The sequence below is a fragment of the Anomalospiza imberbis genome, chromosome Z (genome assembly GCF_031753505.1).
Source record: "Anomalospiza imberbis isolate Cuckoo-Finch-1a 21T00152 chromosome Z, ASM3175350v1, whole genome shotgun sequence".
Classification (NCBI taxonomy): domain Eukaryota; kingdom Metazoa; phylum Chordata; class Aves; order Passeriformes; family Viduidae; genus Anomalospiza; species Anomalospiza imberbis.
Genome location: NC_089721.1, coordinates 26,827,758 through 27,116,115, shown reverse-complemented (window position 1 = coordinate 27,116,115; position 288,358 = coordinate 26,827,758). Strand labels below are relative to the sequence as shown.

Genomic DNA, 288,358 nt, shown 5'->3' with positions numbered 1-288,358 from the left:
ATCATGGAGCAACCTCCACTTGTCCTTTCCTGGTTTCTTTATTACAAAGAATGGGAAATTCCAAGGGCTATCTGTCTCTTCTATGTGCCCTTGAGCCAATTGTTCTTCCACGAGCTCCTCAAGCGCCTTGAGCTTCTCTTTACTCAAAGGCCACTGTTCTACCCACCTTGGGGTGTTATCCAACCACTTTAACTTGTGGGTAGGGCGCTCCACAGCAGCTATTTCCAAAAATCCTGGGGTGTCTTAGCAATGACAAGTTTGACTCCCCACTGGGACATGGTGTCTCTCCCCAACAGGGGGGCCTTACAGTCTGCAACGAATGGATGGACACTTGCCAATTTTCCATTGAGTCCCTCAATTTGCCCAATGCTTTTTGAAATCTTTGCCAATGTGGTTCCTCCTATGCCCTGAAGTTTGCCTGCCACAGGTTGCAATTCCCACTTTGATGGCCACATGGTCTTAGGTATTACCGTGATGTCCGCGTCTGTGTCTAGAACCCCCTCCACGTGGAGGTGCTCTGACCCACAGGCTAGGTTGCATGCCATTGAGGGTTTATTCTCTCCCACCACCTCTGCTCAGTAGACTTCCGGTGATTTTCCTTCTGCTGTGATTTCTGCTGGAACAGGAATGGCCTGGGAAAGAATTTGCTCCTTCTCTAGGTAAAATGGTGGGTGCATGCAGCATGCCAACAACATAAGGCCTGTTATCTTTCCCTTAGTGGTCATGGGAGCTACCTCAATCTCAAACGGTGTGTGTGCTGTGTCCCCAGTAACAAGATACTCACTGTCCAGTCCCTTGTGATAAGCCATCAGGTCCTGTGAGGTGTTTGACCGGTCCACTATAATGACTTCCCAGTCAGTAGATCTGAAATGAAAACCTTTGGTAGTCACCAGCCGAAATTGGCCTAGCGGCTGCCAAACCCTATTAATTGAACATTTGACATTTTTATTTTTCCACCCCTCCCCACCGTGGGTCCCGTCCTCCCCCTTTTTTGTTGAGAGAAAGGCATTTGCCCATGTGGGTCCCGCTACATTTATATCTTTGCACATGGTTGTCTTAACAGCAGGCACACGCTGTAAATTCAGTTTTTTTGTTTGTTGAACCTTTTCTGTTTCTGATTTAGGGGGCAGGTTCTGGCGAAATGTCCTGGTTTCTTGCAATGGAGGCAGATGATGTGCTGCAGCTGGTCTGATGACATTGGTTGCCTCCTTGGACCTGGTGCCGCAGCTGCTGCAGGCTGTGGGTATGCTGGATCCTGTATTTCTGTCAGGAGTACTGAACAGTTCTGCTTTCCTGGTACACACTTCTATCATCTGTGAGAGACTAGGTGATGGGTCAAGGGGAAGACTGAGAATAATTCTACGACAGGTCTCATGAGCATTCCTCTGATCCATTTTTTTAATCAACTCTGCCTGCACCACTGGATCTTGTCTTGTCTCTCGACTTGTGTTCTCAGCCGGTCCACAAACTGCAAGAAATTCTCTGAAGGAAACTGTTTAATGTTAACATAACTGCCTTTAGCTTCAATTGTTGGTAGCTGATAAAATGTTTTTTCTGCAACATTACAGATCTTATCTAAAACTGACTTAGATAACACTCCAGTTTGTTTTTCTGGGCAATGCCAGTCACCTTCACCACACAGGTGGCCCTATGTAATAGGGTTACCATCACTGTCTTTTGCTTCATCAGGAGTTTGTTGAATCTCCTGTAACAGTGCTGTTAAAGCCCTCTTCCACCTGCCTTCCCACAGCTCATACTCTGAGGGAGTTAGCAGACATCTAAACAAATCTTTGATATCACTGGGTACCATCTCATTTGAATTAAAGGTTGCCTTCATCATTCCTTTGAAAATCTCACTTGATCTCCCAAATTCTCTCTGAATTTTGCAGATTTCTTTTTTAGCTTGATAGGATAATGGCTGGTAAGCCCTGATGCCGTTTCTCTTACCAAGATAAACGACAGGTGCTACAGATGGTATGCTGTCATCAACATTTGTCTGAGTTGTTAAAAGTTCTGCTGCTCTTCCAGTGCCCAGGGAGGCAGGGGGTATGATTTCCCCCACCCCCTGGGGTCTGGCAAGAGGCAGCTCTGGTCCATCCGGTTTAGAGGCTGCAAAGGGGCTTTCCCCTCCCCCGTTTCCATGGCAGCTCGGAGAAAGGCACAGGGAGGAAGGATGGGGTTGGGCTGCCGAAGTCACAAAGGGATTGGGTAAGGGGTATGGAGTGGGGGAAGGGATTGAGGGGAAGAAAGGATTGTGGGAAGAAGAAGGAAACACATGGTTCTCTCCAGTTCTCTCCAACACGTGCTCTGCATGTCGCAGGGACCCTGCCACATCGGCAGAGCTCTGGGAGGACAGCATTTCACCTTTGGAGCACTTAGAACTGTAGTGTGGTGGAACGGGGAATCAGGGAAAGGATTAGTTGGAAAGTTTATCTGTGGCTGTGTGCTTTTTTTCGCTTCTAAAAGCTGCTTTGGAGTTTGTAAAAATATTGGAATAAATAGAGAAGCTTTGTGATCACCATTTTCGACTTTTAAGGTTAGTAACTGTCCAATTTTGTCCCAAAATGAAGTGGAACTCATATCCTGAATGTTATAATTTGGTAATTCAGCTGTTAGCCAACAGACAAAGTGGACTAGTTGTTTATTTGGGAATGTAGCATTAATTAAAACACTGTGAAGGTGTTTTAATGTACTCTTTTGGTGACCTGACAGCCTCACGCCCATGATACTGCTGTTTTAAAAGCCGTTTGTCCACTATGTACCTCTAAACACAATGTAGCACGAATCCCCGCTTGCAAGAGAGCACAGGGAGCAGGATGGGGTTGGGTGTGGGGGAGAAGCCGCGGCGCTGGGAAGCGAAGCTCCCGCCGCTTTTTCTCGGCTCCCAGGGGCACGGGGCGATATCCCACCGCCTTCCTGGCATCAGGTACCTGTCCCATGCTGTCCCCACCCCCGAAACGTGGGCTCTGTCGGCTCGGGGCGGCTCCACCCGCCCCGGAGCCCCGACTGGCACTAAAAAAACACACAAGCCCGCTTGTAACACAAACTGTGCCGCTGGGTCCTAGCTTATCCGGCAGGAACAGTGTCCACGGTCACAATGGTAAAACTTTCCTCCCAGCTAGGAGTTTATCCCGGGATAACACGGAGGGGTCTTACCATTCCTATTGGATCGTGGTCGTCGTGTGTCGCTCTGTCAGGAATCCTTGCCCTGGGTGGCTTGCCCCAGGCGCTGGCAAGGTCCCGACCTCACCCCCGTCACTTACAGCCACTCAAAAGGCAGCTAATAAGTAGCAGGGTAGTTGAACTTCCCAAAGAGCTGTTGAGACCCTCAGTTAAGGGCTTCAGCTTCTGCGTGGGCTTTTAATATTTCATAAAACACGTTGGGAGCCAGCTGTTAATACTTTCCCCCGCAGCCCTCTGGAGTTACAAGGCTAGCCCAGATCTGAGAGAGCTTTGGGGGAAAATATTACAAGGTTAAGGCAAAAGATTCCAAAAGAGGCTCTTACCCTTGATGTGGTCCAAGACATTTATTCCATAGGAGGAAGAGGGAAAGAGGGGGAAAGAGAGAATGAGAGCGAGCAAGAGAGCGTACAATGGAGGAGCAGGGCATTATCTAGACTCCTGTCCAGGAAGAGATAATTGGCTTCCAGCCAATTGGGTCCAGAAAGGAAGGAAGGGTTAGACTAACATGGTTACAGCTACAGGGGTCTCTGGGTGGGGGGGAGGAGGAAACCATTCCACAGAGCAATGCAACATCTCTAGGCCTCCACTCATCTGCTTTGTGGTTTCTGTTCCCATCTCTCCCCAAGCCTCTGAGTCTATTCCCTTTCATTAATTATGAAATTATTTCATTCATTACACTGATTTTCTTCACACTCACCACAGCCTCATTGGTCTGCGACAGAGCAATGTTGTTTTCTCTTCTCCTACAGAAAGGCCCTCTACACACAATAAGGGAGAGAATTGGCTCAAAGAAATACAACCTGGGGCTTATCCCCAGCAGTAGTTATCAGTACCCACCACTTCACCACACTACTCAAGCCAGGGGACAATGTTTTATACTACCTGGGAGCATAGCCTCCCACCCTCCCACTCCCAATCTGCAGCCCCTCTTCTGAGAGGGAACTTAGGGTGAGCCCCCGGAGCCAATGGGGAGCCCTCTCTCTCCAGCCCCCAGGATCCTTAGCCCACCTTAGCCCACTAGCACTGGCCAGCACCAGCCAGCACCTTGCAGAGTTGGGACCTTATAGGTACCCTTATATATTAGTTTATACAGCATATGGACATTTTTAATTCAATGATACCATGATCCCACAGGGGCATCAAGCTCTCCACAGCCACAGGTAGTTAGCCACGACGTTATTGGCAGGGGCAGTGGTGGGCTAGTTCTCACCTCAGCCCACAGCCTCCACAGTAAAGGCAAAAACTCCTGTAAGCATCAGGTCAGTGTCTTTGTTACAGGGTCAGAGGTTCACCACTTAATAAGTAAGTTTTTTTTAATGTTTGTATTTTCCATTGCACACACTAAGGCTAGCATGGAGTTTATTTGTTTCCAACTGCAAACATTTGTTCATTACCTTAGGCTGATCAGCAGAGTAAAGAACTAAGATTTCTACATCGATGAAATGGAGCAATGAATAAGTAAATACCTTGGGACTAGCCAGTCTTAACATTTACAGCTGTTTTAGTTGAATTAAGTTAATTGTCAATTAATGCATGCCTCGACACTACCAAAAACTCTAATCAGGATAGTCACAAAGTGAATGTCTTCTACTTCTTACATTTTTATTATTTGCTTACTCAAAATTAACATAGGCTAGCAAGATACAAATATAAAGAGATTCTTAGAAGAATAATCTCTTAAGCCCACAAGATAGTCTAGGACACAAAACACAGCACGCATCCCTCATTCTCTAAAACATCAGTCAGAGGAGCTAGAATGGGGTTTTTTCCCTCCATTCAAAGATGTAATGAAATGCTTGTCACTACAGAAAATTCCCTAAGCGGTGTTTTTTTCATAATAATTGTAACCTAAAAGACAATTGAAAGAAATCAAAGAATGAAATTCATCCAACTATTTTTGCAAGGCAGCAGCTGACACCCATAGTCACAGAAGTATCTGCACAGATTCCAACAAGAGAACAGCCAAAGCAATCTATTGCAAAAGCCCAGTGTAGCGGGGCTGAGAGGGACAGTGAGAAGTTGGTGTAAGATTCTTGAATGTGAAGTTTTAGCCTTGGGGGAGTTTTCACAAGCAAGTAATACACTGCTCAGAAAGGCTGTTTTACTGAAAACAGAACTAAATTTAACTAACATAGGGCGAATGTTCTGCTATACAAACCCACGTCTGGACTGGATGCGTTTCTAAAATGAGGGGTTTGAGTCTTAGCTTTTGCAGCACGAGCCAATCCTGAGGGATAAAATAGTTTTATGTTGGACATTGCTGCCCTCCAGTGACAACACAGGACATGCAATTACAAAGAGAGCTTTTGCTGTAAAAGGTTTCTTTGCTCTCAAGGTAAATGATCTGATCATTGAACTATGACAGAATTTAATGAGAGTGAAATCTTAATTAACCTTAGCCTTAAAATATCGTTTGATTAAACAAACTATTTGAATGTAAATAAATACATACTTCTGCAAATATAATGTGTAGTGCTATACAGTTACAGTCAGCAATACTTCTGTGTTGCAGTAAAATTGTGCATGACAAGCATTTCAGAAAAGCTGAAAGCAAGAAAGCTGTATTACATGACAATTAGTTAAATAACAAATGGGTCTAATTTAGCTATGAAATTTCTTATGAATGTGACAGTGTTTACACTACTGGGGACTCTCATAATAAACACTGTCAGGCATTTCCACAAAAAGCAGTGTAAATCATAAAATGTGCATCATTGCCTTCATTCCACAAATTACCCAACATTTCAGTGGCAATAAATGACTGCTTTAATGTTTGCTAAAAATTAACCTTAATTCTTTTACAAGAAATGTGTTATATGGTACACAAGTTGTTTGATAGTCCTTAATATTGTAGCTCCATATTTTCAATCCTTTGTCTTTCAATCATTTTCCCTTTGTTTAGCTTATAGATTTGCATTTTGATGGGACCTTGTCCGTATTGCAAAAAATTGTGAAAATCATACCCTTTGATGCAGTGTCTTGATGCAAAATCTTAAACCTACATGCTTCACCAGGAAACAAGTGTGTTCCTTATGGGGAACATGATCAGAGTACACACCCAGTCCTTGCAGATCAGTCAGTCCTCAAGACACAACATTTTTGATTTTGCAAACTTGTCTTCAGTAAAATTCTCTTTTGAATCAGATTAATAATTAAAAAAAACATGCTTATGCACTTTTTATCTTTCAGTTTTCCAACAGCTTTTGGATTCTCATGCACTTGAGCTCTGACAAGCAGAACACATTCCTTTTTTTGTTAAACTCAGGACTACAATGCTTCAGATGAATGCAGCAAACTATTTCCTCTGTCATTAGTAAACCTTTTAGTTCTGCAGTGAACCTGGCAGAACAGAGTGTGCTAAATACTAAACACTTATCTAACTTACAATCAATCTCTGGGAGACATAAGCGCACTCCTCTAGGTTCCTGCACTGCACTTTTCTATTTCACCAATAAGTTGTGATCAGAAAAGAAGTAGCAATAAAAACACACTACCTGAAATATCCCTACCTGAAATAACTCAGAGGAAGTGTCTACGACCTAGGCCACTTTTTAGTAACATGGCAAAGAAACGATGATGATTATCTGAGAAAATTTTCTGTACCACAGTTTGGGAGTGTCCGGAGACAAAGTCCTTGCATTGTTAAACAGAAGGGATGGACATTTGCAAAAAAATAGCTATGGGTGAAAGAAAACCAGAAAATATTAGTAATGTAGTTGATGAATTGAAGGGCATGGAAAAGCATGGAAAAAGGATGGTTAGTATGGAATAGACAGACAAGTAGAGACACAGGACAAAGCAAAAGATAGAAATATGAAAATAAGAATGAGAAAACTTCAGAACTTGGGAGAACAAAAAGTCTTTTTCCATGCACTGTGCAAATAGACTTTTGATCTTCAAATAATTGCTTATATTTTTAAAATAAATTTCTTTCCTTCAAAAAGAAAATATTTAAAATTCTTGATATATAAAGTAGTCACTTGCCTAAATCCTGAATCTCAAATTTAAGATATAAGTAAGGAAAAGATGGAATTTAACAAAATATAATGACTTAACAAAATGTTTATAGAACTTGTTTTTAAAGAAAAAGATTTAGGTTAAACCTGCTTATACATCTTTCATTTAAAGTTATATAGGCATGTCTGTGCTTCACTGGTTGGGTTTTAAGGCTCCCCATCTAGCTTCAAATGTATTCTTTGGAAGTAAAATTTTACTACTTTTATTCAACAAAATCCTATCAGTAACTAATCACCAAAGATATTTCACACTCTAAAGTACGTATTTGTGTCATTCACTTTAAGTGTCATATTTATTTTGAACTCACTTAAAATCTTGATTTGTCATCATGCTCTCTGGGAAAGCAACTACACACAGGCTGCATGACTTTTACCCACCTTCGTACTTCATTATTTGTAAATACACTGAGAGAGAAAAGAAAAAGTGATAAAAAGACACAAGACTTTCCTTAGCAGGAAAAAAACTCCAAAACTATCCATTATGCACATAAAATGATCTGTGTATCTTCCCCACTTAAGAAGGACAGATTTCATGTCTATCACAGCACTTTGAGGTTACAATTATCCACATTCCTTTTCAAAAGCACAGCTACTCTGTGAGAACTGTAATGCTCAAATGGTCCATTAATTCTTTAGAAAAGACACTATTTGTTCCTTAGGACTACCTTGCAATGTAAATTATCCATGTAAATCTTGAGAGAAACTCATTCTGAGGCACTTCTAAACTCAAAAGTTGATACACATTCTCAGGTAAATACAGAATGGGATACAAAAATTGTTACAGTAGCCTTGCCAGGGACCTGGTTGAGTCACCAACCCTGAAAGGATTTAAAAGACAAGTAGATGTGGCACAGACATGTTTTAGTGATGCTACTGCTGAGTTAATGGTTGCACTGATGATCTTTAGGGGATTTTCCAACCTCAGTGATTCTGTGATTCTATAAACAAAGTAGCCCACTAAAATTTCTCTGGGTTTCAAAAGCAAAAGCAGTTGCCAGTACATGTTTAGCAAGATACAGCCTTTGGATATAGAGCAGACATACACTGAGAAAAAAACATGACAAGATGACTGATGACACCATTATCTTTTATGAAAACCACTACAGGAAGGCTCCTGTGATCCAGGATTTTAATTTTTTTAAGGGAAAGACAGTAGTCATTGTTTCACATGCATGTATAATGCAGTATATATACATATACATGTGTATGTTTGTATGTAAACAAAAAGAAGAAAGAGTATATATTCTAATGTTTATGTGTATAGAGGTAGGTATAAGTATATACATCCCTAAAACTGACTTTCCAGAATTGGAGCATTGATATATAAAGCAAGTTTACTAGTCACTGCTTAGCTTTACACTCTCACTCATGTTTGGTCACTTCTGATAACTTGGAAACAAATGGGGAAGAAGTGTATGTATTCTTGTGAATTTGCAGAAATCTCTTAGTAGAATTTACTTCCTCTATACAACTTTGGAACAGATTTCCACCAGTTTGATCAAGTATAATGAATATGAATTGCAAGAGTTGGCAAGGGCTGTGTATGGTTCAGTTAGGCTTCTTGTATCCCAGAACTCAGCTATGGAAAAGTTTCATATTACAGCTCTGATAGTGCCAGAATAATGTCTTCACTTTAGCATAAACACAAGCAGAAATATTTTGGAAAATATTAACTACTTTACAAACTGGCAGTATAATTCACTGTTTGGGGTTTAGATTGATCTAAACCATTTCACTCAATAAACAGCATCTATTTTTATTTTCATCACTTACAGATATAGTTGAATACAGTACCATCTGCTCTCACAGACCTGGTTTTAGTTTGACATCTTTCACAGTTAATTTGATTCCTTATTTTATCTTAGAATGTGCATCTATTCAGTATATAAATGTTAAGTGAGTTTGTTTTGTGGAACCATTGCAAATCTCAGGCACTTTGACTTACTCAACTGATAAAGAGAACTTTGATAAATTTACTGCAAAATTCCTGAAGATTTTTTTCAACTAATCCAATTACAGTTATCTCTCTAAAAATACGTTTGTGACATGAAAAGAACAATTCCCTAAAAACTACAAAAAGGAAACGCTCCATAGGAATAGATACCGACTGAAGTGGAAAGCTACTTTCCACTTTCAGGAAAAATAAACATGAGGCAGAGAGCATCGCGTACTAAATATAATTGCTGTCTTTTTTTCCTGTATCTTACATTTTGTCATTGATCTTTTATTCTGGTACAAACACCAAACATTTTTGTCCTTGTAGAAGTTCTCATTTGTTTCTGGGGAGTAAGAAAAATAAGCAAGTCATAGAGTTATTTTTTCTATTTTTTAAGGACTACATCCTTGATTCTGTCTTTGATTTGTTTCCTATTTTTAAGTAGGATTTTTTTTAAATACCTTTTTCAAAATGAAATTAGCAAGTTCTTAGCACATCTGTGATTATTGGCAGAAAGTAACAGAAAAGCGTAAACAGAAAACTACCAGGTGTGTATTTTTTGTTGCAGTAAGACCAGCTTTTGTTGCTGCACATCAGATTTTCCTTGGATTACACCACTAGCTTATGAACAAGAATACCCTGCTGACTATAATGTCAGTGAGATAATAGTCCCCAATGTAAGATTATAAAAATCATTTCTGATGATATGTTGATAACATCAGGTGTTAAATATGGCTAAATGTTTCAGTTTGAACAAAAATTTTTAATTTGTGCAAATAATAAAGAAAAAACATATTTTAATTCTTACAGATTTTGTGGCTGGTGAAGAAGAGGTTACAAAAATAAAAGGAAAAATACCTGAAGAGGAAAACAGGCATGAAAATTAATTTATGTCTTGCGTTTTAAAAGAAAGGGAATCAGGTTTAGAAAAGGGCATTTTGACAATGACACACTCCTCCATCCCATCCTTCCAGGGCTTATTGCTCTGCTTCAGAAAGCAGCACACATTCATGCTTTAGCTCCAAATCCAATCACTAGTGAAGTCACATGTGAACTTAGAAGAACAGGACTTGTTCTTACCCAATGGACTCAGTCTTGGAGGTTTTTTCTAACTTACATGATTCTTTGATTACATGGGAACATTTGAATGGGCCAATTTTACCTGATGCAGCTTTTAATTTGTATTTTGGGGCATTTTTTTGTCTTTGATGTATGTAGCCCTAAGTATTTTTTGCTTGATGCCTAGAGTCTTATATTAAGCATATTTGCAAGAGGCTTGTTATTTTGGTCTGCTTATCTTCTTTTCTTTTTTACTTTACCAAAACCACATTTAGTGGTTAGAGACAGCATGGCTAACGCATCTCTGTAAAGAAGTACAGCAAGATTTAGTCAAGAATCACAGCAAGAGACATCTCTCAGCTCAAAGCTGATGACTGTTCATTGAGGCTAAAAATTTTGGAGGTAGCCAGATACCAGTGTTTGGTTGCATCACTCTTGCACACAACTAGCTGCAGAAATTGGTGAATAACAACATTAAGCTCACGGGTCACAGATGTTATGCTGGACTGCTGTTCGTATGTACTGACAAGAAAATACACAGAAGAAAAATGGCTATTGGAGCGTATTTTATTATACAGTCATTTGTAATACAGGAAAGGTGTCAGTTTTGAACATATGTATACAAACTTACAGTAAATTAAGTGATTAGTTGTTTTAAAGAGAGACAAGCTGCACTAAATCCAGTTTTATTTGTATAAAATTTAAAAAAAAACTTTTCATAATTTAGATTTATAGAATATACAGACTTTTATTGAAAGATGAACACATAATGGGTACAATTTCTTCCTCATACTAGTTTGAAAATGGACTCACATTTTACATACCTCCTTTTATATTCAGTGGAAACCTCCACACCTTGGTTTTATTTGTTACTCAGCCGCTTAATGACTAATTTTGTATTAGTCCAGCTATCTGAAACCGTAACTCAAGGAGCAGAATTTCAGAGAAAGAACTTCTTTGTACAAACTCAGTAACACTTTACATATTGAGTCACATTTTCTTTTACAGGAAATTTCCTCAAAATAAGAAATAATTTTAAAAAATTAAGAATTACAAATATTAATATTACTAGTCCTAAGGATACCAGTAAGAAAGGATTAGGACTGATAGTAATACGGTGAAAGATAAATAATAAAATAACTGGCACTCTAAAAAGCTTCGCTAATCCACAAGTAGCCCAGACAGCATTAAAGAGAATTACACCCTATATCAAGTCCGGCAGAGGTAGTGGTAAAGGCCACTGTAACTGTACATGAGATATTGGTCCATTTTTATAATTATGTAACACAACTAGAAACATCTAGAAAATACGTTTCTTTATAATATAATGAAATACCATGAATATATTATTCCCTTTGGTTTATGAATCTGGGATCATTCACTGCAGTATTTTAACCAAAAATGCTACCCTACCATTGCTGTATAGCAGTTGATAGGGGAAAAAAATAGAAAACCTCTTTAAAAGGATATACATGTGGATTGCCTGCACTAGCACAGAACTTATTACTTTATTTGGAGATCTGCATGTATGCACAGCTGAATGATGTTCCTTGAAGGAACGGCCTATAGATATTTTCCTTGGACTACATTTTAGCATCTTATACAGATTTATAACTGTATTTTTTTTTTCCAGAGGATTTTCTAGTCAATACAAAAGTGGTTACACAGAAAAAGTACTTAAGCCATCTAAGGCCATAACAGAACTTAAAAGCTGAAGTTTGTTTTATTAAGCCAGTAATACATGCTAAACAGGCACAAAGTGGTTACAAGAACTTACATGATCAAAACATTTTTGGGGCATGTAATAGAAATTATAGCCTCAGAAATGTGTAATAAATTACAATTTAAAAGGGTCAAAAGTACAGGATAAAATAATGTTTCCATGTCAACTGAATAAAAATAATTTATTTACAGATCATGAGGAAAAAAATAAAAGACCTTTCCTTTTCAAATAAATACATGTATTAAGGGAACACTTTCACTGACTAAAAAAATAAATTTATGTGATTAAATGAACAGTTCTTATGTACTAAACAAAACCATAAAAACATTCAAAGGACAATAGTGCAACCATGTCAGAGCATAAAGCTGATGTTTGCCATTTTATCTTTTAGGCTGAAGACAAGGTAACCTTTTAAAGTAAAACAACAGAAAAAATTATGCATGCATTATTTCCACATATAAATACATGCTTTAATTTCTAGATTTAAATATTTTTCAAAGTTCTTTTGCTTTAACGTAAAAAATTCATATGGTATTATGTGAACATTCAAAACATGATTGAGCTGACCATCACAGGATTTCTAAAATGAGTTCCAACAGAGCTATAGCTATATCCCCATTTAATAGTGCTTTTTCAGTCCTCTAGACATTGATCATAAATTTACTCCAAAGTAAAACTTCGTTAACAGCTAACAACCTTCAACACTGAATCTTATTTAGAAAACAACACTATTTCAAATTAAAGTTGCTTTACATGACACAAAAAATTACAGAACTTAATAAATTAATTCAGGCTACATAATTTCACTAAATAACATAAGACAGATTTTGGTTATTAAAATAAATGAAAAACAAAAGTACCAAAAACATCAGTGGCCTGCAGAGAGGGAAAAACTGGTGTGAAGGTAGGTCCCTGAACTCACATCCTTCAACCAGGATGTGAAGGATGGATATAAACAAACATGGATATTCTCATGGCACCCTCTGTATGATAAAAATATTAGATATGAAAGCAATTACTACACATGCACATATGCTGCTAACTCTGAGATGTGGAACCCAGAGACACTTTGCAAGAGACACTTCTGATGTTGTGACACAGGTGGAGAGAAGGCCAAGGGATCCACAGATACTGAAAGAAGTCACCAAGATTATAGTCAAATTCTTGTTAGTAGCAGGAGATGACATAATGGGGGGAAACTGTTATAAATTTGTAGTCATTTGAGGAAATGAAGTTTGACATGCAGAGAAATGTTTATCCAGAAAAGGACGAAAAGTATGAGAACATGTTGCCCAGATGGTGGTAGTACCTCTGTCCTGGGGCATTTTCACAGGCTAGCTACCCAAATAACAGATAACCAAATCTAGGGCTGGTTAATACGTCCATCTCTGCTTGGGTCCTTGGAAGGCTGGACAAAACCACTTCCAGAAATTCTTCCTGCAAATCACTTTGCAGGAAGAATTTGATTCCCTGTATCCAGCCAAAACACTTTACTCATGCAGGTATGTCAATAATGTTTAGGCAAACATTGCACCTCATTTATTGCAGGCCAAGACCATAGAGCTGGTCAAACACAGTAGCTCAGGACACACATACAGAACACTGGTCCCCAGTCCAGGCTCACCAGCCTAACAACACTGAATGAGAAACATTTTTGGAATGTAAGTAACAACTTAAAATCATGATCTTATACCGAGAAAATGCAAATGCCTACATGTTGAAGGCTCACACTTCATAAACCAAGCACTGTATCATCTTCCTCTCTTCTCCCTACTGCAAATACATCCCAAATTGATTTTATTCCATTTCATTCACATGGACAAAGGGAAGGGTTCACACAAAGAACACAGAAGAGGCCCTCATCAATGCAGTCCGTTAAATTTGGCTTTTCTCCTCAAAGAAGCTAACGGAAGCTGTATTTTTCTTAAATAATATAGGGTTAACAGCAAACAATATGTATGTGATTAGGCATATTCCTGATACACTTGAGTGTCCCGCATTCTCTGCTACATGCTTCAGATAAGTCGCAGAACTACAGTGAGGTGTCCTGTATTGCTGTGTGGGAAGATGCTACAACCCTGAAATCTCCTGCATCGAATTAGATAGCATGTGAAGATTCTCCTAGTACTTCAAAAAACCCTCATCAAACATGTTTTGTCTTCTAGGGCTGAACTATTATACAGTGAAATAAAATGTCTTATTCATTCTGGCATTAGATTTCTCTCTCTTGGTAAAAAAAATTCTTATAATTACCCAAGGATTAGCTGCTCTGATTACAGATTTGAAAGGATGCCTAAAACCAATACTTTTCCTAGTTGAAACCTTTTTATTTTTTGTAAATTATGAACCATCCTGTTTCTCAGATCCCCACATTTTATACAAGAGATAACACAGTACAGGCCATACAGTGTTGACACACAGTGCTGACAAAATACAGCAAATAGCTGCTAGTCATATGGTTTTTCCATCAGTTGATAAAACTTTATCCAGGTTTGATTTACTGAACTAGGCTTCAGCCTGGAGATATTAATGGAAATAGAGGAGACAACAGTTTGCTGGCTCTGAAAAGGTCCTATCCTATTTTGATCAAAATCAGTGAACATTAAGAAGAACTGGATTTCAATCACTAACTGTATAAATGCCCATAATTTTTTCCTACACTATGGAACTCTTGGGAACTATTTTAAGCAAAATTCAGTGTTTAGAGATGCTGACACCTAAAGCTACCACCCACTGATAGGTTTCTCAGAACTTTTCTAAAATTAGGTGAAGGAACTCTCATTAAGGTGATTGCTGTTCATTCCAGGGTTCTCTCTTACTGAAAAATTTATACAAATGCTTGTGCATGTGCAGCAATTCTTTCACTTGCTGATTTAAAACTTATTAAAAATGCATTAAAAAATATCTATTAAATCAGACTCCTACTACAATTACAATCATCCTGCTTTTACAATCCTTCGATCACTGACTGAATAGAAGATATAGAAGACACAGAAAAAGCAAAGGAAAAATTACAACTTGTATCACTCTAGTAACAATAATGATCTAGCCTAAACAGGCAGATAGAGATTGGATCATAACTCATTTCAGCAATCCTACGTATAACAGGTGTAACATTCTCTCTAGAATGTTGAACTGTAATATTCCAGAAAAATGTTTATTTCACCTCTTAGCTGTGCAGAATCAGTTATGAAAGTCTACTTCTCACTTCTTAGTCAAGCCTCAATACTCTAAATGCATTCTAACTAGCCAACTTCTGAGGAACTACAACAGAACACCATGTACCTGCCACTGTCTTCTTCTGACAAAGACCATTCTGGTTGCCCTAAACTTAGGGATTACTTGGATTCCAAACCCTTAATGGTTTGGAGTTTTCTTAAGAAATGTTTAATCAAAATATACTTAAGGCTGTCAAAAACTAGATAAGCAGACATGATCAAAAAGAGACTAAATTAACTGAAGCTGTTATTTTTTCTTTATCTTTGACTGATATTGGATACTACTAAGGTCTGTATATAAGAAATACAAATGCCAAAATGCCATAAAGAACCATGCAGGTAGGGTCAATAATATATATTACAATATTGTATGCAGTGACTACTGTAGCATTGATTCTGAGCTCATTGCACTGAATAATATTACTTTTGTAAAGTGAAAAAAGAGTCTATAGGGTGAAGCAATTTCACAAATTTGAATAAGTAGAAAGTAGAGTCTGGATTTTGAACATTATGTGTCGCTTCTAAATATACAAATGTATAAATCCATAATAAAATGGAAACACTCCTGAAATATTTTGATTTGGTTGTTGGCTTTGGTTTTTTTAAATATACGAGTTATTTAGTTAAGGAAAATTGTCTGTCATTTAAACATTACAACAGTTTTTCGTGAGTGCTGACTTTTTGACAGGTGTCCCAGCCAGGCTGGTTATTGATCTTGTATCATCTTGATTATCACTTCTTTTTCGCACCTCGCTGTAAAAAAAAAAAAAAACAAAAGCAAAAAAACCCCGCACTCAATTAACATATTTTTATTCATGTTCAGTTTTCTATTTTTCCCCACTATATGCTGCAGAGTTCATCACCATCTATTGTATGGCTAATACAATGTAAATTAGTATGGAATCAACATGTCTCACAAGTTTCCAATTTGGTAATAATTTTGACATTTCTATGCAATTCATAGTGATAAAAATCTAATTTTTTTAATAGCTAGTAACTCCCCCAAGTTCTGACTTATCTTGCATTTTCTTTTGAGTAGTTTTTCTTATTTGCTTCTGTATTTTACCATAGAAAAATAGTATGTTCATAGCTCTAAGATTAAACCAAGTAACTTCAGTTTCAAGTGTAAATGTAATTTAATAGAAAAAATGCTTGTTGTTGGATGTTTTTTAGAAATGCAGACTTAAAAGCTGTGCACATATGATTGATTATGGGTTACAGACCATTAGCCTTTCAAAATTGTACTTTAACCAAAAATGGTTTGAAAAGGTAGTAGAATTATAATATTTGGCTCACACACTATCTTAGAAATACCAGGGTGCTAAATGTACATAAACAGAATATCTACCTTGTAAATAATTTAGAGAAGGGGACATCAAAGAAAATATATGTAATCAGAATATTCAGTAATAAAACTGAATACTTATTAATATGTGTAAAAGAAACAAAAAATAATTACACATAGAATTATTATATTTAAAAATAAATTATAGATGTGTCAAGAAAATGAATCCATGTACAATTCAATTTACAATTCATTCAGCAAATAGGTCTTAAAACTGTGGGCTCTGTAACTGAGTCCTGGTTTAAATGCTAATTATTGAGATAGCTTTGTAACATTTTCAAGCAAAAATGTTACTTCATTAAACTGAGAATGCATCCCATCTTGCATTTAGTTGTAATGATTTAACAGAATATTATTTTCAAATTTTTTTTTAGTACTGGTACAATTTTAAAACTGTATGTGTATCTTTCTACGTGCATTCACATACAATGTCCTTTTCATAAAATATAATCAGATGTGTTTAGGTGAAAATAGAAACAGTTACTTACCGAGCAAGATGAAGAACTGCTTCTACAATATTAGATCCATCTTTAGCACTTGTTTCACAGAATAGTGCATTGTAAGTCTGTGAGTAAAAATAAAATGTTAAGCTAACTGATCTGAGACACTTCCCATGTGTATGGGTACATTTAATTACAAATTGTTTCCTGAATAACACAAAGAGTGACAGTACATTTAAATGAACAGGATTTCTTCTAGTGCTCTTCATTGTCCAACACATTCTCTTGAGTACAGTGAAATAAAACGGTAATTGTTTTTTAATTCTTTCTGGTTTATAATCAGTATATTCTGAATAAATAAACTGACTAAAAGCCATATTATAAGCTTAATACTCAACCTCAATCTTCTTGTCCACATGACTGCAAAATAGTAAGAGAGTGGCCAGGATAGGTTACTAAATCTAACTTGCTAGCTACTGTAATTACAGAATCTGGTTATTTTAAGTTAACCAAAAAAACATCATTCCATAAGTAACAGACATGGTATCTGCCCCAGTATAATCAATCACTGAGTGCAAGCACTCAGCCACTCAAGACCCTTAAGATACTTCCTATTATTCTACAAAATACAGGATTTGTGCATCTCTTTCACCCATATAAATACATGCAAAAATAACTTGTTCACACTTCTATTTAAAGCAGAGAATTCCTTTTTTCTTTCTGCACATGTGGCAGGAATACAAGACAGTCTCTTGAAGATGAAAATACTCCACACAAAATCTGGACAGACACAAAACAGTCAATAGTGTGCTTCATATTTGAATTGGCAACTTCTATTCAGCAGCACAAAACCTCAGTCTTCCGTCCATCCACCTTTTTATAAGAAAGACTGAGAAGTCTTTCACAGCCAATAATGAAGTTCAGCTCAGCAGACACTGAGATGTGAACCAGAAACATTTAACCCAGAAAACATTCCTAAGACAATTTTATACTAATGAGGTACACTTGGACCTTACCATAGCCAGCTTTTCTCCATAGTTTATAGGCACACACTTTTGCCCTTGTTCTGTAACATCTTGACGGAGATCTGCCTTGTTTCCCACCATCATAATTGGAATATTCTCGTGAGTCGCATCCTGTGAGGAGAATTTTATTTCCTTATTGCTAGAACACTCAGAATACAAAGAAGTAACTAACATAATCATGTCAAATCAATTTCCTTTCCGCAAAGTCTTGCACACTAGTAGAAAAAATCTGACAAACTATGAAAGCTATGCTAAGAACTTCTATAAACCACTCAAAATGTAAGCAGTCAGCTTAACTATCAACCGGCAAAGATGTGTTTCCATTCCCATAAGCCTTGTTTATCAAAAGAATTTAATGTGTTAAGTTAATCTAATGGAATTGGTTACTGCATCTAAATGCTGTATGACAAAATTACTAAGGGAAAAGTAACCAATTCTTATACCATCACTAAAAGAAAATGCTTTCACAGAAGATGAAATAAGTATTTTGCTTACCACTTTCCCTCCTATTGAGCATACCCAGCACAAGAGAAAAACCCCTTGCACTAAATGCAAATTCATATTCAAATAAAAAAGCAAGAAGTACAAGTAGAAAGAAATACTGAAAATTTCACTTGAGCTATAGCTAATTTACAGAATCTAATATATTAGTTTAAAATGCAAAGACTCCAAGGAATACTCAAGCTATCCACAAGAAGGTATCTGAAATGTGCTGCCACATTCATTTTAAATGGAAGTGAATGGGAAGAGTGTCACTGCACAACATCCTTTAACACAAAAAGATGTAGCAGAATGAATCCTAACTGAGTATGTCAGGATACATTTAGGACTTCCATGTAGCTTTTGTTTCTATGACAGCCTCCAGTTTAGATAATTACAATTTACATCTAATATAATTTTATACATAAAAAACTAATAATGTAGTGAAACATAGCTTCTAAGTTCTAGCATATGTAAGGGTCTTACCTCAATCATATCCACCCATTCTCTCACATTAATAAAGCTTTTTTCACATGTTACATCATATAGTAGTAAGACACCATCTGCTCTTCTGAAGTATGATTTAGCAATACTTCGAAATCTTTCAGAAAAAAAGAAAAAGAAAATATTTGCGTAAGGCCATATTATCAAATAACAGTTCAGTTTAATATCATTAAGATATTAGGTCTTTTCCAACCTTAATGGTTCTATGATTTTACGATCCACCTACACATAACTTCCTAAACTGATTGGCCCACTTTACTTCCTTTGAAAAGGACAGAAATCCAGTAAAATTAATTGAAGACTTAATGATCAATTACAGTCATCTTTGTCACGAACATTATACAATCTACTCAACCAAGTACAGTAACTAGGTATTTACATTGGATATTAAAATATTCTTCAAAAATTTATTACATGAGAGAAGACTGATTGGATCCCTACCTACATACAGCCCAACACAAATCTTAGTCAATGAACATATTAAACTAACTTCCACAGCACTACATTAACCTCTTAATAAGCCCCTAAAAGCTGTCGGTAAAGAAGCAATGGCTCTCAAGTAAAGATGTCATAGGATTTTGAGGAAGCTTTACACAATATTTTGAAGAATCCTGGATATAAATTCAGCAATTTACAAAGATATTTTTGGCAAAATTCCAAAGTCTTTGGAAATAAGTTTTTATATACTAAATACAATAGAATCGGGACCATGATTTTCAAGGAAAGAACAGGAGATGGGTAGGAAGGGAAGGGAATCGCTAAGAAAAAGCCTGCTTAAAAATACATGTGTATAAGAACAAAGAAAGCTAATGACTAAAACCAGAAGAAACCATATGCATCTACTCCATCGTTTAGTATTGCCAAGGAGGGACATGCAGATTTAGTTAATTAGTCCTGCGGTGAACCTCAACTATTTCTCTCTATGGTGAGAAAAGATTACCTCAAGCATCACTGAAGCTAACACATAAACATTCCACCTCTCTTCAGGCCTCAGCAGAGGAAAATTGCATGTGTTTATAGATATTTACATATAGACCATACAATTAATTTTTTTTCAGCTATATGAAAAAAGGTAAATTACTTTTACAAACACAAGAATTCAAATAAGGTAAATGCAGAGGATCACTAACCTCTCCTGCCCAGCCGTGTCCCACAGCTGTAACACTGTAGGTTCTCCATCAACAATTAGTCTTTTCATTTGAAAATCCACACCTGAAAAGAATTAGGTGTATAGTCTTAAAAAAAACATCAGTACTCTTAAAGAAACCACAAAAAATTAAAAGGTAGGGGCTATATACAAGTTTATCCAAAATTCACCTCTTTTAATAGGTTATGAGATTTCAGTCAGTCATCCTTGCATACTTCTGAACTGCGATAATCCCCTGAATGTATTTGCCTTTTTGCAGAAGAATTAATACAAATTGCATTTTGAACAACAAGCAAGATCTCTCACTGCTTTATTTCGCTAAACAGTTTTATCAAAGAAGTGAAAATGTTTATAAAAAATTGATTTCAAATACCAAGGAAGAAAAAGATAAATTAGAATAAAAATCCTGACAAAGCAATAAAACAAACATGTAAGTATGATTTGATTGGAAGACAAAATTCAGTCTTTGGAATCCTTAAGATTTAAGTTTATATATATACAGATGAAGCCAGAAATCCTTCTAGCTGTATTTAAACCAAAGCTTCAATTACACTTTGAAGAAATTGCAACAAAAAATAGTAGGAAAGACATCAAAGGATAGTATGAAATACTAAGGAAAGAGGAAAGTGTTGAGAAAACAAGAAAGCAATGAAAAATGCAGAAAAGCTCATACACACACTGAAAGTTCCTTACACTGACATTCCTCCTCTGGTGCTTTGTGTTGTTCAGAAAGAGGCTTCATAAAGAAAAACTAGATTAGACCGGTACCCTGTTATCCACTACAAACAGCTGTTATTACTAAGCTTTACTTCTCAATTAGGTCTCACAGCCTGCATGAAAAACTGTGTATATCCCTACCAAGCAATCACAAAGGCAAAGCTTTTCATCCTCTTTGCTACAAAATAACAATGAAATTAATTTCAATATTTTAAGAACAACAACAACTATACCCAGAGTTGCACTGGTATTGCCTTGAAATTCATTCTTGCAAAGTCTCGTAAGAAAACTGGATTTTCCCACTGCTGCATCTCCAGCAAGAACAATCTTGTAAGCCTTTTCTGTACTGGGGTATTTTGGAGTGCATTCAGTTGCATCTGACTGAAAATAAAAATAATCCCTCTGTAACAACTCATAAAAAAACCCACCCCTTTGTATCATCCTTTTCCATTTTTCCCCTGAAGAACTTGTTACCTGAGGAGTGAGAGCAGATATGTGCTTTCTCGTTGAAGCAACTGAGCTGCTTCGACTAACTGGTCGCGAGGGCTTCCAGTCTAAAACTGCAGTGCTGTTAGCAGGACTGTAGGCTTCTTCATCTCTGATCTCTGGAACCTGAAAATATGAGTTAGTTCTCTGGTGCGAAAAGTATGTTTTTCTGGAAAGGCACAGCTAAGACTGATTAAAACATTTTAACAGTTTGGATTAAACAGAGATAAATGACGAGACACAGCTGTGCAATTCTAATCAAAACACTGTGATAATTCTGTACTCATTCATTTCTGCAGTTTAGTATAATCTACATTCTGTCTTTTAACATTTTTATTGTTTGGCATCCATTCTTTCAGTACTCTAATAGAGTAAACTAATTTCTATATGAAAATTTCAGCTTAAAACATAGTCACAATAAACAATTAAGACAATACTTTATTTCAAAGCTTATATTGCAAACATTAAGAATTTCCCCAAAGCCATTACTCTCTATGCTATCACTACTCAGCTAAATTAGGTAGAGCACAGCTGTAATCAACATTCATAGCCAAGTCTCCACAGAGATTAATGTCTACTAAACACACAGCAAACAATTTACCTTTAAAAAACCCCATATTCTACTGTGCCTGATGTTATTATTACGGTGCAGTCCTCAGAAACTCTTTCAATGTTACTAACAATAAAAGACACAGTAACACCTTCTTAGATTTTTTTAATTCTCCAAGACTTTAGCCTGTAAGTCAATGTGTGCATTAACAGTATTCCATCTCATACGTGCTTTTTTCTTCACTGCCACAGCACAGTAAGAGGAAGGGAATAGAAACCTCTTTTATTTCTATGCACTTTTTTATCATTAGATAATGAGCTCTTTTCTGCGTACAGTTTAACAACCTTCAAAAATCACATAAACTTCAAAAATGAAGTTATTACCTCAAAAATTTATCAAAAATGTAAAAATAAAAAGAAGACTATTTATACATTCTAAAAAAAGTTCACTAATTTATTTAAATATGTATGACCCAAATATTTCCTTTTAACTGGCCTGTGGGCAAAGATCCATTTTATTTTAAAAACAGAAAGCTAATTTTGTCTCCAATCAAAGTATTTTCTCAGAGAAAAAGTAAATCTGGCACTTACATCTGTATCAGAAGCATCCCCACCAAAGCCTTCTTGCATACACTGTGACCTTTGAAAAATCCTTTGATGCCTATATTCCACTTCTGAATCATACTCATTTGAATCTCTCAGGGTAGACAAACCACTGTCAAAACAGCTCTCAGGTAAGCTGTCAACTTCACAGTTTACCCTTTGCATCGGATCACAAAGAGCTAAAGAATCATAATCTTCATCAACACAAGATGAATGAGATGACCTAATAAAAAATATTGGAGGGGAAAAATAAATTATTCCATATAATAAATCTTAATAATAAATAATTGCTCTTCCCAACAAAATCTGAGCCCTTCTGGAACAGTCAATTCTTAGAAATGCTAATGTTAAGTTTAAGACATATGTCAATCCCTATCTTGCCTTTATAAAGAATTTCTTTCTCAATCATATGTCTTGGGATGCTCAGGTCAAATTATTTAATCTATGTTACTAATGATGACTTTCCAAGTCTCAGTAATTATGATGATCTGTTAATTTTAAAAAGCCTATTTAAAAAAACATTCAGAAAGTGATGTACTATGAAGACATGAGAAAAAGCAAAATACATATGATGTTTTAGCAAATTTTGGACATAAAATGACCTTGACATACTGTATCTCATTTAAATTAATGCATTTGCTCACAGAGGCAAACATGCCAATAAGAAGCAGCTATAAATATAGAAGATGGAGTAGCCAAGTTCAGGAGAAATGGTGGAAGAATTCACTGAATAATTTTCTTACAGTTTGACAGACTATGCAAAACCTAAACTTTTACGCAGATTTCCTCTGTTTTCCCTTATTTTTCCATTAAAAAAGTAATTTTTTTTTCATTCTGGATACTGTAATATATAAAAATATTTTAATGAATGCTGCAATGACAGTATGGCTTACAGAAAAAAAAAAGGTTTTATTGATGCAAATAAAACCACAGAAAAAGGAAGGTTAATAGAGTGAATCCTAAAAAAACCAATATTATAAAAAAGGTTACGATGGCTACAATCATTATCATGCCCCTTCAGCAAGACAGGGACAGGCATCAACTGAAGTGAGGCATTAAAGGTCTCCAAGTTGTAGCAGAGAAGAGAGGGTCTGGCTTAGCCCTGTTGGGAATGGATGTGATGCACTGACCTGCTAAATCAGACAAGGTCAGCATCAATCCTTGTAATAACAGCTTGCTCCCAGAGGGGTTCCTGTGTGATGGCACAACACAGGAGAATACACTGGTTAAAATCACCAAATCATGAAGTTTTTACTGAGTTGAATTCCTCTCTGCACCTGGCCAAATGGGGGTGGACAGTGGCATCATCATCCTATGCAGTAACATTCAGAACCATCTAATTTACACCCCCTAAGGCTAATGAATAATCACATGAATGCATGTGATCTTTGCTGTAGTATATCAACATGCACATGGTCTTTGTATTCATGCACCTACTAATCTATATCAAACCACTGAATTACTGAGGAAGAGTGCATGCTATAACAAAGTTAAGCTTGTCAGGCATTCCCTGAAATAAAACTCTTTAGTAGGGAATTCTCAACTATACTGAACTATGAATTCAATGGTGGGAATTTCATATATGCATAAAGCATATATTAGACCCAGAATCTTACAGACAAAAAAAAAAAATCATACATTTTAGAACAAATTGTTTAAAACATCTTAGTATACAAACCAGTATCTCTTAATGCTTATCTGATGTCAGGAGACAAAGCACTGAAAACAAACAGGTTTTGGGACATTCATATCTCTTTTTGTCTTTTGAAACTATCACGTCACACATGTTAAGATTAAGCTTTATTCTTACCACATAAACTTTCTTCTGAAGTGGCTTGTATTTCTCACTTTTGTGGAAATGCAAGGATTGCACCATGTGCTATGTTCTAATAAATATTCATAAAGAACAACATAACTAAGCCTGCAGAGAGGTTTTAGTTAATCCCTCAGAAAATTACTGAATGTAATATGAAAATTAGAGTGGATGCCTCTAAAAATTTGCAGATGGTCCAACATTAAGGAATTGGGTTTATGCGCATTCAGAAATAGGAAAGCGTTTCTGACAACCAAAACTTGACAATCAGCAAACACATCTCATGTGGAGACAGCAGAATAAGAATGACAATACTGAATGAATGGGGATATTGTAAGTGTGAAGCAGAAGTCAATTTAATTCTAATCCAAGATATTTTTCTTTTTGGCAGACTAGTAAGACCTCTATTAGAGACCTCTCTATGGTTTGGAATACCACTGAAAGAAAAAGAAGACAATCTATCAATTAAGTAAGGACACACATTTTTGCTGATGGATCTAACTGTTTAAATAAAACAAGTGTGAAAGCATAAACATGACTGACAGCACTCGGGGTTGCCTCCAGTACCCACTGTCTTCAGTGAGTCTCTGAAATGATGAGGAAGTTCTGATCAATGATCTGTATCCAGTACAAAAATAAATACCTCTGATCATCTAATTGCATTTAGATAACTTACTGGTTTTGTACTCTTATCCCATTATTATCCAAGTGCATTCCCTACTCTTGCATGTCAGTGCGAGATGAGGTGATTTGAAGAATCAGGCCCACATTTTAGTCATTATTATATGGGTAAAAAGGCACACAAGCTGAACATAAAACCAAAAATATTTCATTTCTCAAGTACTGAGTAAGGCTAACAAAGGTCCTCAAAAGAGTTTTATTGTTTCTTGGAGACAAAGAGACTGAGACTCAAACTAGGATCAAAAGAGGTCAAGACCAGACAACAGGCTGACCTCTCCATAAGTTTATGCCTTCCACTGAAAAGAGTTATCCTGAACTTTCTGAAGTAGTTGAGAAGATTGCTATTGACTTTAGTGTATTTTGGATCATATCCTATGGTCACACATTACTTCTAAATCAAACAGAACTATTCTCTCTTACTTAACAGTAATCTGCCCTTCTAAGACAAGTCATTCTCAAATTAACAAAAGCAAGCCTGGCTTACCTGTCATACCGTGAGTTTAAAGGAGAATGTTCACCATTAAATTTAGGACTGCTTCTAGAAATGGTACTTCCTGGTGAGGTATTTGCTAACCGCTGCAACAGATACATAATAAATGCTGAGAAAAAAGCTGGATGTATTTATTTTTTTTTCATATAAAGAAACATATATTTAGCTACTTACATTCAGTTAAACCTCGTACTTTATATATGACTGAGGGTCATAAGGCTTATTACCTATAGCATTTGGGCTTCACCACTGCCTTTAAACTGAACGTACTAGACATTTTCAACCACAGAAGACAACAGAATTTCCAAGAGGATGATTTTATTGACTACACCTCAAGACTCTGAAATGCTAAGCTTTGAAAAGCGCTATTTAGACCATGGCATGGTGACTACTCAAAAAAAAAAAAAAGAACTTGTCACTATCTGAGCTAGTTTCAGGAGAGCTACCTCCTAGTTCTTGAGAGATTTAGTGAAGGAAAGGTCTCAACTAATAGCACGTCGCAAAGTATTTTGTGCATTCTCCTGTGCCTCCATACATTTATTCACTGGAAACAGCTTCTTCTGTCTTCTCTGTAACATGCTCATGTACATGTCCAGGCATGACAGTAGGAAATGGTATCCATTGCTGCATCAGTAGCGAAGCTCTGGTAGCTTGTATTAGCAAAAAGCACTCATGTTCACTGGAATGGAATACTGGAAACAATCAGTGACCTGACTCCTATTTTCCTCTTTCCTGTCCAGTATTGTCTTTGTGGGCCCATTATTCTGGCCACATCCTTCTAAAAAGCTATCTGTTTTCCTCATGATGCCCAATCATTAGTTTTAAGAGTTTTAACAGGTTTCACAGGATTGCAAAATGACAGTGTAGAGTAGGTTTTATCTTACTTTCAAGCCTTCCTTTCTCTAGTTTGGAGAATGTCAGGTGACATCTACTACAAGAGACTCCAATGAAGTTCTGAGAGCCCAAAAGGGTCTGACTAAGGTCTCTATTAGTAGTCCATTCTATTCATTTTCCCAGTGACTTGCCTGGACAAAAGTTCAAGTTAGGTTAAGACCTTGCTACTAAAAAAGGGCATTTTTCTGAGAAAGTGTGTTGTCAATGGTAGGACACTCCCATACACAACACAAATACATTCCCTTTAGCACAAGAGAAACTGTTGATTTATTCACCTCATTAAATATCACAGAATATTAAAAAAATAGTCACATTCCAAAGCACCTCAGAAAGCAGCAATACTCTTAACAAAACTTCCATTAAACATAAGTAAAATCTAACAAAACTACATAGGAGTATTCCCACAGTGAATCCACTGAATAAAACTCAGAATTTTCTTAGTACCCACTGAGGTACCAGTTTAAATGTGCTGTGTTTATTCTTACACCTCCTATGACAATATAACAAAATGATAAATACATACCAATGATCTGCTGTACTTGCTGAAACTGTTTTCAAGTGCACTTCTTAAACCATCGTTGCTGTCATGTAATTTTCTATTAGCTGATCTAACAAGGAAATACAGTTTAACTTGCAGAACTCAAGAAAACACAAAAAACTATGTAACTACTCAAAAAGAAAAATTTTCAAAATACTTCTAAAAAAGCCCTTTCTTTCTTTAGCTAAACACTAAAGAGTAACATGAAACTAAGAAACACATTGACTGATACTCAAACAAATTATCTGAAAAAAAATCACTGTGAATTTTAGGTTTCAGTGGCAGCCCAAGAAGCCCATTTTCACTTGTACAGCATGGTCTCTGGTCAACTGAGTGGGAAAAAAGGCACTGTAGGAATGGTGACCAAAAAAAAAAAAAAAAAACACCCACACAATAAAACAACTAGTCCAGCCATTTCTATTTCTGTACAAAATGACTACTCTTTAAATATTGCTGAGGTGATTCTAAAGACAAATATAATAAATGTGCTTGAAATAAAGAATACATTTAGGATATAGATATTAAATAAAGATATAAAAAAATCTATCCATTGTGACCCTTCTTGTGCACCTACTGTATAATAATGCACACTCTCAGTACTTTCCAGACAACAAGATAGGGAGTTACTGGAGAAACAAAGCCAATAGAAAAAGGAACCAGGCAATAATTTTTATGACAGCATGGATAGACTCAAATTGCATTCAGCTTATTAGAAAGAAATGAAAGTTAGTGGGGCTAAGAAAAGAAATGGAAAGAAACAAACTGAAGTGTTAGTGGGTCGGTACCACAGTGGAGTTAATACCACGGTAACATTTACGACAGTCAAGAACAATACATTTTACAATAATTTAGGCCATTTCAGTATTTTCACTTGGAACCTTTTCCCAAATTTCAACCCAATCTTTTGCACACAAAAACACTTATCTCAAATATGGCAGGACAAAGTTTGATGATTAAAAACTGCATTTCTAAAAACTTACTGAAGTATTTCAATTTGTCTTTCCAGATTATCTCTGTCTTCAGTATACTCTCGGATAATTTCTAGATCCCTGGGGGAAAAAAAAAAAACAAACACCAAACCTAAATGAACTTATACTTAACAGGATATTCTTACATTTTCACCATATTGCCTTTGGCAGCGTTTACATTTATGCTGAAATATGCTGAGAGCAGTTTCACACAAAGTGACTTCATTAATCTCTGCCATTATAACTCAACAAAGAATGTAAATGAAAAATGAAAGTTGTACAAAATAACCAAATATAATTTGTATTATCTGATGATAACCATACAATGAAACTGCCTTTTATACTCCTTTAAAAGAGTAACTAGAAGTAGCATTCATTCACTTTAAGAAAAAAAATGGTTAAGATAGACATGAAAGGCTCCCTAAACTATTCTCCCCAATATTCATACAGATCCTCATGTGAGTGCAAGCCATGAAGAAAAAAAAATGCCTGATGCTGTACTGTTGTTTCATTCCTAATAAAGTTCTACTAAAATCAATGGATATTGTTGCAAGATTGTGAGAGTTTGCATCATATCCAGAACTTGCTCTTTCAGAAACCTAACAAGCAAAGTGAACAGCATTGATGACATGGTATCAAACATGTCCCTACCCTTTAAGGCAAATTTAGAAAATAACAGTTGCCAACTGCATACATAATAATTACATCAGAAAATAGATTTTGTTTTTTCCCTTGTGAAAATATTATCATGTAGAAGTAACTTACCTCTCAGTGTTCAAAGACTGATCTGCATATTCGCTTTTCAAGGTATCTAATTCACTCTGTAGAAAAGCTATATTTGTCTGAGCTTCTAAGAGATCTTTCTTAAGTCTCTGATTTTCCTTCAAAAAAGGAAGATATGTTAGCTGTCATAGTCACCTCCACAAAATGTTGATATATTGTAATAGTAGAATAAAAACCATCAAAGTTACAAAAAAATGAAACACTATAAGATTTGGCATAGAGAGGGAAAGAAAATGAAAGAAGGGTAAATCAACAGAGAAGTCAGTAAATTAACATGCAAGAACCACTTAACTTTTATTTTTCCATTCAGTTACAAAAAAACAGGACCACATAATCTCAAGCCATTTCTAAATGTCCTACATAGAATGTGTATACATTTAAACAGGCTCTTTTTCAACTTAAAATATCCACATACACTTACCCATGAATTTAAAAGTTTATTTTCAAGATTACCATTACTAAATGAAAAAAAAATCAAAACCCAAATCCCCACAAGAATCTGTATTGCAGACACTAAAACTGAGGCTAAATTAATATGTTAATAATAATAATATTCTCTTACCAGCAACATATCATGTATTCTTTTTTTCAGTTCAACTACATCTTCCCTGTGGTTGACATACTTGGATTGCTCCTCCAGCTTGAAGTATTAAAAAATGCACAATTAATGTATTTGATTGTTCTGATTTAAAAAAAAATCTTATGGAAATCACAATAAATAATCCTTAAAAGGTTTAACTAAGAGTTAAAAACTTAGTTAAAAACCAAGAGTTTTTCCAAATGTACTAGCAGACAGCATTATTTCAAAAATCACTGGCTTTCTAGAAAATTGATATGCATTTTTCACTCTTTAGGTATAAAATATTCCTAACTAGTGACACAGAAGACAGCTTTTAAGATAGAAACAGTAACTCTAAAAAAATTATAAAAAATTATTACTACTTCAGCTATTTAATACTTGGGCAAGAAGCTCTCATGTTTCTTGTAAGAAATTTCCATTGCTACAAACGTTCTTCTAAATTCAGTAAAATACAAAACCCAAAAAATATATCCACTTTGCTCGCTATAATTCTGGTAAAACTTACAGCAAAAACCAAGATCAAAATTAAACCCAAATTACAAAATATCATTCCTATCTGAGATTTCATTTTACTTTATTACTAGGTATCAAATTACAAGATCAGATTGCAGTTGAATTCTAAAAGGCACTACACATAAAGTTGGGTACTAAAAGGCATTATATATAAATTGCTATATCTGGGTTGCCAATTCCATCTTTATCTAAAAATTACAAATACTTAGTGGCAATATATTGGACTTTTTTAATGGACCAAACACAAGACTAGGTAAGTGCAATGTTAATAACCTGATGGACCTAGAAAATTGTTAAGTTACAGAATTTAGGTAATAGTTGCTGCTCTCTTTCCTAAGTATTTCAACTAATTACACAGCATGAATACAAAAGCACAGAATGACAACACAACCTAAAAATTTTCTGCAGTTGCCATTTACTAAACAAATTAAATTAGAAACCTACAATTATGATTATCTATCTTGAGGGAGGCATTTCATAAGGTCAAAATGTCTTAAAACACTTTAAAAAACTGACCAGACTTCAACTCACTTTTTTAAGTTTTTTTATTGTCACCTGAAGATCCCCAACTTCAGTGTCATACTGGCGCTTCAGCTCATTTAGTGCTTCTTCAGCTTTTTGCTTCTCCTGCAATATTTTCAATCTCATTAGATGTTGAGACAAGTTTCAAATGTTTATCAAAAAATTCATTCATTGGTTTGGAAAGCACATGCTTTTTGCTTAGACAAATGTGTCCTTCCATTCTGTCCCTTCCTTAAGATCCATAGGTTCTGATTCTGTAACTATAGTCCACTTCTAAAAGTCATAGAAATAAAATGGTGGCATAAAAGCAAAGATAGGGGTCCATTCAGTGTTTTTCATTCATGATTCCTGTGCTTAACATTCTCCATGTCAATTACTTTTTTACTTCTGTTTTTCTTTTTAATCTTTTTCTTGCAAGTCTTAGAACATTATAGGCCCATGTCAGTAAAAGGCAAGCAGACAACAGTAGCTCTAGTTTTAGATAAATTGTACCATCCCAGGAACAGAGACAAGGGAGTGGTTTCGCTGCTATCCATTCAATAACATCCACATCACCAGGATGGTCTCAGCAGATGGCAATGGAAGCAGTGCCATCTTTTACCAGGGCACATAGCAGGGTATGTGCCTGTGTTTAGAGACTGCACCAAGTACTGTCCACGGGGATGTTCAGGGGTGAATGCCCTTTTGCGGGTCAAATGTTCTCTTTCCCTTGTATACCCTACATTATTAATATTGCTGTGATTATTGCAGTCTTCCAGTAAAATGTAATTCTAGTTTGATTTCATCCAGTTTCCTCTATTAGTGGAAGGAGGAGAGGGGGTAACAGGTGATTACAGGAGTGGGTTTAATTTTCTCACTGTGTTTGAAACCAGTATAAGTGCTCAGTCTAAATACCAACTGAGTATATAGTACTCAGTCTGAGTATCAAACCAATTTGTGCATCAACCACAATGAGAAGAATAGTGTGTGTGGTGTGCTATTGACTGGTGTGTTTCACTCACTCCAGTCACTCCCCAGGGACTCCAGTTTCACAACACAGGAAGTCAGAATGCAGCAGTGAGAAGTGGAGCCAATGGGACAGGTTGAGTTTTCACATGGAAAAGGCAGGCATGGATTTTGCTTAGAATTCAGAATTAGAATTTTCCATAGGTGACACTGACATTCATGTGTTAAAACAATAATCAAAGTAATGAATTTAAGTTGGATTCCCCTACTGTTGCAAACATAGACTCAGACTCGTAAGTATTGTTGGGTAATTATGTGCTTCCCTTGAAGAAACAAAATACAGGATAGGCTTATGCAGAAGCAGGTGTCTCGGTGCCATGAGTGAGATCACTCTGACAAACAATAGCCTTGATTACAGACATTAAGATTAATGGCTTAGTACATTCCCACAAAGTAAATAACTTAACATTTACTCTCAGGGCGTTTTAGTAGGTGAGGTTTGTGGAGCTAGGAGCTACAAGGAACACTGGAGAGTGAAAATGAAAAAAGCCTTGTGAGATACAAGTTAACAGACTATCTTTCATACCTATGGCTAGATGAAAAGAGTGATTAAGAATACAGACTAGGTGTAGATAATACACAGAAGATTAACTTTTGCATAATGCCAGTACATAACTGTAGATGTTCTCAGAATAAGCAAGCACACACATCCCAGTCATCTTTTTAAAGCAGTGAAAAAGGGTATTCAGTGTTTTTTTCAGTGATTTATCACTTTTTGAGGACAGTAATTTTTCAGAGAAAATGTGTTTGTTTTCTAAACATTAACAACTTAGCTTCTCTGGAAATGAAAATTTATCTCTACTAAGAGCTGCATTACCACTAGTTAAAAATGGTAAACCACACTTTTCTTTGCAGGTGTGATATCTTTAAGACTTTTATGCCATTATATTTTGTTTCCAGGAACACAAGAGGCTTTTATGGTGTGGTAAGACTGTTTTCTCCTGTATAGGAAAAAAAGCTATTTGAAGTAAATCTATCAGAATACCATTTACCTTCAGATATCAATTAGTGTGAAGTACTTAAAATCAGCAAGTTGGCAGACGCACTTTGTTGCTTCTGGTTCTGCAAGTACTCTGGTGAAAGAACCCATAGCAATATATATATATGGATGTTCAGTATACCATGTGTCCGACCAAGCAATAATAATGCCCATAGTATATGTTTTAATTAATGCATTTCTTATGCCCTCATTAGAATACTTTCAAAAACTGTTATGCCCATATAAAGTTTGGCTTATCTTAAATTAATGTAGTAACAATTCAAAATGAAAGAGGGAGCTGGTCTTGCTCCTTTGAATAATGCAGTCATATGTGGCTCTAATATATCTTTCCCTGGGAAAGAGAAGAGGATTTTTACTCCTTTTCATATAGACTGCAAAGGGGTGGAAGCAACAGCTAAAACTGAGCCAATCAAAACAGAATTTCCCATTAAGTTTGAAGGGCCCAGGCCCTCACACACTGCTATGACAGTTACCCTCTCTTAAGTCTCTAAAATGTAGAGTTGCAGGAGAATTGAGGAAAGAAAGATCACTGCTCTAGGCAGCTATACAAAGCAGGACCAAATAATCAAAGCATTAAATTCTACATAAATTGTTTTACTAGGAGAACTAGATCGCATTCTTTAGTGCTGAAATATAATTTTTTCCAGTCTGTTTCCAATATTGGTCTCAGAAAGAAATTCTTCTTGGCCAGTATGTTCCCACAAAAGGGAAAGATGTTTTTTTTCTTGGTTTATTACACCTAAGCAGATACTCCTCTTTAGGAAAGCATTAAAATAATTCATTTTTCATCTCATGTATAGCATTTTTTCATCCAGGCCCTGCCTACAGCAGCTGTGAGTCAGTCCATCAGGATCACAACCACACATGGCCATCAATCCTGCTTAAGATCACCGAGAGTTCAGTAATTAGGAAATACTGTAAATATAAAATACTCACTTCCTTTTTAACTTTATGCTCTGCAGCTTGTATCCGTAGTTCCATCTCTTCCTCTAACTCACTGAGTTGAATTGCTGCTTTGTCCTGAGCTCTAAAGTTTAGAAGAAAATATTCTCTTAGGAATTGCCCTCCGGCTTGAAAGAAACCCTGTGTGAAACACATCTGCCTACCTCAACTGAAACAAATTAGACAGAAAGACAGAGAAACAGTTTAATATTGCCCAGACCTTGAAACTGGTGTGGCTGGGAACCTAAATCCCAAATTATTTTGAAGATACTGGGAAATTAAATTTTAAATAATAGCTGCAAGCTGATGATTAGCATGAAATACATCTGCATTTTAAAAATTAAGTTACAAAGATTAAAGGTGCCTCTCATTATCCTATGAAGAGACTTCAAAAGCAACTTGCATCACCCACACATGCAAGATCTCTGTTCTGAGCTAATCTGTTTAGTTTTGTCAGTTATGATGTGAGACTGACAGTGCCAAGTAGTTAAAACAGGTAAATACAGTCCTTGAAGCTCATGAAGCAAAAATATGATCTCTAAAATGAAAGTATAGTGGACACGCATGATAAAACTCAAAGTTACAGCCAAGGAAGAGGAGTCAAAATGTTTTAAGGCATTTAACTAACAATGGAGTCTGCAAAAATTTGGTCCAGAATTTATTAGAAGTTTGAACAGGCAATCATTTGCAGGTTGCTATATGTGCTTACGCACAAGGGCATGCACACAAACTAACTTCAGAACTCAGTTTACAGAAATACTTTGCATGGCATATTTTGGCATTAACTCTCAGTAGTCTAATCCAAAAAAGCATGAGAAGAGAAATAAAAAAGAAACTGCAGAACTGAACTAGAAATACAATTCACTATACCTTTTTACTGCTATGGCCAGAGTTTCCATCTCTGTGCTTTGAAGTTTGATCTCTTGGATGAAGTTCTTAATGACATGCTCATATGGCTGGATTAATCTTGGTTCTGCTATGTGTATGTTCTGATACAGAACACTGACCTGCTCTTGTCTGAAAAAGAGAGATATGCACATTTTAATGCACTTACTTGGAACAATGTTCTATTACAGGTTTGAAAAACTTACTACAAATTAAGATATTCCCCTCTTTGCCTACTTTAAAAATTTAGCAAGCTAGATACAGGCTTTCAACATTCCGTACACTATGTCTATATTCTTTAAATTCTACAATTGCCCCTTCTCCACTTTAATATAGTTACTGCAAAAAAACAAACAAACAAAAAAAAAAAACAAACTGCCTAATAAAGTAATTTTTTTACTTCTGTTCATAATGTAGTGAAGGGAATGCCACTGGAGTAACCCACAATGCATATCAAGTTTCTTGATTGCTCTAATATTAATCATAATCTGTGAAGAAACCTAAGATTTCAGGAGGTTGCATAAGAATTGAAAATGGGTATGAATGCAAACTACCTAAGTTAAAAGGGGAAGGAGATAGAGAGAGGTGAGCTGTAGGCAAAATAAGAATACAGCTCTTCAGTTCCACACAAATTATTCTGGTCTATACCTAAATAAATTTGTCATTATAAGAAATTAATTCTGTATATGACTGTGAAATTCTGTACATGTCAAGTGAAAAATGACAGATATATCTCATAAAGAAGAAAGCAAACATTTCTGTAGGTATTTTAGTTGTTAAAAGCTCTCTTGAAATTCACAGTGAAAAGCTGCTTCAATGCAGGAATAGTATATTCTGATTTCTATTTAATCTGGACTAATCTACATAGATTGCAAACTGTTCAGAACCAAACCACTATTACAAAGTCTACTACATAAATAGCACTGATTTCTGTTCATGCTACTGGTATGTCATGCAAACCTTTGTTTTACATGCTAGGTTCCAATTCCTGGATTACATTAGGCAACATACCAGAAAATATTCTGTAACAGAATTTAGCCGTCCTAAGGAAAACTCAATGTGATTGACATAGACTATATACTGGAACATGAACACGTATTCAACAACATAAAAACCAAATGGAAAAAAGGAACAGAGAAGATGAAGTCTAGAAGGGTGGAGAAAACAGGCCAATAATGACAAAACACACATTATCAGAAGCAGAAATATAACCAGAAACAATGTTTTGCAAGTTCAAGCCTAACACCATATCTAACATCACAAATACCCTCACAAATGCCCTCTTTTTGTTGCTAACGAAAGCTTGAACCCTAATTAAACAATCCTCCTTGTTAGACAGCTGAAGTTTTCCTATCTTCAGTGAAGGTAGTGCTATTTAATACATTCACCATACACATTATATCAACAATTGTGCAATTCAACAAGTGTATATTCTCTTCATTTTTCTCACTTCAAGCAATTCCACAGCTTTGATTATCAATGCTGCAGCACTCTGCTTCTTGTATGTGATTTCTCCACTGAAGGTCAAACTATTAAAACAGTATCAGAACCGTTAGTATAGCTCAAATAACTGTTAGTATAGCTCAAATTCCCTTTTAAACAATTTAATAACTTCAGGATACTGTAAAACTTGTTTCCAGCTGAAATGCTGACATTGATTTTGAGATAGAGAAACACAAACCCAGCACAGAGAGATAAAGATTTACTGATGCCTGAGAAATTTCTATGTACATACATGTTTTTGTCTTGCAAAGGATTTCCTTTAAAAAGACTAATGCTGTATTACCTGTATTAAGTAAGTTAAAAATCTTCCAATGCATGCACACAATTTATTTTTCAAAATGTATTCTAAAAAGAGTAATGTTGAAGTTCACAAACAGTAGCAATAATGAACAGATTTATCTGATCATCAGATGCTATAAACTCTGTATAAGTAATGTAACATTAAAGAACTCTTCAAATGTATATTTATTCAATTAATGATTTGCATTTAAAATCTATTTTAAGGATACTTCCAGAATCCACCTGGAGGCCTGTAGTCAGTGGCATTCTCTGGGATCAATACTGGAACCAGTCTTGTTCAACTTGTTTATCAATGACCCAGATGAAGGGACAGAATGTACCCTCAGCAAGTTTGCTGATGGCGCTAAACTGAAGGAGTGGCTGATCCACCTGAAGGCTCTGCTGCCGATCTGTGGGACCTTGATAGGCTAGAGAGTTGGGCAGAGAGAAACTTAAAGAGTTCAGCAAGGGCAGGTGTCATGTCCTGCAGCTGGGCAGGAACAGCCCCAAGTGCCAGCACAGGCCAGGGGTTGTTCCTACAGAGCAGCTCTGTGGAGAAGGACCTGGGACTCTTGGTGCATCACAAGCTGCCCATGAGCAGCTTGGGCCAGGAGGGCAAAGGGTATCGCGGGGTGAATCAGGAAGAGCATGGCCAGAAGGTCAAGGGAGTTGTGCCCCTACTTGGCCCTGGAGAGGCTGCATCTGGAGTGCAGTGTCCAGTTCTGCTCCTCAGTAAAAGAGAGACAAGGAGCTTCTGGAGAGGGTCCAGCAGAGGATCACAAAGATAATTTGGGGTCTGGAGCATCTCTCTTATGAGAACAGACTGACGGAACTGAGCCTGTTTAGTCTGGAGAAGACTGAGAGGGGATCTCATTAACACATATAAATATCTGAAAGGTGGGTGCCAAGAGGATGGTGTCAGATTCTTTTCAGTGGTGCCCATCAACAGGCCAAAGAGCAATGGCCCTAAACTAAAACAGAGGAAGTTTCACCTCAACATGAGGAAAAGTCTCTTTGACATTGAGGCTGGCAGAGCACTGGAAGAGGCTGCCCAAAGATATTGTGGAGTCTCCCTCTCTGGAGACATTCAAAACACACCTGGCAAGATTCCTGTGTAACCTGCTCTTAGCTGACCCTGCTTTGGCAGGGAGGTTGGACTGAAAGATCTCCAAAGGCTCCTTCCAACCATAACTATTCTGTGATTCTTTTCAGAGTATATGCAAACCTGAGATCAGTTAGTTAGAGCATGGTGATAATAACACCAGGTTGTGGGTCCAATACCTGTATGGGCCATTCACTTCAGAGTTGGCCTTCATGATCCTTGTTGGTATCTTCCATCTCAGAATATTCTGTGATCTGGAACTACACATGCCTGAACTGAAGCTAGAAATCAGTAGGTCTGTGATGCTGACCCTCTGCCACACAGCTAAGTCTGTTTTAAGATGCAGTAGTCAGAAACCCAAAGTAGTTACTGTGAAGTTTTATTCTCCCTCTGGGATTAAAAAAAAATTATATTTCATATCCTTTTTTAGCCCAATGACCAGCTACCACACAGCTGGATTCAAAATATTTCAGTAGCATAGTTTTAGGAAGCAGTACTTAGGCTTAAGAAGTCAACCAATACCCATACAACCACAACCATGCAGGAGTCCGGAAAGGGCCTGGAAAGATCATAGCTGGTCACTGAAAGTCTCAATGATACTTATATGAGTGCTTCTACAGCAACAATACAGGATGTCTTAATTAAAAAGTAGTCTCACAACTACTACATCAACCAAAAAAAAAAAAAAATCACAAAAAACCACCAAACACAACAGCAACAAAACAGATGAAAAATCAAAGTCATGCAACAAAATTAGCAGGATTACTTAATCACCTATGATTTCAGGAAGATGTAATACACTTTCATGAATTGGAAAGATTGTAAGTGATTTAGTCACTCCAAGTATCTATGAATCCATGATGAAGGCAGCAGCAATTATATGGACACTATCAACATGCAGTAAGTATCTGAAGACTATTTGTTCCAAATTGACATTTTTATATTTTTAATCATTCCTCTGTTTTCACATACTTTGGTGAATATCAATGATACTGCTGCAGCAGGGCAGATTAGCTGCAATGAATATTACCCAATTTGTTTGTCATCACTTCTTCTTGAATATATGCTATTTCTTTCTGCAAATTCATTAGTTATTCAAAATTAATTATCAAAGAAGATTTTACAAATGTATTTCACCAAGGTGACTTGAACTCTGAATAGTCTGTTCTTTTGCTAGACAAAATGTTTCAGCAAAATTAATCTCAAATGCTTGGACTTACTCTTTAAAACTGGTTTTCCTTGAAATCCTAAATTCATTTTTCAGTGTATTTAGCTCCACACCTGTAAGTTCCACACTAACACAGTTGTGTTAGTGTGGAACTTAAAGGTATTCATAAATACTAATGCATGGAAAGAGCATTCTTTAATATATGGCATGAAAGTTTTTCGCTTTGTTCATCTGGCACTATGGTTATACTACTCATCATGCATGCGTTTATTTCTGTTACTTCTGCAAAGTGCAGACACCCAACACTAATAATCCACAAAAAGTATAGCTCTGTGGCCAAGGACTACTTTGGCTTTACCTTACCTCATCTCAAAGGTTTTATAGCATAAACCATCTGTAAAATTAGTACTTAGTACAAGTAATTAGTCAATATTTGCACAGCTTCACATGAGTTAACTTAAGCAAAGTTACAGTATTCACATGATTTCAGAGAGTTCCTGCGAGAACTGCATAAAGAAAATGAAACTGCTCTGATTATAATGCAATTTCTAATATGATAGATTTAAAATACGACGGTTGAATAGAAGAGGAGCATAAGAGAGGCAGGGGGAGGACCCACACCCAAAAAACCCACAAACACTGATTTTGGGGATATCAGATATTTAGATTATATTGTGTTATAATTTCCTTTAATCCACACAGCTGTAATAATCCTTATCAATTCATAGGATTATTTCTGGTTTGCTGATTGTACAGTGACCATTTGCCTAACAATCCACACTCTGAATACTGTTCAGAGAAAGATGATGGAATTTTTCAAATAATAACAACTCCAGAGTTGCTCAGTATCTTACATGTGCTCCCTGTGTAGTCACCCATGACCCTAACGGCAGTATTTGGTTTTACAACACTATTTTAATGTTCCCTTTCTGCTGTAGGTCAAATTACTGGTAAAATTGCTCTGATCACTTGTAGAAGGTCTGTTCTGGTATGGACACGAAGAGATGAAGCATAATGTGGTCTGAGCTGGGTGGTCAGAACAAAACAAAGCTCAAGCACTATGCATCTGATAACTGTCCTTACACTGGAGACTAACAGCCTATGTGTGTGCCTCCAAGAGATCAAGAAGTACTTTTTTTCTGGAAAGCAGACACATTGGATATGCTGACTGGTAAGTCAGCAGAAAAGAACAACCAAATCCGATACAGACTGGAAAGGATCTAACTTTGTCACAGCTGAGTGCCTAACACTTCCTCTAGATTGAGTGCCTGAAGGAAAAATAGATTACACAGAATTTTAACATGGTGTAAAATTCAAAATATTTCTGAACTTGACGCACTATGGGTTTTTTAATACTACCTTTTCTTTTTCTGTATCTGCCCCTTCAGAAACAGGCTGCATTAAAAGAAAATGATAACTCAGTAACCCCCAGATGAGACAGCCCAGCCAAGGTCTGATTCCCAGAGGAAAGATTTTTAATGTTTCCAAAACATGAATGCTGTTCCCTTAGAGGTGTGATTTAGAGCCAGTGGAGCAGCAGTGGAAAAGTCTGTGGGACAGTCAGGGAAAGATTAAGTCTGTGGAAAAGGAGAACAACTCAAAGACTTTATGGCAAATGATCACATGATGATACCAGGAAAACAATCCAGGAAAATGAATGCTACAGTGCTTAAGTTAGTTGTTAGCTGTTTTGATTAAAGCAAAAATCAGAAGAGCAGTAAAACTTAAGGTAGCTCAGAAAGAGCTAGGAAGCTCACAGAATGCCATTCACCACATTTCCAGCAGAGCACATCTCTCAAACCCCTGTCATGATATGTATTAAAAGACAAGACAACATTCCCATAGAAGAGATCTCCTCTCCAGCACTGTGGCAAGAAAAATGACACAGCATTTGGTTTTCCTCAAGATTTGCCTTTATCCCATTTCCAGGGAACATGCTTCAGTTTCCAAGGAAACCTCTCCAGTTCTGACATCATGGTTCATCATCTCATGAAAGTAAACACAAATTGCTGACAAAAGTTAATACCGTGCTCTATATTGACTTCGGCAAAAATCCACCTAATTTATGACAGCAAGAGCAAGACACGTTTTGGATGGGGTTTTTATGCAGCAGAGCTTCTCTGCTTTGTATGCAGGAGAGCTTCTGTTCTTTGCTGCAGTACAGCGGTACATCCATGAGCATCGCCTGTTTTCAAAGTTTAAGTAGCTCACGTTAAGAACAGCATGCTTTTCTCATTTTATCACATCCCCAGATCCACAATTTCTATACAGCTCCAGATGACATGACTGGGGGCACACTGTTATCATAATCATATTAAGAGACTTTGGAATTGTCTGAGGCATAAAATCTCACAATCAGGCAGCCCTGAAATCTGAGTCTGATGAGTAGTCAGCTTGGCTGAAAGTACAAGGCACACAAATAAAACAGACCCAAAGACTGAAAAGCAAAGCAATGGAGTATGAGGCCTCTCAGTGACAGCAGATTTAACTAAAAATAGGGATACAAACTTTCTACTTCAGATTAATCCACCCATTCATGCTCTAATTAATTTAGTGAATTTTCCAATAAGATTATCCAATTTGCCAAATATTGCACAGAAGTTGCCTGGTAGGGCTTAGTCTTTTTGACAGCCCCCAAGCCTTTGTTCTTCCTGACTGAAGTCTTTGACATTGATATTTAAAAATCTGTTTTCTGGGAAGTTTTTTGCCTATAATTTATAGAGAGAGAAATGGCATAGCATTTGTAAGTACGGGATTTTTCTTGTAGTGTCAGAGGATGTTAGATTATTCCTTACTCAAGTTGAGGAACAGAAAAGGATTGCCATTACACAGGATTGATATTCCCACACAATTAAAGGAAAACATCTATTAGGAGCATGGAGGGAACCTTTTAGTGTTGCCACTGAGATTCAAACTGAAATTGGCCACAACAGAATGCAACATCCAGTTACACCATCAAGGGCTAAACACTTCCAGTGTGACAGTACATTGAAGCACTCACTGTCTGGAGCACCAAAAAGGTACATTTCTTATTTGTCCACTCCTGTACCACTGCAAATACTTCCTAGAAGAATAAACTAATGAACATGGCTGACTTCTCAATAAAACAAATCTCCAGCTGGCAATTCACTATAAATACATATAAACTAAAGGCACTGCATTATTCTATGTTTAATTACTCACTATTCCTAATTAAATGTAACAATAGAGAAGGGTAGCTGCATTTTAAATGAAACTAAAAACAAACTAATCAAAACATCAACAACAAGGAAAAAAAAAACAACAAACAACCCTCTGTACAATTCCACTAAAGTCTGACTTCACATATTAGGTTATCAGCCTGGAAAGGCCTTCCACAATTTTTTTTCCTAGAGGCAAATTGCCCACCAAGCACAAGTAAAGGCTAAGGCAAACAATACTTTGACTCACAGTAACCACCTTACCAAGAAATCTAACTTAATTTAGTCAAAAAAATATGTTCAAGTGAGAAGGAAAGGAGCAAGGCTGTAAAGAAATTCTTTAATGTAACTCTGCCTGTTTATCTGCAAACAATAAAACCACAGCTTCAGCACAGACTTGAATCTTTTGAAGTATAATCTAAAAGGACTGTGCAACCGATACACCAAACAGCAGAGGTATGATCCATCCCATAATAAAATTACCTTTTGCAAAAAAAATAACTAAATTCAAAATATACTTATTGTAATATATGCTTATTTTAGTATCTGGCAGTAAATAATTTTGCATTAAATGACGGCTACTACACTGAGGACTAGGGCAAGGTATAGACCTGTTACTGGGTTTCACACCTCGTTATGGAGGGTATTTATGCTTCTTAAAAGTTCAGTCACAGAAACTGAACTTTCAGTTTCTGAAACGGAGACAGAACCACGTGTATCAAACCACGCGTATCGTGGAACTTTTCCATTTGATTTCCATGGGTATTCACTCAAGTTGAGGAATGACAGAGAGCACAGGTGTTTACTGTGGCATTTTCTCCTGACTTCAACCCTTATCTCACTGTTTCCATTTGCCATGCCTTCTTTCTGTGTAAACCCCAATAGCATCAAGGCACATGTGCCAGTGTCTTGCTAGTCTGTGGCCACAAGGCAGAGCATTCTGAGGAACTGAACCCAAAAATGATCCAGATAAAAACTGCACAACTGAGATTAAAAATCACAGACTACCAGCTGCACTTATCTGGCTTTTAGAAGTTTCTCCTTTGTAATTACTTTTCTCACAGATGCAGATGTCACAACAAATATATGAAATCCCAGAACAAGGATGCCAACTCTTTTATAGCACTGAAGATGCAGGTGTGTTCCAAGCCAGTTCTAGTTTTCAAAGTACTGCCTTTTCCTGAATAAAAACTTGAAGTGACAAACAACTAAAACAAATTAAATAATTTAAACAAAAAAAGATAAATATCTTTTTTGAAGTCCAGCTTGTACTTTGCTTGATTTTGTTATATTTTTCTGCTTAAGATTCCTCAAAGAATTTCAATTTATTCATTACTCATATAAGTGGTCCTAATGATTTTAGTGGGACTACTCACATGGGAAAAAAACCTTACACATAGGTTTCAACAAAAAAAGACATGGGCTACAAATGGAAAAAAAAGTTGTGCTGTAGAACAGACCTGGTTCTAGCACTTCAGGATGGGAGAGAGAAAAAATAAAGGGCACACTGTGTTTCAGTTGACACTGACACACATTTAATGAATACAGTCAACTGTGAAGGATGTTCAAATCTGAACCTGAGTAAGAAACATTTACATCAAATTACTGCCTACCTGATAGCATTTAACTAACAAAACTTAGCTGTTTTCAGGTTTCATGTAAAAGAACCGTAACACAAATTACATTGTCGTGATGAATTTAGCAAAACTACCAGATGCATCTGTGTAGTGGAGCCAATTAAAGCTGTTCCCCTTCCTATTATCCTTTTAGACAATCAGACTATACTGAAAGTGCTGCTGCAAACAGTAACCAAGATACTGAAAAAGAACTATTACCAAGAGGAGACAGATGCTTTCACAAGTTACCACTGTTCATGAGTCAGATTTTTTTTCAGCTCCAATTGAGTTTCTGACTTCAGGTTATTAACTGTGTCTGCAAGCTTTCAAACTGTATTTTGTTCTTTAGAAAGCAAGTGTCTAACAGGAAAAGCACCATGAACAAATTAAGACTTGTACAGAATTACTGATCTGTCTGAAATGTCAAATAAGACTAAAGAGTAGTCCAGAAAGAAAAGAAAATTTAGTCCAAATTTACATATGAGTAGTAGGTTAAGTAACTGAAAAATTCTCTGAAGAAACTTTTTGCCTCATAACCGAAAATATTTTTAATGTGGCTGGAACCAAATTGGTATAGGTAGGAATTTAAGGAGCACTACATAGAAACAATATAGAGATATATTCATGTGCATGACTTTATTAAACTCTCTTGACTAGCTGCCAAGTCCTGAAACTCAGATTACTTGTTTTCCACCATAAATTACAATTTTAAAATGAAGCAGAATCACTCTGTACTTTCTATGGCCAACATTTTCATATTAATTTTGAGCACCTTAGCTTTCAGGCAGATTCCTAAGAGTCACCAAAATTCATCTCTGTACACTGGAACCAGTCCCGTACTAACAGAGCCGTGGTAAACAGTTTAATCTCCAACAAAGCTACCATCAGTTGTCTTCATTTCACTGAGACCGAGGACAAAGACTCTCACAAATTTCAGTGAGTTCACCAGACCGAGAACCATATTTACCAACACCGTTCATGGGGAGGCAACGATGTTGCTGGTCAGCCTTTACCAGAAAAAGACTTACTGGGCAGGAAGAAAAAATGCTGGGGGCTGGTCGGGGAACAGCACGAGGAGAAAGTTCTTGCGGAACCAGCAGAACTTTACATCTCGTGCGTTCCAGCAGCCAGACTTTCCCACGTGGGTCTCTGGCGTAACAGAGGAGAGGAAGCTAAAAGCGGCTGGACGCTGGAAGAACAGCGCTGGAAACCACCCCAGCCGGGAAGCAGGTGTGCAGAGGGCTCGCTACACCTGCAGGCACAGGGGGCGAGGGGTCAGGCTACTCGGCCGCTCCCCAGCTGGAATTGCATCAGCGCCGGCGGCGGCTCCGCCAGGAGGGCCGTTCCCGCCCCGCAGGACGGCGGGGCCGGTTCAGCAGCGGCGGGGCCAGGGTGCCCACGGCTCAGCCCGCCAACTCCCACCGCCGGGGTCGGGGTGGGACGGAGCGGGCGGGTCCGGACCTCACCTGGGGATGTACCTCGCCTCGTCCCCGAGCCGCACCTCGAAGTCCCTCCAGGGTTGTTCCAGTCCCGCGGCGACCCAAACCGCTGACGCCTCTTCCTCCTCCATGTCCTCGCCCCCCGGCTTGCTGCCAGCGGGCTGCGGCCGCGTGACGCCGCGGAAGCCACGGGCGAACTCCGGGAAGGTGATGGCCCCATCGCGGTCGCTGTCGAGGCGCTGGAAGATGGCCTCGGCCTCGGCCGGCTGCACTCGCAGCTCGGCGCAGAGAGCAGCGAAGTCCTCCCGCTCGATGCGGCCCGAGCCGCTGGCGTCGCACGCCAGGAAGAGGGCACGCAAGCGGGACAGCTCGTCCCCCGCCGCCTGGGGATCCATCGGCCAGCGCCGGGGGTGCGGAGATTCGGACCGCGGAGAGAACGCGATGGGATCGGGTGGGCGGCTGCCCTACCTGCGGCTCAGCGGGGAGGGCCGGCTCCTGCTCCGCCCCGGCGCCCCGCGGGGCCGGGCACGGCCGGGAGGCGGAACGTAGGTGGCGGCTCCTTCCCGGGGCAGGTCCCGGGCCGGGCTGCCGACACCCCCGGGACTGCAGGGCGGTCCCAAGCCCGCAGTGGCTCCGCTGGCCCACGGAGTTTAGGGGCACGGGGTTCCCCTCGGGCCCAGCTTGTTGCGAACGGCACAGGTAACTACAGACAGCAACGTAGGGTAAAAATTGTGTCTCACCTCCCTGCAGCACTCAAATGTGAGTCCTGATAACTATGCGGTCACCGTAAGGTGTTAAACCTAACTTCCATTTTCCACCATAATAAAAATACTCTCTCTTCACGTTCATGGAAGACTCAGAAGCCACATGATGACACAAAGTTTGAACAGATAAATTCTCGCTGGCACAAATGAATAGTCTTGGAGTTATACCTTGTGGGTATGTGCTCACAGATGTCTCACCGCTGGTGATTTAGAAATGTGGACTGTTAAAATACCATCTTAAACTGAAAATGCAAAAGATGCATCAAATCAATAAACTAGAGGAGACAGCTTTTTAGTGCTTTGTGAAGAACTAGAGTCTTTCTTGACAGACAAGAAGAAGACGAGTCTTGAAGACAGGAGTCAAGATCTCTTTCTTGTTGAAGTCAGACTCAAGACTCAGATCACATTTGAATCTAAGGGATATTTTAAAATTATTATTTATTTCCCTACACTTATTCTTGTTTATGTTTATCTGCAAATGTAAGTTGTGTTATACCACAGTTGTGATAAATAGACTACAAATCTAACGTCAAAACAGCATTTCCTTATTGACCAAAACATAGCCTGATTATGTAATCTAGCAAAGCACAAATAGTCCATCTTACCTCTACTCAGAATAAAGCACATACTGTAAATGGGAACAATCAAGTATTCTTTTGCCTAAGATGTGAAATGCCCTCAAAGGGCATTTTTACATTTTACCTTTATTTTTTTACAGCTTTTGATTATTAACCCATCAGGATTAGGCAGACAGCCAACAGTCTTCCTCTAGACAATAAAGAATTTTGTAAAATGTTCCCCACATTTTAAGGAAATAAAGCTGTTAAGCAATTTGAAATGTAAGTTTTAGCTTAAAAGTATGAGATAGCAGAAAGACTTAAATTTATGATTTTACACATTATTTTAATATATTTCCACCATATAATTGCAAAACTACTAATAACATTAAAGTGGTTCATCATCAGTTTCTTAGTGTTTTAGTAAAACAGAATTAATTTAACAAAAGTATTCTTCCTGTTCTAGGGTCTTTTATTTATCCATCAAATTTTTATAACTAAAGTGTGTCATGGAGGCCTTAAGGGTTGTTGAAGGGTGGTTCAGCCATCAAAAGAGAGAAACTTCTCTTGCAAATATAACCCAGTTCTGTTTATAGGAGCTGGGACATTTGGTTTTCAGACTGGACAAGATCATGAGGTGAACTGAAACAGCCTCATCCAGGTCTGAGTGTGTCTGACTAGCCAGACAGGGAGTTCCCGCTCAAATCAATGTGCTCACCTTATTTGCTTTTCTTTATGGCTTATTTGTTTTTTGGGTTTTTTTGGTTTTTTTTTTTTTTTTTTTTTGTTTGTTTTTTTTTTTTTTTTGTGGCTGCAGATTTATGAGTTGGCATTTGTCAGCTGTCCTACCCACTCTTTTACGTACTCTTGTGTGTATCTTTAGTGATAGTCACTACCTTGGGCTGCTAAGCAAAGGGCATAGACTTTGGACATGTAGTCCCTGTTAGGTTTTTTTAATTTTCTTTTTTCTGTTAGAGAAGTTTTGTCACACAAATCTCAGGCATTGGCATGAAGCACAGTGTATCATTTAGCACTGCGATGGCATAGGTATGTTGCACAAAACAGATCCTGCTTGCAATGGTTCATGATAAAACACAGCCCATGTTTGCTTGGCAGGCCATGGTTTAGTTGAATAGTTCTGACACAACTGCACAAAGATAATAAATGGTTTATTTGTTAACTCCAAAGAATGAGTGGTAAAACCAGGATTACCAGCAGGCAATGGCAAAACTGCGCTTTCTTCTGAAATCATGTCCCTGTTCTTAGAACGACCTGCTCTTCAAATTCAGCTAATTAAATAAATTAAATAAATTAAAGAAATATGCAAATACAAGGCACTGTTTATGTGGCATAGTAGTCTTAAATTCATAAGAGAAGTTTTGAATTTGTGCATAAGATACTGAAGATACAGATATACCATGCATTAAATTTTCAGTCTATCATTTGTTTTGCTTCACTGTGCCATGAAACTCACAAGCTAGCCCAAGCACCTATTTGGCTGAAGAGGCAGAAGAGAAAATTAAATCATTCTCAGGAACTTTAGAGAGACCTAAAGCAACAGACGAACAAGAAAGGATTTATTGTATCACTACTAAAGTGTACTATTGTACTGAGTGGAAAAAGGTGGATTTTGACGCTGTTATAGAGACAGAAGTTAAGTGTTACAGATTGGTAGAGACAGGTAAGCCAGAAAAGAAAGGTGTGGCGACACATGACATCAAGACTTATTGTCCCAGGAAGCAAAAGAGCAGAGGAGCTGAGGAGCTGAGCTGACCACTGGAACCTTGGAATGCTATTTGAACGCATGTGGTCTCTGAAGGTAACTATGCAGAGCTATGCAGAAGCCCAAAAAAGCTGGAGTGCTGTGCTCCAAGCAGATTCAATGCCTGAAATAGCAACCCTCTTCCCATCCCTCTCAATATGTTGTCTTAGGAACCTTACACATATTAAAGGAAGAATTTTAACTTGGAACATGAAGCATTTAAAAGTTAGGAAATAGGACATAAATTGGAACAACTATTCACTGATTTACTTTTTATCATTTTTGTTTGTGGACTTGGGCATTATCTACAATGTCATCTGTACTGTTCTGATCTTCTGCAGAGGACAGAATATATATTTTGGATGGTTTTGCATACTTTAACTAAATTTCCCAGTATTAGTGTTGGCTGAGAAAGAAAATGTATCCCTCTGTGGTTGCAATTACTCTCTTATTCACCTTATTCTGTTTTACATTAGGACAATTTAAGCAATTTAGCATAAACTGTGCAATCTACTTGGAAAGTACATGACATCAAGACAGCATAAATAAAATAGAATCAACCAGTGATATTGAAAACATTTCATATCACACACAGGTATCGTATTAACCACAACACCCTGAAAACTAATTATATAAACCTACTCCAGTTTCTCCCCCCCCTCCCCCCACCTCCAACACAAACTTTACCACCTCTAAAAGTCTATACATCTCAAAGTATCACTATCCCAGTGTGGCACTCCATCTGTACCTTTTGTACCTACTTGGCCAGGACCTCTTCATCAGGAAGGAAAACACAGTGTACACAGGCACATGAAGGACAAGGGGAGAGGATGGTGATGATGTGATGATGTGCAGAGCAGAGTCTGCTAGTTCTCCAGGAGATGGGCTGTGGTAGTGGTTCTTCCTACTGGTTTCCATTTTCTGCTATATTACATAGATGGCTTTTTTTTTTTTTTTTTTTTTTTTTTTTGGCTTTGATGCATTAAACTGTGCTTTGATGGCATTAAACTAACTGTTTACTTGGTTCTATCCTTGTGTGAAACACATAGGATGGGTGCACATATTAAATGCCAAGTGTGGACAGATTGCAGAACATTTCTGCATGCACTCATTCCCTGCTGCATAATTTTTAGTACTACTGAAAATGATTCACCCTCAAAAAGGCATAATCTGTCTTTAAAAACTTAGTCCAGGAAATTAAAAAATAATATTTTGAGAGAACACAATTTTATGCTTTAACTTAGTAAAAAAGGACACAAAAAGTGACAATAAAAGTTCTTTGTCTAAGAAGAGGTACATTTAAAAGCCAAAAATGTTTCTCAGGATATACAGATTTTTTTTGTTTTTATTCTCCTAAATATTTAGCAGTTCAGACAATGAAGTTGTAAAAGACCTTCATGGTATTATAACACTTTAACAAACTTCAGATCATTACTCCAGATCATGAAGTATAAATAAACCTTTCAGATGAAGCATCTTCAGCCTGAAAAAGACAAAAGAGACCTTTGATATTTAAATATTAAAGTACCCAAGGTACATTCACAGAAATTATTAATTATTGACAGTCGTTTTAAAAGCTTGTCTGTATAATCAACTCAATAACCAGAGAGATGCTGAAATGACTGATAATGACGGCTGGGACTAGTTTGGACATGTCAGCTGTCATCCTAATTCTGCTCTAATAAGTTCTCCAGCCCCCAAAAAATAACATTAAAAGATTGTTCTAAAGACATGCAATTACATGGCCAATTCTCAAAATCTCTAACGTTTTTGAATAGCATAAGCAGCTAGCAATAAATACTTATGAATTTCATCTTTTATGGGAAGCCTTCCTTGATTTGGGTAGTCTACTTAGTTTTTCAATTCTAAAAGTCAAAACCAAATCACATCTACTGATGAAACTTTTTTGTTCTTAAAGAAATGGACATCTTAAAATGCAATTCCCTATGTGCAAATCCTGTTAACAATGAGCACTGCTGAATACAGAGGATAGAAGTGTCCTTTTTAGGACAGAGATAAACAGTGTTAGGTCAAACAGACATGCCTCCTTCCAGTTAGGATTAGCTTTGACCTTTTTCTGCAAAATGATGCCAAAGCTCCTTCAAAAACACAGCAAGGTCCAGGTTTCCCTTGTAAACACAATAGTCACTGTTTCACCCTCTGCCTATCTCCCTTTCTTGCTCAATGTGCTGGAACATTTCCCCAGAAGCAGAAGATTCAATTTTAAATCACTACCTTGCCAGAAGGAAATTAAGGTTACCTTTCTTTTTCCTCATGTAAGTGTCCTAACCACAGAGATACTGGAGACTGTGATGGAATTGAGAAGCACACAGCTGCTCAAAGCCACTGTGCCAAGCATCTGTGTTTTATAGTGCATTATAACTAGACAAAAATAGACTTTGGTGAAAATGCTAGATGACAATTTTCGATATGCCAGTTGATCACTAATTCATCTTTTATTTCTCTCTGTCTGGTCCAAAAAAAAATCTTACATTATTTTCACAGATTCTGACTAGATGGTATCTATTCAATCACCTGAGCAGCTGTAAGACAGTCTGAAAGATATTTGCTTGCCTAGAGCAAGAAATACTTAAATCTGATCAGACAGAGAGAAAGGCTGAATTACTCTCCAGTCTTGTGTGTAATGCTCTTACCTTCAGGTTCCTCCTTAAAGATGACACACATATTCAGTACTTTTTCCTACTTTATTCTAGGCAAAAGTGGCTGCCACTGTTTCACATCATAAAACCTTCTACTATTCATGTAAGGCAAACTCTGTGTACCGTCAACAGGGCAGGCCTTAAAAGAATGAGGGAAGAATGTTTTACCTGTGGATCCTGTTGCATCCCAGGTTGGTTCAGTTAGGGAATTTAATAAATGTTAGTTAGATTGGTTCTATGTACCCCTGTTTCCCCCTCATAATGGTTTTCTCCAAGCTGTATCACAGGAGCTCGGTCATGTCGATCTTGTAACCACTCCCCTTCTCCTCAGAAAGTTCTGTATCAATCACCCCACCTCTGTAACCCCATTTGTCTTGGAATCCTGTACACACCCCTGTCATGTTCCCATAGGTTGTCGTGTTCCACGTCACTCCCCTGTCCTCTGTCCCCATTGGGCGAGGGGGGCTTCTGCCCCTGTCGGCCCACCCCCTATTTAATCCCCTGCTCCCGGTACCCCAGGACCATTTTTGCCCCGGCTGGCTTGGCAGCAGCTGCATTATCCACCGCTGCAGCCATGCGGGAATAAAGAGTTCTCAGCTACTTTGGCAGAGTGCGCCATTCTCTCACCCTTTGTCTTGCCTCAGCGTCTGGCTACAGCGTGGCAGACCCACACGGAGGCTCAGCCCTAGAGCTCCACACACACGCGGCGGCCCTCGTCTGGCCCAGAAGCAGCGTGCCTAGCCAGGCACCCCCGCTATCCGGGACCAGGGCGAAGAAAAGCGAAACGCCGCAGATCCCAAAGGGATGTTTGCTGTTGAGCTGCTCAGTGCCCACAGGGCTATTGGACATTCCTACAATTTGAGGCTTCTGGGCAATTTTCCTGTGGAAAACATCACTGGTCAATGCCCCATTGGCAGCAGTTTTGGATGGGAACAAGGTTTAACCCCAGCCAGCAGCCAATCTCCATGCAGCCACTCACTCACTCTTCCACCAGCAGGATCAGGGACAGAATTGGAAGCGTAAAAGTGAGAAAACTCAGGGGTTGAGATAAAGACAGTTTAATAGGGAAAGCAAAAGCCACACACACAAGCAAAGCAAAACAGAGAAATCATTCACTGCTTCCCAAGGGCAGGCAGGTGCTCAGCCATCTCCAGGAGAGCAGGGCCCCATCACACATAAAGTGACCTGGGAATATAAATACTATCACTCCAAACTCCCCTTCTTCTTCCTCACACTTTATATCTGAACACCTCATATGGTCTGGAATATCCCTTTGGTCAATTGGGGTCACCTGTCCTGGCTGTTTGCCCTCACAAGCTCCCAGACACCCCTGAAGATCACACCAGTGTGGCCATAAAAAAAAGGTCTTGGCTCTGTGTAAGCCCCGCTCAGGGTTAACAATTTTTATGTTATTAACCCTGTTTTCAGCACAAATGGAAAACACAGCTCTGTGCTAGCCACATGAAGAAAATTAACACTACCCCAGCCAAAACTAGATGGTTTCTGTCAGTCCCCTTGACTGCAACTAATGATTCTGTAATTCTGCCTGCTCCCAGACAAAGATACTGAAACACAACTACCTATGCTGTTTGATTGTTTAGAACAATCCCTGGCATTGGTTGCAGCACAGCTAGCATCTCCCCTGATTCTGTCTTAATGAACACTGTTTGGGAGATGAGATAATCCAGTTTTAATGTGGCCACCCTGTTTTGGAAGGTAGATCCAGTTCAATAATAAAGTAGACACTGTCATGTCCACTGACCTCAGTGCCAGAGAACAGTCCTTTTTTTGTTAATTTATAAGGGTAGGAGAATTACCTGTGTAGGCCTTTTTATTTATAAAAGGTCAGTATAACATTTGAGATTATAATCCTATTATAATTTACTTCCTGAATATATTGCGCTTTGACAATAGTTCAAATCTAAATGCTGAATAATTGTGAACATGGCCAATTTGACCTTTCTTTTTTTGTATCACAAGAGAAATAAAATAAGTGTATTAAAAAACCCTAAGTTATTACTTACTACAATGTATGACCAAAAAATATTGCCATAAAATATTGGAGAGGTGGACAAAAATGGAGATGTAGTAAAGCATTCCTAAAGAATCTTCTAAATAGGAAACATCAAACAAAATTAGTGTGGGATTTAAACCAAAAAATATTACAGATTATGTGACTCAGTGCAGAAAAGTAAAACAACCCATAAAATAATCACAAAGTTATAAATCTACACTAATTTTTCATTTCTACCAATTTAAGGAATCTTCTTTTCTCAGCATGGAAATTGCAGAAAAGACAATTCATCTCAGCAACACAGTATAAAATCAGACAGGAAAAAAGAGAATTAATTCTATTGAACTTTTCTTCCAATAAAGGGTTATTAAAAGGCCTTTTTTTAAAATAAAGGGTATAAAAAAGGTCTTTTGCCTGCCCCCAAAGCATAAAGAAAATTATTATGTTCTTATGAGCCTAAATCCTTTACCAGACTTGATATACACTTTCTTCAATACTAACACAACTGGAGATTACTACAAAAATAAGTATTCCAATGATTTTTTTTCCCTCCAGGTGAAATTCCCTCTTAGTAAATACTCAAGAACTCCTTTGAGAAGTTAATTCTGTGTTTGTAATATAAATGCTTTTGGTGACAGGGTGACCCTCCTCCTAAAGCACCTGATTTCTGAAACCCAAAAATAACAGCTGATGCGCGCTCAGCTGCACTGAATTAGGCTTTAGCCATGGTGATGTCTAAGTGCTTTATCTCACTATACTACAGGACTAAAAGCTGTGGGATATTGTATTTCATACTACTTTATAGCTGTATGACAGTTGAATGTGCTCTGCTGACTCCTGGGGTTTTTCTCAGAACAAAGAAGCCATTGTGTTCTCCCACCTGATACAGGAGGAAAAACATCTTATGTGACTCTTCAGTAGAAGTAAGGACAGGCCTAACTTCAAATAGTCATTGTGAACTGATAATTTTCAAACTAAAACTAAGGATGAACCAGTGGGTAACTTTTCCTTAAGGAAGGGTGGCATAAAAGAGAAGGTAAAAGACATTTTTTTAGTTTCAACTCTTCACTTGTTTCTCTAGTGGTTTACCATTAAAGCTACTGCTGTGCCAACAGGACCCACCAGAGATCTCACTAGCAACTCAAGCTTCATAGGGATCAACCTCCTTCAGTGAACACGTTCTGTATTCTGCAGCAAGCCAGACTGCAGCTTAAACTGTCCATTCATCCCAAAGGAGTCACACAGAACAAGGTGATAGGTTTTATAGCTGCTTTCAAATGGCAAATATACACCCAGATAAGAAAGTCCCTGTTTAAATTCCTCATCATAAGCTTGAACCTGCAGTGTGCTAGAAACTTGGTATGATTATTTCCAGAAACTAGGAGCATATAAAGGAGAAGAGCATTTCTCCTGAAGAGAATTATATATTACTTATACGTCTTATATTACTTCAAACTTTATTTTTTGTTCTTATTACCAGTTTCCATTAAAATATTTTCTTCTCTCTGATAAAAAAAAGCTTTTTTGAAATTATCATGTTTATTCTTTTTTGCCTCTTCCAAATATTTTCATTCCATTTGAAGAAGAAAAGAGACAAGTTTGTTACTTCATATTCTCTGCCTCTAATGCCATTTCTACTATGCCATTTCTACTATTTTAAGAACAGAAGGAACTCCCTTCTCCATGCATTGCATAACTACTTCCATCTGTCTTCATATTTTGCAACATTAGATTCACTTCTGTCTTACAAAATTCAAGGGACCAAAGTACGAGGGGATTCATATTTAATACAAGACCTACATGGAAGCAGAGGAGCAGGTATTTGAAAGTGATGAAAGAGAAGTTGGAGAAGAATTGTCAGGAGTGCCACTGAAACTTTAACTACAGGATATGGATCCTGTCAGGTTTGTTTATATTTGGTTGCACTTGGCAACCACCTGTTATGCAGCTATATGTAGACACATAGGAAATTGTAGGATTCAATAGTCAACTTGGCATATGAGCCCAGTGCTTAACCAAGCTAGTTTAAAGCCAGATATCCCTAAAGGACATGTTACCAGTCATGGTGAAGAATTTCCTGGGATAACTGTGACTGAGTTATCCAGCACAGGAAAGCAGAAGTTTCCCCTGTGCTGGCCTGTCTCAAAGCAGCTGGAGCACAGCCCTGCAGAGCTGCCTGCCGGGCCCCTGTGCTTCCCTTTCAATCCAGCCATCAGATTGCTGCAGGCACCTGCCAACGTCACTGTGGGCCACTCCAAAATCAACTCAGTACTTCTGTTTTCTTAAACTGTGAAATTCAGTTAGCCCTGTGAAACATACAGTGGCTACGCAGATTGTGTTTGCCAGCTGTGAAAATCAGGCCAATCTTAAAGTTGTCATGTAAGTAACTTATTTTAGATGCCTAACCTTGGAAGAGGAAACTCAGACTAAAGATTTTGTCATAATTACAAAGGAAGAAAATGTTTTCATTATGTTGTGTTTCCTACTGTTAAAACTAACTGAAGACTGCCATGAAGAAATGTAAAACCGCACACACAAAAAAATCAGATAGACTCCTGAGAGGCAGTCTGGCAAGTTAGATGCTCCTGTGGCAAGGAATTGTACCCTACTGGGTTTCCTTTAGACTGGTCAGGGCTCTAGTTCATCACGAACAAATCCAGTTGACTGTGGGGAGCAGAGTCCTGTCTTAAGCTTTGATATACATTAATTTATTATAATACCCAATACTGTGTGATATGAAATAGGAAGATCAGATAAAGGATCAGCAGTTCATCCTATAAAAACAATTTTATGTTATAGAATCAAAGAATCATGTCAGTCTAAATAAATAAATCAGTCAGATGCAACCTTAACAGAAAACATTTAAGCAACTTCAGAGCTTTTAAAACATGCATGATTTCTTTGTTGAAGAAAATCAGATCTATGGGCAATGATTTGTTTCCATCAGCCTAATTTATAACACACATTCTTTGCATGCTGAAGAACTGCTCTGAGGACAGTGCAGCTGATTATAGTACTCTCTTCTTGCTAGTGTAATTTTTTTAAGGAATGTACCATAGAAAAAAAAACCCTGTTGAATTATGAAAAACAAATCCTTCCCTGGAATGCACTGCCCAAGTGGTAATAGTTTTCACTGGATGATATTACTACAATATCTGAAGTATGTCATCCTTACCAACAAATAATACATAAACTGATTTCTCAGGTATGAATTGCTTCAAACAGATAAAAATTGGTTCCTATTGCTCAATATATATACAAATAGTTTAACTGAAAGCAACTGATACTGTCATGAAATTTCTAAAAACTTTTCCAAAATGTAGCCTTTAGGAACTATGAATTATCTACCCCTAAGACAGATCAGATTTTTCCCCCATTTTACAGAGAAAACTGCTTTTCAAATTTGTAAGACCTACAAGATACCACCCCCCTGTATGTTTCAAAGCATCAAGTCCTAAAGAGAAGGAGATGATGCTTAGCAGGGGGCTACCACATGAAATCTATATGCACCACCTTCCCCCAAGAGATCCTTTTTTTTCTTAGAAAGTTTGTACAAATTGAAATTACAGTTTGTCCATATGAACAGGATTTTACACGTGCCTGGCAGCCTGATCAAAGCAACTGCTTTCTGTGGTTACCAGACATTAGGACATCCCCGCCTCCTGCAAATATAGAGGCGGCATGTGCAGTGAGCCCACACCTCTTCCATGCATTGGATCCTTGTGTACTCAATCAGTACAGCTAACACGGTAGGTTCAGATCTTGTTCCACTTGCTACCTATGTGCTGACCACTACAGTGTCTGTGCTCACATGTTAATGTTTCACAACTGAAATTCATGTAGCTCACAGCCTCACACTATCAATTAACATACTTGGGTGATTAAAATGTACTAGTTATTAGCATTAGTTAAAAATAATAATTTTATTATGTGCATATTTTGGTCTTAAGTTAATGCAGTTCTTTTAATGTTCATTAATTTATATGTAAGTATATATATTTGTATATATTGATGTAAAAGGTTGTAATTTTAGATAAGATTAACAAAAGTGGATCCATTCACATGCTTATGAGAATAAGAAAGAAATTTCCTTACAGAACCACTGCTTAGAAACATCTATATTAGATGACCATTTGAGTACTACTTATCTTTTAAGTAGTTAGTAAGCATGGAACCACTCTGTATTTACTCTATCCACAAAAACTCACAAAAAAACCCCAAAATAACAAGAAAAGCAGTTCCCACAATCCTGGGAAGCAAAAGGGATTTTTTAAAAATCCTGCCAAGAAGATATGAACAGAAAAGACTTACACAACTAAGTCATATGGGACGGTATGCCCAGGGAAGAGGTGGATTCACTGTCCCTGGAGCTAAGAAAAGACTGGATGTGGTACTCAGTGCCATGGTCTAGGTGACAAGGTGGTGTCTGGTCAAAGGTTGAACACAATGATCTCAGAGGTCTTTTCTGACCTAACTGATTCTGTAATTCTCTAATATAGGGCAGCAGGCTGGCTAATGTATGAGGTTAGAAATGGGTAGCTGTCATCAGTTTGGACAGAAAAAGGCTGACGTGCCTCTTCAGGTGGAAGAGTTAGTCCAGACAAGGAGGTCTGATAGGCTCCATGCTCCTGTACAGATCTAAAGTGTGCAAAACAAGCAGAAATCATCAGTTTAGCCTGCACTGAGTTCAACAACTACATCAGGCGACTCACAAGACTGACATTCACTAGTATTTTCACCTACTGGCCAAACACCATCAGAGAAGTTTTCTGTCCCCTGAAGTCAGACAGGTGCTGAAGTCAAGACTGGATTTCATGACTGAATTTCAATTCATTTAAACTTGTTGCACACTGAAGATGTTCTGAACCAGCTGGATGAACTCTATGTTAGAATAAAGTCGGAGACCAGCATTTCCTCCCAACAAATCACAGTGAGAAATTTGCTACTGAATAAAATATATTGACTGTCTGAGCTATTAAATCATCTACCTCCTCTCACACCAAACAAGGCTTTTACCTAAAACTTAACTCCATTACATTTCAGAAGAAATCTATATTAACGTTTACATAACCCTTAACTTCATTCACATTATTTTTTATTTGCTGCTCTCCACCCTAAGCAAGCATCTGAGGAAAAGGACTGGCCACTGGCTGTAAACAAAAGACAAATAGGTCTCGTCTGGCTGAGCTTCTCTGTCCTCTGTGTCACACTTATTTGCAATAATGAATGGAATGTCAGAAACACACACACATACAAACCACAAATATAAATGTTTTCTGATTCCATATATTAGAAGAAAATTCAATGACAAGCCAGCAAGGCTGCTCTAGATTACTACTTTATCTAGATAGTTGAAAAAATGTCACAATTCATGCCTTTAATTTTTCTGTTTACTCTTTAGATGCCACACAGCCAAGATTCTTCTTATCACAGGGTGACACAGTCATTCTTATATCTTACTGTCAAAAATATTTTATGTAAAAAAATTATTTTTTTTTTAACCAGGAATATATGTGTAACACACATATGCACAGTGTAGTCCTGATTATTAGATTTGTGTATTTTGAAAAATATAAAACCACTAACTTATTGCAAAAATTAGCTAGTTTTCTCTCATTCTCATGCATCATGTTCCTTTATGTCTCCAAATATCATGTTAACATAGCTTTCACTGTTAACAAACCCTTAATGTTGCACAGTTTGATTGTTTTTCCTAGCAAATAATTTGCCTGTTATATATTCTGAAACATAAAATTCATGTAGGTTGATATCTGGGTTCTTACACAGCATATCAACCAATTGAAATTGTATAAAGCCAGGAAGCAAGCCAATCATACATTCAGTTCTTCTCCTTCATGTTTGATTAGCTCTGTTACAGCACAGAATCCTTTTAGAGAAGAATGCACAGTCTTAAATCTGAACAGTCAGATGGTGACATACTCAAGCAGTACTAATTCATATTATGACTCTTCTTGTTTAGTTTCAATGTATAACTCATAAATACATCTGGAATGAAACCTGATCTCTCAGAGGTGGATGTAAATACATGTAAGGGCAAAGGATATTAAGGAGTTGTTCTATACTGGTGAGTAGGGAAATTGATGGGGTTTTGCCTTGACTTGTCTCAAAGCTGTGGTCAGGTCACTTCTCAAAGCTAAATCGACAGTAAAAGCTCTGACATAGGTCTGTGTTTCTGGAGTGTGAAAAACACATCTCCAACCAGCTGTAATGATTAATGCCCTCAGGTAATCACAACCAAGCTGCTAAAACCACTAGGTAATCACCAGGTGTTATTCTGCATAGAATAAAGATTTAGAGTTCTGCAAAACAAGCACTGTTTTGCAGCAGCTACAACCCAATTTCAGGGAAAGTTAAGGAAATTTTTCCTTGGACATTATATTACTATCCACCTTCCAATGTAAACACAGTTGTGCACAACTTTACTGAGGTCAAAACAGATGATGAAACTTCAAAGCCAAAAACTTTTAAGCTTTTAAGATTAAATTTTTAAGCCAAAAAAAATCTGCATTGTCACAGTAAACTGATAATTTTACTACACATGGTCATTAGAACAGCAGTTATCTTTAACTGTGTTTTTCTACCAGGATATTTGAAGTATCATGAGTAATATGGCATTCAAGGGAAGAAGTACCTTGAAAACTGAAATGCAAAAATTGATGTCTATTTCTCCACTCCTGGAAGGAAAAAAAAAGAACAGAAAAGGAACCAGAAAAGCAAACACAAGACAACAACAAAAGGAACAACAACAAAACAACCCAAAGCCGACAATTTCAATGGCTTCAGATTTTTCTTTTTTTATAGAATTTTACTAGCACTTTTAAAAATACATAGGTATGCATATATATATATAAGCATACATGCTTCATGTACTACATAATTTTCATATACAAAGTGTAGACTTAGATGTGAAAAATTTGCTGTGTTTACAGTAACTTATGTGTGTTTAGTAACATATTTTATATGTTGCAAAACTAAATAAATATTTCTGTAGGTGTGAATAGGGTACACCTTTGCAAAACTCTAGCTGTTTATTGATGTGGCTGCGTGCTGCTGAATTTCACTTCAGTGAAATTTCAACCGATTGAGTTGAAGTTGTTATACCTCTGTAATATTATAGCCTTGTTCTTTACATCCTATTCCAATATAACTTGTTCATTAGTTAAAGTCACAGATGTTGACTAGAAAATAATGGACAGCAAAGGTAATTTTTGTTTCCTTGGTCTATTGTTAGATATAAAATGATAAACTGGAAGAAGCTGGGGCATTCATATTTTGTTCTATCCATTTTAAAAGTCAAAAACCCCAGCTACAAGTTTCAAGCTGTTTTAATTCAACTTAAAATAAAATAATTGGAGGAATACTCTACTCACAGGTGACCGGTAGCCACATACACCAGTTTAGAGTGTAAATTGAAGCATGTAGCTCCCAGGCTGCTCTCTGCTTAGCCTCAGGAGTTATGAAGCACAAGCTGTGGGCAGCAACAGCAAGCAATTACTCTCTCAGCCCACAGGCAGTTCATCTTTAGTTAGTTCTCAGTGTGACAGCACTCATCACACTCCCTCTTATGGACAACCAGTATGTGTTTACAGGGTGTGTGAAGACAGCGAGTGCCTGGATTTGTGTACTCCCTTCCCTCCTCTTCAGCCAGTTAAATCCCCTATCCCAACCCCAGTGGTGCAGTGAAGCCTTTGGGACCTGCGCTCCACTCTGTTCTCTGAACAGAAGGCAAGTTCACAGATGATAATCATATTACAAGGCTGCCCTTAATCACTCCTGACAAAGGAATCTAAAATTCTTTCTAAGTTCTTTTTTTTCCTCTTTGTTACATCCAACTGAATGCCAGTATCTGTGAACCAAAGTCAGGTATTATGGGCTGCCCCACTCAGATACCTCCTGTGGTTTTCCTCTGGCTGGCATTCTGTCCCCTTGGCAACTGAATTCTCTCTACCCCTGCTCTGAAACTTACTCACTCCAGTAGAATGAAACCAATTGTAAATTCCAGAAACTTTACTGTGGCACCACAAATTATTTCTCTGTAAGACAGGATACAAATATGAATTTCCAATGAACAAAAGAAAATATGTGTTAATCAGTGGAACACTTATTATTATTCTCCTATGGAATAAAGCACTGAAACAGGTTTCTATTGTATTTTAAATAATTTTTAAATCAATTGCCAATTAATGGTTCATCTATGCAATCTTCAAATCACTAGGTACTACAAACAAAATATTTCTATTGAATTGGGTCATGGGACTCCAGTTAATTATTGTTGTTTCTTTCCTTCTCTTGCTTTCATATTTGACATGATAGATATAATAACAAGATTGAAAATTATTTATAATTTTAATCCAATATTCTTCTCCTACTCATCTGCGAAGATAATTTTATATTTTCTAGGATTATGTTATCATCACACTTGACAGGTAAAGAACACATCTTTCCAGTGACCTCTGGGAATAAAAGTGTCATGATTGGTCCCATTAGCAGTTAATAAAAATATGAACTGAAGAGATGGATACGGGAATTCTTGAGTCACTACAGAACTGTGCAACCAGCCATATTTTTTCAGGTTTGCTAAAAAACACTGGGAAAAAGACCATATGTAAACAAAAGATGAACCTCCAAATCTGTGAACAAAGAGGAAAGAAAGAACCTATCTCTCACAGAAACCACTAGGATCCTTTCTATTTCCAGTAATGGAAGTTGTATTGGCTCTGAATTGTAGTTCTACTAAATGAGCTATGAGTAGAAAGAGTACTTAGTCCAAATTTCATAAAACATCAATTTCCCAGCACCAGAGCTAAGAATTAATATTGCTACCAAACAAAGTCCTACTAAATACTGGCAACTATATCCCATAACTCCTTTATCATAGTGTGTTGCATCACGGTTTGGTGTTTAGGTTAGGGGTTCTGATCTGTTAGCTAGCCGTGTTCTGTGTACCCCCGCACATCCCATGCTGTGTCTGTTCCCCTTCCCCCCGCCCCACGGCTGTTCACTCCGGGTCCCTGACTGTTGGAGCTTCCGCTGTCACTCCTGTGACCATTCCCCATCCTGCCCAGAGGGTTTGGTGCCCCTCACTCTGATCTCCCAACCCTGTCCGCCCCAGCGCTCGGGTTCTGCCCCAGTCTTGTCCCCATTGGTGCCATGGTCCATGTCATCGCCACGGCGCCTGCCCCCATTGGGCAGGAGGGCCCCTGCTCTCCTCACCCCGTCCCTGATATAATCCCGCACCTCGGAGTGCTCGTGGCCGATTTCCTCACGCGTGAGGTGGGAGCGGGTTGCAGTGCCTCAGCGCAGCTCCCCATGACAATAAAGGACTTTCAGCCTTCCATGCGTGGGGAATACGGATGTTCCTTCACTCTTTACTGGTGTCTCTCACTCGCAGTGGCGAGGAATCCGCTAGCACCCCCGCCCAGACAGCGGCACAGAGCCGAGTCTGGAAACATGCGGCGATCCCAGGTCCCGGAGAGAGGCGGTACTGCTCTAGGTGCCGGAACTGCCCAGGGACCGGGAAAACACAGAGAGACACTGCGCTAGTGGATTTTGGTTTTTTTTCAATTAAATCATCTGAAATGTACAGAAAAGAGTATATAATGAAATAGTTATTGCACAAAAATGAACTGCTGCAGAAATCAACTGAATTACTCTTAGTCTTAAAATATTATAAGAATTATTCTATGTCTTAAAATAATTTTACTGTGCAATCTAAGACTCTCATTAGGAGGCATGCAGCCACAGCTAATATTTGGAAGAAAAGTAGTAAATGCATGTAATTGACAATCTGTTTACAAGCTAATTTCTTTTACCAATAACTTCAGGTTTGCTACTAAAGGATTTGTTCACCTTACTTGGTTGTAACCCAGCTCAAACTACTGATTTGGGGTATAATAAATATATGAAATGTGTTAAAAAGTTTGTCTATACCTGTGTGTTTGCAGTTATGCACTTACCCATGCATAAGAAGTATCAGTCTCTAACAAGACTACTTGACTCCTGTTGTTGAGAGATTTTCCTCTACAATAATAAACAGTAGCAGTTCTGAGATTCCAACATTCGAAATGTCAAAAACTTTCTTATTTCTTCACTTCCTGCCTTTTGTGAAACAACATGACATTACTGATACATATTCAGATTTCTTACCTAATTCTGACTGGAAAAGCCTTGCCATATGCCCTCAGTTTGGTTTCAACTACAAAGCCAGAAACATCATAAGGACCACCACTGAAAACTCTAAACTATAGAGAACCAAGAGCAAAGACTGTGAAGAGCTCAAAACATTCTTTCTATACTAAAACAAATCACTGCCATCTACTCTTGAAATAGATTCAAAACATTTTTTCATTTATTTGTAAATATTTGCACATAGCATGTTTCCCTTGATTGCTTGTAAGAGCAACACAGAGAACAGTGCCAAAAACTTATATGATATCTACTCTTACTCTCTCTTCAAGGTCTGTTAGCATATTGCAGAGAAGGGTAAGATTGATTGAAAGAGAGTAGCTATTACTTTTTGTTTGGGTTTTTTTTTCCTTCACTATTAAGACTGAAATTTGATTATTTCTCTGAAATTTTGTCAAGGAATGGAAGTTAAGCGCTTGCTTCTCTTCCTTTTAAAAATAAGCACTGGTTAAGGCCTTTTAGTCTTCTGGGACCCCTGTCTTCACAATTATAACTTTATAGCTATGGCTGAGGTTTTGTCTGCTTGCACTTTAGGAGCAGTAGTCAGGAGGAAGCACAGAAGGCCCAATCAATTGCAAATATCTAAGTTATGCAGGTGTTACCTAACCTGTATTTCCCCTACAAAATGTTGAGTACTTATCCATTCATCTCTATTATCAATAATTTTATCCAAATGACTGTAGTTACCTTATGCAAAATTTGATGTAAATATTTTTCCCACATTGTCTGCCAATCATTTTCCTTGTCCAAATAATACAATTTTTTGTCTTCCTCTTATTGCCACTTTTGTAGAATGACTTCCTGTAACTACGGATAAAATGGTCTAGCTACATCTCCTCTGGAAATATGTGGCTATCTTGTTAATAAATAAACACAAATTGCATGTAACAGTTCCTAATAATATATGTTTCAAACACCAAATTCTCTGTGTCATCTTATAGTTATGAGACAATTCCGTGGGAATTATATCTCTAAGCTTTAGCTTAGAGATATAAGCATTTTACATCTAAGCTCCCCTGTCTTACACTATGCTCAATTTAATTAACAGAAAATGCAGTATATTTTCTTTGTAGCTGAGGCCTTGACAATGTATTTCTTCTGTTTCTCTGCATGTTCCTGTTCACCAAATATGTTGCGGATGTCCCACATCCCTGGAAGGCCAGGTTAGATGGGGCTTTGAGCAACCTGATCTAGTGAGTGACGTTCATGACTATGGCAGCTGGTTTGGAACAAGATGATCTTTAGGGTCCCTTCCAACTCAAGCCGTTCTATGACTGTATGTACGCAAAAGTACATCTATGACAATTGCTGCCTGTGAACATCTTCCTCTTCACCTCTTCAGTGCGGCAACACAGACAGCAAACTAAACTTAATGAAATTTGATAAAATTTTCTGAACTCAGTAGAGACCAGCTGAGTCAAATGAGCTTCAGGACCTTTTTTTTTTTTCTGGTTTTATACAAAATAAGGTTCTTACCTGTTTAATACATCCCCTATATAAAGGTAACATTCAGAAGTGCATTGTATCAGATGACTTTTCACCGGGTCCAGTTGAAAACAAGGCTGAAGACATGTAAATACTAAAGAAAAAACATCAGCTTAACTCTAAACCACAGAAGATTACTTGCTCAGTGTATTAAAAAAGAGGAAAAAAAAAAAAAACAAACAACGTGATGACATGGGCTCCCCCTCGTGGTTTTTGTTGTGAAAGATTTTAATTTTCCACACAAACCCCTTAAATTTATAAGGACTAGTAACAGACAGGCAAGGGAATGCTCTGAAAGAAAATGTGTTCCGTGTAATAACATTTTTCTAAGTAATCTGTAAATTATCAAAATCAAAGAGTTCTTGATTCATCATTTTTAGAATGGATAATTAATTAAGCATACTGACAGATCATGCAGCTAGACATCTGCATCCTGTTAAAGGCAGCCAAAGTTAATTCTGCTTATGGTTGCATTTGCTGGAGTAATAGTGAGTTTTTGAAACCACATGCCCAAGATTTATTAGAGGTTCTGCATTGCCCTTTCTCTTGCATTAATGTGGAGGTTTGTCAATCCCACTCCCTAACTCTGGGCTTCTTGGATGTTCTTCAAAAGACAAGGTAGTTTTATTAGCCTTAAACTTGCTGTGTTATCTTTTTTTTTTTTAACTGAATCTCCTTATATTTATAATACTGTGTATCAGAAACAGTCTCTGTTGGATGTAAAAAAGGCACAAGTAAGACAAAAATTGGCCACTAGTTAGCCTCATGAATGGAAGTTAATTGTTCTTTGCACCACCTGGAAAACCAAGACAAAAATTATGTACCTTAACAGCAGTGCTGCAGAGTTTAAATTTAGTCTCCATTTTAATCTGAAAACATAATTTATGGTACAAATGCAGGGAAATGTAACTGTTTCAGTTCAGTAAAACAGACCTTTAATTAACCAGCAGGTCCTTAGATGACTTAGGTTAAGAAATATCCAGTAATTATTGAAGATCAATAGCTCTGATCCAGGATTTTGCCTACAATTGCAAGACCTGTGCCACTGATTTCTCTAGCATGACAGTTCAGATTTTTTGCAGTCTGACTGCAAATGAAAATTGTTTTAATTACCCAAACTTTATTTCACTCCACTTAAAAGAGAATGATTTCTGATGTGCCAAAACTAGCATTACAAGATACTAATATTAGCAAGCAATGCTTCTCCCATTCGAATTCAGTATTAAATGTGCAGATTTCTTCACATACTTATTTACAGAATGCAACAATATACATTATACAAAAAACCCCAAAATTAAAAAAAATAACCACCACGTACACACAAAAACAAACAAACAAAAGAAAACCACAAAAAAATTGAAGATTGATAGCTTGATATCTCCAGATAAGACCAGACAAAAATTTCCTTCTTTAATATCTTTGTTTGTAATAGATAAAGATTAAACCTGAGGACTTTGAGTAGACTTCAAATTATTTGTTATACAACACTTTTATGCAATAAGCAGTAAATCATAATATTTATTAATAGTATAGAAGTTAATAGAAAAGCAAAGATTTTACACAAAACAGTAAAGAGATCTATTTTAATATCAATAGAATAAAAATTAATGAATTACTAGATTGCAAATTAGTGGTTGTTTAAAGTTCAGATTTTTAACACACATGTGTTTGTTATGGAAATACAACATACAGTTCCCACAAGTAATATGATGTTCAAAAGGACTAAATTTCCTATTTCAAAAAGCTGTAACAAAAACTACTGGGAAGAAGAATGTTCAGAGAAAACTGGGCTGTGAACTGTTTAGTTAAAATTTGAAGTTATGACAAATGCTGTGTTTGGCAGAACTCCTTAATTCTGGTAATCTTTGCCTAAATAACAGAGAACTTCATTTAGAAACAGCAATAAGGAGAAAACAAAACAAGACAAAAATAATTGAATTAATGTTAAATAGAAGAAAATAGATTGTAATGCAAATGAAATTATAAAGTGCAGGAAAAGGATTAGAGAACCTAAAGATTTCTGAAATAAAATATAGTCAGATGTAAGGACAGCAAGATAAACATGTTTCCTATAAATTAGCAACAAAGGAAATAATGCCAATGATATAATCCTACTTCGAGACAGTGGTGGAAAACTATTAATACTGCATGAAAGGAAGATCTGTGAGTACTCTGGACAAGTCAAAGCCAGCAGTTTCCCAAAAGAAGGCCACCAGTTGCCTGGGCAGCTTTAGGAAAGTATTACTGACAGACTGAGTGAGGTGATCCTTCCTCTCTAGTCAGCACTGGGGAGACATGCCCGGAAAGCTGGGTCCATCTCTGGGCTCCCTAGCACAGTACAGACATGGACATATGGGGCCAACACTAGCAAACAGCTATGAAGAATATTCCATGATTAGAGAACTTAGGCATCTGTCACAGAAGGAAATGCTGAGGGAGCAGGGAGAAGGGAAGGTTTAGTGCGCATAATTACCTGATCGTAAGTTATAATGAAGACAGTCAAACTTCTCTCGGTGGTATCTGATAGCAAGACAAGAGGCAATGAACACGAAATGCAAGAATTTACATTTAAATAGATGAAAAACTTTTTGACACGAAGAACTATTGAACACTAGAATATGTTGCCCATGTAGGCTGTGTAATCTCCCTGGTGAGTCTCCATCCTTGGAGATATTTAGCACCCAAATGGAGACAGCACTAAGCAACCTGGCCTAGCTGGCTGTCTTTGAGCTGGTGTATTGGACTAGCCAATACTTAGAGCTCTCTCCTACATCAGCCAGTTGTGATTCTGTGAAACAAAGAAGTCCAAAACTATTGATAGGTTATGCCAATTATCAAATCATTTTCTAAAAACTCTCTCCTCTCTTCATTTAAAGTCTAGTCTCAATGAGTATAGCTCAAAGTCTTTTACAAATCCACCTGTTTAGTTGAAGTCTTGCTAAGACAGGATTGAAGATCAGCAGCAGCAAAAGCTACCTGGCTTACCTCAAATGTCCAGGTGTTTCCAGCAGGATGTTAATCTTTATGGTAAATTTTCGGATATTGTCCCTTGTGCAAAGTCCTTATGAACATATCTACAGCAGGAAATGCAATGCCATACTAGGGAAAGAGCTGATCTAGTTATTAATGAACTGGAACACCACATTGCCATGCAACAATATTAGCTTATGTAACAAAAAGCTGTCTAATTGCATCAGCACAATGCTACATCCAGGCTAATTAGCTCTGCCAATCAAGCTAATTAGCACAGAGCAGAGTCATGCTGAATACCAATTCTAGCTTCTGAACTACTAATCAAAGCACTACTAGACAGTGAACCCCAAACAAAAGGTATAATCTGAGTATATTCAGCAGTGAAAAATTCTGTAATTCTACCCATTGTGTAACTATGTGTAAAACTTTTAGAAAAACCGTTTTCTTGCTTTTCAAAACACATATTTTTATCACATTTGAAGTTATTGCAAAAAATAATTCAAAGATTTTAAAAATGTGCTTTGCTGAATACTTGTTACTCTGCAAGATGATTAAGTCCTATAGCAGATTTCTGTAAGTTTATTTCTCTTAGAAGGTGAATCTATAGAAAGATATGGATTTCACAGATGAAATTTTGTTTCTTGACATAGTGTGTTCACAAAGGTCTGTTTCCTTTAACAGAAGTGGCATAAAAGCACAGTCATTTTTCTGGTTTTATACTACCACTTTCTTTGAAGGGTTACCCCTAATTTTCATCTTAATTAAAAAAAAAAAAAAAAAAAAAAAAAAGTGGTTTCTGGTGTATGGTGCATTTTTGTATTTGTTTCTAAATGTTCTGAAAAGTTTGGACTACCTGGTGCTTGCTCAAAACTGAAGGTGCATTAGCAATTTCATGTAGGAGGTCAGGCTTGCATAAAGAACAGCTCAGCCTTGGTCATGCTCTGTTTATTTCACAGAAAATGATCATCTTGTTCATGTGGGTCATGTTTACTTAATCCCCCTCCAAATAAGTAATTTCTTTGATGTCAGCTAATTAGTTCTGCACTGTTTGAGCCTGTTTAACAAAATTTGGGGTAACATAGGAAGCATAATAAAACCTTTCAAGAAAACTCATCTAAAGTACACTTCTCAGGTCATACTTGAGAGCAGATTTCACATATCACATTTACATTTTGAATTACCTCCTCAACATGGCCATGATTTGACAATGGCAGAGCCCTTCTGGACTTGATAAAACTTTTCTTAATCTTGGTCTGGAAAGGATCTTAATACCCAAGATTTTGCTGTATTTCTTTCCAGCTGTGACTCTTTTCTTTGAGCTGCTCATTTGTGAAAGTGCTTTAGCCTTGACTCCAGCTAACTGTCTTTGGACAAAATAACAGAGGCAAAATCTGAGCAGAAACTTGAGTTATTTCTGGCATGTATTTAACTAAAGTAACCAAAACACTTGTAATACATACTCAAATGCTAATGATTTGTTATTACAAATGTTAGTTTGACTGTTACTGCTGAAAATTTAACCTTAAAGGTTCAACATTTTCCAAATTGCTGAAACTTACTCAACAGAAGGGCCCTCTGGAAAATTCAGTCCTTTTCTGTTTGCAGCACGTTGTATACTAGTGTCTATAGCAACCCCATAAGTATGCAGACTTCCTGCTCTAAGCAGAGGGCAAGGCAAGGCACTAATAAATGCCACCTCAGTTACCTCCCTTTCTCTGTTTTAAATATTGTTACTTGGCTGATGATCCCACATCAGGAAGTACTCTATATAAATACCTGAAATACACTTTGAATTAGCTGCTTGATATCAAGAGTGCTAGACCGCAAGAAAAAAAAGGGAAAGCAAAACTCCTAAATCAATAAAGGATTGTGCACTTTACTAAGCTCAGTGCACAAGAAGAAGAAGAATCCAAATCTAGGACATGAAAAATAAGGAATATTTTAGTTGTGAAAGGGAAAATCTAACTAAGACTGCTTAGCAGCGCTAATTTGTGACAGAGTGGAGGCAAGGAGGCTTTTCTGCAAAAAGAGGTTAAGGTGGCTGGGAGCAGGAATGCCAAGGGCAGAAGATCTCCTTGACAGAGATTAGTTTCCTTTGGTGATGGGAAAAAAAAAAAAAAGAAAAAAGCCTCAGTATTGTCTTGTGGACCTTGGATTTGGAGAATGCAGGGTGAACCTTGAGGCAGCAGAGCTGCGCTGGGGAACGGACCCATGGCAAGGCTCAGGTGCCCCATGCAATTGCTCAAGGAATTGGTGCTGTTGATGGTTCAAGTGCCTATGAGGGATCTGCTTGTGAAGCATCTTTGCAGGCTCCATGTAGAACAATGGATTGCAGTGAAATTTGCCCCATACATTCTTCATTTATTTTTTCTATTTTTAGCACCAACATGTTGAATTCTCCTTGAAGGGTGCCTTAGAAATTCCCTAAAAGTTGTCAAAACTATCTTAAAGAACATGCAGTGGATTCAGGTGGTAGGACTGCTCTGATTATACACACCAATCTTTATGCTACTTCCAACCAAAGCAATACAGGTACATGGCTGTGTTGAAAAAGTGGACCGAACGTGATTTCGTGTCAGTTTGAAATGTCAGGGTGAAATAAAGGCCTGCTACACTATTTCATATGGCTTTTCACATTCTCATTATTGCATAGATATTCAATGTAAGAACAACCTGAATTTGCACTTTCATTTGAAAATATCCCAGGATCTGTTCTAGTAATGAGAAATATTTGAAGACATTTTAACAGCTGGTAGCTGACACTTATGAGTTACTAATTTTACCTCTTCTAAGTATCTATAGCTCAGGATTTCAGACTGTCACAAAAGTATATTAAGACTGTATTATCAATTACTCCCATTTATTCACTGTCCTTTGCTTCAAGTGTCATTAAGTTGATCTAGAACAAACCTAAAATACTTTGCTTACTTGTCAAAAACATACCAGATGCATGTCAGGTGTTGTATAAATAGGACAAAAGCAATAACAAACTTAATTCACAGAATGACTAGAATCTGCTGCTTCTCACAATATGTAATATATTACTTTAAAATAATCCCTAGTGTCTTTTTTTGTGTGCCAAAACACACTCTAGCATTTGACAACAAAACTTCAAGGGATTAAAAGTAGCTACTGTCATTAACTTAAATTACAGTTCAAAAAAGAAAGTACAAAACAGTTTCCATGTTAAATGAATTGACAAACCTTAGGCATTTCAATTAATTGATTTAATCTCTTTATTCTCATTCTGGGATGTACATCAGTTCAAACTATATGTATAAATGACCCTGTTGTATGTAGTATATTGACAAGCTGGGGCTTTGTTTGGAGATTATGATAAAATTCCCCAGACTTTATTCATCTACAGAAATTGCTGGTACTCCAAGACTGAGCCCAGAACACCTCTTTGCTTTCTGAAGATTGTGACTCAAATTTTTATTTCTTTTAAAATCATTGCCTCTATGGCAGTTACAAACGTGTTTGTATACATCCATCCACGCTTTGTATTCATGTAAAACTTACAAAAATGTCAGTAACTTTTGCTAGGACCTGTTTTCACCTGTTTCCTCAACAAGATAGAGGATACAATATACTTGTTATATGCAATATGCAATATACAGGATACAGGATACTTGTTTAGCTGAGCTAAACAAGCCAGGTATTTTAAACAGTCAAATACATTTTATTCACTCATGAAATTCCATTTGCTAAAGAGAACTGCTGATAACATGAGATTGTCCTATGCTCAGTCTCCAAATCGTTGCTTGAGAATCACTCCCTAAAATTACATTTGCCATTCCTACAGACAAGTAGTAATTATATCTAAACAACTGGTTGGGAAGAGAAATTAAAGAGTATGAGCTAAACATTAGAAGTAGAAAAAGACTGGATTTTCAGCAACATAAACACTGAAGAGCAGGAACTGTGCAGAGAGATGCCTCCCACTCCACTTTAGTTTCACGGGGGAGTATTTTAGAACCAGCTGAGAGGCTGCCAATGAACCCAAAACAGCTGTCTGCACTTACGACTACAGTGCAGCTAAACAACGTAATTATTTCTAGTTCAGCCTGATGAGATAATATATTTGTTTGCTTATAAAACACCCATGAAAAGCTAATATAGATATATCATTTTTCCTAAAGTAACCTAGTCTTAAATATTAAATAAATGCTAATAACACTAGTGGCTAGAATAACCTAAAGCAGCTGATTACAGGAGAAGCCAAGGATCTTCACGCCTTAGTTTACTCAGAATACTAGCTCTGCCATCCTGCCATTCTTTCTGTTCCAGCACTGGAATTCTTTCATGAATTTTTCCCTCAATACCACCTTGGTGCTAACATGCAGATTTTGTATAGCTGTCTTTGTATAGGCTCCACCTTTTTATTTCCCTGCTCTTAATTATGCTAATTAAGATACTGGTATGATTATAGGGGAAAGTAGCTACAGTTACCAAACATATGAATACAGGAATTTATGGAAGTTTTAAAAATAGACATATAAAGTACATGGTTTTGTTGAAAAGTGTACTGAACATGATTTCGTGTCAGTTTGAAATGTTAGGGTGAAATAAAGGCTGGCTATCTCTTGAAATTCCTTCAGCTCAGAAAAAAAATAGTTTCACTTGCTAGAGGCTTCCTAACCAGCTAAAGAATATCCACATTACCTTCGTATTTTCTAACTTTATGCATCATAAGTAGCAGAGTACTGATAGCATTTGGAAATGTAGATCCAGAAGTATCAGCTGTCAATCATAACAGTATACCTTAATCAGTCTTGGAAACTGAGTACATATCCTGTCTTTGGAAGTACTGCATAACTACCCTCACCAAGCAAAAGCTGACGGCTTTTCTTATACAGCTGAACATGTACAGCTGAAAAGACCTTGCTGAATTTTGAAGTTTTTGAAGTTTTTAAAGTTTTGGTTCATGACATGCAACAACCAAAGCAGACTAAAGCAAAAGAACCAAATGAAAAATCCTTCTGACTTGCATTTTTGCATGCCTGCCTGATGAGTGTCATTTACCTATATGTGTGTTAGTTATAATTGATAGCCTGTAACCAGACAAAATCCTGCACAGAGGGCTCCTGCCTTCCTCTGTCACCAGCTGCTGGTGTGATACCCGAGGGTGGGCTAGGCCTTGCCCCCGCCCGCAGGGACACTGTATCCGGCTGCTGCTCCTGAGGCTGCTGCTGTCACCTCTCCAAAGGAACAGCACGCTTCATTGCTGGAACATTTGTTCAGCGCTACTGAAATGCAACCTCTGATGTTTGTTTGTGCAAGGTGTATTTGCTCAGGAATTCACTGTGAGAATGTGACATAAGCCATGACAGAGCTACCCTACAGCAGGTGACCTACAGTTTTGTTTGCTTCTTTAGTCACAGCCTTGAGTTTCTTTTTTTAGAAACCACCTAACTTATTAACTATTCAGGTCGTCCAGTGCATGCAGATTTCTTTTGCTTTATTTCTGTTACCCTTTGGTCTTTGGATAAAATTTTGCTGATGTTTTTACTTTATTAGAATTGGACTTATATTCTTGAGAACAATTAAATAAATGTTCTTTACCAATGGAAAACATTTTCTTTTTTTTTTTTTCTTCAACAGTTTAACTGAACTGAAGAAACTTGGGTCCACTGAGCAATCCTAGTCATAGCTCATAGCAGAAATTTGTGGCAAAGATCTGAATGCAGATGTCCCTGATCACAAACCTACAATTCCCCTACATATATATGTGCATCTAGATGGTCAGAACCTCACTGAAGGAGGAGAGCAGAAAGCCTTTTTCATCACAGAAAACTTTCCCAAGTAACATCTGTCATAAGTAGCATACTGATTAGATCCAACAGGATGGCATATATTTATATGTCCTTCTTTATCAATAAAAGTATTTCTTTCACTCTTTCACACTTATGTGTACATCTAGTTGAGTAATAGCTGCTTGGTTAAGGAAAACAATTCATTAAAGGCTCAGTAAAAGCAGTTATCCTATGTGAAATATCAACAGACTTTTGCAGGGACAGTATTACCTTGCATTTTACATAGCATACATAATTTAAAATATGTATCTCAGTACTACCAAAACAATCCTGGTCTATCTGATTGGTACTCCAGTTGATTGTGTGTTGTCAGACAACTGGAGAAATGGGTAAATAGGAATTTTATTGAGCTCAGCACAGGGGAAGGAAAAACCCTTTCCTGGGGAGAAATACCGACATGCATCAGAACAAGCTGGGACACACAGCTGTGGAGAAACTTGATAGATAAAGACTCAGAGATTCTGTGGGCAATTGAGTATGAGTCATCACTATGCCTTTGCTGCAGAGATGGCCAACAACCACCTAGGCTGCATTAGGAGAAGTTACCAGCAAATTGAGTGAGGTGATAATTTCTCTCTACTCAGCAATGCTGAGACACACCTGGAAAACTGGGTCTATCTCTGGGTTCCCCAGTATAAGAGAAACATGGTCATACTGGACTGACTCCAGAAAATGGCCACAAAGGACACTGATGTAGAGTCTCTGTCCTTGGAGACATTCAGTACCAGCTGAAGATTGGCCTTGAGAAATCTGCTCAGTTGTCCCGATTTTGAGCGGGAACAGTGTATGAGGCAATCTCCAGCTGTTTCTTCTCCTTCAGTGACTCTGTTGTGGAGCCTTCCCATTCAGAGGAGGCTGTAATTGGATTTTAAGGTTCCTCCCATGTGACACCTGAAAAAACCCCACAGCTCTGGGTCTGATCTCTCTCCCTGCTCTCTCTCAGTTCTGGGCTCGGGGTTCTCTGGGCTTTGCTCAGGCTCCCAGGCCTCTGCTCCCCCCAGCACAGGGTGGGGGGCAGGGGGGAGAATAAAATGGACTTCCCTGCTAAACAACAGAGACTTGTCTCATCTGTTTTCCCTGTTGCCCTTGTGGCCTCCCTGGATTACCATCGTCACTGTAGCCACACGCTGCTACAAACGGTGGAGAATGCGGGCAACCAGTGAGGACCCCTGTGAGTCACCTGCAGATTGATACAGATTGATACACCCTGCGGAATGCCTGTCTTCCATGTAGGTAAAAATCTTACAGGGAGGGAATTCCCAGTAAGGACACCAGCATACTGGGACCAAGCAACGGGACTAACATCTACCATCACTCAGCGAGATGCTTATGAATGGTTTTCTCACAGGAGAGACTTTTTAAGAGCTACATGTGAAGTAAATAAACTGGCCCGGAGACCTTGTGCTCCTTTCTTGATAAGGCCTTTATTGAAAAGATAGCCTAAGGGGGTGGGGGTTCGGGGTTCTCCTTTCTTGATAAGGCCTTTATTGAAAAGATAGCCTAAGGGGGTGGGGGTTCGGGATTCGCGACGGCCACTGCTACTCCCAGGTGAGTCAACGTCCCAGAGGAGGAGTAGGCGATCCTGTCAGTTACTACGGCAGGATTGGAGTCTCCATCCTCGGGGGATACATCCAAAGACTCAGCTTATAGCTCGCTGTTCTAAGGGGTTACTTCATTCGGACCTCTCTTTTGTCAAGGCGACTGGCTCCAGAGGTGTTGAAGGCTATTTCTGGTTCTCTGAGACTTTCTTAGCAGGTAGGTGTGGGTTGTTGTGCAGTCTTTAGTTTGTTGTCTAAGTCCAGTTTAGGTCCACTGCTGAGGTCCAGTGATTAATATGCACTAGGCGCTAGGCCTTCTGGGAATGAGGAAGTCGTCTTGGGGAGCAGCGGCTGAACTACCCGACACCATGAAGGGGACAAAAAGGGTTTAGACTACTAGGTACAAAGGGTTCTAACAAAGGCGTTAACATCAGGGAGAAATACCGAAACTAGAGGAGTACAACTGGGGTGTGGACTGGGCATAGGAGCAAATACATTATGTAGGGAAGATACGAACAGGGGTAGAATTAGTGAATATACGCGCAAGCTAACTTTCAAACTGTAGAGTAAACAGACAAATGGTTAAACATACAAACAAATGGTCAAACCTCAGATTTATTCATAACACAAGCAGCTACTTTGCCTACAAAAGGACCATTAAACAGACTCTTGTCAACTTTCCTGACACGTCTGTTGCAGTTTATGGATGGTAAAGTCCCAGACAGTACTTATGGACAGTTATGGACGATTGCATGCAGCGTGTCAATGCCCGAGATCTGTGGTCCTGTGAACCCCACGGTTTTCAGTTTCTGTGAAGCTGCCTGTACCTTTCCTTACCCTTTGTTCCTAATAGCGTGGCAAACAGTGAAAATGCAAAATGGCTCAGAGTGCCTACCGTCTTCTCTGTCACTTTCTGCCCCTCTGCCAACCCTTCCCCCCTTTCCCTGAAGGAAGACAAGGTCGGAAATCGTCCAGAGCAGACGCAGGAGTGCTACCGTCCTCCTGCCACCCTGTGTCCTCTTTCGCCCCGTCTCTTTCCATATCCCCCGTTCCCTGCCTGGGAAGGCACTGGCCACCCCGTCCCAGGCACACCTTCTCAAAATACCACTGTCATGCGGTTTTGAGATCCCGTCTTTCCCGTCCCGTACCTGCCCTTCCTCCTCACCCACCGCCCCCTTCCTGCCGCGGCTGCAGCGGCTCCGCCCCCGGCCCGCGGGGCTGTGTGAGCCCAGGCGGGGCCGGTGAGCCCTGAGAGCGCTGGGCCGCGCTGTGCCTGCAGGAGACGCGAGGCAGAGGCGGCGGCGGAGCGGGGCAGCCTCGGAAAGGGCAGAGCCCTGCCGTGTGCTGCAAGCTGTCCCACGGCTGCTTTCACCCTTCCTTGCTTCACAGTCATCATCATCAGAATCCAACAGAGAAACACCTGCAACACCAGTACCAAAGCTGAGCTCAAACACGAATATTATAAATGAAAACTTGTCCAGCCAAATTAAAAATGAAATAAAAAGAATTTTATTTATTATTAAAATCTATCTCGCCAGCCACAAGTAAAAAGGCAGTGCCGAGCCCGGGATCGGCGCTGGGTGTGTGACAGACAGGACACCTCACAGCAGAGGTTCCTCTAGACACCCACACCACCCTCTCGGACCCCGCGGTTCTTATAGGAAATTTTCCGCCCGAGGCGAGGATCTCAGCCATCCACCTATTCTTTCCATTCAGAGTTCCCTATATTCATAAAGTTCTTTTCTCTAGGCCAAGACCAAACAATCCAAGTCCAGGTGTGGACGATCTTGCTGATGAAGTTACAGGAACTGTAGCTTTCAGATGTATCAGCCCGGAGGTTTCCAAAGATTTCAATCTCGAGTCGTTACCGGGATGATCAGCTTCCAGTCGTCCTGGTATCAGTTCCTGGAACAGCCCAGCTCCTGGCAGCCACACGTATTAGATTGTAAATGAGACATTGTTTGGCTTAGGTGGAACCCGAATATGGGGGGATGGCTGGCTGCGGCACTGGCGTGTGCTCTTACATTAAACTAAACATTTTAAATAGTGAAACATATTTAATATAACAATATTCCAGAGGCGCAAATTATAACCAACTATATCACTAAGAACTGTGCCCCTCGTGAAAGAAGAGACCAAAAACAGCACCCCTTCTGGTGAGAAGATCAAAAGCCAAAGGAGAACGAACTATTAACCCATTAAACAAAAATATATTAATTTAATTCAGTATCATCATTTCTGTTACTTTATTCTCTGTAATTAAGTCTCAAATACTTTTCTGTTACTGTTAATTCAGCTTAATAATGTTCATTTTAGTTTTGTAAACCATTAAGTTATATTCCCGAGAATCCCCTTGTTTTAACCAATTTATAAATGGATGAATTGTGGAGCCTTCCCGTTCTGAGGAGGCTGTAATCTGATCTCAAGACTCCTCCCATGGGACGCCTGATAAAGGCCCACAGCCCTGAGTCTGCTCCCTCTGCTCTCGGCTCGGGGCTTTCTGGGCTCTGCTCAGGCTCCCTAGGCTCTGCCCCCCTGCCCCCAACCCCGGCACAGGGTGGAATAAAATGGACTCCCCTGTTAAATCACAGAGACTTGTCTCGTCTGTTTTCCCTGCTGCTGGTAGCGGCCTCCCTGGATTACGATCGTTGCTGTAGCTACACGCTGCAACACTCTGTGATTCTACATTCAGCCAGGGGCCTACATACTCTCCCAATTTTTCACTAAGTCCTCTGATTTTTGCTCTTTATTAAGGCTTATCTCAGCCATATGAACAATAAAACGTGTAGTTGAAATAATCTCATTACAAATGGGGTGACATTACTTTGTATGTTTAAACCTACAAGCAAAGCACAACCCTTTGTGAACACTCTTCAGCAGGAGTAGAATGGAGGCAGTAGAAGGAGACCTCACCAAAAGTATGGAAAATACAAATGTAAGAATGCCAAAAGAATGAAGAAAATGAGCTCATAACTGACATGTAGAAATAATATACTTTTGAATTAATAATCTGAGTTACATTTTATAGGTGAGCATCATGGTCATCTTTCTCAGAGTCAATCTTTCAGTAACTTTGTGTACCACACAGCAGAGTTAATTGGAAATAAGGGAAGGTTAATAATCAACATAGATCCACAGGGTCCAGATTCTTTTTGGCAGGAAAGAAACACAGTGTGATTACCACGAAACTCTGGGATGCAACACTAATCTAGTTTTGTATTAGCCATGTTTTTCAAGGCATGTATAAAATCCAGTTCCACTTTCTAAGCTAATAAGAACACAATTCTATGCTTTTTTTCTCTAGTTCATATTGTCTATTTAGAAATGGGATGGAAGATACTACAACATCACATTTAATGAAACTGATTCAGAGAAGTGAAACAGGAAGGAATGAAGGAATATTGAGCAAGTCCAATACATCTCTTTCCCTTTCATTGAAAAGCCACGATGTATTTCTGTTGTTAATTAGTATATACAAAAAAAAAAATTGAAATCTATTTTCATTCCTTCATGCGGTTCAATAAGCAGTAGTGCACTTGGGTCACAACCTGATGCAGCGCTAAAGGCTGAAGGATGAGTGGGTCAGGAGCTGTTTGGTAGAAAGGGACCTGGGGGTGCTGGTTGAAGGTGACTCAGTATGAGCCAACAGTGTGCCCAGGTGGCCAAGAAGCCTTATGGCATCCTGGCCAGCATGATTAAGGAAGTGATTATCCTCTTGTACTCAGCACTGGTGAGGCCATACCTTGAATCCTGATCACTTCTGGGCCTCTTACTTCAAAACGAGCCTTTGAGATACTCTAGCATGTCCAGAGAAGGGCAATAAGGCTCCTGAAAGGACTAGAATACGTGTCTTATAAGGAATGGCTGAGGGATCTGGGTTTGTTTAGTCTGGAGGAGAGGAAGCTCAGGAAGGTCCTCATTGCTCTCCACAACTCCCTGAAAGGAGGGTGTAGTGAGGTGGGGGCCAGTCCCTCTACTGTGCCAGCAGTGAGAGGACCAGAGGAAATGGCCTGAAGATGAGACAGGTGAGATTCAGAGGGGTTTTTTTCACTTTGTGGGTCAAGAACTGGAATAGGTTGCCCAGCGAGGTGGTGGGACATCCCTGGAGTTCAAGGGAAGTATGGATCTGTCGTTGGGTGATGTGGCTTAGTGGTTAAGGGGTTGCTGGGTAGATGTTTGAACTGGATGACCTTGTAGGTCTCTTCCACAATGATTCTATGATTAAATTCACCTCATGTGTAAAGGCTCATCTGATCCATGCTAAACAATCTCCTCTACTTAAGAATACAAGTTTTCTATTTCTAGTATTTACTTTTCCATTGCTTGCCTTAAATATTCCTTTCTCTACTAAAAAGAAAAACAAAAAAAAAAAAAAAAGAAAAACAAAACAAAAAAAGAAGCTATGAAATTCTGAAGACTTTGAATAAAAAAATTACTACACAGACATTAAGGAGGTGTAAAGGATATCAAGACATTAAAACAACCAGAAAAATATTAAAGCTAAAAGTAAGAATTAAGGACGCTGTATTTTTAAAAATCAGAATTAAAGCACTTGGTAGAATATTCCTTAAAGATAAGAAATATCTTAAAATAAATGTAAGTTTAAAAAGTAAGCCAACTTTGATTTCAGCTGTCCATTTAGGTAAGGTGACTGTGCAACTCTGGACTTTTCTGAGTGCATCCTTTGATCATTCACTTTTGTTCCAAGGATTATCTGCTTCAGAAACTTTCCTGTCTGTACTATGTGACAACACTTAATGTTACCAAACACATTTATTTAATGCAAATCATGATGAATGTTGCTTTCAATAAGGAAAAAGCAAAACTTCTCTTCCACAGTAAGATAATTGCTATTTTAGCAGTTTCATAGTTTTTCATTACATTGTGCTGCATTAAAACCAACTTTTGATCTCATGTGAACACCCAAGAACAGCTTTATTTCAGATTATTTGTGTACAACCTGGCTATAGAAGTGCTAACATTAGAATTACACAAGCTACTTTTATGTATTGCTGGATAGCACTTTTTGAATACAGAAATTTATTGTGCTGGGATAGATCAATCTAGTAGGTATTTAATTTTTTTTTGAGTAATCCCTTTTCAGTACAATGCAATTCTTCCTACTACTACATTAAAAACAGCAATGAAGTGTATTTATGACATAATTAATAATAGCTGTATAAAAATGCATGACTTGTATCTAACAGTCATTACAGAATCCCACAGAATCACAGAATGAACCAGGCTGCAAAAGACCTTTGAGGTCATCAAGTCCAACCTGTGACCAAACATGTCATCATCAACTAAACCATGGCACTGAATGCCCATCTTGGGGAGGTATAATCTGTTTACTGTTCAGTACTGGCAATGACTGTAGATTTAATTCTGCCACCAGTAGAGGAAATTCTTTAATGGAGACCAAAAAGACCCTCAAGACTGAGAGCTCAGAGGATGCCAAATGAAGACATAAGAATTGTATTCCTTTATTGCAGTTAGACTATATGCCTAACATGAAATAAGTGAGAAGATTAAGATTTTTTCAATTACAACATTCAAGCAATTAAAATTGCGTATATGCACAACTGTATTATCTCCACTGCTTTTTTAAAAGTTACCAAAGTTTGAAGTATTCATAGCAAGTAAGACATCTCATTGAAACTTTACTGTCTTAAACATCTAGAACAATTTTTCTTTATTTACTTTTAATCCAGATAAATAGGCTCTGGTTGTATGAATGCATGAACATTAAAAACTAGGTGATATTTAATTTGATAGGTTACAAAGCAACAAGCCTTTTACACAGTATCCTATTGCCACATATTGCAAAATGTATTTATATATGATATTATATGATATTATAAGATATCATATTAATATATTCTATTTGCTATATATTGCAAATCAAACCATAACTATGTTGACAATTATGTTTAAGTGAGATACGATAATGCACAAAATTCCAGCTTGTATCAAAACTGTATGTTTTACACTGGTCAAACAATTACATTGCTTGATTTGAAAATCAAATCAAGAAATTTAAATGGTACAACAGAAACAAAATGATGAAACTATTTCCATAAACAATGTCTTGGAGTAGAAACACAGTATAGGGTATTAAATAAAATTGATATTTAGTCACTAAATCAGCAGTGGAGCTTAATAAAAACAATAAAATCTAATTTTAAAATAAAATTCTTAACCACAGTGTACTATTCCAAGGGTGCAGTGAGTGAAGTTCTCAGTCAAAAAAATAGGAAGAAAGTTTTTAAACTGTTAAATAGTCAACAAACTCTTTGATATAGACACATATACCTCTGCAAAATTCTTTTGATCTGCTAAAGCTACATGAAATCTCAACAATCTTGAAAGTGAAATGCTGACTTTATTGAGTTCAGTGAAAATATTTCTAGTAGTATGAATGCAAGATCTACAGTTTTGTTTGTTTCCCAGGTCCAGCTGAGTCTGGAAGGCTCAGAAATACTAAATTAGCTCAGCTTCCCTGAATGAGTACTGCAGTGCCTCAATTCACATGAAATACACAATTTCATGTCAGATGACATTTATGATCAAGGTGTCATTCAAAAAGGATTATCATATATTTGAATTTGATATTTCCATTTAAGATTAAAAGCCAAAATAAGGTTGATATTACACATATATTTTGTTGTGAATCTAGATTTGTATGGATCTTACTGAAAGAAAAGAAGTAGTAATAGAAATAGCAGGAAGTCTGGCTCATCCATTCTTCAGCTTTCAACTTCAAATGCATAAATAGCCTAGGTTAAACAAAAAACTGCCCTTTTCTCTCTTATACAACTTAATGCCAACAATTTTCTTCCCAAATGCAACCAAATAAGGAACTGTTGCTATCATTTTGCTGCATGAGACTGAATACAGAAGGCCTGGGTAAGGGTTAATATCAAAAAGTTTTCAGTGCTCACTTCTGTAATTATGAATTCCCCTTAAGATGAAGGAACTTCTGCAATGTCTCATTCAAGCTGAAGTGCATGTTTTGAAAGTAGATGCTTTCAAGTAGATACTATTTTAAAGTACTTTCCTTGAGTATTTGAGTCCTTGGAGTCCTATTGATACTTTTTATTTTAGGAAAAAAGGCAATAAAATATGTTACAAGTTAATCAATCTCAATTGTAATAATAGTAAGAAGAAGGGAAGAGTGAAAGGGGGGGTTGAACTGACATCTAAGACTGAATTTGTGTTTTCACAGATCAATTCTGCAAGTTAAAATAATCATTAAAATAAATTTATTCAGAAGCTGATTTGGGACAAATTCTCCCAATTCAAAACTGGCAGCAGATACTTTCAATGCAAGCCAGATTCCTTAAAATCTGAAGCTTCCACAGGGTTTAAAGCCACTAAGGTGAATTGATATAGATTATCAAGAATTATAGATGAAACAATGAATATTCTTGGACTTCTCTTCCCACCACGATGTTACTCTTTTGCCCAAGTGACTCACCTAAGCAGGCTGACTCATATAAAGCAAATAAGAAGTCAGAATTCACAAGTCATATGATATAATTTTTCAGGTTTAAGATATGTTAGACACACCTTATTACTGACAAAGGTCCTCCACCTCCTCCTTTGGCATTCTGCTCATGGGCCAGCAGACACATGGATCCGGGTATCAAAGGAATCAAGAAAAAAATTATAAATCTCATGATTCTCTGCTCTAACAAAGGGCTCTTGCCTATTTGCTGGTCTCAGGAACAACATCTACATCAACAAAGCCACTGGTGTGAATCCAAGCCTTCTGCACAGCCCATCTGGCTCCAGCAGTACAGGCAGCATGATCACCACAAGACTATCAGAAGGACAGCCAATAGTTCTGACAAATGACACCCAATAGTTAAACATGCAAGAATTCCTCTAATATTTATGGGAAAATAATGGCATCCATAACAAATTAGGACCCAAAAGAAATCTATAATAAATGAAATGTTAATAATATAATAATAATATGGTTTTTGCAGATCTGAGGATTGCTACCCACAACTATAAGTAAGCTGTGTAAGATAGAGCAGGAAATAAAAACAGGATTAGAGAAGAGATAGTGAGGAAAAGCAGGCTTTCTTGTTAGAAAACTTACTTGGAGGTCCTTTCAAAAAATTACTTACTCATTATTTCACAAACTAAGTTTTCTTTCTGCATTTTCCTTTGAAGACCCAAAGACTTGACATTCTTTACATATTAAGGTTTTTTCCAAACTATTTCTAAGTTTCTCAACTGATATCTATTCTCCACTTCCAATTTAGACAACAAGAATAATAACAATTTTGTGCATTTTTACCTTTTGAACATAATGTTTGGGGCTGATAAGAATTTTCTCAGTTGTAAGAGTTAAGAAAAATAAGAATATGCAGTTGACTCCAAATCTTAACCAGCACAGCAAGAAATGCAACCCAGCCCCATGGGTTTGATGAAAAGCAAGATAAAACAAATAATTTACAAATAATATGGGCACAGAAACAACACCCAAGAACACGGAAACTAGCTTCATGTTGCAAACACCATCTGAGCAGTCAAGAAAATTATACTAAGCTTATTTATAATAACTTTTCTTAGAAACCTGGTTTTCAGGTTGTCAGCTCACAATAATTTTTAAAGCAAGCCTCTCCCACATGCTTTTGCTTGCTTGCCTTCTCCAAGGGTAATTCTCAAATATCCTTGATTTTCTTTTTCTTGCTAAATAAAGTCTAAAACCAAAGCCTCTGTCTTGGATAATTTATTTTTTTGTGAGTACATCCTGTTCTCTACAAACTCAGTATTAGAAACTAATTTCTTTTGTATCACCACAAGGATTTTTCAGGGACTAACCAGACACCACAGCAATTTTATCAATGATAGTTCTTGGTTAAAATTCAAGTGAATGGCTTGATAAAATGATGCAGGTGATGATCTAATTTTTGACCATTTCATGAAATGCAGCAGAGGCCCTGGCGCTATTCATATGACCAGGAACTTTCCATACCAAACTTGTCAGTGAAAAACCCTGCTCCATGAAAGTACTCCAAGACCTTGTTCTTTCCTAAGTAATTGGCTGTTCATGAGAAAAAGCAATCCCTTATAAATTAAATATTTCATCCTGGCATTTCATGCCTTATCAACTACACAACTGTATTGGCTTCTTTCAGTACCCTTTTATCCGTGTTTACTTTCCAGCACTGTTTTAACCTATTTTCCAATTTTGTATCAGATTCTTGAGATCTTCCGTCCTCCTCCACAGTGCTTAGGAGCAGCTGCCTACACAGAAATGTAGCCACAGTCATTAGGACCTTTTAGAGCAATCAGTGAGGTGTATGCACATCAGAGGCCATCAGCCTGGATGGACAGATTTCCCTTCTGTGATCCTGCCCAATATCCCCATTAACTTCTGGGACACTTGAACTACAGCAGTCCTTCCACAAGTTAAAAATCACCTGTTATTACTTTGAGTTTGGTGAGAAAAGTAAGTTCAAAAGTACAGGACAAGCAGCAGAAAAAGTGACTAAAGGTATTCTATTTGACTAAACTGGAAATATATAATCTGTGGCTAGCCACATTAATCCATGATACCATCAGCTAAACATGATAGCATGATATAAACACTTTTTCAAGCAGGGTTGAGAGGCATGGCTGAAGGCAAGCTTGACCTGCAGAGCAATGCATAGTGCCCATGAGAGGGTCATTAAAACCACACCAACTTAATGCAGGTTGCTCTCACTACACCTTACAGACACAACTTTATTATATATCTACATATACTACACAGTGTAACTGCAGGGAGCTGCATATGTTCATGGACCTGCAGGGGAATCAACAACAGCAGAACTTTGACCAGGATGGCTGTGCATTTGCGGCTCCATCCAGCCCCCATCCCCTTGGGAGGGCAAGAAGTGACACTGCTGGAGACCTTTGGCATTGTGTCTTCCTGAACCCGTGTAAAAGCTTGTTCCCAGATCAACCAACCTTGAAACACTTATTCTTAAAATTATAAATATCTATTCAAGCATTTTTGCAAATATTTATTTGGTCTCATTTTGTAAAAAATCAACTAACCAAACAAAACCTGAGAAACCCCAACAGACTAACCAAACAAAAACATCTACCAGAATACCTCAACCAACTCCAGAATCCAGTTGTTAAGAAAAGTGTTTCTACACAACTTCGTATGGCTTATTCTGTAGTGCCACAAGAGGACACTCTTGAACAGTGTTGTTTTTTAAATGAGGGCATGTGCTCTACAAGTTATTTTGTACTTAGTGGTAAATACAGGTTTCTGATCCCCAGCAACCCAGGAGATAAGGACATCTCTTCATAGTCATTCAATCTTACTTAACTTCAAATTTCAGGCAGGAAATAATTAACATTTTGTTATTATATCTGCTTTAAAAGTTTAAGATAAACTAATAGCTGTAGCCCCTTATTTAAATTGCATTAGCCTTGGCTCATAGAGCTTTTTCTTATACTCTGCTCACAACTGTTCTCTGAAAATCCTATAATGTATTTTATACTTTAGTTACAACGTTTTTGGAAGTGTGATGTTTCCATATGTATAAAACTTTGGTACCAATACCCATGTACCTTGTCTTTTAATTGCTAGAAGCAACTAGGCATGTATGCTTTTTTAAAAAAATACAACTTAAGAAATACATTTTGAGAAAAGTAAAACTATGTTCTTAAATATAGTGATTGTATTAAAAGTATTGTATTAAATAACAATAGTGTCATTGCTTCATAATTATTTTAAAGATATCGGGTAAAAGTTTTTTAGATGGAACAAAGCAAGTGATTACAATATGTGAATAATGCATTAAACCATCTATGGTGATGCAAACAAATCACTTTGGGACAAATGGAAAAGAAAGAAATAAAATATCTTGCTTCTTTATAGTCAACTCAGTGGAACAATTGCTTACAACAACATGCAAAATCTACCTCAATTTTGGTCTTTATATTACCTGTAGTAAGTAATTTTGCCTCAACAGGAATAAAAAGAAAAAATAGTTGAATGATAATTTAGCATCTTCATACATACATATATACATACATACATCTTAACAATAAACTGATTAGAAACAATAGACTTCAAGACAACTGGTGATGCTGGTTATATTTGGGTTAAATGTGTTTCATATTTAACGTCATTTTAAAGTCATAATAAAATTGAATTATATAGTTATCCAAGCTGACTAGGACTTTAACACCTGTACCAAAATGGTTAGCTGTTTTGGGGGAGGAGAGAAACCTGAAGTTGTTATTCAGGGGTGCTAAATTACACATGTAACTTTTGACTTCCATCATGGCAGCAATTAAGTAGGTGCAGGAGATCCTGATTACCTGAGCCTTGACCAGTGTGTCTGGCTCAGGGATATTCTGCTAAGACTTACTTAGGTTCTCCAAATCTCTTCACTGATTTTAGTTCAGTCTGATGTGGCACTTACCTTTAAAACATCTTTTCCCAAATTACTAGCTCCTGTCTGATTCATTACTACATTTCCAATAGGCTAAATCCACCACACACTCACCATAAACAGGAAGGATTTGGAAAATGAAAACATGAAGAAACTCATAGTAAAACAATCTCTGAAGAACACCCAGTTTATAGCAATAATACCACTGTGTTTTTTGTTATTTCTACTTTTTGTTTTATAATCTATATGGGAGCCAAGACCTTGGATTAATACAGGTGCAAATAGGATTACACTCCTTACTTTGTATATCTTTGGAGAGAATATAAATACCATAATTATAAAGGCTTTCTAGTGCACATTCTAAGTTTTATAATGTTTAGCTAGATGTGAGCTCTACTTTATTAACACTCATAGTGATTACATAATTTTAGGTTTGCTATATTCTTTTTTCTAGGTTGCTACTTTATGATGCATTACTGGAGCTTCTTGGGGAGAATATCTTGTGATTTCAGAGTTTTGCTGATCAATTTTTACTAAATGCACTTATTTCTGCCCTGCCAAGAGAGTACTAATAACGCCAGAAGTCAATATGCAAAGTACAACATAAAGCCAGAGCTGTTACTTAGAGGCAGCAGTGACATCTGCAGAGCCAAAATCTTTGAAACAGATGTTTCATAAGGGTCCTGATGTTTTATAGTTTCTGAGAGTGCTATTATAGTATAATTGTCTATAATTGTGGGTTTTTAACAAATATACCAAATGCTGCAATGCAAGTCATAAAAATTTGCACATATTAAACACTATTACAGACTAAAAAATTGGTCACGCTGTCCAGCACACAATATTCAGGACTAAGTTGTACATGTTTTGTGGCCCAGGGGCTATGCTGAATTTCGGTACAATTCATATCCAGGGCATGTACTAAATTTGCACATGAGAGGTAAAAGCAGAAGAGAGGCTTTGGAACTGACATTTTGACAAGTGGAGCTTTGTGCTTTGTGGAGGATAATTGCCTAAATCAGAACAGCAAAGGAGACTTTGATCAGAAGAACTACATACAAGAAGGAGGAAGTCATGAGTACCTGGCTGGCACAGAGATTCTGTTTTCAGCTTTTGAGATTCCTTCCCACAGGAAACAGGGCTGCTGTGCTATTGTAAGGGCACTTAAAGTAGCACAGCTGTGGGGTACTATGACAAGGGCTGCTCACACATTAAAAGATGAGTCCTTTCTCTGAGCACCAATAGCACTTCAGCTCTTTAGATACGTGATGTTTTATCTTTTTTCTGAGGTTCCAAAACAACTTTTTGGGAAAACAATGTGTGTGGGAAAGGGCAGGGGCAACTGGTGAAGAGGATGTCCTATACATCTCTGACTGCAAAAGTTGTGGGGATGTAATAATGGTCTCAAATAAACAGTAAGTAACACTTCTGGTGAGCTGTCCAAAGAAAATACAAGTCAGCTACTCTGGCTTAACAGTACATTGAAATTTCAAGAGCAAGTTGGACAGCTATGAAGCAAAATTTGCACATGAGTGAAAATCTATTTTCACTACCAGTTGATATTTATTTTGGTTTTATGCCCATTAGTGCAGCAGAGTGCATTTTATGCCCATTATTGCAGTCCTTACATTGCCTTTGTTATTAGAGTTCCCTGTGGTTGTATCAGGATCTCAGGCAGAAATGGCTCATGCTATGAGTTAGGCAAAGCCAGTAAAGCAGTGGTGATGGTCACTGTGCTGCCGAGTTAGGTATATCTAGTGGTTATACACCTTCTGAGCAAGGATTACAGCTGTTGACTTAGCTCTCAAGAGGAAGATTTAATCAAACTTGGTGCTCAGAAGCTTTATTTTGGTTTTGGTTTTGCAGGAGTCCTTTTTTTCCCATACTCGAAGTGTATGTCATTGGGTGTATGCAGCCCTATCTCAGGGAAGAAGAACCTGAATATCTGAGAATCTGAAGATTTGAGAAAAACATATTAGGTGACATTTAAGTTTCTGTTGAGAGGTTCATTGCACTAGAAGTTAATTCAAAAGTACCTGCAGCTCTATCAAAACTTCTCTTTAGGGAATTACTTGTGTGCATAATACTGAAACACAGAAAATATTCTAAAATGTATATAGAACTAGGATTTTCAGAGGATATTATATGCAGTAGAGATTTTCATTATGAATTTGACATAAGATATGTAGTATTACAAATGAGAGGCTTTCCATATTCTTCCGTCGACAGTTTTTTCTGGAAATAGGTGCCCTATTCAGTCAACATATTTAATCATTCTTCTATCAAAGAAACACTTACTATATAATTATATACTTATTGTACATTTAAATATATATTTCAATCTTTGTATATAATTAAATAGATTCAAAGAATATACTTTATTAGTCTTCAGTCTATGAAATGTGACCTATTTCACCTGGATTTTTAGTTCATTTAAACCAATGATGTTTCTTCATGTTTTGCAACTAGCAATTAGTAGGTAAGATTTGTTCATCATGACGCTGATGAAGATTCTAGGGGGCCACTTTGCTTCTCCAAAGTATCTGGCATCTCTTGAGCTCAACAAACATTTCTTCAATGAAAATAAAAGTGAGCTAATATGGGAAAGGTCAGAATGAAATAAATAGAACAGGTAATTTTTCAAGCACATGTTGAATTTTTATTTTTTAACTACCTTTTTGTACTCCATCACTCTATGATGCTAAAGTAGAAATTCGTGCCTTATTGCTCTTCAATGTAACACACAAGCACTGAGCTGTGTTGGATTATAGCAGCTGACGTGTGTGTGATGGGCTGTGCCACAGCTATAAATTCATACTACACCCTTAAACATCACAGGGACAAATAGTGCCCATGTTTTTCTAGGGGTGAGCTATGAGACCTGTGGGCAAGCTGTGAACCTTTGTAAAATAGAATCTCTGCAGGGAATTCATATGGCTGAGATGAACATCAATCACCTGCCTTAAGAGAAAGAAACTCCAAGCAAGACAGCTTCTATATGTCACAGCAGCTCCCTCAGATTTCTGAGGATAAAGCTGATGAGGGAATCACCTTTGTAAAGAGGCAGAATGAAAGACATAACACTATGGCATCAGTCTTTAGTATGGCATTTAACAGCTGTGACAGCTGAAATCTTCACAGGGTGTCCCAGACATATGTCTTTTTCCATATTAAATGACAGCTTTAAGGAAATCCACAGTAAATCCATGAAAACAGAAGAGACAATTACTTCCTTTGGGATGTAAACACAACAAAAGCCTACACAACCAAACAAAAGGTTAAGAAATGTACCTTGGCTTCCAGGTGAAGTTTCTTGCCTTCCAGTTCCTATGATCTCCAGTTTGGTCAGCACATCTGTTGTCAAGGACCTACAGTGACTATTAGCACCAAAAAATGCAGCCTGATTTCTTCAAATGCACCTCTGGCATGACATTTCAATGAGTTGTAATTTCAGAGAAATATGTGAGATTATTCAGAAAGAAGTTATGGCAAATGCTGTGTTTCTACCTGAAGTAAAATTACTTTCTTTTACAAATGCTAGTTTCATAAGTTAAAGTAGGACTTCAGAATACAAACAATGTTGAGGAGGATATATTTTATTCTTATGTTAAAGCAGGAAGGCAACCTCTTTTGAAGGCTGTATTACAGCCTACATCCTTTTAACTGAATTAATAGGTCTACCTGTACTATATGGTCCTGGTTTTATACGTTTCAAATTGCCAGAATTTATTTAGATTTTGGCACTTTCTATACATTACAGTAATATCTTCATCTAAATGTTTTATGTGCTCAGGAAGCAGCTTCTATTTCTCTTAGCTCCCCAGAATTCTAAAATTGCTTCATTGCAGTGCATTTCTTACCAAATACTTTTGCTCTGTCAGAGCTCCAAACTAACTCAATGTAAGAAAGCACAGCTTTTCCTACATAACACTCTGGCCAAGAGTGTTATGCCTCTGCAAGATTGCAGCCGTATGTGCACTACCAGGGCCTGACTGTAAAACCAGCCTCTCAGTTTTTACTCTGTGTGCAGCAATTGTATCTCAGGACCCTAACTCACTCTTATGTGGCATCCAGGCAAACCAACACTCTTGGTAAATGAGCCTGAAGCCATGCTAATAACATCGTATTTTAAAGTACTTTTTAGTGTCTCACCAGCTGATGAATAAAGAAAATCATATTGAAAACATTGTAAAGAGTCGTAAGAGATCTCTACTATATTACATTCCAAGTACTTCATGACAAAAGGTATTATTTATAGAAAATCCTTCCCCATAAGAACTGTCAAAACTACAGAAAGCTTTTCTCCAGTGTAATTTTATTACGGATTCCTGCCATATCAACATACAAAACAATCAGGATGTTGACATATAGAAATGTGAAATTCACTGTACAAAGATAAGGCTCAAGTTACAGGTATATTTTCCCCTTACACTCCATAAAATAAAACCATTTTTAATACTTCCCAGAGTTGTGTTTATAAATGTTGGACAAACCACAAAATAGATTTCAAGTACATAACATTTTACAATATAATCCAAGCACAGACAGAAATACACAATACTGTACCTATAGACGCTCCATAGTCCAAGTCTGTCATCTTTACTAGTAAAAAGCTACTACTCTCTCTGAATGTGCCCAACCACATCCTTCTGTGTATGACATGGTCCTGGCCTTTAAGTTACAACACTTTCATGACTTTCAGTTAAATTACTGTGATAGACCAGGGAATATTAGGAAGGAAAGATGAGAATTTTTAAAAGGCCAGGTGTGAATGTATGCACGTGGTTAGTAAATGCAAGCACATGTGCACACACACTTGCATCTAACCCTACATAAAACTTCACTGCACTGCACAATTTTTGAGATTATGTTCTGATGCAACTGAGCTATTTTCTGACAAGATTTAAATCAAGCACTACAATACTCCTACTTCTGGGGTGCACAGGGACGAGACTATGGTAATCAACTTTTTTTAAAGTGATTATCAGACTTTCTAGGAGGTTGTATGGAACCATGTCTTCACAGTCCATCAGGATGTCTGCTACACAGCCTTTACCACTGAAAACACCTTTTCTGACCCCTTTGTTTAGCAACAATGCAAATGAATAATTTCCAGTTAAGACCAAATGTCTACATTTGTTCACTCTCCGTTTCTATTAGGCTGAATGATTAGTACCTCGTGGGAAAGGATTATTTAGCTGCAAGTAGCACAGGAAGAAATAGATATAAAATAACTAATCATGAATGATTTTTCTGGGAAACAGATTATCAAGGACAAACAAAGACAATAAAAAACCATAGTTGTTTAATTTAGCCTTTGTTGGAGAGAAGATGAATAGTAATCTAAAAGTTTTCAGCTGAGGAAAGGACCTCCTAAGCCCTGTAACTCTTCTGTCTTTTAAAAACTGGAGAAGATTAGAAGGGAAGGAAAAATCCTCTATGAAAATTTGCATTTTAAAACTAGACACTTGAAAAGGCTTACAAGAGAAAACCAAGCAAAAGAGATTCCCTGATACTGAAACTAAAGGAATTTATTTAGTAGGAATAAGACATGTGGTTACAATGTGTTAAATGCACATCTAATAAAATAGCCTCAAATATGTCTCCAATTCATAACTGTCTAAGCAGGAGAAAGAGTCTGAAGCCAAAATCCAAGTTCCTTATTTTAAATATGAAACAAGGCTGCACTAAGATTGTGGGAGAAGAGGAATAAAATCTTTCTTGCCTTAGATACAATTCTGTGGTATATTTGAGGGCCTTCAAATGTTCTCAGCATTGACAAGATTTTACGTAAGTATATTTTCTAAGCTATATTGGAATACTTTTAGATATACAAATCCATGTTACACAAAACAGCATTAGATCTTGTAACTGGCCTCACAATAACAAGGAATGAGGGTGACTATGGTGCTATATGTGAAAGGAAGTATATTAGTATGCACAGAAAATATGTCGTCTTAGAGATTAGTCATAAAGGGTATCAAGCATGAAGATTCATCTCTTAGTTTAAGCCTTTAACTGTGAGCCAGTAGATTATTTTTATATCAACTGTACAGCCTAATGCTTTGCTTTTTAAAAGAAGTATGAAAAATTTACTCCTTTTTCACCTTTTCATCTTCTTTATGATTTTTAAAAGTAGCTCACTCACCTACTGATTTATTTTTGGGTCCTTTTTTGTTTTGTTTTGTTTTTGTTTTTTTTTTTTTTTCTACTTACTATTATTGTCTTTTGTTATGTACAATAATCTACATATAGACTGAAGACTCAATCTTTCTCTAAACGTACTTGGACTATCTTGTAAAGACTTTCTACAGAACTGATAAAATGGAAGACAACCAGATAGGAGAAGGATCATTTCAGTTCTGCTCACTTCCCCAAGCTGTAGAACTGGGTCTTTCAGAAATTCTTTTGCATACTTGCTGTTATTTCACCTTGCCCAGGCAGCCCCTACAGAACTTGAGCGAACTTTCTGGGTGTTTCCCAAACACAGTCCCTTTGTATAGAGCTACATTAAATTCATTCATTCTCCAGCCATAGTTTAAAAACAAACAATTGGTAAAACACTAAAAACACCCTGCATGCCCCTCTGCCTTATTCTTACTAATGTGTACATTTAAATAATATAGTACGTTTTCTTTTACTAAAAATTTACCAAAATATCTTAAAGACATAAAAATGTAAAAAAAACAAACAAACAGAAAAAAAAACCCAAAAACCGAAAACCCAGCATAAACATTGCTTCTATAGGCATTGGTTAGAAGAGATTGTTGCACTAAGGAGTATATTCAAAAAGGTTTTCTTTCAATATTGTCAATTTTAGTGTCATGGATTGAAAGATTAAGGACATTGAAACTTATTGTGACCCTGTCTTATATGATGTAATAAATGATCTGGAAGTCTGAAATGTATTTAAAATAAAGCTTCTTTATGGTTATTGAGAGGTGACTGTATAAGCTGGTAATTAAAATAGCAATTTAAGTATATAAAGGGAACTTAAGGACATGAAGAGTCTGTAACAAAAACTGTAAGTGAGGATATGAAGGCAGCTGCCAACAGATGGGTCCAGGGGCATTATGGAAAGCTGTCACTAACTGAAATTTTGAATATAGCCCTTAGTTGTATTATATTCATGTAAAATTTAAAATCTGCCCAGAATATCACGGATGAAGTTTATTTTGCAAGCCATCCACTGCCTAAAGGGGCAGTAATATTCAATATGAAACTGCTGAAACTCCGGCGTCTGGCGAATTTCATGAAGGAAAGAGATTTGAAGGTCTGACTCCAGGAGAACAAGGAAAAGGGGGAACACAAACAACAGTAGTCCAAGGCCTACAAGAAAAAGTCTGGAGAAACTCTTCACAAAAGCATTAACCTCTATGTTGCCCATTAGAAAGTCATAGCTCCATCTCAGGGCTCTCCGAGCTTCTTTCAGTTCTTCCTCCTCTGCAATTAAAAATGCATTTTCATCTGCTTCAAGTTCCTCAAATGAATCAGTATCATCTTTCTCATTCTCTGCTCTTGGGCAGGTATCAAAAAGCATGTCAATCTCATCATCAACCGGTGTGGGCAGCAAGCTGGCACTTGGATTGTATACCAGCTCTGAGATGGTTAAGGGTTCCTCTTTCATCTTCTCTTCCTGTTCAATGGCAAGATCAACATCCTTCCCAGTATCCTTTACTGGAGAGCTTGAAGTCACAGGTACTGAAATCTCCTCTTCCTTTGGCAGTTGGATACCTGAAGAAATGAGATTAAAATAATGATACTAAATTTCTCACAGCCTGATGGCTAAAGTCAGCCTTCCAGTAGTGCTCTTTGGTGTATAATAATAACAACAACAAAAATTAATAACTCTCATTGCTCTGACATGAATGAGTGTGGTAAAATAATAGCTAAGGTTGAGAATAGAGCATGACATTAAAAAGAGACAACAGATTATCATGATAAATTCATGTTAACAGTAGAAAGGGCAAAAGGAGAGGAAGGTTAACATGATATAAGAATTAGGTATCATTGGAACAGCATTCTAACAGAGTCATCTGTTAAAAAAGCTCCTTCTCATGTAGCTTTTTTTTTCTGCTCATCTAGCTCTTTTCTCTCTTCTCTAAATTTCTCTCTCCCCTTTACAGAAGAGACTTTATTATGACATTATTCTCTGCTGTCTCAAAACTTACTCTCCTTTTTCCAGCCAATCTCTAACAGCAAGAAGTCTGCAAAGAAGTCTAGCTGTTTACAGCTACATCAGTACTTCAGTGACTGCTGTTAGTTGTCAATCACAGGAGTGGAGAGCACAGTTGGGCACTGACCTGCCTTGCAAAGTGACGTTAAGACACCTTTTCATGGAAATTTCACTTTTTAAGTATTCAAAATGGCCCAGACAAATCTCTTCCCATATAATTTGTTATCTTTTCCTTCTTCTCTAGACCTCACTAGCTATGCCACCAAGTAAGGTTTCTCATTTTGGCCAAATGACCAAAAACACTGAATTTCTACTTCATTTCATTTCATCACTGAGCAAAGCAGCTTGGGTTAGCATCTGATGTTTGTTTTTTTTCCTGAACTGGCTAGTCATGCATTCTTGTGGAAACAGCACATGACCAGGGACAGAGAAAGAGAGCAGGAGCGTTCCTTTCAGCAGCAAAAGTGCATAACTGAAATGAAACCTTGTCCTCAATAATTATTAGTTCAATAATTCAATTAGTTTAATTTTCCCTAAGTTTAATTTGACTTCCTACCTAATAATTCCTTGCATCAACTACTCTGTCCTCTCTTATCAAAGCCAATTTAGAAATTCATCACATTTCAGCATGAAACTTGTTTTGTGCTGGAATGTAATTGTCTACACCAGTCTTTACATTAAGAAATACACTTGCCACAGTCATCAAGAGGAGGATACAAACCAGCTGAAATGAGACAAAACAGTGTATGAACTCCAAGAAGTGAGAACAGATTTGGAGGATCTTTCTCCTAAGCATCTTTCTCCTAAGTAACAGAAGGTAATGCTGCATCATCAAACCATACTCAAGTTACTTGAGAGTACACCCATGATGCATTAACTTACAAAAGCCAAAATTGTTTAACTCTGGAAACCAGCATTAAGAATCTATACGTATCTTTAGATACACAAGTACTACCATTTGATTCTCAAATATGCTTTTCAAATATTCTTAATATGAGTAAAATTTAATTTGAGCCACTTACTTAGACATTTCAAAATGGTTGAATGTACCCAATTTTACTCTCCTAAATTTAGAATTCTGGCCATAAGCCTCTCTAAACCTGTTTAGGTGCAAGGTCAGTAATATATTTTCATCATGCTTCTCATCACAGAGGACAGCTACACCTACCACAAGGAAAGGTCACCCCGATTTATGATTCTTGAGACCCCTCTTCCCCCCCAGAGTAATTCCAGCTTGCATTAGATGCACAGTGAACATAAACAACATATATTAACTTTCATTACAACTGTATTTTTCTCAAATAACTGGCAAACGTCTGACTATGGGGTTAATCTGTTGATAGAAGGTGACAGAGAAACCTTTTCATGTCAGTGTTTTTGTTTCCTGAAGAGTTTGTATTGAAATGATAATGTGTTGCAGCTCTGAAGCACACATCAAATTTACATTCCACTATTTAATTTCAACTGCTAGGAAGAATTTTCCACTCCTTTATTTGTTATTTAAACTCATTAAATCAATGTAGTTGCATTTTATATCAGTCAAATACTAGTGTAAGTCAATATATGAAAATTTAGAATGGGCATTAAATGCTGCTGCTGCAAGTTTATTTGATATTTTAAAAAATTAAAGATACAAAGTTGTTATTTTTGCTCCTTCATATTCTCTGTAGCACCACAACATGTTTTAAATCAAGGAATGAGGAAAGAACAGGCTATTAACCAGAGTCAACATGACTGATTCCAGCAAAGTTTCAGTAATGTTGCAATGTATAGATAAGTATGTTGGGCCATTCATATTTTGATGGTTTCAAAAGACATAACTGTAAAATCATTATGGCAAATATAATTTACAAAGCTTATGCAGGCCTAAGAATATCACATTAAAGTACCAGAATTCCACAGTACAATGAATATTCCAGTAAGACAAATTTAAGAGAGAAGAAAGTTTTTTGGATTTTTTATTTTTCAGATAGCCCTCAAGAGAGCCACTTATCTGAAGTAATAAAATCAAGCTAAAAGGAAAAAAAATCCTCAAAATGCTCCAATGGAAAAATAGATTATAAAAGTTAAAGCAAGCCCAACTCCTAATACTCTTTAATTATTTTATGAGTCTACTGCAAATCCTTTGCTCCTATTCAGACATAACAATTATTTTGGTACTACCTTTATAAGACTATCATTTTATGTAATTTGTTGGCAAGATTTTGAAAAGTCTACTATCTCTTTAACAATAGTTAAAATTTATGTGGTGTTCAGATTTAAAGGATTTTGACTTGAGAATTAATTTATATTTGAGAACCTCTTCTTTCCATTCTTTACTTTGAATTCTTAATGGCAGATTCCATAAATCAGAAAATTCTAATACAGATTACTTAAATATCAGGTAAATAAACTCAGGTTTATTTCTTATATTTCCACAGAAAATTTTGCTACACTTTTCTGGCAACTGAATAAATTTTACAAAGCCAGAGATCTCATTATCCTAGGTGAAACTCAGTATTCCTCTTCCACCAAATACTGTGATTGCTTCAAGCCAGGAACATGAACAGCTGAATAAGACATGACATTATTTTGGTCATCTGCTGTGAACATGAACATGCAAGAGGTCTGAGAGGTCTGACATAAAAGTTGTCAGCTGCTAGTATTTCTACAGGGGCCAAAAACAGCAGCTGAGGATTAACAAAATGAAGAGCAGCTCTAGCTCCACCATTCTTAAGAAGCTGCAGTTGCTGGAAGTACAGCGCCCCAGAAGAATGTATCCTCTGCTTATTAAAAAATTCAGTTCACACATTGTCTGTTGGCCGGATATCCTGCACAGGGCTTTTCTCACCAGAAACACAATTACACACCTACAACAGCCTTTAATATTGGAGAAAGGAACAAGTGTGAATGTACACTAATTTTAAAGAAACAAATGGAAAATTAGATATGGTCCAGAGAGAAAAGTGCTAGGAACATTTCACATACACATGTAAACAAAAAAGGCCAGCCAGGCTGCAGTTAGGAGAAATCCTTCCTGTCCTTTTTACTTCTTCCTCTGGAAATATCATGTATCCTTTGCTTATTTTCCATGTGGACAAAATTAATCTGTACTATGAATACAATGACCTTTCAGAGGGAAGGAGAAGGTGATCTTCTCACATGAGCAAAGTGCATGAATGTCACAAAGAAAATGTAGAAAAATGAGACAGACTCTACAATTGCATTGAATTTAAATATTTCCCTACACAGGATCTATATCAAGCAGGATTTGCATCACAGCCAGACCTGCCCTCAGAAACAGAAGGTCACAGATTTGTACTGTACCCACATCCCGTGCCCATAAAAGACACCTGTTATAGCTTTGCAAGGAGAGTTAATCAATGACAGTTTATAGTAACTCCTTTTTAGGCAGTGATCTGACTTTCCTGCTGGCCATTACTGTTTGCTTTAGTCTAATGGAAACTTCTAGAAGGGAGCAAAGCCCTGTCCCAGCTGAATGTTTTGTGGCACAGCTCGCCTCCTAGCTGTGTTGTGTCCAATGTCACAGCTAGTACAGCCACTGAAGGCCACTGCTCTGCTTTCCACACCCCACAAAGGGCACCCAAAGCACAGAAGCAGAAGCAAAGCACAGCATACTGCATGGAGGCCTTCTGGGATGCCTGTCTTCCATCTCTCTTTGGCCTAGAAGGAGTGCAATCCAGAGTTGTTGATCCCCTTCCAGAAACAGGATTAAGCAGCAATAGGACTGAAGGAAGCATCAGGGAGAGCACTGTGTATCATGAGAGCAGAAATGAGAAGGCAAGATACATCTATCAGCAGCTCGGAGAAAGAAGGACCTGGTGATGGAACTGCATTGACTCAGTGTTCAGCACCACGCCAAGGACAGTGAGGCTGAAAAGTGCCAAGTACTGATGTGAAAGCTTAGCACCCCAGCAAAAGGGCAAGTGGGACATTTCAGCATTCCCGCTCAGCTTGGGTGATCCCTCCCGGCACAAGTCAGCATTGATCTGAAAGGGTCAAAGGGTTGCAATGGGGCTCTCCTGAGGAGTTATGTCCCATGTTAGAAGTTTTGCACAAGCTACCTCCTGTGCTTTGGTGCTGCTACATATGTGTTATATGCTGATATATATATATATAAAATATATATATTATATATATATCTCATATATATATATATATATATATATGTATGTATGTATACTTTTTGCATGTTTACTTCAAAAGGAATAACATAGTATGAACAGTACTACAAAATCAAGGTGTTTAATAACTAAGTTGTCCCGCCATACAAATCTCTTATGATTGCTGTCATTATATTAAACCAACAAGATGTCTTGCATCTATTTGAAGCCAGTATTTAACCTTGGAGATGTAAAAATACAAAACATATGTCAATAACAATGCTTTTGCAATTTTGCTATTATGTTTAAATCAAGGGAATTAGGTGTATTCTCATAGATGCTATTGTTTTCACTGAGTGGTGAACTCAAAAAGCAAAGACAACCAGGAGCTGTTGGTACTCAGAGACAAATCACTACCATAAGTAGTTTCTCATGTATCTACTGCACTCACTGCTTTCTAAATTTCAGATATCAAAAGAGTAAAAATATTCTAATCTTTGCCAGAACGCTTGCAGTTAATTCTTTGATTAAAAACTAATTTCTGAAATGAATATTTAATACAAAGATTTAATATAGGTTAGTAAAAACTGAAATAATTCAACCTATAGGTGCCCAAATATCAAAAACAATAAATACTACAAAAGCATGGAAAAACAAATTTAAACATTTCTTATGACATTAAAGAAATGGACATATTTGCTGACGGGGGGCAATGGATCTCTGGCAAAGGCATTTCCTAAAAAAAACCCCATCACTTTGCTGTTCAAAGCAATACTGAATGCTTTTTGTTCCTTGGGTTGTACTCCTCTTGCGTGTAGTGAAAAAAGAGATAAATCAGACTCTGCCCAAGCCCCACCTTCGTCCACCAGCCTTAGTACTATTATTCAGTATATGAAATTATTCAGTATCTAGAAAAATAAACCAAAGAAGGTTACAAACTGGAAAACTCAACTACTGCATTCAGCTCACATTCAAAATCTATTACCTTCTAGTTTAACAACTATTTAGTTTTGTCATAAATTACTACAAAGTATTTCCCCCCACCTCTGTCCCAGAAAAATACAAAGGCAAAATTCCAGTCCCTCATTTGTTACCAAATAAATCCACAGTTTTCTGTAAGTTAATAAATTTATGTTTTGTCTCATTCTTTCTCCATTTGCAACTTTTTTCTTGTCAGTAATTATTCTCTGCTGTACATGTCATTTACAGTACAGTTCCTTTCCATGTCACAACTATTAACTTACATCGGGGTAAGAGGGTTTAAAAAGGGGGTTTGAGTAAAATAAATGTAAATTTACCAGCCCTTCTGGCTGTGATCTTGGAGCCATGCCGCAGTAAACGAATGCACACTTCCTTGTTGCAGTGGTTAACCATCCGCAAATGAATGCTTCTCTTGGTTTGGATTTTTACAAGACATTTCACCATGTTGACTATTAATTCCTCTTCTCAAAGTCTTGTAAAAGCTCTATCCATACCAGCTTTGACCTTTTATTAAGTTCCCACTGAGTTTTAAGAGACTAACACACAAGTTGCTCTCAATGAATCAAATTACAAGCTTCTAACATGGCCAACAAAAATATCCCAGCAGGAACAGAACCAGAGGTTATTTTTAAACATTTTCAAATGCCTCATAATGTACAATACAAACTTTCACAGTACCCATCTCAGTTAGCAGTTGCTAGCATAACAGCTGAACCACACACAGAGGCATAAAAATATCTAAGGCACCAAAACATAGTGCAGTTAAAAAAGAGGCCAGCATTTATAGTCCCATTATTTTTCTAAAATGTTTTAATATGCCAGTAATGTCAGTTCCCCATCACTGCCTGGAAATTATTTGTGAAACATGTAAATACAATGGAAAAATCCCATGCTCTGCTTACAAATCTTACAAAGTGAACCAGTGAGACCAAAACACCTTAATTTCTAGTCTAGAATAAAAACCTGACCTGCCCATGTAAACACATGAACAAAAAATTTCTATGTCTGAAAAATAAAGTTCTCTCTTTACGTATGAGCTCCAGTTCCCACTTGAGGACAATTGTTGGACAGATTCTTGTTGGACAGAAAGAAGTGTTGTTTCAGAAAGCTGGGCACTTTCCTGTTCCTGCCCAGCTAAGTTATATAGATTCCCAAAAAAGCATGATGCACCTATGCTGGCTGCTGATAACTTTCTCCAGCTGGGAGCTGGAAGGCACCCATATGCATAACATCACACTATCCTAGTGGGAAAGAAACTCTTTCCTAGTGGGAAAGAGACAAACTGGAAGGAGTGTACTGGAGGGGATGTAGTTTCTCACTTCCCAGAATACTCATCTGTAATGTTTGTGACATTGTGCTATCTGAATCCTCATTATCTGACGTCCTTGTTCTCTTTGTACCAAAAAATCAGTGATGTGCTTACAAATATGTGGGAAAGAGAGAAGTAGGGGAGGGAGTCCTGCAAATGTCTATTTTACACACAGATATTTATCTCCTAAAAGACAGCTGCTTCAGAGAAGCTTTTTGGAAAGATGGTTCTCTTTCCTACATAGCCTGTATAGTACAAATATCCAGCAGAGGTCCTGTTTACTCCTTCCTCTGCCAGAGCAAAGTTGTCTCTCTTCCTTTCCTTCTCTGCAAGCACTTTTTTGTGGTTATGAGGAAAGATCAAGTACCCCTTTGCTTCCTATGTCCATTTTGCCAGCCCTTTAAAAGAAAGATTCTGTCTTCTTTTATCCTTTTTATTCTCATTACTGTTGTAACAGCCAAAAAGGATGATTAAATTCTAAGTAAAAGTGGTTGACTCTTCATTGTGTACACGGCTACAAAAACAGGAAAGCATGAATTCTTACAAAAATCTAACCACCAATGTGTTCAATAGATAAAGGAAGGCCTATACAAGGACTCAAGTGTCAGCCAGACAAGGTTGTGTCTGAAAGATTTCCAACATTTGAAACATTTCCAAATGCCTCATAACATTGCAAACTTCCTCAGCATCCATCTCAGCTAGCAGTTGCTAGCATAACAGCTGAACCACACAGAAGCATAAAAATATCCAAGGCATCAAATCTTAGTGCAAGGGCAAAAAAAGGCCAGTGTGTTCCTACATACTGATGTCAAGAAGTAAAATCTATCATTTATGTTTCATATGACCATGCTTATGCAAAAGAGAAATGACCGTGTTCATTTCAAATTGCTCCCCATAGTTTTATCTACACATAAGTAAGGGAGAAATCTTAAAATCTTACTGCTGACTCAGAAACTCCTGAACTATACTAACTCTCAGCAAGAGACTGTTTAAAACAATAAAATAGTTGTACCTACAAAGTACCACATGCTTCTCCTCTACAAACAAATCTAACACAGCTGAGCACCCTCACAGAGACAGACAATTAGTCTGACGGTAGCAGGTGTGTGCTCATTCCTATACATAAAATCATTAAGGTTGGAAAGATCATCAAGTCTGTTAACCCAGCACTGCTCTGTTCACCACTGAACCATGTCTCCAGACACCATACCCACATGCCTTTTCAACGCTTCCATGGAGGTTGCTGATTCAACGATGTCCCTGGACAGTTTGTTCCAATGTCTGACCATCCTTTAGGTAAGGAAATTTTTTTTATATCCAAACTAAACCTTCTCAGATGTAATGTGAGACCACTTTCTCTTGTTTGTTATTTACTGCCTGGGAGACAAGACCAATCCCCACCTGGCTGCACACTCTTTTCAGGGAGTTGTAGAGACTGATAAGGTCACCCCAAGCCTCCTAAAGACTAAACAACCCCAGATCCCTCAAATGCTCCTCAGAGGACTTGTGCTCCAGACCCTTCACTCACACCAGTGCTCTGGACATTGTCCAGCCCCTCAATGTCATTCTTGCAAGAAGGGACACAGAACTGAATGCAGTATTCGAGGTGCAGCCTCATCGGCACTGAGCATAGCCCAGTTCTTGCTCCACACATAGTTGAACACATGTTTCTTGTAGTGCTGCTATACAGATTCTGTGGCTGCCTTCTTTTACAGTCTGATTTTGGTGAGGCAGATTACTGCCCTTGCAGATGGCAGTCCATTGTCTCTGGATTTTCTAGCCCTGGATGCTATCACAGCTTTACTTATTTGAGTAGACTATATTTTTTTTTAAAAAAAGGCAATACCATACCTCTCCAGTCACAGGATATTAATGTGGTTTTGACAAAGTGATGAAAGTTTCTTTTAAATCACTTGATACTTCTGTGCTGAGATCTCATATACGAATTATTGATCTGATAACTCTGACTTTTGCCTTTCAAACAACAAAAATGAAAGTATGTTTCACTGGGCTGAGACATATACAGAGATACCAAGGCTGTTTCATGTCTGTAGCACACAAAAGCAGTTTCGCAAGGCAGTGGTGTCAGTCTCAGAGGTGGACAGCTTCCCTCTCCCCACCTCCTGCTCATGCCCTTACCCCAACACAGGACCTTGGATGACCCTCTTGATGACCCAGTCAATAGTTGAGTCAGACAATAATAGGAGACTGCACAGTTAAGGAGTTTTTGTTTGGTTTTGTTTTTTTTTGTTTTAATTTGGTTAGCTGTTGTTATTGGGTTTGGTTTTGTTGTTTTGAATTTATTTTACTTACTTTTTCTTTGGGTTTTTTTTGTTTGTTTTTTGGGGTTATTTTATGGGGTTTTGTTTGTTTGTTGGGTTTTTTTTTTTTTTGTTGTTGGGTTTTTTTTAACTCCTTCTCCTAGTTCACACTGTTGTGATTAGTGCTGGTGCAAGGGAGAAGGTGGGAATCCACAGAAGTGGATGTTGGGAAGAGAGCCAGCATCACTGCCGAAGAGCTGTGAGATCACTTCAAGTTGCAATTTGATAATATAGCCAAGTTTTCTGCAGGAGAAGACTGTAAAAGTCTAAATGCTGTTAACTTAGCATCTAGTAATATTTAACAACATATAAATTATGCAGTTAAATACCACCATCAAATACGTCTATTAGCTCACTATAGTAAGCTCATTATAGTAACGACAATCTGTCTGACTGAAAGGAAATGTAATTTTCAAACTTACGTAGCACAAACATTTAAAACAAGCACTGTCTGGTGAGCATATACCAATAAGTCACCAGTTTCCAAAAATGGATTTCATTGTCTAGAGTTGTAAGTGTGGTTACAGGACGCAAGCAAGGACATATGGATGCACACAGCAAGCTGTTGTTACTCTGCAGTGGTGACAACTGCCCAGAGGAAGCACAGCGGTGGTACTTGGCTGCTAGAAGGCAAATTCTTATATGCATGTATTTCACTGCAGAGGTAAACAAGTAACTGTTAAAACAGCTGTTACTACTAATTATAATAAGGTATGCACACAGGCAATATAATTCACCCTGTGCTTGCTACATTCAGTGTCCAAACTCTGAAGAATGAACAAAATATGTTCATACGACTCCTATAAAATCAAATTAGGACATACTCCTATGAAAAGGAAGATAGAAGATACTCACTCATCTATTTTCTGTTTTCCATTTACCAGAACAAAGCAACAACAAAGACTGTATTTTTCAGACAGCCTCTGAAACAATTACCTCACTACATCTCAAGCAAGAACCAGTGTCAGATTTTGTTTGGTTGGCTTCATTTTTATTAGGACAAAGGCAATTGCCAGCAATTCAAGCTGGCAATGGCGTTCATGTCATTGTTTGTAGTGACTGTATCTCAAAAAGAAAGGTGTTCAATGTGATATTAAAAATATCAAGAAATAAATAAATATATGCAAAACATTGTTATACAGAATAAATTCAGACTGATGTTCCAATAATGTCCCATTTTGTCAAGGAAGATAAACTAAAGAAGATCTTTCCTAGTTGATCTACAAATAATGTCTTTTTTTGTCAAGGAAATTAAATTAGCAGACTAAAGCAGAAAGAAGGAAATATAAAAGTAAAGAGAATCAAGAAAAACAAAATATCCAGCAGTAAACAGCCAGTTATCCCTCCTGAATGACTGCTGACAATATTCAGAAAAAGGTGCCATCTTGAGACTACAAAAGATCCTTTAGTCTGACAATTTAAAGGATTTTTTGAAACAGAAATCAAATAGCAGTAACTTTCCTCACAATATATCTCTCATAAGGCTAATGTACAGTTTCCTGAGATAGCGATCATTACTGGGTATAACATACAGAGGTTTAATGATCAGGAATACCTAATGAAAAATATTAGATTTTCTCCATATCCCTGAGTCAATATCACACCTTTTCCCATATGCTTTGCAATAAATATCAGCAGGAACTGGCTGAGTGACTCACCTGCCTCTAAAGGAACTTCTTCCTCCTCAAAGGGAGAAGGAAGGAGAGGCTGCAGAGGTTCCATGTTGATTATGAGTTGCTTGTTCAACGAGGGAGAGCTGCGACTCTGTGTAATGGTGGTTCTAAAAGAATGGGGAAAACAGGTTTGTTCAAAACAAAATAATAACAAACAGTTATTTCAGTTTGCTTACTGGAAATAACTACAGTCCAGTAGGTCTCATCTCAGAATCATTTTGCATACATTACTAGGCTTTGAGCTGTTGTAAAAAGCTCTACACATTGAATTCTGCTTTCAGCTGTGTTATATTGCACTCTCCGCAGATGTAAACATTTCAACATGTGAAGCGTGAGAGAGGTTTTGTGCTGATTTAGCTCCTTTACACTGCCTGACTTCCTTTCCTCTTAGGATGTCAGTGTGTTGCTCCCCTCCACACAGCACAGCAAACATTAATATTTGGATTATTAGGAAGGGACGAGTTGTTCCATTGCCTCCAGAACTGGATAAAGAATTTGCTACAGTTTGAGCACTGAGGATCAAAGACTAAAGCAGGAACAACTGTATCCCTGTGCTTTACAGATACAGAGTGCTCTCACTCATGCCCACGCACCCCAGATGCTGCCTCTACACCATGCCTCCCAGCACTCAGGCTGTTTTTCTTTCTTGTCTTACTTCACTCTGAGAGGCTTTCCTGGTAGCAGGTGTTAAATATGCTCTGGAAAGTTTTAGGAATGCTGCTGATTTTCTTCAGTCATTATGCTTATTAGCCTAAAAATGTATTACTGAGAATACAGTATGGCTCTTTTGAATATGTTATCTAGGATTTACACAATACAGGCCTTACGCAAGAGTCCTGCAGTAAATCTTAAACATTATATTATAAAACATTTACTTTGACAAAAGCAAAGATGAAATGGAAGAGTATTCTACTTGACTTGAAATGGTATATTGATACAGTGCTGAAGTTTCACAAAATGCATTTCAAGTCTGCACAAAAATCTCAACTTAAAATTCCAAATAAACAAACTGAACCAAGAACCTATTGCAAGTCAGAAGATGGAACTGTGTGTTGCTGAAGGTTTAGGTAAACTTGGGACACAGGTGTCCAACTCTTAACCCACACCACCTGTCAGTAAATATTCTGTGGGAATAAACAAGCTTTCTTGCTCAATTGACATGATTTCTTGTGCCGTAACACATGCCCAAAATATTTATATCCTCATTTGCATTTTCTGATAACTATTTAGTTTAAATTTTCACTATCCATGGAGTGTTTTCACTCAGGTTATTATAATTATTGTCACTCCAACCCAATGGTAAATCCCTAGGCTTCTTATGCAATCCCTGAACTTTTGTGCTTATTGTAAAAAGCTCACAAACAACTCCCAAAATACAAGTTGTGCCTGGGAGCACCCATAGGCTTCTGCTTCATACTTATTTACAAAGATGCCTCATTCAGGCATGCCCTGGAAGCAAAACATGAAATCATTCATTTTGTGTTTGGCAGAAGAACTTGCCACTGCATTAATCCTGCGTGACAACACACTCCAGCAGATTTGCAGTATACAGTGCTTTAAGTGTAATATCCAAACACAGAGCTACTGAGCAATACCCTCCTCTCAACTGCATGTTTCTTTCTTAATGCAACCATGGTACAACTGAATTGACTTTGAGGGTGAGAGCACAGGAAGGAAAAACTTTATACAGATATATGTTTATGTTCAATCAAATATTTTTTTCTGAACATTTCGCTTCTGAAAAGCCATCATTTCCTATCCCCAAATTCTCTTTCACAGAGTAACTTTTTTTAAAACATGCCTCTTTTTTTGAGCTGAAAATTTTCCATACTTTTTGCCTTCTTGTGCTTTTAGAAGTATCAGATACCTCTGTCTCCCATTTCACCACCTGAGCTATAAAAGCACCTGAAATCATTAAATTCCTTAGTCTTTCTAAGAAATTGAACTTGGAGCTTCCGTGATATCATAAATGCAAGCTTTGTAAGAAGGTTAATGATAAAAGAGATACATTGCTATTTATGGATGTTAAATCCATTTGATGTTGCTTTATAAACTTATTTGTTCTCTGATCTGTTTCTTTATGTACACTAAGTTTTAAACTATGTGTTTAAAATACTTCTAAATAGAGAAATCAAAGAAAAGCAAAATTCAAGATAAAAAATAAATGTATGAAAATCTTTTCTTATCCTGGAACAAAGAAACTTCTTGGATAGTAGGCAATAATCTATTTCCTAAACTGAGCAACTAGTCTCATTTAAAATGCATTTGTGTGCTCAAGTACATTATACTGCCTCAATGATGCATCTATATTCTGCCTTCTGTTTTATCATTTAACACATTCTAGACCTTCAATTACCTCATTTTAAAATGTAATCTGGACAAACATATTTGAAAGCATGCCTGCATGGCCTAACTATTAATTACACAGTAGGGCTGGATAACATATTATAAATATTTACTGCAGATATATTCCCATCTTTTAGTAAAGACAATCCACTTTTATCTAAAATGTAGACAGAATAGCAATACTCAATTAAAAATAAAAAAAGCATATTCCCCCCAAACATGAAATCACAACAAAAAAGGAATATGGCTGTAGAATGTTCAGACTGTTAAGTAACCTGTTTTTAAAAAAGGTTTCAAGTAGTTTTCCCTGAAGGCTTCTTTCTTTTCTGAAGAGCTTTGTTCAGATTCTTAGGAATTTTTACTCACACTGCAATGAGTGATAAGGACCTGAAAGCATTAGTTTGCTTGCAAAGTCTAGCAGCTTATTTCTTACAAGACAAATTTTCCTCTAAAAAAAAGATTCTCTAATATTTTTTCTTCTTTACTGCATGAAACTCGTGCTTTTTTTTTTTTTTTCCATATGACTGCATTATAGAAAAACAATGAAGTATACTTTGAAACATACCCATAAACATATACAAACCAAGAACTTTCAAAATCAAAATCTAGGAATGAAATTAGAGTGTACTTTTCTGTCAGGGTAGTACAATAAGACCTTATGACATAACAGAAAAAATAATAAAAGTTATCAATCTCATTAGTAAAACTCAGCTTCAAAACAGCACAATTAGGTTCTCCTTTATAGGAGACATTTGTCTGAATTTTGTAGCATTGTCAGACATATATTTCTTAAGGCTTGCATGCGTAATTGTGGAAGCTCAGAATGACAGCCATTGCAACTGATAGAAAAGGAAGGAGAATATTTCTGTAGAAAGCAATAATCCTCCCTAGTCCTTAAATTTTAATACTGAATGTGCAGACATACCTGTGAACTTCAGGAGGTTCCCTCTGGATTTTAGAGCTTGCTTCCATAACCTCTTTGGCTACTTTTCCACTGCATTAAAAGATGAAATGAATATTCAAATAAATACTAAAATACATACCAAGAACTACATAAAGGTAGACAATTAAGTTACATTAAAAAAATAAAATAAAGGGGAAAAAATTGCAATAAAGTATATACATAATGTCCCAGAATAAAATTGTGCTGACTACTTGCCCACAAAGCTACTAAAGAAAAAACAACTTTTTGTAGTAGAATACCACGGGTTGAACTGGACTGCCTCTTTATCTCACACATGGTTCAGAGCTGCCCAGCTGCAGGGGGCATAAGAACTCTGCACTAGTCACACATCCTAATTTTTACAGAAGCTACACCAAAAGTGAAGCTATCTGTTGGTGGAACTACTCTTGACAGAAAAGTCTGTGTGAAAACTCCTACTTATTTTTTAAGTGACACTAGAAAAGGCAACGGGAAGACTTACAAATTTTTATGTCAGCTAGGCATGAACAACCCTTCAGCAGTAACAGCTCTGAATTTGCCATGAGTAATTACTTCCATTTTCTTACTTCCTGAAATGATTTACCATGAATGAGAAACAGCAAACACCCACCTATATCGAAATCTACTGCCTTTAAAAAATATCTTGCTGCTGGACATTGTCTTGATCTGACTGGACTTTGCATATCTTGAAAAAAAATAACAGAGGCTGTTACCTTTTCAAGGACATAATAAGCAAAAATGAGCAAGGCAAACTACAAGCTTTGTTATTTTTATACCATAAAGTAATATTCAAAAAATGAGCTTTTCAACTTTTTTAAGGCCTTTATACAAACTAGACAATGAAGCACACATAAAATTATTCAGACAACACAGAACAAATGATTTTCATGAAAACAAGAAAGTTAAACGCAGACACTTGCTGCATCACTATGAATTTTCATTCCCAGGATGAAGGAAAAAGCATGGTATACCAAAGGCTCTGGGATGTGTGCCCTAACACCAGCTTGTTTGTGGGAAAATATGGCTATTTTTGCCTTTCCATTAGGAAAACAAAGAAATAATAAAGATAACAACTTGTCTCCTGAAGTAGGTGCTTCTCCAATATCTGTATTCAGTCAACTTCTTAGTAGCCTACATCATATCCTACTGCTTCTCTATAATCAACAAGTACACAGCAAACTTTTATCTTTACAAAAAAGACCACAGAAGAGTACCTCACGTGCCATTTCCTTGATGTTCTCTTGAAAAATGGTAAATTGATTTTGTACAGAGTCTCTAATCCCAGACCCTAGTAAACAACTGTCCATGATTAGTGTCTGCTTGAATAATTGCAAGTGACCCCTGAACCTGTATCAAGACAGGACTAAAGCTGTGTTTTTCAAAACATGTCACATCATCATGACATTCCCTTAAATTCCAAGTCTTAAACTCATCTAGGAAGAGGAGAGGACCAAATTTAATTAAGGCAAAGTGTCATTGCCCTGAATTATTTACACAATCTGACAATGTCTACTTTAATCTTATTAGAATATCTTGCTGGTATTATACAGAACTTAAACAAATGGGAATTATCTAATGCTGTTAAGTAACAGTCCCCACTGTACAACTCTATTTCTCTGAAATGTGCGGAAACATTTCCTCTTTCAAAACTACTATCTTAAGGCATTACTTGTAGATAGTTTTGGCTTCAGATTAATGTTTGAAGGATTATCGTTATTCTTCTGCATTCTGCATATTAAACATTACAATTTTCCAATCTACTGTTCATCTCCCTATCCATTAAGTAACATTACCAATCTTCATTTTAGTAAAGAAGTCCTCTTGAAAGACCCACCAAAATTGAAACAGGTGGGCATATCTTTAAGCAATCATTATTAAGGAAAAATCCCACTCCATAAAGTAATTTGGAAAGTAGAAAAATAGATGAGAGAAACAGCACTGAACACACCAAGGACAGAGAAGAACAAGGGGGAGGAGGTGCTCCAGGTGTCAGAGCAGATTCTACCAATGGAGAAAACTGTGGAGAAGGAGTCTGTCCCTCTGTAGCCAAATACAGAACAGATATCCTCACTGCAGCCCATGGAAGACCCTGCAACAAGCCAACATGCTCTGAAGAAAGCTGCAGTCCATGAAGAGCTCATACATGACCTGGCTCCAGGCAGGCATTGTGGCCCATGGAGAGGAACACAAGATGCAGCAGGTATATCCTGAAGGACTGCAAGCCCATGGGAAGGACCCATGCTTGAGGAGTTCATGAAGGAGACTGGAGTACAGGAAGAGTGTAAGAAGGAAGGAGCAGCAGAGAGGAACTGCCATCTCCATTCCCCATCTCCCTGAGCTGCTCAGGACAAGGAGGACATAAAGGAGTCAGAAATGAAGGAGTAAAGGTGATCCTGGACTGAAACAGGGGAAGGGTGGTTTTAGTTCTGTCTGTTGACAAATTGAAATAGAGTGAAAACGTTAAAAAGAAATTAAATTAAACTTCTGCAAGTCAAGTCTATTTTGCTTGTGACAGTAATTGGTAAGCAATCTTATCCTAAACTATAGGCTATTTTTCATACCTTTTCCTCTTGACCTGCTGAGTAGAGGGAGTGAAAGAGCAGTTGGGTAGGCATCTGGCATTTAGCCAAGATCAAACCCCCTAAACAATGTATTTGTGACCAAAACCCAAATAGTTAATATTACAGCCATTTCACAACAAGAGCAGAGAGGTGATATTCCTGTGAGTCTCCCTGAGACATTTTTACATGGAGCTAATTTCTACGCAAAGAAAGTAATTTGTCTTCTTTAGGGGGAAATCATCTCCCGTTCCCTATTTATTTCTTGTAACATGAAATGAAACTACTCAAATACCGTGCAGTATTTTCCTGCTTAAATCTACTTACAACAGAAAATTCTTCCAGATAAACTTCAAATTAGTCTTTAATTATAGACTATATTTAGGCTTGATATAGTCTCAAGCACAGTAAATGTTGACATAGAGAATTAACAAATTAATTTCACCAGCTCTTACTTCCTGTTTCTTTTTTCTATCCAACTGAATATATCAGTTGGATAGAGTATATATTATTGTATCACTGTTAAAACTAAAGAGAGTCTCTTCTCCAAATTAAAGCAAGTCATTAACATTCAGGTTAGAAGATACATTTTTCCTACTTCATTTTTATTTACCCTTACAGCAGCCCCCTGTTGTGGCTATGTACCAACACAGAAACAGTAATATTTATAAAATACATGAGAGACTGTAAGGAAACCCCAAGTAGCAAGAATAAACGCTACATGCCTAGAGGGAAGCATCAATAAACAGATCTAACAAAGTCAATGGAGGGCAGAAAGAATGCAGAGACGTTATTAATGAGGAATTACTATTAGGTTCTCTTTCAGGAAATAGGGAGGTAGATAGTATTCTTTTTTTTGTCACTTTACAGGCTTTTTATGTATAACAAGATCACAGGTATCTTTCAAAAAAGAACATTTTCTTTTCTTCCTTAAATCATTAAAGAGAACTGTTTATTTTTCAATCAACTCTTACTAAACCTTGGATTTCAAGTGGAAGAACAATTACCTCCTGTCAGAATAGCCCAGAGAATCAAGCATGACAGATTTTTTCCTTCATTCTCAATATATTCCACAGCAGGGCTAAGATTAACAGCTGTGTTCCCAGATGCAAGTGCAGTACTCTGTCCATCCAGTATCTCACTACAGAGCAGCAAAATCATTGTGCTGGAGCCAAAACCCTACTGTCTCATTTAGATTTTAAACAATTTCTAATACTGGCTTGAAGTGAAATAATATTCCCCATTAACTGTGTATTTTTTATTTACATTTTGCCTGCTGTTAGTTAAATGAAACATTTCACAATGAACAATCTTCCACTCACATGCACTTGTTTTTTTGCTTTTAATATAGATAATGACTTCAGGCATACATACTTGTAAAAAGCCTGGTTCTCCACCCCACACTTCCAAAGATGCTTGCAGGCTGCTGGTGTAGAGGTATGGAATGACAGCACAGCCTTCTTCTAAGTGTAAGGAAAAGAAACCAAATGAAAGCAGTGAAAATATTGAATTCTCAGCGATTGAAATAGCATCACCTTTAACCAGATACACTGAAGACCAAGTTTTCCTGTGTAGTGTAAATCTGTGGCTCACCTACAGATGTACAATCCATACATAGATGATACTTAAACTACCCAAGCAATTTTTCCAGAAATAAAAACAGATGCTTCAAGGGGGGAAGAAAGAGCATATGTACAAGTGGCCTTTAAAACAACCATATAACTGGTCAAAATCAAATGAGGGAAATCTCTGTGTTCAGTATTCTACATCACACAGATGCTGCACTACTTACCACCCACCTCTTGCTCCTCCCTACTATGTGACGTCCTGCCATCAAAATTTCCTTGCAACCACACAAATAATCCTGATACCTCTGGCATTATTTCCTTCCTTCACCTCCATTCAAAACCATAACCTTAGACTCTATCACTCTGATCTAGGGAAAGAACTGATCATAACATGCTGTAGGCAAAAGTCTCTAGGATTTCAATGACAACAGCCCAGTGATATGACCCCTAATTACATGAGACACACTCTAACATTTTCAGCTCACCAAGATTTGAGGATGGGATTGTAATTATCAAAAAAATACCTCACATCGATCCAGGTATCAAAGCTTACTTGAATTTGCAATCATACACAGACATCTTCTATACTTTAGAGTGGGTGAGTAAAGCTTTAGCACTTAAAAATAAATTAAAGCTTGACTCCAAAGGCGTCCAAAACCACGAACAATCCACATAGCACAGCGTGACTATTAAGCAAGAAATGTCTCAACCCCTTGCAAATTAGACATTTTCAAAAATTACTCACATTCATTCATATTTTATATTTTAGTTACAATATTAAGTACAATTATTGATTATTTAGTGGTTTGTTTATTAAAAAAATATGTCATGTCTTATACAAATACAGAATCTTAATCAAATACAGAAGTTCTGTAAAAATATTAAACACAACCTCTTTCTGAGCTCCAAACACATAAAATGTCTTCCCTTCAAATTTTTGTTTATAGACATCACACCTAGAAAGAGAAAAAATATTTAAGTATAGGAAAAAAAATGATAGATCTACAAGTAAGAATAGTAACTACCATGTACATTTTCCTGATTACCAAAGTCAAGCAGGCAATCAAATGACAAAAGCCCTCTACAGGCCTTACAAGATTTATGGTAAAATTATTTATTAGTTTAATTTTTTAAAAGAACACAAGCCCAGAGTATTTCTTTTACATCCTTATGTACCTTTAAAGAATTAACTTTGTCTGCTGGAAAGTGAAGAGGAAATTAAACGTAGACAGAGGCTTATGTTTATATTATATTTATGGCACAGTTTGTAATTCTTCTTACATCTAAAAATCTTACAATGTCTATTGTAATTAAATTGAGGGAAAGATAATGTTCTTTTCTCTATACTTATTTATCTGAGTCTTCATATCACACATTGTAGTAACAGACTACTTATTACAGAACACAACAAGAAGAAAGTGTTTAGCAGCATTTGTTATAGATAGGCTTTTTGAATTGCAAAATCTGTATCAAAAATTTAATTTAATCAAGGTTCAGTGCTCAATCTTCATATGGCATAACAGTGCACCATAAAAATGCAATGTCATGTAATGGAAATTTTGTCATTACCAGAGTTAAAATGGAGCCAATACTGTTTTTGATAAATTTTGAAAATTTTTGATAAATTTTGGATGTCAGAGTTGAAACAGGAATAATATTGGAGGTAAGGACAATACTATACCTGAAACTTTATAACAAGAGTTTTCCTTTTACATGAGAAAACCAAAAATCATTAAGAAAGCTTTTACATTGAAAAGAAAATCTCAGATACAAATTTGGGTTTTTATTGCGTAGTGCAAATTTCAGCTAAAATTAGTTACAGCTACTAGCTCTCATTTCTAGGCCTCTGAAATGGATGAAGCAGTACATAGTGTTCAGATAAAACTCACCAGACTGACCTTTCAGCCTCTACTGTGACTCTGAAAGTTTATTGGCTTCTCCTCCATCACTGCATTATTTTTTAGCTGGTTTACATATTAATGCACTTAATAAGTATGCCTAGATCACCAAGAGGACGCATTATCCTCAAGTAACATGAGAAGCTAAATGCTGTGAGATTCATTTCCCACAGTATGGTGGGCACATGCTTGGCAAGTGCTACTCTCTCCTCAGTGTGCCATGGACTGACATTGCTGTTAGGTTTTCCTTGTGCCAAAACCACAAACCATTGAAATACTGTGACCGCAACTACCTGCAATTAACCCTGGGGAAACTGTACTGTAAATCCACTATTGCAAATGGATGGCTTTTGATAGGCATGTCCCCAGAGCTCCACAGGGAACTCAATTGTATGGACAGGACTATGCTAATTTTACACTCTGAGGATTTCAGGTTATTCAACACTCAGGGAAGTTTCTACAGTTTCTTGATCCCACAAGACAGGCTGAGAGCTCAGAGATGGAACAGTCATACCTAAGTAACTGTTGCTGGCATGCATATAGCAGTGGGCTAAAATGAGATTATCAATGTCTAAGCATGACTGGTCACTTTGCACCGCACTGCTGAGAGTGTGGCAAGCTGCTCTTAACATCATCTGCAGGAGCTCAGTTTTACCTCTTCATCAAATGTGGCTGACTGAAGCTAGCAAATTAAGTCCAGGAGTTCAAATAAAAGCAAAACCAGACAAAACCAGGACAACTGCACAAGTGCCCATTTCTTAAAAAAAGAGACTAAAAAAAAAAAAATTCAAAGGCATTCTCACCTCCATCTCCTCTGCTTACCAAATAAGTTGTTTTATAGTTTTCAAATTGAGAGTAATTAAATGAGGAAACTGCAAAATTTCCAAAAGTCAAATAAAGATTAAGGTAGACTCTCTGCCAATAAACCTCACTGGAGATTTATAGCATAGCTGAAAAATCAACTTAGTTTCAGCATTTGTAAATTATGTAGACTAATGAACCCTGTGGAATAATTTTCACTGGGAGTTGAATGAGACCAAATTGTTGTTGTTAATGTTATTGTTATTGTTATTGTTGTAGTTGTAGTTGTTGTTATCTAAAATCCTTTAAAACAGAAATATAATGGGGCAGGAGAGCTAATATTCACATGGTTCTCCTCAAAGACAACAAATGCAGGTGAAGATTGTAGGAAGAGAAGACACAGGAGAACATAAGCTTATTTATTAAAATATTCTTACATCTTATGCTTACCATTTTAATAAATGAATTCTTTTATTCCCCTGGAAAACTACAAATCCTGCAGCTGTGAATCCTAAAAATGTAGTTGTACCAAATGAGTCCTTGAAAGAGAAAAAGAAACATAACAACATAACTTTCCCCTCATCCAATGAGATATTTCTTACTGAGATATTTCTTACTGATTTCTTACCAATAGCATAAATTGTTACTGCATTCTAGATTACCTTTATTTTGTTTTCCTCTTCAAAAAAAATTTTGCCTTCAAAATGTACACTTCTAAAGGAAAGGACAGCCCTTCCAATAAAGACCTCATTTTTTTTTCTAGGCATTTGAGTAACAGTATCTTATGCTTTGTTTACAATTACCTATAGTTGATAACAACAGGGACTCCTTTGGTAGACTTACCAAATTAATTGAAAATGTATTTCTATGTATATCCTCTTACTATAAGGAGTAACTATAAAGCAGGGATTCATATCTGCTTCAACTATGATATTTTTTAGGATTTCACAATACATTCTTCCTCTGCAAGGTGTTGTGTTGGAAATACTGCTGACAGTAAACTTTATTATGCCTTATGTCTTACCAACAAAGTAAAGGGGAACAGAAACAGGGATGGCTCTGGAGCAGCAGCCACAGCACTGAAAGAAACATGTCATAAGGAATCTGCAAAGAACCTTGTTTTGAGGTTCACTTCCAGAAGACAGACAAATCTTCCTTAGGCATGGGTGATGAACCTCTGATTGCCCCCACACTACAAGCCCTGCCACACAGGTAAAGAAGTAATTCTGAGCCAGTTATGCCTCAGTTTCTGAGATGCCTTTTGAAAATCTGCAGTATAGTTTCAAAGTAAAGTTTACTACATCACTGACTTCACTAAACTCTGAACCAGACCCTGTCTTTCACACAGGAAAGTGTGAAACTGACAAAGTATATACAAAATCTATGTATCTATACAAAAATCTATATATCTATACAAAAATCTACCTATACAAAATCTATCTATACATATATATGTATATACAGTTTTGTGTTAGAGCTGACTACTTAAGGATGATCACCACCAGAACAAGTAACTAAATAGTACTGTGGTCCCAGCAGAAGAGAATACATGAGCCAAAGCAAAAGCAGCAGTTAAAACACACAGCAAGTCAGTCTAAAAATAAACACCGCAGAAGATACAGATACAACCAAATAATTAAAAATGCACGCATACAAGATATCAGAACTGGTAGTTAAAATCACCTTCTTACAGAGGACCATAAAATAAAAAAGTGGAAAGTGAGAATGGGAGGTGAGTTTTCGTCCTTGTACATTTGGCTTGCTGTTCTTCCTAAGATTTCCATATTTTGATGGTGTTTGAAAAACTGATCTGGCATGGACTGTCAATGTTTTGCATTTTCTTGTCAAAATAATGGTGAATCCTGAAAATCTTGGCAAATAAAAAGTATTTTATACCTGGAGTAATTAAAAGAAACCTTTGCACTAAATGCAAAGAACTTATGGACTATTATCAGAGCTTATGTCATTGCAATCTACTAGATTCTCCTGTGATGTTCTTCTGCTTCCTCTGGAGAGACACTTTTTTTGACTGATGCAGAAATGTTAACCAGTCAGTGTTCTTCCAAGGCTTAAGCACAATATGTAGTTCCAGGGCAGCTTTTTTAGAAATAGCTCCCTATTTGTGCCTGGATAAAAAACAGAGCTAAATCAATTCCATTACTAGCTTTTAACTAAATGTTAGTAAAAAGAACATTTTATTAAAAGTTAGTAAAAAGAACTGTTACCTTGCAAGGATGAGGATCAACACCATAAGTTTCCAAAGAATTTGCTTTAAGAAGCAAGTTAAATTCAGCAACAGCTGGGCTCTGACCTCTGAAATTACAAAAGAAAGAGGAGTTTGACAGCAAAAAGAAATAGGAGAAAAAGACTTATTGGCTGGAGAATTTAAATACCTAAAGACAGAGGAAAGGAAAGTTTCAAACTTTCAAACATTCTAACTATTTCAACCATGTTTTGTTTGTAATAAAAAGACAGAAAACTTTTCACATCTTTTCTTCTGCTGAATTGTACATTGCCTAATGTTTTCATGTAAATTTTGATTTTTTTTTATAAATCCTGAGATAACAACAACAGAATTATCTCATATTTTGAAAATAATTCTTGTCTTTTGATATACCCTCACGTCAGCCTGATTCTGAAATAAACCTCAGCATCTTTTTTCCACAAACTCTTGCTCCCTATTTCATTTAAAAGGACTGTGAAGATTAACAAACATTCCTTCCAGTGCAGGGTATAAACACGGCAATCATATTACACTGCCTACTCAGATGTATGTCTAATTATAGCCATGCCTCCTACCAACATGACAGCTCAGAATCTGTCAGCATTTCCATTTATACACCCCTATTTTTAGGGTGTCTATAATCAACAGCGAATATACACTAAAGCCTGAAATGTGGCATGAAGACTTGGGGTCTAGAGTAAGTTTTATCTGATATTTGATAACTACTGCCATTACAACAAGATCTAACACAGATTTACAATGCCCATTTGAAAGTGAACTGTTTAAAGTATTATTTCATTTCTGTATCTGTATGACTAGAGTACATGATTTTGAAAGATAATACGGTTTTATGATAATGAACAGTGCCTAGGACCTTTAGAAAGCCAGACCTCATAAATACTTTCCATGCAAATAATTTTTTAAAAAATCTAAAAAAAATAATAAGAGCCTTAAACAAATTTTCAAGGAGCACAGTGATACTCATACTTTATTCTGCCCCTGAATTTTTTGTGAGTCTAGCCTCACACTGTGAATTGTACATAGGAATTAACAGTTAATACTTCATTGTATATTGTTGTAGCATAATTTCCCTGAAAGCCTGTTACTCTCCATCAGGTAGAAACCAAAAAGCATTGACATATGATATCCAGCATCTGACCCAAAGTTTAGTTTAACAATTAAAACAACATCTAGCATGCTTGTGGACATCAAATCCTATTTTGAACATAACAGGATGATGACCTGTGGCAATGTAAGTGTCAATAACCATTTCTGTTACAAAGTTCTAAAATTGCTTATTTTTACTTTACTGTAGTCAATCCCATAATATTTCTTCGGTTTCTTCAGTATTTATTTGACTCTACACAACATTCACTGTATTTTAGACCACATTTTTGTGAATCTTTTATTTCTAAATTGCAAAAAAACTATTAGAGAGGAAGTGGCCATCTTTGTCTTTCCTGTTTCAGCCTCTTTCTCACTACTTGCCAGTGGGGAAGAGCATGTATTAAGTGGAACACCAGAAATTACAAATGCATATTTACACAGCTCATAGTTAAGGAGAAAGCAGCACAAAAGCAGCAATCAAAACAAAAATGCTTATTTTTTCACTAAGTTTTTTGGTAGCTCTAATAAGCTTTTACTCAATTTTAAATACTACTAAATCACAACTTTATATGTCATCACAACTGTAAGACCATAAATTACTCCTAAAAAACCAACAATTTTATTTCATGTACCAGTCAATTGCATTTGACAGAAATAATTAACTAGTTTGACCTAAATTACTTTGAATAGTTATGCTGCATAATGAAAAGCCAAACAAATAGTTTGGTTGCTTATTAGATATTGGGCCTTAAAAAACTAAAGGATTAAAAACCACCTTTTTTAATCCACCTTTATTTGCTGGTAAAAAGGATAGTCAATCTTCTGGTTTCAATGGACCAACAAGTAGCAAGTAGTTTGCAACAATGCAGTTTGGGGAGTTGGCATATTGAAATGGGAAAAAAACCTCAACTTGCTACTACTGTTAAAGAGACATAAAAGAATTATCAGGCTCCCCTCCCATATAGCCTCTGCAACTATGATGATGTTGTGCACATCAAGTGAAACAAGCTGTAGTATTTGGGGGAAAAAAAGCAGAAGACATAGACAAATTTGATCCTATCTGATTAGAGACTAATCAAATGGCTATAGTGCAAAGCCTTGAAAGAACATCACAAAGCAAAAGAGTCAAGGACAATGTCAAATGGAAAAATCATCATTCATCTCTTATCAAAGGATTAACCTTTAAGCCTTGATAATATGCTTTTCATGTGTAACTTAATAATGAAATCTTTCTTACTAAATAAAAATATAACTGTAACAAATCCTATCAGCAAAGTCAACTTTTTTTTTATCAATCACTGTTCTCACACTAGATATGCCTTTGATTTGCTTTGTTAAAATGCCTTTAAGCTTTCTATATGCAACTAACAGCCTTCCACAAGAATTTATAGTGTACTTATTTAAGCAAGTGTTTTAAAGTGGAAAAATGGGGAATATTTAGGCAATATATATTTGCTTTTTTTGGAACTCAGTACTCTCAGGAAATCCAGGTCTCGGTGCATATATTGCTTTTGACTTCATTTTTCAGTATTAATTAATATATCATATATCTTAAGGGAAAGAGATATTATCTTTCTGTATGTTGCAGGCACTACAGCATCCATCTGTTGCATGGCAAAGATATTGAACAGGACCAAAAAAAGAAACTACTACTCAGAAAAGTTTCTGCATACCATACAAATTACAAAAAGTGGATCATTTGTGAAATTAGAGTTCCACAGCCATTAGCTATGAATTAATTATTCAACCTCTAAGAATCAATCAATCCAAAAGCTCCTAATAAAATTTTAATGAACCAAATACTTCAAAAGAACATTCGGAAGCATGCAACACACTCTGTTTTAACTTGAGGTTCATGAGAAGTATGCACTAGAGGATGTAAAAGCTTGATTCATTGTCCAAAGGGCAAGGAAGCTCAACAGGGAATAACTTCCAGGGTGTGTCACAGTGATGGTCTACTTGCTTCACTCACTGCCAATACCAATTCATTCTAGAAGTTTCTCCCCTTCATACCTTTCCTTTGATGTATCTGTTACATACTAAAGTCGTAAATCTTAGTGCAAGTTAAGGATGAAATAGCACATGATTGAGCATTAACTCCTTTTGACAAAGAAGACCATGTAGCAAAAACAGCAAAGAAAAAGAATTTTCAATGCTATTCTCGTCCCCTTGGTTCCTGAGTGCCATTAGTCATATAATTAGATTTGTCTTCTCTGGTTCTCTTACTGACTTATAAAGTGCTGTGAGATACTACTATTAACAAACTAGTAATAATAACAATTACAGTCCACCCTTTTGCCTCATCTCTATGTTAAGAAAATGTACTTGCTGCAGAATACAATCGCAATACTTTCCTAAAGTATGTCCTATCTATGTTTAATTTCTGGACATTTGGGGTTTGTAAGGTGTATGAATGTCTTTTAATAAACAACACATAAATATGTACCTAATGGTCTGGCCTCTAGAGACATTACATATTCACCTCCATGCAAACCAGGGACACCAGAAATATTTAAACACAGGCTCAGTCTCATCAGCCACTCTTTGCCCTGCCCTGCAATCTTGGACATATTTCACAGTGATCTCAGGAGAGACAACAGTAACAACTTCAAGAAATTCAATATGCTTGCTGTTACAACAGTAACAACTTCAAGAAATTCAATATGCTTGCTGTTATAACCCAGAGCTTGTAGAGAACATCTCCCAACAGAACTGAGATACCCAGGGTTCCTTTTAACCTAAAATTATGCCAGAATTCTGCTAAAGAATCAGTACACTTAGCTGCACTATACACTGAACACAAAATTGCTCACCACATGAATAATCTTTTGCTGTTGCATCTTTACATCATTTTACATGTATCTGAGACTCCAATTGTTATGAAATTACAGTGCTAATGGTCCTGATCAGCTTTTACTTTAAGGTCAGAATATTTTGGCAGATAGTGGATATGTTTTTAAATAAAGTCTTTTTGCTACTATTTTTAGTCACAATAATGGTGCTATGTGGCATTGAGATAAACCTGCTATGATTGCTAATGTTTTAGCTGTAGTGGAAAAAATAGCACAGTGGTGGTGATAATCTCAAAGAAAAGCAATAAATGATGACATTGGTAAATTAAATTGCATTGTAGGCTGTAGTTCAGCTTATCAGAATAATATGGCCAGCCTAAGCACATTGCTCAAGCAGCAGTGCAGCTCCCCAGGAAATGCCCAGTCTGGCACTGGCAGAGGAAAGCCTTTAAATGGACCTGTATATGGAAAGAAACATTATCATCTAGGAAGTAAATGAATTGCTGAAGATTGCTGAAATATACTAAACTTAGAAAGCTGCAGAACACTTAAATATAAATTTTAACTTTTACTGCAAAGTTGTTTTTCTCCCGGACAAACAGAATCCCAGTAAAACCCAAATAACCACTTTAAAACAATAATCAAACTCTTTTACCAAGTCTATCAAATACATGCATGCTGTGATGGTATGTGCCACTTACATAACTCCTTCTACCAGAACATTTCAAATTACTTGTGTGCCTTCAGAGATCAGACTGAGATGGTGTCTCTGAAGTCTGTGTTCAGACATTTGTATTTCATAAATTGATGCAGTGGCACAGACAGCTTTAAGTGCATTCAAAGACAGAACACATTTGCAGAAGAGATGCAGTTTTAATTAACCTAATATTAATTTAAAATATATTCCCATGATACAGAGAAATCTACTAAGCTTTCTAGTTTTATTATCAGAGTAGATCAATACTTCTGGTCCAGACACATCTAGCCTATAAAGCCTTCTCCAAACAGAGAAGAGGTGAGCAGGGAGGAGGGTGGCAGAGGAAAGAGTTCCTTCCAGCTGATGAAGAAATCTGTACATTTTAAAATTTCACATAGACATCTGAAGATATCAGTGTGTTAAGTATGCAGAACCTGAATCCAAACCTCACCATGAGACAGGTAACAACTATCATGATAAAAACAATGACGTTTGCAGATCATGATTATGACCACTCTTCCCAGGGAATACAGAAGTAAAAAAAAGCAGTGCATGCACGAGTGCACATATACACACAAAAAATCTCTCCTAAAGCTAAAAAATTATCAATGTTGTCATATATTTTACAGCCTTTTCATCTCAAGTAGATTATCATTTCTACTGAATACTCCCTGGAATTATATAATAAGAAAAATCCCATGTATTGATATATCTTTTCCATTTTTCAAAAGAGAATGGGAAAGACAACTCTTTTGTCTGTGAAGTTCCTTTCTCCAGATTACTGCTACAACTGCCTCTTCCATTAAACTTCCACTCAGGGAAAGCAGTGCCTCACCATAAAGCTTCTGGAAATATTCTCTGTACCATGCAAATATTAATCAAACAAAACAACATCTTGCTCTTACTATTTTCTAGTTAGTGAAACCAGAATTACAAGAATAGTTCTATGATTTGAATTCGTTTTAAGCTCACTTCTGTCAGAACAGATATGGTTCGGAAGAAAAAAGCTTTGAGAAAATCAGTGCACATGGAATGCTTCAGGGAAAGGACTAGGTGACTACATTCCAACCATCTCTCTGATTCATCCAGATTAAAACTGATACGAATTCTGGGAAAATGTAACAGAATAGAAACAAATTATTCACCTATTACACCACATACAATGATGTTTTGATACTTAGAGGATTAGTTCTTTTTCAAGCAGTGATAGTGGCCAACATATGGCCTGATAGATAAATCTAAATTACTTCACTGAGAAACTCAGGCAGGATGCGATACCAAAGCTGAAATGAAGAGGACACTGGACTCAGTCCTCCAAAGTCCTCAGTATATTTTGAATAACAGGAACTAAAAAGATTTTTGGTCCTGAGGCCTGGAAAGCACTTATCCCTGCAGTAGCCCAAGCCCTACTCTTTTCCAGACATCCCCCTCAGCTGCACACAAAACTCAACAGATCCTTGATCCCCAGATAAGTGGCTTCTGTTTCCTGTAACATGACTTGCAAGTTTTGGAGCATACTGTCTGTCCTTTCAATTGAATTCCCTTAGTGTATACGAGGCTGTTAGATACCAAAGTGATTAAGGTACTACTAGAAGCTCAATTTAAAGTGTACATGAGCGGGCCATGAGCATTACCCATAAAACTATATAATATGCACTTTTCATTGTAAGAAGCACTTAAATGAAGCAAATCCACCTTATTCTGGACTAGCTAAACTGAAATTTAGTTTTAGTGCCTTTTTTAATGTATTCAATGTATGCTGAATTTCAATGTATACAGCATGCAAGAAGTTGTTTAATATTGAATGAAATTATATTAACACCCACAAAGAAAAGCATTTTCTAGCAACCACTGCCAAGTCTTTTAGGACAGCCTTCCAGATTGTATTCAGACAGTAACATTTATAGTTATGCTTGCCAGTGGCTCCACTGATAGCTGCACAAGACCTGGAGAGCCGCACCGGTGGAGACTGGGATATCCTGTGCTCCTGCTGGCACCAGTGTAAAAGCCACATGGGAGCTGATGGGATGGCTAAGGGAACACACTAAGAGTCAAAAGAGACAGGAAATTGAAACACGCTTAAATCCTCACTGAGTAGTTAAAATGTAGATGATGCAGCAAAGGATAAAAATGTTATATGCATTTCAAAACAAATTCAAACAACACTTCTCATTTAGCTTGGATCAAAGACAAACATTAATTTGCTACTCTGGTTTTCAAGAAAATACTCCCTTTAATGGTTTCTGAGATAGTTATTATCGGAAAATGGCAGTGATTTCACACCCTCAGAGGAAAATTTTCTTCTCCCAAAAGACAGTCTTTCACATATGATTCCTGCAAAGCATTTGATATACAAAGTAGAGACAAAAGCCTATTCAGTAACACTCAGGTATCTTAAGTCTGCATCCACATTGGCCATTCAAGGGAATAAAAAAACCCTTGTATTTACCTATATGAGTTCATCACTGAAAACAGGCATTTGAATAGGTTATGTATCTTTGAAAAAGTAAATATTTGTAGGGGGCTTTCAGGTAAATTCAAGGCTTTTTACATAACATTTCCATAAATATGTGGTGCAATATTTCATATCAGAACTAAAAATGGAATACTGTTTTTCAGATGGCATAGAAAAATATTTGATTTTCAACCAGTGAGTTCTTTTTAAAAAATGAAAAAAACAAATACTCCCACTCCCACCCCACAACCAACCAAAAAAAAACAACAAAAAAAACCAAAAAACCAAAACCACACAAAAACAAAACAAAACAAAACCAAAAAAAAAAAAACCAGAAGAAAAACCCTACCAAAGCATTAGTACTATAAACAGAAATTCCTTTATTAGAGATGTATGTCAATATTTCCCTCTAGAAATCTCTGTATTTCCTGGTGCCTTGCCTCTTGGAGCTCTGGCTGAAAGGTATCTTTTCAAAATTAGGGAAATTTATCGGAGTAAAAGACTCTGTTAAAGGACATAAGACGTGTTAACTTCATTAGATATTAAGTTCATTAGAAGGTATTTTTTTCTTCTGCCTTTTATCTTGTTCTGTAGCTCCCCCTTCCTTAATGAGGAAAGAATAATTAATTAAAATTCACAAGACAATCACAACTCAACAAACCTGCCATGAATTTGTGTCTGTCACATTTATATTTCTGCAATTAAGTGCAACAGAAAGTCACATAATGGATTATATTTTGTTAAATCCAGTGATGATCTCATAACCAAAACCAATAAGAAATAATTACACCCTGTCATATATCTGCTTTAAGTAATTAAAAAAGGCTTCTAAATAACACCCAGTGAAGTCACTGGAAGCTGTCACAGTACCATACTGTTGCTTCTGAGACACTCCCCTCTTGATCTTCATGCTCCTTTCTAAAGCTAAATTCTTCCATCCTTCTGTAGAACAGAAGAAAAGGCGGGACCAATAAGCAGGTCTTAAGGATGTTGACACAGGATTCAGAGAAATGGCTTCTTCCAAGCCCCAAGGCTTTGGTGATATGGGAGCCTACCTCTGGAGAGAGATGTCATCATCTTTGCTTGTGAAAAAAACAAAGAATCTGGATCACAGAGCTGAAACAGAGGTCACAATTCTGGAGGCAGATGAATGGCAGCTGGATTAAAAAGGCTCTCAGTCTCATCTGTCCTTCTCACATGTTATTTGTCAGCTGTCAGCTGACATTTCACTTGAGTATCTTGTAAGAAAAGACCTGAGGAATCCCTTGCAACTCTTAAAAATACTCACTGAGCAGCACAATATTAATAGTTATCAGAAAATTTGACTTTCTGAAGAAAGCATTGAAACACATGTGCTAAGCAATGCCAGAGAGAAGCCCATTTTTTCCTGCAATTTTTTTCAGTTAGTTATACCAGTGATAATCTAGCACTGGAACCCTCTCTGTATAGTTCATTATATGTCAGATATGTTTTATTAATTTGTACTGCTAGAATAGAGATCCATGGAATTAAATATCCATAAAAAGGTAAAACTTCCATGACTGGCAAATGTAAGATGCAAAAAATGTTAGAGGATGATAATTTTGGGGAAGACAAAGAGCAGCAGTGGGAAATTACCAAATAGCAGCTACCCAGACAGCTCTGAAACTGCCTTTATTCTGTGATAAGAGACAAATAGGTAAGGCACACAAGATGCTGACATAAGGAAAGAAAACAGAAAACAAAGATAGCAGTTCTTGATGGCTGCAAAGAGCTACAAGCCACTGAGCCCAAAATTCATAATATACAAATTGGTAAAATATAGAATAGAAAGCAAATAAAGGAATATATAAGTGGAATATATGAGACGAATTCTGCTATAAATCATAGTTATGCCTCAAACACCTCCTGTTTGGTTTTTTGGGGTTTTTTTTGGTTTTGTTTTTTGTTTGTTTGTTTGTTTTTTGTAGGAACCAGCAGATCCACAAGCAAAAGAAGTCAGCTTGATACCACCTGATTTCCAAAATACAATAATGAATGGTGTCCCTTGACAAGACTACTGAAGAAATTCAGGGACATTCTCATGTGCTGAGCAACCACTGATGGGAGGAATTCAGGACCTGGAGAATCCCAGAGGGACCTGTGTGAATGTTTATAACATTTACTGTCACAGGATCAGACAGATTACACCAACAGGAAAGGGGATTTAAAAGATGAGCTAAAAATGTGTCTGGTTATTCAGAACAGGAGATGATTGCATTCACAAAGGATGTGCAGAATTATACATACATAAAAAAGCAAACCAACACAGAAAAATACATCTTCCTAGTGTTACCAAATATAAAACCCACCAGCACTGGCCCACCAGCTTTCCTTCTATTCTCCTAACTTTAAGTAAAGCACGAGCCTGTTCTTGAACGACTGAATTTATCAGACTTTTCAATAGCACCTTGGCTTAACTGATGAAATATCTCGTTTTTAAAGGTTGAATTTATCCTTTGGAATTCTGTAGACACTGTATGGAAAAATACTGACAGTAAAAGAAGTTATTCTTATTTTAAAATGTTGTTTCTATGTACAGTGCAGGCTGAACTGCTTTAAAAAATGTTAGATATAAACAATTTAAAACATCATTTCACTGAAAGAAATAAAAAGAAAGTATATAGGTTTCAGAAAAAAAAAAGAGAAGACATGTTAATACTGGCACACTTATTGTCATGAGTGTTGAACTTTACTTGAAAAATATATTTTACAGGCTTTTAGAAATAAAAAGCATTTTAAACTTTAACTCTCCTGAAAAGGAATTTTTCTCCTTTCTGTGCATATGTTGAAATATGAAAACAGAACACAGGGTAAGCAAGTGCAAAGGGCCTTGTAATATTTCAATTAAAAAGTTTTTCTAGTTTATGTAATTAATAACTTGATTTCATTTGATTTTCTGCACATCCTGTGCCTTCCCCCATATTCTGAGGACCATCCTCAACTAAGCAAGATGCCAAGGGCCTCTTATAATCTCCCTCTAGACACTCTGCATGTCATTCACTGACAACCCTGAAGAGGGTACAGTTGCACAGCTCACTGCTCCTTCTCTCCTGAAACTCATTTAACCTACTTCTCTCCTGAAACTCGTTTAACTTAAAAAACCAAACGATTGACTAATCCGTTTTCTCCTTTGCCTTCTGTTACAGTACTAAAAGTTCAGGACAGAAAAAAGAGCATGCAGAGAGTTTTGGATCTCACCTCCTTAGTCTTCCAAGGAAGTTACTTAAATACATTTCTGTGCAATTCACCACTATGTTAACCACCTACAGATAAAATAACCTAATTATAATTTCAGTCAGGTCAATATCTACCAGGAATTTTAGAATCACACTACAGACAGAAATTTCTGAGCAAAAAATGTGTGCTACCTAAATGAAAGATGTTATTCCACTAATCAACTAGAGCAGCTCTAATCAACTAGAGCTGTTCCCAATAACCAGACCTACATTTCAAGCAAATGAAGTCTAAATTACCAGCAGTCATGCAGGAATCAACTATGATTAATGAAGGTTAACAGGCAAAGAAAACCCCCTAAGCTGAAACCACATTTTCAAATACAGACTATCATACAGCATGTTGGTAGAGCTTCTATTATAATTCATGGAACAAACCTTCCTAAGTTAACATGTGCTACTTGGAAACAGATAAAAGTATTTCTTAGCTGTCTCTTTACCAAACAGAATTATAAATTACCTGAATTCATTTTTATGCATTTCAGCTATTTTCTTGTCAAGCTTTTGTGACTGCTTGGGAAAAATCTTAAAGTCGCTGATGTAATTCTCTGGGTGTTCATCAGGATCATAATCACCAAGCTCAGCTGAACATATCCAAAACACAAAACAAAACAGAAAAATTGAATTGCAACATTAATTAACAGGGAAAGAAGTCAGTAAATGTACTGTAATTCAAGGTACTTCCACACTCAGTAAAAATCCAGTATATCTCAAGAAAGGCTTCTTTGAGGAATTTATAGTTAACTGAAAGAAGAAAAACCTTATACCTGTCATTTCAATCAATGAGTTTCAAGAGAAGTTCAATGCCTTATTAACTACTGCATTAATTAGCAATACTGAACTATTTTCTGTGGCAGAAAATGCTCTGTAAAACAGAAGTATCGGCAATGTTCCTCTTTGAGTATACATTTTTCTGGTACCAGGCAGATCTAAAATAATGGATTCCTGATTCTCCCCCTTTTTCACATTATTTATCTACACTGGCATGGACTGGTCCTAATTCTGTTCTGGCAAAGAAACACAGGCCACAATGTTAATCAAGGTACCAGGCAGAACTTGATTCCTCTTCTAAAAGATGTGTCACTTAGGGACACAAACCTGACATTTGGTGTTCTAATTTCTGAATGAGACACATTTAATTAGTGCTGGGCTCATTTTTGGTTTGTGTGGTGTCATATTTTAGTTAAATGGTATGCTCTGTCTCAACCCTGGAAAATGTACGGTTTATTCCAAGCCTGTGATCCTCCCCTGCAGTATCCTGTGTCTGTAATCCCATTGGCTCAATCTGTTCTGCGCCCACTTTGAATCTCCCTGTTCAGTGTGCTGGGGGGACGGTTCGCTCTCTCTCTTCGCCGGCTCTCCTGGCCGCTGCCCTCTCAGCCCCTCTCTCCCCCTCCCCTTTTCCCCCCTTTCCCCCCCTCTCCCTCAGAAACCATGCTGCCTCCCGGGGGTAGGACCCCCAATAACCCCTCATCTAATGAGCACCCTCAGAAGCCGTGTGGAGTCTCCTTGCCTGCCTGCTGCTACCAGCGAACTCACTGCCTAGGGGGCTCCCCGGGGACACCCCCGGGTGGTTCCCCCCCCCCCCCGAAATGTGCCGCTCCAGGTTTGGATACACTGCCTTCTAATGCATTAAGAGCTTCGTTCACCTTACGGCAGAATAAAGGGAACTTTCACACACATGGTTTCCCTAATCAGACATAGATAGATGATTATTCCTTTCTGTAGAATTCAAGACATCTATCTGAATTTGGTCCTAAGGAAATGATGGAGAGAGAGAGAGGGAAAATAAAAAAAAAAAAAAATTAGGGAAAATTAACTGAAATTTCTTTCCCCTTGAATTACATCCTCTATTTTTGTCAGAGATTCCATCATCATACAGGTCTTCTTTAACATAACAAAGGGCATCAAATTACACTTTTTCATGCTTACTTTGAATGGAACAGGCTGCATTTCCATTCAGGATTCAGAAAGGACTTTTTCTCTTTTGGTTAAGTGGAATCTAACAATGATGCCATACTTCTTTACTAAAATACCAAGATAACGTATTTGGTTTAATTTTTTTAAGCTCCACTTCATTGGTTAACTGGCTGAATTATTTACAATGCTTCACAGTGCAAGTCAATACAGGGAAACAGTACAACAACAACAACAACAACAACAAGTTACTGCTATCTGTAGTCACACAAGTTTTGCATTGCTTATTTGATAGAACCAACATATGAGTGAAGTATTTAAAGAAGCTTGCTGTTCATACTTACCTTGGACTATACAGGCACCCAAGTAGGCAGCATCAGAAAAGGAACACAGCAAACGGCCATGGAAAATATCCCTTTTTATTTGTAGATATAAGAGGTATCTGAAATATAATTTAAAAAATTAAGAAACAATGTTCTATGTTTTTGTAACAGATGTAACATATCAGTGTGAAACCAGCTGTGGAACTATTTTGTATCTTCTTGTTATTTCAAATGGCAGGAAAAGGAGGCAAAACACAACCACAAGAAAAAAATAGAGGTAAATAGATTTTTTTTTCAATAACACTGAAATAATAAGAGCAAAAATAACAAAACCTCACATTAAATGTCATAGAACATGTTTTATTTAAAATATATCTACTACAATGCTCATTAATAATGTGAAATAAATTCTGGCAATGTAAGCTTGTTTGAGCACCCCTGATCTCATTATATACAAGTTTACACAAGGAAATCTTTCTCTTTGTGTAGGCAAAATAGTGGAGATTTTTTCTTCTTCTGGTTTTGGGGTTTTTTTGGTTTTTTGGGGGTGTTATGTGTAATAGGCATAATTTGCACCTATAAAGTGATATATGAGTAGGAGTTTTTATATAAAATATGGACACAAAGCAAACGGACCAGGGCAAGGGGGGCTGCCTCATGTATGTCGAAACCATTGTAGACAAGGCTTCATTTACCAGTTAATACATGTGGCTCGCTCGGAGATGGGCTGTTTCTTGAGATAATCTAGGAACTCCCAGGCGATGATTGTACCCATCATTGATGTGCATTGCTTCCCAGACCTTAGATTGTTCAACCCGGCACAGAGAAAAGAGACTTTATGAATATGTCGGACTTTGAATGGATATAAAAGGCTGATCACCAAAATCCCGGGCTCAATCAAAATAAACTGTATAAAAACTGCTCGTGGAGAACGGATGGGGTGAAGCATAGGAGACCCTCTGCTAGAGTGGTTAGACCTGTGTCTCACCCAGCATCAGTCCTGGGTTTGGCACTGTCCTTTGTGGGTGGCTCAGATAGAATTTGATCTTTATAATAAAAATTAATTTTTTTTCTTTTTTTAATTTGGCTGGGTCAATTTTTACCTATAACAATCTTGGTGACCCTGATGTGATCTGATTTAGGCCATCCAAGGGTTCCCTACCCTCGGTCCGGGCAGCGCCCTTCTGATTTCAGCAGCCAGACAGGATCGGGGAAACCTGCGGAACCAATCAGATTCCGAACTAAAAGCCAAAAGGAAAGCCAGAATCAGAAAGGGATAAACGGGCCCAGAGCTCTTGGATATTCAGAGTCAGAACCTCCAAAGCTGCAGCAACAACTTTTTCACTCATAAAAATCTATGTGCACGAAGAATCCACACGGGAAAAAGGACCATAAGTATCGCGTGGTTGAGTGGGGTGTGACTTGACGTGTGTGTGAGACATGACACTGTCACGGGGCGAGAGCAGACCACAAAAATCGCAGTTCCACTATCCCACAAGGGACGTGGTCGATTATGGGGGAAGCGCGTGAAACTGGGTGAACTCACATCACATAATAAAGCCTGCAACTCAAAGGGGGATTCAGGGGTTCAGTCACGGGAGGACTGGAGGAGGAAGGAGCGTTCTCGGATACTCGAGAATAGGAAAACCCCTTCAACCTGAGACTTGGGAGTCTGGGAAAGAAAAGGTAAGAGAGATCATTTTTATCAGCCAAAAATCCACAGATCAGTTCACTGTGTGGCTAGTAGGCTGATAAGACTCAGTCAGGAGAAGACCAAGTCACACATGCAGCGATGGCCGGTTGGTTCTGGAGTCATTTTCGGAGTGCAACACAAAGGTACGGTAAGGAAACTTTAGAGATGGGATAAAAGAAAAGTAAGATTCAGGGAAAAACCCAAGAGAAACTGGGGAAGTTGAACAAGGGGAAAAGGGACGGGGTGCCTGAAATTCTGAGAGAAAGCCCCTTGGGATGGATGTTAGAACATTGGGAGGAATGTCCTGCAAGGCAGAGAAAGCTAAAGGAAAAGAAGATCTATTATTGTGTGGAAGTATTGTGGGGGGTGAGGCTGGAAATCGGTAAGTGCATGTTCTGGCCCATGTATGGCACGATTGATAGGAGAATGTGCCTAGCTTTATTTGACTATCTATACAGGGAAAGTGGGCTGGACAGTGAGGAAATGAAATACGCCAGGTTATGGGAATATGCCAGTACAAAGCTATTCCCAGTTAAGACCTCTGGCAACAAGGTAAGTCCTAGCAATGCCTGGGAACCCCTAGAGAATCTCCCACCACCATATCAGGTTCCTCCTCCTCAAGCACACGCCCCCATACCCACCTCCACAGCCCCCTCATCGCAACCCACATGGGCATCAGCACCGCCACTTAATTCACAGCCTTCGGCACTGGTGGTTTCGGATGTACCAGGACCTTCCCAATCCCATCTCCCCACAAAACACACGGGTGTCTTTAGCCACACACTTCACACTGGGGAATCCACATATCCTCCTGCCAGTAGAACCCTGTGGAAAACGAGGAGGGATAATACCGATGATAGTGAAGATGGCAGACTCAACTTCTACCCCCTAAGGGAAGTACCCACCGCTCCAGGAGTTATCGGATATGTAAACGTACCGATTAACACAGGGGATGTGAGAGCTTTTAAGAGGGAAATGGGAAAATTAATGGATGACCCTGTGGAAGTGGTGGAGAGGTTGGATGAGTTCTTGGGAAACAGCATTTATTCGTATGATGATATCACCGCTATACTAAGGTCTTTGTTCAATGCCGAAGAGCGGGATATGGTAAGACAGGCTGCTATAAAGGACTGGGAATTCAGGAACCCCCAGGATGGGAGTGGGCCCGCAAAATGGCCTGAACAGAGGCCACAGTGGAATGCCCAGGCGGAGGAGGACCGGCTTAAAATGATAGGACTGAGGAACATGGTAATACATGGTATCCGGGGGGCAGTGCCAAAAGGACAAAACATCCGTAAAGGATTGAGGGAGTGCCAAGGGAGGGACAAAATGCCCACCAAATGGCTAGAGAGGCTTAGAAAAAGCCTCCAAATGTATTCGGGGACGGATCTTAATTCTCCCGTTGGGGGAATTTTGTTAAAAACCCAATTTGTGGCCAAATCATGGGAGGATATTCGGAAGAAATTGGAGAAAATAGAAAATTGGCAAGAGAAAAGCCTGAAGGAGTTACTAAGGGAAGCCCAGGAGGTTTATATGAGATGAGAGGATGAGAAGCAAAAGGCACAGGCAAGGGTGTTGGTAGCGGCAGTCAGGGAGGCTCAAAAGCAGGAGCAAGTAAAAAACCCAGTGAAGGCAGCACAAGCTCATCGGGCCCAAGGAAAGCCAAAGAAGGACACAAGCAAACAGGTTAAGTGGCCCTGAGTGCTTCTTCTGCAAACAGAGGGGGCACTTTAAGAGAGAGTGCAAGAAAAGAATAAAGAATGAAACCATGTTTCAGGAGGATCAGAGGTGTCAGGGGCTCTATAATTTGGGGTCCAGAATACCCGGAGAGCCCTTGATAAAGTTAAAGGTAGGACCCCAGAAACAGGAGCTGGTTTTTTTTTGGTTGATTTGGGGACAGAAAGGACCACAGTCCAAAAACTGCCACCCGGGTGTACAAAAAGTAAAGATTCAATGGTAGTTATTGGGGCAAAAGGGGAACCCTTCAAGGTACCAGTGCTAAAGGATGTGGAAATAGCATCTGAAAATAAAATCTGTCTTGGGAATATTATTAGTAGAAGAAGCAGACTATAATTTATTGGGGCGGGACTTGATGGTAGTCCTAGGAATAAGTCTAATTGCACAGGATTCACAGCTCACAGTAAGTCTATATAAGTTAACTATTGAGGATGAAAAAGAAATAAATCCCAAGGTCTGGCACACCCAAGGGGAGGCGGGGAGGTTGGATATGGAACCCATACACATTGAAATTGAGAGGCTGGAGGATCCTAAATGGATCAAACAATATCCCATCCCCCTGAAAGGCAGAAGGGTATTAAAACCTATAATAGAAGACTTAATAAAGTAGGGCATGCTCGAGCCTTGTATGTCAAGGCATAATACCCCTATTCTGGTGGTGCAAAAATCAGATGGGAATTACCGGCTGGTGCAGGACCTGAGAGCAGTAAATCAGAGAACAAAAACTTTGTTCCCTGCAGTCTCAAACCCCTACACCTTGTTAAATAACATATCTCCAGAGGACACTTGGTATAGTGTCATAGATTTAAAGAATGCCTTCTGGACTTGTCCTTTAGCCAAGGAAAGTCAGGACTATTTTGCCTTCCATTGGGAAGATCCAGAGACAAAAAGAAAACAGCAGCTAAGGTGGACGACCCTGCCACAAGGGTTTGTGGATTCACCAAGTCTTTTTGGTCAGGCCCTTGAGAAACTATTAAGTGAATTTGTGTCAGTACAGGGGACAAAATTACTGCAATATGTGGATGACCTGCTGGTAGCCGGTCCCAAAGAGGATGATATAAGGGCTGTCACTATAGCTTTGTTAAATTTTCTGGGAGAGAAGGGGTTGAAGGTCTCAAAATCTAAACTAGAGTTCACAGAGCCTGAGGTGAAATACCTCAGACACTGGCTGACAAAAGGTAAAAAGAAATTAGACCCAGACAGGGTAGCAGGGATCCTCACCTTATCTCCACCACAAATGAAGAGGTAAGTCAGACAGCTACTGGGGCTCCTGGTTACTGCAGGCAATGGATTGAAGGTTACAGCGAGAAGGTAAGATTTCTTTATGAGAAGCTTACCACAGACAGGCTTAAGTGGACAAAACAGGATGAGGAGGGCTTCAAGGAATTAAAAGAAACCCTTATGGCAGCCAGTCGTGGTTTGACATGGAAGTGAATTCTTCCAGGAAGTTGGGTCAAACCAATCAGTAGTCAAATTTGGATATTGGCACCTAAAGTGGCCACTAAAGGTGTGGATACACCTCTGAGAACACAGGGGGTTAAAAGCAGGAACTCCCAAGAGCTTGCTCTTCTTTGGTTCCGGTCAGGGTGCTGTGCAGATCTCCCCTGCCCAGCCATGGGGCTGGGTGGGGGAGGGGAAGCCATGCGGCCTGGTCGAGGTGAGCCGAGGGGTAGAAGGACTGGAACCGAGCCAGCTCCTGTGGACGGAAGGGTGGAGAGAAGCGGAGATGTCTTTGTCATCCCCCCCCCAGGGGGAAGAGACAGAGAGTCTGGACGGCACCTGTAACTTTGCCGGCGCGGAGGAGAAGGAGGCAGGCGGGAAGGTGCCCAGCCTTGGCCTTGAGAATTGGCTGCTGGGCAGGGATATCAGCCGTCCAGGGAGTCTGAACTTTTAACCCTTTCCTGAGAAATGAAGGCTTTGTAAAATATTACTCCTCCTTGATTTGAAGTAGAAGAGAGACAGTCTGGGATCCGAGATGATGGAAGAAGAAATTCTTGAGTTGGAAGGAGATGATGGAGTGGCTTGTGGCTGGACTTTTCTTGTTAGCCATAGACTGAACCAAATTCTCCTGACAGAAGCTGCACTTAGCGGGGTGCGTTGGTGAGCCAAGAGACTTGTTTCAGTGATTACCAGCAGAAGAGTAGAGAGAACAGAGGAGAGTTGAAGAAGGTGGGGAGGAGCCCTCTGTCTTCGAGGAAGAAGAGGAGAAGAAGACCTCTGTTCTTGGACCCTCAGCCCCAGGGGAAAATGGGGGGGACTGTCGTCCAAAGATGAGAAACTGAACTGTTGTCTCTTTTGGTCCAAGGCAAAGCATCCTTAAAGGAGCCCTATGAGCAGTCTGTCCATGCACGGTGGTGAGAGCACTGTGACATGGAAAGGAGAGTGTCACCATGTCAGATTTTCTCCGGGTGGTTGCCATGTGTGACATGGAAACACAAAGGTGGCAGTTGTGTTTCCTGGGGGGTCTGTGGCACAGGAGAGACTCCTGTCTCCCTTGAAAGATTGAGTATTTGATTATCTGAAGGGTGGCAACTTGATCAGGATCCCGGGTGGTGTCTCACTGTTGAGTTTGTTTGGAAATTAGGTGGAAGGAGGAGGGGTGTTTCAGAAGGTCTTCATCCAGGATTTAGTGTTTGTAGTTTTTATAGTAGTAGTAGTTTAATAAAGTTCTTTTCTTTGTTATTAAGCTTGGGCCTGCTCTGCTCTGTTCCTGATCACATCTCACAGCAATTATTTAGAAAAGTACATTTTCATGGGGGCATTCGCATCGCGCCAGTGTCAAACCATGACACAGCCCCAGTATTGAGTCTCCCAGATGTAAAAAGGCCCTTCCAATTATTTGTGGATGTTAGCAATCACACTGCCGATAGAGTCCTAACTCAGGACTGGGTGGGGGCCAAAAAGCCAGTCAGCTTTGTGTCAAAACTCCTGGACCCTGTGAGCAGAGGGTGGCCCACTTGCCTGCAAGCAATTGTGGCAGTGGCAATGTTGGTAGAGGAGGACAAGAAAGTAACCTTCAAGGCTTCATTAGTAGTCTACATCCCCCACAATGTAAGGAGCATTTTACAGCAGAAGGCGGATAAGTGGCTGACAGACACTAGGCTCCTGAAATATGAAGCCATCCTCATTCACTCTCATGATTTAGAACTATGGACTACTTCAGCACAAAACCCTGCCCAGTTCATGCTTGGGGAAGCCACAGGAGTTCTTTCTCATGATTGTGCTGAGTTGGTGGAATTACAAACCAAAATAAGACCTGATTTAGAAGAGGAGGACCTAGAACATGAGGGAAAATGGTTTGTGGATGGGTCAGCAAGGGTCGTAGATGGGAAAAGAAAATCTGGGTATGCTGTGATAAATGGGAAAACTGGGGAGGTGGTAGAATCAGGATCCCTGAGTGCCAGCTGGTCAGCCCAAGCTTGCGAGCTCTATGCAGTATATAGGGCTTTACAGAAACTAAAAGGGAGAAGGGGAACAATCTTTACATATTCAAAATATGCATTTGGGGTAGTACACATCTTTGGGAAAATTTGGGAGGAAAGGGGACTATTCAATGCCCATGGGCGAGGGCTGGTGCATGAGGAAATAATCAGGAAGATCTTGGAGGCCATCAGAGGGCTGGAGGCAATTGCTATAGTCCATGTAAAGGGACATCAGACTGGGATACAGTTCAGGACTTGAGGAAATAACCTAGCAGATAAGGAGGCAAAGAGCGCAGCTTTACTGAAGGTGAGCACTCCAGAGATCGGGAAGGGGAAGTCCAAAAATACCCCCCCCCATCCTTCTCAAAAGGAGATTGAAGGATACCAGAAGATCGGGGGTCAGCTGAAAGAAGGTAAGTGGCTATTACCAGACAGGAGGGAGTTACTGTTCAAAATTATACCAGAAAAATTCTGGGGAGGTTGCACCAACAGACACATTGTGGGGCCCAGGCACTCGCAGAACAATTCTTAAGATTCTTCGGGTGTAAAGGAATCTATGAATTGGCAAAGCAAGAGGTACAGGAGTGTCTGATCAGTCAAAAAGTTTATTGGGCAAAAACCCAGCAGGTGGCATTAGGAAGCCTCCTGAAACATAAACTTTAAGGGATTTAGAGATTTTAGAGAAGCTAAGATTTTAGTTAGAGATAAGCCTTACTAGAGTTAGTTAAAATAAATGAGTAGGCCTTGATGAAGTTAAGAGTTAGTAGTTAACTAATAATTGATTGCTTGTCAACACTATGTTTAGTTAGCTGGGTTTATAATGAAGAGTACAGAAACTGACAAATAGCTTTTAGGAACATAAGACAATTGTGGGCCTCCTCTGTTCTGAAACCAATTGAAGACAGGGAATGGGAGTTCTACCAAGGTTCATTTGTCATATTTGCGTTGAAAAGGTAGAAAGGTCAGAATGAAGAACACTTCATTTACTTCCTCATTTTGGGACGCTTCCCCATGAAAGGGACCACCGACCCATTTCAAGGAACAAACTACGCATGCTTAATAGCTTTTGAAATGATTAGCATACAAAGTGAGGAATGGGATGTACCAAAATTATGAATATATATTTGCATTTTGGGTATTCAATACTTGTATGGATAAAAGGACTCTGTAATCATTTGAAAGGTGCAGTGTGTATTTGGGAGCTATCTTGCACACTGCCTGGCATCGTAATAAACATACACTTTCTAACTTTAAACTGCTAGAGAGTTTTTGTTCGTCACAGTTGGATATCTTTACTAGATCAATATCCATATTTCTTTAATAAATCATGCCCTGTGGCATACCAGTCTTTTGAAAGGATTCAGGTTGATTTTACTGATCTACCTAAAGTGGGGAGATATAAATTCTTATTGGTTATAGTGGATAAGCTGGCCCATTGGGTAGAGGCTTTTCCATGCCCCCAGGCTACAGCCCAAATGGTATCAAGGTTCCTATTGGAGGAAATCATACCTCGATATGGGGTAGTAAATTGTATAGACTCAGATAAAAGGACACACTTCACTTCAAAGGTCATCAAGCAAATGGCCAAGGTTCTGGGAATCCACTGGGAATATCACACCCCATGGCACCCCCAGAGCTCCAGACAAGCTGAAAGAATGAACCAAACATTAAAATCCCAATTGGCAAGATTAATTATGGAAACTAAAATGTCCTGGGTAAAATGCCTCCCTTAGCTCTGTTAAACATTCGAATTATGCCACATTCTGAGACTGGGCTCTCCCCCTTTGAAATGTTATATGGGATGCCATATGAACATGGCATGCCACTGGGACATCCAAAAACAGAGAATGGGCAGCTACAGCCCTACCTTATAGCCATAAGCAAGAACTTCCAGGAATTACGGAGACAAGGAATAATAATGCAAAACACCCCCTTAGGCTTCTCCATACACAAAACACAGTCTGGGGACAAGGTACTCATAAAAACCTGGAGGGAGGCTACGTTAGTACCTCACTGGGAAGGCCCCTTTCTTGTCCTCCTGACCACAGATACAGCAGTACAGACTGCAGAAAAGGGGTGGACACACACATCACGAGTAAAGAAGATTGAACTCCGGGAAGGGACACCAGAGTGGAGAATCACCTACCCCCCCCGGGAGACCTGAAATTAACCCTGTGTCGGCCAAGTAAATGACTGATATGGACCTGATAAGGTGCTCTCTACCAGACTGTATGTTACCCATTTGTGCATTTTATTTGTGAATATTGTGGTGGGGTTTGGGTAAAGCACTGCGGAAGGGGAAACTGGCTGGGAGGGTTGTGTGATAAGTGTCACGAACAGGAACAGTACTTGACTAGCCGTGTTTTAGGGCTCGCTACGAGACTGGGGATAATTGAGTGTTATATGTAAAAGGTATAATTCACGCCACTTTTTTGCATGGTATATATATAATATTAAATAATTGTTAGGATCTACCCTTTGGCATTAGAAGCCCCCCCTTCTCAGGCAAAACTGAGTGTGTGTTGAAACCTGATTTACAAGCAAGGGGATGTGGCTCGCCAGGAGATGGGCCTTATCTGAGGCGATATGGAGACACCCAGGCGCTGATCATCATCAGGAACATCCCCCCCCGGCCAATACATGTGAATACTCTGTTCCCGTAAATTTCATCAAGAGTTTCCACGACACCAGACTTTGAATTTCTCTACCTTGTCGCCGAGAAGGAAATCTCATCAACTTATGGGACTTTGAATGAAACAAAGGACTGAATGCCGAAATCCTGGCTTCAGGCAAAATTTTCCCTATAAAAATCGCTTGTACCAGGATGGTGGTGTGGGGGCATAGAGTGAAATCTCTGCTGAGGCTGATCTCTGTGTCTTGCACCCAGCGCCGATCCCAGGCTCGGCACTGTCCTTTTCCTTGTGGCTGGCTAAGTTAGATCTCTATTGCTAAAATAAATTCTTTTTATTTTTTTAATTTGGCTGGATCATTTTTCATTTATAACAATCTTGGTGACCCCGACGTGGTCTGGTTTGGGGTATCCAGGGGGTTCCCTATCCTCGATCCAGGTGGCGCCTCGCTGAGTTCAGCGGCCGGACTGGGAGGAGGAATCCCACAGAACCAACCAGATTACGAAAAGCCGCAAAAGCCACGGAAAGGAAAAAAAAAAGGTGGGCCCAGAGTTCTCAGAATTCGGAGCTTAAGTCTCCAAGGCTGCAGCAGAAATTTTTTCACTCATAAAATCAACGTGCACGAAGAATCCACGCGGGAAAAGGAGCCATAAGTATCGTGTGGTTGAGTGAGGCGTGAGTGGGTGTGTGTGTGAGACGTGACCTCGTCACGGGGCGAGAGCTGACCCCAATAAACCGCAGTTTCACTATCCCGCGAGGGAAGTGGTCGGCTACGGGGGAAGCAAAAGAACTCGGGTACACTCACAACATGCATACGACCTGGAACTCGGGGGAGTTACGGGGATCCACTCACGGACAGGTCGGGGGAGGGAAGGTACGTTCTCGTGGATTCGAGAAATTGGTAAACCTCACCGACTTCTGGACACGGGGAGTCCAAGGAAACAGGTAAAAGAGAGCTCACCCTTCTTCCAACTGAAAACCCACAGAGCGGTTCACTGTGCGGCTACTAAGTTGGCAAGGCTCGGTCGGGGACAGACTGGTTTAAAACATTTTGTAAGACTCGGTCCGGGACAGGACTGGAGTATATATTTAGCACGTGAGTTACTGACTTCTTGGAACGGCTTGCGGACACCAACTCGGAAACACGGTAAGGAAAAACTTCAAACATGGGACAAAGGAACAGTAAAGTCCAGGGGAGAGCTCAAGAGAAGAGTTCTAAATCCAGAAAAGGTAAGAACTTAAAATCAGGGAAAAATAAATCGGGAGGAGGGAGGACGGGTTGCCCGAGGTTCCGAGGGAGGGTCCCCTGGGCTGGATGTTGGAGCGCTGGGAGGGCTGCTCCTTGGGGCGGGGGAGGTCCGGAGAGGAGATGATGCACTACTGTGTGGAGGTATGGGGAAACAGGGAAGTTGGAGGATTCCTATACTGGCCCATTTTTGGTACCTTTGAGGGTGGGTTTTGCCAAGCACTCTCTGAGCACTTGTACGAAGAAGGGGAGTGGGATGATGAGGGGATGGGGTATGCCAGGCTGTGGGAATATGCTAGCGCGCGGCTGTTCCCTATTAAGACCTCCGGCAGCAAGGTAAGTTCAGGTAAAACTTGGGAACCCCTGGAAAACCTACCACCCCCATACCAAGTTCCTCCATCACAAGCACAGGTCCCGGCCACCCCACCAACAGCACCTCCAGCTCAGTCTGCATCGCCACCTAATGCCCAAATACTGGCTACAGACGCACCGGGACCTTCTCAACACCACCCCCCTCCCCTCCCCTCCCCCCCCGCCCCACAACACAGGGACACACACACACACAGCCGCTTCACACTGGGGAAAACTCATCTCCTCCCACCAGTAGAACTTGGCGTAAAGCAAGGAGAGAAAATACGGAGGATAGTAATGATGAAAGGGACAGACCTAATCTACACCCTTTAAGGGATGTCCCAACCGCCCCCGGAGTCACTGGATTTGTAAACGTTCCCATCAATACGGGGGATGTAAGGGCTTTTAAAAAGGAGATGGGGAAACTAATAGATGACCCGTTGGGGGTGGCAGAGAAGTTGGATGAATTCTTGTGAAATAGTATATACTCATACGATGATATCTCAGCCATATTAAGATCCTCGTTTAATGCAGAGGAATGAGATATGGTAAGGCAGGCTGCCATCAAGAACTGGGAATTCAGAAACCCCCAGGGAGGGAGCGGGGCAGAGAAGTGGCCAGAACAAAGACCATCATGAAACGCTCAGGCAGAGGAGGATCGGGCCAAAATGATCGGACTAAGAAACATGGTAATACAAGGTATCCGGGAAGCAGTCCCCAAAAGACAAAATATTAGTAAAGCACTAGGGGACCTACACAAAAGAAGGACAAACAAGTAAGTGCCCCTGAATGCTTTTACTGTAAAAAAAAAAAAAAAAAAAAAAAAAAAAAAAAAAAAAAAAAGTAAAAAAAAAGAAAAAAAAAAAAGAAAAAAAAAAAAGAAAAAAAAAAAAAGAGGACACCTCAAGAGGGACTGTAAAAAAAGGATGAAAGATGAAATGATTTTTCAGGAAGATTAGAGGTGTCAGGGGCTCTATAATTTGGGGTTGCGAACATCTGGAGAGCCCTTGATAAAATTAAAGGTTGGACCCCAAAAGCAGGAGTTGATTTTTTAGTTGATTCAAGAGCAGAAAGAACCACAGTCCGGCAACTACCTCCCAGGTGCACAAAACGTAAGGATTCTATGACTGTAACTGGGGCAAAAGAAGAACCCTTTCAAGTCCCTGTCTTGAGAGATGTAGAAATAGAATCTGAGAATAAAATCTGTGTGGGGGAACAACTTAGCCGACAAAGAGGCAAAAAGTGCAGCTTTGTTAAAAGTAAGTATCCCGGAGGTTGAAAGGGAGGAAACCCAGGAACCGCCCCCCCAACCCTCCAAAAAGGAGATAGAAGATTATCAGAAGATTGGTGAGCGTCTGGAAAGAGGTAAGGGGAAGTTACCAGATGGGAGGGAATTATTATCGAAAGAATACACTGGGAAGAGTCTAAGGAGATTGCACCAACAAACACACTGGGGGGCCCAAGCACTAGCCGAGCAATTCCTGAGATTCTTTGGCTGTAAAGGGATATATGAACTGGCTAAGCAAGAGGTACAGGGGTGCATAAGCTGCAAATAAATAAATAGGTCAAACTCCCAGAAACTAACACTGGGGAGTTGCCCAGCAGCTTACCGACCTTTTGAAAGAATCCAGGTAGATTTCACTGATCTGCCTAAGGTCGGGAGATACAAATTTTTACTAGTCATAGTTGACAAACTAACCCACTGGGTGGAGGCTTTTCCAAGGTCCAGGGCTACAGCCCAGACAGTATCAAGGTTCTTATTGGAGGAAATTATACCTCGATACGGGCTAGCAAGCTACATTGACTCGGACCAAGGAACACATTTTACTTCAAAAATTATTAAACAATTGGCAGATACCTTAGGTATCAGATGGGATTATCCCACCCCGTGGCACCCTCAGAGTTCTGGGCAAGTGGAAAGGATGAATCAAACATTAAAGGCCTAACTAGCCAAACTAATGTTAGAAACAAAAATGTCATGGATAAAATGTCTCCCATTGGCCTTATTAAACATAAGAACTATGCCTCATTCCGAAACGGGGCTTTCACCTTTTGAAATGTTATATGGGATGCCTTATACTCATGGTATGCCTGTAGGGCATCCGAAATTAGAGGATGGGCAAATACAACCATACCTGATAACATTAAATAAGAATCTTGAGGAATTGCGAAAGCAGAGTGTAATCACGCAGCACAGCCCTCCTGGCTTCTCAATACATAAGATACAGCCTGGGGACAGGGTTCTCATAAAAACATGGAAGGAAGTTCCACTATCCTCTCATTGGGAGGGACCCTATATCGTTCCTTCTAACTACAGACACTGCTATATGCACTGCAGAGAAGGCGTGGACACACGCGTCAAAGGTGAAGAAAATTGACCTTCAGGACCGAGCCCCGGAGTGGAAAGTCACCTCCTCCCCTGGAGATTTGAAGATAACTTTGCGCCGGCCTAGTAAATGACCGAGAGTAACTTGGTCAGATGCTCTGTACCAGATTGTAACTGTTACCCCTTTGCATATTTCATTCACGAATACTGTTATAAGAAGTGGGTTGTTCACTGTCGGAGAGGAATAAGACGTAGTGGGCTGTGTGCAAAGTGCTTTAAACAAGAACAAAACCTGACTAGCCATTTTCTGGTATTGGTCACCAGGCTGAGACTGATTCAATTGGATTTAATAATTTGGTTTCGTCTATATCCGAACGGATTGAGGGGGAAATTACAAACAAAAGCTAAAATCATTACTGTTGAGTGCCGTAGGTTGAACAAGGTACCCTGCAGTGCAGATCCTGTTGAATTACGCTGGTGGGGCACCTTTAAGCGAAGGTATGCAGCTCGGTCTTAGTACGAAACCACTGACGAAGATTCCTGCTGCCAAGAAGATGGTCTACCCCGCCGCTGGAGGCACCCCAGTGGGCACAGGGAATGGCAGAGGAATCCTAGCAGTGGGAGTAATCCTGGTGAGCCTGAGTCTAGCCACATGCCTCAGTAACCTACCTAACCCTGAAGCAGGGGAATCCAGTGGCAAGTACCCAGGAGGCCCAGTGCCCCTGACCCCATGGAACTGCAGTAAGGGTAAGCCTAATAAACCTTGTTCTAAAATTGACACTCAGCAGGGGGCATATAAATTCAAAGAAAAATTAAAATACCTCAAAAATGGACAGTCAGCACATAAATTGCATCAAAAGAGCCCAGGGGAAATTTCCATCCCAGCCTGTAGCAAATGTAATCGTACTGTATGGATTGGTGGGTGTTGGATAAACGGGTAATTGGAACTTTCTGTCTCAGCAGAGAAGGTAGAGAATACTCAGAAGTTGTAGGCTCTGTAACCGTAAGATAAAAGAAAAACTATAGAAACTAGTAGAAATAATAAGTAGGGCGCGAATTAATGGGTTAATATAAAAGGTGGGGGATTGTTATATGTAACAGGTATAATTCGCGCCATTTTTTTGCATGGTATATATATAATATTAAATAATTGTTAGGATGTACCCTTTGGCATTAGAAGCCCCCCTTCTCAGGCAAAACTGAGTGTGTGTTGAAACCTGATTTACAAGCAAGGGGATGTGGCTCGCCAGGAGATGGGCCTTATCTGAGGCGATATGGAGACACCCAGGCGCTGATCATCATCAGGAACATCCCCCCCAGGCCAATACATGTGAATACTCTGTTCCCGTAAATTTCATCAAGAGTTTCCACGACACCAGACTTTGAATTTCTCTACCTTGTCGCCGAGAAGGAAATCTCATCAACTTATGGGACTTTGAATGAAACAAAGGACTGAATGCCGAAATCCTGGCTTCAGGCAAAATTTTCCCTATAAAAATCACTTGTACCAGGATGGTGGTGTGGGGGCATAGAGTGAAACCTCTGCTGAGGCTGATCTCTGTGTCTTGCACCCAGCGCCGATCCCGGGCTCGGCACTGTCCTTTTCCTTGTGGCTGGCTAAGTTAGATCTCTATTGCTAAAATAAATTCTTTTTATTTTTTTAATTTGGCTGGATCATTTTTCATTTGTAACACTGAGCAAGGGTCTGCAATTTGGTTTCGCTTATTTCAAGATGGGCTAAGGGGTAAACTACGGTCAAAGGCCTGAATCATTGCTGTTGAGTGCTGATGGTTAAACAAGGTACCCTGCAGCACAGACACTGTTAAGTTACACCGGTGAGGCATTTTCAAATGGAGGTATGCAGCTTGGTCCTGGCATGAAACCACAGGAAACTATTCCTACTGCCAAGAAGATGGTTTGCCCTGCTGCTGGTTGCCACCCAGTGGGCGTTGGTATAGGCAGAGGAATGTTAATGGTGGGAGTAATCCTGATGTACCAGAGTCTAGCAACATGCCTCAACATTAGTACGATGATAAGTAACACGTCTGACCTGGAGGGGCAGTGCCCCGAAGGTGGGTGCGGACAAAGCGTACTGACTGTCCGGGAAGGACAGGGGGAGTCGGGCGGTCTGACACCCCCAGCCCCGAGAAACTGCAGCAGGGGTGGAGCAAAGGAACTTTGTTCCAAGAACGGCACTCAACAGGGGGAATACAAAATAAAAAGAACCAAATTCTACTTGCAAGGAGCGACCCCTAAGGACGGGCAGTCAATACATAAAATGCATAAGAGGAATGCCGAACCTGTGTCCCTCTCAGCCTGTGATAAGTGTAACCGTACTGTATGGGTTGTGGGGAAAACGGAATCCGTGTTTGTAGCTTATTTTCAGGCAAATCCCCTGTGCTATGACAACAACCAGTTGGGAATGTGTGTAATGGGAGGTAAAACATACTGTGTGGGGAAGAATTTGAACTATGAAAGTAAGAAGTCCCTCAAAAATGAACCTGTTATCCTTGATCTTTTAGAAGATAGGGATGACAGAACTTGCTTCCAGTATGACAGAATATTTTGTTTTTCAAAGAATAGGGAAGGGGTGGACCCAGAAAGCAAAACAAATTAGGTCACACAGGAGTTAAAAAGACAGGAGGCAAAGGTGAGAAGAAGAAGAATGGAGCAGGAAAGGTTAAAAACCTTAAGTGAACAATATGATCAGCTGAAGAAACAATACACTAATGGGGGCTTACCTGCATCAGATCAAAATTTATTTGTAGATCTAATGCAAATAATTGCCACGGAATTAGGTCTGACTAATTGTTGAATCTGCGGAGGGCTCAAGTCCGCAGAGAAGTGGCCATGGAAAGGTGAGGGTTTAGCACCAGAGCAATTGTTAAAATGGGAAGATACCAAAACCCCAAGAATAATTCAGAGGCCTGAGGGATGGATCTTAGACAAAAGAGTAATTGGAACATTCTGCCTTCACCCAGAAGGGAAAGAATACACTGAAGTGGTGGGATACACCCCGTGTATATCCACTTTAACTATTAATTCTTTTAACAAAAGCCGGATCTGGCAGCCAGAAAGCCTGACAGGGTACTGGAGTCGAGAAAAAGGGGGTCAGTGTGAATGGAGTGATAAGATCGGACTCTGTTGGAACAAAAGCCCTGGAGCTAACCCTTACCAGTTCTTAAATGAGTTAAGTCAACCCTGGAAAGAGCCTGAAAGCACAAAAGTTAAGTGGAAAGCCCCGAATGGTTTGTATTGGATTTGTGGAGAGAAGGCATATAGTGAGCTACCTCAGCGATGAAAGGGATCATGTACGGTAGGATTATTAAGACCTGTTTTCTTTACCCTACCTTGCTCTGAGCGCAGTTCATTAGGGGCTCCCTTATACGAGACCTTAAGCAGGGAAAAGAGGAGCTGGAAAAAGAAGTTCCCTATCTTTGGTGGGGGTCAGACCTGGAGTGAGGAATAGTGGCCCGCAGAAAGGATAATAGAATACTATGGTCCTGCTATGTGGGCCCAGGATGGGACCAGGGGGTACAGGACCCCAATCTACTTATTAAACCGCCTAATAAGACTACAGGCTGTGGTAGAAATTGTATCCAACCACACCTCGGATGCCCTTGAACTGCTATCTAAGCAGCATTCCCAAACGAGAGCTTTTGTATATTGAAATAGAATAGCTCTCGACTATTTGCTGGCCGAGGAAGGAGGAGTTTGTGGGAAATTTAATGAGTCGGAATGTTGCATAGAAATTGATGATTACGGGGAAACTATTAGAGACCTAGCAACTGAGATCAAACGTGTAGCACATGTTCCTGTACAGAAATGGAATTCAATACTCCAAGCATCCTGGTGGGACCACTTGTTTAATGGGGCCAGGTGGAAAAAAATAATATTTTTTATTGTATGTTCTGTGGCTGGAATCATATTCCTGCCCTGCCTAATACCCTGTTTATCAGACTAATCCACTCGGTGGTACAGGTGGCGGCCTGCCCACGGATCCAGAATGTGCTACAGGAAAATTCAATCAGGTATCAAAAATCATGAAATTAGAAGAAGAAAACCCACACAGCAGAGCAGCTGAGGCCTTGGCCAGGTTTGAAGGACAAATAAAGGGGAGGGGGGGAGACACTTACAAACTTTACCAAGAAATTCCCAGGAAGGAATGAGGCGATGGCATCACAAGGAACTAGGGAAGTTTGAGTATTAGAAGATGACCAAAATGGATCAAACAAGGGATCACGAAATGTAGAGTTTTTAGAAAAGCACAAATTAAGGTGTTAATATAGAAGGGGAGGGATTGTTATGTGTAATAGGCATAATTCACACCTATAAAGTGATATATGGGTAGGAGTTTTTATATGATTAAAATATAGACACAAAGCAAGTGGACCAGGGCAAGGGGGGCTGCCTCATGTATGTCGAAACTATGGTAGACAAGGCTTCATTTACAAGTTAATATACATGGCTCGCTTGGAGATGGGCTGTTTCTTGAGATAATCCAGGAACTCCCAGGTGATGATTGTCCCGACAACTATGGGATCGCTGGAACCTCTGGAGGATGCATCTCAATGCCGGGTTCCTGTAACTCCATCATTGATGTGTATCACTTCTCGGACCTCGGATTGTTCAACCCGGCACAGAGAAAAGTGACTTTATGAATATGTGGGACTTTGAATGGAAAGAAAAGGCTGATCGCCGAAATCCCATCCTCAAGCAAAATAAACTGTATAAAAACTGCTGGCGCAGGACGGATGGGGTGAAGCATAGGAGACCCTCCGCTAGAGCAGTCGGACCTGTGTGTCACCCAGTGCCGATCCCGGGCTCGGCACTGTCCTCTTCTTTGTGGCTGGCTGAAAGAATTTGATTTCTATAATAATTTTTTTTCCTTTTTTAATTTGGCTGGGTCAATTTTTACCTATAACAGGGTTTCTTTCAGTTTGATTTAGTTTGGTTTGGTTTTGATTTTTTTGGTTTTTCCTTTTTAAACTGTAAGGAATCCCAGATGATGTTTGAAGTGAGCAGTAACTTCATGAGGCCTAAAGTGCCATAGGCGTGGGGCACCTGCCTAGCATGAGGGGGTCACCTCTCCCACTCATCTCTTTCTCTAAAGAAATGGGGAGAAGAAAACAAAAGGTTCTTTCTACCTGTCCTCTGCCTTCTACCACAGAGAGCTTCTATCACTCACAGATTCTTTCCCAGCACCTAACAGGTTACAGCCACACCATTCAGCCACTTCACCCCTCTGGGAAAATAATCCATTCAAACATGCTTCATCTAGACAAAATCTACCATCTAGAGGGCTATATCAAGACTCAGTGGCTTCTGCAGACTGTCAGGACATTTCTTGATACTGCCAGTCATCTCCAACCTTGAGCAACATACAGCATAGCCAATAAAAATGTAGTTTATGAAGTTTAACAGTAATGTCAGATATATTTCGTCCAAGTTGCCTGTTTCTGTTACCTGGTCATATCATGAGCTTCTGCATCAAAAGCAAGCCTGGAAATACTATCTGAAGGGCAAGAGAAACTTTTCTCCTTTCCTTGAATTTTTACTGAATACAATAAATGGGATACAGTTATCAATGAGAAAAGCAATCTTCTCTCATTGTAAACACATCCCTTCACTGCATTGCAAAATCTACAGGATCTTTACACTTCAAGGGTTGTTTTTGGTTTTGGTTTTGGTTTTTTTTTCTTTTCAGCACCTTTTTTCCCCCCTGTAATCAATGTCCAGTAACAGCTCACAAATTCACTTCTGTATGTTGGTCACTGCTATTCTACAGGTAGATCCCGAGGAACTACCTGTAACAGAGTGCACCAGAGGACTCACTGCGATGAAGTAAAAATTCTTAATTTGCAATGAAAGTGCACCAGAAAAGGTTCAGTATATTGATGTAAATACCATATATAACTTGGGCAACTGAGCAGTCCCTACACAAAAATTTTGGTAAGATTTCCAGGGTGAAAAAATGGGATGCCATTCTCCAGAATGACTATTAGCTTGAGGCCAAACTGTGTGAACACAGTACTTTTAAGCAGTGCCCAAAAAACCCACCCAAGATTTCAGAACATGGATTGTTATCCAAGCTGTGAGGTCAACAGATCAACATATGTAATTTCTAAGCAAATATTTTGTTGCTGACCACAATCAAAGATCCTCAGTGTCATTTGCCAACAAAACCAAGCCGTGTGGGGGTCTGTCAACATAGCTGGAGGGAAGTGATGCCATCCAGGGGGACCTTAACAGTATTGAGAAACAAGCCTGTTTCCACACACATCTGTGGAAACCTCATTAAGTTCAACAAGGCCAGCTGTATAGTCCTGCACATGGGTCAGAGCAATACAAAGCACATATACAGGCCAGATGGAGAATGACTTGAGAGCACCCCTGAAAAGAAGGACTTGGGGATGTTGGTGGATGAAAAGTTCAACATAACCCAAGAGGATGTAATGACTGCCCAGAAGGACAATCATATATTGGGCTGCATCAGAAGAGGTGTGAGCAGCAGGTCAACGGAGGGGATTCTGCCCCTCTACTCTGCTCTGGTGAGACCCCACCTGGAGACTGCATCCAGATCTGGGGTCTGCAATACAAGAAATAGGTGGACTTGTTGGAACAAATCTAAAGAGCCACCAAATTGATCAGAGGGACAGAGCACCTGTCCTATGAAGACAGGCTGAGATCTCCAAAGCAAGAAGGGCAGCCTGGAATAGGACTAAAACTTTTGAGCTCTTTCAAATGAAGAAGATAAATGTATTTTCAACTGAAAGGAATGTTTGTACATTTTGCCGAAGGCTAACTAAACTTCAGATACTTCCTGTAATCCTGATATAGTAATTTATGACCCAGGTTAGCAAAAACTTATGAATGTATACCTGACTCCTAAATTCACTAAGGTGTATGTATATACTTAAAACTGTATACACTTACAAAAATAACTTGCAAAATCAGATCTGATTTTGCTTCTTCACGTGTCCCTCCACCATAGCTGTTTTTTCCAAGCCCTGGCATATCCTTATAACCTGATTTACAGCTCTAAGTATTCAAGCTTAATAAGAAGCTAGTAAACTTATGCTTACATTCACAAATGTCTCTCATTGGAATAACCTCATTTCCATCTATTATCTGTTTGCAGTACAGATGACTCAACTTCAGGTCAGCCAAACCTTTCCTGCCATGCAGACTAAGGGTCAGCAATATCTATTCTTGTTTTTAAGCAGGCATCATGAGCCCCAGAGACCATGTGGCTAGCTGCTTAACAGACGATTTATCTATTTTAAGATGTTCAGCGAGGCAAGAAAGCTTTCCCACAGCCAAACATTGTGATTTAGCCACATAATGATTTTCTATTTTGTTCAAGTCACTTCATACAGTTTATTCCCATAGCAATGTATCTCCCAGTGCTGTTCAGTCTTTCCAGCTGACAGATATGGTCACCTCCAGAGATCTACCAATTCTTCAAAAATTGCTACCTCAGCATGGTGTCTGACTTTGACTCACTACTCTTTTCCATGGTACGGTGTGTACTTAGATACAGAGTGGCAGAAGGCAAATGAATGTGTTTACAATATTCCTGGATTGGGTGTCCTTCTACCCAGGAGAATTTTTGAGTTCTTTATGCATATTATTCTGAATACCAACTTTGCATTTTATCTTCCACAGTAGATATCATCAAATACACTACAGGAGCACCGGTTTCCTGCCAAAGCATGAATCTCCACTAAACACTAACTACAACGTAGAAGTATGTAATATCACAAATAAGAGAACACATTTTCTATGCTTTACAGAGCCATGAAAAGAAAGGGGCTGAACATGGGCCAGCAGCATGTCCAGGTGGCCAAGAAGACCAATGGCATCCCAGCCTTTATCAAAAACAGTGTCCAGAGGAACTAGGGAAGTCATTCTTCTTCTGTACTCAGCACAGGTGAGGCCATACCTATAGTCTTTTGTCAAGTTTTGGGGCCCTCACTTCAAGAAGGACAATGAGGTGCTGGAGCTAGTCCAGAGAAGGACAAAAAGGGGAAGGAACTGGAGCACAAGTGCTACAAGGAGGCAGCTGAGGGAGCTGGAGTTGTTTTGCCTGGAGAAAGGAGGCTCGGGGAAACCTTATTGTTCTCTAAAATTATTTGAAAGGAGGATGCAGCCAGGTGGGGCTTGGTCTCTTCTCCCAGGCAACCAGCGACAGTTCAAGAGCAAACAGTCTTAAACTGCACCAGGGGAGGTTTAGGTTGGACATTTGGAAGAAGTTCTTCACAGAAGGGGTGACTGGGCACTGGAATAGGCTGCCCAGGGAAGTGGTAGAGTTACCATCCCTGAAGGTGTTTAGGGAAAGACTGGATGTGGCACTTGGTGCTATGGTCTAGTTGACTGTAGGTTGTGTTAGGTCATAGGTTAGACTCTACGATCTCAGATGTTTTTTCCAACCTAGTTAATTCTGTGATGCCTGAGGAGGCTGTGAACTCATGGGAGGCCCGTGGAGAGAGAAGCCCCCACTGGAGCAGCCTGTCCTTGGAGGACTGCACCCTGTGGAAGAGTGACCTATGCTGCAGCAGTTTTGGGAGGGACTCACATTGAAGCAGGTCACTGAGAGCTGCTGCTCATGAGATGGGCTCACATCAGAGAAGTTAATGGAGAACTGTCTCCTACAGTGCAGGAGGGGAAGGTCCCCTCTCCCTGAGCAGTGGAAGAAACAACTTGTGATGAATAACCCATAACCCTTTTCCCATTTCTTGGTGCCACTGAAGGAGCAGGTAGAGTTGGGAAGGACAGAGGGGTGGGGGGGGAAGGCATTTTTAAGGTCTTATTTTACTTCTCATTATCCTGCTCTGATTTTTTAGTAAAATATTCAATTACTGTCTCAAATTGCACCCTATTTTCCCCATGATGGTATTTGGTGAGTGATCTCTCCTGCTCCTTATTTCAATTCATGGACCCTTCATTACATTTTCTCTCCCATGTGAGAGGTCTAGCTGTGTAGAAATGTGAGAGAAAGGCTTTGGCTGATGCCAGGCATCCAGTCAGAAGCTACAAGGAGCATCTTCTTTTAGCAGGTGCAAGAAGAGCACACTACAAGGAGCATCACTCTTCTACTAAAGCTGAGCATATTTATCCATTTAAAAGATTATACAAACCATTCTAAAGTATATATACACACTGCTTGTGTGGCAGTCTGCTGAGCCTCCAGTGCACATGCAAAGGCCAAATAATTTGAGAAAAATAAGTTAAATCCTTGCCACTTTCTCATTTCAATTTTTTAAAAGGCATTGGGAAAACTGCCTAATTAAAAAGTGTATCCTTAGTCTTTCTCAAACATGTTTCAAATGTGCAGCCTCAGTGCTCTGCTGTGGAAGCTATTTCTAAAAATAAGGACAGATCTTCTAAATCCATCTTGACATCCACTAAGATGATGAGCTGATGTGCATTAAGATTTGGACTTCAGCAACAAGTTGGGTTTCAGGTGGTCTATTACTACATAAGCAAGAGAGATCAAAGCAACAATTCTCATGGCCTTTGAAGATAACTTGTGAATTACGATCCTAACACCAGCTCACTCTAGAGAAAACAGTGACTAAGGACCACACAGACCCTCTCTTCCATAGTAAGAGGCAGAAATATTTTCCACAGAATTTCTCCTTTAGCAATAGTAATTCAGAGTGCCTTGACATCCAAAGGCAGACACTGAATTTATTTCAAAAGTATAGCTATGAAAATGGTTGTTAATTAAAACAAGAGAAGATGAAAGTAAGTGGCTGGAAAGGTACAATATGACTGGCAATTTTCTTAGTTGTCCTTAGTAGTGTAATAAAATGCAGTGACAGGAAAGAATGCAGCATCATCTGTTGCTCAAGGCACTCCTGACCTCTGAACACACAGTGTACACATGTTTTCAGACTACTGCAGGGGCTTTTTTCTGTGATATCATAGATGTAGTGATGACTTCAGATAGGTCATTCTCCACCTTCATTTTCTGAAAATAGTTTCACATGTTAAACCACAGAGCAAGTCAATTATTACAGTCAAGCCCAACCTATAGGTTGGGCTCTTAAATTTTCTTCCTGCAAGTGATGTCTAAATTCTGAATAGTGTCTATACCCATGTTATACTGCTTTCACAGAAATCAAACCTTTACTCTGTAGACACAAAGCTTCATGTATTGAGCAGGTAATTTTTTCACATCAGCTTTTTCTATGGAAGAGTAGGAAAACCAGTTCTTTTTAAGACTTGTAAGTCTCTCTGATGTCTCTAAGATGCTTCATTAAAGATTTATTCCTATAAAGCTTTTAAAAAGAATGCATCAACAATAATCCATATGAGGGATTAACCACAGGGTTAATTAATGTTCTGAAACAGAGTGGTAAGCAATGTGATAGAATGTGCTACTGTAACTTAATTTCATTATTTAAATGGGGACCACAGACATCCATCAGATTTCCACCAGCTGAAGAAGTGGGAGAGCAGGTATGACATCCATAGGCACGGAGAGTAACAGAAATGCAAAACACTATTACTTTCACTCAGTTGACTGTACATACAGCTGCAAAGTACAGATGGTTTTTAAGTCAAAGAGTGACAATATTATTAATTTATTTTCAAAACATCTTAAGAACACTCAGCAAAAAATATGACTGTCAAGTGAACACAGCAGCACTAAAAAAAAAGGCAAAGCAAAAGTCTACCAAGGAGCCAACTAGTCCTCAAGGTTTCATGGCTGTCCTCTGTAAAATGCTAACGAACATTTTCTGCTTGAATTTCACCAATCACTGCAATTCAAGGGAAAAAAAATAACTCCAGCCAATCTAGAGCATCACCTAGAATCTGACCCTCTGCTTTGGTCATGAAGCAAATTCTCAGAGATGTGTAACATGATGGCAATTCACTTGCTCATTTCAGGAGCATTTTCTGTATTTTGTTATTATGTAAGATATATGGCAGAGATGAAGCAAAGCTTCCCAAATAACAACATTGGGAAACTATTAAAATGATCAGATACAAAAACATGTTGAATTAATGATGTCTCAAATTATTTCTTCTTTTTAAGTTCTTATTGGTATTAATTTTTATAAAATACTGTAACCCATTTTTCATACAACAAATTTGACTTTAAAATTTATTTAAAATATCCCAGCAAAGACTAAAACATACTCACAGCATAATAAACATCAGTGAACCAATTCTTGGTGCTTTGTATTTCAGAAACTTATCCTGGGAGGATATCCAAGTTTTTAAAAAGTCAATTAATTTAGACTCTTGAATGAGAAAGGTCTATACTATCATACTCTGGATCATAAAAGGTAAAATGTTCATCCAAGGACAAACAGTAGCAAATAATGGAAATCCATTGACTTCCTGGTTTACAACCTGTTCACTCAGCTGTACAGTTTTAATATCTCATCCAAGATAAATACCTATAAAATAACAGCATGCTCCAACTGTTCTATACAAACTACAAATGTACCATTCAGCAGAACACAAGCTGTTTCTGAAACTTTCAGTATGAGGCCAGTGACAGTGGGATCCCCTACATTCTTGAAGTGGCTTGTGAGCACAAGCACATGCAGTGCTTGAGGAAATAATCAACCAAGAACCCAAGGCAACAAGTGCTGAGGCACGCAGCCAGCAGTCAGCAGCATGGTCTGCTCACTAACAAGGTGGTAAAGCATACACACAGTCCTGCACAGCTGGCAAAGAGCTCAAAAGAGCTACTTTCCTACATTACCCCCCATTTACACTTCTTGGAAAAATACCCAGAGCAACAGAATATTCACAATGGCCAGTAGAAAGGACAAAGCTCCCATTCATTAAGCACAACTGAGCTGTTGTACAACTCTGTTTTCACAGCAAAAATTTCAAAATTCCAACATAAGCAGCAAGAATTCTTACCCTCCAAAGCAGCTGTACTGAAAAATATGAATATATTGCACCTCTGTATCAGTTTGTTTAAGGTTTGCCACTACTTTGAAAATATTATCTTATTTGTGATCCCAAAGACACACCCAAGAAAAAATTAAGTAAGATTATACATAAATGTCTTGAAATCGTTAGGGCTGAATTAAACTTTCCAGATTATTTCAGCGGAATTAAAAAAAAAAAGGAAGGAAAGAAAGAAAAAAGAAAGCAAAAGGAAGGAAAGAAAGAAAAAAGAAAGCAAAAGGAAGTTCCGGGAAGGGAAGGGAAGTTCCGGGAAGGGAAGTTCCAGGAAGGGAAGGGAAGTTCCGGGAAGGGAAGTTCCGGGAAGGGAAGTTCCGGGAAGGGAAGGGAAGTTCCGGGAAGGGAAGTTCCGGGAAGGGAAGTTCCGGGAAGGGAAGTTCCGGGAAGGGAAGGGAAGTTCCGGGAAGGGAAGTTCCGGGAAGGGAAGTTCCGGGAAGGGAAGGGAAGGGAAGTTCCGGGAAGGGAAGGGAAGTTCCGGGAAGGGAAGGGAAGTTCCGGGAAGGGAAGGGAAGTTCCGGGAAGGGAAGGGAAGGGAAGGGAAGGGAAGGGAAGGGAAGGGAAGGGAAGGGAAGGGAAGGGAAGGGAAGGGAAGGGAAGGGAAGGGAAGGGAAGGGAAGGGAAGGGAAGGGAAGGGAAGGGAAGGGAAGGGAAGGGAAGGGAAGGGAAGGGAAGGGAAGGGAAGGGAAGGGAAGGGAAGGGAAGGGAAGGGAAGGGAAGGGAAGGGAAGGGAAGGGAAGGGAAGGGAAGGGAAGGGAAGGGAAGGGAAGGGAAGGGAAGGGAAGGGAAGGGAAGGGAAGGGAAGGGAAGGGAAGGGAAGGGAAGGGAAGGGAAGGGAAGGGAAGGTTGGTGAGGAAGTGGTGGGCACCCGTCTCGGCCCCAGCTGGGCTGGGCAGTCCTGCCATGGGCCGGGCCCCTTCCCCCCTCCCTGGGCCGTCCGCCGGTCCCCCAAGTCGGCTCGGCTCTGGCCAGGCCGGGCCCCAGCAGCTGCTGGGCAGGAAGGTGAGGGAGGCTGCAGAGGCCTGGCCGGAGCAGGGCTAGCCAGGGCTGTAAAGATCTTCCGTCAGGTCCCCTCCCTCCAGCGCGGCTGAGACCAGAGACTCCTGCAGTCCGCCCAAAAAACCAAAAACCAACCATGAGGCTGATCCTGACACAGCCCAGACGCAGCTCCCCACCGCAAGTTACCAACAAGTCAAGTAAACCTCAACCATAATATTACCCCTTTCAGTACTTCAATACTCCTTCAAGTGAAAAAAAAATACACAAACACATAAAAAACCAGTATGAAAACAGCAAAGTCAATTTAAAAAAATTAAGTCCCAGATGGGAGGGAGGAAGAGATAACTTATTTTTAAAACTAAAATCCTCTTATAAACTACAAAAAGGGTCTCTTTTCTTATAACACATAAACTATAAAAATATAAAAAATATTCAAATTAATATAAAATAAAAGCACCCATATTAAAATAAATATTAAAATAACTATAATCTCATAAGAAATTTAAACAAGAAAAAAATTCCTATACTTCCAAAAAAAATTGTTCTCAAAACCAATTTTAAAAATAAATAATAAAAACTTTTACCTTTAAAAAACTCATCTTTAAAACAATACCCCATAAGTCAACATAACCTAACAACAAACTATAAAAAAACTTACAAAAATAAAAAAAAAAAATTCACAATAACAAAGTTCCCCAAACAGCTACTATTCATAACAAAATTAAAAAACATAACCTATTTTTTCCTCTTATAAAAAAATCTCCATAACCTTAAAAAAATTTCTCCCCCCAAGTAAACTAAAAGTATTTTAAAAATAGTAAACTAACTAAAAATCTTAAGTTCAGTTCCTTTACATTATCAATAAGATAAAAAACTTGTGAGATAAAAAAGTGTTTTAAAAAATTTATTTTAATTCTTTCTACTTTTTTTTCCTTCTGATTACTTCTAATAAATTTTTTTCATACCCTTTAAAAATTTTAAACCTGCTTTACCTTTCTCATAATTCTATCTCATAACAAAAAAGTATATTAATAATTGACCAACACCAAACCCACCACATTCTTTAATACATTAACCAAAAAATGTCAAAATTTAAAAAAATTTAAATTAACAAACCAAAACCACTGCACAAAATTAGTGTTTCCACCCAGCTGTAAACTAAAACTACCACATTAGCAAAGCACATTAAATGTACAGAATAAAAAAGAACCAAAAAAAAAACCACAAACCAAAAAGTACCTGGTGAGCTCTTCTTTAATCTTCAAGGGTTCGTGTGGGTAGAATTTCACTCTAAAGCACATGGTATATGGTGGATGAGCTGAAACATTATAAAGAAAAAGCATGAGAACCGTGGGAAACAAACATTGCTTAAGCCACTCTGAAGGAGTGACCTTAAAGTCACTTACTAATGATTCATTTAGGCAGAAATTCAAACAAGAGCATTATTATATATGCTTTATTTTGGGGTGGCCTTTTTTTGGCTAATGATAAGTGGTAAGCAATGATAATACTACAAAACTGAAGAAACAATTTAGTTAATGAAACTAAAGACAGTGGAAATATTTCTGTTCCTAGTATTTAATAAGTTTATAGTACCTAACTCTGAGCAATGGTACCAATACCAGCCCTGATGTACAATCTTTTCAATAGAAAAGAAGGAGGGGAAAAAGAAAGGGGAAAGGGGAAAGAGGAAAGGATCACAACAACATGAAATATTTCAATTTTGCAATCAATGCCTCTCAGGCAGTTTGATTCAGAGTAAAGTGCAGATCTACAATATTCTAGTTAGTTCTATTATATTTTGGTCTTGATATATTCTCAATGTACACAGACAATTTTAAATTTCCAAAACCTTGAAGAGTTTGTGCTTTTACAGCAGGAAAAGGGGAAAGCAGAAGAAAAGGGCAAGAAAAAAATACAGAAAAAAATGGAAGACAATACCAAGTGAAATCAATAACTTCTTTTTTAATTGCAAATTATAACAGCAATTAGTAAGCTACGAGGACATTTTACTGTACCATCTTCTTAAGCTTACCAGTTCATAGGCTTGTATAAACTTCTTATGGTGATTAGTTCAACAATAATGATACTCTTCAAGCTACTTTGACCACAGTACTTACATGCATACTGCAATGTTCCAGAAACACATCTCTAGATATCACACAGTTCTATGTGATGTACAACAGCAATAGAAAATAAAAATTAGTTAAGTCTTTTGTTATGTTTGGTATCTTTTGGAAGGCTCAACTCTTCTTGAGGATAAAGGAGTATTTTCCTCTTTCAAAATCTCATATTGTACTTATTTTAAGTACAGTCAGTCTCAACAAAAAATGGCTGGTTTCACTTTTTTCCTTTGTTTAAATGATTATTCCTTTAAGACACAACGAGGAATTTCAGAAGGGATGGGACTGGAAATATGAAAAATACAGGAAAAGAAAACAGCAAATAAAAGTTATATTAGAAGAGTCCCATTCTGGCAGTATGTGGTAAACACAAAAAAGTATCACCTGCCCTATATGGAAAGAGTATCACAGTGAGGAAATTATGGGATACACTGCAGCATAAAAATAGCCCACATTCAAAGCAAAGGTTAAAGTAGGAAATGCTTTACTTGAGCAGAAGAACAGTACTGACAGAAGTACATGCAAATGCACAGGACACGCAGGAGATTTTTCAAGGCAGCTTAAAACCCATTTCTCAAATCTTTTCCTAGACTTAAGCTCCTGTAACAATATTCCTCCTCATCAGTGCAGCAATACTATACAAGTCTGCTGCAGCCTGCTAAGCCAAGATCCCTTCTTTATTGCTGTGCAAGAATGGAACAAAAACAACTTGGATTTTGAAATGGTAAAAAGAATATCAACCTATCCATCCAATTCATCTCTGGAGATAAGAATGTTCCCTGCAATTACAGGAGATACTCTTTTTCTGTTTCTTATTCTCAGTTGGAAAACCAGCCACAATGAACATTTGAATGGGGAAGGAGGGAACTCCCAAAGATAGCCACTTTACGCTCCATCTTAATTTTAAGGTAGATCATAAGCCTAATGTTCTTCCAAAGAGACATTTGATGATACGTAATCTTTTAGCAAGGCCTTTTTCTCATAGATTTTAGCACACTGGAGAAACATGCATGAGGACTTCATGTTCTCTCTTTGGTCTCTCATAGTAGAAACCAAGACAGGCATTACATTTTATCAGCTCAAGAGATGTGATTGTCAAGCCAGCTAATTTCTCAATTCATTGAAAGTAAAATTACTTTTGACCACTTGCATATTAAAGTGGAAACATTAACATCAAACCTTCCCAAAATAGAGAAGAATTTCAAGAAGCACATTTCATCAACACAAAACTATCAAGTCACATAATAAGTTTTTTAGTAGCTATATCTTATAAGCCTTTTCTTTCAGAGGGTCCTTTACCTCTCAGATAAGAAGCAGCTGGCATTGCAAAATGCCTGAGGCTCTGTCAGAATCTTTTACCCTTTTTACCCTCACCTTCTCACTAAAAACAATTCACAATTACAATAATGTCAAAGGACTATAGTGTGGAGAACAGTATTGGCAGCAAACTCCATTGAAGCAGAATCATTAATTTGCCAGTTTATATGCTTACAGTATGTAAGAGGTGAAAGAAAAAGTACAAATAAAATCATTTAAGTTATGTTAAATGCTGAAACAAGTCATGATCTAAGCCCTCATGAAGGAGGTACACACAGAGCATGGTTTTCAAGGCAATGGGTTGTACGTTTTTAAAGTTTATTTCACTTACATTTAACAAAGATACAGTATTCTATGTACATCAAAGAGGAAAGATCTCCCTAAAGTAGGCCCAAACCTACAAAACCATGACAAGAACAAAGAGGGATATGGGAGATGCCTCCCTTGGTACAGAAATCAGTAAGTAAGGGACTGAGTCTTGCATTAACTATTTTTAAGCACTCTATAAAAAAGCCCACACAATTGTATTACCATTTTCTTCATAGAAAAAGAATCTGAAAAAAGAATAAAATATTTATGTGTGCTGGTTTTGGCTGGGGTAGAGTTAATTTTCTTTGCAGTGGCTGTCATGGGGCTGTGTTTTGGATTTGTGTTGAACACAGGGTTGATAATACAGAGAAATTTTTTTAATTGACACCCTGGTGAGGAGACTATGAGTGCATGGTAATTTGGAAGGAGACACAGGACAGATGACCCCAACTGACCAAATAAATATGCCAGATGACATGGCATCATGGTTCAGTATATAAAGTAGAAGGAAGAAAGAGGAAGGAAAAATTGTCTTCTCAAGTCACTGTTACATGTGGTGGGGCCCTACTGTCCTGGAGACGGCTGAACACCTGCCTGCCCATGGGAAGGGCTGAACAAATCCCTTGTTTTGCTTTGCTTGTGTGTGCCTTTCCTTTTCCTATTAAATTGTCTTTGTTTTAACCCAGCTTTTACCCTTCTCTCCCTGATCCTGATGGTGGGGGACTGAGCAAGTGGCTCTGCAGGGCCAGTTGCTGGCTGGGATAAAACCACAACACCATGAAAGATGAAAATAGTTTTTAAAAGCTGTTGAAAAACTTGATTGAAATTTTACAAGTGTCAACCAAATATAGAAATATGGAATATTTTCACAATCTCCTTTTCACCAAGCACAAATGCTTGCTTATAGAAGGTATTCTATAATGCACTGCACTGGCACTGTTAGGGTTTTTTATAATAAACATTAATTACAGATGGATACTGAAAGGCAAAAGCAGATCTTAAAATTATCTTCATAGTCCTGAGAATGCAACATTGCCGGATACTTCCTTTACCTCTCCTTGATGTTACATATTCTCTGAACTACAGATTCCTACACAAAGTTAGTGAAATTTAAGAACCAAACAAACAAGCAATAAAAAAATATTACACTCAGATAGTCTTCATGTTCACTATTTCTGTAGAAGCATCTCTGGGAAACCATTAAGACATACATAGTTCTTTCCATATACCTGTTTCCTTTCCAGATTAATCAGCTGTTAATCCATACTCCTTGATGAGCATTTTTAAGACAGGCAGAACATTACTCACTGCTTTTATGCACAAGGGATACTTGAGCTATCATAAATCTCAAATTAGGGCTCTTTCACATTGCACTCATTAGTTACAGAACAACACAGGTCAAGGTGGATTTTTGCCAGGTGTTTTTAATAAAGCTTAAAATGCTGTTATTAAATCTTCATGAGGATCATAGAATACACAGCATTCAGATTAGTGCCTGACAGATCACACAAAACTCACATTTTCATTTTATATGTATTTATGAATCTTATATTTGATTAAACTTTTTTTTACATTTGTACTAAGATTCCCTGGTTCATTCCACCTCCTTTCAGGTTTTAGGACAGCATTAGAAATCATGGAAATTAACTGAAAAATTCCAGTGACCTGACACAGGAGAACATCCTTGTAGCATTACTCTTCTGGATCACAGAATCATAGAGTGGTTTGGGTTTGAACAGATCATAAAGATCATCTAGTTCCAACCCCTGCTGCCATGGGCAGGAACAGCTTGCACTAGACCAGGTTCCAGCCTGGCTTTGAGCACCTCCAAGGACAGGACACCTATTACCTTTCTGGGCAACATGTTCCAGTGCCTCACCACCCTCACAGTAAAGAATTTTCCCCTAATATGTAATCTAAACCTACTCTCTTTCAGTTATGCAAGGCAACAAGAAAAACATGCACATTCAGAACTCCTGCACATCAGAGCAACAGAAATTATTCTGTCCCACTGTCATCAAGGAAAAAGCCCATATATTGGGATATTTCCCACCAAGCAGGTTACAAGAGAGATGCATATTACTAGACAGAATAATCTTTAAAAATAATCAAAAAAACCAGCAGGAGAAAAAGTGCATGGGGAAACTCTTCTTTACTTAAACATTAGTGTTGATGTGACTCAGGTTTTACACCATAAAATTCCCAGAGAGAAAATAAGCAATAAAAAAAAGTAAGACTGCCAAACAGAGAACTCTACTGTCAGCATCTGGGAGAGAATAACACTATACACAAGAACATGCAAAAGAACAGAAAAATTTCTTTTAGAAGTTCTGTATCCCGAACCACAAAGATACAGCTTTCTTCAGCAGCCTTTCAGAGAGTTTTCCATCACACTACTGGAAACACACTGCTTGCAGTTGCTGATCATTGGTCACCAATTGGCTTCAATCTGTACAAACAAGACTAGCAGTGGTTCAGGACATTTCTCAGAAACTGAATTTTTCCCTCTTCAGGCAAAATCAGTGGTAAAAATGACTGAGGCACAGATCTAGAATTTACACATCATGTTAAAATACAAACGTTACAATGACAATGGAAAATGCAAAGGTAGATGGTGAGACAAAAAAGATACTATGCCTTCATTCTGTTTATGTGGCACCAGAACACATATACATATAGTTTCATATGTGATAAGACAAAACAGAAAATTTTAGAAGATTCTTCCTGTCATATACCAATGTTACTAAATATGAACTTAAAGCAATTTTTCAAAAGCCAAAGAAATTAAATTTGTAGCACATCACACAAGATCCTATGAACACTTCAGAGCCTCAAAGATACAACATTCTAGTCCACAAACAGAAATTCATTGCTGCTATACTATGAGTTCTGTACAATCTGACTATAAAGGGAGTATGCCTGAATGATTCATGTACTACTGAGGCCCATGAAAGCTACTAATATGTATACTAGAATACTTCTACTAGTCAAACTTTTTGTCAATATTGCGCTGGATGAATAAACAGAGTGAAAAACTTGATGCTCTGATGGAAGATAAGGAAGGTTCCCACAAGTGGTAGCTGAGCTCAAGAACACAGCATTTTTGAAATTTCTTCTGCACTTTTGCAAGTGCTTCACAATTCTATGTAAATCTAAGCATTTGACTGAATTTAGAACTTTTTGAGTCATTAGAGATTATCAGAGAAAATTATTCATTTCCTGAATTCCTCAATGCAAAGAAATAAAAGAAAACATCAATTTAGTACAGTCACTGTGAATAGCTTTCTGGCACAATTTCTACCAGAACTCACGTATACATTATGTATGTTCTATTAACCAGTCACTTCATTCCTTTAGATTTTAGACTTTCTACCTTCTGCTAATTTCAGTTCTCACTTTTGCCACCTGACACTGGGAAGTTTGCAAGTGAGTATCAATAATTTCTTCTTCTGAGCTTAAACCTTTTCATAGTAAACTGAATATTTTTAGATCAAATACAAATTAGCCTTGTTCCTTTAGAAATTGTTTCATTTTCTACATTAACATAGCCTACTTTTAGAAGAATAAATCAAAAGGTTCTTGATGTCAAATTCATACCAAAATGTCCTTGAAACCTGTGGGAGCATAATCTTCATGGATTCTACACACGTACAAAATATTTTTTCCTTAAAGGGTTATTGTAGCAACTGAAATCTTTCTTCTGTGACATAAGAGAAAGTTAACTTACACTAGTATTTTTAAAAGTAAGTTGCCAATCCTACAGTTAATTCAACTTCTATGTCCTAAATCTAAGGCTGGTAACAAAAATCCTTTGTTAGCATCTCATTCTCTTTGGCTGTTGTTCTTAAGACTTTTTCACCATGTTAACAACCTCATGCTAGATGCATTTTATTTTGCTTTTTTCTCTGTATTCATTTGCTTTTTGAGTTTTGATTAGAATTCTATCACAAAAGCCACAGAAATCCTCTGACGACGCCGTCAAATCACTGCATCTATGGAATTCATGGACTATCATCTATCACATCTAGGCAGCATCTATATGCAGGAAAGGTTTTGAATACATTAACACATTCTCAGTACATCTGTTGGCAGAGCCCTTGCATGTGTTGCTATGCAAAGTGCACAAGATGAATGAGTCTATACTTTGTTGGATGAAAGCAGTAACAGAAATGCAGGCCAGAGGACATGCTCAGGAAGCTGTTCTACTTTTGATAACACATTGGAAGGAAGCAAGAGATTAAGATAATTTACAATCATTACAATTACTCTGTTCTTCCCACTTTTCTTTCTTTACTAGCATTGCTGAGGAGCACAACTTTGTTCTAATTTGACATTTTTGAACTTAATTATTACTGGATAGTACTCCAGCTAGCTAAACACTAGATATACAAGTTCATATTGAATATGCCAGATACATGTGTGTTGGCATATGTACGCATGTATGCATACATGGCATACATGCATACATATTGCATTAATGGAAGAATTCCTTGAAGTATTCCATATAGTGCAGTCAACATCCAGTATCAACTGTTTTTGCATATTAGACAATCTCTTGGGCCTCACCATATTTTCAAGCAAATACATTATCTCCCACACAAAAGGCTCTTTGTACTTATGCTTAAAAAAGAAAACTGTATACAAGCAATATGAGGATAAAATTCTCCTGCATTTCATAAGATAGATAGATAGATAGATAGATAACAGCTAAGACACAACTTCTAATGCACCATGTCAATTCTCCGGAATTGTCAAGTAAACTGTTTCTGCTGCTGGATATAAGCTTCTGAGTACAAAGCAGTTCTTTTTCCTGAAGAGGTCTTCATAGTTGGACTATTTAATGAAAACCCTAGGCCAGACAGTAACATTTCAAAAAGATAACTAAAATAATACATTCCTGTTTTAAAGATTCTTTTTGAAATACTGAACTTAAGTTCCCCCCACCTGTGGCAGAAAGCTCACCACTTAGCCCACAGTACCTGAATTTGCTGGACAGTAACAATGATCTCAAGCCAATGCTCTGCATTTTCAGGAAGCAAGGGGCAGCAGAAAGAAGGACAACCAGAAAAGACCCAGAAGCAATTGCCACATTCCATTTTTATTGCCATCTCCCAGTGGCTGATGGCATCTGACTGAAAATGAGAGCTGGAATATACAGGTCTTCCAACCAGATCTGCCATCCCAAGTCTGCTGGCACCTGGCTGTAGCCATAAGCAGTAAGGAAAAGCTTTTGATGTGCAGAACACTGTAAGATGGTAAGATCAGGGTAGCATGGAGTTTTTAGGACTCCTTCATGTGCTAACATGAAGGACCTGTTTACACTCAGAAACAAATGAAGCTTATTCTAAATTACTTCATGGAAGCACAAGAAAACCTTCAGTTATTTAAAAATCATTTAAAAACATGAGCTTTCACAACTTACATTTCATTTGCTTGAAGATGGACTTGTTGGGCTCAAGCCAGTGCTGGAAAGACAAAGCAGAGAGCAGAGGTTAATATGTACCACAATAGACAAAAATAGCCTTGTAAATGTATATGGTACCAAACATGAGAAGTAGGAATTTTGTTTCACTGAGACATACATAAATGAGAAAAGCACCTCCATACTGGAATTGTACTGTATAAGCATACTTGATATCACCAGTGCCTGTAAAATAGATGTAGTTGAGAAAGAAATAAGACAGATACTTCAAAGACACATTTAAAAGGGACAGACTGTAGTCCTCAGCTTGCAGTAGACATGTTAGTCTCATACTTTTAGCCGTTTTTTTCCAGAAGAATGATCATATCAGACAGCAGAAAAGAATATTCAGAAACTTTAGCACTGTCTCTTCATTAGTGTTGTTTTCTACATTTCTTAAAACTGAAGAATGCCTAAGTACTATGTCCTTAATCAAAACACATAGGACACAAGCTATTGTTCTCTTCTAGCAATAATTAAAAATCTCAAGGAAAAAAACTGCACTTTTCCATGAAATGTTCACAGTATGCTAATCATAGCTAATGAATAGCAGAGAGGTATGGATGCTTATCAGTAGGTGCATAAATTTACATGAAAATTTTTCTTTTTTTTTTTTTTTATTATTATTCTCTTAGAAAATAAACTCAGGCGCTTCTGTAACCAAAATTTAGGCTCACATTTTAGTTAAGAGCCTTAGCATATCCCCTGCTGGCACTAGCTGACCTGCTCAGGAGGATGTTTTGTCAGACAAAAGAACATGCTGATATTCAAGTGCCACTTCCAGCCAGCAGTTTTTGTATTAGTATTTTTCATTTAAGCAAAAATCTCCACAGTAAAATGAGATTTGTGCTGAGGAAGCAGCTGGTCAAAAAGCACAGCATTCAGTTTTAATAAGGATACTCATCACTGGAAGGCCTTGCACTAAGGGGTTTCATTTTTAACCCTTTCACTCTAGCTCTAAAACCCTTTGGTCAATTGCAAAAAGAAAACCTGGCATTTATTAAACCATATCCAATACTTAAAATATACTACATGGGCCACCATTTCTCCTCATAACCTTTAGTAATTCTACTACAGAGTAAGGCCAGGAGTGGGTATTTTGTAGGAGTTGTTAATAACTGACAGAAACTTATTACTTTAAAAATTATGACATCTCAATAATACAGATGAAGTCAGGATAACTGTGAATTAGTTTTCTGAAAGAGAACTTCTGAAAAAACAAATATGTTTGAAAGAGCATTTTCAAGTATCTCTGGTTTATGTGCTATGGTTGCTCAGAAACTCACACACATGTGGTGTCACAGTAGTAGTGGAGATAAGCTGTGCAGCATATTTCTATTTGAAGTTCACTTATCACTGAGAGACTGATATGGAACCCTGATACAAAGAAAACAAAAAGCCAGCAACCTCAAACTTCAAACAACAGCCACAACACAACAGCAACTCTCCAACATTTCTTTACCTAATCTGTTTTCCCAGTACCGTTCTTTTTAGAGGAAAAGATGAAAGAAAAAGAATTGAATCAGCAATGACAGTTTCACTGAGTTACCAGAAATATCTAGCTCATTTCATTCTTTTTTCAGATCATACATATAACTTGTTTATGTGTTTCAGTCTGTAGAATGGGGGCTGAGAGTTGCTCATAAAAAGATAAAGACAATCTGATTTAAGAATTCTTATACAGTCCACAATGGTTTATAGATACATAATCCAGAATGAATTCACAAATAGGAAACTAGACAAACAGATATGCAAGTCCACTTTCCACAGACCCACTCCACATCCACCAGGATCAGGCCAGCCCTAGATGAAGATTCAGACAGCAAAGGCGGACTTGGACAGTGAGCCATGCTGTACTGCTCCCAGGAAACTGAAAGTTAAGAGTATTCACGATTTTCATCTAGAAGAAACACAGCACAGTTTTCTTGATATTTATTTTTGAAATAACAAGCTGGAATATCAGCACAGACCAGATCAGCATTTAGAACTGTTTGGAAAAGTTAATTACCTATTATAACAAAGCAGTCAGAGATAAAAAAAGGCAAATTTGCAAATATGAAACCCTGATATCAACCACGTGAATAATGAAAGAGGGGAAACATGGATGAAATTCCTAAAACCCCCAGGAATGCAGATTTACCTAACACGTCTGAAATCAAACATGTTTCACTAAGACCTGACCATCACAGGTTAACAACAGATTGAAAAGACACCAAGCAATTAAGCAATCTAGGCTTTCACATGGAGGTCATGGAAGTGACAGGCAGTTTCTACAAGCTCAGATTTCTGCTGTGACCTTCTGTTGGTGGAAGATTGCAAACGTATACACAATTCAGCTGAATCTTCCAGAAAACGGAGGAGTTACTTTATAATTTGTGGAGACTTTCAAAGACACAGCAATTAGGTACTTAATGCTCTCTGACTGTCAGGGGAAGATAAACACCTAGTCATTGCTAATACTTCTGGAAATAGCTACCCCTATATTTGTTTGCATATTTCAATTTGAGTTTTAGGAAAGATTTTCCCCTGAGTACTTATCTTTCAGCCTTACAGCATCGACTATTAAAAATTAATACCTGTGCCTCATCTCTACTATACAGTATCCAAGCTATATTTATTCCAAGGTTAATTGGCTGTTATAGTTAGGAGGAGATTAAGGTTCCTATAAATTAATCAAACTCTTTCTACTGAAACTTTAAATTGAAAAGTATTTGGTTTTCCAAAATGCTTTTTCACGTAGCAATATTTTTTTAACAATTTTTCTGAAAAAAAAATTTAAGTGAATGAAAAGATAACACTTCAAGTTAGCTTGTCAAGATAAATTTTAAATGTTCAGCTGCAAAAAAAAGGTTATTAATACATCTGCCACATCTGCCACATTGCTACAACTTGCAAGAACAGGAACAGGCCACAGATGTTCTCAACTGTTCTTTGCAAGGAGTTATTGTAGCCTTTATTGTACTTGATAAAACTAAGAAAAAACCCAAACAAAATTAGTCAGATATAAAACTGTAACTAGAGACAATAATCTTTTATTTCCTTACTAACACTAAATTTTGGAAATCATGGAGAAAAAAAAAAAAACAAAACTCCAGCAATTTTAAGCAGTTTCATCTCTGTCTTATGTATTTGACATTTTAGTCCACAAAGGCTGCTTTAATTGAAGGATGGCCTACACCCTCAACCCAGCTTGGCTTTATGTGTGATAGTACTTAATGATCACCAGAAATCATTCCTGCAGGGGCTGAACGTCTTGTTTTATTGGAAGCATGTTAGCAACATGGTTGCTGCCCAATGGGGAAGAAAATACTTTGATGCTAATCCTGCTAACAGATTGCCAAGCATTCTGAGAGGAGATTCATGTTCACCACTACTAATTTCTAATCTCTTTGCCAAAAGAGTTTTCAGTAGCTGCTGTGTATCTCAGAGATCAGACAGGTGCCATCACAGAAAACAGAAGGATGAGAGAAAGATACATAGAAATCTTGAAGGTCAGTCATGGGATAGCTAATGAGTCTTGGTGCTTCAAGTGCCAGTGGTGCGTAAGCAAACTATCACAGATATCACTTTTGGTGCTGGGATCCTAAAATATACTGAGCATTGCCTTCTGACTAAGATTTCATTGGAAGTATATGCTATGTTTCAGACTAGTGCAATTTTTACTTTGTAAGTAGAGCCTTCACCTCTGATCAGCCCTTAAGTGGCGCTGAGTAGTCATTAGCGAGGCCAGGTGTGTTCTTGCTTACCCACAAAATGCTGAGCAGCTGATGTGCTATCAGCTTTCACAGCAAAAGCTCAGAGTGAACAAGGACACCCTGCAAGGGTAAAAGCACCATTCTGGAAAGTCAATTTAACTCTGCAAACACTGATATGCTTTTAGTAAAAAACACTTCAGCTTGTTTCAACCTGTTTCAAATTAAGCCATTCACTGAGAAGGTCTGAGAGGACTGAGCTTGGTCTTGATTCAGCACAGGGTTAAGGGTTTTAAGATAAGAAGCTGTGAGGAAAGAGGAAACAGTAAGAGAATCAAAGAATGGCCTGGTTGTAAAGGGACTTTAAAGACTATTTCGTTCCACCTCCCATTTCATTGACAGAGATATGTGTCATTAGACCACATTGCTCAGAGTTTCATCCATCCTGGCCTTGAACATTCCCAGGGATGGGCCATCCACAGGTTCTCTGGCCAACCTATTCCAGTGTCTCAAAGCACTGGAAGCAAAGCAAAGTCTCTTCCAAGACAAGAGGCTTTTGATTAAGTGTCTGTGTTTGGAAGAGGAGCAGTTAGGAAGGGGCAACTGAAAGTGGCCAAATACTATGAATACTTAAATTTCTCTTGGCAAGCAATACTTATCCAAGTGTCAGGATTTGCATACAGTAAAACAGAATCAAAAGAACCTGCAGGTTTTACAAAAATACTCCAGGCGAGGGCTGGATTGGAAAACTTCGTTTAATCGACAGAAGAGAGCAGGAGAATGGAGATATGAAACACTACTAGCAAATTAAAATAATAATTAATTTTATTGAAAACTCCACCCTATATTAATCTTGAAAAGGAATATCTAATATTTTCCTTGAATGAAGAGCAAAATCAAGGTAAATTTGCTTTAGCTTCAACTAAGTGACTTGTGTAGGGTTACCACCTGCCAAAAAAACCCCAAAATCATAAAACAAACAAACAAAAATCCAAAACCAAACAAACAAACAAATACATATCCAAAGCTCACAGAAGTTCAGACAGGGGAATTAATTGTCAGGCAACTCTATACAGGCACAAGAGATGCCAAAGGGCCTAGGGCATAATGTGTGTCTACTTCTTCATGCACTGAGGCCAATACTGTTTTTTCATTATTTCAAAAACTTTTATATCAAGAATATTGACATTGTTCTGCTGTAGCAAAAGAGGTGATCTTCTGTATTTTTTCCAAAATCAAAGCACTGATGCTATTTAGTGGCATGTTAATGAGGAAGAAACAAGGTACATCACTATCACAAACATTTATCTGGTCCAGAAAAGGTAGTCACATACACTGGAGCAGAATCACCATTCATATGATTCTGAATTGGCATTTATTAAACATATTTCCAAATTATCTGCTGTATGTTGGAGTAGCTGAACTTATCCGTAGTCTCTACATCAGTTGAACATCTGGCCATAAAATCTGCATATATTGTTGGATACATGAGCCACCACATTCTCACAGACAACAGGTTCACAACAAATGGGGAAAAAAATCTTTGTTTTTATCAATATATGATAATATAAAATTATTTAGCTTACAAGTTTACTAATTTTCACACAAGATATTTAGTAATATTTCTGCTGAATTAAGACTATATATATGTATACATACTCTCCACACTATTATTCATTTCTGTCAATTTTTTCTTTAGTGCATAAATGCAGCTCTACTAGAAAAAGCATGATGCCATTTAACTCAGCACTTAGTCTCTGGAAACAGTCTGAAGCAAGCACTTAGAAAAAGAACAGAAGCAGTAGCTCCCACTGTGCTCAATGGGCTTTTTCCACAAGCCTCCATTAAAATTTGTTTGTAAATCTTTGTAGGCTTTTACCAATTTGTCCAAACTCCAATTTTTAATACTTCTTTCAAATTCATGACAGCTACAATGAATTTTATTACTGCCTATGGTTTTCTAAAAACTATTTCTTAATACCAGTGACTTTATTCTTAGTTACTTTAGAGTGTTTCAGTTCTAGGAATTGCACGGCAACTTTTCCAAGCTATTTTACATCATATCTTTCTCTCTTATTCACTTTTGCTTACTCTCTGACTCTCTCTTATTCATTCTCTCTCACTCAACTCTTTTACTAGCCGTATTATTCTTGTCTAATCCAGCTTTGGATGAGATCCATTTCTATTAGATATAATTCTCACAACTTTCTTTGCTCCTTTTCCAGTTCTGTTATTTTGAACTAACATGACCTGAATGGCACACAGCAAGCAGTGTTGCAGCAAGAGTTCATGCAAATGCAATAACTTTTGTGATAACTCTGCCCTGGAGCAGAGGTTCATATGCATGGATAAGGATTAAGATTTTTATTAACTTTTAGGTCAGTCACTCTAGGGTTCTGCCCATAATACTTCTGTTCTGCCCCTTCACAGAGACTGGAGATCTCCCAGACTGATCTCTACTCCTAACTGTATGGAGTATTACACAAAAATATCACTTCATTAAACTAAGCTTGCAAGTTGTCTGATGTGTCTTTCTGCCAACCTCCACCACTCTCATGTGGGACTAGGTACATATTTTTAGAAACATGTATTAAATAGCTGCTCTTGTTAAAGCAGAGATCAACTGCACCCAAGATTTGATGACCCTGTCTGTAGCGAGCGCGGGTCTCCAGGACGGTTTGGATGGATGAGAGATCTCTGAAGTCAGGTCTTAGAAAATGTGGTTTATTAAAAGGGGGAAAGGCCCAGCTTGGAGTTGCCAGGCGCAACTCGTGGCAGGCCCAGGGGGAGAGGGAGAGAGAGAGAGCGAGGGTTCCAGGTGAGGGTCCCAGGGGAAGGTCCAAGAGAGCGTCGGGTCCCTCGGACACACCTTATCAGAGGGCTTCAAGGTGGGCTGGAACAGGACTTGGGCCAATGGGGTCACAGATACCTGATACTTCAGGGGAGGGTCACAGGTGTGGGATGAACCATGCATTGGGGGTGAGACAGAGCATTCCATTTGACCTTTGGACCTATCTGCAGGTAAAGGGCATTGTTTAATCAGAAAGGGGGATTGCTTTCAGCCTGGCTATATTATTGTTTTCTAGTTATTCAGTAGTCAAGGTTTGTTATTTCAAATCTAGTTCTCATCTCAATGTCTGTATTTTCCAAATCTTTTGCCAGGCAATCATATTTATAAGGTTTTCCTATTTCATCTTCCCCAACACCTTTCCAAATGTCTCTCTGATAAGGAACTGCTGTACATTTTGTCTATAGCTCCCATTAAAAACAGAGCCATTACTTCATGACAAAGAAATTAATTATCAATAAACCAGAAACTCTAATTTCCTTCCTTAGTAAATACTGGCACAATGCTGAACTACTTAGGTTGTAAGATTAAACAAATATTCTGCCCAGGTCAGTTTTAAGTGATACACTTTGGTATATAAATGGGTCTCCCCACCACCATTACTAGTGAAATAAATGACACAAATTGTAACCAAAAAAAAAAAAAAAAAACCCACAAAAAAACCCAAAGAACTGTATCTGTGTAGAATTGTCTCCCAATTTTCACCATATTTAAGCTTGAAAGTAAAGTAAGAATTTTATCTGCAATAGTTCTTTCGCAGGTATGCCAACAAAAACATAGCATCCAGTGTCATGCTCCTATCAAAAACAGCAAACCAGGCTCTGTACTCTGGGAAAGTCAGAAAATTCTAGTGTACTCAAAGCTACCATTCAGGATCAGGTACATAAAGGGCATTCCCTCTCCTACTCATAGAGTAGTTTGATTAATTTGTAATCTTTATTTTCATACAAACATAGAGCTAAAACCACTGCACTGCTCAGCTACTCCCAGACAGCCCTGCAGCATCTTAATATTTAAGGGTGATTATGATTTCAAATATCTCCACAGTGACAGGTGAGACTTCACAGTTGCATCAGGGTCCTACAAAGCCTTTTCATGACACTTCCAACCTACCCCATGGGTAGCTCCAAGGTATTTCTGTCTAACTACCACCACATACTCCCACATTCAAAAACAAAATCATAAGCATGTGCTCAGATTGATCCACTGGGAGTGAAAAAAAGAAGGAAAGAAGTCTTTCCAAGTTTAAATCATTGCTCAGGTGCTCTTCTGAAGGGACTTAAAGACTATACTTTATCACACTAACATTCTTCTGTTGAATCTCCCCTTGCACTCAAGAACTACAGCTTCTTTCAACAAGAAATCCACTCTAGAGATGATGCTGAACACTCTAGAGAAGATGCTGAACAGCAGTATTCTATTCTCATCTTGTACCAGTCCAAAAATAAAAAGATGCTGCTCAATAAACCCAGGGTATCTGGCACAGAATTAACCATTCTGCATTTCCACAAGTCTGAGAGTGTGACAATTGTCCTCAATATGGTATCTAGTATATGAAAAGGTGTCAAGAATAGTTCTTTGAGTAGGAGAATTATTAACAGCTCCTCCAGGCATGGTTCCTATTTGAAACTGTTAAAAAGTACAAGATCAAAATGATGGTTTCTGGGTTCTTACGATGTATCTTACAGTGGATCAATATACCTTTATTCTCTTGAGATTTCCTGGGCTGGGTTTGGCCTTCACTGTTTACCTCAGTAAGAAAAATAACAGGCTTCTATCCACCAATATGGCAGCTTATCTTCATGAGCCCATAGAGGAACTTAACACTTGAGAACTACATAGAATAATAAAACCATCAAAGTTGGAAGACATCTTTAATATCATCCAGTCCCATCCTTCACCCAACACTACCACTGTAACCCCTAAATCACTAAACCACACCCCTCAGCAACAGATCCAGACTCCTCTTAAGCACCTCCAGAGATGGTGACTCCACCACCTCCCAGGGAAACCTATTTCCTCATCACCCTAACAGTGAAAAAAATGTAATAATTTTTATTGTGTTCCTATAGTAACTAATCTGAATCTCCCCTACCTCATCTTCAGGCCATTTCCTCTGGTCCTCTCACTGCTGGCACAGTAGAGGAGACTGGCCCCCACCTCACTACACCCTCCTTTCAGGGAGTTGTGGAGAGCAACGAGGACCCCCCTGAGCCTCCTCTTCTCCAGACTAAACAAACCCAGATCCCTCAGCCATTCCTTATAAGACATGTATTCTAGTCCTTTCAGGAGCCTTATTGCCCTTCTCTGGACACTCTCCAGCACCTCAATGTCCTTTTTAAAGTGAGGGCCCCAGAACTGAACACAGAACCAGTGCTGAGTGTAGAGGGATGACCTCTGCCCTAGTCAAATTTGACCAAAAGTAGCTTCAAATGTTGCTACAGTTTAGAGTCAGGGAGAAAGGCAATGTGATCCTACATAATTGTCTCAGAAATATATATGAAAAGGTTAATAGTTAATATTTGAACACTAGGAACTCCTTTGTTCTCAGTATCATTAGACATAAAATGGCGTACTGCAATTTACTGCATACTATTAGTGCACCACTGACATTTTTTAATCTACACTAAGGCAAAGTTTCCCCAAAAGAACATCCAAATATGATGCTAAAAGATACAACATGATGGAGAACCTAGGGCTTTTAACTGCTAGTTCAATTTGATTTTATTGTCACTGTTACTCTCCCACAGACTCAAAGACATAAAAGAAAATACAATGCTGCCTTCTGTTAAGAATGTCATCCAGAGTTTGGGTTTTTTTTTTTTTTTTTGTCTGGAGTAGAATATGGAAAATTATAGAAATTTTTTAAAAGTTTAAGCATGCCCAAAAAGTTTAATTATGCCCAAAATATACACACATATTTATTTATGTAGGAAGAAAGGATTATTCTAAAAGTGGAGTTGGGGAGAGAAAGAAATATGTATTATTACCTACTTGAAAAATAACCTATAAAAACACCAGTTGTTTTCCCACATTTCACTTTTTTTTTTTAACATAAGACAATTAGCTCAATTTTCTATATTTTTTACACAGTCAGAAATTTTGAATGTTCTAAACAGAAATCTTGAAACATTTAATTTTAAACATCTGAAATATTGAAACAATTAATTTTTTTAAATTCCCAAACTCAGTCAAACATTTTGATACTCCTAAGTCAAAATGCTACATTTTAGTAGCATACTTTACATTTAGAAAACATTTTCGATTAATTAAAGCTGGTATTTTTGCCTGCTTGAGCTCCCTCATTACAAAACAAAAGGATTGCAAATTAGCTTTCAGAGTAACTATGGAACCTTTGCACAAAAAAAATGGATCTTAATAAAATGGAGGCAAGCATCACTGCTAGACTAAATGCCAGCAGGCATAAATCTGCATAATATTATATATATATGCATGTGTGTGTGTGTGTGTGTGCGCGCACGCCTCTGTGTGAGTGTGTACACCATATAATAATATACTAATATTTCATATGGTTTAACTATTCAAAGAATCAATCATGAATAATTCACTAAAAGCCAGAATTAAATGCATGATTATGGCAGTTTCATTTGGAACCATTGATATACCCCATTCTGTGCAAACCCAGAGACTATGCAGTTAAATATAAAATTCTACAACATATAAAATGCTACAACAAAGGCATTTAGCATTTCCAAGAAATTCAGCAAAGCAACATCCATTGTGTGCTATGCACATCAGAATCAATAATAACTCTCCTAAAAAGAGTTATGCTTTCTTGTTTCAGCTACTATTACATGCTCTTTGAAAGAACAGTCAGAAGATGGTGCCTAGTCTCTATCTTTGCCAATATTTAATATAAACTCCTTCCATAAAATTATAGAGAATTCTCCCAAAATTATTTACCAACCTGGTGAAAGATTTTTTTCCCCGCTGCCCCCATTAGGACTGTCTTAGACAGTGCAGCTCTCACTACTGTAAGAACCACCTCTCTTGATTAAACTTTTTTTTTCTTTCTATTTTACACTCTGATGCATGTATAACATTATCTTCCTAGCCTTTGATCCCTACACTAAAAGGGTGTGTCCTTCTTAGAATCATCTTGTAAACAAGCTCTCCACTCTCTATATGTTTCTAATACTCCTTCTTCTCTCTTTCCATCTTAAATTGATGTTTCTTGAATACAGATATCTAGATCAGAGCAGCTGAGGTCTCATTAGACACTAATGATATTAATACCTTCCCGCAAATACAGTCCTAAGAGGCAAAGTGTTATCTGTTACCATAGCCACGTCATGTACTAAAACCAGACTAGTCGATAGTCATTTTATTCATTTTCCCACATCCCTTTATTTGTCTCTGGGTCACTGAAGCACATTGTCACACACATTATCAAGCAGTATAGCATGAACTATCGCTTTCCTTCAAAGCAATTGTGCTTGGTCAAACCACAAGGTTTAAATTCGGAAAGCAGCTGTTGCTGAAACCCATCTACTGATCTTTACTGGGCTATTGTTTGTATTTTGTGACACACCTCACCAAGCCCTAATAAGGTACTGGGGAAAATATGTGTCCCTTTCTCTTTATTTGGACCTGTAAGAATTCCACTAAGTTTTGGAAATTTCTTCTACCAAATTACAAATACACTTATTTCATGGAGCTTTGAAGACTTCTTCTACAGAACTATAAGTACTCTTACCTGTACAGTGGCTACAATCAAATGACATTTCTCCTGTGACCCCACCACATCTTATACCTGCAACAGATTATCTCTTTAACCACATACCTAGGCAACTACTGATGGTTTTTTATTAGATGAATTCCAGGCACCTAAACTCACAGTTGCTAAAATAAAACAGTGAGGAAAACTGTCACATACCTCATAAATTCAAAACTGTAATTTCCTTAGTTTTTTGCTGAGCTGTCCTAGTTTTGGCATGGACAGAGTTAACTTTTTGCAGTAACTGTGACATGGCAAAGCCTGGAGCTGTGTGGGAGTGTCTGGGTTATTTTATAGTCACATCATTGCTGGGGTGCAGAAGTAAGTAATTCTTGGGCTTCCAGGAAAATGTTTGTGACAATATAAGATACTGAATATAAAAATAGCTTATTTTTATGAATTGTAACATAAGAGAAGAATGTACATTCCTTTCAACTCATCAACAAAGCATTTAAGTCTGTACAAAGGGTCCATTATAAATCATGTCCTAACTCATGACAGAATTAAAATGCAGAAATAACACCCAGTTAGAGGCGTTATCAATATGCTTGAAAATATGAGAGCATTGTAAATCAGCACTTAAAAACACATGTATGGAAATTCAAGTTTCATAAGTCTGTTTAGCAAAATCCACCTGAAGACTGGACCAGTTGATACAAGCCTCCATACTACACAGAATGGCAACAGTATTCTCTAGTTTTGGGATACAAAGGGAAATGAAAACATGAGATCTTTTAGGTAAGAATATATTTTTTTTCTCAATTTGTCTTGTGCTGCTAAGCAATAGAAAGTTTTAGCTTCTATATAATCTTCCATAAACTTAGCACTAAATTAGCTACGAAATGTAAAACAACAACTGTATAGCCAAGATGGATAAGACAATGCAGCAAATTTAGCTAACAATATAGCTAACAGCTCTTTGAAACATGGGAACCTCATATGGTGTGATATAATGGGCATCAATCAGTTTCAGGTTTTGGACTTTTTTTCTGAAATTTCACTATTTTAAAGTATTCTGACAAAAATTTGGGGTTTATTTAAAAGACCCTCTTTACTTCCATTAAGTAAAATAACTTTTCTGCAGCTTTTTTGAGTGACTGTCAGAGAAACATCCAACAGAATTGTTTATTAAGTCTTATTTAATTATAGCCCAATTATTAGCCCAACCTAATCTTCCTATCTATTCCAAACAGGTGAACATCTCTATAACTTTTATGATTGTGAAAAATTAAGAACACTGGTGAGACTAACTGCTGATTATTTTCACTTTAAAATGAGGATGCAGTGGAAGCTATATGGTGTAGCTTTGCAAAGCTTTTGCAACTCTATAAGGTTGAGCTGATGGTGATACCCCAATTCCTGTGATTTTTGACAAAACTAATTGAGGTGTAGCAAGAGGTATCCAGCCAAATTATTTTTTCCTCTTCAATCACAGCAGCTGCAAACTGGTGATTGTTTCCAGAGATTAAATGCCATTATATGTACCCAAGATATTTAAAGTCACATATCTATGTCTTATTACTGAGACCAGCAGGACAACATGGTGAAGAAGCAGTTGTGAATTTCAGTGTCTGAGGACTTCTGCTTTCTGTGTTCACCATTTGCTCCTACTCTCATACAATAAAAACCATGTGGGGGTAGCAGCAGACAAATCACCTATAAAGTACAACCTGAAGAACCACCTAACACCTAGTAAAGATGACTAATTACTGTACACAAAAATGTGTACAGCACAGGCCTGAGAATTTTATTGCAGAAATGCAAAGATGCTTATAGGGAGGACCAGCCTGAAGAATCCCCTAAAGCTTGACAAATCACATCTGTTTTCTGTATTACAGATTTTAAGACCAAGCACCCTGTGATGGGTGAAACAGAATGACTGTTTTTACCTGACAAACATAACAGGATTTCTTCTTACAACTCCCAAAAATCATTCGCTAAGAGAAAACTATAAGTCCCAAATTCCAGTGCACTGTCAGAGCCTAGAGCTGCTCTGTGCTGACTCTGAGTCATGCCTGTAGATTCTTTTCCAGTTTAAGTGCCCAGAACTACACAAATCAGAATATATAATAATATAATAATTTAATAATATAATAATAATAATATGATAATAAATGCATTAAGTGAGGGGAAAATTAATTTAATAATGCCACTTTAGGAACCTCTACAGATTACAGCCTGAGTACAAATCCTCAGAGATACACAACTTTGCATCAGAACATACATGCTTATTTTTAAAAAAAACAATTAACTTTAAAGCAAATTTAGTCAGAGATTAAATACATACCCTCTGCTTCTCAGGGTCAACGTATCGAATGCCAAAATAGTCTTTTTCCAGCAAGCTGTAATAGTTGCAGATGTGATCTATGAGAAACTGACCTTTGGTTTCCCTCTGTAAAAAGATAAAGAAATTATAAATAATATTGAGTATTGTGAATTTTCTGTCTACAAATCTATGTAAAATGTCAAGGAAAACGACACATTAAATTTGTTGCTATTCAGACAAGGACAAGGATTTAACTTCTTATCTACTCTAAGACTCAAGAGAGTAATGATCAATACACTCCCTGCACATTCACAGACTGGTTAAGAAAATATCATTACTACTCTTACCTCAGGAAAACTCATGCTGCTCTAATGGCTACAAATTTATGAGACTTAATATACTACTAGCAATCATATTTCCATGGATGCTATAATGGCATAACAGATACTCATTTACATATAGAATTTCAAAACACTCTGTGGTTTTTATCCCCCAAATTTGAAAGATCTGAATGTGAGCATTCTACTAGAACTTTACACAGTGTCCAACAGCAAGAGAGATCTGATCCCTAATTCCCTCCATTAAGTCAGAGCTACAGTACAAAGAACAAATGCCCAAACGACTGAAAGAGATGTTTTTATATTTGTGTTGTTACTGGGTAACTATGGCTTTATCAAATCTTCTTTCTTTCTGTTTTCTTCAATCTCAGAGCGTATGTCTATTCTCCTTTATCTGATGCCTAATATGATCCTGCATGAGTTTCCACATTTCTTCTGATCCAGCTAATGTGAAAGTTCATGTTAGTTTTTTTCTGAAATGTGATTTATGTCAATATTAGCATGGGACTAAAGCTGTTTTCCTAAAACAGTCCACTCTAAACAGACAAAGGTGTTTCACTACACAGTGGTGTCAGGTCTCTGCATTTTTTTCCCCTCTATGTGTCCACCCTGGTCCTGCACTGAGACGTCTCTGCTGCAGACCAGGAGTCTCTACCCTTTGCTGACATGAAACAATTTGAATTTAGCTCTTTAATGTCTACTGAATAGAAACTACACAGGACATTAAATCACTTCATATAAAAATAATACTTAATTGTTTTTCTCCAAACTACTTCCTGAGTAGTTTCAGTAGTTTCACTCCCTGAAAATTTTAATACCTTTTTCAAACTTTTTTTTAAAGAATTTAAGAGGCAATTTAAACTGTAAAGAGCATGGCAAGCAAAATTGAAGGGACAGCATCTATATATCTCATGGTACTTTACAAAGCTGGGTATTGCTAGCATCTTCATTTTGCACAGAAGTATCTGAGCCAAAATCAGCACCATGACCTGTCGGAGGTCATACTCTAAAGAGCAGAGGAAGCAATGGCCCAGGCACAACCACTGTCTCGTAGATCTACTGCTTCCCACAGGAAAAATGAGACATGCTTTGAGATTGGAGAGTTAGAAAATAATACAATCCATGAACTAAATTTTTGTTCTCTTATCTTTACAATTAATAAGGAATTCTCACATAGATACAGTTGCTTGGTTTTTGGTCTCTATCACTCAACAAACAGAAAACTAAATAAAAAACACCCTCAGTCTCTCTGTCACTCTGACAGAGAGATGCATTACCCTTCCGAATGCTGAGGCTCCTGCGATGTAATCTTGCCTGCCATAGAGACCTCCTCTCCTCCCAAATTAACTTCCAGCCACAATGGAATGGCTAATTTCTCTACAGAGTTCCTTTTCCTAGATATGGGCACCTCTGTTTCAAATGCTACTATGTAAGCCACCTGCTTCCCCTACTCCTCACATTCTATCTTCTATAAATTTTAGTCCTGTACTCTTCCATATTCTCCTACTTGCCTGGAGATATCTCTGCCTTGCTTGCACATGGTGCTTCCATAATTTGTTTTCCTATTTTTAAACAGCCTTTCTCAAAGGATGTTAACACAATTTTTCTGTTCAGTTTGTGCTCATGAAACCTTATGCTTTGCACCCTACATTGTTAACTTTTCCCATGTAACCTAAATGCAACAGGTTTCCTTCCGGCCTCAAGACATTTAAAAATCAACATTTTACTGTTAAGAGTGGTTGTATTCACTGACATTTTTTGTGATGTACTCAGTTACAAGTATGGGCATCCTGGAGACAACATAGAGAACACTTTCCTCAAAAGGAACAGTCCTATCAAAGTCTGAAAAATACAAAAGGAAAACTGTCACTCTCCCTGTGACTGACCAAAAAAAGAAGGTCTACATGTATGCAGTCATATTTCAATTTACTGCTTTCTAACTTAAAATCTTGTGTCTGGAAAGTTTTGTGACTATGAGAGACCATCAAAATATTGACACAATTGCATGGGGACATTTCATTACAAAGGTAGTAGGAAAAATTATAAACACAGATGTGACATTTAAGTTGCATACAGTTTTAAACTAATCTACAACAAATTAAACAGGACTGGGAAATAACAGCTGTTAGATGACTCAGGTACAATCAAACATAAAAACAGATTTTACCAGCAACAGTGTACAAATTAAACCCATATTTTAAAACACTGGAAATGGGGAAACAAGACAATCCATATTTTCATGTGACAGCATCAGAAGAACTGGAAGAACAGTCAATAATACAATCTTCTACAACAAACTACTAGGGGTTCATATTCTAATCTATGAATTTTAAAAGCCCTTTGCTTTAGTCACCTAAATAATCACAGATTCCTGAGTTCCTGAAGAAACCGATAAAAGTGTACAGCACACATCATGTTTATAAATCCAGTAACAACGTTCTGTTTCTAAAAGGAATTGATGCCCTAGTTTTCTTCCTTGGAAAATAAATGATGGAAACAAACAAAAAGATCAAAAAGCCTCCAAGCTAGATTCATGCTCTAGCAATCTTTAAGCCTTCCATCAATAAATAGAAGGAAATAGTTAATAACTTCACCCTTGGTTAATATATCCCCTTCAGCTCATTACATTTTAAAAAATATACAAGACGCGCAAAAGTGGGCTAATTCAGCACATGCATAATGTGGTGGGAGTCCTCATATGAAATTGTAAATGTTCCACTATTAAAGCCTTCTAGACACCTGAAAATTTGGGGAAAAGAAAAGAGATCTTAATTGATACACAGAGGAAAATACTTGATGTGGCACATTGCACATCAAGTCCTAATTCATAATAGATTGTATGGCAAGAAGGATGGGCAACGGTGGTTAATTTTATTTTCTGCAAACAGCATAAACATTTTCATTTCTCTAAAAATGCTTCAAATTCTTCTGAGCTTTAGAATCTAATGATCTTTTTCTATTTATTACATATTACTACATATTACCATGCTACAAAAGAATATATTACAACCAAGTTTCTTTCTGATTTGTGAAAGAATCTGGATAACGCAAATTAAGAACAGCTAGTCATCCACAACAGAGCAGAGGCATGGATTTGGGTCAGAGAATAATGAATATAAAACATTGCCTGAAATTTCAGATGATTGCTTTCAAATTAAGTGATCCTTAAAAAAAAAGAAAACAAACCAAAACAAACAAACAAACAAAAACAACCCTTAAGCCCTTCAACCCTTCTTCTATACAAAAAACACTTGACATCAATTCAGAAAAATAATTTTATATTACATTTTAGAATGTTTGTCAGAACATGAAAAAACTGCATAATAAAGAAAGCCATTATTTCAAATACCACTGAAGAATTTCAGCCACAAACAACAGGAGTCTGAAAGTAAAAATCAAGTCATACATTTAAAATTTTCACAGGTCAAATATTTTAGAATTATACCACAGTTCACTCAGAAGTCATCAACTATTGTCCACTGAAAAAGATATATGCAGCCAGAAACAAGATCAGAAAAGTCTGTGAGAGATACAAAATGTCCTGAATTGTAATCAATACATTGTTTTCAACAAAAGAATACCATTACATAAGTCACTTTTTTCTAAGTCTATTAATTCAAATATGTCTGTCTATCTCAAATAAGAAGTATTTTCTTTCATATTTTTGTAACCCATGCAATGGCTTTAAACAAAGTCCTATAATGCACATATTCCACACACTCAAAAATTTGGAGATTTCTGTAAATAATTTGAGGAATGACTGTTCAATTTATTTAGATAAATAGGCACGGACAAGATGAGTATGTTTTTCCTAAGGCTGTATTTGAATATCTGACCTTAATACCACTAAAATCCCACAACAAACCCCAACACATATGTGACAGATATAATGCCATGTAAATGACAAAATCCCTGAAAGCACAAGGTCAGTTTGCAAATAACAGTTCAACACTGCTTTTTAAGCAGGATCAAAAGTTTTCATTTCTATTGAAACTTACATGTATCAAACTAAAGTTGCAGTTGTGACAAAAGAATTAAGCAAAACAGGGGATGTTCTCTACTGCAACAACATATGAAAACATGATCACACAGAGTCTTCCATTGATAGACTCACAGGGCAACCTGAGTTTGTTCCTCAGCTCTAGGAACTGAGTAATAACCTGGAGAAATGCTTCATTTTCCCTACCAGACACTCTCATTACATTACACTCTTCCATTTCTGCAACTCTGCAAATTTATGACTGAGTAACCTAATTCCTTGGTAATTTCTCTAGAATACAGAAACTAACCCAGACAACAATCTTTGTCACTCTTGCGCAGTTTAAAACATTATACTCATCTCATGTTTGCTTTGGGGATTTCTTTTTTATTTCAACTATCTTGATGCAACTTAAAAAGCAAGGCAGAGTGTAACTTCTTCTACGAATTTTAACAATTCTCCAATGACGTAAAATGAGACCACAAAACCTTTCTGACTGCTTCACAAATCTGAAAATGGGAAGAAAATTACTTATGACAGCTTAAGATCTTACATTCAGTGAAATGTTTTGCCTATTTGAATTTGCTTCACCATGGAGTTGTGTGTCTATTTATCTGAATGTCATCACAAAGAAGAGCAAGAATCACAAGCAGATTAAACACAATGTTTCTGCTATGTTATCTAACCACTGATGTCCTGCCAGAGTCCTTATCTCTGTCAGGAAGGCACTGACATTACTAAGGAGTGTGCAGAGTCATAAACACAGTATTTATTTGTCCCGGAGATTTCAATCCTTATCCCATAAGTGTCTTTACTTGTTGAACAGCTCCCAACAGTGACCCTGTGTGTAAAGCTGGTCACATACTTAAGTGCTTACTTAAGTGTAAAGCCACATACAAAAAAAAAAAAATAAAACAAATACAACAAACCAACCAAAAAACCATCAACACAGCAAAGAAAGAATAAAGAAACCAACATTCTGCCTAAATTAATGGAAAGTCAGGCTCTCAGGGAAGGCAAGCATACTGTTTGATTTTGTATGCTCACTTTCTTTGGTGTGCAACATATTTTAAAGTTCTACGGATATAAAAGAATTAAATACATGTATTGAAGAATAGTCATGATAGAACCATAGAATGAAAACTAATCCAGTCATCCAGTCAGAAAAATGGACAAAACCATTGTGCCTTTAAAGCAAAAAAAAAAAAAAAAAAAGCATCTTAAGCATCTTTATCCACTGAAAACTGAAAAAGATAGTTCTGTTGAAAATATGTAACAATAATGATAAAAAGCAACAGAGCTAAACTACATCTTTGACTACCATGTCTCACATTTTTGACTTTTCTTTGGACATCCTCTACCAGTGATAAGACCATATTTCTTCTAGGCTTTTCATGAGAGAAATTACTTCAACGCCAAAAGGCACCTGTCTTCTATTTCATCAACAATTATTCCATAGTTCAGCATGGGGCCAGCTCTCCAACACTACAGTATGGTGGTGAAAGGACATCTGGGAGCAATTCTCTGCTTGTGCCCATTTTGATACAGCTATCATCACATTTTCATTTGTCTCCAGTGGCACAGCAAAAGAGTTCACTAAGCATCACTGGACTGGGATGTGCCCTGGAATGGGACTTACTTAATATCCACCCTTTGAAGCTGAATAGGGAGGAGAACTGAGGGCACAGAGAAGGAAGACAGCTAGGCATGCCCGAATTTCTCAGTATCTTATATATCAATTTTTAAGTCTTGCCTGAATAACATAATCTGGAACAGAACCTTCATTCTGCAGCAACCAAAGTCAGTGAGGTGGAACAGACTCCACTCTGAATGGAAAAACTGGGCCCTACCCCTGACAATATCCAATGCCCTCTGCAAATTTCTTATGGCTCTTTGGAATTATGGATTCACTGAGACTACTGATGACAGCAAGTACTCACAAGATAGATACACAGACAAGTCCTTTGCCATTTTTTGTTCCTTCTTTGGAAACAACAACAGGAATACATGAAAATGTTTCACAAGAACTCAATATTGAATAATGCCTTCGAAATATATAGAATAAAAGCATGCCTGTTTAAATCCTCAGCTAAAGTGGTATAACTCTTTAAAAGGAATTCCTTCCATACTCAGTATTGTACAGTATTTTATACTATTTGAAAATACACTGGAAGTCTAGTCTAGTCTAGAATATAACATTTAATGAGAAAATTTTCTCATTTGTAAGTGAAGCCAGTTATAATTTATTTCTTTTATTGTAGTTTAAGTCCCAAAATATAAAAGGCAACTTTTGCTGAAAGAAAACAAATTGGAAGTGGAAGATTTTATTTTAGAAACCAAGTATTTATCACAGATTTTTCTTCTGCTAACAATGAAGAATTCATTATATTTCTACAAGCCTAAAATGAAGCGAAAAAAAGGACCAATGATTTTTAATGAAAAGGACAAAACTGCTATAAAATAGCTGGCATTTACTTAATTATAACAGTCCTCTTCCACATTATTTTATTTTTGTTATCTCTTGCAAAGTATATATTTTGTTCTATATACTAGTTACTATTTATATATTAATTTAAAATAATTTATATCAACATCATCCAATTCTAGAACTCAGTAAAGGAACATTTTTTAAATCTGTCATTTAATACATTTTATTATGTATAAAAGTATGCAAATGGATGATAGAAAACATTAGAGTACTAATGCCCATTTTATTTATTAGGGAATTTAGCAGTCAGTAGTGAAAAAGAATGCTTCATGTCTGAGACACAAACACAAACTACTCCTCTGGTTTTAGAATTCATTTGGTAACCTGGAATGGGTTTTAAAGAACATCATTTTTACAAATATATCAGTCTTTAAACTCAGATTTCTAAGCTCTTAATTATCAGTTGAGCCCTAAGCTATAGATACTAATAAAGAGAACTAAAGGGAAACGAACCCCATAAACAAGCCTTGATTTGCGGTTTCTTTTGGGGAAGGAATATACAAATATATCTTAAAAAATAAAAGAGAAAGCAAAGAAAAAATAATAATTTCTATGTTGGGAAAAAGAAAATAAGGGAACAGCAATTTCAAGTCTGTATATGTGAATGTAGCTGAGGAAGTTCTATTAATCTTCAATGAAAGTGCATGGCTGTATGTACACAGCACTGAAAGTTTACCCAGAAATAACTGTTGCAGTGAGGTCAGAAACATACTTGTCAAATTCTTCTTATGTGCTATCTTGTTTGGAAAATGAAGATCATTTGAGGTTATTTATTTTTCTTTAATTTACACTATTCATTTGCAACAGATGGACAGATTTGTCCATATGACAGCATATTTTTATGCTCTCTTAAATTGGAGGTTATTGTATGAGGATAGTGATCAAATAGTAACAGGTGAAGAGGAAAAGGAGAAAATTAGATGACAGAAAAAAATCTCACAATGACAGTCCCATGCCATGAAAACTATTGTAAAAGCAAAATACTATAGAAAATGAAAAGTACAGCCTACTACACAGTGTAACCTGAACAGCAGCAGTGAAGACAGGTAACAGCTTTTACACAATCAGTTCTTGACCTCAGTGATAGTCTGTAAGTAAATTACTCTGACCCATGGGTAAGCTATAAATAATAAAAAGAAATATTTATAGTTCACGTACTGCAGCTCTCAAAAGTCTTCACCAGTCTGGCCAGCAAGCACTGAGGAAATGCAATATTCATTTAGAGGGCTCATGCTCATTTGCTGCTGAGCACATGGGCATCACTTAGCCATTTAGGCTTTGTGTCCCTGAAGTGTCAGCCTCACAGAAGGCTTGCAGCATTAACTGCTTACTTCTGATAACAGCTTCCATTAGTGCAGCATTTGTGATGCCATCTGAGACACTATTGATTTCTTAAAAGGAATTTAGTCCTTCTGTCAACTAATCTATAATTTTATTCAATATCCAATATTGTTAAGAAAACCTATCTGCTTTCCCTCTTTCATTCTTGACATCATACCTCATTTAGGAAAGTGGATTAGAGATTTCAAGAATGACTTTTCAGTCCCCACCTACAAAACAACATAAAAGCCAAACCAGGATTTTAATAAAAATACCTCATGTCCCCCAGTACAGGTGATGGTCAACAATGCTCCCTTGGCTTGAATCTTCTCAGTAGTTTCAAAATACACAGAAAAATCAGTACATATTCAAGTACAACTCCAAGTACCATTCTTTAAATAAGCCTCTCCCAACAGATGCATTGCAGTCTGCCCTTATTTTACTAGTGTTTTTAAAAAAGAAAAGCAACCAAAAATTCTTGTAGCCAAACAAGACACCTCCCTGAGCACAGGAAAAAGGGAGACACAGCAGTGTATGACACAGCTCACTTATGCTGCCCACATAAAAACAGTCAGCCGGGGTAGTTGCAAGAATGCCCCTGCAGGAGCACATTTCAGGACTCAGCTGAATGTATTGAACCCCAGACATGGTAAGGATCGTGTGGGAACAAACACACCTTTGCTTCCATACCAAGTGGGAGTGTAAGTAGAGCTGGGGAACCCCTACAAGCACTGAGAGTGGCACCTCAGCTGGTCCCCCTCGCGCCCCTCACAGCTTGGGGTTATCCCTGCATATTCATTGCCTCACATGAGGAAACACATCTTGAATGCCTGCAAGCATGACATGGAATGTGCATGCACTGGTGGGAGGAATGGAGGAAGAAATGTAAGACCATGGAACATAATCCCTAGAGGGGATGAAGTAATGCCCGTTTGAAAGGCTATTAGAGTGATGTGAAAGGCTAAGAGTTTACATAATGAACAGAATATACAACTAGAGATCACAGAAATTTGATCCATCACTCTGTGGATTATTCCAGAATCACAAACCCAGCTGTGCAGATCTGGCAGTATCGTCTCTGGAGCACACCCAATCACAACAAGTGCTACAGCTCACACATAATGTCTCCTGACAGACAAGACCCTCAATCACAGCGATGAAGTCACTAGCTCTTGGTGAACCAGCTGAAAGTGCAACTCATACACTAATCTCATGTGATAAAGGCCCAGATAAAAACTTTTGGTTAACTGATGAATCCTCACCATGCTATGCATTTGAACTGTGAGATAGACATACGATATAATTAATATCATTATGCCTCAGAGGACACTTGTCATAATACCTACTGTGCATCTTCACAAAATGCACATTAAAAAAAAGTTTTTATGGAAGATGGTGGAGATAAACACAAAGATCTCCCACTTTCTACTAATTTAGAATCCACCAACACACATTTTTTCAACTACTCATCCCACTTACCTGCCTTAGGTAAGTAACTCTTTTCCATCCATCTTTGGTAATATTACAGTATGCTTAATCACTTTTCCCATGTGCTTTGACTGCAGAAATTTTGTAACTTCAAGGATCATGTTGGCTCATTTCCCACTCAGCAGAGTGCTGCATTCCTGTACTTTTTTCAGCAGACTGTAGGAATAATTTTACCACAAAAAACTATTTCCAAGCTGCTCAACTAGTGCTTTATAGACACATATGGTTAAATATATTTTTCTGTCAGAAATAATTACACAGCAAAGAATCTTTCATCAGTACTTTCCCCCCTCATAATAATCCCAGTTGTTAAATGCTTGTTTTGAAGGAAAGCAAACATTAAATTTTAATATTTGACATTCGATCTTCAAAAGAGCAAATTATTGGTAGATTGAAAACACTGGAGAAGTCCTCCAGAAGCATCCCTTGGACATGGTGGCTACACCAATGCACCCCAATGGTATTTAATAAAAGCCAGCTATTGGCATCAGGGGGAAAACTCATTCTCTGTGTCATACAAGTTTCTGTCTCCTTGCCAAAGAAAAAATCCCCAGCTCACATTTTTTGGTAGTAGGGAAAGCTGGATTGATTGATTTTTTTTCTTTCTTTCTTTCTTTCTGGAGGTCATTCAGTCCTTGAAAGACATACAAACTGCCTCATTAGCACTACCTAAAATAAAACCTCCATTTGAAAGCATAGCCAGAACTACCCCTGCATTTGTAATCATCACATCACAAAATTACAATTATGTTCTTTTTTTTCCCCACTCTTTAAAAAACTATTTATAAGAATACAGATTGAAAACAACATGTCTTTCTGAATTTCTTTTAACTATCATCATAAAAAGCCAACACACAATAGAAATTCAAATAGAGGACTCTACAGACTTATTCCATTAACCACAGCTGCAAAAAAGAAGATAATAAAGCAATGTATTTTACAGACCCCATAATTGTTTCACCTTTACTAGACTTCACTTTCTCCCTTACTGTGTCAGATTCATCTTCATCTTTCTATCATGTGCTCAGACTTCCCACACACTCAGCAGAGATCAAAGGCAAGCTGACCTCACTTTTTACTGTTTCAGTAATTGGTCTATTTTCCACATTTTTTAGTTGAGGAACATACTGACACAGTATTAAAATGCATCCTTTTTCACTAAGTTGGGAACTCATCACACTTTTTTTCTTCTTAGCAGTAGTTACTCTTGTATCCCTTTTAAGATATCCTCCCCCAACATAAATCCTAGGATGCTGCAAATCTGACTTCCCATCTAATAAATGGAAAGCAAAGCCCTGAATCACATACCAAATGTATGTAACTCACTTTTCCTGACCTTACAACAATACTATTCTGTCTATTCTTTTCTATCTATTCAGGGCAAAATTTGCTGTCTTTGATATTTATAAAATTTTAGCTCTTGGGTGAAACTGAATGAAAAAAAAGAGGGGCGAGAAAAAAAGGACTGCACAAGATGTGTTTATATATTGGAAGTTTTCTCCCCAGTGGCTGGCATTTGAGGAAAGCATTGAAAAATCAGTGGATGCAGAGGATGTTTAGGCACACTGATCAATTTCCCTTAACCACCCACGTTGCCTGTTACAACTGAACATAAAACTCATTAAAAGAAGAAAAAAACCATAAGATGATGCTTAATAGGACTGCCTGTATTCATTTTACTATATGTAGTGGCAGATAAAAAACCATACAGTGGAAATTACTTCCTGTATGCAAATGAGCACAGTTCTCCTAAGAAAAATTATTTAGAGAATGTGACTTGTTAACAGATATTTAAACACCAAACCACAATTTGGTAAATAAAGTCCTGTTCTCACACAGGTAATTATGGAGTGGAAGGAGACCTGGCAAAAAATATAGCATACAGTAACTTTCATAAACCAATAGTACAGCTGGTCGCTAGGTCATTGTTGCACCAGAAAGGTCTCTCTTTAAATTCCTGTCACATTTAGAATTGAAGAAGAGCATTAGCAAATATCAGGAAGACAACTAAGCAACTTGAAAAAGGAGTGAATACCTTTGAATATTATTGCAAAATAAAAAGTAAAGTAAGATTTCTTGTTGTCCGCTGAGAGTAGAAAATGTGTGCTTAGCCTCTTGTAATCTGGGAGCAAACTAAGGCTACATTCATTCTCCTCACCCAGATCATCTACAGGTACTACAGGCTTATGTGAAAGAAAAAAGCATCTTTAAAATGTCTTAAGAAAGAGCTAGATGCAGTGCAAAGCTGACATGCAGATTCTAAGAAGCAAAACTGTCAGCTTTGTAACTGCTCTGCCAAAACTGACTGCAAAACCTCAGAATGAAATTATTGTATATTGAACCTCTTTTTCAAAACTGGATAAGTTACACAAATGAGCAGATGACATCAAAGAATAAAAGGTATCTATTTTGCAGCACAGGACAACTTTTCAGATTTCTCTTTCTGCCTGACACATCGATGCAAAAAGAACTTTTGGAAAAATAAAGCAAGAAACAAGCCACCCTGGAAATTGGTGAGAGAGCAATCAGACACTTCAGTGGCCTGGCACCCTTCCTTGTGGGATGCAGCAATCATCCTTAGCCATGTGCTTTAAGTACAAGACAAGCAGCAAGCAGAAGGAAAGCAGAGAGCAGGGGAAGACCACTGGGGTTAGCTCAGTTGGTTAGAGCCTGGTAATATCAAGGTTGTGGGTTCATCCTCATATGAGCCATTCACTTAAGAGCTGGACTTGATGATCCTTGTGGGTGCCTTCCAAATCCGAATATCCTATGATTCTGCAATTCTCTGAAGATTTCACCATCAAGTGCTCTGCTGCCATTAACCCAAACCCACCCATGTTCAGTGTTCTCTGAAAAGCCTTGAGAAACAGACTGCACTGAAAACTCAACTGAGAATGCACCAGAGTTAAGCAAAACCATATCAGAGACACGAGACCCAGTAAACCAGAATATTTTTTTCTAGAAAAGATGAAAGATTCCCTTTCTTGCAAGGCATTTAAACTTTAGTTTAGTGCAGGAATGACGCTCTGCTCTTATGTTGCCCAGTCTCACCACCTAGTCTTCTCTAATCCTTCCCAGTTCTGCCCATCTTCCTCTTCACCATGCAATGGATGGCCAGCCTCAGTCCATGCAGGTAGGTATCACACATTGAGGTACCCAGCAGCCAATCTTCTGAAGCTTTGTCTTTGTCACCTTCTCTCAACAGCAAACAGAAACAGAAATATAAATGATTATCTGCTTGCATGCTCTGAGCATTGAGTCTGTACATTGGATTATAGGCATGGCAGGAGAGGAGCACAAGTGCACAATAGTGCACAGCTGTCAGAAGGACCAACCTACTGAAGGACACAGTTCCACAGGATGGCTGAAAGGTGGTCCAGTAATTCCAGACATTACCACCTATTTAAAACTGACTCAGTTGAACCTCTGCAGTGCATACTCACACACGGCTGAAGACATTAGTCTTGAAATATTTAATAAAGAATCTCTCATAGCAATGGCCAATAGATTAAAAATGCTGACCATCATAATGCATTTAGCTCATCAAAGGCATTTCCTTTTCTAGCTTATACTGCATCTTTGCTACATCACACATATACACACCCTGTATTTTTTATGCATGTGTCTATACATATACATATGTGAACGCACTTCGTACATAAATATAAAAAGATGCCAAGAAAAAGGACTAAGGGATTCTAACATTAGAGAAGGCCATTGAATAATTTGGCTATCTGCATAATTTGGAACAAATACAATTTTATCCAATTAACGTCTCATACTTGCCAGCCTTATCTTTTGTAAAATGAAATAATTGCATTTTTTTCTACAGCATGTTTTCAGGCAAGGCAGTCAATCTTGATTTAAAGCTTTTAAGAAGAGAGATTGAAAAGATGCAGATTCTGATGCTGCTTAATTCTACTGCAATACAAGCTTTACAAAACAAACCTGGAAAAAACATGCTTCAATTGTACTGACAACATAGCACCACAGAGCACCATGATTTCCCACAAACATTGTTACCAAAATAAAAATACTAAAAAAGAGACCTACCTATCTAGAACAATCTCTTTTCATCAAATGGATTTAATGAAGCACTATGATCTATTTGACAGCATTCAAAACCTGTTATTTTAAAATGTATATATGCTGTCATATTTAATAATACTCACTTTATCACAAGCCAGAACATATTACAAAGTTTTAAGCACAGCTTTCCTCAAAAAGTTTTAAGGTGCAGTTTCAGCCCTGTTTCATTGAGTCCATAAAACACTTATGACCAGTCAACCTGAAGGATCATACTGGGTGAAATGTTTTACAGATCATTCAAATGAAGTCTTAAAATATACCTTCACTACAGTCTATGTCAAATATCTACCTTGTTCTTCAACATCACCCTTCAAATTTATGCAAAACTTCACAATCCCAAAAGCTCCTCATATACTCAGCAGCTGTAGAGATTATAGGCATCCTTTCCCCATAAAAGTATGAAAGGAATAAAAAAGCATTTGAAAACTGGGAAAATCTCCTCTGCCTTCCAACAACTGATGCTGAGCTAGCACCAAGGAAAGAGTAAAGGGAATGGATATAATTTTTATCCTTTTTATATCAGCATTGGAAACACCCAGTCATTTCATGATAGACTAATGAAACAGAAGCCAGGTGGGCAGCTTGCCCTCGGATGGAATTGTGCATTCCCTCCCATGAAAACACAGGAAACTACATGTCAGCCCTGGCTCTGTGACTGTCATGATTCCTGTCTCACTGTCTCACTCAAATTTTCAATGTTATCCTACATCAGGACAAAAAACAGGCATGGCTCCTCCCTCCTGGCAGAATCAAGGAAAATCCTCAGAGACATGCACTGAATGCTTAAACGGAATTTTATATTTGTCAAGGTTCTCAAAAAAATCTCAGCTATGGAAACACAGAAAACAGATCCTGCTTACAGCAGGTTGTAATTCCGTCCACTTTAGACACCTTGTGGCCATTTCAAACTCTCCACTGTTGTTATTAGAACATTCCCCAGCTGACTTCACCCTCCCTCATCTACCACTTGGAACTATGGGCTCTGGCAGAGACCTTTGAAATTACCAGAAAGCTAAAACATGAAGATTCTTCTACTGCAAAATTATTATTTGTTAACTACATTGTGCACATGAAAAAAAAAATTATTTTAAAAAAAAAAAAATCTCTGACAGATTAATATAGAAATTCACATATTTTTTTCAGCTTCTTTCTCAAATCACCAAAAGAAAAATTACAATATTCCAAAACTAGTTGTACAACAGAGGCAGGTCTCAACCTCTCAAATGTACAATCAGGTCACAATTGTCATACCCTTCTCTTGTTTCACAGCACTCTCTGCTATGGGTAATACCACGGGATGACAATGACGGCTCCCATTATTGCACTAAAATTGTTGTGAAATTTTATCTACTCCTGAAGGAATCATTTGCCATAAACCTGGGCAACAATCTCTGGTTAAACTTAAAAACAAAATTTTACATGGAAAACATGGGCCCCAAGCTAAGAGACGTGCACACATCCCCTAAAAACACCAGAAAGTGAGAAAAGAAGGAGACACATTGTGTAAATACAGTTTTCTTTTCTTAAAAGACAATCTTCCCATTTGGGGAGTGATTTGTATATCCTTGGAAAAGAATAGCAAATGTGCTGTGTGATATGCAGCAAATGAAATACTGCAATCAGAACAGTTATCAATAAACTATTAGACTTCAATAGCATCTTGCCAGGACTACATAAATGAGAATTCAACTCAGCTTTTCTCCTGAATATAGAGATATTAATCTATGTCAAGGACAAAGTTTCAGCTGTCCTAGTGCAATACTCTTCTGCCAACAATGTGGAAAAGCAAACATCTAAAGGTCAACTAAATCACAGGTTTCAAATTTTAAATTGCAAAATTAATCCCTTTATTACAGAATTATATCTGATCTACAAATCAGTACAACACATTCTACTGAAATGGCTTATTGAATCCAGACAATAAAACATAAACTGCAAAATACTGTTTGTTTTACTGTGAAGATGAACATTGTGTTTAACTGCAGCTGCAAGACAACACAGAAGAATATCTGCTGTCTGAATTCTACACGAAATGTATAAATAGTCTTTATTCTGATAACCTATGACAAGCATCTGACAATCTTTTCCATTTAATAATTTTTTGTGCTTGGTAATCCAAGGTTTAATGACAAATTGCCTCAATTTAATGAATTATATTTTGACAGTTTTCTGCCTTACCACTTGTTTTCCTATAATGTACAAAAATACCTGTATTACACTCCTCACATTTTGATGCCTATTTTGCTACAGTGAGGGATTAGGTACTGTCAAACCCTATTTTATTGTATTCTTCTAGCATTGAACACCCAAAATACAGCAAGAAAACCATCTGCATTATTTAGCTTGATAATCTAATCATACATCCATTCCATCCACTTAAAAACAGTATTTCAGTCAGGAAGACAGTCTTGCTCCAGACCAGCCTGAACAATTAGCTCCCCTCTGCAGAGGGCAATTTCTTATTAACATTTCATCTTAATAGGAGCACTGTTTCCTGGCAATGTACAAAAACATAAGCATAACATAATTCCTCCGGAAAGGAGCTGCATTAAGGATGTAGGAAGAAATTTGTCTGGTAATAGCAGCATCTCAGTTGCTAGCACCTTAACAAAAAACATCTGAGTAATAAAGGTATATATTTGTTTTCTTTTTAAGACTGGATTTATTTACTCTGAATGAAAAAGTAAAGAGCAGTATCAGTGAATGCCAGAGCATGTCTGCCCTCAGAAACATGACTAAGGAAATACACTAGCTCTTTTCTAGATACATCCTAAGTTAATAAAACCCTACTCTTGCACCTGCCAAAAGCATCACAGGGCAAATAAATGGCAAACTGGAAACTTTCTTGCCTATACTGGCTTCTCAGAGAAGCTCACAGGTAGTTCAAGGTCTTATTCAGACTATTAATCATGATCCAATATATCCTAAAGATCACATAAACAAAATATGGGCAACATTTTTATCCCCCTGACAGTAATTTTGTTACAACCCTGGACAGGCAGATGATTCCAGTGGTGAGACACTATTGTACAGGGTAAGGGAAAACAGAATCATTACAGAAAACAAAGGAGGAAAAGATTACTACGGGACGCCTCCAGCAACTGACTCAGCTTTGTCTTGGTAGAATCTATTGTGGCAGGCTCTACACCAGCTTTACTGGTGACATGGTGGAATGCAAAAATAACATTCAAACATTCAATACTAACTCACTTCAGGGTGTGCTGTGACTAACGCATGTAACAGCGAGAGTGACAGCAGAATCAGCATAAAACAACATACTACTATCACCTCAGTAACACCAGCTTCTGGGCTAGCAATACAGACATTAAAGTTAACATAACAAATTTTTCATGGTTTCCAGAAATGCATGTGTGAGAAGAATGTTGATGAAGAAGTTCATTCAGCCCTTCTAAATCAGTAAGTAGTGTAGCTAAATACACGTTCAGATTTAACTTTTAAAATATTAGCTGAAAAGATTATTCTAGGGGATCCCTCCTGCAAAAGGTTTTATTTTAAAGTTATTTATTAGAAACCTTGGATCCCACTCTGAAAGTCTCACTGGCTTTTTAAATAAAAAAGTCACAGCTTAATTCTGCAAGGGTCCATTGCTGAAGTAACTTTACATTTGATGGACTCTGAATGAGTTAACAGCTAGGAGGAGGAAAAAAGAAAAAGAACCACACAGCACTTTGCAGTCTCAGGCTAGCATCTCAGCCTACAATGCAAGCTGCTATTCACACATCACAAAAAGGCTCTTCCTGCTAATCTGTGGAGCTCCCATTCATGCACAAATCTGAAGGTCAAATATAGAAATCAGTGCACAAATTATCTTGTTTTAGTCTCAATAAATTTCAATGTATATGTAGCATGAGTAAGCCAGGTTCACCCATTCTTGTATTTCCCTTTACACATGCTTACATATTTCTGTTAACCTCTATTTTTTTTTGTTTCAGTGTGTTAAACATTGTAAAATGGCAGCACTGCCCATCACACAGACCTCCAAAGGCCTGAAACACATGCCTGTATCTTGATAATGCCACATGCATACATCAAGCGTTCTCAGGAGAAGGTATGAGAGAGACAGATTTGCAAAGGGAAGATGTGTGCCTAGATTACACTGCTCACTAGCATATTCCCTGTGCAGGGCAGTAAAAACCAGAAAAACTGTCAGCAGTCACAAGACTCAGTAGTAGCGCAGTGAAAGTACACTTGAAAGAGGCAGAGCAAAGCTAAAAAGCTTTTTACCAGCACCTAACCAGCAGCTAGGACAGGTGTGAAGGTTCAGCACTCAAGTTACACATGGATGTGTAGCATCCCAAGATACACATGGATCTACCAAGGATAAACAGCTACTGAGTACAGATTGCTGTATCCCTTTAATATACTTGCAGCAGGAGCCTTTGAAAAATTTACCATATTCCCAAAGGCAAGCCAGAAAAAGTAGGTTTGTTCTCAGTATCAACTGTGCAGTCATGGGAAATTACATCAGAGAACTGTTCAGGAAAGGTATGAACTGGAACCAGTAGAACAAGAGGAACGACATCTTCAAGGCAAAAGGATTGAGTAAATTATGCAATGAAACAGAATGATTAAGCCTCATTTCTTTACTCTGCTTTCATGTCTACCAAAGACATCTGTGTATTAATTTCATTATTATTAAGTTTAATTTTAAATTTTTCTAGAGATGAAAAAGCTAATTAATTACTGCTCCTTTTATGTTCATTAGTTCAAAAGTAAGCTGACCAATAAGTTTCATAAATCTTAAATATTTTAAAAGTAGCAGGGCTTGAAATTTTATTTGAAATTCTTTATGAAACTGAGTAACACAATGAATCTGTATTTTGCACAATCCTTACACTCTTTGATCTTTCTTTCCAGGAAATTCCAGTTCCTCTTTTGTTTTAGCACACCTAATGCTACCAAAGACACTTCAAGTAAGAGAGTGCACATTCTAAAAAATCAGCCTACAGGAACTTCATATTGATTTTCTTTATTAAAAAAAAAAGAAGGTAAAAAAGTGCTTTGTATTTATTTCTTTGATGAATTTAGATAATCCATCACTGAATATTTATTGAACAATCATTGCTTAAAGTAAAAAAATAAAGCCATTTTAATAAAATAAAAGGAACAGAAAATCCACCATTTTGAATCATCTAAATGAAAATCTAGCATTTAGAATCAATTTTCCTCTGGTAAAAAAAACCATTAAGTAAATGGGTTTTGCATGTATGATCTATACAGTAAAAACAGAAAATGAAATGCTTTCCCAGCTCAAAGAAACATTCTGACCACTACTGCAGCCATGCCTCCAGTGCACTGCCACTAACAGGAATTGCCTCACAGCATCACACAGCTCAGTGATGATCTTACAACTTCTTCCTCAATTCTCCTTTGCATGTCATTGCAGAAAGAGCTAACAGGGAATAACAGCACATGCTCTACAGCTCATGGCAATTAAATACCTTGCTCTGATCTCAAGAGCAGGTCTCCATATATTTCAGTGAAGACTTGATGGCTGTAAATACCTTCAAGAAAAACAGGACTAAAGCATACACACAGAACAACAAACCAACAAGCAAAAACAATCAAAGAAACCCATATGAAAAGAAAAAGCCAGAAATCTGAAAACTAGAACAAGTCAAAATAAAGAAAACAGCAAATGCAAAGTCACATTAGTATAAGCAGATATTAGAATTCTACTTGGATCATGTTTTTCTCTGCTCATTACTTGTACCCACTCATTGCAGGGTGGTTGGGTTACAGGGCCTTTAAAGGTCTCTTACAACCCAAATTATTCTATGATTCTATCATGCTGTAATGATGATCTTTGTTAAGGATCTCTGCTTATTGCAGAAGTGATCATCATGGACAGGTAAAAGAATTGAGCTGTCTATTAAAATCAAGCACATTCTTCCCTATTTCACTAACCTGCAACAGAAGGATTTTCTTCTCTGCTCTTTTAGGCAAAATTTGTTACAGACAGCATTGCTGCCAGCATGGCCTCCTTCCATATTTTCATGCTCTATTATTACTGAACACTGGCACTGATCAGTGATGACTTGACAGTGCTTATACTTACAAAAACACAGGGAAACCTAATTACAAGATGTATTTACAAGTGCAGATCAGAAATACTTGTTCCTTTCATAGTTACTTACAGTTCCAAACATTTTTATAGATCACATCAACACTGAGGGGAAGCTAAAAATGCAAATTCTGTAAATAAGGGTTAAGGGTGATTTTAAAATATGTAAGTAAAATCAATCAGAGAGATTTCTCAATTTTTTTAAGACCTTGTATTCAATACATATTGCAGGTTAACATAAAAAGCAAAATGCCTTACTGGGGATTCTATAAAGCCTAAAACAACAGAAAGAAAAAGTGGAGAGGAATTCTTAGTTTATGCTCCCTCAGGGTGGTAAGATGAACAAGAGAGAAAAAAATTAAACACCTTTATGATTCATCAGAGAAACTCAAATATTTTTTGGGCAGGAATATTTCTCCGTTTTCATGTTCTCTTCTCCTACCTATTTGTGTATTCACCATTCTAAGCTTGTCTCTACAGAAAGATTGTTTAGTATTTACTGCAACAGAAAAAGAAAAAAAAAATTAAGTGATTTATAATCCTCCTACTTACAGGTTGTGCACTAGATTCCCATTGATCTGTCCTACAGTTCACAGATTTACAAAGTAAGGAGGTGAAGTCATTGCTGTTGACAGAAACTGGTTTTAATAAAAACATAAATTTAAAAAAATGTGGAAAAAAGGCTGACCTCTTTTTAAAAAATATTTCTTAATGGAGATATAAAATGAATGGACAACTACTAAAAAATTGAAGGTGCAAAGAGTAAAGAGTGGAAACAGTCTTTAGGTACACCACTGAAAGTTCACCCCTTAAACTTCTATAAAAGTGGTTTCCTCAGAGATGAAGTGTTCAGCATTTGCCTCCAGCTTCAGCGGACTGTGAAACATGAGCATCCAACGTAAGAGCAATCTGTATGACAGCATCCAGTTGAGGGATCTGTATGCACCTTTCTGCAGAAGCCAGGTAAAACAACATCTCCACACTACCTTACCAAATTGGTCGTATATCATAACATTGCAAAAACGTATGAAAAATTCTATAGTCCTTCATTTTAGAGCCTAATACATGCCCCCATCTTTGTCACATAACACTTCTGATAAATATTAATAAACACAATCCTCTTGGAACAGTTCTTGGAACAGTTTTGTGAAGGTAACTAGTATAATGCCTCCTATTTCAGCCAGGAAACTAAGGTATTTTGAGACAGTTGGAAAAACTGAGTTTGGGAGCCTGAGACTGAGAATTTTAATGGCTCCTGATGAAGACAAGTTCAATACTTAGCCCACATAAATATTTATCCTGAGTACTTTTAAATTTGGGGATTTTTCCTCTCTGAGGGGCTTTCCTAAACTTAATGTAAGTGAATTTTCAGAGATACTCTCTCTACACATAAATCCTTCCTTCACCTCTTCTGTCTCCACTACAAACCAGTTCCCAAGGAACTACTCAAACATTTCCAAGAGGATGACAACAGAGACAAGTACCTTGCTTGGCAGCATAGGCCTATATTTGCTGTTCACTTCCTCTGTCTCATCCTTCTGTATACCAGTTTTGGATCTGACCAGCTCAGTGCCACAAAGTTGTTAATACTATTTAAAACAAGTTCCAACAGACTAATATTTTGCCAAAATGCCATTTTGTGCCCCCATATGACAATCCTGCATGTTTCAACACCAATCTCGTACCAGAAATACTATGTGGCATCAGCCAACGACTATTATTAATCTGTAAGTAATTTTTCTTCAGAAATAAGCATAAATTAAGAATCTAATCCCCGTAAAAAATACCAAAGAGTTTACATTAAACAGGAATAAATCAGAAGCCCACTCTTCTTTAAGGATGATAGAGGCGTGTGTCCCATTGGTCTCATACATTGCTCTCATACAAGCTCCACCAAACTGTTTCAGGGACAAGCAAGAAAAGCTTCCCACCACTCATTCAGCTTCCCACTTGCATGCCAATTTTCAGGTGTAAGCATGAGAAATTAACAAGTGTGACCCTGTACTACAGTGATGTCATTCAATTAATAGAGGAAACAGCTCTGTTTTAGATAAATGCAAACTTTACAATTGCTTAAAATTTTACAGGTTCCTTTAAAATAAAAGCCTAATTACTATAACAGAATATTTTACATATTGTTACACAGGACCCTAGCACAAAGAAAACCTATAAAAGTTGATATTTATAAGCAAACTGTGCTCCTAAAATTTACTTAAATAAACTTTCAATAACAGATATTGGTGCCTAACAAGGATAAGTTCACTGATATAACTGTGACATCAGAACTCAGAGAGCTATTTACAGGTTTTAAAATACATAGCTTATTTCACTCCACACAATTTGTCCTTTTAAAAAGAATACGAGTATGGAATTTAAAGACAATTTTCAAAAGTAGGATTACTGTACATTTTGCAAAAGTGCACACTTATAAATTATCCCAGAGGGAATCAATGTGAAGCATGGAGTACAATAAGGGTGTGCAGTTCCACATCAATAAGCACAAGTTTCTAAAGGGACTTGAACAGCACTTTCAAATCTGTAAAACTGTTGCTACAGAGAACCAACCAGATTAAATTTTGCGAGAGATGGGTAAAAACACATGTAAAATGGAAGCAAAGACAAGGTGGCACAACCATGACTTTGGCTTTTGCTGCTTGAGTGTTTTCCTTTAGGTCAACTGCTCAAGAAAATGCACACAATTTATATTTTCATGCAGAACTGGAGGAGCAAAGATATTCACCTACACATAACTAAATTCTAAGAAGGGCATTGGTATGCTTAAATATTTATTAGAAGTAATAAATATTACTCAGGTAACTTCTTTAGCTAGAGACCCAACGTTTTCTTCATACTTATTTTTCTGCCTTTAACACCAAATTCTGAATACAGTTAAAAGTACATCACGCCCAAGTGAAAGACAGAAATGCACATGGGAGTGAAATACACAGTGTTAACACTAATCTCTTTCAGTCAGCAGTTCTGCAATGGATCACATCAATAACTACCTATTAAAAAGGTGCACTACGTCTTGATCCTCCTAAACATACTCTACAGAAGGTCAGTGATTACAGTCTTCTACTGGAAGGAAACTGCAATTTCAAAAATGCACAGTACATAGAATCAAAGAATCATAGAATAGTTTGGGCTGAAAGGGACCTTAAAGATCATCACATGGGCAGGGATGCCCTTCACTAGATCAGGTCGCTCAGGGCCCCATCCAACCTGGCCTTGAATACTTTCAGGGACGGGGCATGCGCAGCTTCTCTGGGCTAAGTCAAGCACTTACTCAGTCTCTCATGCTTTGCCAGTGAGTTGGTAAACAACAAAAGCTGGGAGGGAACAGAGCCAGGACAGGTTATACACACTGGCCAAAAAAATATTCCACAACATAGAACATCTTGCATAGTATGCAATCCATAGTATCCCAAAGTTAGGGAGTTACCTGGAAATGGGTCTTATAAGTGACTGGGAATGGTCTGGCGTCTGTCAGTGAGTGCTGAGCAATTGTATTGTACATAACTTGTTTTTCCTTGAATTTTATCCTTTTTCTGACCAAAAAAACCCTATTAATGTTATATATTTTACTCTGTTTCTGCTGCTTAACTGTTCTAATCTCAAACCACAAGTTTCCCCTTTCATTCTCCTTCCCATTCCACCAGGGTGGGGGTGCAGTGGGGGGTGGGAACAAGTGTGTGTGCTTAGTTGTCATCTGGGCTTATGATGACAGTCAGTTAAGCCAGTGATATAAAGATATAGAAATTTGATCAAGACTAAAATGACTTTAAAATTAAAAACATAAAGTGATAAAAAGTGAGGAAGAGGTAAGTGGTAAAAGATAAAGTGTGTTTAGCTTTTCTGCTTGCAAACTCCACCTCACACTTCAAATGTTTATACTGAGAAAACAGTACCTTGTTTAATTCAGTATTTGCTGGTACTTGAATTTTCTTAGATAGATGAGCAGTATAGCCAATTTTAAGCCAGTAGTAGAAACTTGAATTTCATTCAAGCAATCATTTGATTTCTGCCAGAAAAGTCCCGTTCCAAGTTGCTGATGTTTCTTTACTGGGCACTACATTGTGCTACATTAATGTATGCCAAATGTAGAACCCTTGTTGCTACTGCTGGTGTAGCTTTTGCTCCTAAGAGAAGGAGAAGGGGCAACTGCTAACAGGAAATGTTAGCAAAAACCAGCTTCATTATCACCCTTCTTAGCTTGAGTATTTTCCCATTACACCATCCTCTTAACTGGAAAATCAGGAAACATTGCTGCTAAATTATCATGGTCTCAAGTGGCTATTGCATATTTTCTGAGAAATGGCATTGCACCGGGACTTCCACTGTTCCTGAGAAGATCTGGGAGAAGAGTTCAATAATCAAAACATCAGAAAATCACTTATAAACACACTGGAAAATGCTCTTATTTCAAAACTGGTCAGTAGTACTACTGACTACTGAAATAGTACTGAAGTACTACTACTTCATGTCTCATCTTTGTAATTTCAATATACTTCTAGCTGATATTAGGATCCTAAGCGAGAATGAGTGGAGATTAACACAGCATGTCATTTGAAAGCTGTGATTATAAATTTCCAGTTGGAATGCACATTTGCTTTAGTTCCATTAATTCTGCATGAACACACATAGGAAATAATGTGAGGGTAGGAGGAAAAGAAAGTAGAACTGAAAATAAGAAATCTTATGTTGCAAACTCTATTGCCTAGTGGATATTGCTAAGAATAATTGTCAACCTAAAATTCCAGGATTATATAAAAATCTTTAGGGATTGTAGGTGTTCCAAACTGGTTTCTGGACTTAAAATCTCAAAGTCCAGACATGCTGGAGATAAAAATGCTGACACCAAACAGTCCAGCACCTTTTAGAACAATCCTGGGTATAAAGCCTTACAGTTTTAATGTTTTTCATCTTTATAACTCTAAGTATTACAGTAAAATGTACATTACACTGTTAGTCTCATATTTCAAACTGTTTTCCATTTTCTTTGATTTCTTTGTTGTATTTAATACATGCCAAAGATAAAGGGGAGGTTCAGAGAGAGCAAGTGTGTGTGTGTGTGTGTGTGTGTGTGTGTGCATGTGGGCATATGTGTAGGGAGGAGGAGCAGACACAATTTTAAATCTGGAAATTTCTTCCAGACAGAGGAACCTCTGTTAACATCAAAGAAAGCTATTTAACAAAGCAATGCCAAGAACTGAACCTTGTGAGAAGGCTTATTCTCTACTAAACCAAAATCTAGACCACAGCATCTGGATTGAGCTAATGGTTCAGCCCAATGAGAAGAAGCTGTCCTAAGGAAAGAGGATGTCAGGCCATGGCATTTAAAGCTCATCTAGGAATCCTGTTCAGCAATATTCAGTATGTGTGCTGACAGCATTGGTGTCACAGTGAAAGCATTCCTGCTGAGGAGCTGCAACTGCAAGCAGGCACACTCCCCATTTCTGGGGGCAATTACATTGCTTGCATAGCCAGATGACAAGCTGGCAAGCAGACCATGCACAAGGAGCAAATTCTCCATGGACTTGCAGTGAACAGTGAACATATGCAGTGATCATCTCCATGAACAGCTGCAGTAGGACATCATAGTTTGAGGAATCCCATTAAGACCGTCTGCTGGAAGGGCTGACTGGTAACAAGACTTCTGCCTATTCTTAGCCCATTATAAAAATATTCTGTAGTAAGAATTAGCATCTAAGAAGAATTAACATTTTAAAAACTTGCAAAAAGGTTTTTCTGTAGTGCTTGATGCTAGGATGAGGCAAAAAGAGAAGGGAGAAGTAAGGTCAGTCCAGACCAAATGATAATATTTTATGATATCAGCATGTTCCTAATTATAGATATTCTAAATTATTCTAAAGTTGGACTTCTATCTATCCAGTATATTAAATTTCCAATAATAAGAATTAGATGTTAGGATCAGATCTCTAAAATTCAGAAGTTCACAATATAATATGGAAATGTGTCTGCATTTTTACCCTTGTCTTGTTGGAACATCATTGGACTGTTGACCTTTGAAGTACTTAATATTTTAAGATATGAGGTTACTGTGATATCTGTTAATACCAATACAATGGTGATTATGAGTGGAATTTGTGAATTTTTTTTTTTAGCTCTGTTGTGTATCCCCTAGCTGCTGTTCCTAGGAAAGCTAACTTCTAATTGCTTCCATTAGAAAGAAAAAGGAGGAGGGTAAGAGGAAAAAAACAATGTCATTGAGGTTGATAGTGAGAACTATTGTAGTGGTATCACCATATATTGCTAGCCCTTGGAAGTGTAATACAAGAGGAATGTTTGGTGTACTGAAAATTCTATTTTTCTATAATCCTGTTGTGGTGATATTTAATAAAAGTTGCTGAAGGTGCTACATACAAAACTCTTTTAATATGGTAGCTATTATTTTTCCTGTAATCAAAATTACTACATGTTTTGGATGTATCTTGTATTAACTAACTACAGTACCTCAAAATTTAAGAGGTGTTCTGCTTCATGTAAATATTGTTCTCAAAATCACCATTGCCAGAAACAAAGTTCTTCTATCTTAAAACAGATTTTCTCCTTTACTTGGCTAGACTCCATCCTGTGTTTTGAAAACTATTTTTAGTGTTTGTGGGAGGAATATTCTACAATCATGCATCCTCTTGCCTCTGTCAGTTCTTAAATGTGCAAGTCAGGGGAACTCTGATGTGACCATTCTTCTCAGATGATTTGTTTATGCCTTAGGGTTTGCATACATGTGGGCTTCAGAACGTGTTTGCGAGGGAGAAATATTTCCTGTATCCATACGTACAGAGAGCTTTTTTGCATATAAGTCATTTGTGATAGCTCCTGAGACTATAATTGGGAGCATGGAGGAGGAGCCTCATTATATCTTTAGCCTAATTATATTTTGAGTTTCTGTTTTGATGTATTTTTAATCCTGTTATTGGTTGATGTAGATTAGTGGTTTTGATGCAGTATATGTCTTCAAAGATATTTCACCAGCTGGCTCAGAAGTTGAACCATTGCTTGCAGTGAGCTGCTGCTGCTGCACAGCAGTAGGTTCAAGAATGTTAAACTTGTGAATTAAAATGAGTTATATTAATCAAGGACTCATCAAAATATAGAACTGATACTTCATTGTTTCTTTGTCCCTTAAGCCTTTATATGTAGTTCATCTGAAAAAATTATGTTTTGTTTTCATAAGAGGGGAAGGGAAACATGACCCCCATTTTTAAAAGGAAGATCTAGGGAAGAACAGCCCAGGAGCCTCATCTCTGTTCCTGGGAAGACCACGGAGCAGATCCTCCCTGAAGATTTGCTAAGGCACATAAAAGGCACAGAGGTGATCCAAAGCTGCCATATGGTTTTACTGAGGGCAAATTGTGCCTGACCAGTAAGGGGCATTCTATGACATAGCAGCAACAATCAACACAAGAAGACTGACAAATATCATCTGCCTAGAGCTCTGTAAGGCCTTCAGCGTAGTCCCACATGACATCCTTATCTCCAAAATGGAGAGACATGGATTTGATGGATGAACTATTCAGTTAATAAAGAACTGACTGGATAGACACTGGCAGAGAGTTGTGGTCAATGGCTCAACACCCAGTTGTAGGTCAGTGACGAGTGGTGTCCATCAGGGATCTGACTGCTGCTCTTTAATGTTTTTGTCAATGACGCAGACAGTGAGATTGAGTGCAGCCTCAGCAAGTCTGCAGATGACACCAAGCTGACTGATGCAGCTTACACACCCACAGGACAGGATGCCATCCAGAAGGACCTGAACAAGCTCAAGAATTGGGCTCATGGAAATCCCATGAGGTTTAACAAGATCAAGTACAAGGTTCTGCACCTGGGTCAGGGCAACCCCAGTTCCAGCACAGGCTGGCGGATGACCAGATGGAGAGCAGCCCTGCCCAGAAGGACTTGGGGGTGCTGGTGGGTGAGAGCCTGGACAAGACCCAGACATGGGCATCCCCAGCCTAGAAAGCCAAACGTGTCCTGGGCTGCATCCAAAGCAGTGTGGGCAGCACGGGAGGGAGGGAATTCTGTCCATCTGCTCTCCTCTGGTGAGACCCCACCTGGAACCCTGCATCCAGCTCTGGGGTCCCAGCACAGGAAGGACATAGACCAGTGGAGCAAGTCCAAAGGGCAGTGAAGATGATCAGAGGGCTGGAGCACCTCTCCTGCAAAGATAAACTGAGATAATTGGGATTGTTTATCCTGGAGAAGAGAAGGCTTCCGGAAGACCTCATTGAGGCCTGTCAGTACCTTAAGGGGGCTTATAAAATGAAGGGAGAGGGCATGTAGTGACAGGACAATGGGCAATGTTTTTAAGCTGATAGTGTAGTTTTGTCTTTGATGTTAGAAAGAAAATCTTTACTCAGAGGGTAGTTAAGCACAGGAGCACAGTGTCTGTCCCTCTTCTTCCCCTCATGAGGAAGAGGTAGACTGCAATGAGCTCTCCCATCAGTCTCCCCTTTTCCAGGTTGAACAGACTTAAGTGATCTCAGCTACTTCTCATACATCTTCCCCTCAAGGTCATTCACCATCTTCACAGGTCTACCTTGGATGCTCTCTAACAATTTAATGTCTGTCTCATATTCTGTTGCCCGAACCAGCCCCCAGCACTCGAGGTGAGGCAGCCCCAGCTCAGAGCAGAGCAGGACAATCCCCTCCCTTGCCCAGCTGGTGATGCTGTGCCTGATGCACCCCAGGACAGGGTTGTCCCTCCTGGCTGCCAGGGCACTGCTGACCCATGTTCAACCTGCCAGGACCCCAGATTCCTTTCCATGGCACTGCTTACAGCATCTCATTTCCCAGTCTGTCCATACATCCAGGGTTGCCCCATCCCAGGTGCAGGATCTGGCACATCTTTGTTATAATTCATACACTTGGTGACTACCAATCTCTGGTTTGCTGAGGTCTCACTGCAGGGACTTTCTGCCTTGGAGGGTGTCAACAGCTCCTTCCAGTGTAGTAGCATTAATTATCAACATTATTCACTTACTGAGTCCCTAACAGCACTGTACCAGCTGAGAAGTAATTAACTCTACCTCAGCCAAAACCACAACACTGACATTCCACATTCAAATTATTTTCTTCTTCTTATCACATTTTGAAATAAATCACTTGATTCAAATTACTTGCAGCTGGCTACAGTACTTAATTGTACAGTACTGAATTTCAGTACTGTAGTTTCACTACAATATTGAAATGCCCTGAATACTGGTTTTATGCACCACTGTGTTACAACTCCAGAGTTGCCATGTACCATCTTCTCCACAGATTTGGTCACCATACCAAGGCCTTTCACTTAATCTTAGTAGTACATATTTTGCCTAGCAAACAGTATTAACCATGCCTATTGAGCTAGGCAAAAGGAGAAAATTAGCTAATGTGAAATACTGATCCAATGAAATTAGTATTGTTTTTTGACAAGAATTACACAGCAGATGCTGTCTTTTGCTAGCAATGCAACTTGGCCATAGTTCAACTCGTCATGTCTGTGGTTTCCCATATGCTGTATTTTATTTTATGTTTCTATTGAAGAGAGAAGGCGACTAATACAGAGACTTGACCTGCATGGCAGTAGATTTGTCCAGGGTAGAAATGGCTCTTTCTATCACCCCTCTGCAACAAAGGGAGATGCCATTCACACAAGAGCAAGGAGTTAAGTTGACTCTGGGAAAGTGGACTTCTGAAAAATGGCCTAAAGATATGAGTTGAATTTTAGCCAGACATTTTCACAGCTTGCAGGTGCAACTTTTATTCATGTACTACTAATCAACATTAAAAGGCTATTTCATATTGGATATTAGAAAAAATTATTCACCATTAAACAGGCTCCCCAGGTACGTGGTTGACAACACCAGTCTTTTAGGTATTTTAAAAGACCAATAGACATGCCACTTAGGGACATGATTTAGTGGTGAACTTGGCAGTGTTAGTTTTATGGCTGGACTTGATGATGTTAGAGGCCTTTTTCAACTTAAATGATTTTATAATTAAATGCAGAAAATGCCACTAATGCAATTGTCTCATACTGTAAGTATGATAAAATTCTTAATTGTACGAAGCACTTACTATCCAACAAGGGAACAGAAAACTTTGACTCATCAGTCCAGCTATTAAAAAAATAATTATGACCTTTGAAAAGATCCTGAATTAACTGGCAGAAGTTAAACAAGAAAACAATAAAAAGTTGCAACCTACCATCTATTATGCTTCTTTTTTTTAATCCAGTTTCTGGAAAGTTTCATTTCTTACTTTTCTTGCTCTAATTCAGTCATTGTCCTCTTTCCTTCTTTCCATTTTCTCCAAGTAAGATTTATAAGTAAGAATCATTACAAATTAGTAAAAAGAGACTTTATAAAGGAAGCACAAAATATATAGGAGTAAGAAAGCAAAAGTGAAGGTGACTGCCAGTAAGAGTAGGCTGAAGTTTTATATTTTGACTATAGTACTGTAATGTGTTGTAAAATGACAGCAGTATCTGCCCAGCAGTGCAAACACAAAAGTAAACCTACTACATGCAAAAAATCCTACTTTTTTTTTTTTTTTGAGGTTTTTTCCAAATTAATTCTTCAGTGTTTTGAAAGCAGTAGCTGATGCTGAACAATTTTATTTGCTTACTGGTTGCTACTGCTTATGGGTTTCCAACATGTTAAACCAGGCATTAAATTATTTTAAATGGCAGATTCTGGTCCACAGCCAGCTTGTACTTTGTCAAGGCTCCACCAATGGCCCAGATATGCAATGCCTTTTACATTCTGGCAGGAAATTCTTCCCCCTCTCTCTCAGAGCTTTGGGAAGTAGCTGCAACTTGCTCTTTCAGTTCCCAGTTGCTTAGAAAACATGCAGTGCCTTTTGGCATTGAAGAGATGGAATCAGCACACAGCAACTACTCCCTGATGCCTGTCCTTGTGGATAGTGAATTAATCAACCTCTACTTTCAGTAGACTCAAATTAATTACGTAGTCCTTTGTTAACTGTAATATTCACAGAGTAAATATCTCAATGACCAAGTCAATGTGATTCATAAAATAATTACAGATCATCATCAGGATACGAGATCTTCATCCAAAACCTGTGAATGGAGCTTTGGAAAGTTCATTCTTGTGAGCCATTCCAAGGTGCTGCAACCAGCCCTTTAGAAAAAAAAAATTTTTATAATCTCTCTACAAATCACCACTTATGAGAGCTTGCATCAAAATTAACTATTTTTCTTTAGTGTGTTAGGAAAGTACATCTCAGCTTCAAAATGAGTTTGTATGCAGGGAGAAGGAGAGATGGGAAGGAAGAGCAAGAGAGCTCAACTAGTGACAGATTGTACAATACTGGCTTGAAGTTGGTAAGTCACAATACCGTGCTGAATGACACAACCGCTACTGAAAAGACATACTTGTAATTGCAAATTCAGAACCAGTCCAGGCTCTGAATCTGGGCCATACAAGTCATTAATTTCCTCCACTGAAGCAGGTATTACATCATGTGTGCAACTTCATGTGGCTGGTGATTGCCCAGACCCCTGATTTGTGGAGGTCTCTCTGCAGGGCCTCTCCCAGCCCTCGAGGGAGTCAACGGCTCCTCCCAGTTTTGTGCCATCTGTGAACTTGCTCAGTATCCCTTCCAGTTCTGTGTCCAGGTCATTTATGAAGATGTTGAAGAGCAGAGGGCTGAGGATGGGGCCCTGGGGAGCCCCTCCAGTGACAGGTTCCCAGTCTGATGTCACTCCATTCACTGTAACCCTTCGTGCCTGACCCATGACCCAGCTGCTCACCCATCCCATTATGTGTTTATCCAGATGTGGGCTGCACATTAGGTCCAGAAGGATCCTGTGAGAGACAGTATCAAAAACTTTACTGGCTTCCCTTGGTCAGCTGGGCGGGTAACCTAGTCATGAAAGGGAACCAGGTTCAACAGACGATTAGGCTTTGCTTTCAAAGCCGTGTTGGCTACGACTGGTGACTGCATAACCCTGTAGTGTTTTTCAGTAATTCCCAGAATAATCTTCTCCATAATTTTACCAGTCACTGAAGTGAGACTGATAGGCCTGCAGCCTCCAGGGTCCTCCTTTTCATCCTTCTTGAAAACTGAGACATTTGACACATTTCAGTCAACTAGGAACTCTTCAGATTTGCAAGATCACTCAAAAATCATTGACAGAGACCTCACAATGACAGCAAAAGTATTGTGTATTTTAGTATTCTCAGATTAATCCCATCAGGCCCCATAGATTTGTAGGGATCCAACTGGAGCAGCAGATTCCACACAACTTCAGGGTCAGCTGAGGGTTATGAGTGTCGCACCCACAGCCTGCCATCTCAGGACACTGGGACTCCCAGAGCCTATCATCAGTGCTGAAGACAGAGGCAAATAAAGCATTTAACAACTCTGGCTTGTCTGTGTCCCTGTTCATGAGGTTATCATCTTCATTCTGCAACTGGCCAATGTAATTTCTGCACTGCCTTTGGCTATTAATGTATTTTTTAAAAAACTCCTTTTTTTGGTTCCCCGGAGTTCTGGCCAGCTTCAACTCCAGTCGAGCTTTGGCCACACCAATTTTCTCCCTACAGTGATGAGCAGCATCTCTATATACTTTCCATGTCACCAGACCTTGCTTCCACTGGGCTTACGTCTTCCTTTTTTGCTTTATCACCAAAAGAAGATCCTTGTTCAGCCAAGCCAGACTTTCACTTTGCCTGCTTAACAGGTGACATTTGGGATCTGCTGCTCCTGTGCCCTTCAGAGGAGATGCTTAAAAAGTGACCAGCACTGATGTATCCCAGCACCTTCAAAAGCATTTCCTACAGGACCTCACTAACTAGTTCCCTGAGAAGCCTGAAGTCTGCTCTCCCCATGCCCAGGGTTGAAGTTTTGCTGTCACATTTCCTCCTGACAACAGAAAATTTAAACTCAGTTGCTTCATGGTCACTCTGGCCAAGCACAAATGACAACTTCATAAGTGAGACCTTCTCAGTTAGTGAGCACCAAAACAAAAAATCAAAACCTGAACAGGCACAAACCAAAGAATTCCAGAAAGGATTCTGGAAGATTTGATTCTTCATCTACAGATTGACTAGAGCAGAAAATACAGACCTTGCCATATTACATAAGAATATGAATACTTTGCCTTTTGTGAAGATATATTCAACATACTTTTTTTTTTTTTTTTTATGGGACAACATTTGAGAATATTTAGAAAAATTGAAGCAAATGCCTCTGGATTACTACAAGTTAGGAATAAATTAGAGACCTTAAAATAATATAACAAGATTGCTTACAACCTGGCCAAGAATTATTCATAAAGCAAAGAGGTAAAGGCCCAATTCAGATTTGCTGAATTTCTCCAGTACCATTTTGAGTATTCAGTATGACTTAAACCAATGAGTTTGTCCCATTCCTGAGGAGTCTTTGTACCCTAAGTATATTCCCAACCATAATATAGATACTACCATGAAAAAACTTTGAAGATATACAGTTTAACTGCAATAAGATGAATAATATGAATTGCACACTGAAAAAGAAATGTTCCCCGGATATTTTTTGGCAGTACTTGCCCACTACTCTACAATAAAATTGTAAGCACATCTTAATATTCAAGCTACAACTATACCTTGAGGCATCCTATGGTGACGAGAATGGAAATAGACCAAATTTGTATCTTGTAACTGGACTGCTGCCAGCTTCAGATGTTGGATATGGCATAAACAGGATTAAAATTGTTTTGCAAGCATTCTATAGACCTAAAAAAAGAGCACCTGCCCAGTGAAGCTGATAAGGAACCACATAAAGAGGATGAAGTCAGAGAAAGCTCTAATGTTTCTACACAAACTTGTAGAACTTCTTGTCCTTGTTGCAAAAGCAATAAAGCAAGTCCTTGGGTCCCAGCTGACCACCTCATGACCTATACACAGAAAGATTCAGGAGCCCCCCAGCTACACACAGATTTTGCCCCAAAGACAAATCCACTGCCTAATACAGGTGGCATGGCAAATTATTCCTATCCTGTACAGCCCCTATCCTGTGCAGCCCCTCACCATTCCCAATTAACTCCATCCTTCTCCAAGATATTGATGAAGTGCTGTCCTCTGTCTCAAGGCAAGGAAGCAGCCATACCTGCTACCAGCCAAGGCAGCAGAGGACACCAGGGTGTGGTCAGTAGCCCTGGTGGCACAGCCACAGGCCACCATTGTCACCCCTCCATCAGATGTTGAGGCACAAAGGGATGTGTGAAGTAAATGTAGCAATGCTATGGTTCCTGTTCTTAACACTACATTGCTAAAAACTTCAGCAAGAGCGAAGCCTGGGTCCTGCCTCCATCCCAAGAGACAAGACAGCCTTATAAAGAGTGGGTGTGCAGGTGTGGATGAGGAAATGAAAACACTCTCTGCTCAATCACATCACAGATAGATAGAATTGATTCAAGACCAGAGATGTTAAATGACAGAGACTTTAGTTGCACACCAAAAGATAATGGGCCAGAAAGGTTTCTGTTTGAAACTATCAAGTGGTTCAAGAGCTGAATAACTGAGCTGAAAATTTCAGATAATGATAGCAGCTTCCAGCCATCAAGTATTTTCAGAATAATTTTAATCCACTCCCCTAAATTAAAAAAAAAAAACTTCCCCTAAAAAAAAAAGGCATCTTAAAAATAGAAAACAGATAAATACATTAGAACACGTCCTTTCTGCATAGAAAACCACAAATAAATAAGTAAATGTTTTTACAACCAAGTAATAAAATGTATTGATTCCCATTTACCAAAAAACCTTTGCTGATACAAGGACATCTTTGTGATCAGTAATTCAACCTTTAGTAATAGTATATAGAATTCAGTGAAGTACTGAGCAGGAATCAGAGATATGCTCATAATAATCCTTTCTATAAATTATGTTTCATGAGAAACTGCATGCCCCAAGATGTCTTTAACTGAAATAGGTGTGTTTAGAGACTTATGCTTCAATTCATTTTACAGGTCTTTCATATGGCCTAAATTAGGTTTATGTAAATGGAAGAAGCTAAAAATTTGCTCTTAAATTACTTACAAAAATTATATTATTAATAGGCTTGATTACTTTTAATTTCAAAAGCTGAGTAAAACTTATATCTTCAAAAACACTGACGTTCTATTCTCAGAAAATTATTTATTATTAAATTAATTTCCAATCTTACACTGTCTCTCCCCTTCAAAGTGCTTTCAAACATCATTTTGTTATGATAAAAAGAAAATAATACAAAAATAGGACTGATATACTTTTGTGACCTTTCTTTAACGAATATTACCTACATTGAAAGATTTATTTCAGAAAATGTGAATACCTGGGACATTTATATTTGTCTCCTCCTAAGCACAACAATTAATTAAGAAAAACACAGACAACACAGCCTTGCAAATTCTCTTTAAATTGATAATTCACTGTTTTACAGGCCAGTGGCAGAAGTGCCCAGTAACATAAAGCAGTACAGCAGCACAGCAGCACAGTCAATACGCACGCCAGCATTCTCAGCCCTGACCTACTCTGCACCGTGCAAACACTGCCTGCAATCATAGACATTTGCATTTGAAGGCAGAATTTAGCCCACCAGATGAACTGCAAAGGTGGAAATGTTTACAAAAATCCCTCATCAGGCATAATTTAAAGTAGTAAGGAATGATTTTCAGTTCCAAACTAGTCAGGATTTCTGCTTGCTAATTTTTGTCAGTAAAACTGGAAGCCAAACTGGCACTTCAGCCATAATACATAATGAAAACCACTGGGCAAGTGCACTTGATTTAAAATAGCAACCAGGAAACTACTGACACAAAATAAAAAAAAATCCAGTTTAATATTTGTACATTTTCCTTTAGATTAGTTGTCTGTAGCTGCTAATCTTCAAAAACATTGTCCAATTTAACCATGTCATTATGTTAAATATACATACCTAATTATTTAAGTAATTAAATATCACCAAGCCTGGGTTCAATACTTCCATTTCCATTTGGAAGACTTCCTAAAGCTAGACATCATTTCCATTTGTGTTCTGTTTTAATGGGGGGATGGGCACTAGACTTCAACTGAAAAGTAAACAAAATAAATGTCTACTAATGAAAATTCAACGATGGCTTGGAAGTGAGTTGTAAGTGTGGATTGTCTACAGTACTACTTTCATGTATGTTCCTGGTCTTATATCTTTTTCTTATAATTTCTTCAGTTCTTATCAGTTTCTGAAATTTGTACAAGACATTTAGGTGAACAATCTGTGTAACTGTTCAAGGAAAAGCTATTGCTGTAAATATTGTATGTAAAAATATTATTAAAAAGTAGACATGTTTTCTAAGGTTTGCCATTTTGGAAAGGGTTGTGCTTTTTTTTAATTTGGTGCTATTAAACAATTCAAATTTCAGATTCCACTAGGTATTTTATTATTTAATCCTTAATATTGTGCAGAGAAAATGAAGCAAAACATTTGAAATGAAATACAACATTTGAAACATTTGAAATGAAATGAAAGCATCTGAAATGAAGCAAAACATTTGAAAATGAAGCAAAACTATTGATAACACTCTATTATGACAATAGGATGGTTTGTAACTTTCTCTTTTTCCTTGACTACAACTCAGAATCACAGACTGGACTAACATCATCACAGGAAAATCCAGCTTATTATCTGTTTGCATCAGGCATAAAATCAGCTTTATTATAGTACATAAAACAAACAACCTCAGCATTCAGAGTGCTTGAATAAGACTGTCTTTGTGAGAACTACGTAGCCTTACACAAATTATTAATTTTGCCTGACAGCAGTTCAGAATTGTTGCATAAAATTAACTTTCAAAGTTCATGTGATGCTTATGTGATTTAGATAGTGAATCCTCAGTTTCTTGAAGAAACATTACTGAAGTGGTAGGTGTAACATTTAAATTAGCTATTACTCTTGCTGGAAGTCCAAGACTGACAGTAGGTCTGTACCAGCAGAGCTGGATACAATATTCCAAACCTCTGTTAACTTCAACACAGCAAGCTAAGAAACCACTTACAGTATGTTTAAAAAAATGAAGACCACTACCAAAATGAAGTCATGCCTCTGAAAAAATGACCCTCCTCAGTGTAAGCTAAGATAACTGTAGTAGTGCATATATATTTCAGAGCAACTGCTCTTATCTGCTGTTCATGTGTAGAGTCCAGATTCCAAGCATAATTCAGGAAATAAAGGTGACTCATGTATAATCCATGTACAACATATAATACATACAATTCATACAATTCAACATATCCTCCACCGTGTTGCTTTCACTAACTGCATTGAAACCACTCAGTTGGTTTCACTCACCTTAATGCTCATTGGAGTGTTTTTTCAAAAAGAGCTTACCATTTCTCCATTTCTCTAGAACTGCTAGATATAAATTTCTGTTTCTCACCCTGAGCTTTTGAAGTGGTTTGCACCTGAAAACTGATCTATTTCCTGCATCCTTTCCTATGATGTTTTGCATAGATCTGCTTCAAGGGGATGTTGCAAACTGGTTAAACAAACAGAAGTTGTACACGCCTTAATCTAAAATTTTAAAAATTATGCAAGCTCTGTGTATTATTCATGGTATGGTTTTGCCTAAAGCTGATGCAAATCATAACCCTATTCCCACAGTAATAAAGATTAGCTGTAAAGCACTACAAATAACTTCTAATTTCCCTCCAAATCCACTCTGCTAAGAGTTGTACAAGCATGGATCCACCCAATAAGTTACATGTTTATTAAACTGGCATCAATGCATTTTAAGGTACCTAAACTTATGTGCCTTCATATTCAAAGACATTGCCCCAGTTCATTGTCTCTAGTTAATGAACATGTAATCTGTCATACAGCTTACTTATAACTGATGGAAAAAAACATTTTAAGTACACTAAAATTTAGATGCAATGAAAGGTGCATGTATTTGAATATCCCTCTCCTACATCTCTGGTACAGCAGTAAGGAGAGCACTGTGTATACCTATATTCACTTCTGATTAGCCAATGAAGTTAAGGAGAAGTCTGCTGCAAAATAAGTAAACCACTTTCATAAATCAGGTCTACCACATTGAACTTTACACATAATATCTCTGAGTAGCAAATGAATAATGAATAATGAAGCAAGCATAAAAATGGTTTTCCTTCACATATTTTTTCAGGAATAGAAAACTCACACAGTGAGTTGGCATTCTTCACCCCACAATTTCAAATCACGCTAAACAACCATTTAAAGATAACTGTGAAATGTTCATTTAAAAATATTAAAGTTAAGTTTGTAATTTTCTAGCAGACATTCCTTGTATTGCTGTCTTTGAGCACTAACATATAAGCTGATTGTCTCAGGCTGAAAGCTTGTTACCTAGTCTAATTTTAACTATTCTAGGTTAGTAAACTAATCTAGTCTAATTCAACCTAAGCTAGTCAAATACCTTATAAAAAATCAACAGAAACATTTGCTTTTTTTCCCTAAATGGAGATTCATTTTCCCTAATCCCTCAACTTTTTTCTCCAAAACAGCAAGCTACATTGAAAATCAATAAGCAGCTCACATGCACTTGCACCTTATCCATTGTTCCCTAACACTTTGCTAAACCTGAGTTTTTCACATTAAAATTTTCACATTAGAGATGCCAGCCATTTTTTATTGTCAAAATTTTTTTTTAAGAACTGAAAATCATACGTCTTTCAAGGTCCGAGATTTGCTGTATAAAACTATAGCAATTTTTAGTAATTGAAGTGCTCAATAGATTTGAATCTCACCTTTCAAAGCTGTAGATAATATTAGAGACAACCCTGAAACACGGCAAATATAAATCTAGATTATATCATCCAGAAAACTGTGACCCTGCCAGCATACAGCAGGGCAGTAGCAATCAGTCAGAATTTTCCATGCCAAATTCAAAGCAAAGAAGTATTAAAATAACATTTATTAACTGCAAATGGCATTCCACTGCTAAGCATCCAGAGATTTATTACCTTCTTGTAAGCACACCTAATACACAGCCAGCTTCACAGCCCATGCATCCTTGGCCTGTCAAAGAACACTTTTAAAAACCTCTTTCCTGTTCAGTTAATTGTGAAGTATGACAAAGCTCATGCTCTCATAACACACATCTACTTTGTTTCCTAAAATCATATTCTTACTACAAATAATCATTATTCATCCTAACTCCTAAGCAAACTAAAGTATAATAAATGAAGATATTATTTCATTATTGTTATTATGTGACTACATTATCCAAATATCATATCCTCTAGACTGCTAGATGCCATTCTGATCCACTGGTATCTTTCCAAAAAATCATGCAAAGATTTTTTCCATGGTCTCCTGCTTCAGCATATTCCTTTATGTAGTCAAAGTCTCTGGTTCTCATGGGGGACTTCAGCCACTCTAATGTCTGTTGTAGGAGCAACACAGCAAAGCACAAACAATCCAAGTGGTAATTGGAAAGCATGGATCACAACTTTCTGCTACTGGTGATGGAAGGGCCAACCAGAAAAGCTGGGCTGCTGGACCTTAAACTAAATAATAAGGAAGGTCTGGTTGCAGATGTGAAGGCTGTGGCAACCTTCATTACAGTAACCATAAGATCATGGAATTCTGTACTGCTTGAGGAGGAAACAGCCCTGGGCTTCAGGAGAGTTAACTTCAGTCTCTTCAGGGGCCTTCTCTGAAGAATTTCATGTGAACATGCTCTACAGGGAGAAGGATCCTAGAGCAGTCAACAATCACTTCATCCAGGCTCAAGACCAGTGCATGATGAGCAAGGAATTCCTGTCAAAACTCAAACATAGCCAGGAGATATAAAGGAGGTGAAAACAGGGACAAGTCACCTGGGCCAATTACTGTGATGTTGTCAGAGTATGTAAAAATGCAACAAGGAAGCCCAAGGCCCATTTGGAATTAATCCAGCCAAGAACCTCCAGGATAACAAGAAGGGCTTTTTCCAATACATCAAGAGCAAAAAGGAAAGTGTGAACCCATTTCTGTGTGAAACAGGAACCATTGCAACAGAGGCAGCAGAGAAAGCAGAGATACTGAATGCCACCTTGGCTTCAGTCTTCACTGACAAGACCGGCCCTCAGGAATCCCCGACCCAGGAACAAGGTCTGGAGGAAGAAAGACTTTCCCTTGGTTGAAGAAGATTGGCTTAGAGATTGCTTAGGTAAACCTGATATCCATAAATCCATGGGCCCCAATGGGAGTGATGGGAGTCCCACAAATGCTCGAGGGAGCTGGCAAACACTGTAGCTGGGCTATTGATAATCATCTTTGAAAAACTGTGGTGATCAGGAGAGGTGCCTGAGGACTGGAAGAAAGCAAATCTCACTTTGTTCTTCAAAATGGGCAAAAAGGGGAATCCAGGGAACTACTGGCCAGTCAGCTTCACCTCGGTCCCTGGAAAGGTGATGGAATGGTTCATCCTGGATACCATCTCTGGGCATGTGAAAGACAAGAAGGTGATAAGGAGTACTGAGCATGGATTCACCAAAAGGAAGTCATGCTTTACTGAACTGATTACCTTCTATAATGGGACTGTTGGCTGAATGGATGAGGGGAGAGTGGGGGATGTTGTCTCCCTGAACTTCAGCAAAGCTTTAGGTACCATGATAACATAAAAGGCAAAGTCAGGAATACCATCTTAATGAGTGGATGTGGGGGTGGATTGAGAACCGGCTGAATGGCAGATCCCAGAAGGTGACTCAGTGACCAGTTAGTGACGCAGAGTCTGACTGGAGGCCTGTCACAAGTGGTGCCCCCAAGGTTCAATACTGAGCCCAGTGATTTAGACAAAGAGACAGATGTCTCCTCCGCTGGTCACTGACAGCACAAAGCTGGGAGCAGTGGCCAGTAACCCAGAGTGCAGCCTTGACAGAATGGAGAGATGTGCAAAGAACTGTCTGAAATTTGACAAGAGCAAATGCAGGGTCCTGTACTGGGGAAGAATAACCCCAGACACCAGCTGGAAAGCAGCTCTGAGGAGAAGGACCTGGGGATCCTGGTGGACAGCAAGCTGTCCATGAGCCAGCAGTGTGTCCTGGTGGTCAAGAAGTTCAATGGTCTCCTGGGGGCCATTAAGAAGAGCAGTGCCAGCAGGTTGAGGGAGGTGATCCTGGCCCTCTGCTCAGCCCTGCTGAGGCACATCTGGAGTGCTGTGCCCAGTTCTGGGCTCCTCAGTGCCAGAGAGACATGGAGGTCCTGGAGCAAGTTCAGTGGAGGGCCACAAACATGATTATCTACAGATAACTTTCACCCACCTGTTCCCTGTTGTAGCTCAGCCTATCAGGTGCCCATTAGGACCCTCTTACTTTAAGCCTCTTTGTCTCCTTCCTCATGAGTGAGAGAGGATAACAATCACCTGTTCTTCTTAGCTCCCACAGTACATTTTTTAAACTTCCAAAACAAGGAGCTGCATTTCCTTCCAGGTCAGACCCTTTGCAGAAAAAAACTGAATGCAAAACACGTTTCATTATAATGTTCCAATCCCCTCTTTTCTTGGCAAAGATGGCAATATGCAGAGACCACCATACCACACTGCCCTGTGTCATTTCTTCATCTACTGGTGCCCATGTAGGTAACAGTCTCAATTTAAGGACTTGGGCTCAGAACCCTGGCTCAGAAAATAACTTAGTTGCATCTGATGATTCAATAATTATTGCCTGCCTTTGTGAACATTGTCCAATCAAACTTATTAACTGTATTGGCAAAATATATGTTAATACATGCATACAAACTGCTATGTTTTCCCTCCCATTTGTTATGAACCAAGAGCACACACAGATTCAAGTACAACTTCTCATCTAAATGGCAGCAAGCTATTTTATTTATATATATAATATACTATTCCACTCTGTCTGTGTCCTTAGACATGACAAAGAACTGCATCTTACTTTGTGTTGCTTTGTGCAAAATGGGGTCCTTATCCATGCCTTAGGCTCTGTGGCACTATTGTGATAATGTGATAATGCAGTAAACACTGCTGCCACTGCCCATGGAAATGCACTCCACAAGTTTCATTCTGTTTCAAGCTGTCATTTGCATGCTGGCTCTCAGCTGCTTGCATTTATTAGATATACAGAGACAACTGAAGCATCTGAGTGTCAGTTGTCCGGTGTGGCTTTTTTAAAATACAGAAATTAAATAACACATATTCTTAATGAAAGTTGTTCAAACTTTCACAACATACATTTTTAGTTTAAAAATGGCAAATCCTGCAAAAATGAAATTGCAACATCTTAGAGAAAACAAATTAATAGTATGGAGGAAAATTATTATCAGGTCCTTTTGCAAAAAAAAGAATAAAAGGGTAGACTGATAATCTGTGACAATTCTGGCACTGAGGAACAATGGGCTCTGAAAGAACACGATTCTGCTTTCACCAAATTATAAGCCCCTGAGAGGCATATGGTGTGATTTCTGGAAATTCTTAATGTTACCTGTGCTGTGCTCTCCATTTTTATTCCCAAATGGTTGTCTTGTAAACTATATCAAAAAATAGAGTGCTTCAGATGATCTGGTGCACCTGAGGTCTGGCAGTAACACTGCTGTACACAAGGTCATAGCTTGTGAGAATGGTATAGATACAGGAAAGCTTAATGCTTAACATTCCTCAGAGACACAATATCTACCCTGCACAGCACTAAAGCAAATTTTTCAATTAAACCCACCAACTCTGGAACAGTGACAGTGTAGAAGCAGCCTGTATGTCTACTTCTCTCCTGAGCACTTCAGGGGGACATAGTGACCTTGCACCTGGGGTGAGTATTACAGATACACTATGATCAATGCAAGCTTCATCCCCTCTCTCTGAAAAATGGGAGAAGCTCAGAAGGCAGACCATGAATAAGAATGGTAACTCATTTTTCTACACTACTCATAGCAAAGCACATTCTCATTCATGAGCTCTGCAGAAGACAAGTGCCAGTGCAGTGCAAAACACTCTATCCCACACAGCCACCTGAGGAACTAAATGTTTCTTTTGAAATACAAATATCATAGAGCATATTCCCACATGAATGTATCCACATATATAGAAGGGAGATCATTCTATCTCAGATTTTTGAATTTTATAGTCATTCTTGCAGAACTGAGAAAGTGTTCCAAATTAAACAGCCATTACAGCCTCTCTCCCAACATCAGATTTTATCTTTAAAATCTCCTTTAATCCTTAAAATCTACACCTCTCAGCATGCCCCATAGGAGCATTATAAATAGATATCAGGGGATGAATAGTCCCACTAAAACCACACAATTCATGGAAAGTATCCTTTATTTGGATATGAGGGACTGGACTACCTCAATCAACCCATTTCTGAAGCACAGTCCTGGCAATGACCCTGGCTAAATGCAGCCCCACTTCAGGCATTCTGCAATCTCATATTGTAAGCCCATAAAACTGAACTCTAATACTGCTCAGTCTGGCTAAACATTCCTATTGTTCATGTCTAATTTTTCACCAACTACTACTGCTGTATCCTAAATGCCAAATGATTCATCAAATCTCCAGACTAAGATCGAGGCAGATGGAAGGCAACAGGCTTTTTGTACTCCACACACTCTCATACTCTTTCAGGGATAAAGGCAGTCACTCACCATACAACTTTACCATTATATCTTGCAACATTTTACTAATTGCCTCACTGTTGGAGAACTCTTCCAGAATTTGCTTAATCAAATTCTCACACCAGCTAAGCCAGGGGATGTGCCCCGTACACAAAAGTCAGAGCTGTAAACATTTTTCATTTACTTAAGAGAAAGCATGTTCCACACCAAATCTGTAGCTGTAGCCCACATCCTTTTTGTAGCCTTCAACATTTTTGTTGTCCCTATGCAATGAACAAAATTTGACTACTAGCATATGCTCTTTTACATTTGGGCCACTAATAAGGTGAAGGATGTCATCAATATTACAGCAGATCTGGCACTGGTTAAAGCAAATCTGCGTATTTGAAGGAGCAATCATTAAGGCTTTACAGACACACTTTCCTCCAGTGTCTAGAATCCTCCCCACATGCCCTCAAGTGCTGGAGTTCATTTTGATCTCTGATGCAGCTGAAAAATGTGCAAAAGCAGGCACAACATTAACCACAGACTAAGTGCTTGAGATGGCATTGTTTTGTTTATTCCAGTGAGTGCATAAAATATCTAACATTCATTAATCGTGTCAGAATGATGTTTACTTTGAACAGAAATATACAATTATCTTGTTCATAAAGCAGAAACCCCTCTCTCAGCAAGACAACTCAACTCATGGTATTTCTTCAAAGAAATACTGCTACAAGAATCCTACTGAACCTTTGGGAGGAGAGTACTTTCCCTTTTATTTCCCTTCTTTCTTAAGCATATATTTAGCTGATCTATTTCAGGAATGCATGGGCAAATCTTCACAGTTCAAAATGAGAAAAACAATATCCTGTAGAAGCAGGTTCAACTTTAATTACAAAGCAATATCAAATTTGTACAGACACAGTAGGAAAACAGAATTTGTTAAACTGGCTTCCCCATGGATTCATAATCTTCCTGCACCATCCAGTCTGCAGGATAAAATGCTCAGAATCCTCCTCCAGCAAACGTTTTGGTTACTGCGTAAGCAGGAAATCCTCTGGAGACAGAGAAGGCAGAGGGAGGTTAGAAAATGCAATTTCTTCTGCATCTCTCAGAGAAGTGCAAAACATTACGTAGGGCATAAACCAGCTCTGCATGTTCTCCACAATCACAGCTCTTTTTGTCTTCTTTGAGTACTGCAAAGTCAGTGAATTGAGAATTTCAGGAAGAATTGTCATGTATGTCACTGTGCCTACCTTCTTGTTCTTTAAAAAACAGAAACTAGGAGAGCAGTTTAAAACCCACTTTGATGCAGTGATCAGAACAAAGAAGTTATTTTCTCAACAGATTACCTTTGTGACCAAATGTGAAAACATAGAGTTTTGCTTCAAGGGAAAGAGGTTAATAAAAATTACATTCGAGATACTGAGACAGGCAGCAGGGGAACCACAGAGCTGTCTCTGACGCAGGAGAGGAGTGAGGACATCACCAGCAAAACCAATAACCTGCTTGGGAATCAAGAATAATACACTGCTTCTTGGGCCACACCTGTCAACACCTGGTAGAATTCTAATTGTTCTTGCAATACCACCAAAGTACAGCTTGGCTAAGCAGAAGAAAGACATCAAAATAATTTTTAGAAATTGATGCCCTCAAAATTAACCAAAATCTTCTCCTGCAAAGGGTGGGGAGAAGAAGAAAGAAGCCAAAGGCAACTAAATCCACATCTGCATCTTCCCTGTAGTTTTCCAAACAATAAACAATAAAACTTTTTAAAGCAGGTTAATGGAAGACATCAAATGCAATGCTTACATTCTTCCATCATCAGAATGTAGACTATTTATGGAAAATCTAAAAAGAAAATACAACTTTCTTACAGGTTTCAGATTATAGTGATAGTTCTGACCACAAAGAAACAAGAGCATTCACAGAGAAAAAAAGAACAGTGAAAAAGTAGATGTTGGAGCTTTTCAGGACTTTCAGTTTGTGCCTATTTTTCGAACAGAGCTATCCACTGAACTACTTATGACTCATGAAAGAAAACTATGTACCATTTCTTGGACATGGTGTATAAATAAATTGTAGAGTGAACACACATACACATACACAAAAGAAACATTAAAATATATTAATATTCATATCAAATAATATATTAGCAGTGCTGAGTTTTAACAGGAAGAATGGGAGGTTTAGTTGTCAAAAGTTATTTGTTTCCTCATGCTTTGTAAAAGCATCTGCAGGACCTAGAAACATTTCCACTATTTTTGAACCACCCCAGTATTATTCAGGATTTCACATGATAGTGCAAATAAAAAGAATGGGCAAAAATCTGTACTATAAATACTGTAAGTTTTTAACAGTAAGGTTTTTTAAATCTCCATTTAAAAATGCATAAATACCATTAAAGCTTTGGAAAAGATATTTTAAGAATGTGATTTGAGTTGAGAGGGATCAGCCAAGCAGACCATGAGAAGTAAGATTTTTTTAAATTTTGAAATCAATTTAAATAAATTTTAAAATCAATTAAAATAAATTTCAAATCAATTAAAATAAATTACACCTGCAAGAAGGTGTAGAAATTTAAGTTTTTAAGGTACAATGTAGTTATTGCAAAACCTGATTAATATAAAAGAATTGCAAAAAATCCCCATAGAGACAGGATATTATAAAAGCCTTACAACTGTACAGACTATATAGGAAAATTATAGGGTGTGCCCACACACACAGATATACATGTTACCCTATGCAGAGAGTATGTTACAAGAGCAACAAAATATAACGAGTCAGATAATTCACAGAGTAAATAAATTCCAAAAGATTACCCAAACAAACAAGCCAAGCCAAGGAAAAAAAAAAAAAACAAAACAAAAAAACCTCCCCCCCCCGAAAAAAAAAAAAAAAAAAAAAAAACCAAAGCAAGAACATCCCAAGAAAAAAAACAGAAAAACAATCTCTGTCCAAAATATTGCATGGAACTTCTAGCCATCCCTGTCCAAAGACTAACTCCAGATCATTTTCATCAAAACAATGATCTGAAAAAGTAGTTTGGGTTGAAGGGTAAAGATATCAAATCTGTGCCTAGACACAGACTCAGAAGGGAGTCTGTGTCTAGGCACAGATTTGATATCTTTACAAAGAAGGCAGTAAGCTGGGAGTTGCTGAAAGGCAGGAGTAGCAATCAAAACCACTGTGGCCAGAGAGAAGAACCGTAATTCCTGCTTCCCCTTCCTCCCCAGTCCAACCCAGCCTTCTGTAGTTCTTCCTACACTCACAAGATGAATGAGCGTCTAACAGAGTCAGGAGAGAGCAGTTATTCACACAAACCTAGCTGAAACAGAACTCACCCCTTGACACCGGAAAGCAAATGTGAATATAAAACAAGGAGGGGAACATATTAGATTAGTAAAAATTACTTCAGTGGTTGTGATTGTCGATTTAAAAACTATATGTTCTTACACTGGAAAGAATTTCTACATAACTGAATGAAACAAAAGTACAGGTGCAAAAGTTTGTAAGATGTAACCAATACTGCTATCTTTGCATTTTAGCACATAATGACCAAAATCTCTACACAACTGAAGTCTTGTTCTTTTCCTCATGAGCACAAAGGAGACACAAGGGTCTCTCCATTTATTCAAATAAAGTTTATTTCTGCCTCTGTCTCCTCTGTGGACACTGGCCTTCAACAGCGCGATTTTCCACATGCCCACATATACCAGCATCCCACTACTGGAATTTCTCTTCTACAGCAACATTTTTTCACACTTAAGTTAAAACTCAGGCCACCTGCATTAATTACTTTGTGAGGTCTCATCATCACAATATGAATGAAGCATTCCCCCCTTGTGTTTTCACTGAAATTACACCATAAATTCTTCTGAGCAAGATACAAGCCTCTGATTCTCAAGAAGATAAGAGGATGAAAATTGCTACTTCTTTGGTGCATACAGTGCACACACAAAAAATAACCAGAACTGTCCTGAAACTGTGTGGATTGGTAATTTTCCATTTTGATGTGTCACTCTTTTTGCTTTAATCCCATGAGCCAGCAGCATGGTTTGGTTTGGGGACTGACAACTGCTCAACTCTTCTCTATTCTGGTGGCTGTTAAGTACCAATTGAGAAACCATATGAGAAAACTCCAGAAATCCTGGAAATGTAAGTGAACTCTCCAGTCAAAACAGAGAACCTCTCTGGATATGCACCTAGCAAATGGCAGGGGCACTTTGAGCTGCTGGAGTGATTTTATCTGAATGGCTGAATCTGCACACTGAATCACTCACAGCACTGTCTGTAAAAGCTTCTGCTGTTTCCTTCCCTTTCCAAGGATGGAGCTAAAGAAAACTCACACAGAGCAGGAGCAAGCAGGGTCAATGCGGTGTGCATCCACCAACTGGCAGACTGAATGCCTCAAGATAAATTCTTGAAGTCACTGAAGTTCAGGCTGGCACAGCACAGCTTCAGAGTTTAACTCATACCACAACTAACTGTCCCATCTAACACAAGAGCAGGTACCATCCTCTGACTGCGCAGTATTTATCTTTGTTTCTCAATTTTAAATTAATAGGGTGAATGTGAAAGATCTGCTGCCTTTTGTTCTGAAAAGCCCAAATAAATAGGATTAGAAGCATGTTCTGTAGCATTTCTGTAGCATGCACAGCATTCCACTCCACTCTCATCTGCAAGTATCTGCAAGTATTTTTGCAAATATCTTCAAATAAAGAAACAGCCACATCTCATATATCACTCTTCTATAGGGCTTGGAGCTTGTGTCCACAAAAATGAAAACAGAACAGCATTAACTGAAGTTGTGCAGAGTACTTTTGTATTAGACTCTGTTGCTAAGAGCACTCAAGTGAAACAGCACACACATACCCCCTACACTCCCCCAAAAAAATCAAGACTGTCATGACAGAACAGATTACAGGTACAAATCCAAGATTACAGTCACATATTCTAAATGCAGATGTTTTGTAAGCACCAACTAAAACCAGCGTGACTCCTGGTTTAGTGACCAACAACCGTTTAAGAACCTCCTCAAAATTCTTCAGTTTTTTCCACTTAAAATGAAAGCGCCATAAACGCAGATACCATTGCACGTGTTTTAGTATCAAACTATAAAATACATCTTCAGTCATTAAAAAAATCTCCTTTTTTCTTTCTTTTTCTTCCTTTTAAAAAATTGAGATTGCATCTATACTTAGACTACTAAAACCCTCCAAGCATTTTGGAGTGTAGAAATCCACCACCCATGCCAGGCACATTGCTAGGACACAACATTACTGCTTCTCCTAATTAGTATTCTTGCTGACTAGTTCCCAGGTAATGACAGGTAGATAGAGAGTCCAGGGGCCATTCCCAAAAGGCAGTTCACACATAGACACTCTCTTTTGGAGACAAAAGCGTTTGACTAGTCTCTGCATCTGGAAACAAAAGAAATACACACCATTGCAGTTTGAACTTCATGCATCAATATCCTCACAATTTCACCTTATTTATATTTAATAAATTATTATGTGCTGTTGTAAATTCTTCTGACACTGTTTGGGTTTGGAAGATGAGGGTATTGTGTGTTTGTTTTCATTTTGTAATCCCATTTTTTTTAGCTTTCTATTATGTGAAAAACTGTGAAAAGTGGACATACAGACTGATGGCATGAAAAAGATTTTACATGGTGTTGTCAGAAGTTCCAAAGTTATCTTTGCAACATTGCCCTTTCATAGCAAGTTTAAATATTATAACATCAGGGAAAAAATGGTCAGATGGAAATCATCTTGGTTTGTGTTTTTTAAAGTACAGTTCTAATCCAAAGGGAGTTGCTATGGGGAAAACATCATGGTGATATAATAAATTTGAAAGGAGCAAAATTCATATTGAATACAAATTGTTTAGTTCTTCCTGGGGCTCAAGCAAACAAGGGAAAAATAACAGTATTTTTAATGAAGGTGTTAACTCATTTAACATGTTTTCCTAAAGGAGCATTTAAAGAGCAATGATTTTGCAGCCACTTAATACTTATGTATCTTACTGCAATTATTTTGAATCACCAGACTTCCAACTACTGCAGGAGTTATTTCCATTTGTGAACACTGATGCTGAAAAAGAGCTTAATACCTTACTGCTCATTTCCTTTTCATTTCTGACCGTGAACAGCCTTGAGAAATTTTATATGTTTTCTAACCATATACAAATTGTTATATTTCCTATCAAGTTTCCAGAGGGGAAACTTTTACTCTAAATATAACAGTACTAGATCATCAGTGTTTATTCTTCAGTAACTCCTATAAGCAGCAACCACAAATATGATGATTACTGTTCACATTTGGCTTACAACTGCCATAAAACAGCACCTATCTTGAAATGGCAAGCACACTGAAATGACAAGAGCTGATTATCAATACAACTCCACCAAAAACATGTTAGACCCTGAAAAGAGAAAAACAGAAACACTTTTAGGAATTTAATGCCTATAGCTGGAAAAGATAACATAAACCTACAGCAGAGGAGTGAAGAAAGAATAGTGTGATGTTGCTATTATTATTGTTGTTGTTGTTATCATTATCATTTTTTCATGCCAGAAAGAAGATTTAATATTGATTTATTTAATGCTGAATTATTAAAACTGTGTTTTCACTCTCAGACAAGGAATTAAAAACACAGTGAAAAGAAAGAACAAAAATGTGACTTGTAAGGTCTAGAATGGGTCTGTGAGAAAACAAGGCTAGGGAGAAAAATGAGCAGCATTTAAGCAATCAAAAATGAAGGAACAGACAAGAAGCCTCAGCTAAAGGAAGAACTATAAGGAGATACATTCCATATGCAGCAGAGAAAGGCACAGCCAAAGACATATGCTGACAGCTTGACTTTAACAGGAAAAGGAGAGAAGGATTATCTGGACGTTATGAACATTGCCAACAGGCTGACATTATCCACACTAGGGAATGGAGAAGTGCAAAAAGAGAGACAGAACAACAAGAAGATGAAGAAAACCATTTCAGGATGTTTGATTTAATAAGCCAAAATACCCAGAAGAACAAGAACCTGTTCTACGGAAAACAAGTATTTTATCACAGAGATAATTACTTTCCAGTCTTCCAACCCACCTGCTTTTTTGAGGAGGAAGAGAAAAATCAGCTGCCAATTTTCCCATTCTTTAACCTAAGTATTTAGAACTTGAGTTTTTAATACAATATCTGTTACAGGGGACCAGCAAAAACCATTCAGACTCTCTGTTTCACCTTCCCATAGGAAAGGCATTAATCTCTCCTTTTCTTTAAAGCTCAATGTTCAGGAGCAGTGCTACACACTATTAAATAACTTCTAACCTCTACAGGAGATTCAGTCTAGGAAAATACAACCAAAACATGACAATATATTCCTTCCTTACAAATTAATTATTTTGGCTGGTTAATTCTGCCATATTATTTCTTCTTGGCTGCCTCTGCTATTCAATCTGTCTCAGTACATTGAAAATGCTAATATAGACAAGGGGGCCTCAAGGTAAAAGAAAACCTTGTGGTGAGGTGCAAAAAGCCCTTTCAAGACAAAAAGTGCATGAAGTTCTTGCAAAACATTCTGTATCTCTCAGGAGCCACTTTCCTACAGCACAGGATCAAAATTATGATTTGCAGTTGCAGATATAAGCAGTGCTGCATCATGCTATAGATTTTCCAGTTGCCTTTTATTATTACTTCAGATCCACTTCTACCTTTCAGCTAGTGTCCAGACATGCCTGACCATAACGAATGTAAAAATTTTTATGCAAAGCTGAAAAGAGTGGAAAAGTGAAAAGATTATACTTACATTTTTAACCGGCAACTCTCCTTTTAGCTTGTTTCTTTTATATAGACAACCGTGTGTAAGGATACCTGTATTTTTAATAACTTTTTGTTTCTAGGCTTCAGCAGCAAACCCACCAATATATTAAGTTATTTGTCATTTACATTGTTTCTTTTTACTGAAACACACCTTCATCTTCAGCCATTGATTGGGTAGATATTTAAGCACACATGCTTTTTTTACTAGCAACCAAAATATGAATTGCAATGACAATCACAACACAAAGCAAACAGGCAGTTAAAAATTAAAGGCAAGATTATGGTCTTTAGGACAGAGAATTTTTAGATTTTGATCATTAATCAGACAGCATGAGAGTGTGGAAAAAAACTAATTCATCATTAATAAGCTTTAGCAAACAGTAAAGCTGTTCAGCTGCAATTTAGTATATGTCGGATAAAATTCTGTATACACCAGCTTTGTGAGTATTTTCACTTAAAAAATAGCAAGAGAGAACAACAGAGTTTATGAATTGTTAGCCATATGGCAGTATTACACCTAGGTATGCACCTGTTCTTTATCAGAGACAAAGAAACTAATGTTAAGCAAGTACCAAGTTTCAGGAACACATATCAAAATCCATCAAGAGAATTAATTTCTTAATTTTTAATGAAAACTGCCAACACCCTAGTAATCTTCTAGCACCGTGCTCTATACCTGCTTCCTTTTCAGCCTTGGAAGAAGCTAAGAGCACATCTTCAAGAATTATTAATGTATAAAAACAAAAACAAAAAACAAATCCCAAGAAACAAACAGAATATAAATACATTACATCAACTTTAATCAAACACATGCAATTACAACAGAGATAGCTTTAACCCATAGGCTTAGCTTAATTAGAGAGTATTCTCATGTACAACTCTCACCAAAAGTACCCCCTGTAACTGTACAATTAGAGGCTCAAGCATGAAGTCAGGAATGCAAGCCCTACTGAGCATTTTCTAAAATGTGTCAACAGAACATAGAGAATAATTCTTCCTAACCTGCATCTCCTTCCTTATCTCATCTTACTATTTTGAACCGCTGTAGTATCAATCCAGCAGCTCAAGGCGCTTGCTGGTTACACTTCTGACATCGCTTCCAGGATAAATATAAATTCACTAAATCTCCTGCCTTCTGTCTACATAATCCCTTAACCTCTCCCTTTCCGCAGCTACGATTCGCTGCCTTTTTTTCATATCTGGCCTCTCCACTATTTTCACTCTGCCTTCCCTTTTCATGCTGCCTTCCCTTTCCCACTTTTTTTTTTTTTTAAGTCATTGACATTCAGCATACCTTCACAGTGAGACTTGTGGTCACTGCTCTTTTACTTCACAGCCTGCTTCAGTATGTTGTTTTGGTTTTTACATTTTATTGAGGGATGGGAATTTTAAATAGTGTTCTCTGGTTAGCAGATTTCTATTAAATTTAGCATTTGCCTGTAAGACACAGACCAAGCAGATAGTATTAATCAAGTAGACAACTTTTCAGTGATCAATGAGCTACAAGAAGAACTAGACAGAACAGTGTATGTCACATTTAAAAGAAAATTAGAAAAAAAAAATCAAGGAAATAAATTATTAGCCAAAGTACTGGCAGCTGTATTCAAACTGCACAGAAGCTGCTCCCAAAATTGGATTAGCAAAGCACAAGACCATTCTACACTATTAAACTATCAGCAGCAGAAAGAAGTGAGCTTTCTCAGATTTTATCACCTTCATTTTAAATTCTGCAAAAAAAAGTTAAAAGGTCTAATAACAGACCATGACTAAATCAAAGCTTTATTCTGCTGTATTTTCTCCCTGATTCCTAAACCAGTTTTTAAAAATAACATCTCCTTGTTCAAAATCTGGACACATAGAAACTCAATTTTTTTAAGCAACAATCAAATAACTATTTAAATAAAATTAAAAAATAAAAACCAGCATTGTAACCAAATGATATTTTTGGGAATATCAAAACATATTTAACAGATTTTTGTTCAGGAAAGCTCATTCAAAGCAAAACCTGTGTCATTAAAAAGGCCCCATTACAACAGAATTTTACACATGGGCTGAGGCACGAGAAGACCTAGTCATGCAGTATTTCTACAAACCAACACACACAGCAAAGTTCATACCATTTTCAATAACAAGCTCCAAATGAGAGGAAAAGCTTCAGTCATGCTTATTTCAGACTTATTTCCAGTTGTACACAGCTGGACCTGAGCATCTCAAAGAGTAAAGCAAAACTTGAATTAAGGAGCGAGCAAGTGGCATAGTTTAAACCAAGGCTTGGTCTAGGCTATTGTTACTAAAAGACTAAATTGCTGCATTAAGTTAGTGCTTGAAGTCTGCAAAACTGGAAGTTTTTACCCATCATGTCACTGAGTCAGAAGAGAAGTATCTCATTAATACCTCCAGAAAGGAGGTCTTCTTGCTGCTCCAGACTCATTTCCAATAGTTTTGAAGACCTACTTCCACCACTGCCCTCTTTCAAACCTTGGTTCTTTCCTTTATCAGGCAGGCTGCACAAGCAGGTCACCTCTTTCTCTTGCAAATGGAAACAGACAGTGGCCACTGGCCCTTCAGGCTGTTTTTCATAACCTCTCCATTTCAGCTCTGCTGCAGCAGCTTCACCCTACTATAAAACTGCTGCTGCTATAAAACTGTCTGACTACAGATCACAGAGAGCCTTCACAAACAAAAATCATGGGAAAACAAACATCACCATAAGAATTAGTTAGGTGTCCCTCAGGTCTCAGCCCAATCTTGTGTCTGTCACCACTTCAACTATTTTGCAGTCACAAAGTCTATCAGATGAGACTGAATCTTGACCTTTGAGCTGCAAACCTAGCCTTGAGCAACTTGGTGACCTACATGGCAGCTGCACAAGTCGATAACTAGTTGGCTGGAGTCTAAAAATGCATGATTCACTTCTGATTCTCCCTACACTGCACCCTATGCTGTCACTAGACTAATTGCTAAAAAAATGTAATAAATGTAATTTCCAAAAGCAGAATTTATTAGCTTGGTGACTTGATGAAACACTACTTTGAAAGAACTTCAATAATAAAAAGAAACATGTATTTTCTTTTCCTACCTATACACAGAAATTTACAGAAGAAAGAAAAAAATACACACATGTGCACATGCAGCTTTTAAGTATATCTGCTGCTACTTATTTTTCCTGAAACTAACTCCCACTGTTTTAGATGAGTAACACAATTCTGATTGCATATTTTGTAGGGCCAAAGATCTACAGTACATCTGAAAATTATAATACAACTCTGCCCAGAAGTGGTACCAGGTTCCTGTGACACTAAGCTATGTATACAAGCCAACTGTTGGAAAGATATACTTGAAAAAGTAGTGCTTGGTAAAACTTGGTGTGCTAAACTGTATCAAATCATATCTACACACCTCACTGTCCCGACCAGCTACACATCTCCCTTCTCTTTTCCCTGAAAATGCACAGCAAGAATTTCAGTTGTTGAATTCCTTACTGCATCCTGTGTCCCTAGGAGACTCTGATGGCATTTCTCAGTGTTGTAGAATTAGGATTTCTTATCCTCTTAATAACTAAAACACAGCTGTCCAACATGTTCCAGCCAGCACAACCCTGGCATCTCTACTGTTAACCCAGCAGCACATCATCTGGGCTATTTTGTCCAAGTGAACATGCATCAATATGCACATATATTTATAACAGGAAAGTGGGAGTTTCTTTTATTAAAAAAAAAAATAGTATTGCTAAATACTCTGAGCAAGTTTTGTCCACATTATGAAGTTCAAATACAGTCTGACAAAGAGAAGAAAGACAAAAAGTTGAGTAGTTTGGGATTCATTAATTCATTCTAATGTCTACAAGGCTATGCACACACAGGAGGATAAAGAAATAACCTGAGCTAATCACACATTTTAAATGTTTTTGTCAGAGTGCAGACTCAGGAAAACAAGTTCTAAATGAGATTATTACAGAATTCAATCTTCAGAATTATCCTTAGAACTCTAACAGTTAAAATATTTTCAACAGTGATTTTTCTCCTGTCTGCAGAATGAGCCACAATACAACTGGTTCTGAGCTCATTGATTCACCTTGCCTAATATAACACCTAAAGTGCTAAAGTAACTCTTTTTTCCTACCCTGTGTGCATTGAAGGGAATACTCTCAGCACATGTAAGTCTGTTGAATACTTCAAACCCAAAGAGCTGTCATAACACCATCTCAGAATCTGACCTTAAATTTATGATTGTTTAAAGAAACTAATTTTAGAAGTGCCAAATAAGTTATACAAAGCTTGCATTAAACTTCAAGAAAAGACTCTGAAGGCCATGCTGCTTCTTAATAAATCTTCTAACCATGCTCTTCATTGATAAGAGCACTAGTATGATACATGTACAAAATGTTTTCAGTAATTTCCTGTTACTTCCAGGTTACATGTCATTCGAGAGTAACTAGTACATAACCATGGACTGGGAGAGGAGTGTGTGTAGAACAGCCCTGCAAAAGGGATCTGGGGGTGCTGGTCGGCAGCAGCTCAGGCTGAGCCAGCAGTGTGTGCCCGGGCAGCCAGGAGGGCAAACCCCATCCCGCCGTGCATCAGACACAGCATCACCAGCTGTGATTGGGATCATCCTGCTGGATTCAGCCCTGGGGTGGCCTCACCCTGAGTCCTGTGTGCAGTGCCGGGCCCCACAGCCTGAGAAGGGTGGGAAGGTCCTGGAATGGTCCAGAGGAGGACAACAGAGCTGGTGGAAGGGCTGGAAGGCACATCCTCTGAGGAGAGGCTGAGGGCTCTGGGTTTGTCTGGTTTGGAGAGAAGGAGGCTCAGGGGTGACCTCACTGCTCTGTACAGCTCCCTGGGGAGGGGACCTGGAGAGGGAGTGCTGGTCTGCTCCTGGCATCCAGTAACATTGAATAGGAATGGCTCAAAGCTGCATCAGGGAAGGTTCAGAGTGGACATCAGGAAACATTTCTTTACCAAGAGGATGGTCAAACTCTAGAGCAGGCTTCATGGAATTGATGCCTCAAACCTGCCAGTGCCTTAAAAAGAGATACTTGGGCAATGCTCTCAGTAACAGGCTTTATGTTCTGGTCAGCCCTGGAGCAGTCAGGCAGTTTGGACTAGGTGATTGTTTTAGGTCCTTTTAAACTGGAACTATCTTTCTCTGTTCTGGTGTTAAATAGCGCTGTTGGAACTAACAAAAAACATCTTTTAATCCCAGCAAAAATGGAACTTGCATTTCATGGCACTTGGAGATTTTTGGCCATAATGGTCTTAGTATAAGATTACCAACTCAATTTAAAGCTGTAGTTCTGTCAGAGAGACAGAAATATCAACTGTGAGTGACAAACAACTTCCTAAAAGACCACTCACATCTTCTGATCTGGATGCCAAGTTCATCTTTGTTATTCTGTGAACACTATGGAAATTTCAGAGGGTAACTTGATTTTAATGCCTGCAGTTAAATCTGTAAGAATCTGTAAGTCTTCCATAGTGTAAGCAGAGTTGCAGTTCCTGTTGGAACACCTGAAACACCCCTGCTTTCACACACTACAAACATTGCTGCTCCACCACAAAATCACAAGACTGCTCAGCGTTCGCATCTTTATCCTTATTACTTGAAGGAATAAAAAGAGGCACAAAGTAATTAGGAAGAGGGACTACGGCGAAGTTGGTTTTTTTGGGTACTTTTTTCCCAACCGCACAGCAACTACAATCACTGAAAAGCCTGCTCTAAGTTATCTTTTGTCTTAGATGAAGAGGAAGAGGGGCAGAAATTAATTTTGAACTCCGGCCGCTATCTCGGTAACGGCGGTTCCCGACACCGCACGCCGCGGGCCTTGCTTCCAAGGCAGGGCTTTCCCGGTATCGGAGAGCGAGCCCTCCCGCACATCGGTTCCGCAGCCTGCGGTGCCGTCCGGGGCGCCCCGTTACCGCCTCGCGGGACGGGGAAGTCGCCGCCGGGATTTCCCTCCTCGCCCGAGCCATCGTAGCCCAGAGCGCTCCTCTCGCACACAGGGACGCTGTGTCGGGCGTGCCGGAGCCTGACGGATCCCGCGGCTCCGGCAGCGGCCGGGCGGGCTCCACGCCGTGCAGTGCAACGCCGTGGCGCAGCACCGGGAGGCGGCGAAGCAGCCGCGGCTGCCGCGCCGAAGGTGCGCGGAGCCCGCCGAGAACAGGGAGCGGAGCTTCCGCCGCAGCCGCGCCGAGCCGAGCCGAGCCGCGCCGCCGCCCGGGCCCTGAGACCTGCGAGCCGCCGCCCGCACACGGCCCCCAGAGCCGCCGCCCCCCGAGCCGCCGAGCCGCCCCGCCGCCGCCGCCCCTTTCCGTGCCGGCACCTGGATGTGGCAGGAAATCTCGGAGTCGTCCAGCAGCCGTACGGTGCATTTCATTTCCGCGCTCAGCGACCTGATGCTGGAGCTCCGGAACCGGATCATCCCGGCAGCCCGCCCGCCGCTGCCGCCCCTCAGGCAGCCGCAGGGGGCCAGCCTGCAGAGGCGCCCGGCCGACCACGGCACGGCACGGCGTGGCACAGCACTGCACGGCGCAGCACGGCGCGACACAGCGCGGAGAGGCGCGGCGGCAGCGCCACCCCTCAGCCCCGCGGCGCCCCGCCGCCGCCAGCCATCCGCCCGCCCGCCGCGGCTCGGGCCGCCGCTGCGTCAGGATGCGCTCCGCTGGCCGGCCTCAGCATCCTCTGCGCCCGCCCCCGGCATGGCACGGCACGGCACGGCCCGGCCCGCGAGGGCACCTCTCCGCCCTCACCTGCTCCTCCCGCTTCTCCGCCCCACCGGTCCCGGCTGGGCTCCCTGCGCGGCTCCGTTTTGTCGGGCTGGTAGCGCCCAGAGGGAAATGGTCAGCGCGATTGTTTTTCTTCGTCGCTCCAGGCGTGCCTCGCCTGGTTTTGAGTGCACCTGAGCCACTGATACTCGCCTGGGAATGCCCGATGCCCTGCAAACGGGGGACTGCCGGCGGGGAGTGGAGTCCGCACGCTGGGTGGCCGCCCATGTCTCCGGCTTATCCCAACATAGCCCGAGGCAGGAGGAGAAGCCTGTGGGATACATGTACAGAGTCATATAAAGAAACGTCACCAAAGATGAGTGTACCCTAATGAAACAGGAGAAAACAGAATGCAATTTACTGTAAGAGTGCAAGCCTTGGAAACTTGTTTCCTCAGGGTAAAAAAAATGACCCATTAAGGAGCAGCAGTCATACCCCATTTGTTGTCTAAGTGGGAAAGAAAATAAAACATCCAGTGGTTTCATTATTATGTTCTCCATCACAAAAGGGTGTACACATTTGTGTAAAACCTTGCTGGCAGGAAGCAAACACCAAACTTAACCAGCCTTGAAACAGGGATCAGCACTGTGTTAAAAAATTAGCACTTTGAAATATGAAATGAAAAACAGCCAGGGCAAAATGTGACATGACTGGAAGTTTACAAATATAAAAGAAGCACTGACAGTCACACAGAAGATGCATTTCAGTTATTATTGCCTAGTTGTCTGTGATTACCTCTAAATGTCCATATTTTGAAAAGAGCTCTGAGTGAATTTGTTGCTCTTTAGAAAACCCTGAGTAAAACCCTAAGTGCTGCTACTCCTGTACTCCTGTACTCCTGCTGCTACTCCTTTAGCTTTCTGCTGGACTGCTAACAGCAGGAAATACAGGCAACCACAAACAAATGTGAAATATATAATGCTCACTACCATCTGCTAGTAAGTATGCAGAGCCCTTTAAGGTGGAACATAAAAGAAAAGCTATAAATATATGTTTCTCAGAAATGATAAATGCTTTCAATTGCATAGTGAATAGTGAAGCAAACCAGTGAGTATTTAAAATAGATTATTCACCTCAGCAGCCACAGTCAGCCCACAAGTTATGGAAGAAGGTCCCTATCAGCTGAGACACCAGATGTGGACACCCACTCATTAATAATAAAATAACACTTTATGTCTTACAGAACTGCAACACGGGAACTCAATAGCAGGATTTAAGCCCACATGCAGATTGACTCTCAGGTGACACAGATTTTCCTGCTTCTAATAGAGAAGGAATCTTCTCTTTCTAAGTCAAGTATTTTAGCTTTCCTTCAGTCTCTCCAGCACATTTTTCTCCACCCAAAAGGGGAATTACAAGAGGGAGCTAAGCCAATGATGAAGATTTAGTGAGCAGGTCATAGTCTACCACTGTTTGAAGGGGGATTTTGCCTTACCTTCAGGACTACGTGGAGAGGGATGAGCTTTCCAGGAGTTCTCAGATTTACAGCAACAGCGATGACTACAACATAAAATCTGCATCCCCAAACAAGTGTGAGCACAGCAAGTGTGAACTAGTGCGTACTAACAGCAGCACAGTTGTCTGAGCACAGAGCTCAGCAGAATTTTACTTGCCTGTTGTAAAAACAGGTCACTCTTCTCTTTTTGGTCACTTTATTTGCCTCTTTAATACCTCATACCATATTGACCTGAGGTGCCTGAGAACTCTGTGAGACACGTAACCCATTTCTGTGTTTCAGCTAACTCAGCAATAGTTTTTAATGCACAGAATGTGGCAGCAATCTAACAGGAAGACACCAGATAAATAAAACAATCGAAACCAAATAATCCACCCAAAGAGAAAAAAACAAAGGACAACCAAAAAAACCCAACCAAGCAATGAAAGGATTTTTTGGTTGAAAACCAAACACTCTGCCCAGTTGCAACTCCACAAAGTAAATCCATCAGATGACTTTTGCATCACAGATTAGTACTACCACCTCTTCCTTATTCAAAACGAATTCTAGGCTTATTTTTCCCCCTTCCAAATAGAAGGCTCTTAAAGTTCTCTTAGTATCATAAATTATGCAGAAAAATCCCACAAACTTGCCTCAACACATACTACAGTGCACCTTTTTTTACTGGATCTTGGAGGCCAATCAGTCCTTATGTAGCTAGCTAGCATTTGGAAATACCACCTGAAAAGTCAAGTACTTGAGGAACTGACATTTAAAATAGGATGGCAAATATAGGAAAACACAAAGCAACACATAGATAAATTTAATTCAGTTACCAGAAAATGCTGAGCTGATGGAGTATATTAAAAAAATATGCTGCTTGAACTTGCAGAATACGCTTCTGACTCAGGGGAAGGTTATCAGCTACTGCTGTTGCTGCCAAGACCATGTCATGTTATTGAGGGGTTTATTGAAGCACTCACCTGGCTTTGTACTGCAGATGCTGAAAGTTCTGATGGGAGATCTCAATACCAGGTAATGCCAACTACAAGAACTGATTGGTGGTGGGCAGAAACATGCTTGAAATCCATTTTAGATTCATCAGTCTCAGAACCACTCCATGCAATAGCCACATTCCCATTCTTTCTTCATCTAACCGGTCACTGAATGACTTTGCTTTGGGATGAGTGCATGTGGATGGCCTAAAGGACAGTAGCCTACGTACCTAGGAATTGCTGCCAGAAACGAAGTTGTATTTAGGGACAGCAGGGAGCAGTAATGAGCTTGAGTAGCACTTTGATATCTGGATGATTCTGCACAGAGTCAAATTACAGAATATAATTGTCAAGGATTTTCTCTTCAGTGGCTGATAATAACAGCAACTTTAGGTCTTTCAAATAATGTTTATAATTTCACCAAATAGAAAGACATTTGATTTGGATTTGTTTGGGTTTTTCCAGATACTCAAAGATTAATCCATAAATACAACTGCTACGGCTGTAAACACTGCCTGCCATAGGTCAGACCTTGAGTTCCAGCATGGGTAGGCCAAATACACAAATCACTGTCCCCAGAGGGGTTCTTCCCCAAGGCCCACATCTCCCCATTGACTCAACCATGAATCCCTCACAGGGCTCTCACAGTCATTAGCAGACCTAGCAATTAGCCATTGCTCAGAGCTCATGGTGCCATAAGTAAAGAGTGACGTATTTGTGAAGTCTGTGACAGTTTATATTTTACTCAGTTCCCTTCTACAATAGTATTAGGAATTCCAACACTAAAATATTTCAGATGAAGACAGATGGTCAGGGCATTAGGCTTCTCCAAATCATATCCTAAAGAATGGGAGGTGAGAGTTGAGCTAGCAATTAATTAATAGTTCAGGGAGTAGGTTACTGTAGTGAGGAAAGTGTGAGTTTTGCTGTCAAAGGCACAAAAGCACACACTATAAAATTGTAAAATATATCTAGTAAGTAAGCTGAAAATAGCAGTGAGGTAATTGAAGGGTTGGGCATACCAGGCAGCATGCAAAATATGAAAACAAGTAAGAGATTCCACACATGTGGGATCTCTTTTGTTTCAGTCTTAGCTATCTGTCTAAAAATATCACTTTGGATCAAAAAAATTTGAAAAAAAAAGCAGGGGGTTTGCATCTTGAAATAAAAGGTTTCTTACATGTAAATAATATACCAGTAACTTGAAAACTGTTTATAAAATATTAATATATATATCTAAAAATCCCTAAAAGTATTAAAATATACATAAATTACAAAGAAAGATATATTTAAATAGCAAAAGTTCTACTGTTCAGAGGTGGCAGAGTTGAGTCAGAAGGTGAAACTTGAATTCACATAGGGTTTCTACTTTCTTTTGCATTACAAAATCAGTACAAAATCATCACATATTTGTTGCATGAATTAGAAAGCAACAAGATACATAAAATCCTACATTATTTGACAGCAGTATAAAAAGACTCAGGATTTTCATGCTTGTACTCTAAAGGGAGCTGTCAATCCCTAATGTCCACTAAAAAATGCAGGGCTATCAGTGATATATTTGCCCACAACTGCTCCAGTGAAAAAGACCTGGAGTGTTATTGAAATCTGCAGGGCTGTATCGCAACCTGCACGGCACTGATGGTCCTGTCAGCCCCCACATTCCTTGGATGCACTTGTGCACCCCAACCATGGCTTTAAGGGGAGAAGTGGTGAGTCAGAAGTAGGTATTTTCTTCCACTGCTTAAGTTTAGCAATCTCTACAAAGATTCAGAACACAGTACAGGAAGAACATTACAGAACTCACTTTCAGTAGAGAATGACGGTTTGAATTTACTGTACAAACTTCTCAGCAAATTTCCTGCAGATGTCATCTGGAAGCTCAAATTCCAGTCAACATTTGTCTGAGTTAAACTGGATTGCACAATACCACACTTGAAATTTGCTGATGGGAGCAAACTTTACATTGATTTTAATCTATATAGTACAACTACCAAAAAGGCAAATGTCAGCTTTTAGTCTTTGGTTTGAAGTGTACAAAGTCAGTGAGATGATTCTTGTGATTCACTGGGTCCTGGGACTTGCCAACCTTTTCTTATCAGTAGGATCAAAATGTTTCTTTGGTAAGCTCTTCTCTTTTCAGGGAATATATAACCAGTTATTCTAATCTAATTCTAATCCAGTGAGTCTAATATCCTTCTCTGGAAAACTACAGCAGGCAGTGTACTCTCTGTTTCCTATGCTGCATCTCCAAGAAGTGCTCTGAGGACCAAGTTTGTTCCCAAAAACTTCATTCACTACAGGTTTTCTCTAGCTGCTTTCACACAATCCATGCAGTACTTTACAGGCTTGTTAACAGCCCCAGAGAAACCCTGCAGCTACTACTGCTGAAAGATTTACAGGTTTTGCACATGACACAACCAGGGGTTTCAGAGGTCTAGAGTTAATTCAGTACCTAGAAGAACCTGGTTGTCTCATTCTGAATGCAGAGTGGCTGCCACATCCATATATCTCCTTAGTCTATGATGAATTTTAAAAAAATTACCATACTAGTAATTTGGTAATCCAGAAAAAAGTCACTCTCTACCTCTTGATCAAGCCGCAAATCTCTCCTCTGTTCTCGTATTTATGCATAGACAAAGAATACAGCAATCTGATCAAGAAAAGAATTTTTTTTAAGTAGGTAGAGATATATTTGCAAGCAGTATTGATAATTGGAGAAAAGAGATATTGCCTATCTGTAGCTTGAAAAGTTTATTATATTATTCCTTTTATAGAATTTATGATATATAATTATTCCTTTTATAGAATTTGTCTAATTATATGTTTAGTAAGACTCCAGTTCAAATGCAATCTAATGTTACAACAAATGACAATATTTTTTCAACATTATTATTGCAGGTAGGATTAAATTTGATCCTTCCTGTAACAATAAGAGACATCATAAAATACATAAAAAACTACATTAGCATCAGTTACCTGGTGGCCAGTCCAGTAAAATATTCAGAGCCAGGCTTTGAAGAGCTCTCAGCATCCCAGAAACCCTGCTTAAGGAGCACACAGAGAAATAGTCCCCATCACACACTTTTCCGTGTATCCTTTTATACTGTTCTTGTTACTGGGTGGAATTTAGATGCTCATGGACAGAATTCTTTTACAGTAACATCCTGTTTCCGAGGCTGCTGCACGTGCACTTTGAAAGAGCTCCAAATGTGTAGACCAGTTTCAGGTGTTTTTTTAGTTCCTTTTCTTCTTTTGGGGTTATTCTGACTTTTAATACTCCCATTATATGATTTGAATTTTACATCATTTATCTGTAGTGGCAGTTGTCTAACTTCAGAAGTGTTTATGGCACTTTTCCACCCAGGAATGATCCTCAAATTTGAGGTCAATATGAAGAATCATATTTTACACCATGTCTAATTTGCATAAATCAAGGTAAAGTCCAGCAAAATAAAACTTCTGCTTTGCAAAATTATGTCAGGTTCCTAGTGCATTTTGTGAAGAAAGTAAGTATTACAGGAAAAGTGTGTATGATATACAACATGCATTTCAAGTTTGTTCATCTTGTCAGCATCTAATCTGTATCCAGAATCTGCTATTAAAATAATTAGCACAATGATTTTTAAATAATAATATGCAACAATATTCAGTTTCTGATACATCTCTCTTTATAGCTTCTGGGTTCTGTCATTAATTCCTTTTCAAATTAGTCTATGGACTTTTAATTGGTCTGGCTCTTTTAATTATGTAAAAGCTAATATGGAGAGGATTTGAAGTTGCAATAAACCTTGTTGTTGAACCTCCTTGCACATGAGAGGCTCTATGGCGTAAGAGCTAACTGTGCTTGTAAGTGATTGCAAAATGGAGGCTTGGCTAACCAGGGAAGAGATGTGGACTAACTACATGGAAAAAATTCTTCAGAGACACTAAGATGGCATACTTCAAAAGCCCTCAGTAGAAACTGCTGAGAAATAGTAATCTTATTACCTACTTGCAGAAGCAGCATTTTAAGATACATATTCTTCCTGACACTTTCCAGAGCCAGCGGGTGGCTCCATCTTACTAATACTTTGAGTGCTTCCAAAATTAATGGTTCTACATCAGTGCATACTGTTGGTATTGTAAATGATGTTGAAATATAGACTGCATAACTTTTCATCCTGGGTCTTATGAGACAAATACAAGATGAGAAGATAAAAGAATTAATCTGTTGCAAAACCTGTACTTCCAGTGGATGTCAGAATCTTTTAAAGCAACAAAATACTCCTGTAGAAGCAGCAGTTATTCTCACATGGACTGGAATAGAAATAGTAAAAGCCCTCTTAGATGCTCTTTTCAGCTCTGTCTGATCTCTTTTTGAGGAGACTAAAGAAAAGTCTTTCTGTAACTCTGTCGTCTTCTTTATTTCCAGTCTGTCTCTACAGTAACACTGAAATTACTACAGACTGCATGTGACTGTGGCCTGCAAGCAATAGCTGTGTATTACCTCTGCTAGCAGCCTTCCACACCCAGGCAGAAAAATCCATGTATTTTCCTGACTGTGTTCCTAGTGTCAGACATAACCCCTTGCCTCTCACCATCACTTTTGGATCACACTGCTGCAGCTCTAGTTGTTATTCTGGACTGAAACTACTGTAATGTTCACATTTTTTATACTCTCAACATGGCAGTTAAATAAAACGTTATTTTATAAACTAAGTGTTTCAAATAATTTTTCTTTTTTGAGCACGTCTCTGGAGTACTTATGCTAATTCACTGATTTTGGTCACATCACATTAAGAAATTTTTATGTGGTAAAATACTGTGATTTCTTGTACAAAATTACATTTGGTAGGACATTTGTGCAAACCTGGAGTTGTTATTGAAAGATTTAACTAGGATTACACTAATAAAATCAAGTCCATGAAATGAAGAAGTTTTCAAAACCATATAAAAACTCAACTAATTTTCTATTTCTTATCTACATTAATTTCATTGAAAGTCAATCAGCTAGCCATTATAAGCAATCATAGTATTTCCTTTGCTGTTGTTAGGAAAATTTAAATCATTTAACAACAGCTTCTCTGTTTAGAGATATGTGTATTTAAATTTTAGATAAATGTTTCCATAGGCTTCCCTGTACAGAAATTAGTGAGCTAGGACATGTTCAGGTTGTAGTGTGGTATGAAGTACTGCTTTCCTCTTTTACCTATAACTAGGCTCAGATGATTTTGTCATTCAACTTTGGAATCAAACTGAGAACATACTTGTGTCACAAGCAACAAAAAAAGCTGCTCCCATTTCCTCTTACCTATATTTTTGTTTGTTTGTTTGTGTTGGTACTGCAAATTGGAGAAATAAGAAGAGTTATTTACAATGCTCCTTCTTTATTTTGTGAACATCAGCTCTGAATTTCAGCATAAAAAAAGGGATGAGGCAATATATACAAATATTTAATGTGATTTTAAAAACATTTAACAGTTTTAGTTTGATTCACTGATCCCAAATGTCTGAAAGTTTGACTCATTTATCAAATTGATGATTTTTTTTCTCAGTACTGGCAAATCCTGTTGGGTGCAGAAAGCCATTATGCACTAAATTCTACTCAGAAAGGACTCCATACAAGTATGACTGACTTTGCATAGCATAAAACAAATTCTGAAAATTGTTGGTAATGTTCCAATCAACATAGCTGTAATTTGATGATTATTTACTACACAATGAGGATTAACTGTGACCAACAGAACACCACAGAATAGCTTCTTTCAGCTACTCTCCTCAGAGTAAACATACTGTATTAACACTCTCTGCCTTGTATTTACTATCAATGCATATTCAGGATTTGATTTGAACCCCTAAATGACTCATAAATTTGGGTCTTAGCTGCTTGAAAAACAGTCTTACTCTCTTTAAGATTCAGGAAGCTCAGATTATTCAATGTATCTGAGCCCTCACTTTTATAAGAAGCAGACGTCCATGACAATGGATGCTCCTGGCAAGCTTTAAGAGGCCTGTGCACTTTTACAGTAGTTCACCTTTATACTGTGACAAGTTTCCATTAGGAATTATCATGGGAATGTTTTTTTTCTACTTTGAATTTGGCAATATTCTGAATACAAGAGACATCTCCTAGTATCCGTGGGAAGGAGATAGATACAGTGAGGGCAAACAGAAATAACTCCAGAAAAATGAAATTCTCTCATTCATATTTCATATTACCCTTCTCTAAAATTAGGCAGCTAATTTAATAAAGATGAAGCTTTACTGAATTTCATAAATTCAATATTAGTCAATTAGTCAAACCAGAAAGGCTCAGAAAGACATTGAAAATACTCTAATAGCCATAAAATATACCAAATGGCATTTTAAAATGTAAAAATACAGTGTCTGGAAAATTCTTTTGCGGCTGAGAAGTACTTGATGTGTTTTCTGGTAGGTATTCTTGAGGTTTTCAGCTTTTAATTCTAGAATGTTCATCAGTCATCATTATATTGTAACTTCAACTATTACTAAATATAATAAATAAAACATCCAAAGACATTTACATTCAATTGTCTCCTATTTCAGCTATGTGAATGTACTCTGGAACTCATGAAACCATACAAGATTTTTTATATAGCTACATCAGAGATTCAGAATCAAGTTCTAAATTCTGACAACATCAGAAATAAAAATAGATTTAAATGATAGGGAGAAGGCACCCATGCCACCTCCAGCAAAAGATCTTCAAAGAATAAGCATCAGGATAAATTTCCTAGGATGTATATATATCACTAAATGATGAAGACTAATACAAAACTCCTCCATGTTATTAAAGAAATAGTAAGTGTAAAAATATTTAATAGTCCTGTGACTACAACAGAGTGAAAGGGAAATCCTCCCCCTTATGAAAAGGATCCACATATTTTTTTGGATCTACCACTTAATTAAGCACATCTTAAATGCTTAACTAAAGCATATACAATCTGATGCTGTTAAGTCAGCCATTTGGCTGATTTTTATGCAGTCATCTCTCCAGTTGGCTACTAACTTGAATTATATCTCCACAAATCAGATCAGCCACACAAGCAGAAAGTCTGAATGATATTGCCTTCTTCACATTGCCTATAGGCTCTTGTGTTTGCACAATTCAATCAGCTTTCTCCAGATCTTTTTCTTCTTCCTGCAGCAGCATCTGCAGAGCACACTGCTGCCTGTACAGTGCATGTAAACTCTGCCAGTGCATGCTCATGTTACGTTATCCTGGGATTGAGTAAAAGAGAACCCCTGGCACAACTTTCTGCATGAGAAAGGATATAAAATAGCTATTAGATAACATCACACCAGTCAAACATGGCTCTTCTTGCAAAATGCAAGGATATGAATGGTGAAAAGAAAAGGTATCGAATAGAGAAGTTTGTTAAAGCTGGTTACAACAAAAGCTATTGACTGTGCACTGTAGGCAGGCTAGTCAGTTGCTCTTCATGTTAGCAAAATCTGGGGAATTGTTGTGACAGAGCAATTAAAAGTTCTAATTCTAGGAATGGGAATAGCAATTGTGATGCTTCCAGGGTCAAAGTGACCGCTGGTACTCTTGAGCTTGTTCATTTGGATCTCCCTGGAACTCTCATCCAAACTGAACATTTTTCCCTGTCTCACAATTAATAAGCCAACAAATGGAAAAGATACATGCAAATTCAATTACTTTGGCACAATCATAAACTATTACAGTAAAATACGTATCCAGTCACACGGTGCCTTAAATATCATTGTAGTCTGTTAGTAATTTGAGAACTGGCCTGATTCAGTAATAGCTTAATAACATTGAAGGTTCCGGTCTTCATTAGAATTTCTTAATAGGTATGTCAAATAGGTATATGAAATCCCACATCTCAATTAAATGGTCAGAGACAGGCCACAATTAAAAAAAAAGATACATGTATCATTCATAATGTTATTTGAAGTGCCATGCAAAGGAACTAAAATTTCATGCAGACTGGGAGACTTAATGTTCTGAGAATTTATTCCAAGGTTTGAGTGATGTAAAAAATATGAAGGAGGCACACATCGTGCCCTCCTGAAGCCACCCTCACCGGGTGGAGCAGCTTTTACAAGTGCATCAGATGCTTCTCCGTTGCACAGGAAAACTTTAATGCTGGTCAGTAGCATCACTGCATTTGATCTTTGCAGAGCTTTAAAAATGTTGCTAGGTCAGATATATACACATGATAATAGCAAGAATACTTACTAAGAGAATTTCCACAATTTTCCACAATCTTGCCCCTCTTCTCAGCTCTGGTGAGGCCACATCTGGAGTGCCATGTTCAGTTCTAGGCTTCACAGAACAAGAGAATCATGGAGCTCCTGGAGCACATCCAGCAAAGGGCTACAAAGATGACTGAGGGACTAGATCATTCTTATGGAGAAAGGCTGAGGGACCTGGGCCTGTTCAGCCTCGAAAAAAGACAACTGAGAGGGGATGTCATCAATGTTTATCAGTATCTGAAGGGAGGGTAGCAAGAGGATGGATCCAGGCTCTGCTCAGTGGTGCTAAGCAATAGGATATGCGGCAGTGGGCACAGACTGAAACACAGGAAGTTCTACTCGAACATCAGGAAGCAATTAGTCACTGCAAAGGTGACCGAGCACTGCAACAGGAGGCCCAGAGAGATTGTGGAATCTCCCTCACTGGATATAGTCAAAAGCCACCTGAACAGAATCCTAATGTGCTTTACGGGGTCCTGCCTGAGCCAGGGTGTTGAACTAGACGACCCTATCAGTGGTCCTTCCCAACCTTCCCACCAAGTAATTCAGCGATTTAAAAGTACGACTGGATCAATGCTTTAAGAAATACTAAAATGGAGTTAGTCAGGGCATGGCTGATGCCTTAATTAAATTTTAAAGGCAGACCTTTATCACCAAAGGGTAATACAGAATTCAACGGGCATCAATGCACACTCCAACAAGCACTGCAGAAATTATTGTTTCTATTAAATTCGCCTGTGTTGCTGAGGCTGCAAACAGTGAATACCGTGCTAAGAACCGCTGGAAGAGAAACGCCCGACCAGACTGAAAAGCCTGAGACAAAAAAGGCTTGGGAGAAGATCAGGTAACTTCAGCACAAGGAGCGACTAGGGGGAAAGAGAGCGGGAGACACGACACGGGTGTCTCGAGTTCCCATAGAAGGGGAGCGGACGGTCCCGGGCAGCCGCGGGGCGGCGGCGGCGGGGCAGGAGGAGGCGCTTCGGCCGCTTCCCCACGGCCGCGCTGGGGCCGCCCCACGCCCGGGGCCGCGGGCGGACCCGCACCCGCCTCCCGCGGCGGAGGCCGAGGGCGGGCCCGGGCGGCGGCGCGGGAGGGCAAAGGGGCAGCGGCAGAGCGCACCGAGCCGCCATGGTGCTGGTGGTGGTGATGGGCGTCAGCGGCTCAGGGAAGTAGGTACCGGGGGGCAGGCGGGGGGCGGAGCAGCGACGGCGCTGCAGCAGCGCCGGGGGCTCGGCGCTGCCGGAGCCCCGCGGGGCGGGTGCGGGTGCTTAATCGGCCCTTTGTGCTTCCCTGCAGGACCACGGTCGGATCGCGGCTGGCAGAGAAGGTAGGAGCGTGTGGAAGCTGCCGCCTCGGAGGCGTGCCGGGGCGGGCAGGCACCTCCCTGCGCTGGGCCGACGGCCTTCCCTCGGGCTGCTGGTCCCTCGAGCCGGGTTTGGCTGGTGCAGTGTTGGCTGCACGGACTTCGGCTCAGTGCCGTGATGCAACAGCTGTTGCTGCTACCAAGCTGCCTTAGTGGTTTTTGTTGTTTGTGGGTGGTTTTTTTTTTTTTGGTTGGTTGGTTTTTTTTGGGGTTTTTTTCGTTGTTTTTTTTTTTTTTTAGGTCGATTGGTCGGGTTTTTTTTGCTAATCATCATGCTATAAACAGTGTAAACGGTGATTCATACTGTGGTGCAAGAAGCCTGTAATTTCTTAACTGTTGTCTTTGTAAATTCTGAAGTCATTGTTGCCTCACCTGACCTAACTGAACGATACATAATTAATTTTTTTTTTCTTAGTTGGGATGGAAATTCTACGATGCAGACGATTATCATCCTCTAGAGAATAAGAAGAAAATGGAAGAAGGGATACCACTAAATGATGAGGTACCTTGAATAAGCCCTGAAAAAACTGTTGTACATTTATCTCTGTAACTTCATGCACATCTTGTTGAAGTAGATTGTAGCTTACTACATAGACTAATCTGACTGTAAACACACGTCTTCATTCGCTAAGGTGAGGGAGGCTTCTTGTGTCAAAAAAGATTCTGCATAAAAAAGTAGTTTATCAAATGCTTGTCAGCTCGCAAGTGGTAGGTATGCTGCTGCTTCAGGATTTGTGAGAAATCTCCACCTCTACAGTTCACACGCAGAATTGCAGTTTTGGATTTGAATCAGAATCTTAGCATATCCTGAGTTGGAAGGGACCCACAAGAACCACAGAATCTATCGCATGGTCCTGCACAAAACAGCTCCAAAATTTTTTTACCCTTCTCTCAAATCACTTTTCATAGTTTATCACCATTTGTGGTTAACTTGGGAGGTCCCAGATGACTAGAGATTGGCCAATGTGGCCCATCTACAGAAAGGGTTGGAAGGAGGATCCAGGGAGCCTGTAAGTCTGGCCTCAGTGTCAGGGAAGGTTATGGAACAGATTGAGTACATCACACAGCATGTGCAGGACAACCACTGCATCAGGCTCAGCCAGCAGGGGTTTGGGAAAAGTAACTTTATGTCCTTCTATATCCAGATGAACTAGTGGATGAGGGAAATGCTGTGGATATAGTCTGCCTGAACTTTAGTGAAGCCTTTGATGCCATTTCCCAAAGCATCCTCCTAGAGAAACGGGCTTCTCATGTCTAGGATGAGTGCATTGTTCACTGGTTAAGAAGTGGCTGGATTGTCAGGCCCAGAAGTTGTTGGTGAATGGAGTTACAGGTATCAGCATCACGGCCAATCCTGGTTAACATCTTCATTAATGATATGGAGGGGATTGACTGCATTCAGTAAGTCTGCAGGTGACACCAATTTGGATGGAAGTGTTGATCTGCTGGAGGGCAGGAAGGCTCTGCATTGGGGTCCAGACAGGCTGGATCAATGGGCTGAGGTCAACCATATAAGTTTCAATAAGGTGAAGTGCCAGGTCCTGCCCTTGAGTCACAACAGCTCTAGGCAGGACTACAGGCTTGGGGGAGAGAGGCTAGAAAGCTGTCCAGCAGAAAAGGGCCTGGGAGTGCTAGTCGGCAGCAGGTGAATATGAGTCAGCACACGCTGACTGTGGTCAAGAAGGCCAGTGGCATCCTTGCTTCTATGTGGCGAGCAAAATCAGGGCAGCAATTGTCCCTCCTGTACCTGTATCTCATATTGGTGAGGCTACACCTTGAGTGCTGTGTCCAGTTCTGGGCCTCTTAATTCAGGAAGGACATTGAGGTGATGGAGTCAGTCCAGAGAAGGGCAAAGGATCTGGTGAAGGGTCTGGAACATAAGTCCTGTGAAGAGCAGATGAGGGAGGTAGGGGTGTTTTTACCCCAGAGAAAAGGAGGCTCAGGGGACATCTTATCAGTCTCTACAATTACTAGAAAGGTGGTGAGATGGGAGTCAGCTTTTTCTCCCAGGTAAGAAGGAATAGGACAAGGGAAAATGGTCTCAGGCTGTGCTAGGGGAGGTTCAAGTTGAGTATTGGGAAAAATGTCATCACTGAAAGTGTGGCTAAGCATTGGAATTGGCTGCTCAGAAAAGTGGTGTAGTCACCATCCCTAGAAGTGTTTAAAAAAAACAAGTAGACACTTGGTTATGAGCTATGGTTTAATTAGCATGGTGGTATTGAGTCAAAGGTTGGACTTGATGATCCTGAAGGTCTTCACCAAGCCTAATGTTTCCATGATTCTGAATTGCAGCATGTGCCTGAGAATGCTGACCAAATGCTTTGGAACTCTGTCAGGCTGGTGCTGTGACCACTTCCTTGGGAAGCCTGTACCAGTGCCCAACCACCCTCTGGGTTGGGGCCTTTTTCTGATATCTAATGTTAAGCTCCCCTGACACAACTTCAGACCATTCCCTGACAATCAGTGGATCGTCACAGAGAAGAGATCAGTGCCTGCCCCTCCTCTTCCTCTCACAAGGAAGTTGTAACTGCAATGAGATCTTCTGCAGGTGGAACAAAATCAAGTGGCCTCAGCCACTCCTCATACAGGTTCCCCTAAGGCCCCTCAGCATCCTCAAGGCCCTCCTTTGGATGGATGTTGGATGCTCTCTAATATATTTATATTCTTATTATATTGTGGTGCCCAAAACTGCACACAGGACTCAAGGTGAGGCTGGGCCCAGTGCAGAGCAGAGCAGGACAATCCCATCCCTTGATGGGCTGACAATGCTTAAAGTACTAATAGCATAATGGTACAGCTTGAAAAAAAGGATTTTTCCACTTGCCATCAATTAGGACAGTAGTTTTGCAGTTAAAGCCACTTTTCCTGTACAGAATCAGGAAGAATTTAAAAAGTTAATGTCCACTACTTCTAGAGAAAAATACACTTATGACTGTAGACAAAGACTTTTAAACAAAGAATATAAACTAAACAATCCTGGTGAACATATGAAATCAATCTAAAAGCATATGGAGCCTAGAAACAGGGCAAGATGCAGTAATAGGATATTTTGAAAAAGACTTTAATAATCTAGCTGTAATAGAAAAATTTTGCAAAGCTCCTACCCTTTTTCCTGTTTTTTTTTTTTTTTTTGGCAAGGCTTCCACTTTTTTTTTTCTTTTAGTCCTTCACATCTTTTGGGAGATGTCCTTAGCCAATTTAAACTGAAAAAAAAATTCTACATTCTGGTTAAAAACTTGAATCTTTCACTAGTGGTTGGAAGCGTGTATGTTGTCTGTAGCAGCATTATACACTTGAATGACTAAACCACTGGTGCATGGTGCTCAGCAAGAGGAAAGCATCTCTTTTGAAAAATGAGAGGTGCAAAATTGTGAGGGCCTTCTTGAATGCCTAGGGGAAGTGACTGTAATGATAGCAGCAAAAAATTGTTGCATTTATTTGCCCATGTTATCATTTGTTGTGCTCACCCAGCAGTAACAGCATTGAAACATTATTTGGGAGCAGCTCTTTAGTGCTCATTAGGCATGACTGAAGTTTGCAACATTTTAAAATTTCATATTAAGTAAGCATTTGATCGATCACTCGTGTTTGCCTAAGTAATAGGCAAAAGTTTTGAGAAATTGTAGCTGTGGTTACATTTGTTTGTGAGTGCTACTGACATAAATATAATTATTACAGATAACTAAATTTAGATCTGTCTGTTACTGAAAGCTTCAACTTGGATCCAAAACGGGGATGGGGTGTGTGTATGAACTATATCAGGGAAAAGAAATAACAACTCTAGCTGTACATTTGAATAGTATAGTAGAAGCAAGAAATAAGTTGACTGTCCTTCAGAGGTTTACAAGGTGCATGCTGCATTCGCATGCATATTACTTCCATCATATACTTGTAGGGACCATAATATAAAAAATATTATTCCACTAAAAGCATCTTATTCATAATATGCCTAGCACTTCTTATTAGCCTTCAGGCAGTGGGAGCATATCTATGTAGGAAGAGAGAGATTCAAAACTGAACTTGCTGTACAGTTTAATGCTAATATTTTCTCTAGTCAAATATCTGAGATGCTAGAAGAAATTGTTTCAAATTAATTTCTGAAGAATTTTTAATTAACTTGTTTTCTTTCTAGGACAGGATTCCTTGGCTTTGTGCATTGCATGATATACTAAGGAGGTAAGAGAATATCTAGTTTTTAAATGTTTTAGCTAAAGACAGAAGTACCAGAAGTGTTTTTCCCTACTGCATTGTAAAGCAGAAATCTAAGTGGTATTGTAAAGAAATCCTGCAGGTAGTAAAATCATTCTATTTTTACTAATCTAAACTGTCATGGTAATTGCTGGTGGTGAGCTAATCCCTGAGAAATAAAGTGGGAAATTGTTGCCAATGATGGTTGTTTTTCTTCTATCTGTGTAAAAATAATTTCAAGGATCCAGTTAATTAATAAGCCTGACATTAGCTACTTACAAAGAACATAACCACAAAATACACCAATAACAAGAATAGGATAAAATACTGTTATTTTGAATAAGATACTTTGTCAAGTTTGTTTGACACTGTTTGCTTGCTTGAGTTTACTCTGCTAATTTGCAGATGACACCAAAATGGGAGGAGTAACTGATGCAAGAGGGACCTTGAAAAGCTGTAGAAACTGTTTGGTAGGAACCTTTTAAAACTGCAAATCCTGCCCCTGGGAAGGAACAACCCCAAGCACTGGTACAGACACTGAGGGGCACTCAGCAGAAAAGGGCTTGAGGGAGCTGTGGTGGACAGCCCCAGTTGGATATATGGCAGCAATGTGCTCTTCTGGCAAGGCAGGCCAGCAAAATCCTGAATCCTGGACTATATTAGACCAAGTATTGCCAGCAGGTCAAAGGAGGTGATCCTTCCCCTCCCCTTTTGCACTGGTGAGGCCACACCTGAACTGCTGTGTCAGTTCTGGGCTCCTCATTATGAGAGAGGCATGGACATACTGGAGAGCATCCGGCAACGATGAAGGGACTGGAGTGTGTCCTAAAAAAGGAAAAGGTTGGGAGGGCAGGGACTGTTAAGCCAGGCTTTACACTTGCTTGTGCACATTAGGTGAGCATACCTCATTTCTCACTGAGAAATTTGTCTGGATTCATTTGCTGGATCCATTGCTTCTGGTTATATGATAGCTCAATGCCACTGCCCAGCTCTGGAAACTTTACAAAATCAACTATATTTTAAAAGAGCCTAATGCCATTGTTTAATGATTAATATCTGAGGCTGTCACTGACTCTACCTAGGTGATAATGGTAGGTATTAGAAATTCTTACATCCCTTTGAACCAAAATCTGATGACCATAGGATGATTTTTAAATAGGTGTATACCTGATTTTAATTTTATTACAAAATATATTTTCTTAGGCAGGAATTTTATTCACTTTTCATAGAGACAACTAATTCTGGATTTGCTTTTTGGAGGAACAGACACATCCAGAGTTAAATGCTTTATTTGAAGAAACCTTGTCAGCAGAAAATACATATGCAATGCATTCACTGAACTGCAATCCCTTGTTTAAGCTGAAATGAATATAGATGCAATACTACCAATGAGTTGCAGGAAACAAATTACAGTTAAATCTGAGACAATGACAGCAGGTGTTGAAAATATTGTGTATTTAAGAACAGTGGTCTGTATTGCTTATCAGCCACTTATCCTTAGAGAGAATAGTATAGTAATTTTATAGAGAAGGGATAGGTGTTTCTATGGATATTTAGTTCCTGTTCTCAGCAATTAAAGAAATGAGCTTGACACTTCCTTGTGCTAGAACTGAATTTAATTTAGGAAAGAATGTTGGCTGATAGAAAAGGTCCCTAAGACTGAGATTTTACCAAAAGGTTGGCTAGCTTGGCCTCACTTTCAAATCACATCTTTACCTGGACTGGAAATTTGGTTTCAAAATCCTGTCAAAATCACTCAAATACCACTGTCAAAATGCCACTACTCCCATGGCTGGCCTTCTTGAGGAGCTAGGGCATGTCTACATTGTTCAGAAGAACTAACAAGCCATTTTTGTTATACTACATGTAGATATGTAAAGGTTTTTTGGTGTTTTTTTTGTTTTGTTTTTTTTTTAATTTTTGACAGAGAAGACACATCTAGACAAGATACAATTCTGGCCTGTTCTGCACTGAAGAAGATGTACAGGCGTGTGTTAATTGGTGGAGCATCTGTAATTGAAAGCAACCAGCCAGAGCAACCAGGAGAAAACCCAGCACTGAAGATCCTCTTTGTTCATTTGGATGGACCTAAGGACATCATTGCTGACCGCCTGCAGAAGCGGAGAGGTCATTTTATGCCACTTGAACTTCTCCAGTCGCAGTTTGATACTCTAGAGCCACCCAGTGCACCAGAAAACTTCATTACTGTCAGTCTAGAAAAATCTCTCCCAGAAATACTGCTACAGATTGAGAGTGCCATTCTTCAGGGTGAGGCTTTGCCAGAGTAATTTTCTGAATGACATATACAGAAATTCCCTGAAGGATAGCAAGGCTATGAGACAGGATTTTAATTATTAAATTGCTTTTAAGAGCTGGTTTACTACTCATTTTTTTAATCATGGCTCTGTAAAAGACATACAAGATGTAATTTGCAAAAACTGTTAACTTTTTAAGCCCTTCACTCTATGAAGTCAAAATTTTCCTTTTAGTAAGAGCCTGCTTTTGAAAATCCTGGCAAGGGTCACACAGAATAATTTATTTTCTAAATTTTAATATTTACTCTGTCAGACTCTGAGATGGGCACACCTGCTATTACAAGATTAAATAATTTACAGCTTTGTTAAAAATAACATCATTTTCCTAGAGGAGGCAGGAACATGCATGATGAAGTTCCATACATGACACTACCCCTCTCTCACTGCTGGATTTTCACTGAGTTGTAGGTTCTGTGTTTCTATCCTTGTTGACCTCACCAGAGCACTGATGACTTCACAAGAACTTTTCTGATCTCTTACTGTATACATTGGCCACCAAGCTTAAAAATGTGAGAAAAGAAAAAGGCAGTGGTGGCGATGCAATATACAACATTTAATTGAATGAAAAGCTTTAGAAATAAAGCTTAAGTGGCATCATACTGACTCTGAACTTAGAGCTTTCATGTACAAAGCGTACAAATTGCAGTCAAGTGTGAGTCAACCAGTGATTTAAGGTACTGAATGCAATGTTGATAGACATCTTATTTTTGAAAACTTACTCTTTTGCAGTTGGACCTTCTCTTTCACTTACCAGTGCTGGTGGGCACCTCAGTGCATGTCAGTGGAATTGCTTTAAAGCTTTTGATCAAACTATTCCTAATATGTATTTTTCTCATCTTTTTTGATGAAGATTAGAAGAAAATTCCAAATACCCAATGTGTCACTTACCTCACAGAATTTAAGGTTAAAATCCTTTTTTACCACCAAGATGTTTTTCAAAAAGTACTACATGTCATGTTATACAAGAAGTGGCTTTTCAGCTTAATATTATAAAAACTTCATATAGTTTCTGTAAGAAAGATTTGAGTCTTGTCCAAATGGAGACATCTCCATATGCTGTCACACATGGATTATTTTTAGTGTGTCATGCTTTTTTTATTCTTGGGATATAGATGACCTCTTGTAAACTAATGCCTTATGTTTTCATGTTTGAAAGCATCTTTAGTGCAATTTTTACCTGGGTAAGTAGTTGAAAAACATTAGTCATGGTTGTCACTACGTATGAAAATAGTAAGGTCTTTGTGGTTTACTAGACAAACTACTGTGCTTAAATTAGTGCAATAAATGGTCATTATCTTACTGAAAGCAGCAATCTTTAGACACTGAGTTGGGATTTTAGGCATTAACCTCCCCAGACAAGGTGTTTTCCTGTTTATTTGTGACCTGAAGGGAGAATACCAAGCAGTTACCAGTTTCAATCTACTGCAGGGTGCTCTCACCTCAGAGCCTGTTTGTTCCAAGAGCCAGGGTGCAAGTTGAAGACACAGAGGCAAAGTAAAGTGCAAGAGACATGGATGTTTGTATGCTTAATACCCTCAAATTTCAGAGACCTCTTCAGACTAAGTGACTTGTCAGACCTGTACAAATTTTGTAGCTATGAAAATCATGGATACAGCACCCTCTTGTGGCACCTCTGCTGTTAATGAGGTCTTCATCTTTTCCAATACACCATTTTACAAACAGTTGACTAATGTACCCATGTATAGACATGTGAACCTTGTTGAGATAGATGAGAATTTACAAGAAACCTCACACACACTTCTGGGTTGTGACAGCCTATTGGAGGCTTAGGACAGTAGAGCACGTGTATTCCAGGAGGTTCACTGATGACAACTGCCCTCTCCAACTGATAAAGGCACCAAAGAGGAGAGGTGCTAGGCTGAATCTTGTTCTCAGCAACAAGGAGCTGATGGGGACTGTGGAGCCCAAAAGCAGGTTGGGCTGCAGTGACCATGAAACAGTGGAAACTGAGATCCTTGGGGCAACAAGGAGAGTGAGAAGCAAGGTAACTGCGCTGGACTTCAGGAAAGGTGAATTTGGCCTCTTGGAGGATCTCTCTGGCAGAATACCATGGGACAGAGCCTGAAGCGTAGAGGGCTGGATGACATTCAAGGATTGTTTCCTCAAGGCTTAAGACTAATGCATCCCACCAAAGAGGAAATTAAAAAATAATGTCAGGAGGCCTGTATAGATGAACAAGGAGCCCCTGGACAAATTTAAAACACAAACAGCTTACAGAGCATGGAAAGAGAAAAAGGTAGCTTGAGAGTAATTCAGATAAATTGTCCAAACAGCCAGGGAGATGAAATTATTGCTGTTATTAGTATTAGAGAGAGAGAGAGAGGAGTAAAACCCAAAAGAATCAAATGATGCAGTACAGTGGCTCAGCACCCACTGTCCGATGCCCAGCCTGTTCCCTTCACTGGCAAGTGTTCCAGCCACACAGCCTTAGTTGCAGAAGGTAAAAGTAGGGAGATGGTCAGGAAAGCTAAAGCATTGACCGAAGTAAATCTGGCCAAGAATATCAAGGGTAACAAAAATCTTCTTTAGGTACATTAGCAGTAAAAGACTAGGGTAAGTGTGGCTCCTTTCAGGAGGGATTTGGAAGACCTGGTTACATAGGACATGGAGAAGGCTGAGGTACTCAATTTTTTTGTCTCAGTCTTCACCAGCAAGTGCTCCAGCCACACTGCCCAAGTCACAGAAGGTGAGAACAGGGATTGGAAAAATTAAGAATTGCACTCTGGAGAAGATCAGGTTCAAGAACATTGAAGGAACCTGAACATGCACAAGTCCATTAAACTGACACAAAAGAGCAATAAAAAGCAGATTAATTTCAACTTTTGTTCTGCAATCCCCACTTCATCTAAGCTAGAAGTCTTCAACATCATCCATCTCTTATTCTCCTCCGTCCAGCTCACACTGCAGGAGTTGTTAACCAGTCTTAGTGCAGAACTGTTAAGTATTGCCAGAGCTTGAGTTCTCTCAAATGCTCTTAAGATGGACTGTCATCTTGATTTTTAGGTAATGATCAACTGCAAATGCACTGAAACAAGATGCTTAAAGATTTTTAAAATTCATTTATTACCTGTGCACAAGAGAAGTAACTACCAATAGAAACTCAAAAGCTGTACAGTATTTTTTTATTTGGTGCTTAAAGGTAATTAGAGTATCACATGACCATTAACAGAAGTAATTTCTTCAATTACAAATCAAAATATATGACAAAATCTCAGTGGAACAAGCCAAATAACCATAGAAGCAACTTCAGAGCACAAGGCTGTGGCTCTTTAATTTGGACAATGACAAAAGTAATTTACAATAATTTGTGAATATTGAAATGATGTTATAATGGAAGTTTCTGTACAGTTAAATGTAAAGAGACAATCAGAACTGTAATTCCAGTATATTTTAACTGAAGTTGCTTAAGCATTTTTTCTCAGATAGTTACCAAAGGGCCTGGGCAGGTCTACGCCAAATTCAAGGCCTATGACTTTTTTTCCTGGGTTTTTTTTTTGGGTTTTTTTTGTGGTTTTTTTTGGGGTTTTTTGTGTTTTTTGTGGGGTTTTTTTTGTTTTTATTTTTTTGTGGTTTTTTTGGTTTTTTGTGGGGTTTTTTTTTTTGAGTTTTATATTTTGTTTTTTTTTTGTGGGGTTCTTTACTTTTTCATTGCTTACAATTTCACTCTATTTTATTGTGTAAATCTCTAGAAATGAGCTGTCTCTGTTGTATATATTGTGTTTATATCCTTAGACAAATAAAATAAAATATGGTAGATTACTCAAGTGGTATAAATCTTCTAGCATTTTGCTAGTCAAGAAAAAAAACCATGTCAAAAATCACAATAAGCAGTATTGGTACCCACAGCTTCAATTAATTTGTTTCCTTTTTAATGTGTAATCTACATAAATTACTACTGAATGATACTGTTTAAGCAGTAAATAAATTGGCCATTTGTAGGTCAGACAAAACTTGTTCATCCAACTGTGAAAGCTTTGTTTCCAAAAAATCACAAATAATGCAGAACAGAAGAACTGATGCACTCAAAAGTGAAAATGCATTGATTCCCAATGTCTGAAGAAAACTACTGCACTCCACCTTCAAATGCATCAGACTGGTTTTAGTTATAACAAGACAATCCCAAAAATCAGAATGAAATAAAGCAATTTGAAAGATTAAAGAGCTGTTATCAAAAATAAATTACATTTTTTCAAGTTAAAAGAAACACTGCTATGAAGGCTGAGAGCCAAGCAGCCTTTCAATAGCTGCATTGATGTCTCCTCCTGTTGCTATTAGTGCTTGTAAATTTGCTTCACGGTTCAGAAAGCCCATTGCGCTCAGCTGTTCCAGTTGTTGCTGAAATCGAACTTCTGGATTTTGTAACTGCTAAGAACAAAATTTCAAGCTATAAAAGCATAATACATATTTAGCAAAATACACAATTTAAACGTAGGTGGGTTCCGCACCACTCTGTCTTTTCTAATTTTTGACTGCACCTTTTTCAAGTTACAAAAATATATTCAAATACATTCAATTAGCAACTAAAGAAATTTTTTTTATAACAAGCAACATCAAATTATCTACACTTACATACCATTCCTGAACTCCAGGAAAAACTGACCAACAGAGGAGGATTCAAATTAAATTGGATACATGTATGTCCCATGAAGAGTTTGTCAAAGTTATCCATATAGCTGTTTTTAAAACAAAATAGAGTTCAACCTAGCAATGTGGAACAGCAAAGATTATATTGTTGTCAGCAATCTTGAATATCACAGGATTTATTTTTCCTTGACATAAAGATCACTTCTTCTGTAACACTCCCAAGTATCTGTTGACTAAAATTACCAAAATCCTGATTGTTAGTCTAAGGCAAACTGTTAGCTGTGCTTTATAGAAATATCCTGTTTACACAAACTCATGGCAAAATTCTGCATTGTCTTAATGGTATGACCTTCAGAGGCATGTTTTTAATCAGGACAGAGGATGTTTTTTCCAGTATTTACTTGCACAGCTGCAATAGCACTTTTAAGCCTCCTCTACTGACCTTTGACCAGAAGCATCCAGTGGGCTCTCTCCTCAACTATCTATCTTCTTTCCAGTATTTTACAATTAAGAATAAAAGTAAAAATATCTAGAATATAATGATGTCCATTACCTGAGCATTTGCACCAGCAAGTGCCTGCAACATCTGGTGGACAAACTGTTGGTGACCAGGTTCAGCAGTTCCTGAAGCTGGACTTGTATTTTCAGTGGAAACAGAACTAGGTACAGTGGATGCTGTAGGAGCTCCACTGCTTCCCAGTCCACCCAAACCAGGATTAAACCTGTATAAGTTACAGAAAAAGAAAAACACCACTTGAATAATAAAGAAAAGTTTGTCTCTTCTTATTAATTAGTGGGTACAAATTCTGTCAAAGAGAGAATAACAGTTTGAGTAAAGTGCTGAGAAAAAGACCAGAGTGATCACTGTTTAGGATTGTACAGCAGACAAATGTGGCAGATTCTAAAACAAATTTGGTTAAACTAAAAAAGGCAAGAGGATGAATCTTTAATAAAGACTGTATAAATCTCTAAATCTAAAAAGAATAACCAACACAAGGGAAGACTTCCTGTCCAAATTTGTAAGATCAATTCTTACCCTGGTATAAGCCCCGGTGCTTCTGTTGCTAATGTCTGCAAGCCCTGTTGAATCTGTAGCAGAGCCTGCATTGCTCTGGGGTTTGACATAGCTGATAACGTGTCAGGATTCTGCATCTAAGAGAAGGAGACAAACTCTTCATTATATGTAGATGTTCCAAGGTAGTTTTATTGGTAGATGTCTCATAGATTCTGGCATAATTTCAGTACTTGGCTTTTGATTTTGTAGTTGAATATTACAGGAAATCCTTCAGTTATTTTTTATTCTGTGAGAAAACTTCCATAGAAGGTGAGCAATGAACTCTCTAGATGTAGAAAAATTAATAATTCTTTGAACAAGAATTATACAAGAAGAAGTATTTTTCATTACAGATCTCAATCTTTCAAAGGCCACAAGACTTTTGTTAGTACATTATTTTAGAATTAGTCTCCTATATCATACTACTGGTAAGCAACAATGCTGAACATGATGAAACCTGACCAAAAAATACCTAATTAAAAAGTACTATGTTCCTTTTTCCTAGGTGATTTCAGATCACAGCAATTTGATAGTGACTATTTGCACAAATCTTCTTATCTGTAGTGCTCTTACAGCCTGAAATGTAAACAAACATACTGGGAAATATACCAGCAAGCAAATGTGTAATATTCAAGGATTCTCAGTCTACTACGACTTCAGTTACAAATTGGCTTTCACATAGTCAAATTATTTACAAAGCAGATCCTTTTCATTTCTGAAATGAAACATCTAAAAACCTCATTATTTTAGACACAAACACAAAACTCGTGGCTTATGCTCAGCTTTGCATAGAGATGCAACAGGTAAGTGAAAAGCAATGTGTCAGTTACAAATAACATGGTTTTGTTAATCAGACCAAAGACCAGATAGGCTTACTAATCTTAGCAGCTTCCCCCTGGCAACTACACCAGGTTACTTTTGCTGAAAAACCACATTTGATTAATGTAGAAATCACAGATTAAGGTGAAACTTCCTCTACTGCAGAGCAGAATTGCAGAACAGGACATGAAGAACTCTGATCTGAGTGCCTAAAGAGACTTCAGAAGAGCAATTAATATTCTCCATTCATCCCTTGGACTTTTATCTTCATGACAGCTAAAAGTCAATGAATAAATGTATAGTAGATGGAAAAGATTACTCAAATTTAAAGAGATAAATATTTTGGGGTCTCCAAAGAAAGCTGCTGCAACTACTTTATGAAAATATTTAAATCTTGACTTACTGTCTGCTATTTGAACCTGTCTTACATAAATGCTGGCCCAACAATTCTTAGAGCACTTAGGTGACCTGAATCTCATCTCTATTTATGTTATTAATTCCAGTAGCAGCCTATCTTCCCTAGTTCTGCTGGGCAATTGCCCTTAATTGCAAAAGGTGCCTTCCGTTATGCAGATTCCATGGTTTCTATCTCCCAATCCCATAATATAAACACAGGCAGATAAGCAAGAAAACAGAAGTTGAAATATTGCCAACATTCTGAGAATATGCAAGTAATTCTCCACATCTCACCTGCTAATGATCAGTTAACTTCAGACAGTGAATACAACAGAGAAGTATTTGTGCAGATAAATTCCAAGGTGATAATAACAGAAGGAGCTACACAAAGCAAACAGATATGATTCCTAGTGTGCCTTCATTAATTACCAATTACTAACAGATTTCAAAAGATGAATGTACGCTAGTATCCTCAGATACTACTGAGTCATTACAAAGCAGTGGCGATACGAAACACCACAGCCATTCTTGTGCTTCAAACAATATAAACAGTATCTTCTGAATGCTGAACATGCTGCTGTAATTCATGTATGTGCTCATTATTTTACTCACAAAACTTCCCGTGTGCAGTCAGATCTTGGTAACGCATATTTACACTGATTTGCAAGGACTGCCCAACTCATGCAGCGGATTAGGTTTTCAATACCTACAAAAATCTTGTTTGCTTCTATTTAGGAAACATAGTACTACTATACACTGTGACAACTAACACCAAATAGATACCTGGGCTGCAAACACAATGTTGGTATGAGCAGAAGACAACAGTGGAGCAATCTTTCTGGGTAAGACTTCAGAACTCACTTCTTTTAAATTAGCTAATGACTTGGGTCTTTCAGGACATGCTCTAGGACCTCTTTTCCAAATATTTAATGCAGATTTGAAGAGGTATGAGAAAAGCATACAGAAACTTTAACTAGTAGTGTGAAAAGTACTACTCTTTTTAATTTCTGAAACAAATCTTGTCACTAATAGGTGTTTTCTGGCTGGTGTGCATTAAGAGCATTTATTCCTTCTAAGCAAAGAAGCAAGAACAAATCTTAGTGTTTGTGCTAGTCATAGACAACAGTTAGGTATAACTTTTCAAAGAGATGGAGACATAAGCAAGAATATTATCAAGGGACAATCTAACTTAGTATCTAAAACTAATGAGAATATATTACAGAATCTAGCTATTAGCCAAATCAAAGACAGGCACCAGTTACTAAAAATATTACTCTTTGAATTGAAGACCTTTATTAAGAGCTAGTATCTCATCTTACTTGCTGAAGGAAAGTTGGAAGTTGTTGTCTCATTTGTTCCTGAAGTTGAGGATTTCCAACAAATAAAGGATTGTTCAACATCATCTATAGGACAAAAATACTTAACGTCAAAGATCAAGCAGCAAAAACCACTAGAGGTTTTAAAACAACTACGGATAATACAGTAATAGTCTATGAAAATTACCTCATAGAATAATAATTATCTACTCCTTTGGCCAAAATTTTCTGGGGGTGTTTGTCTTTTTTTTTTTTTGTTTCACTTTTGCATCATTGGGGTTTTTTTTCCTTGTAAGTGAATGGATTTCCAGATACAAACACGGCAGTTTTGCCAAGTATTACAAGAAAATCCTTTTCTGTTCAGCCTCCAATACAAATCTAAGTAATAGTTTTGTTATAAATATCATCTGAAGTCAAGGTTATTTCCAAGTATTTAACAGAGAAAAAGTAATATTTTTTCAATGTCAGTTCAGAATTTGACTTTCAATATTACCACTTTAAATAAAAATACAAAGCACTTCTACAACACCATTCATGAAACAGCATCTCCACTTTTACAGTGAGCACAGGTCAGAAATGAGATGTTAAAACCAGAGTAAAATCCAGACAGGGCACCAAGTTCCCCCCCCCGCCCTTCACTTCTCCCAGAGTGGAGGGGGTATTTATTTACTGTTAGCTCTACCTAAATTCATAACCAAAGCACTTGTTTTGTCTGTTTCTAATGCTGGATCAAAAGTTTAGGGCTGTGCAAAACATACACAACCCCACAAGTTATTTCTGAAGCATGTCAGGCATTATATCCAACTACAAATTGAAGAAACTCAAGGCAACAAATTGTTCATAGTAAGTAGGTAATAATTTCAGTGACTTAGGAATTAACCATAAAAACTGGCCCATTTGCCACAGGCAATTGTTGAGCTTTTGGGTGTTGTCTTTTTTTACTTTAATACACACAATATATTACTATACCAAATGCAATTTACCTGTACTGCAAGATCAGGATTCTGGCTTAATGACTGCATCATGCTTCTCATGTAGGGTGCAGACAACATATTCTGCATAAGTTGTGGGTTTTCTGTTATCTGCTGTAATAAGCTCTGCATTCCTGGTGTGTTGAACATACCAGCTTAAAGAAAAGGTAAAGAGCACATTAGTAAGCATTATGATTATCATCAGAGAAAGTAGACTATCTAAACCCAGAATATAACCACTTGGTTTTCATGAGTTTAAGACCCTGAAACTTAACTCAGTGCAGTTCTGCTTACAGAGACATATATCTACCTTAGAAGTTAAGACAGATGTTGTACCCAAAACACACTCCAAATCAAATATCCACATTATTAGCTGTTTTCCCGCTTGCCTTAGAACAGAAAAAATACTACAATTCATCTACAGATTCACTACCTTTGTTATTTTAAGGCAGTGTACAAGTATCATTATCACTTAGATTTTATTTCATATTTTTTTATTTTTCCTATTTTTCTTCAGAGGACTTTGATAATAATAAAACATTCTACAAAAGCAAATAGCAATAAAAACTGAATCAAAAACTCTCTTCCTAATGAAAGAATAATTTCAGTAAGTTTGCAATATGTACAAATATATACAGTTGCAATAATAAACACACCTCCAAGCCCAGGTCCCAAATTCGGTCCAGTTGAGCTCTGTCCTGTTGCGCCTGAAGTGCTATTTTCAGCATTACTGCTGCCACTGCTCTCTCCACTAGCGCTGGTATTTGTTGTGGAAGTCTGTGAGTTGGGCTGAGGAGCCCACGGATTTGGCAGAGGATCTCTATTTTCTGTACGAGATGGCTGACTGTTCCCTCCTGCTGATGCATTGCTTACTAAAGAAGCAAATGGGTTACCTCCAAACTACAAAGGAAAGCAAACACTTATCATCTACAGATTTCTAAATCATACATGAAAATAAACTTTTATGGCTTCTAATCAAGTTATACTCACCAGTCTACAGTAATTAAATGTAAATATTGTGAAAAGACACTAACACTGAGAGATATTAGGACCCCCCTAAAAATTAAATCATATTTCTTTTTGAAAGTAGTGTTGCTACTGCATTGTATTTTGATCACAGTAAAATTGTGTCTTGCATACTGGCTTATGATTTAAAGTCTTTTATTCTTCTCACCTTCACTTCAAAGTTTTTAAACACAACCTTAAAAGGATTTTACTGGACCTCCACATCTTAAGGCAGTGAATTAAAGGAATTAAAAATTAAGTAACAAACTAATCTATTAACTTTAAAATAGCATCTCAATCATACAAAATGATAGCTGTACTTCTTCAGGCTCAGAAGAACACAGGATTTTTAAAGTTCTTTCAAGAGTAAAAGGCTACATAATAACTTCAAGTTTCAAGAATTGTTTTGACAAGTAAGCATCTGGAAATTTGAATTACTTAAATTCTTTTATGTAAAAAAATAAGTATTTCCTTTCTGTACCATTTGTAATCTTTTCTCACCTGTTCCTGTGCTGCATTCAGTATTGGCTCCTGAATGTCTGTGTACATACGCCGCAAGGCATTGTATCCCCCTGGTATACTTTCAAGGTTGCTCAATGCTCGATCCTGGTTTCGCATCATTTCCTGCATCATTGCAGGGTTTCTAGCAAGTTCTAGTGTCTAGAGAAGTGGAACGTTTAATCTGTATTAATAAGAAATCCATTCTAAAGTGAAAACGTCAGCATTTGGCAATATCTCAGTTATCCCTGTCTAACCTAGTTTAAAATTATGATTAGAACTGAATCAACCTGTCAGCTCAGTGTGAATCAACATAATTGGGTATTTAACCAGCATTCTACCATAATTCTTACTATTTCTAACATCACTACAGCAGGCAGCCTGTAGTATGAAATTTAAAATAAATACATACAATTTCAAAAGCATCTATTAATCTCTTCGGGTTTTAGTACATTTTGGCACATAACATATCTTATTTATCTTTTAATTTAAAAAGTATTTAGAAGTACCCACAGTAAGACACAATGAAAATATGCAGTATTTTGGAGAATTACTACTTATGGTAAAATTGCTGGCTAAACAACAGGCTTCAAGGGTCGACAACCACATCCAGTTCTAGCCTCAGAAGACATGTATTCAATGACTTTAAAAAACTATGCTGCCGAATTTCTGAAATATCAGTCTATTTTGGACATTGACAACAAGAAATGTAGACACTGGTTGTCTATGGCAACCTTTTATGGATTTTGAGTAAGACTAAATACTTTAAGAATGTTTACACACTCCACTAAGCATGTCCAATTCCTACTCTGTTGTTTACATAACAGCAGAAACACAAGTCATGAACTAACAGATCTTTCTACATACCTGTCTCATTATATCTGGATTATTCAGCATGTGACTGATTTCTGGATTTCTCTGCATCAGTTGCTGCATTTGAGGGTTAGCCATAATTAACTGCCTCATCAGGTCGGGATTTGAAAGCATGCTCTGAACAAATGGATTCTCCATTATCTGAACCATCATTTCTGGGTTGGACATAAGTTGTCGTTGCATCTGACTTTGCAACTCCGAGAAGTTTGAAGTATTTAAGCCCAGGCTACTCAGGCCTGCCAAACCTCCAAGGCCACCTTTAAGAGGATGAAAAAAAGGATGTGACTGACTATACTTCCAATCACATCCAGATTCTTTCTAAATACAAAATACTTGAACATATCTCATTCTTCAAAATAACAAAAATAAATGGAAAGCCCCATCTTTTGCAAGGATGTTCAGGAGTTCTCACCAAGGATATGCTTCCTTAAATAACAAGACACATAACTAAAAATTCCACAAACTTTAATCTTAAATAAAATTTGTTATAATTCTAACAACTTTTCTTCTCATTTTCCAAAGCCAAGATACAAGAAATGTTTGAGTTTGGGGGCTTTAGCTCCATGTCCTGCTCCCTCCAGCAACACTTAACAATTGCATTTGTAATAATCATTTATCTGTCTCCTCTTGGTTAGACTATAACTAAGAGTGAACTCCCAATATGAGTAATATTCCCTATTCTAATTAAATGTAGAACCTGCATTCCTCTTGGTAATAATACACCAAGAGCTAATTATGTTTTGAATTTTTGTGTTTTGCTGAATCCAGATAAAAAGTTTCACAAGGTACTAGACAGACCAATAAAGTATTAAAACCTAAGAAATCATCTGCTTACTGTAATTGGCTTCTCCAATTCTACCTCTTCCCCACTCCCAAATGCAAAAAAAAAAAAAAAAAAAAAAAAAAAAGAATTTAAAAAACCCCACCGCAACTATGGAAATAGGTTATAATTTTAAAGTCAACAGACTGCAGCCTCTTCATTCACAGAAGTGAAGACTTGTAACACTATCAGACTTGAAACCTGAAACCTGAGAAATACTTAATTGTAAGATTAACAGCAATTTTGTTGCTTTTATTGCAGATCTTGGCTTCATGTTACAGGTCCCAACTTCTATGATTCATCTCTATTCAGATAACAGGAATTCAGATGCACTTTTAAGTAGTACAAGGACACTGGAAGGCATTTCATTACCCATAGTGCCAAAATATAGCATCAGTAGCACCTTACCACTGAAGGTGAAACAGTACAAATCTCGTAGTGAAATGTGGTAAAACACTGGCATAGTTTATCCAGGGAGGTGACGGATGCCCCATCTCTGGGGCACTCCATCTCTGGAAACATTCAAGGTCAGGTTGGATGGGGCTCTGAGCAACTTAATCTAGTTAAAGATGTCCCAGCTAATTGCAGAGAGGATGGACTAGATCACCTTAAAAGGTACTCCTTCCAACCCAATCTATTTCATGATTCTATATAAAACTAATGAAACAACTCTCCTCTGGTAACTGACTGATCAGAAACCTTCTACAGCCAATTCAATGTATATCTCTAATCAGTTTTTTGACTGATGTATTTGTTTGGGTTTTGTTTGTCAAGTTCTGTCTACATTGTAGTAAAGCTCTGGGGACAATTATCGGAATCCAAGAGAAGATACCCACAATACTACCTAACAAATATTCTTACCCAAGCCAAAGGGATTACTATTTGTTGATGCTGGTGTTGAGGTGCTACTGCTCGATGTTGATGTGGTAGCAGTACTCCCAGTGGTGTTTGCCTGTTGAGTTGGGTGGTCTTGTGATCTAAAAAAGCAATATTAAAACTTTATAGAGTGCAACAAGTTATTTTACATTCATTAAATATAGCTATAGTATTATACTTCAGAATCTTAAATTACATTTTGATTCTTGGTCAAAACCCAGTTATCCCCAGATGGCTTCTTGTAATAAATCTTTCTCAGACACCTGTCATGCCATCAGTTTTTCAGAACAGTAGTTTCAAATAGTAAAAAAACAGATAGGTATCACTGCAGCCATTACCACCTTCTTATCCTACCCCATGATACTTGCCAATGAATTGTTTTCTCCGTCTTTATCTTGCTTTAAGGATCCATGTCTTATTTCACTATATTCACATACTACTGATAACATGCCCAAACCTTCAAGAAATAAAGCCTGACAAATTTAATGCAGAATTTATTTCATGCCACATCTCTAACAGGATGCTTTATTAAATGTGAAATTCAGTTAATGTCACATTTTATTAGAAGACAAATCTCAAACTCTCAATAACCTTTAAGATTTCAAGAAAAGGCTGATAATCAAATCACATGAAGCTAAAGCCAGTATAATTTAGCCCAGGCACTAAAGGCTGCCTAGGCTGTGTACTCACCACACACTTCTACTGCAAGCAGAAAGACAAATGCTGCCATGAAGTAAAAGAGATTAAGGAACTGAGCTTGAATAAAGCTAACTTGACCTCTCTGTTCTAAGGAAAAGAGATTACTTTGAAATCCAAATCAATTCTCCACTGTGGTTCAACAATCAATAAATGCCTATATTTGCAGTACTAAAGAATAAAATACTTCTTAAAACTATGAATTCAGATGTCACAAAAAGATCTGAGAATTTGAAAGTACCCTAGACTCCATACTTCAGTTCACCTTGGAGGACCTTTCTCCTATAACATAACTCTATATTTGCTCCACTCAAGCAAACATCAGAACTATACCAAAACTCAACTATACCAAAAAAAAAAAAAAAAAAAACCAAAAAAAAACATCAGAAAGATGCCTTAAATGCAGATATTCTCCTGAGGTTTCTAAGAGTTCTTTAACTTCATTATCAGCAACTGCAAACTTTGCACTCAAGATGACTATAATCAGCCAAGCAGCTGTAACTTGAATGAGAAAGATTATAGACTGTATACTGATCGTGATTCTCCTGCTAGAGATATTTAGTCTTCTTTAATCTAGTGAACACAAACATCTTTCCTCCAAAAGCAAAATAATAAGCATCAAATCCTATTTTTATTTTCAACTAAGAAACTATTTTTAGAAGTAACTACGCTGCTTCACATAATAGACATGAAAGGTTCTCAAAAGTCTGACAAGAAAAGTAGATGACACTGAAACTTGGAAGTTCAATAGTGTTCCCATGCAAATTGGGGCATATTCTATGAAGATAATGGTTCATGTAATTGTCAAGCCTGTGAGCCTCCAGTCTTCCAGCGATATTCCTGTCAAGCGCACATCGCCTTTTATATCCATTTTGCCATTATGTTTCCTCCCAGTACTTGTGAACAAATGATACCTGTTGACCTAGAACACTATTCGAAATTCCATGTTATCTTCACTGCCCATTGATAATCCCTCGTTGCTACTCTGACACTGTAGAAGATAGGTTACAAGATTGCACTAGAAGTCTGTAGCAGTCTGGAAAATGTAGCACAGTAAAAAAAGTAACCTTTTTTTTTTTTTTAAACAAGCATTTGGCTGGGATATATGAGGATTCCTGTTTTGAAATTACACATCTAGCATAGCTTAGAAGGGAAAGATCACTTTCAGATCCAGTTTTGGAAAATAACTTTTTCAGATACACAGCAACAACAGTAACAGTCAAAGAAAAGTAAATGGCATAGCATAAAGTAGGTGGGAACAAATCAATCTTGATACTGATAGCCAAAAATCAGTATGTTCCAGACCACACTGGCAGAGTCTAAATCTTGTCTTTCAAGACAAGCATTAAATAGAGATATTTTAGCAAGAATACAACTGAGATATTTCAGGACAATGCTATACTTTCTCAGAAGTGATCTTCATTCTCTCCAACAGCTTTTAGCATGTTTTTACTTTATTCAAGCAAAGCTAGAAGGTGAAAACTTCGATGCACCATTTGAGCACTGCACAGGTACATGTAAAGGATCTATAGTTCTTAGTTCATACTTCATTTTCCCAGACATGATTAAAACATTCTGCAGATAGTAGAAATACAGTCTTCTAAAATGATTCAAAAAATAGCAGGTAAAAATGAAGACATGGAGCGCAATGCTGGTAAGACAGATGCAGGAACACAAAAAATTCCCCAGACACACATTTGACATTTGTGTTCCTGAGGGTTCCTCTGCTCAGAGGCAAAGTGCAAGAAGGTCCAAGAGGTTGGCAGTGGTATTTCAGTATGTATAGCTATAGTAGGTCCAAACTATAAACCCTCTGAAGACAGTGCAAGTCAAACACATCCTCCTCGTAGTACTCATGGTGCCTATCTGCCGCACATAAGACTGCAGGCAAAAAAAAAAAACAAAACAAAAAAAAAAAAAAAAAAACAAAAAAAAAATAGCAACAGCAGAATACTCATTCAGATGCAAAAGGACCAGAACTGCAGTATTATCTAACACCATATTCAAGACTGGCATGGCTTTTATCAGCCTAAATTTCATGTGGAGAAGGCACAGGGCAGGAAAGGGAGACTTCCAACAGAACAAATATCTTTTTTGACTCCAGGACAGAGAACATAATCCTTCCAGGGCATGAATATAGAACTGAAGGTATAATTTTCAAAAGGTACCTGCATTTAATGATAATGATACTAATTTCAACAAGAATTTGTATTTAATGCTACTAGCCAGCCTATGTGTCTTGGTAGGGCCTTGAAAGGGAAAGCCTGTTTCTGTTCTCTCCTATACTCCATGCTCTTTCCTTCAACATATGACATTTTCACACCAGAGGGGATCCTTACCATAAACAGGAAAGATCTAAGTAGAACAGGAGCAAAACCACTTTCACTCTAAAAGAATGAACATGTTATTGACTAATGTCAAACTGCTTTTGAGGGATCTATTGCTCTTCTTGTTGGAATGATTTTTGGGCACTTCACAGGAAGTGCACACACCATAGCTAACTGATACAGCTTTTTTACCATCATTCTAATGCTTCTTCACCAAAGGAAAAAAACAAAAAACAAACAAAACAAAACACCAAACCCAAAACAGACAAAAAAAAAAAAACCTCAAAAAAAATCCCAAAACTCCTTAAAATTGAAAGTCTATTTAGACAGATAAATTCATTACACTAAAGCAATTCACAAAAATTTTCTTTCCTTGTTTTACCAAAACAGAGTCTTTATTCACTGTGTTGGTAAAACAAGAAAAGAAAATTCACTGCAGAGAAAAAAAAAGAAAGAAAAGATTCACTGCAAGTTTTCATGTGTGAAAATAAAATCTGCAAAACATACATTAATGTATTAATGGATAGTAAGAGATAATATCTAACAACTGTGAAGCCAAAACACAGCTGGAATGAAAAATAAAAAAGCTATATAACAACAACCAACAAACCAACCAAAAAACTCCCAAAAACAACCAAAAGAAAAAGTAAAAATAAAGTATTTAAAAGCACAAACCAGCTTAAAATACAAGAGAAATTAAAAAAAAACAAACACTGCAATTTCAGTGTTGTCCTGCAGCAGCTGTAACTAATGAGCTGATTAAGGTGATTTAGTTAAATCTAGTTTTGCCCAAGAGAAAGCTATTAATAACACAGAGTATTTTAACTTCTCTAGAGGTAAACAGAAGACCACTTGTTACTAAGGTTACCTGTTTTGTGTTTTGATAACCAGGTGAACAGTGAGTCCATCATGAATTCCATGCTGAGTCAAAGTATCTTGATCTTTTAAAATTTTTCCAGCAAATATCAACACAAGCTGATCAATGTGGGACTTGAAACGCTTAGAGATTTCTTCCTTGAACTGAACAAGAAAATTAATATTATACATTTATATAATTAAATACTGAACTGCAATTTAAAAAAAATATTTAAGAACAACCTGTTTTTCACATATGCTATATCACCTCACTTATACTGCATATTCTGTATTTCACAAATTAGAAATACTTTTGTTTCCTAAATTTCTTTCTGTCCATGGGAAGATGGGAAATATTTATTTTGTCATTCAGAAAAGGAAATCTGAAATATTTCACATCTAGATCATTAGTTACATAAGTTGTGACAATGAAAATCTGATTTCTGTTGAAGACTACTGTGACTTCAATCAGGCATGCATCCAGGATATAAATACATACTAGTATATACAGTACTTAAACACACCCATATGTACGTACATGGTAAAGTATGCATATAATTATATACTAGCAAGTACACACATAAAAATGTGCACACCACTGAAACCATCCATTGCTGAAGGACTGATGACACAATGCCACAAAGAGGATAAATATGTCTAGACTTTTGCTTGAACTGAGTATACTCTCTCCTTAGATGTATTTTTGCTGCCTTCCTTCCATTTGTCAAAACTAGCATTCCTTTCCACACAGACAAAACCATATATACCACACCTATACCTTAGGTGGCTCTGCTTTCTTATTCAATGCAGGACACAGCTACATGAAATGCAGTTACAGCCCAGAGCACAGTGAATAAACACATTTTTCATTTCACTGAGAAATCATTATCATACAAGATCTTTTACAAAAGAGACTGCTTTCTAACTTACTGCTTGTTAACTGTCCAAAACACCTAAAATAACAGATTAGCTTCATACACCTTTTTTTCTTTTTCTGAGGCAGAGGAAAAAAATAATCTACACATATGGAAAATATAATCCTGAAAACATTGTTGAAAAGGAATGTAAAGATCATCTAGTTCCAGCTCCTCTGCCGAGGGCAAAGATACCTTCCCCTAGACCAGGTTACTCAAAGTCCAGTCTGGCTTTGAACACTTCCTGCGATGGAGCATCCACAGCTTCTCTGGGCAACCTGTACCAATGTCCCCACAGTACAGAATTTCTTCCTAATATTAAAGAGGGCAAAGTCATTACCCTTGTATCATCACTCTATGCCCTTGTAAAAAGTCCCTCATCATCTTTCATGTAGGTCTCTTTTGGCCACTGAAAGGCTGCTCTAAGGTCTCCCTGGAGCTTCTCTTCTCCATGATGAACAAAAGTCTCTCAGCCTGTCTTGACATGACATGGGCTCCAGTCCTCTGATCATCTTGGTGGCCTCCTCCTAGCTCACTCCAACAGGTCCATGTCCTCCTCTGTTGGGGTCCTCAGAGCTGGATGCAGCACTCCAGGTGGAGTCCCACCAGAACAGAGCAGAATCTTCCTCGCTTACCCTGCCGGCCATGCTGCTTTTGGATGCACCCCGAGATACAATCAACTTTCTGGGCTGTGAGAACACATTGCTGGGTCATGTCCAGCCTCTCATCCACAAGCACCGCCAAGTCTTTCTCCTCAGGGCTGCTCCCTATCCACCCTGCCTGTATTTGTATTTGGGATTGCCCCAATCCAAGTGTAGGACCTTGCACTTGGCCTTGTTGAACTTCATGAGGTTCACATGAGCCAACCTCTCAAGCCTAGCAAGGATGGCATCCCTTTCCTCCAGTGCCTCATTCACACCACACTGACTGGCACACAATGTTGGGGTGCACTCAATCCCACTGTCTATGTTACTGACAAAGATGTTAAACAGTGCTTGCCCCTGTACCGATCCCTGAGGACACCACTCATCACTGGTCACCACTTGGACAATGAGCCATTCACCACAACCCTTTAAATTTGTTATTCACTGAGTAGTCCATTTGTCAAAACCATGTGTCTCCATTTTAGAGACAAATGATGTGGCACAGTGTCAAACACTCTACATACGTGCAGGAAGATTATGTTGTTCACTTTTTCCTCATCTGCCACCACTGCAACCCCATCACAGGCAACAATCAAATTTGTCCTTAGGGAATCTGTTCTGACTGTCACCAATCCTCTCCTTACCTTCCATGGTCCTTAGCATAATTTTCAGAAGGTTCTGTTCCATGATCCTGCCAGGCACTGAGGTAAGACTGACCAGTCTGTAGTTCCCTGAGTCTTCCCAATTTCCTTTCCCAAAAATATATGGATGCTCTCTTGCCTTTTCCAGTCTGTGGTAATTTCCACAGAGAACTGCTACAACTTTGCAAGTACAATAGCTAGTGGCTTAACTACTTTCTTGTCCAGTTCCCTCAGGGCCTATGGATTTATCTCATCAGATCCCATGGGTCCTGAACCTGATCTTCTACAGAGGATGGTTCTTCATTCTCCCAACCCCTGCTTTCACAAACTTGGAATGGGGCTGGAGCATTTGCCAGTGAAGGGAACAGGCTTGGCCATCAGGCAGTGGGTGCTGAGCCACTGTACTGAGCATCATTTGTTTCTCTTGGGTTTTACTCCTCGCTCCCTCTCATTCATTACTATGATTGTTGTTGTTATTATTATTACTGTTGTTGTTTTAAATATTAAACTGTTCTTATAAAAATCCATGAGTTTTACTCATTTTTTTTCTGATTCTCTTCCCCATTTCACTAGGCAGGAGGGAAGCAAGTAAGCAGTTGCATGATAATTGCTGGCTGGGTTTAAACCATGACAGATTATGATGACGGAAATTCAGGCAGTTCTAAAAAATTAATTTTGGTGTTGTTGAGGTCTTCAGTTTGTACAGCATAACTAAATAACAGTATCAGTAATTACAGTTTAAACACTTCATCCACCAAGAAAACCCAAAGCAGAAGTTCAGCATCACTGGCTGGAAACGATGAGCATTTCTGTCCAATTCTTCTAATGCAGTGACTCATCCTTTTAATTATCATGTAATAATTCAACCAACAATGTCAGTTCATTCGCTTTATTGTTCTAAATGCAAGTTTTACTTCATTGTAATAATACTATGCCTTGTGGTACTACAAAAGTGTTCAGTCATATCTGGGCACAAAAAAGGACTCAAAGTTGTGAAAATAATGTTTCAACATACTTGAAACCTAGTGTATTTATGGAAGCTAGTTCACTGTACTCTAGTACTTGAATACAGTAAAATAATGTAAGATCGTGTCAATTTTTACATGATTATTAGAAAAATATGTGGAGAGAAACACAGTGGGAATCAGACTAAAACACTGGACTAATGTCTAGACAGAGGCCAGGTTTTCCTAGAGAAAAACGTAAAAAGCATTCTTAACCAGAGTGAATTGATTCAGGGTTACATTCTCCTCAAAGTGTGGCAACTTGTAGATTTGAAATGAATTAGAACAAATCCAAAGCTTGTCTTGTTGAAGGACTTTGCCCAAAATGCCATTTTACCTCAAGTTAACTTGTTTGCATAAACTTTTTTTGCTTTGAAATACAAAAGCAGAATAGGTTTTCATATTGAGAACACTCATTGGCTTTTTAGCAGCACACCAGCACTTCTTGTTTATACTCTCAATTCCATGCCAAATACCCTTATCTTCATAGCAACTTTAAAATAATCACCATTAAAAAGCTGCCTTTTTTGGTTCAATGTTAAGACACATGGAAAAAACCCCAACTCTCTGAAGCAAGCTGGTACTTTTACTACACCTGCTCAACTTGACTGCCTCTCAAGGTTTTTGCAAGGTACAGATGGACACCATAAAATGTTGATGTCTAGTGCTGAACAAATGCATAATGGTATCTGAATTAGTCAAAGTAAATTCTTTGTCACCAAAGAAAATATCTGAATACACATGAAGTAGAACATCTGACTAAACCAGATATTGTTTTGCACTGTCACTTTGCAGAGCAGATCCATAATTTAAACATTAACCTATTAACATCTGACAACCTGGCCTTGGAAGAACCTGGTAAAGTGTTATATCAAGGTAAAATGAAAGTATTAACACTCAAACTCTCCTTTGATATATTACAATCATATAATATTTACAAAGCTTCTGTTGACTCATTTTATGACATCAAAATCAGCAACTGTAATAATCTTACTATCCATTCAAAAAACAAAGTCTTGTGATAAAGTAATAAAAAGAAGAAAACAAATAAATTAAAAATATTTTCTCTTTTTTGAGAATTGAGAAAAATTCTCTCAACCTCAGCTTAGTAAGTCATATTTAAAAATTAAACTACAGTAACAACCTGGAAGAGGTCTTGGGCAATTAACATCTAAGTCCATTGAAAGTAACAGAAAACAGGTCCTAGAAACTTCAACTACTTTGAAAATGTTAAGCTACAATTTTATCCACATGACTGTAAAAAAAATTAAGATTTCTGACTCTACCCACATGAAACTCTGTTTTGAACACAACAGAGGATGACATGGAAGCAAATGTTTGTACACAGAAGGCTGAACTGCAGTTTTCATTCCTACCAGTCTCTCAAATAGTTCTACTACAAAGAAAGATTTTGAAACAGTATTACCTTGTTTGGCACTGCTGTTTCAAAACACACCCATAATATTTAAACTTTCAACCGTCTTTCCTAACAACATACACAGTTAAGCATATTGACTGAACTCCAGTCTGTTTTACACTCACACTGAGCAGCATCAGAAGCAAACTTTGATGAGCTCCAGCTTTCTTTTATACAACAGAATTAATGGTTACAGGTTGTCTTGACCCAGGAAGTAAGGAACCAAACACACTCCTGGCCACAGCTGATAGCTGTGGTTTCCTTTTGGGATGAATCATGACCTGGAAATCTTACAACTGACTTAAAGTAAGTCAGTAAAAACAGTGTTTCATTGCACAACTCTAGGACACTATACAGGAAGGAAGATAAGAATTTGTCATTTCAAACAGAAATACAAGCACTCTTGCCCCACAACAGATAAAGCATAACTAGAAATAACACACAAAATAAGGCTTCTATGTAAGAGTACTGTCTTTCATGTCTTAATGGAGTTACTATCTTATGATGGCTTTGCCAATGACCCATGCTAGTTTCATAATAAAATTACTTCCTCAAATGTCTGCAGTCAAATCAAACTCACAAAAAACCCCACATTTCAAAATTCAAAGTCAAGATTCTTGATGAGTCTAAAAGGCTAGTAGTCCATAAAGGGTGAACTGCAGCAGCACATGGTAGTGTAAAGGACTCACAACTCAAGTTCTAGCCATTTCTATTCCCTTCAGGGATTCTTCAGTAAGCCACTGCACTTCTCCAAGCCTTTGTCTGAAGAAGCAATGCTTCTCCCATAAAAGTACTTGCCAATCTACCCTCTCCCTGTTAGTTATGTACCTGATCACTGGCAAAGCAACACAAACCAAAAACTCCATTTAGAATAAGCACTCTCCTGGCTCAGGCCAGGAAAGGGTTAATTTTTGCAGTAGTCAGGAGGGGCAATAGCCTGAACCCAGAGGTTGTTCTATACCACCTGTCATTCACAGCAGCTGGGAAAATGGAATCTCTTCCAGGGAGAAGGGGTTCCTTCTGGTCAAGAAAACACGGTGGAGGGAGATGTCCAGTATTGTCTGTTATCAAGGAAGGTTTTTCGTGTCAATCATTGATTTTCTTGCACCCTCTGTCATTTGTATTGTTGCAGTTAATATTTGTTTTCTTATCTCATTGCTGTTTCCAGTAAATTGCTTTTATCTCGACCTGTGATCTTGACCTTTTGTGCTTCCAACTCTCCTCTCCAGCATGCCTTGGGTTGACAGACAACTTAAGAAAAGTGAAAAGAGAAAAAGCTTTGCAAGTTACAGGACACTAAGATTCAACTTATGCCATTGAGGTTTTTGTGCTGCATAAAAGTAGAAAATGCTTCAACTCCTCTCTTTCATTGTTATTTTCATCTTGAAAACTCCCAACTGTATTATACAACTCAACTAATTTATACAACATTCAGTGTTATTTAACAAACAAATAAAGCACTCAGACTTAGCGGGGAGAGGGAGAGGAAAAGTAGGGGGAAGAAAGAGAGAGAGAGAGAGAGAGCAGCAGTATGGTTTGGAAAGTCTCAGTGGGGTCACTGAGTTAGGGAGTAATATTCCTAAAAAACAACAACACTGTTTAGCAAGAGCCAAAATCAGTGTATTACCATTATTCTCACACTTAATACAAAACACAGCACCATATCAACTACTAAGAAAATTAGCTCTATTCCAGTCAAAACCAGAACACCATGTCACCATATCTTCCAAATTTTTAAGATTTTACCCTAACTTTACTCCCAGACAATGACCCTTTTTACAGAGACAAGGTTTATAGTCATTAGATTGAAATATTTTCTGTTTTTTTACATTACACTTTTACCACAGCTAATTATTCATTAAGCTTTTCTATGCTGTTGGCAATTTTGAACATATGGCAATTCTTTAAAACTGTGTGACACCCCTCACTGAGGGTGAGGGATTTTAGCAAAACAAACTCGCAGGAAAAACGCATCTGACATAGATAACATTTAAAAAATAATTTAAAAAATAAACATTAATGTCTTACTTTTATGCAGAGAAGTATCTACGTAAAAGACACTTCACACTACTACTTAAATAAGTTTTCTTATTTTACTCTGTCTGCCAGTCAGGTATCAGAAAACAACTGTTGTGTATTATGGCCACTGACACCTTTCAGTTACATCTAACTAAGCTAATAGTCAGAAAAGTCAATATACTTTTACATCTGAAGGTTCTGCTATCAAATAATCACCTACCATTGCTCTAAAACAATTATGATATCACAAAATGACAGGGGGGAGAAAAGCCCAGGTTAAGAAATAAGTATAATCAGAGTATATCACGAGGCAGACTCCATAAAGAATCACACAGATGTGTTACAATGCACTGAGACACCAGACGATGGAAAATCTAACACTAAATGCTCCATGTATTCAAGTGCCTTGAGACACCTGAAAAACAACAGAAACCTGAATCACAATCCTGTAAACAAAGAACAGACTAGATTCCATTATACAGTTTCAACTTATTTTGTTTGTAGCATTCAGTAAGTAATCCCTGAATTACAGAAAAACAGTGAAACAGAATTGGATCATGTTAAAATAATTGTTCCTATAAAGTACAGTTTCTTAAAAAGTAAAAATTACATAAAATACTAAAAGCATATGCAAGCCAGGAAAGATGCTTTACTACCAAACTACCCAAAGATTTAACAATTTAACATTTACACCTGTGTTGTCTTCATAAAGCAGAAGACTACCAATTTGGGATTGCAAAAACCAGGCAAAAAATGAAACTCTGGATTTACGGATTTAAAGTTTCAACCATAAACAGTACTGAAATTTCAATCAGAAATTTAGAAGCTCTCTACAAAAATCAGTCTCAAAACAATGGATACATGTACACTCAAAAATAAGTAACTCAGGGATTTTATCTGTAGTTTAGTCTAGTGCAGAAAGCACATTTGTGATCACCTACTTTAAAAAACACAGAAGCTGTTAAATATGTTGTTACTGAAAACTGTATTCCACACTGAAGAGATATTCTATTAAAAGGCTGAAGCTAAATAAAAAGGGGGAAAAAACTCCTAAACCTGCAAGAAGATCTAATCGGTTTTCTGTGGAGCTAAAACTCAGTTTCACTTACTCTTCCTGATGGGCATTGCTCTGAAATTTTCATATAATCAAAGGACTGGCAATCATTCGCTGTAAGAACTTTAAGTTTCTGAAATTATTAGCACAGATTTACTGTATCCACTGTTTGTTGGCCCAGCAGTTAATAACACACAGCTAGGCATGTTACTCTGTTTCAGAGTTGTAATGATCACAGAATGGACAAGTCAGTATCTTTTAGTGTACTACACACTCACAGACAGTAATCTGGACCAGTTATAATAAACTGATGAATATAGCAAATGTCAACATAGGGCACTAAAACAAGAAAACATCAAGAAGCATCAGCAAGCTTTAACTCTTCTAAAACTCCCTCATTCTAAATGATGAAGGTAAAAAAACTGGTTTTCCATGTAACCGGTTCCAACACCTCAATACTCAAACAATTCAAGTCATTCACGAAGACATGAAGGCATGAGTTGCTCCTAAAATGAGCATGCTTCTTCTTAGTTTACAAGCTTTACTAAAAACATTAAGACAACTCTGCTAAGCAAGAAATTGCAAAGACGACACTGCCACAAACTCAGAAAATAAACCGAAGGAAAAAAAACACAGGACAAGAGACAACTGTAGTGAGCCAGACTATCAGCACTTCCAGGGTCAGAAAAAGTCAACAATTTTATAGGTATTTATCTTTTACCCATTACGTATTCACTAAGTCTCTGCTCTGAGCAAGACCGATATCATACCCAGTCAAGAATGTAGATATTTGGTCCTCGTCCTAATACTGAGCCAAACTGTGATAAGCACAATCAAATGGTTTTCAGAGAATAAAAGACAGATAGACAACAGTTGCAATCAACTGATCTCCCAGAGTAGCTCTGTACTTAGCTTATCTTCCATACTAACCTGCATACTCACTGCTCTAGCTGCACAATACAGGATCACAGTAACAAATCTATTCTCCTGAAGTCTTCCAATACAGGAAAAAATCTCGACAGAAAAGTTGCAGACAGGGTTTACATTAATGGGGCAGCAGAAAATATAATTTTTTTAGCCCTCGTCATGGTTTGACACTGGCGCGATGCCAGCGCCCCCATGAAAATGTACTTTTCTAAATAATTGCTGTGAGATGTGATCAGGAACAGAGCAGAGCAGGCCCAAGCTTAATAACAAAGAAAAGAACTTTATTAAACTACTACTACTATAAAAACTACAAACACTAAATCCTGGATGAAGACTTTCCAAAACACCCCTCCTCCTTCCACCTAATTTCCAAACAAACTCAACAGTGAGACACCACCCGGGATCCTGATCAAGTTGCCACTCTTCAGATAATCAAATACTCAATCTTTCAAGGGAGACAGGAGTCTCTCCTGTGCCACAGACCCCCCAGGAAACACAATTGCCACCCTTGTGTTTCCATGTCACACATGGCAACCGCCCGGAGAAAATCTGCCATGGTGACACTCTCCTTTCCATGTCACAGTGCTCTCACCACCGTACATGGACAGACTGCTCATAGGGCTCCTTTAAGGATGCTTTGCCAAGGACCCAAGAAAAACAACAGTTCAGTTTCTCATCTCGGGACTACAGTCCCCCCCATTTTCCCCTGGGGCTGAGGGTCCAAGAACAGAGGTCTTCTTCTCCTCTTCTTCTTCCTCGAAGACAGAGGGCTTCTCCCCACTTTCTTCAACTCTCTTCTCTTGTCTCTACTCCTCTGCCGGTAATCACTGAAACAGGTCTCCTGGCTCACCAATGCACCCCTCTAAGTGCAGCTTCTGACAGGAGAATTTGGTTCAGTCTATGGCTAACAAGAAAAGTCCAGCCACAAGCCACTCCATCATCTCCTTCCAACTCAAGAATTTCTTCTTCCATCATCTCGGATCCCAGACTGTCTCTCTTCTACTTCAAATCAAGGAGGAGTAATATTTTACAAAGCCTTCATTTCTCAGGAAAGGGTTAAAAGTTCAGACTCCCTGGACGGCTGATATCCCTGCCCAGCAGCAGATTCCCAAGGCCAAGGCTGGGCGCCTTCCCCCCCCACTCTTTCTCCTCCGTGCCGGCAAAGTTACAGGTGCCATCAGGACTCTCTGTCTCTTCCCTCTGCAGGGGAGGGATGACAAAGGCATCTCCGCTTCTCTCCACCCTTCCGTCCACAGGAGCTGGCTTGGTTCCAGTCCTTCTACCCCTCGGCTCACCTCGACCAGGCCGCATGGCTTCCCCTCCCCCACCCAGGCCCATGGCTGGGCAGGGGAGGTCTGCACAGCACCCTGACCGGAACCAAAGAGAGCGAGCTCTTGGGAGTTCTTGCTTTTAACCCCCTGTGTTCTCAGAGGCATATCCATACCTTTAGTGGCCACTTTAGGTGCCAATATCCAAACTTGACTACTAATTGGTTTGACCCAACTTCCTGAAAGAATTCACTTCCATGTCAAACCACGACAGCCCTAAATTTGGCCCTGATGACAAAAAATATTTTCCTAGAAAATCAACTCAATTCTTTAAGTTCTAATGCTAGCTATAGAAATATACTGAGGGAGTTACTTTTGCTGGTGTTTTTTTTTTTTTGTTTTTTTTTTTTTTTTTTGTTTTTTTTTTTTTTCAGCTTACAAGTTACTGGCCCACCTATCTCAACTGTACAAACCACTTGCTGATCCCAGATGCATTTGAACAGATGTGCAACTTGCCTGGTATTTGAGATTAACCTATTCTCAAGGCTGGTTCTAGAAACATTGCATCTACTGTTGATGCTTATTATTATCAACAGCTCATTTTTGCAGTTTAAGAGAAAAAGCCAGTATTAGTCACACTATGGGGACAGTGCATTTTTTAGTGCTGTTACACTGCCTGGGACTTCAATCCAATGGTCAACCCAGCAGGGCAATCTTACTTCACAAGAATTAAGTCATAACTGCAGATCTAGTATTTTAACAGTTCCAAGAGAGAAAACACTCACAGTTTAAGGAATCTGTAGACAACAGAGACATCTGAAGTAGCGTCCTCTGTTAATTCCCTAAACTTGCATGACTGCTTTCAGTAAAAATTCATGCTCTTGATAGGTTGTACAACCATTTCAGTTTATGACAACTGTTTATTTGAAAACCTGGCAGCTCCACCAGTATTCAAATCTGAAACAAACCTGTTAAAGTCAAATGCATTACAAAATTCACAGCTAAAGTAAATCTCTTCATTAATTCCAAAGGATCCAGCTAATGGATGACGGCTTTACAGAACAAACACAATCCTCAGGTTAGATTCAGTTTATGAATCTCTCTTTTGAAACATCCTAACAAAACAAAAGCCCCAAAACTGCAAAGACTTACAAAAACTGCATTGATACTGCTCACAAATATATGGAGAACAGAGGAATGGAAAGCACTCCTTTCAGACTGACATTGCTGGGAAAGCAGTGGAAAACACTAAAAAGCAAACACAGTCTTTTTACTTTTGGGAGAAATGCCTAGATCAAACTTAGAGAGAGAGTAGCTCACTGTACACAACACTGCAGCTGCCAAAAGACCAGAGAAGACAAGAAAGCAACTTCAATGCATTGGCAGCTGAGAAAACCTCAATGAAACTCAGGTCTGGGACATTTCTAGCCCAAACACTGATGTACAAAAGAAAAAAAAAAAAAACAACACAAAACCAAACTGAATGTAGATTAGACATAAGGACAAAAAAACCTGGAAGAAATATTAGCATTTTCTCTATTCACAGCAACTAGGTGAAACAAAAGTCTGACAATCTAGTTGAAGTGCCAGCACGACATTTGAAATTTCAGAGCTTTTACTTCATCTTTTGTATCCTCTTTTATTAACCAATCAGTGTCCTTCAGCTTACACTTAAGGAATAATGTCAAGTTCTGTATCTAGACATTAGTGGTGCTTTTAGACATGTAATCTTTTTTTTGATGAGGTCTGCAATACCAATGACACACAAAAAATTGTGGAATAGCACAAAGTTGCCACAGTGAGAACCATTTCAAGGAGAAAACTGGGAAATCCTATGGAAAATTAAATAAGTTCTGAATCTAGCAACATCTACATTCTTCATAAGCAGGAGACTGCATTTTTACATTTTGATAGCATCTTTGCTATGATTTGTTGCTTTCTAATTTAAGTAATTGAAGTTTTAGTCAATACTTGCACAGGAAACCTACAAAACTAGAAGACTTGCAGGAAACAGTGTTGATGAATCAGCAGGTGTCACTAGTTCAAGACCAAGGCAGCTGGGGCACAGACTTTCACAGGAAGGCACAAAATCCCTAATATCTTGGTTATCTGACATAACCACGCACGCTAAGTACCTTATCCATAACTACCACAGGAGACTGACGATTTTACAAACACAGTACAAGGCTACGGCTTCCCGAAGTTGGAGGCCTACTTGCTGTTTTTAAAGACAGTGTTAGATCAAAATAAACATTGGAAATACAGAGATACAAGTGACTGTGTATGCTTTCTACAGTCATGTTAGCCAGCCAGTGAGACAACTACCACCAAAACCAGTCAGATGAACAGGACAACTCACAGCTAGAAAATTGGAGAAGAGAGAAGGCTTTGGGGTGGCCTAATTGTGACCTGAAGGAAACTTATAGGAAGAATGAGGCAAGACTGTTTGCAAGAACATGTGCTAACAGGGCAAGGGGCAATAGTTTCAAAGTAAAAGAGAATAGGTTTAGATTAGCAATTATGAAAAAATTCTTTACTGTGGGGGTGGTGAGGCACTGGAACAGGCTGGCCAGAGAAGCTGTGGATGGCCCATCCCTGAAAGTATTCCACACCAGGTTGAATGGGGCTTTGAGCAACCTGGTCTAGCTGAAGGTGTCCCTGCCTACGACAGGGGAACTGGAAGACTTTTAATGTCTCCTTCCAACCCAAACGATTCTACGACTCGATGACTTCACGAATGACCACATCCACCTTCCGAACCGGCCCTCTGCAGTGTAACAGAGAAGTCGGAGAGGAGGGTACGAGGCGGCACATTTCTCCACTACCCCCGCTAGCCTCAGATGGCAGCAGTACTCTCCTGGGCGGTGCAGGTGCTCGCCCAACAGCGCCCGGCGCGACCCGGACGAGCAAAAGCTGCTTTGTCACTGGGCAGGGCCCTCGCCCCGCGCTGCCGGAGGCGAGAGCCGCAGGCCGGCGCTTCCCTGCCGGGCGGCGCTCCGCTCCGCCCCGGCCCCAACGTGGCCCCGCCGGCTCCCTCAGCCTGCTTCGCCGCCCCTCACCTGCCGGATGCTGCTGGTCTCGGAAACGGCGAACTCCTCCTTCTCCTTGGGAGTCTTAACCGTGACTTTGATGATCCGCGGCTCGGAGACACCGGCGGAGTCGCGGATGGGCGAGCCAGGGGGGCCCCCCGCGGGCCCCTCCGCTCTGTCCGACATTGCCGTGTACGGGCGGTGCGAGGCAGGGCGGGCAGGGCCGGGCCGGGCCGAGCCGGGGGGGGCAGGGCAGGGCAGGGCAGGGGGCCTGGCCGCCGGCTCCCGGCGGCTCCAGCCGAGCGCTCGCGCCGCGCCCGCGACACCGGAAACGGCTCGGGCCGGCCGCCGCGCGCCGTGATGACGCAGCGCAACGGGAAAGGCACTGGAAAGGGGCGGCACCCGCGCGCGCCCCCGGTACCGCGCGCGCCCCCGCGGGGCTGCGTGTGGCCGAGGGGACTCGGCCGGGCCGCGAGGCTCGAGCGGAGCCTTCCCGCCGCCTTTATAGCTGCGGGCTGTGGCTTCCCTGCCCTGTGGTCCTTTCCAGCCCCCATCACTTTGTGTGCACACGTCTGGAGTGCCATGTCTAGTTCTGCTCCTCAGTACAAGAGAGACAAGGAGCTACTGAAGAGGGTTCCAGCGGGGGGTCACAAAGATAATTTGGGGTTTGAAACATCTCTCCTATGAGAAGAGACTGCAGGAGCTGGGCCTGTTTTGTCTGGAGAAGACTGAGAGGGGATTCCTCAATACATGTAAATATTTCGAAAGTGGGTGCAAAAAGTGTGAAAAATGCTTATTATATGATTGGCTCTTCGCAAATATTAAAATGAATACTGTATGTGTTATGTTGGAAAGTTATGCTGTATTAATCTCTTTTAAGTAACGTCGTAAATATAGTTTCAGGCTATAGCATAATATTAATAGAAACTATGTGATGTAAGATTCTTTTTGCAACTAGCTCAAGGAATGGATAATTAAGAAATTCTTCACATAGAGATAACAGCAACAAGACACTAAGATTCCAAGAGAAGAATTATTGCCTTCTTATCGGGAAGATGACTTCGAGGGACCAACATGATTGATTTACAGGATGAGGGGGGGAGTAGAAATGAAGCAGAAGAAATCCTTTCTTTGAATTTTTGAATAATGAAATCTATGAATATGCAATAGGCTATTGCTTTTAAGGGGTAATCCTTTGTTAGCAAGGTGTGCTTTGTGGCAGAGTGCAGGTCACCCAGACATCCATAATTCTTTGCTTTTTATTGTCCTAACTCTGATTGTCCAAATTCTTATTGCTCTAATTTTTACTATTATTTTTATAACTATTTTATTACTATTAAACTTTTAAAATTTTAGAACAAGTGATTGGCATTTTTCACAAAGAGGATGGTGCCAGACTCTTTTCAGTGGTGCCAAGTGACAGGACAAGGAGCTATGGGCATAAACTCAAACACAGGAAATTCCACTTCAGCACGGGGAAGAACTTTACACTTAGGGTGGCAGAGCACTGCTGCCCAGGAAGGTCATGGATTCTCCCTCTCTTAAGGCATTCAAAACCTGTCTGGACATGTTCCTGTGTAACCTGCTCTAGCTGACCTTGCCTTGGCAGAGGGCTTAGCCTAGATGATGATCTCCAGAGGTCCATGCAGAATGTCACCAGTTTCCCAACTAGAGTCTGGGAGTGCAGGTGCTGGGCATGCATCTGGTTTGCTGCAGCTCCAATCCACAACACATGAGGTGTTACAGAGGCCTGTAGTGAGATTTGGTGGGGTTTGGTGTCGGAAGATGTAAGAAAACTAACTTGGCATAGTTGGTAAACATACATCAATGAAATTATTCAATATCTTTTGCTTTTAAGTTACTTAGCCCCAGCTAAAGAGGAATAAATCCCAGACATTTACTACTTTAAAGGTATTGCTAAGGTAGCATTCCACAGCAGGAAATCACATCTTCCTCAAACTTGGACAAAAAAAACCTCAAACACAACGTAAAATTGCATAACCAAATTAGGCATTCTCCCAAAATATTCTTGCCTCTCAGGAAATTCAAGATGTGTTTTCCTGTTTTGGTGTTAAGTATGTATGTGGCTGAACTGTAGAATCAAAAGTCCTTTTTTGCTTAGATGAGAACGGATGTTTCCCACAGTATTCTGAATCACAAGATGATTTGCTGGTTCAGTCTGCTCTTGAGATAACCCTCACAACACCCTTTGTAGATTGGTTCAGCTAGTACTAAAAAAAACTCTGTAATACAGCATGGTAGGCTCCACAACTCTTAACATTTTTACTAAAGGAATTGAAGACCTGCTAAGAGACCTTAAAATAGGAATACCACAGATTGGCTGAAGGGAATTCTGGGTTTTGCCTGTTCTAGAGCTTTTGTTTGTTGCAGATAAGAATGATTCCAGGCATATTTAAGTATTAAGCCTTTACTAAGTCACACGTTCCTTTTGCCCATTGGTTGTGATGCTACAAGGTGTTGACTTCTGCTGCAGCAGAACTTGTGCCTCTGCCACATTATCTTGTTGTCTGGCAGAGTGACGGACATCACACAGTAGAATCCTGCACTGCAATCAAGAAGTGATTTCAAGCAGAAATTAGATGAAAGAGCAAGGAGATATTCCTCATCGCAGGGTGTTCACTGTTTATGGATACAGCTCATGCTGACTGTAACATTACATGAATAGACTTTGTACCAGAGTAGCACAACTTCTACCTGGTGATAGCTAGCAGAATTTACAAGTTAGAGGAATTTGTGTTATTTACAGAAGTATATTTGTTTTAAGTAACCAGGATACTAAAAATTATAGCAAATACCTTGGAAGTTATGGAAAATTCTTAACTAAGCAAGGAGAGAACTTTAACAAAGAATGTTTTTATCTTTATGTTAATTTTGGTGCTGATAACAGGAATATGGGATCTTAATTGCCAGAACTGAAAGGGTCCAGATGGAAAATAGCCTAAACCCAGAACACGCATATGGGTTCTTACCAGATAGTTGAGAGCAAATCTTATAAACAGCATATGAAAAATGAAAATGATACAGCAAAGAATTCAGAGAAGGTGCTGTTAATACAAGGCTCACCATTCTAACTTGTCATGTATCCCAGTAAGCAGTCTAAAAACAACAGAACCATGACAAATATGAAATTATTCATATACTGAAAAACAGTCAGCAACTGTACTAGTACAACACACAAAAGACATTTGCAAATTTCACTGCAATATACACACAGGGATTTTATTATTTTTTAAAGCCCAGTAACAAATTATGGTTTCATTGCATTGTATAGCAATATGTTTCATAATGTACTAAAAAGAAAAATAAGTCAATGCAGAGTATCTCTTACAAAACTTGCAAATATATGCATCGGAAAAAGTTGGAAATTCACAGGGGTCTTCTCCCTTCTTCCTACTGCTACAATTTGCCAAGGCTAAGTGTTTGCCCACAAAGATACATATCCTAAACCACATGCTTCTGTGTATACTAGACACAGAATAGTCATTCCCATGCTCACTCATTATCCAGCCTCTAGAATATTCATGTTCACAGTCTGATAGTGTACTTTATAGTAATGAATATGAAGGCTCATTATCTTGCCTAATTCACTCTGGGAGCAGAGGTGCGTGATCAGCATCTCTCTGTAGGAAGGCACGGCACTGAGTGGAAAGAAACAGAAGCATCCGTTGGGAGGAAAAAACAGTCTTGCTGAGCCTTAAAAAGAAACAACAACAGGCCAAGAAGGCTATATTGTATATGTGAGGTATTGTGGTGGCATTGAGAGGTATGAGACAACAGAAACAGTGATGAAACTGAACCTTCTTTTCTCCTCCACATGAATAACTATGTTGTA

At 38.4% G+C, this 288,358-nt stretch overlaps 4 protein-coding genes and 1 long non-coding RNA gene across 15 annotated transcripts; 1 reads left to right on the top strand and 4 right to left on the bottom strand.

Annotated features, from left to right (window-relative positions):
- Positions 1–15,477: 15,477 nt before the first annotated feature.
- On the bottom strand, positions 15,478–44,935 carry RASEF (RAS and EF-hand domain containing). The gene is made up of 17 exons (XM_068175889.1): positions 44,359–44,935; positions 34,031–34,177; positions 33,155–33,245; positions 30,223–30,318; positions 29,161–29,238; positions 28,581–28,696; positions 27,828–27,896; positions 26,833–26,917; positions 25,410–25,501; positions 22,420–22,654; positions 21,268–21,405; positions 21,027–21,174; positions 20,060–20,141; positions 18,912–19,026; positions 17,937–18,056; positions 16,969–17,045; positions 15,478–15,888 (listed from the first exon to the last, which is right to left on the bottom strand). Exons 1-17 carry the CDS (start codon positions 44,724–44,726, stop codon positions 15,780–15,782), a joined length of 2,166 nt encoding a protein of 721 aa, XP_068031990.1. The 5' UTR covers positions 44,727–44,935; the 3' UTR covers positions 15,478–15,779.
- Positions 44,936–56,478: 11,543 nt separating this feature from the next.
- On the bottom strand, positions 56,479–67,956 carry LOC137464656 (uncharacterized). Its single transcript, XR_010994337.1, has 3 exons — positions 66,765–67,956; positions 66,253–66,299; positions 56,479–56,726 (listed from the first exon to the last, which is right to left on the bottom strand). It is a non-coding gene; the product is annotated as an uncharacterized lncRNA (long non-coding RNA).
- A 23,716-nt stretch (positions 67,957–91,672) lies between these two features.
- FRMD3 (FERM domain containing 3) lies at positions 91,673–236,198 on the bottom strand. Of its 5 annotated transcripts, none has more exons than XM_068176545.1 (14): positions 235,941–236,198; positions 178,077–178,181; positions 164,473–164,515; positions 156,541–156,619; positions 128,985–129,082; positions 127,184–127,307; positions 116,420–116,507; positions 114,645–114,733; positions 112,388–112,451; positions 111,302–111,390; positions 107,980–108,054; positions 107,352–107,420; positions 104,066–104,187; positions 91,673–93,251 (listed from the first exon to the last, which is right to left on the bottom strand). In XM_068176545.1, exons 1-14 carry the CDS (start codon positions 236,181–236,183, stop codon positions 92,656–92,658), a joined length of 1,884 nt encoding a protein of 627 aa, XP_068032646.1. In that variant the 5' UTR covers positions 236,184–236,198; the 3' UTR covers positions 91,673–92,655. The 5 variants fall into 5 exon arrangements, with proteins under 5 accessions (XP_068032646.1, XP_068032647.1, XP_068032649.1 ...); XM_068176546.1 differs by lacking the exon at positions 235,941–236,198 and adding an exon at positions 235,514–235,846; XM_068176548.1 differs by lacking the exons at positions 178,077–178,181; positions 235,941–236,198 and adding an exon at positions 168,418–168,441.
- Positions 236,199–247,674: 11,476 nt separating this feature from the next.
- IDNK (IDNK gluconokinase) lies at positions 247,675–258,472 on the top strand. Its single transcript, XM_068176560.1, has 5 exons — positions 247,675–247,780; positions 247,908–247,938; positions 248,390–248,476; positions 252,107–252,150; positions 254,090–258,472. Exons 1-5 carry the CDS (start codon positions 247,740–247,742, stop codon positions 254,448–254,450), a joined length of 564 nt encoding a protein of 187 aa, XP_068032661.1. The 5' UTR covers positions 247,675–247,739; the 3' UTR covers positions 254,451–258,472.
- On the bottom strand, positions 254,659–284,723 carry UBQLN1 (ubiquilin 1). 7 transcript variants are annotated; one of them, XM_068176557.1, is made up of 12 exons: positions 284,536–284,721; positions 277,397–277,459; positions 271,602–271,753; positions 267,696–267,811; positions 266,009–266,271; positions 265,145–265,303; positions 264,295–264,538; positions 263,651–263,793; positions 262,671–262,754; positions 260,119–260,234; positions 259,636–259,804; positions 254,659–254,977 (listed from the first exon to the last, which is right to left on the bottom strand). In XM_068176557.1, exons 1-12 carry the CDS (start codon positions 284,689–284,691, stop codon positions 254,954–254,956), a joined length of 1,689 nt encoding a protein of 562 aa, XP_068032658.1. In that variant the 5' UTR covers positions 284,692–284,721; the 3' UTR covers positions 254,659–254,953. The 7 variants fall into 7 exon arrangements, with proteins under 7 accessions (XP_068032658.1, XP_068032652.1, XP_068032654.1 ...); XM_068176551.1 differs by lacking the exon at positions 254,659–254,977 and adding an exon at positions 257,545–258,863; XM_068176553.1 differs by lacking the exon at positions 254,659–254,977 and adding an exon at positions 257,545–258,860.
- Positions 284,724–288,358: the final 3,635 nt, after the last annotated feature.

Excerpts from the sequence above, each read along its gene's own strand:
- RASEF (XM_068175889.1), bottom strand. The coding sequence starts at position 44,726 with ATGGATCCCCAGGCGGCGGGGGACGAGCTGTCCCGCTTGCGTGCCCTC. Across the intron at positions 27,897-28,580 it reads CAGTCTTTGAACACTGAGAG|GGATCTAGAAATTATCCGAG; the intron begins GTAAGTTACTTC and ends TTTTTCCCCCAG. Across the intron at positions 17,046-17,936 it reads ATGGAGAAAAGCTGGCTATG|ACTTACAATGCACTATTCTG; the intron begins GTAAGGTCCAAG and ends TTTTACTCACAG.
- FRMD3 (XM_068176545.1), bottom strand. The coding sequence starts at position 236,183 with ATGGGCGGCCACCCAGCGTGCGGACTCCACTCCCCGCCGGCAGTCCCC. Across the intron at positions 178,182-235,940 it reads CGGAGAAGCGGGAGGAGCAG|AGGGAAACCAAAGGTCAGTT; the intron begins GTGAGGGCGGAG and ends ATCTTTTTACAG. Across the intron at positions 116,508-127,183 it reads ATGCATAAAAATGAATTCAG|AGGTCAGAGCCCAGCTGTTG; the intron begins GTAATTTATAAT and ends TTGTAATTTCAG.
- IDNK (XM_068176560.1), top strand. The coding sequence starts at position 247,740 with ATGGTGCTGGTGGTGGTGATGGGCGTCAGCGGCTCAGGGAA. Across the intron at positions 247,781-247,907 it reads GGCGTCAGCGGCTCAGGGAA|GACCACGGTCGGATCGCGGC; the intron begins GTAGGTACCGGG and ends GCTTCCCTGCAG. Across the intron at positions 252,151-254,089 it reads TTGCATGATATACTAAGGAG|AGAAGACACATCTAGACAAG; the intron begins GTAAGAGAATAT and ends AATTTTTGACAG.
- UBQLN1 (XM_068176551.1), bottom strand. The coding sequence starts at position 284,691 with ATGTCGGACAGAGCGGAGGGGCCCGCGGGGGGCCCCCCTGGCTCGCCC. Across the intron at positions 265,304-266,008 it reads ATCCAGATATAATGAGACAG|ACACTAGAACTTGCTAGAAA; the intron begins GTATGTAGAAAG and ends CCACTTCTCTAG. Across the intron at positions 259,805-260,118 it reads GCACCGGGGCTTATACCAGG|GTTTAATCCTGGTTTGGGTG; the intron begins GTAAGAATTGAT and ends TAACTTATACAG.